Consider the following 288,358-nt stretch of genomic DNA (forward strand, 5'->3'; position numbering starts at 1 on the left):
GAATATGCAATTAAGGAGCTGCAAGGTTATTTGAGGGCATGGAATGGGCAAGGAGTAAAGATGAAACAGATTGACAGGCTACATTTTGCAACTTGTGCTATTTACCTGGTACATGGTACTGTTAGTTAGTTGTACCTTGTCAGATGTCTTAAAGTGTCCCACCTTCACCTGCATCAGTTCCCAAATTCTGCAGGTACTGTAGACAGCATTCTGTTTGGCTAGTCTTTAGGACCATATACCTTAATTTTTGTAGAAGACTTTTGCGTGGCTCCTAATGAAACACCTTCCAATATTATTTATATGCAACATCCATAAACATCCCTTTATTAATATGTTCCGTGATTTCCTCAAAAGATCAATTAAACTAGGCAAGCACAGCCTATCCTTTACAAATCACATTGACTGATTCTGATTAGCCTATGCCACTCTAAAGGGCTGATTTAGTGATCCCAATAAAATACCTGTTGGAACCACCTCACCATACTAAATCCTTTGTCAGGAGAATGACCAGCTGACCTTGTCTGATGCAACGACGCCAGCTAATGAATATCTTTATCATATGGTCACTGCGCAACTTAAGCTTTGTACAGGGAACATAATGAAGGGAGCCCCTTAAAGAACTGCTGCTCATGATTAAAGAGATGTGGCCATTTAAAGGTAAGTGGCCGCATATATGGAGATAAAATCATTGGAGCCTTTTTAAAGACTCAGAAATGGGTAACACAAGTCTTCAGCCTTTGCGAAGATCAGGAAGTGGGTAGAAAATAAAGGGGAGGACAAAAAGACAGACAACACAATGTGGTACCATGAAATGGAGCCTATGGGCAATGGCATAATGGTACTGCCCCAAGACCTTATTTGATGGTTGGAAAAGTTGACATTCTTCTTCATGAGGTGGGTTCAAGGAGGCCTGCCATCTTTGGCACTCCAGGGCACCCTCCCTAGAAGATGGTAGTGCTTTATATCTGGCAGAATGTGGCAGCCAAACAGAATGCCATCTGCAGTACCTGCAAGTCCTGGGAACTGATGCAGGTGAAGAGGTCTAGATTTAGATAGAAAGATAAAGATAACAATAGGGGTAAATGGATTTTATTGGATTGGTGGGATATGGCTATTGGGATAGTGATGTTCCCCCAAGGATCTGTGCTGGGACTTCTTTTGTTTTCCATTTATGTAAATAATTTGGACATAAGCACAAGAAGAATGATATCAAAACTTACTGATGATGTCAAATTAGAGGGCATGGAAAATGATGAGGAAGAATGCAGGAGATTGCAGAAGAGCATAATCAGCAGAATGGAGAGATGGGTGGCAGATGTAGTCCAGTGCAAAGAAATGTGAAAGATTTTGACTGGTTAGTGAATTAGTAATGAGGGGGAATGAATTTAGGATTATCACTAGAAGAATAAATTTGGAAGTTGGAAGAATTTTTTTCATAAGGAGGGTATTAGAATGTGGAATAATTTGCCACCTGTGGCTATTGAGGCAGATACTAGAACTTCACTTAAAACGGAGTTGAAACGTTTTTGACAAGGAAGAATATTAAATGGTATGAGGAAAGGCCATAGAAATGCCATCAGCATAGATTGCTCTAGCTAGCACTTACCAGATGCAAAGGACTGAATGGCCTCCTTCTGTGCTATAATTTCTAAAGGGCAAATATTCATCTTTAACGTTCTGACACAGACTGTCATATGCCAGGAACCCATACTGGGAATTCAGGCACATGTCCAATTTGTGGGCCCATGATTTTCTATCCAGGAGCACAGGGATGAAAAAATATTCCTATGTTTCCATAATTTCCTTATGGGTTTGACAAGGTTTTTTTTGTTTGTTTTTTCTTACTTACCACCTTCTTTTAGATTCTTCATGCTTCACAGTAAACAGTTTAAACTTTGATTTACTGAATATTTTGTCAATCATATGACATTTGATTTAGATTTGACTATATTTCTAGGGCCTACACATCACTGCAGGGTCTGAATGATAAATTGTCAACCTGATTGTTACTGTATCAAAGATCTACTTGCAACTTGCATATCTATTAAAATTCAATAGGGATTCTTTCTCCTGAAAGATACCAAACAGTTACCCAATACAATCACGAATTCTGAGCTCTCTTCAATCACCTCTTGCAGACAGGATCAAAGTGAACTTGGAGAGTTAGTCCTCTTTTCCCTTCATTATTGGAGAGTAAGGCATCTTTAAATGTCAATACAACTCAAGTGACCAATATTACTGGAACACTTCCTTTGTGATAAAGGACAACGATTTTGGTAGTAGTGGTGCTAGCAGATAAAGGGAGGTTGGCTATTCCATTCCCTTCCTAATGCAAGCTTGTTGCCTTGGAATAGTCCTTAGTCATTGTCTATAGTTCAATGGTTGATGAAATTATCCATCAATTCTTAGTCTAGAGTTGGTTGCCATTTTAATATTACATGGTCCCATCATGTATGAATACTTGAATTGAAATATGAGCTAGAATGAAAACATTCAAACGATTATCATTAAAAATAGATTGAAAGATGGGGTCTAACTTCTCTTTCATTGTCAATTCATTTGCATCCGATTAACTTGAAAAGAAAATGAAGTATATATGAGCACAAGCCCTTTAATTTTAAAATAGGTATGAATTGGCAGCAAAGGGTAATAGTAATAGGTCAAAAAGAATGCAGCTCTATGAAAAGAATTAAAAGATATGATTAGTGGAAACCATTTTTGAGACTAGAATTTCAAGCAAGTGTTGTAAAGGGAATTGTGTACAAATTCGCTTGGGATGGAATTTTCTTTATGTAAAGCAAATGGGTTCATCTTTCGAGAGCGTCTATTAAGTTCTTTTTCAAAAGTTTGACCCTTTGCAGCATATCATATTTTTATGTCAGAAAGTCTGTCCAGGCTTGCTATTTGGTCTTAAATATAAAGAATGAGTATTTGTTGAAGGGATTCGATTGCCTGCAGAACTGTATCCAAAATGGGAGAAGGTTGGGAGAAAATAAACTGAAAAAAAAAAGCAATAACAAAAACTGTAACCCTATTTTCTTTAACGGTACCTTGGTGTCGATAATTGTCCCTTTATAATCGAAGGGCTGATATACAGGATCGATGACCTGACAACGCTAAGGTGCGATTGGGTTAGGCAAACAAACTGGCTTCAGCTTCACAAGTTCGGTATATCTAGATCAAAAACGTATTTTTAAAAATCCTATACTGAATGATGAATGGAGATGAAAGTTTGTTGCATAACACAGAAACACTTTCCGCTGGCTCTTGTCGGGTTTGATAACGATCGTTCTTGGAAGCAGAGGCTGCCTCCGCCTCTTTGACGAGCAGCGCGTAGCCTCCGCCTGCCCTTGGCTTTAAATTGAGATTGGGCTCGATGTAGAGGCGAGAAGAGACTGCGAGCAGCCGGGGAAGCGCTCCCTCACCTCACAAGCCGCCAACTGCGTGTACGCCTCGCACAAGACTATGCAATTCTTGCCTCTCCTGATCTTGTCCGTTCTGTCTGCCGTGGCAGGTAAAGTTTGCTTTTTGAACCTTTGTTTTAATCCTTATTCCTATCCAGCAGCTCCACTATTTCAGCACCTTGGACAGCGAGTGGGTCCTGCTGACTGATCCAACGACAGAACTTGCTAAGTGACTGTGGTGTACGATTTGGTAGGAGCTTGGTTGGCATTTTTTTCTTGTTATTGGTAAATCTGAACAAAGTGTGACATTTTTAATCATGGAAAAGCGCTGGCAGCTACATTTCAGAATATCCATTGTTTTACTGTCTTACTTAGCCCCCAGTATCGTGAAATACGGGTTATTACCAGTGTTACAAACTGCCCTTATCAATTTGGTCTATCGTTTTTGGGGGGATGTTGGTTTGTAGACAGATTGACAAGCGCTCGCATAGATTTACTGTTTTCCCCCCAACTTCATTATAAGAATAGAAAAAAAACAAGTTATAGGAAAACACATTGAAGTGATAGACAAATTCTTGTGGATTTGTCTATCACTTCAATGTGTTTTCCTATAACTTGTTTTTTTTCTATTCTTATAATGAAGTTGCTGCTGATCTTAAAATGAAAACTTTCACATAAATCGTGTCACACCAGCGCAGAGAGCATGGTTTTATAGATTTAAAGAGAGCCGGTGGGCTCAGATACTAACTAGCAGGTCGAGTTCAACCAAACTGCAGGTTAACTTTCACTAGCTGGCCTTATGCGGTCTCAAGTTCCTTCCTCTAAATGTGAAAGCCACACCCTGTGCAGTTGTTGTTAGAAACAGATCGGTAATTGTGTTTTTTTTTCTTTCCATTTGTTCTTGGCAGTAGTCAGACCACTGCCGGTGGAGAGAGAGACACAGAAGGATGAAATGGTAGGTTTCAATAATGTGTTCCCAGTGCAGAGATAGTCGTGTGTTGGGAAATTCTCTCTTTTCTGAACCAGAACACGAGGGAACTGATGCTGATGTTGCTGTTCTGATATTTGCCCATTTAGGTGACACGGTGCATAATCGAAGCACTCTCCAACGCTCTTTCTAAACCCAACGCTCCTCCATTGACCTCGGGGTGCAGAGAAATCCTGAAGAGTAAGTGCGTGTCTTTGTATGGGTCGCATCACCAACCATTCTGAGCTTAAGTATCCCTTCAGATCATTAATGCAAAAGCCATACAAGACTACTGGAAAATGCTATACAAATGCTTGTGTTCTGTGCGGTTTGTTCTAATCTGCATTCTACGCTGAAATTTGGAATGAAAACGGTTTGTGAGGGAGGTAAATATTTGATTATAGAAATATATTATCCTCTGGGTGGCGAATCGACAGCCGTTAATGAACAGCTCAATCTGAAGTGTCTGTTGGTTTAAAATAATGATCCGATGAGATTCATTTCCAATAAGGAGCGGTTAGAGAACTATCAATAATCGAGAATGCCATTTCTTTTTATTGATTCAATATTCTAAATGTATGTTTTAAATTATTACTTTACAGTAACGATCTGTTAAGGCTTAGTCACCCGCCCCCAGTAAGTGATGGGTTCTGGCAGCCTGAGATTTTCAGCATTACCCAAGCCTATCATTTGATGAATGGTTACAATCCAAGACAAATCACTCTCTGAGGGTGTTTGCATTTAGACAAATTTTAATAAATATCAGCAGGGTTTGCTAAAATGTCCAAATTCCTGCCATTGTACATTCCGTTTTTATTTTTGTGAGGACAACACAAATCGAACAACACTTCATTCGGGATTTATATGTTCATATTTTATGAACATTCAAGTTAAAGGGTGGCACGTGTGTCAGTGGGACATATATTGAGAATGGTTGGGTAAACGCACGCAATCCCCCGCTCCCGCCCGCAATTTACAAAGCTTGGGAATTGCAAATCCACCTGTAATTAAGAACAAGCGACTTCAAAATCCTGCTCATTGCACCGTGAACACTATTTTTGTGTCCCGGGTCTTCGAACGCCAAGCATTGTTTCCTTAAAATGTTCACTGGTGTATGGGATGCAGCGTTTACCACGGACATGTTTAAGATAATCAGTGAATGGAAAGTACCTTTTCTATCACTGGCACTTTAACCCTGTAAAGGAAAGAAAGATTTGCATTTATATAGCGACTTTCAGCACCCCAGGGCATTCCAAAGCACTTTACAGCCAATGGAGTAGTTTTTGAACTGTAGTCACCATTGTAATGTAGGAAACAAGGCAGCCAATTTGCACACAGCAAGGTCCCATAAACAGAAATGTGATTATGACCAGATAACCTGTTTTAGTGATGTTGGCTGAGGGATAAATACTGGCCAGGATAACATGTAGGAGGCTCCAGTAAATCTAATATACTCATGAGATGTAACATAAAATCAGTTTGACTTTCACACAGTGAAGCACATAACTGAGCACTCATGTCCATGGTCAGTGAGACTTCCTATTTCCTGATGTAAGATGGTTACATCTTTATTGTTACATCCTATTCCAGGTGGGAAACATGAAATAGAAGAAAAGAAAAATGAGGGTGAAAACAAACACTATGAAGAGGAGAGAGACATTGAGGAATCTGAAAAGCATCACTATGAAGATAAGGGAAGTGAGGAAGCAGTGGAGGGGCACAAGGGAAAGCATTATGAGGCAGACAAACGAAATAAAGATGAAAGTAAGGAAAACCAACATTACAAACAAAACCATGATGAAGAAAAAAGTGAAGAGAATAGCAGTGAAGAGGCTAGCAGGAGTATGGAAGACTTCAAACCAGTAAAAACCACCCGTCATATCAGGAGCCACAGAAACCATCATTCAGGCCAAGAATATCTCAACTATGAAGAAAGAAGATATGCAGATAATGGAAGTGAGCAAGATGAAGAAGAAAATCACAGGGAACGAAGACACAGTGGGGAAGATAGTGAGCAAGAGGAAAAAAGCTCACAAAAAGCAGACAGTTCTGAGAATACAAGCAATGGGTCCTATCAGAAACGGCCTAATGGACATGACAAAAGGAGTGAAGAGGAGTCATCTGAGGAAGATAAACAAATTGGTTTAAACGGACACTCAGAAGAAAGAAGGCATAGTCCTGAAAAGAGATACATTGACATAGGGGCAGAGGGATATGATGAAGATCTCAATAATGAAGACAAAAGTAATGGCCATTATGAGCATAAGAAATCTGACTCCGAAGAGTCAGAAGAGGAAGATAGTGAAGAAAGAGAGAAACGACATAATGGTCGCGGGCATTACCATAAAAGAAACAGCTTTGGACATTCTGATGAGGATAGGAGAAGTTACCGCCAAGATAAGAAGAATTCTGATAAATCTGATGAATCCAGCGAAGAACTAGAACACATCAATAACATTCATAATTACCTTAAGAGAAATGACAACCAGGAAGAATATGAAGAAAGTAAACATCAGTATGAGGATAAAATAAACAGACATGTGAGGAGTAACTCAGAGGAGTCAGAGGAGGAAAAACAGCACCATGACAAAAGGACCCATAGTGAAGAAAAAATGCACTACAGTGAAGAAAAGAAACATCACAGTGAAGAGGAAGAAAAGAGACATCATAATGGGAACAAGAGACATCACAGTGAAGAGGAAGAAGAGGAGGAGGAAGAGGAAAATGACTATCACAGTGAGGAAAAGAGGCACTATAGTGAAGAAGAAAACAGACACCACAGTGAAGAGGAAGAAAACAGACATCATAATGGGAACAAGAGACACCACAGTGAAGAGGAAGAAGAGGAGGAGGAAGAGGGAAAGAAATATCAAAGTGAGGAAAAGAGGCATTATAGTGAAGAAGAAAAGAGACATAATCACAATGACAAGAGACACCAAAGAGAGGAAGATGCAGAAGAGAAATATGCCAGCGATGAGCAGGATGAAGAGGAAGAGAGAAATACTGAACGCTTTCCAAAAGTGCAACGAGTTTGGTGGAAGAAAAGGCACAGTATGGAGGACAGAAATCGTGGCAGTGAAGAAGAAATAAAGCACAGTGAGGAAAGTCATTTTTATCCAGAATATGAAGAACATGATGACAGGTGGGAGAAGAGACAATATGAAAAAAGACATGAGGAGGAAGACTGGGGGCATAATGAGGAAGATAATGAAGAACATGCCGTAAGACAAAACTTTGCCCACGGTTTCCAAGAGAAAAGGATGTATGATAGAATGGATGAGCTGGCACAATATCTGAAATCCAAGAAAAAGTCAATGGAATTCCCAGAACTTTATGATTTTGAGGAAGAAAAGGAAAAGCAACACCATGAAGAGGAAAAGAGGAACATGAACCACAGAACACTGACTGAAGAAGAGGTGAGCCAACTGATTTTCTTTTTTTTAAATGAAAGAACGTAAAAATCTTCACTAACTTACATTTCTTGTTTTGGATGAATCAATGGGTAAGGTTATAGGGAAAAAGTGCTCATTTTCATTTTGCGATGTAGCTGATTGATTAGTGATCTAAAATAACCTGATGGACACTAAAATGATACATTGTTACATGAATACTATCATGTCAATTTATAAAAAGTAGCCTTCCACAACTATTTTATAGCTACATTTTAATGTCAAGTTTTAAAATACTGTAACTACTTCATTTGATCCAAAATATTCTTCCAATAAGTATGTCATAACCATAGAATCATAGATTCATAGAAAGGTTACAGCACAGAAGGAGGCCATTCGGCCCCTCGAGTCCATGCCGGCTCTATGCAAGAGCAATCCAGCTCTTATTAATGAATTATTATTTTAACTCTTAGAACTTCAGTAGCATTTTGGAATCAAAATTAAAGTCATAGTATTTTTACCTTAAACGAATACTGATTTAAGCATTTTCTATTGTTCAATATATTTGAGTTTACTTTATAATATTCAAAGCAAATTGTTTGTGGAATTTGTTTTCTGAAAACATTCTATATGAAAACATACTTTGAATGCTGCAAATATTTAAAAAGTTAAATAGTATGTTTAAGAAGGATGTTTCAAATAATAGATGTGTGTTTGCAATCCTGATGCCACCAAATTAATTGATAATTCTTGTTTATTTTAACTGAATATTTATTCGTTCCTCATTTAAGAAGGCATTATCTGCAGGTTTGTTCATGTGAATATTCTTTTTTTAAATGTCTTTTAATCACTATTAATAATATAAGGTTCAGTTATTAATAATATTAAACATCAACAATTTGGATTAATTTCTACTTCCTGAATCATCCTTAGCTGTTTTTGGCCGGAGGAGGTATCTTAACATTAGATTCTGTGAAAAGTTTGGCAGACATACTCCCAGATGGAATAATAATAATAATAATAGTAATAATAATACTTTGGAAGCATGTGCAAAATGTCCTTGCGTAGAATCTTGGCATAAACCTTCACCTTAGATGTTATTAATTATAATTATTAAACTAACAATTCTATTAACTGTTAATTGAATAAAACAAATTAAATAATCTTGATGACAAGGATTGTTATGCACACAGGAAATATTATAGCTATTTAAACAATTGGTACAACATTTTGAAACATATAAATGACATGGTCATAAGCCGACTGTGCAATGTACTTGGATCAAAAAGCACTTAAAATAGACTAAGAATACTGGGGTGAAATTGGTGAGTGCCAGTCTGGTGGCAAAACAGGCCCCAGGGAATGAACCAGGGAACAAATCAATATTGGACCTCAGGCCTCATTTAAATTAGACCACGAGCTGTGGACGCCTGCTGCACATCCCCAGGCTGCCCAATAAAGTTTGGGCTGCTGTGTTGCCGGCAGAGGCCCTGTGGGAGTGGGAGACGATCGGGAGAAGGGTGGCGATCGGGAGGGGGAGGAGGTGATTAGGAGGGGGCCAAGCGGGGTCCGGCAGTGGTCTTTGGGAATGCTATGAAGCTGGGAGGAGCACTCCTGCTCCTTCCATTTCCACATTCAGGTATGTTGTTTTTTAAAACTTATTTTTTTGGTGGCAGCCTCCAGTAGTCCCTTTAAAGACTTCTGGTTAGGCCACATGTGAACTTGGTTATCCTGAATGCAGCAGGCCCGGCATTGGTTGCGTCAGGGCAGCCCAATTTTCGGAAAGGGTCCTGAAACAGGCGTTAAGCCCCATATTTGCATATGCAAAGGACCTAACATCTGTTTCAGGCACGGGTTCTGGACGGTTACACCTTACCAATATGGTGCGGCGGTGCACTCCTGGTGTGGAATGTACACTCTTATGCCACCTGCCATATTGGACGCTTAGGCGCCCATTTTATGGCTGTAAAAATGGGCATGGCATCAATGAATTTCTAGGCCATTGTCTTATAAGGAAAACTTGCACCAGCACAACAGCCCACAGAGCAGAACTTAAGCATTGGATGGGGGAAATATGATATGTGGAATCTCACCTTTATTCAAACAATAAAGGCAACTACATTTAAGGTTGAGTTCTTCTACTTCCTTGGTTATATGCTTTAAACCATGGCTAACATTTCCACAGTAGCACCTCACAGGGAAGACCTATCCATTTAGGACCAAAAGCAAAGTTGTGCACTACTCAAACTGCATGTTTTTCTTAGCAGTTAAGTCTGGATAGCAATGCTTGAAGTGTGGGGCCTGTTCCAGGTTCTTTCCCTGCACGTACCTATGAGTGCTGCTTGTAAGGTAAATTTTAGTAGTAATTATTTAATGAGTAGACTGTTCCCCTGATTTCTTCAGGCACAATTTCAACCTGATAGTTGCCTCTATTTTACTATGTTGCAACCTAACAGTCCAATGCACATGTAAACAAGAACATAGACACGGGGCCCCAATAGTGGTGGTGTGATCAGATACTCCTGTTTCTATTGAAACAGTAATGGAGAATTATCAACTTGCACATCCTTGAAACTACATTCTTTCTCATATTTGTATAGCGGTCGGCAGGAACCATAATTCCTTGAGTAGAAATGATAGCTGGGGACAGTCCACTTCTTGTATACTCAAACACTATCCAGGACAAAGCAGTCCACTTGATTGGCACCCCATCCATAGGCTTAAATATCCACTCTCTCCACCATCGGCGTACTGTAGTTACAGTGTGTACTGTCTACAGGATGCGCTGCAGCACTTCTCAAACCCGCGAACTCCGCTATCTAAGACAAGGGCAGCTGGTGCATGGCAACACCATCACCTCCAAATTCCCCTCAAAGTCACACACCATGCTGACTTGCACATATATCATCGTTCCTTCATTGTCGCTGGGTCAAAAGCCTGGAGCTCTATACCTAACAGCATTGTGGGAGCATGTTCACCTGCAGCAGTAGAACAAGAAGGCCCACTGCTACCTTCTCAAGGGCAACTAGGGACAGGCAATAAATGATGCCCTTGCCAGCGTTGCCTATATCCTGAGAATGAATTTTTAAAAATACTAATGCTAGATATAGCAGGATGCCTCTGAATCTGGCATTGAGTAGTTTCCTCATGCTTCAAGGTAAAAACAGTGGAAACGATGTAGATTTGGTAAAGAGAGAGTAGTTAGGAAGGTTGAATATACTAATTATTCCTCAAGTGAAAGAACAGCTCAGAAATGGAAGCGAATGAATATACAGATCTCTTTCAGAATTAGATTCAAAACAGCTTCTTCTGCACAGTTCTATTTTTATTATACAGTAATAGTAACACCTACAGCAGCATTAGTTATGAGGATGGGGCAAACCAAATTTTGGTGGTGTTAAGTCCCGTGTGTAGGTGGAAAGGTGTGGACGAAGGCAGGTTGAGGAGCAAGTGGCAGACCAAGAATCGTGGCTCATCAGAGAGTGGAGAGCTTAGAGACCAAACAGCTTAGCAGATAGCTGCTAGGGAGATACCATATAATTTTATACTGTTGTTGGGCTGGTTGAGAAAAGTAAAGTGGGGATGGTAGCAGCTGGAGAAAAAAAAATCATAACCAATTGGAAATAGTAGAAACAGAGAGCAATCAGAAAAAGTAGTAACACTGAAACATGAACCTGCACTGAACTAATCATAAATCTTGGCAATAATCCCAAAATATTCAGATATGTTTAGTTTCACTAATTACATTTCTTGATGAGAATTAATATTTATGAATGTTAGAATAAGGGATTGGTTGGAACATACACAGATCATGGTAACAAATGAGAAAGATGTTCAGGAAATCATTATCTCAACTACATGGATCAGATTCAATATCCAAAATATGTCAGATAACAAGTTATGCTCCGGTCACATCTACCTGTAATATGTTAACAGTCTTTTATCTAGTGTTTTTCACACTTCTTGTTATCGCACATTTGCTGTAACACTTGGTTGATCGGCTCAAAGTAAAATAGCAGCCAATCGGAACTGAAGGAGGGAATATATAAATCAAAAGTGCCAATGAGAAACTACTAAGCATTTGTGAAAAAAAGCAATTCTAAATGACCAGTCAGGAAAACTTACCAATAATTTAAAAAAATGGTGAACCAATCAAACCTTCAAAATGATTTTCGAAAAAGAAAAATCATCTGTGAATTTTTATGTGGTAACTGACATTTTTAATATCCAAAATAAGGTTTTAAACAAAATAAAAACATAAGAAATTACATATTTCAGAATAACATGATTACCTTTACCCACTGAGTTATTTTCTGCGCCTTTTAAAGTTTTTACTTGAAGGCCCCATCTTCTTCCAAATTCCTAGACTTGGACTTGAGAGAATTGGGGGGCATTTCTGTGGAGGTTCTCCTGTTCATCCATTGTAACTGGCAGAAACCATGGGAACAGTGTTTATGCCGTTTTTCTGGGGTTTCCGCTACTCTTCCTCCAGAATTATAGCAGACGAACAGGAAAATCCCGTGGAAATTAGCCCCCAATATTGTGGACCAGATCATTGATGTTGTTAACTTCCAGTAGCATCTGCCTGCTTGATTTTATAAACTATCTGAAGAAAAAATAAAGGACATACTTTATAAAGCTTTACTCATGTAAAGTTTATATATTTTTTTAAAGAGGGGTTTTTTATGTGTGAGACAGAGGAAAAAAAGAGATTATTTTCAAACATGATATTCAGTACTGGTTAAACACCTGTGTAGCTTTTGTTTATATTCAAATTATTGACAATCTATTATTTACTTTCCTCAGTGGAAAAATCAATTTGTGTCTCTGATCATAACAGCATTTTAGTTTGTATGTTTTTGAAAATGATTTAAATACAAACTGGATGATGAATTTGAGTAGCTTTTCAACTAAACTTTTAAATAAAAGCTACTAATTTTTACTTCAGAAGGTATGTCAATTTGAGACAGAGAAAGGGAGACAGATAATGTCTTTCCTCATCCTAATTTGAGTTCTTTCCTCAAAATTGCAATTCAATTTTAAAGCTTCTCATTAAAACAGAAAGGGGGTGAAATTTAATTTTGCTGAGGCACAAAATGAGCAGCCGTGAATTGGCTGTCCATTGTACACCCAACTGATTTGCCTTTCCATGGAAGTTAATGGAAAGGGAAATCGGGCAGGGTGTAAATTGGGTGGCCAATTTGCTGACAATTTTGCATCCCCACTGAAGTTAAATTTCATCCCAAAGGTTCTAATTATCATCATCTTTGTTTCGTTGATTGAAAATGCAAGCACAGCTGTTAGTGGCCGCTGTGAGACAGAGTGAGACAGAGGGACACAGGCAGAGAGAGACATGGACACAGACAGAGATAGTCATCCAGGAACCAATCACCAAAAACTGAATTCAGTGTTTGCAAGGTTCTCTTAAAAACATACAAATCTGTGCAGCCAAACCCAAGGCCTCCTTTCCTCATTACTGACTGATCCCAGGAACTCACCGGTGACCCATACTCCATAATCCAGCCCCCCATTTCTACCAAATCTCATGTGCTCCCTCCACAGTTCTGCCAAACCCCTAGTACCCCCACTCCAGTGCTGCCAAACTCAAGGACTATTGCCCCAGTTCTACTAAACCCCAGATCACCCTCTAGTGCAGTTAAATCCCACCCCTCCTGAGTGCTGCTAAATACCAGGTACCAACCTCTAAATGGCACATCTTGCATACCCATCCTGCAATGTGCCCTCAGATTTCAAGATACAAGGGACACAAATTAAATACATATATAGGTAAAGTAAAATATTTATTATATATTAAATTCAGTACATGAGGCACGCATTTCATTGAAAGAAAATTATGGGAACCTTAGCCCAATGGGTGAACCCATTATACTGCCCATCGTACCAGTTATACCACTAAATGTTGCTTTTATGGGGGTTTTTCAATGTTAATGGTGTCACACCTTGTCTGTCACAGATTTACCTAGCATGGTCTCACAGAGCGTAAGTACTATGTCGTAGTGACAGTGTATGGTGGAAAAGCTTCTAACTATTTCATTTTCTTTGTAACATCGTTTACATGATTTTACATGATACATGAAATATTTTCCCCCTTCTAGGCCTCCAGGTCCTGTTTTTTGTCACTCAACTATCTTCCTCGCTGCCTTTGAACAACATGATTCAGCAGCCAATTTTTCATATTAAATATTAAACTTGTTTCAGCTAAACTTTGGGCCTCCCTCTCCCCATGGCCCCAACACCTCTTATCCAAAATTTGTATTTTTTTTTTAAAGTTACACTTTACCAACCTCAGGCCACCCCACTTGGCTTCCACTGGTGCTTGTTTCTTCCATGGCCACATGTGGCAGTATACTCTCACAGCCTCTCGGTGGTTAGCGAGTTAATGAATGCTGCAGTGCTTAGAAAAAGACATTTGTATTTAATAATGAATCCAACCAGCAGGTCCCCATGGCCAGTCCAGATGTGCTAGCCAACCTCCAACCTGGGTTGGGGCAGGGACAAGTCAACCTTGTATGTCCCGGACCTGTGCGGGTGATCCAGTTTCTCTCCAACTCAACCATGCCGTACCCCCACCCGTTGCCATCGAGAGAAGAAACTCTCAAACTGACAGGCTCCATCCTCTAACGAACTATGTGACTGAGGAACAGGAAGGGAAGCCAACCCCTCCCGCCCCCCCCCACAACTGGGAAGCAAAACTCAGGCTGCAGCAGTGAACGTTCCTCCACTGAGAGGAAAATAGAAAGCCAGAACACCCATTGAGAAGAAAATGCAGGGAGACAGGACTGTGAAAGTAGCTCTCCATACATTCCCATTCAGAACACAATGACAGGGGATGGGAAGAACACCTATTCCTCCCTGCATCAGCGGCTGGTGGAGACAGGATAATGAACCGTAACATTCCCCCTCTACCGAGAAACATTCCTGCTCTCCACCTCGACCTTTCTACCCTCCATCCCCATCCTCTTCCCACCGTTCTCCCTTCAGCTCCACCTCCTTCTCCTCCCTCTGTCCCCCTCTTCTTCCTCCTCCCCAGTTTCCCATCCTGGTCCCCGTGCCCCCAATCACCTTCCCCATCTTCCTCTCCCTTCTCCAATCCTCTCAAACCTCCCCCTTTCCCACCTTCCCCTCTCCCCCTTCATTCCTCTACTCCCTCGTCCCGCACCCATTTGCCTCTTTCTCTTCTTCCCTTACCCCCCCCGGCTTGGATCCAATTGTACCCACTCTCTAACGCTGTTTGACCTGAATACTGCACTTGGCCCTGACTTCCTGGATTTTGAAGTGACCGCTTCCATCGGGCAGGAGGTGGACTCAGCGATCTCACCGCTCGTCCGGTGGAAGCGGTCAGAGACTCGAACCATGTTCGCGGTGGGGTCTCATTTGAATTTCATCGGCGAGCTTCGTGTACTTTTGGAGCAGCTCACCAATCAGAGGGGGCAGGAAACCTGGAGGTTTCACTGCGGAGCCTAGCCAGCCTAGGTAAGTAACAGGGAGGGGAAGCAATCCCAGGGGAGGGGCATGGAGGGTTGGCCATCAGGGGTCAACTTTTGTGGGGCCATTTTTGTGCTCCACAAAAATTGTTTGCAAGGCTTTTCTTAAACTTTTTTGGAGCTGCTTTCAGTGATCTCTTTATAGACCGTTCTATGCCAAGTTCTAATGGGCAGAGTGTACGTGGTGCATTGATACTTCAAAATTGCATTGGGGCCCTATTGATGTCAGAGGACCTCGATTTGCATGAGCTAATAAGGCTCCTGCCTGCATCCGGTGAGCCTCTGGGCCGCCCACTTCAAGGTCCCACCAAAATGACGGTGAGCCAGACACCATCGGGAGTGTCGCAGTAAGTGCTGTGTCGCCATTTTGAACACACTACTGTCCTGTTCCCACCTGAAGGGGGGTGGGGATGAAAATTAGCCCCCATGTGTGTAATGCCATTGAAGACCGACCAGCATATATAACAAAATACCACTCATTTATGGTTTCCACAGAATAATGGGCAGAGTCAAGGAATTCAATCCCCAAAACGATGGTAAAAATCCTAGAATACATGTAATAAAAATGGAATTTGACATATTAGTCACTGTAAATCAGTAGCCCTGATGTTATCCCTAGATTGAAAAAATACTCCTATTATATAACAGTGAATCCTCTGACTCACCACGTTCATCACCACAGGAGATCTGCTAATATATTAAATAAATGAAATCATCCTTCCTAAAATTAAAGAAGATTGATGTGCTCATTAAGATAGGAAAATTGAGGTTGCAATTTGAAAACGTGCCTAGAAACTTGTTCAATTTTTCTGCAATTGACATTGGTTTTGTAGAATATAAAGTACATTTTACGGTAATTGTTACATTATTTGAGAATTCATCATTATCATCTAACATGGATGCTGGTAACATATATAGAACTGTGAAAGATTAGAGGCCAGAGAAAATGATAGGGAGGGGGGCGGGATAAAATATAATAAAATATGGACTGGAATATTTTAGCAAAAGTTAGCTGAGGCCATGTGGCATCAACGGATAGGGATTGGCATCTCTAAGCTTTAGAAACTCGCTCCACACCACCAGCTAGTGGTAAAAACCTGCAACTATATTGTGAAACTTGATACCGCAAAATTGAATAAGAAATGTTGACATAGCAATTTACAATAGTAAATGTTGACAGAAAAGATAGCACAAAACTACATACAATTCACTATTAATTGGCAGTCGCCCTCAATAGGGATGGATGGTATGAAAAATGGAAACATCATGCCTGAAGCTAAAGGCACATTGATGGGACTGGATAGGACGAACTTTTGTCTGGATCTGGCTAGTATATTCCAGAACTGGGAAATTTGATGCTGATAATGACATCCGTCATCTTGTGGACAGGAACTGTACGTCGTATGCAAGATTTTAAATAAGGTATATAAAAAGATATACAAAAAGAGAGGACCCTTGAAAACTGGGAAATGCAGTGATTTAAAACACAATAATTTTACTTCTGGGCCCAGTGTTTAAATGGAGCTCCAAATGGGCTGAAAGTGTCCTTTCATGTGCTGGTTGTACATGAAACAAATATTCACCCTTTCACTTCCCTTCCACAAATTTGATAAAGATGAAAAGGATTTTCAGAAGGATAATATGCATTGGATGGGGCAGCAGGTGAAGGAAGAGGTAAAATAGTCAAGCAGATACTGATTTCAAGATGATCTTGATTCCACAAGGGCAAAGCATTTTATCCCCACCAGTTATTTTCAAAGTTATGGAACCCAGAATAGAAGATAGCACCATTGTCTGATCTATCTAGGATCAATTGTTTTCAGATTATTTACACCTTTCTTTAATGTTCTTTTTAAATTGTCAACAAATTATGAGGCCTGGACTAATAATCCAGAGAATACGAGTTCAAATCCTAATATGAGAATTTTAATTCAATTTTAAAAATCTGGAAATAAAAATCCACCATGAAGCTGTCAGATTTTCATAAAAACTGGAAAGAAATCTGCCGTCCTTACCAAGTCTGGCCCATATGTGATCCCAGTCCCACACCCATGTGGTTGACTCTTACTTGCTTTCTGAAGCGGTCTAACAAGCCACTCAGTTGTATCATGCTGCTACGAAAGATACCACACAGACTGCAGCATTTCAAGATGGCGGCCCCCCACCTTCTTAAGGCAACTAGGAAAGGGCGATAAATGGCGGCCTTGCCAGCGATGCCCACATCCCGAGAATGAAGAAAGAACTCCAACAGGAAATGAATTGGGATGAAGCTTTATTTTAAGAAAACTATGTAAAGTTCTTGTTTACGTAGAGGGAAAGAGTTGAATAATACATTTGGGGGAATACACTCAGTACAACTTACAGTTAGTAACTTCAAGGCTCTTTGAAGCATGTACACTGTGACTCTTTCCTTCTTTTTCATATCCAGAATAAAAGTCATATTTTTGACATTCTGAAGGATGAGGAGAAGAAGGCATTTTAACAATACTTTTTATTGATAGATGTATTTTATTTTCTGCCTATTCAAATAGAACCAATTTTGCATAATACCTGGGCCATCTTAATATTCCACTATATAAACCAAAACAAAAAGAACAGACACACGTGATGAGCAATTCAAGGCAATAACATTTCATCAAGTTAACCATTTTTTTTGGGGGGGGGGGCAGGGAGAAAAGAGTAATAAATATTTGAATATTTGTCTCAATTTTCAGCCAATTAACTAGTATGAAAGAAAGAACCAGAACAACATTGAGTAATAAAAACATAGCCCAATTGCATTAATGCTGTAGAAATATAATTCATTTGACTAAAACAATAATACTCATTTCTGTTTCTCTAGTCAGTCTCACACAGGTTTTTAACACAGTTACACCTGTATTTACTTGCATTGTGGTTATTCAAATGCAACATGCTGTTAGGGATCACTTACTTTTCATTTCTGAGTAGTTATGTGCTGTTATACTTCCAAACTAGTTTTCATACCCTTAATTAATTTTGTATGATTTCTTATACAGAATTCTTTCTCTTCTGAGTGCTTGCAGTAGTAACTAGAAACACAGATGTTTGCTACATTGAAGGTTAGGCTTCAGTTATAGAAAAACAATCATCTACATTGTACATGCTTTCAGATCAATTAAAATTCTTAAATAACTGTTCCACTGAATAAAACACGACCAATCAGGCAAGTATATATCTGTTACCTGTCATTATCCTGTGTGGTACAACTAAACTTGGATTAAATGTCTAATTTGAATAAGTAGTCAAAGATAGTTCCTGGAGCATTTACCAAATAGTTTCACTGTTCTGAATTTACAACAGGCCAAATGTACAATATTCTTTCTAGGTTTTGCAGACGGAATTAAAATCTTAATTTAGTTGTACAAATTGTGCAGAAAGTAATACCTCAGAGTAAAATGTACCTGAATTGAATATGCAAATAACTCCTTTTTCACAAATGAAACTGTAACTAGATAGATTAGCATAACCCAAAATAAACATGCCCCCGCCCCCGCCCCCCCCCCCCCACAGTCCTCAAGAATTATTCCTTTGTAAAGCCCACAAGACATTATCCTCAATAGTGTATTATTATTGCTGGGTGCCTGCTTGGAGCAAATTTGGCAATTAAATAATTAAACTGTAGAACCTGTGCCTTAAGGAGTCCCAGAATATACAATGAGAGAATAGCGTATCATCTGTACTAGTTTTTTGTCACCCTGTACTTGAATACAGTTAAGAGAAAGCTACCATACCAATAATTAATTGTTTTCCATTGTTCCCCAAAGGAGAAGGAGCTTGAGAATCTGGCAGCTATGGACTTGGAATTGGAGAAAATGGCAGAGAAGCTCCATGAGAGTCAAAGAGGTTAATAAAATGTTGTCAGCAAAGTCTATTTGATTATCAAGGCACTTAATGCTATACTGAACATATTTTTAAAAAAATAGAAAACCACATATATTCCATTATCTAATATACTACAAAATAAACAGCAGTGAAGAGGCTGCTTGCACAGTATCAAATGTCCTTTGTTGTCCACATGGTGTGTTTCAGATTGCTGGAAATGTTTCCACTGTGTACTTCAATATTGCTATATATTATACAGATTTAAAGGCATGAAAATTAAATTATACAGATTAAAGCAGTTTGGGTCTTGATTCATGAAAAAATGTCAGATTTCATCATCTTCATATGCTCATTTCATATTATTATTGTGCTGCAGTTCAGCCTGTAATTTGCAATAAATAAAAATCCAAAAATGTTGGGACCAAACCTCTGTGTTGCATCTACTTTTACTAGCTATATAAAAAGGGCATATTAAGAACTGAACTGGCAAAATGCAGTTGAATTCAATAACATAATTACTTAACCCTCAAAGCCTGAGCAGTATTTCTACATCAAATTTAAAATTATACTGTAATATGGTTTTGATCAATGATATCACACACATTCTAGTGGGATATATATCATTACAAGTATAGAATGACTTCTTAGTAAAACAAAATTATTCCAACATTTGCAGCACACATACATGCACCCACACACACAGGGAAAGCAGTGGGTTAGACATTTGATCCCATTTATAGTTTATAAGTTTAGTTTAAAGAAAGAAAAAGCATTTATATAGCGCCTTTCACAACCTCAGGATGTCCCAAAGTACTTTAGAGGCAATGCAGTACTTCTTAAGTGTGGTGACTGTGGTAATGTAGGAAATGCAGCAGCCAATTTACGCACAGCAAGGTCCCACAAACAGCAATGTGATAATGACCAGATAATCTTTTTTAGTGATGTTGGTTATGAAAATATTAATTTTCAGGGGGAAAGTTTGGTAATCATTTTTGTTCATTCCTCAAGGCAAGAGCATTTTAAAAGCACTTCCAATTTCAGGGTGGAGATGGTATACAATGAAAGCAAGAAAATCAGCAGCCCTTGGCACATCTACTTGCCACTTATGCAGGAGAACTGCCTCAGCTTGGTCCAGGTCAGCAGGACAAAGCTTGGTCACCTGTAGCAAGGACTCGCAGCAAACTCAAAACATAGGGATAGCAACGTCAATGGATGGCAAGACCACCACTGACCTCAATTGTTATGCCTATAGCTCAGTCTTAGCTATAGCACTCAGGTATAGAACTGACCATTAAGGCATCAACAAGGTGACGTGTTGGTCAGCATAGCCAACACTTTTAACTCGTTCTCCAACCATAACTTTGGGAAATGTGATAAGATTGTGGGTGTCACTGATTGCTGCCACATATCCAAATTAAAGTCCTTGGAAGATCTGTGCGGCATAGTTTTTAATTGTATGTTGCATCTTGACTGTACACCTTGTTGAGATATGCAATGCAAGAACTATTAGATGGCAAACGGTAAAGATGGAACACTTCGTTTGGCACGTGACATCTACCTGGTATGTGGTATCTACCTGGTACATGGTTTGGTTGTTAGTCTTACCTTGCAGTACAGCCTTATCCCACATGTATTTCCAGGTACTGTAGATGACGTTTAGTTTGGCTGCCACACTTGGTGCAATGCTGTCCTTTGGGGAGGGTGCCCTCAATTGGCAATCAGGGCAAGCCTCCTCATACCCACTAACACGTTCACAACCCCAGTCATAAATAGGATCAAGGGCTGCGCCACTCTGTTACATGCTAAGATACCATTTTCTGCATTGACAATGGGTTCACTTTCACATCCTTTTTATCTTTCGCCAAAATACAACACATACGTATAAACTATTTTCAGCATTTCCAAAGACTCAAATCATTTGCAGCTACGTATCCAAGGGGCCACATCCTTTCAATTTGGATCAATAGCTCTTTTAAGGGCTGCATGCTTCCAATCCATGTGCCTCTCTGCACAACTTTAGCCTGGTTCAGAGCATTTAAACAGGATGACCCTGCTGAATCAGAAGCGGTCAGCAGCCACTGCAGCACTGCCAGTGCACACGATTGAACAGTTGTTGCCCCTTCTCCTCCCTCCCCACCAAATTGAGGAATCAACAGTTATATTACAGACAATGAATTGCAACTTTTTCCAAAATTCTATACTTCTCACATCAGATGTCAATTACAATGGAGCAAATTCATGTTGCGAGCTCATTCTTCACTCATTACTAAGTGGGCAATAAAACATTAATACTCACAAATATAACATGAGCATACAATAAAGGAAGTAATTAGCATAAGGCATGTTAGAAAGCAATCTGGGAGCAATAGATTCATCACTTCCAATATCACAACAATGTGAACATGGAAATTTTGAAAAAAACAAATGCAAACTGAATGCTGGGATACATAGCCAGAACTGTGGAGCCTACAAAGGTAATGCTGAGACTGTATAATGCACTGGTCAGGTTTTTTATTCATTCATGGGCAATGGGCATCACTGGAAAGGCCAGCATTTATTGCTTATCCCTGATTGCCCTTAAGAAGGTGGTGGTGAGCTGTCTTCTTTAACCGCTGCAGCTCGTGTGGTGAAGGTTCTCCCACAATATTGTTAGGAAGGGAGCTCCAGGATTTTGACCCAGCGATGAAGGAACGGCGATATATTTCCAAGGTGGGATGGAGTGTGACTTGGAGGGGAACGTGCAGGTGGTGGTGTTCCCATGCGCCTGCTGCCCTTGTCCTTCTGGATGGTAGAGGTTGCGGGTTACAGACGTGCAGTCGAAGAAGCCTTGGCGAGTTGCTGCAGTGCATCTTGTAGATGGTACACAGTGCGCCGGTGGTGGAGGGAGTGAATGTTTAAGGTGGTGGATGCGGTGCCAATCTCATCCAGACAAGTGGAAAGTATTCCAGTAGATGGTGGAAAGGCTTTGGGGAGTCAGGAGGTTACAGAATATTAAGTACAATTTTGGTCACAATTCAAAAAGGGATATACATGCATTAGAGAGGGTGCAGAGAAAAGCAATAAAAATTATTACAATGTAATGGGAGTAAACTATTAGGAAAGATTAGAGTAACACTCTACATTCTAAAGAGGCTGGGATGGGGCAGGAAGAACTCAAGTTGTACAAAATATTAAGATCAGGTGAACTCAGTATTACTTCCAAGTCAGACCATTAGGATTATCATAGAATAGTTACAGCACAGAAGGCGGCCATTTGGCCCATCAAGCCTATGCCGACTTTTTGTAAGAGCAATCCAGTTAGTCCCATTCCCTTGCTCATTCCCTTCAAGTATTTATCCAACTCCTCTTTGAAAACCACAATTGAATCTGCTTCCACCACCCTTTCAGTGCATTCCAGATCATAACTACTCGCTGCATAAAAGTTTTTCCTCATGTCGCCTTTGGTTCTTTTGCCAATCACCTTAAACCTGTGTCCTCTGGTTCTCGACCTTTCCGCCAATGGAGACAGTTTCTCCTTATTTACTTTATCTAAACCCTTCATGATTTTGAACATTTCTATCAGATCTCCTCTTAACCTTTTCTGCTCCAAGGAGAACAACCCCAGCTTCTCCAGTCTATCCAGGTAACTGGAGTCCCTCATCTCTGGAACCATTCTAGTAAATCTTTTCTGCACCCTAAGGCCATCACATCCTTCCTAAAGTGCGGTGCTCAGAATTGGACACAATACTCCAGTTGTGGCCGAACCACTGTTTTATAAACGTTCAACATAGCTTCCTTGCTTTTGTACTCTATGCCTCTATTTATGAAGCCCAGGATCCTGTATGCTTTTTTAACCACTTTCTCAACCTGTCCTGCCACCTTCAAAAGATTTGTGCATATATATTCACAGGTCTCTTGGCTCCTGCACCCCCTTTAGAATTGTATCACTTAGTTTATATTGCCTCTCCTCATTCTTCCTTCCAAAATGTATCACTTCGCACTTCTCTGCATTAAATTTCATCTGTCATGTGTATGCCCATTCCACCAGCCTGTCTATGTCCTCTTGAAGTCTATTACTATCCTCCTCACTGTTTACTACACTTCCAAGTTTTATGTCATTTACAAATTTTGAAATTGAGCCCTGTACACCCAAGTGCAAGTCATTAATATAGATCAAAAAAAGCAGTGGACCTAGTACCAACCCCTGGGGAACACCACTGTATACCTTCCTCCAGTCCAATAAACAACCGTTCACCACTACTCTGTTTCCTGTCACTTAGCCAAATTCATACCCATGCTGCCACTGCCCCTTCTATTCCATGGGCTTCAACTTTGCTGACAAGCCTATTATGTGGCACTTTATCAAATGCCCTTTGAAAGTCTACATACACATCAGCCGCCATTGCCCTCATCAACCCTCTCTGTTATCGCATCAAAAAACTCAATCAAGTTAGTTAAAACGATTTACCTTTAACAAATCCGTGCTGGCTTTCCTTTATTAATCCATACTTGTCCAAGTGATTATTACTTTTGTCCCCGATTATAGTTTCTAAAATCTTCCCCACCAGAGGTTAAACTGACTGGCCTGTAGTTGCTGGGTTTATCCGTACATCCTTTTTTGAACAAGGGTGTAATATTTGCAATTCTCCAGTTTTCTGGCACCACCCCATGTCTAAAGGAAGGTTATGGCCAGCACCTCTGCAATTTCCATCCTTACTTCCCTCAGCAGCCTAGGATGCATCCCATCCGGACCAGGTGATTTATCTATTTTAAGTACAGCCAACCTTTCTAGTACCTCCTCTATCAATTTTTAGCCCATCCAGTATCTCAACTACCTCTTCTATTACTATGACTTCAGCATTTTCTTCTTCCTTGGTAAAGGCAGATGCAAAGTGCTTGTTTAGTACCTCAGCCATACCTTCTGCCTCCGTGCGTCCTTAATCAGCCCCACCCTTCCTCTTACTACCTGTTTACTATTTATATGCCTATAGAAGACTTTTGGATTCACTTTTATGTTAGCTGCCAATCTATTCTCATGCTCTCTCTTTGCCCCTCTTATTTCCTTTTTCACTTCTCCACTGTACTTTCTACATTCAGCCTGGATTAGAGGGCAAATTTAATTTTTTTTACTAATTTAAAAACAAATTTTGTTAGAGAAAGAGTGATAAACATTTGGAATAATCTACCCGGTAAGGTAGTAGAGTCAAAGACATTAGAAATGTCCAAAATGTGGTTGCATGTTTGACTGGATGAGTTGGATTACTGGAGGGACAAGCTTCAATAGGGTTGATGGTCTTTTGTTCATCCCTGACATTAACATCCTTCAAAAATTCACACATTTTCTGTACATATTTTTCCACAGCAAATTTAAGTTAATGCAGTTTGAATTGAAGAATATTTTTAATAAAAATATGCAAGCATCTCCATTACAATTTGAGAACCTGCTCTTCACAGGTCAAGTCTTTGCGATCAAAGCAAGACTCCAATGCAAGCTTTTATGATACAGTTCACTTTTTAAAAACACTTAAAATTGCAGACCTTGAATATACACTTTGAATGTTCAAAAATTGTGATGCTAAAAGTGTTAAAAGGAACAATTAACTTTGTAAGGAGTGACAGTAGCAAGTTTTTGAAGAAATCTTTTGGCTGTATTTTCATACATGCAGTTGATAAAAGCAATAGGACATTTATGAGAAAACAGTACTTCTATATGTAATGTGTTGGATCAATTAACTGTGAACTTAAGGGCAGTCACAAATTTAAATCAGTTTGATTAAATGGATTTATTTCAGATAACTTAATATTTTATAGTTGATTACAGTGATAAGACACATTCAATATGGCTAAACTGCTATGGAAAACACAATTACATAATGATACAAATTATAAATAAGATCAATTTAAAAAAGCTAAACCCATTAAGAAAAATACTTCAGTGCATCAAGTTGGTTCCCATAACCTGATACAATCAATGAAAGTGTAAAAAAATGAATAGCAGTTTATTTTACAGATGGACATATAAATCCTGACTAATTTTCTAAAGTTAGAGGGCTTGCAACAGGCTGAGACTGCCTGGAACAAACATTCAAGCAGAGTTCTCAGCATAAGAGCTCTAAAACCCAACTCTTCTTGTGCTAAACTCCAGCATGCGTACATTTTCCAAAATACTTAATTCCATCCTCTTTCTTCACCACCACACCCCCCCTCCCCCTGCAAAAAATAAAGAAACATTTTACACTGGTAAATAGAAATACTTCTCTCTGCATTTGATAGCACCTTCCCTCAACTTCCTCCCACATGCAAAACCATTTGGCTAACACTCCACATCATAGCAGAAAATTCTGAAAGGCACACATTCCATATTATACCAATATAAAAGTATAGCAGTTTGTAAAAACTTGCAGCTTATGCTTTACGATGGGCTCCAATATCGAGCAGTTTCAGGATCAGCAACAGTACTTGGAGGAAAGCTAACTTGTGGATTCTTCCACTTTCTGTCTTTTCGCTGCAGGTTCTTCAGATTTCTGTGACACAGGATCTCTGGCGACAGATTCAGCTCTGTCCATAGCAACAGTGATGCCTGTCAAGATGTAGCCACCGCCTCCGCTCATTGTCAGCTTGGGGTGAGTTCGGTTTGGCAAAACCTGGTAAAAATTTGGACAAATTGCATGTTGTTGTAAATTAATGTTAGAAATTAATTGAGTGTATTTTCTTTAAAAAAGGAGATTGGTCTTCAGATAATTATTCAAAGCATTGATAAGTGTTTGCTTGGTCCGTTTGAAAACAGTTTTTAAATAAGAACTATCAAATAGGACTTAGGCTAGTTCTACTTAAATTTAATACATCATTAATTATGTAAAGTTTGGTGTCGTCCTGTACTATGGCCCCTTCAACTGTTTTTTCCTCAGTTAAAAAAGTTAAATTCCTATGTTAAAATTACTGTAATGTAAGCCTCTTACAGCAAATTTATCTGTGCAGTCTGATTTGGCCGAGATATAAACCAGGTCTAATGGACTGCAAATGTAATGTAGTAATATTGATACAGCACATGCTGTACTATGCAATACATATAATATATATAAAAAAAGGCTGGAGGGTCAGATTAAGTTAGCCTGAAGAAGACTACGGTACCAAAATACTAAACTAAATGTAGCAAATTTGCTGATTTGTCCAGACAAAAAATATTATTTGGGCAAATGGAAGAATCTTGTATACATTAACTTGGTTTGGGCACATGCAGTTTATCTAGAAAAACCACACACACTGAAATGTCCACTATATTAGCAGCGTGCCAGCTAGGCAGTTTATATACATCAGCTTGGCTCAGTGGTGGCACTTTCGCCTGAATCAGACCGTCGTGGGTTCAAGCCCCACTTCAGGACGTGACCATGTAATCAAGGCTGATACTTCAGTGTACTACTGAGGGAATGCTGCATTGTCAAAAGGTGTCATCCTTTGGATGCTTAGGTGGAAGTAAAAGATCCCTTGGCACTATTCGAAGAACAGGGGAGCTTTCCTGGTGTCTTGGCCAACATTTATCCCTCAATCAACACCACCAAAACAGATTAACTGGTCATTTATCTGATTGCTGTTTGTGGGACCTTGCTGTGTGCGGGACCTTGCTGTGTGCATACTGGATGCTATCTTTGCCTACAGCCAATGATTTACTTTTGAAGTGTAAAGTTCTTTGGGACATCCTGAAGTTGTGAAAGGCGCTATATAACTGCAAATGGTTTCTTTATGGTCCCATGTGGGCATGTGTTCTCCACTTCAGACTAGACTAATCCTACTGGTTGGTCAGATTGAGCTGCAGCCACTTGATAAAGCAACAAATAAAGTGCCTTTGTTCCTTTTAGGGAAGAACAAAATACAAAACATACAAATAGTTGTAAGGAGAAGACAATCAGCTTGTGGTACTCATTCACACCACAGAACTATATGGTCAGAATTTGGGCATTATTCAGTACAGGATGAACAGATTGACAGAGATCCAGCTTTGGGTTAGAGGGTGGACCATAAATAACAAAAAAGTACGGCCTGGTGATAACATCACTGCCCCAACTTATGCTGTCGGAACATAGCAGGACATCTTTTCACCCTTATGATTACCCAAATAGGGACATCCAAATCTCAGTCATACTGTTGGGTGAAGTGGAGGAACTTGGTAGGAGATCAAACAGGTCATTGGGATCACTTTCTGATGCAACTTCTATAGAGTAGAACTGGCAAAGGTTAGCTCTCAGCTGAGGAATGGTGCAGGCAATGAGGAAAACTTAGTAGTCATTTAGGAAGATGGGAAGGAGAGAACAACGGTTCTGTTTCAGTTTATCTCAGTTGGTAGCATTCTCATCTCTGAGTTAGAAGTTTAAAGCCCATCCCAAGACTTCAGCTGACAATTCAGTGCTTACTGAGGGAGTGCTGCATTTTCACGCAATACTCCCAAAACTAGATTAACTGTTCATTTACGCCATCATTGTTTGTGGCGTTAAAAATGGCTGTGTACATAACAGTGGCTGCACTCAAAGTAATTCCTTTTAGGTGAAGCATTTTGGGATTTTTTAAAGGCATGATAAGGAGCTATAGAAATGCAAATTTTATCTCTTAACACACTAATTATTCTGAAGTTCAGCAAGGCCTTTCATGATAAAACTGAAGTACAAAAACATTTATAATAAACCCCTAGAAACATCTATGATGAAACAAATGGCTTGTGATTTTAAAAAAAATAAGTGTTAAGAGGCACCTTGTACAGCCACTTTCTCCCTAATATACACACAGTATGACTAAAACAGAAGGATTGACTATATAATTGTTGCAATATTCTATCAAAACATCAGGAATTTAGATACAAGGACATGTGGAGTAGCTTAAAAGTTAATGAACTTAGAAGGCACTAAAAAGCTGTTTCTGAAATTCTACTTAGGAGGCATCTACAGTCAAATCTACAATGTTTAATTGAAGTTTACCTGATAGCCTCTTAGCCACGTTTCAGATAGCCTCAGGTTAACAACGCCACCCCTTTCTCGTAGATTTGCATAGCACACAAGCAAAGGCTAGATGTGGAAAGAAAACAGACAGTGAACTGAGCTGTGCTCGCAAATGTTCAATCAGACCAACACACCAAATATCCAGTTGTACCTCTTTGTATTGGCAGTAGATGACAAACGGTCTAGATGGTGCCACAAACTCCAGAAGGCAAAGTAGTAAGGGGCTAGGATAAAGCCGACTTGCTATAACTAACCTATAATAAAATAAGAAAAACAGCTTTTCACCAGAATTTAATAAAACAATGTGAATTTTCATTTAATTGAGGTTAGCAAGCTACTAGAATTATCCATCATTTAGAACAAAATGGCCAGACAGGATTATGGTAATAGAATATTTACACCGAAGATGTACTGTTAACAACTTGTATTTATATACCACCTTTAATGTAGTAAAGCATCCCAAGGCGTTTCACAGAAGTGTCAAATAAAAATGACACCGAGCCAAAGGAGACATTAGGCCAGGTGATCAGGCAGATTTTAAGGAGGGGGCTTAAAGGAGGAGAGAGAGGTGGAGAAGTTTAGGGAGGGAATTCCAGAGCTTAGGACCCAAATAACTGAGGGCACGAATACCAATGATAGGATGAAGTGGAGGATGGACAAGAGGCCAGAGTTGGAGGAATGCAGAGTTCTCAGAGGGTTGTCGGGCTGGAGGAGGTCATAGAAATCAGGAGGAGAGAGGCCATGGAGGGATTTGAACAAGAGAATGTGAATTTTGAAATGGAGGCGTTCAGGGACTGGGAGCCAATGTAGGTCAGCAAGCACAGGGGTGATGGATGGACGGGACTTGGTGAGAGTTAGGATACGGGCAGAGTTTTGGATGAGCTTAAATTTATGGAGGATGGAAGATGGGAGGCCGGCCAGGAGAGCACTGGAATAGTCAAGTCTGGAGATAACAAACGAAAGCATGGATGAGACTACATTTTCTAAGAGGGAAACAAAACCACTGAGAAGTTAGCATAAACGAAAGGCAATATGATGTAGGATATGTAGAACTGTTCATGTGACATTAACGTGACCATACAGAATTAAATCTTTTTGAAAACATTAGCTGATGCACTTTTAACAAAGTGTGATAAATTATGCACTATTGCCTTTATAAACGTGTGATCTGCAAAATTAATTGCTGTGCTTTACCTGCATTAAACAAAGAATTTAGGAGATATGGTAAATGGGGAAAATACAGTACATGGACTTTCAGAAAACCTTTGACAAGGTACTACGTAGGAGACTATTGGAGAATATTAAGTGGTATGGAATCAGGGGAAGGTTACAAAAATTAGATTTAAAACTGGTTAGAAGGGAGGCATGAGAGTAGGAGTTAAGGACAATTTCTCAAATGTGGTTGTAAGTGAGTAATGAGGGTTCTGTTCATGTACATCATTGATTTGGATATAACGTTAGAGGGAATAGTGTACAAATTTGCAGGATTTACTAAAATGGGAGGCATAGTAAATAATTCTGAGGCCCAAAAAGGGGATATTGATAAGATGGTGGAATGGGCAAAAAGTAACATATGTAATTTGAAGTCAGTCAGTATGAAGTGGTACATTTTGTTTTTAAAAAAAATATATTTTGAATGGGGGAATGCTGACTGATACAGATGAGCAGAGGGATTTGGGGGCTCAGGTTCATAAAACAATAAAAGCAGGCCATAAAAAAAGCTAACTGAATACTTAGAAATTCACTAGGTTGCTGTCTGATATGAGAAAATATAAATATGAAGACAGACTTAAAAATTGGAGCGGTTTTGTTAGAGGTGATTTGATCATGAAAAGATGGGACAGAGTATATTGAAACACAGCTTTTCCAGTGGTTGAGAGGACATAGCTACAAGGTTAAATGCAAGAGATTTAGGACAGAGAGCAGGAAAAACATGTTTTTAAAGACAGGGTTTTGAGGCTGTGAAATGCACTATCAGAGGTGACTGAAGCAGAGAGGGATAGAAGAATAATTGTTTATGGAGCGCAGTTCACGACCTCAGGACGCCCCAAAGCACTTTCCAGCCAATGAAGTATGTTTTGAAGTGTAGTCACTGTTGTAATGTAGGAAATGCAGCAGTCAATTTGCATACCTCAAGGTCCAACAAACAGCAAAGTGATAACGACCAGATTATCTGTTTTAATGATGTTGGCTGAAGGATTAATATTGGCCAGGACACTGGGGAGAATGCCCCTGCTCTTCTTCGAAATAGTGCTATGGGATCTTTTACGCCCACCTGAGAGGGGGATGACAGGGCTTTGTTTTAACATCTCATCCGAAAGATGGCACCTCTGACAGTGCAGCACTCCCTCAGTACGGCACTGGAGTGTCAGCCTAGATTTTGTGCTCAACTCCCTGGAGTAGGACTTGAACCCACGACCTTCTGAATCAGAGGAGAGAGTGCTACCCACTGAGCCACAGCTAACATGTTAGGGAAATTAGAACAGGACAAGCACGTGGCATTAGGACTACTACTCGTGTGGAGGATAAACACCACATGGACTGGTTGGGCAGAATGGCCTGTGTTAGTGTTGCAATTTCTGTAAATCATAATTTATTCTGATAAATATATATTACTAATTGTGTATAAGTTTGTAAAGATCAAGGTGCACCCAAACTTTTAGCAAAACAGTTGCCACTTTGATAAGAAAAATTTGGAACAAAAAATTGTATGCGGAGCTGATTTAATTTGTTACATGAGCTCACCCATCTGCATTTCTCTCTTGTAGCACAGCAGCAGCAGCCTGTAGTTTCCTCAGCCGCTCTTCTTGCTTACTCCTCCTTTCTTCAACCTGCCAAGAAACATGTCACCAAAGATGGAGTCCAGTTTGATTTTGGGATTCTAAAACTTGTACAAGAACAAGCATAAATCTAGGTTAGAAACCTGGACTATGCTGTGCAAGGAGAACAGTCAAATAAAAAGATTTGGCTGCTACTCACAGGGTTTCTTTTTTTAAAAAAAATTGAGAATTTGTTAAAACAAAAACTATTTTCCCACAGTGGGGCAAAGATACCGTTATACAAAGACAACACAGACAGAATAAAGTGGCAGGAGTAAGGCCCCAGGTGGAAGGAGGGTATGATTAGAAAGGTATGCTGATTTGGCAAGACTGGACAGGATCCAAGACTAAATTTGCTAACAGGAAGATACTGTAGGATCCAAGACTAAATTTGCAGAAGCCACTAGCACAAAAAAGTTACGATACAGTTGATGACTGTAGCAAAATAAAAGTGGAATATAGTTATGTTTAAGCATTTTTCCAGTTGAAAAGCAAAAAGCAAATAAAGGCAAAACCACACTGTGCAATGTTATAAATATTTGCAAATATATAGTGGCTTGTTAGGTCAAAACACCATAAAGCACTTCACATAATCAACTACTTTTGGAATGCACTGACTGTTTTGTACACAAAGGACAGCGTATTAAAAGGTAGTGTGTATTGGCCACTATTTTACTAATGAAAACAGATACCCACAGATATCAGGTCACAGTCAATCTCGAGAAATAGTTCTCACACACAATAACTATGTTTAAATCACTGGGCCCTAGAAATTGGACACATTAGGATTTAACATTCCACATCTAGATCCTACTGGAACAAATCTTACATTGGATTTTCTGTTTGCATTTTTATCTTTATTTTCTGTCTCCTCACAAGCAACATCTATGGCCTCAGTTTCCCCAGCTTGGCTGTTATCCATGGTGGTTTCACCACTAGGCACCCCATCATCCTGGTGTGCGCTCAGTGGACTCCCATTACCTTCTCCCACCACAACTTCAGTTTGATTCTGCAATGTTTCTTTCTCAGCTGAAAAACTTCCAGAAAGAAGACTGTTCAATTTGTTGATAGGAAAGTCGTACAGGTGGTTATAAAAGGATTTTGGGAACCCAAAGTTCTCCATCGCTGCTCTGATAGGCATGCTACCTGGATACATGTGGACAACAGACCCAAAACCTGCAGAGATAGATTAAATAGGTTATATAGAATATAGTTGGATACTAATTACAGATATGTGTGTAGTCTGGCATGCTCAATTCTGTGCCCCTTAGACTGGAGCAAAAGATGGAGCCATACCAGGAGGATGGATGAGATGGAGATATGGGCATCAAACATGGAGGTGAGGGAGTGGTTGAGCAAATTGATGCCTGTAGAGGCATCATGTAGAATGGAGGGCCAATGGCTAGGCAGTTGGAAGTTTGCAAGTGTGGTTATAAGTAACTTGGGGTAGTTTTATTTCCTCAGGGCAGAAGCAGAGGGGTTGGAAGGGAGTAGAGGGACGTGGATGGGCGACAACAAGAGAATGTTCAGGATCTGTAAAACTTTAAAGCTACCTAGCGTTATTTAACCCTTCCGATTTGGAAAACGGAAGGTTTCTAGTTTTCTTTACATGCATTTAATATTTTGTATCTTTCATCGAGACTAATTCTCTCTGACCCTTCTTTCCCTGAAATACTTTTGCTTGTCCTTGTATGCAACTAGATTTTCAATCATGTTGCTCAATGATTAAATTTAGTTTCCATTTTGTTTGCCGTTGCTATCATTTGCTACATAAACGGCACTTAAGGATAAGGGAGGGAAAAGTTCCACTGTGAAAATTTTTTTTTAAATGTAACATTTTCTTATTAGAGAAACAAAATAGTAATAAAAATTGCATCTCCACCCTTAATCCCAACTTCCATTTCCTTAAAGTGAACCCTCAAATTCCTCCCTAATCCATTCTTCATCCATAATACTCAGGAATAGAATAAGCTCCATAATTTTTTAATATAGGGAGAGGAGAAGCAGTAGTACCAGGTTAATAAACATTATACAGGGTGAAGAAATAATGAATGACTTTAAAACACGACCCATTGAACTCATTTTGTGACATATGCATTGAGGTCAGCTTGCACAGTTCCCTATTACGCACAATGTTCACCACAATTAGAAGTTTTGGACGATACAGCTTTAAATTTAGAAATATATATTCCCAGTTGAGCTTCTTCATTTACTTGGATAGAACTTCAATGAGCTGCATTGCTAACAGAGTTTTGCTCAGTTAAAGTTCAATAAGTACAGCAGTGAAGCTTCATTACTGATCAGACGGGTCAGCTATACTTGTGCTACAATATAATTTAAAAAGCAGTACACTTACAACACATTAGAAATTCTCATGCTAATAGTCTGCAAACTTAGATAGCATTACCTCCTAACCTCTCCATTACAGCACCAAGTACCAGCCCAGCACAGGTTTCAGCTACAAGTACTTTGCAGCCAGCATGGATATTCCCAAGAGCGAGCATCTGAGCCAGTGTGTCGTACCGTAAATAGCTGGAAAAGAATGATTAGTTAATAACCATTTTAATGGTCTAGTTCTGCTGACCTATTCAGTAAATCAGCATCTTGAGGTTTACAACAACATCAACTGTGTAATTTAAAGTTCATTAAGCAAATGAGCCAGTCTTTCAAAAGGTCAGAGCAGGGTAAGGAATAAAAGATAACGAACGGTCAAGGAACAAATACAGTTATAAAACAGAAGTAAAAAAGGACTGTTAAAAATAAAGTAAAAAAGGAACTATTGAAGATGATTTAAATTGCCTGTATAGCAACATACACAACGTCCAAAATAAAACAGGAGAACTGGAGGCAATAATCTGTAGTGAGGAACCAGATGTAGTAATAACTGAAACATGGCTACATAAATAACAGGACTGGCAACTAAATATTGCAGGCTATAACATTCAGAAAAGACAGGGAAGGAAGAAGTGGGGGATGGAGTAGCTGTACTAAGTAGAGATAACAATGGCAGTAGAAAAAAGGGACATAACTAACAGAAGAATAGAAACAGAATCCATATGGATTGAAATAAAAGAAAAGGGATCGCTTACCCTAAGAGGGATATACTACAGACCACTTAATAATGGAAAGGAGGTGGAGGAAGAAATATGTAAGCAAATATACAAAATGAGTAAAGGACATAGAATAATCATCATGGGAGATTTTAACTATCCCCAAATAAACTGGCCAGAAGGGGTATGTAAAGGGGTGCAGGGAATGGAGTGTTTACAATGTGACCAGGACTCCTTTCTTACCCAGTATGTAAAACGCCCAATAAGAGAGGAAGCACTGCTGGATATGGTAAATGGAAATGAACCAGTACAGATAAGTGAAGTAGGTGTAGGGGAACATCTAGGCAATAGCGATCATGACAGTGATTGAGAAGGACATACGACAGACAAAGTCCAAAGTAATAAATTGAAAAAAAAAATGCTTTTCAAGGGATGAGAATGGAACTAGGGAAAATAAATTGGAAAAATTTACTGATAAGAAATAGAACACAGTGGGAAACATTTAAACCGGTGATCGAGAGTCCAGGAGAAATATATCCCACTAAAAAGTAAGAACAAACTAGCCAGTAATGATACACCATGGCTGAATGAAGAAATAAGGACAAAATTGAAACTAAAGAAAAAGGCACATACTAAATACATAGATAACAAAGGAAAGGATGTAAAGGAATATAGTTTTCACCAAATGTATGAGGAATTCAAGGGGTTAGACTTAACGGGGTTATGGGTGAGAAACAACAGGAACCAGCCTTAGTGCAGTAGTACTTGTGGTTAAAAACACACAACCATGCTATCTGAGGCAAAAACAAACAGTGAAATAAAGGATGGGCCTGTACTTCTGAACATGTCACTAAGCAACTATATTCCAGAATCAAGGAAGAATGATTGATGGGCCCCTAAAAGTGCCGATAAGGGAACAATCTGTAAGTGGCTTAATTTGCTGCAGTGAAAAAGGGCGGCTAGGGGTTAACTCAGTGTACATGTAGCAAGCCCCTACTCAGACTCAGGGTAGAGGACAGAAAAGAAAGTACCAGGCGGGTAAACGAGAACGAGAAAACGTGGATGAAGGAATGGGGAATGAGGTTGCGGCTTCTACCCAAAGGACAACGGGGTAATATAATTCTCAATTGTGCTTTGTAAACTACTGCTTAAATACTGTAATGTATTGATTCTTGCTTGTACTAAATAAAGTCATATGGCTATTAACTATTATGGTGTCAGTCTCGAACAATTGAACAGAGTCAAACTGACTACAAGGATGACAAAAGGGAATACAAAAAGGTCAGGAAAGAAGTAAAAAAAATTAGGAAGGCAAAGAGAAACTACAAAATTAAATTATCAAGGAATATAAAAAGAAATAGTAAAGTATTCTACAGACACACAAGTAACAAAAGAAAAATCAGGATAGGGATAGGGCCACTAAGGGATACACACAATTTACTCACAGGTAATGACAGCAAAATGGCAGAAATATTAAATAATTACTTTGCCTCAGTATTTACCAGGGAGACTAACATGGTGGGCATGACATTAGAAGGAGAGGTCAATAAAGATATAGACATTTAAGATAGAAAGAGGTGGGGAGTGGGGGGGGGGAGAAAAGAGAAGGGTGGAGATAATTGATAAATTAAAATCAAACTTAAGAGGATAAAACCCCTGGACCGGATGGATTGCAACTGCGCATATTAAAAGGAGTAAGGGAAGAGATAGCAGAGGCACTAATACATAGATATAAAAATTCATCAGAAAAGTGAATAGTGCCAGAGGACTGGCAGACAGCTAATGTGATTCCTATATTTAAAAAGGGAGATAGAACCAGTCCAGGGAACTATAGACCAATTCGCTTAACATTGGTGGTAGGAAAGATAATGGAATCTTTACTCATAAGTGCAGCAGAAAAACATCTAGAAACCAAAAATATAATAAAGAATAGTCAGCATGGATTTCAAAAGGGAAGGTCATGCTTGACCAACCTTATTAAATTCTTTGAAGTACCAGAAAGAGTAGACAACGCTAACGTAGTAGATGTAATATATTTGGATTTTCAAAAGGCCTTCGCTTAGGTACCACATAATTGACTCATGATTAAGGTCAGAGCATATGGAGTCAGGGGACAAGTAGCAGCTGGCTACAAAACAGAAAAGAGAGAGTAGGGTTAAAGGTAGTTACTCAGACTGGCAAAAGGTGAGAAGTGTTGCTCCACAAGGATCAGTGCTGGGTCCACTGTTGTTCACCATTCACAAACGATCTGGACTCAGGAATCGAAGGTACAATTTCAAAATTTGCAGACGACGCCAAATTGGGGGGATATAGTTAATACCGAGGAGGACAGTGACAAAATACAGGATAAGTGGGAGGTGGTACACTTTGGTAGGAAGAAAAAGGGGGGCCATATACTGCTTGGATAATAAGAGTCAAAATGTGGTAGAGGAGCAGAGGAATGTGGGGGTACACACATAAATCACTAAAAGTAGCGACGCAGGTGAATAAGGCTATAAAAAAAGCGAACCAAGCACTGGGGTTCATTTCTAGAGGGATAGAATTGAAAAGCAGAGAAGATATGTTAAACTTGTATTGAACCTTGGTTAGACCACACTTGGGAGTACTGTGAACAGTTCTGGTTTCCATATTATAAAATGGATATAGAGGCACTGGAGAAGGTGCAAAAAAGATTTACAAGGAAGATACTAGAACAGAGAGGTTATGCCCATCAGAAAAGATTGAGCAGGCTGGGGCTCTTTTCTCTAGAAAAAGAATACACTGAGGGGTGACCCGATAGAGGTCTTCAAGATTATGAAAGGGTTTGATAGGGTAGATGTAGAGAAGATGTTTCCACTTACATGGAAAGATCTGAACTAGGGGCCGTAAATATAAGATAGTCACTAATAAATCCAATAGGAAATTCAGGAGAACTTCCTCACCCAGAAAGTGGAACTTGCTATAAGGAGTAGCTGAGGTGATTGGCATTGATGCATTTAAGGGAAGCTAGATAGCCACATGAGGGAGAAAGGAATAGAAGGATATGCTGATAGGGCTAGATGAAGTAGAGAGGGAGGAGGCTCGTGTGGAGCATAAACACCGGCATGGACCTGTTGAGCAGAATGGCCTGTTTCTGTGCTGTACATTCTATGTAATTCTCTCCCCACCACCCCCAATCTCTGTCTGAAAAGCAGAAAAACCCAATGATTATTTTTCACATAATTAAAAAACAATCTACATTGTTCAGGTTTTCAACCATAGTGAAATAATAGCACTGATTTTTAAGTGTAATGGTGGACAAGACATTTTTGTAGTGTCCACTTTAAATTATGATAACTGCTCTGCATAGTATTAGAATTGTCTCCTTCTGATCAGTACATCTTGAGAAATGTACCCCCTACAGTGAAGCACTGGTGTGGTGGTGATGGGAGCAACTCAAATAATTAATCAAGAATGCCTAAACTTTTTTTTGAGGAAGTAACACCTCTCAAGTGTACATCAGAAAGCCCCATGATATAGTATTTGGAAAACATTTGATCAATTGCACAAGAAAAGCTGCTACACAAGCTTAAGTTGGTGAGTGGCCTAGGCAAAATCTGTTTAAGAATGGATGCAGTGGGAATTGGTTACAGAGTGATAGGGATCAAAGCTGGGGCCCCTATTATTTCTTATCTACTTAAAAGAACTAAATTCAGAAATGCAACGCAAGTTACATAAATTCACAGGGGGTGGAAGGGACGGTGATGAAGTTGTCAAAATGTTATAGAAGGACCACAGAAGGCCAATAGTTCCAAGTGGGCAGAACAATGATAAGTGAAATTCAATAAGGACAAACGCAATGTCTTTCAAACGGGAACAAAGGGGGACATATTGGTTATGATTCAGATACCTTTCCTTATGCCTAACAAAAAATAAAACAGTTCACAGACACGCCAGTACACCTCTTCACCTCCTAACTAAAGCTAAACTTTGTATACAAAGTAATTCGAGATAGCATGCATTTATTGTCCCTAGATTTGCACATTGGATTTTAACTGCACATCCACATCACTGCAGAAGACTATTAACATTGGTCGCACCAGACACTTTTGTAGCAAACCAAGCTATCAAACTGGTTTATTCATGGATTAAAGCACTCACGGAAATAAGCAGTCAGTTGCTGAAGCAGATTCAAAACAGCAGCAGCTTTGGATCAGTTAACAAAAGGGTCAAATACTGTTTTATAACACTCCTGTGAAGCGCCATGGGACATTTTACCATGTTAAAAGGCACTATATAAATGCAAGTAGTAGTTGTTGTTAAAACAGACAAACCAGTCAATTGAATTCAATGGAATGGCTTTCTTTGCAGATCTTTCATAGGATAGAAAAACGTGTCAGGAAGGGAGTAGCCCCCGATCTCTATGGGTTACAATCTTTATAGGAATTACCTACAGAGCCTTGTTTTGACTATCTGCTGTGGCCATGCCAAAATTATAATTAAGCAGTATATGAAAAGTGTCCAATCCAGATACTCAGAACTTGCAGTCTTGCCCTTAAACCTGTGATACTGAGGTGCTTTACTTGAACAATCACAGTAAGCTCCACAATGCATTGACAATCACCACCTATGTTATCTTGACAAATTGCATCTATGCTGGGGCTATCCTGATCAGATTATATCATGAGTTAACAGCCTGGTGATATATATTTATTAATTGTCTCTAAAACTTGGGTGTGCTCAGTGATTGTTTTTTCCAGTCACATATGTTTGTCAGTATTTTTGTCAATAGTATTGGTTTGACTGGCTTCTGAGCGACTTCATGCAGAACCAAAACAATAGAAACCAATTTCCCCACATGCAGAAAAAAAATTGAGTGCTATTTTTCTTTTTAAAAAAAAAACTTGCTGTTTTTTAGCTAGGGAGGAAACCCATAAGCTATGGACAAAAGTAGCTGACATTCAAGCGCGAGATCTTATACATTGGAAGAAAAAAGTACTTAATGAATGGAGACCAACTAAGTAGGAGATATTCACAGATCTGAAAGCAATAGTAGAATCAACACTACGTCTTGTCATTGCAGAAAGCAAATAGTAGTTCCCCACTCCATTTTAACTGCCCCCTATCTTGTTACCGCCAAGCCGGGCATGGGGGGGGGGGGGGGGGGTTTAAAATTGACCCCTTAAGAGTTCTAGTTAGGAGCCAGCAAGGTAAAATGGTACTGCTTGGCTGAAATCCTAGCGGTCTGAAATGTACACTCAAAATTTTTAACCACCATAAAAAAAAATTCAACTTGACTTCACTCACCAAATTTTGCCTGGCTCACGGGAATGATACATCATGGCCATTATGCGAGCAGTGGGCTTCAAGATAGTTATAAATGCTTCGTACCTGTCAACAAGATTTAATCAAGTTACAATTTGGTCCAGAGTTACTTTTCTCTGAAGTGGAAAATATTAGAATTTACTTGAATCCCAAAAGAGAGCTATGGAATTGAATTTCCTGTGATGGTATATCAAGATGTCAAGGCATATTTTAAATGTTCCTTCCACTGAAGGTGTGTTGAGAAGTATTTGCTTCTGAATTATATTGTTACAATGTACCAGTTACCTATATTCCCTTATTGCCATTGGAATTTGTCTCAGAACCATTGAAACATGATTTTACAAAAAAAAAAATCAGGCCTTAAAAAAAGTGGGTAACTATCATTTCTTACTACTAAAATAATAAATAGGTATAATTTATGTGCCAGTGTAGTGAGAGTAAACATTTTATCCCAGTCAGGGTAAAACCTTTTCCATCTAATACAATGCAAGACTCTATCCCCATCCCCCACCCAAAAAACAAAAGCTTACTTTTTCTTTTTCTTCTTGATGTACTTTTCTTGAGCAAATCCAGTTTTGTCCCTAAATGTTGTGCTATTCTCGATCAGATGTTGAACAATATCCTGCATAAAATAAAAACTTAGCTTTGAGAGAGTCAAATATCATTTGGGAATACGAAAGCAATATAATTTCTGTAGAGAGAACTTAACTCTCATCAAATAGCCAACATAGTCAGTATGAAAGACATCCCTACCTGCCCTTTTAACCCTTGCTCTTTAAGTGCCTCTATGTCATCTCTGCTGAGCTTCTGGGACTTGCCATCATCAATTATGTTTCGGTTATCAATACCAGCTTCATTTGTTTCTGGAAGAAAAAAAGAATGGAGAATGCTTTAAAACTAAACAAAAAAAAGCATAAAGTAGTGCAGTAGTTTAGAACAGTGACCTTTCATGTTATAAGGACTTGGGTCAAATTTAGCCAAGGCTATTAGGTTGAATGTCTCCTCAAATGGTAAGCATTCAAAAGTGACGTGAATGACAAGTCTCGACTCAGTCCTTAGTGGGGAACAGCCCACATTACCCAACTTTCCATAATTAATTAAATCAGTCTTAGTACCCACAGTCGTTCGTGTTCTTCTGGAGACTAAAGTTAAGGCACATAGTTAAGGCAGAAACATTACCCTGCATCTATCTGTACTCAGTACCAACACTAGGTGACAAGTCAGTGCACGAGTGTTCCATTTTTCAGCAGGCAAAACAAAAATTCACCATAAAAATTAAACATTGAAACTTGTGCCATTTTCTTGGGTGTTTGTTTGGACAACCTAAAGAATACCAGTAGTTATATTTTCAGCAATTAAAAAAAAATCTATAAGCCAAACTATAGAGAATTTACAAATATCCCATTATTCTCTCTCTCTCTCCTCTTTCCTCCTCCCTCCAAGAAAAGGACAAATATAAACTACAATTAATTTGGAAATCAAGTTCAATTTTTTTAAAATCATCTATTAGTTTTGGCATATAGTCTGGGAAGATACTTCCTGTTCAGCTCAGAAGATGAAAAGTATAGAACTGTGGTAAGATGCAATGTGGAAAGCTAATTCACTAACAAAGATTGAGGTTTCAAATCAGAAATAATTCAGATAGATTCTGGAGCTTTACATGACCCTCAAAAGTTATGTTCTAGCTCAATCTTCTTCGTAGAAGTTTTAAAAATTAGATCTAATAAAAAGGTGTTGACTAAATCACTCTCCTAGTTCCAACTGCTCTGTACTCTTCTCTTCCATTCTCCCTCCATTCCTCCTCCAAAACAAAATGCAATAGATTGTTTCCTTGGTCCCCAGCCCCATACTTAACACAAACCAGAGCATATATTACCCGTGGGATATAGCCTGCTCATGGGTAACTGAATATAAGCATTGGAAAAACATTGTCCACAGAGCCCAAACTATAACAGCAATTACTGTATGCATGTAACATTGCATAAATAAGTTAATATGTTAAATATTACACTTAAAAAATTATACAAACTTAGCATTGCTCAACTGTGGCTACCAAGAGTTATCACGTTAAACATACTTTTGAATGTATACATTCAGATTTTCTGGGGGAATGTCTGACTTCAGGAAATTTTGACTTTACTAGTCAGCAACACTGACATTAAGCTGCCCACAGTGCAATCTACAGGTACGGGTTGCAATATAAGAGATTCTGACACTACCTTTAGCAACTTCCTCAGTTTTTGCTTTAAGTGGTTGGAGTGCTCCACCACTGGAAACCTCAAAAGTGGTGCCATACAGCTGCCCAATCACATTGTCCAAATAAATCCACTGTTTCTCAAAGATGATTTTTCTGGAAAGCAAAAGTTCGAGATCCAATAAGTTCTAATCAGAACATTAAATTTCATCCAAAGTCACAGGCACTACCTATAAAATAATATTCTCAAAAAACTCACATTTTATCAGGTGTCAACGATGAGCTGTAGTTCAGAGTGATTTCATCATTCAGAATAATTACATAACTTCAAGATACGAGCAATACAAAGAAATAGCTTTATCTCTAACAAGTTAAATAAAATTTTAGGTTTAGGTAGTGGAATACAATTCAATAAAACAATTCAACTACGGGAGGTGAAGAGGCAAATAAAAAATGCTTTCATGTTGGGACAGCACAGAAAGGTAGCAGATTGAAGCACCATAAAATGCAGAGCCACAGAGGTATGATTTTTCCCTCATTCCACATTCTCAATCTCAGCCACACTTCTATAGGGAGGCGATAAGTTACCTTCACACCTTTGGGTGGGGGACCAGTTTGAAGTGGGGGAAAGTAAAGGGGCAAAGATGGTTGGAACAATGGCAGATGGGGCAACAATCAGATTGCTTCAACACTTCCTAACATCTGTTTTCTTCGCTATAGGAAGCATGCATTCTATCGAAACCTGAACAGAAGAAAATAGAATTTTTCAAAAAAAAGGAATAAGAGGGGCAAAGAGACAAAAAAAAACACAAAACAAGAACACAGCACTTGAGCAGAAGACGAGTGACTTAGTGAAATGCTGGTGGATGAATGAGAATAGATTAGTGGCTAACATAAAAGGGAGCCCAAAAATCTTTTATAAACATATAAATAATAAAAGGGTAATCAAAGGAAGGGTGGGACCAATTAGGGACAAAAAAAGATCTTCTTGTGGAGCCAGAGGGCATGGCTGAGGTACCAAATGTATACTTCACATCCATCTTCACTAGAGAAGAGGATGCTGCCATTGTAGCAGTAAAGGAGGAGGTAGTAGAGATATTGGATAGGATAAAATAGATAAAGAGGAAGTACTTAAAAGATCGGCAGTACTTAAAAGTAGAAAAAAGTCACTCGGTCCAAATTGCCACGGTCTTCCATCCTCCTTAGATATAGGGATGGTGCCGGAGGACTGCAAATGTTGCACCCCTGTTCAAAAAAAGGGGAGAGGGATAAATCTGGCAATTCCAGGCCAGTCAGACTAACATCGGTGGTGGGGAAATTTGAGAAAGATAATAATCCGGGACAAAATTAATTGGCACTTGGAAAAGTATGGGCTAATAAATGAGAGTCAGCATGGATTTGTTAAAGGAAAATCGAGTTTGACTAACTTGATTGAGTTCTTTGATGAAGTAATGGAGATGGTTGATGAGGGTGGTGCGGTTGATGTTGTGTATATGGGCTTTCAAAAGGCATTTGATAAAAGTACCAAATAGACTCAAGTAAAATTAAAGCCCCTGGGATTAAAGGGGCAGCGGCAACGTGGATACAAAATTGGCTAGGGGACAGAAAGCAGAGAGTAGTGGTGAACGGTTGTTTTTCAGACTGAAGGGAAGTATACAATGGTGTTCTCCAGGGGTCAGTATCAGGACCATTGCTCTTTGATATAAGTTAATGAACTGGACTTGGGTATAATTTCAAAGTTTGCAGATGACATGAAACTCGGAAATATAGTAAGCAATGTGGAGGATAGTAACAGACTTCAGGAGGACATAGACAGACTGGTGAAATGGGCAGATGAAATTTAACGCAGAGAAGTGTGAAGTGGTGCATTTTGGTAGGAAGAATGAGGAGAGGCAATGAAAACTAAATGGTATAATTTTAAAGGGGGTGCAGGAACAGAGAGACCTGGAGTGCACTTACACAAATCTTTGAAGGGAACAAGACAAGTTGAGACGTCTGTTAAAAAAGCACATGGGAGCCTGGGCTTTATTAATAGAGGCATGGAGGTTATGCTAAACCTTCAGAAAATGCTGGTTAGGCCTCAGCTGGAGTACTGTGTTCAATTCTGAGCACCATATTTTAGGAAGGATGTCAAGGCCTTAGAGAAGGTGCAGAAGAGATGTACTAGAATGGTATCAGGGATGAGGGACTTCAGTTATGTGGAGAGACTGGAGATGCTGGGGTTATTCTCCTTAGAACAGAGAAGGTCAAGAAGAGATTTGATAGAGGCGTTCAAAATCATGAACGGTTTTGACAGAGTAAATAAGCAAAAACTGTTTGGAGCGGCACAAAGGTAGGTAACCAAAGGACACAAAGCAAAAGAGCCAGAGGTGACATGAGGAAACTTTTTTTAAAAAATGCAGCGAGCTGTAATGATCTAGAATGCACTGCCTGAAAGGGTGGTGGAAACAGATTCAATAGTAACTTTCAAAAGGGAATTGGATAAATACGAAGAGAAAATTTTTTACAGGGATACAGGGAAAGAGCAGGGGAATGGGACTAATTGGATAGCTCTTTCAAAGAGCCTGCATAGGCAAGATGGGCAGAATGGCCTCCTCCTGTGCTGTACCTACTATGATACTTTAACGTACTATCTACAATCCAATATCCAAGCTTTAAATCTCTCTATTGTATTTTATGCAAAATTTCAAGAGCTCCAATGCAAGCAACCAGTCTAAATTTGAAACTACATAGCAAAAAATGTTTCCATTAGGAAGCAAAATTCTAATAATGAGAATTTTATTACAACAACAACAAATTGCATTTATATAGTGCCTTTAACGTGGTACAATGTTCCAAGGTGCTTCACATGAGCGTTATCAAACAAAATCTGACACCGAGCTACTTAAGAAGCTATTAGGACAGATGACCAAAAGCTTGTTCAAAGATGTAGGTTTTAAGGTGCATGATAAAAGAGAGAGGTGGAGAGGCGGAGAGGATTAGGGAGGGAATTCCAGAGCTTAGGGCCTAGGCAGCTGAAGGCACGGCCGCCAATGGTAGAGCAATTAAAATCGGAGATGCGCAAGAGGCAAGATTTGGTGGAGTGCAGAGATCTTGGAAGGTTGAAGAGCTGGAGGAGGTTACAGTGGTAGAGAATGGTGAGGCCATAGAGGGATTTGAAAACAAGGATGAGAATTTTAAAATTCGAGGCGTTCCTGAACCAGGAGCCAATATAGGTCAGAGTACTATTAAACTAGTGAACTTGTGTAGCTTAACAGTTGTATGTATGACTGTTAGTAGAGCAGCTCTCCAAAGAGTCTCCCATTTTGAGAGTCTTTCTTTCAGAACAAACCTGATGATTGCAAATAAATTTCATCTGAAATGGTTTTGAATAAGCACTGTAGCTCCCTACACTGTTTCCAAATGTAAACCTAAAGTATGGTGGAAAAAAGCTCTGAGGCTATATCATTTTTGAAAAGAATCCCACATCCTATTAGCAGCAAAATGATACCAAGTATGAGGGACTGTCTAAGCTCTTTTCTCATCCCTCCTCAGTACCAAGTTATTTACCACCTATCCCAGTCTTCACCCACACACCATGTGCAGCAGACAAAGGTGGGCAGGTGATTCCACATCAGGTCTCCAATGTCATTCAGAAGCCGTGACTAGAAGATATACAAAAAGGAGTCCAAATATAACTCCATCCCTCAAAAAATGTTTAGTTTATCACAATAACCTCTCTAAGTACTGTCCAATATGCTACATGCTGTTTTTGAGTTCATTCTATAAAAAAGTTGTATATAGTTCCACAGATCATGGTATGATTTATCCTATCACAGAACTGTATCCAATGTTAATATTATCAGGGATAAAATTTGAAAGATTGGGGATGCAAAATAATGTTCTTTGGTATACTTCTGGAATTTGGGAAAGGAGGGAAGTTAGTCAAGAAAACCGAGGATGCTAATGAGTGGCTGGCAATATAGTGCAAAAAACAGAAATCCTATCTTCATAAGTAACTAGGAATACCTTCAGAAAAAAAAAGGACAGGTACAGGAGGAACAGGGCTCTTGAGTTTGAAACAAGAGACTTGCAAGTAACACCAAAGCAACAATCAAAACAGGTGCATTACTATAGAATCACCCTGGAAGACAAGGACAATCTAAGACTCCTTTTCTCCACGACAAACCACACCCCTCCCCCAGCTCCTCCACCTTCTCAAACACCAAATACAAACATTCTTCAACTCTTAAGATTGAGGCCTTCTGCAGTTGCCTCTGCTGCCACCTCCCTTTTTTCCAACCCCCCCTCCCAGTCCTGATTACTCTAGTCCCTCAATCATCTTATCCTAAATCCTGTCACTCTGCAGTTTCTCTCCCACCTTGCACATACCCTCTCCAAGCTCATCCTTGCCCCACACTAAGTCATTCATCATCCCTGTCCTCACTGACCTGCACTGGTCCTGTCCCTTTGTTTTAAAACTTCAAATCCTTCCATGGTCTTGTCTTACCCAACCTCTTTGGACAAGCCATAATTTTCTCCAGCTTAACATTGGGAAGGCCAATACCACAGAGTTTAGCTCCACCACAAACTCCCTACCCTCGCTACTGACTCCAGTCTCATTCCTAGCCACCGTCTCAGGTTGAACCAAATTGCTAGCAACCTCAACATCCTGTTCGCCCGTATCCTCTCCATTACAAAGACTACCTCCATGGCCCTGTAACTCACCCCCAAATCAAAAGCTCTCCGTTTCTCTGACCCCAGCCATTTATATATCACCCCTCCCTTTACCCAGCCATGTAGGTGCCATGCTCTGGAACTCCCTCACTAAAACCCTATGCCTCACCACCTTCCTCTTCTCCTTTAAAACCCACCTCAGAACAAGTTTTTGACCATCCCCCAATCTCATTCACTGACTCAGGGTCTCTTTTTCCTTATGCCTTTGATGTACTTTGGAATGTTTTTCTACATTAATATTGCTATGTAAGAACAAGTGATTGTTGTCCAGCTTTCTCAACTCTCTTGCAATGGCTCAACATCCATTCCTTGTGTTTTCCTTTGTCGAGCACACTAGGATGTTTTTCTACTTTAAAGGGAGTTATATAATGCAATTTGAATTTGTTTAAAGGCTCAATTAGTAATTTTAAATCTGAAGTCAATAGATTTTTTGCTAGCCAAGGGTATCAAGGCATATGGGGCCAAGGCAGGTAAATGGAGTTAGGATACAGATCAGCCATGATCTCATCGAATGGCAGAACAGGCTCAAGGGGCTGAATGGCCTACTCCTGTTCCTATGTTCATGTAAAAACTTCTACTGCTAATACACCTTTAATGCAAAAAGCAAATTCAGGACATTATTTGTAAAAAGGTTGCCTTTAAGGCTCGGAGCAAGCACATGACGTTCGGGATACATTGAGTTTCCAGAGGTTCAATAAGCCACTGAGGACAAAAAAAAAACATGAGAGGCATGCACACTGCACAGCACTATTAGCCAAAGTTTTGCCGGTTTCAGCTCATAAAATGAATTAGCAACTTAGCCAATAGTTCAATAGGATTAGTGCAGACACAATACAATTGCTAGTTCAGCTGTGTACCTTTTATGGCACAAACTTCTGCTCGTTCAAAGGCATGATAGCACATTATAACTTACAGATGTCAAAAGCAAGCCACCAGCACCCTTCCTTAGTATAGAGGGGAAATTATAGCCATTAGTAAAATTATTTTATATTTATTTTGAAGTGCATCTGCATTTATCTTGTCTAATCAAGATCATTTAACATTTTAAACGTCTGCATAAAGTCTGGAGCTTCTCGAGTCTTCCCTCACGATTCATCACCCCCTCCCCCCACTTCCCGGACAGTAAAAGCTGTTGTACCTTCTTCTGTGCACCTGCACGGCTTTAAAGACATCTTCCCGCTTCAGGACCACATTGTCCCCGTCGCTGACGGTGTGGGCCCCACCGCCCGGACCCAGCGCCTCCCCTGCTCCAGACATTGTTGCCGTTGAGCTCGAGCTCTTCCTCTTCCACGTGCCCTTCACTTCTCCCTGTAACCGCGGACCAAACCGCATTCAATCCATTCCTCCTCCTCCTCCTCCTCCTCCAACAAATACTTGCTAAATTAACGCCGTAGTACTTAATTCGCCGCTTTACCCTCCTCGGCCCGCCCCTTCGATGTTAAAATACCGTGACCAGAACGCCCCCGTCGACCGTTGGCCGGCTCGCTCTCTGCGGGTTTAAGTGGCTGGCGCGCATGCGCGAGCGTGGAAGCGGAAGCGATAACGGGCAGCGCCGCGCAGGCGCACTCGCGCCTAACCGAAACCCCGGGCGCGAGAAGTTTTTTTTCCACACCCCCCCCCCCCCGCCATCGATTCAAATAGTTGGAGCGTTAAAAAAGCGCGGCCCGCCAACCTGTCCATATAATCCGGGTCGGCCTGTCCCTGTCCACCGGCGATGAGTTTTAAACCGAGCGGCTGCAAGTAGGGAAACAAAAGAAAAATCTCGCCGATTGATTTGTCGGCCGTAAGCACGGGAAGGGCCGCACGATAACATGGCAGGGGAGCTGGCAGTAGGGGCTCAGCCCAGCCCCCTGGCACTGGCGCCCGCCCCCCTGCACCAGTTGGTAGGGTAAGAGGGTAGGGAACATCAACAATGTGCTCCGACTGGAGAGGCGGAAGGACTTGGCGGGCTGCCAGAGGGGGTACGGGTGGTGGTGGTGGTGGAGGTGGATGGAGGGGGAAACCGTGGAGAGGAAGAGGAAACTGGGACAAACCCAGGAGGAGTGAAGGAAGTAAGTAAGTCTAGTGCATTTTAAATTGGAAGTAGTGTAAATTGTGAAAGGGTTTCACTATGGACTGGTGTGCTGGTCTACTTCAATAAGTGAAATGGTGTGGCACCAGTGGTACAGATCCAATTAGCCTCTCCCCAGGTACTGTTCCTCTACCTTTTTCACAATTGCTGTCATCACCTCTTCCTGACCATACCCACTCAATGGAGGTGATTTTAAACCCCCAAGAACGGGTAGGTGGGAATTGAAAATAGTTGTTTTTTGGGTCGCGACCGCAACCCGGCTTTATTTCCGGGTTTAAAGTCGGCGGTTAAAGGCTTCCCACTGGGAATGCAAAGTCTGAAAATTTTGCGGTTGCGACCCAAGAAAACAACAATTTTCAACTCTCACACACCCCCAACCCACCTGTTCTTGAGGTTTAAAGTCACCCCCAATCTGTCTGTCCTCCCAAATTAATGCCTTATCTCCACTCTCATTCATCTCCAAGGTCCCTGAATGTATGGCTTGCCCATCTCTCACAACTTACTGTTTGAATCCCTTCCACCAGATTTCTGACCCTCCCACTGCATCAAAATGGTCCTAACTAAGATTATGAATTCAATGTGACCGTGATGCTATAATTTCTCCCTGTCCTCCCCGCAGCTTTTGACATGGTCAATCGCACCATCGTCCTTCAACATCTCTCCTCCGTTGCTGATCATATATAGGGCATCTCCACCAATGGCTTCACCACCCTTTCCTGAGTCTTCTGTGGCCTCTCCCTCGTCTACATGCTGCCCTTTTGGTGATAGCATCCAAAACCATGGGGTCAGCTTCCACATGTATGCTGATAACATCAAGCTCTACCTCTCTTGATCCCTCCACTGCTCCTGTATTGTCAGGCTACTTGTCAAGCATTACTCTGTAATTTCCTTCAGCTAAACACTGGGCAGATCAAAGCCGCCATGTTGGCCCCTGCAACAAACTCTATTATTCCTGACTCCATTTCCTCTCTGACCATTGTCTTTGGCTGAACCATGATGTGTGCAATCTTAGCATCCTGTTTGCCCATGATTCCATATCCTCTCCTCACCTACTGCCACCTCTGACATTGTCTGCCTCTGTCTCTACCTCAGCCATCTGTTGTTGAAACTCTCATACATGTCTTTGTCACCACCTGACTTGATTACTCTATTGCTCTCCTAGCCAACCTTCTATTCTCCACCCACCATAAGCTTCAGTTCATTCAAGCCTCTGCTATCCTTGTCCTTTCCCACAAGTTACTCTTAATCATCACATCCATCTTGCTGCTCTACTTGGACTTTTCATTCCCCAATACCTCTGATTTAAAATTCTAATCCTTCTATGGCCTTTCCCTCCTTACACTTTGTTCCTCTGACTCCGGCTTCTTGTGCACCTCACCATTGGTGGCTCTGCTTCAGGCATCTAGGTTCCACTCCCTGGAATTGCCTCTTTAAACCCCTCTCCTTCTCCGCCACCCTCTTTGCCTTCAAGACTCTCCTTAAAGCCCATTTCTTTGACCAACCTATTGATTACTCGTTGCAATCCTTTCTTTGGCTTAGTGTTTCCTAATGGATGCAGTATATTTGGATTTCCAAAAGACATTCGAGGTGCCACATGAAAGATTACTGCACAAGATAAGAGCTCATGGTGTTGGGGGTAATATATTGGCATGGATAGAGGATTGGCTAACTAACAGAAAACAGAGTCGGGATAAAAGGGTCATTTTCAAAATGGCAATCTGTAACTAGTGGGGTGCCGCAGGGATTAATGCTGGGGCCTCAACTATTTACAATATATGTCAATGACTTGGATGAAGGAACAGAGTGTCTTGTGACCAAATTTGCTGATGATACAAAGATAGGTGGAAAAGCAAGTTGCGATGAGGACACAAAGTGTCTGCAAAGGGATATTGACAGGTTAAGCGAATGGGCAAAAATTTGGCAGATGGAATATAATGTGGGAAAATGTGAAGTCGTCCACTTTGGGAGGAAAAATAAAAAAGCAAAATATTATTTGAATGGAGAAATACTACAAAATGCTGTAGTACAGAGGGATCTGGGTGTCCTCGCAGGGAAGTCATGCTACAACTGTACAGGGTGCTGGTGAGACCACACGTGGAGTACTGCGTACAGTTCTGGTGCCCTTATTTAAGGAAGGACATACTTGCATTGGAGGCAGTTCAGAGAAGGTTCACTAGGTTGATTCCGGGTATGGAAGGGTTGTCTTATGAGGAAAGATTGAACAGGTTGGGTCTATACTTATTGGAGTTTAGAAGAATGAGAGGAGATCTTATTGTACAAGATTCTGAGGGGACTTGATAGGGTAGATGCTGAGAGGATGTTACCCTTCATGGGGGAATTTAAAACTAGGGGGCATAGTCTCAGAATAAGTGGTCGCCCGTTTAAGGTGGAAATGAGGAGGAATTTCTTCTCCCAGAGGATCGTGAATCTTTGGAATTCTTTAGCCCAAAAAGCTGTGGAGGCTGAGTCGTTGAATACATTCGAGGCTGAGTCGTTGAATACATTCGAGGCTGAGTCGTTGAATACATTCGAGGCTGAGTCGTTGAATACATTCGAGGCTGAGTCGTTGAATACATTCGAGGCTGAGTCGTTGAATACATTCGAGGCTGAGTCGTTGAATACATTCGAGGCTGAGTCGTTGAATACATTCGAGGCTGAGTCGTTGAATACATTCGAGGCTGAGTCATTGAATACATTCAAGGCTGAGTTAGACAAATTTTTGATCAGCAAGGGAGTCATAGGATATGGGGAAAGGGCGGGAAAATGGAGTTGAGGTAAAAATCAGATCAGCCATGATCTCATTAAATGGCGGAGCAGGCTCAAGGAGCCGAATGGCCTATTCCTGCTCCTATCTCTTATGGTCTGCTTTCCTTACACCTCTGTGAAGTGAGAAGTTTTTCTATGTCAAATGTACTATAAAGTTGTTGTCGTCATCGTCATCATCAGGATGAGAAATCCTAGCTGAGATTTTCTGTCACCAGCACATAAATTCAGTCCAAAACCATATAAGCATAGTTAAGTGATGAGCGCAAAATACTGCAAATGCTGGAAATCTGAAATAAAAACAGAAAATACTGAAAACATTCAGCAAATCAAGCAGCATCTGTGGAGAGAGAAATAGTTAACATTTCAGGCTGATGACCTTACTTCAGAACAAAGAAGTTAGAGATGTAGCAGTTTTTAAGCAAGTGCAGAGCCAGGGGAAAAAAGGGGGGGGGGGAAAGGAAAGGTCTGTGATGGGGTGGAGGGCAGGATTGATTAAATGACAAAAGGGATGATGATGCAAGGCAAAAAGGGATGGTAATGGGACAAGTAAAGAAACAAAAGATGGGTCCAGAGAAGGTGTAAATGGTTACAGTTGTAACCAAATGGTTGCTGTATATTGTCAGAAGTCAACATTTCACTTTTTAAAAAAAAAAGGTTTTCCTTCCAATGCAGTTCTAGAATTGCAAGATGTTGTGTAAATAGAAAGGGAAAAAGACAGGACCAGTAAATTAAAAGACTAGTACCTAAAGCACTCTGTCTCCAGACCATTGATGTATTTTTGCAGACTGCATTTCTTTTTTGATCACTTACTTCTTACTCAGTGGTGCCACTATTGGTAAAATTTAAGTCTAGGATTTAGCATGGCACTCCCTGCCAAGGCAACCTCTGATGTTGTTTGATTCTGCTCCCGCATGGTGTCTGTAAGGAAAACTATGGAAAATTCTTTAGTATTTTACAATTCCATATAATTGTTAATACCTCTGTAGCACACTGATTCTTGTAGAACTTCCCATTAGGAACTATACTTTTTTATATATATTAATGACTTGGACTTGGGTGCACAGGGCACAGTTTCAAAATTTGCAGATAACACAAAACTTGGAAGTGTAGTAAACAGTGAGGACGATAGTAATAGACTTCAAGGGGACAAAGACAGGCTGGTGGAATGGGCGGACACATGGCAGATGAAATTTAATGCAGAGAAGTGCGAAGTGATACATTTTGGTAGGAAGAACGAGGAGAGGCAATATAAACTAAATGGTACAATTCTAAAGGGGCTGTAGGAACAGAGAGACCTCCGAGGATATGTGCACAAATCTTTGAAGGTGGCAGGACAGGTTAAGAAAGTGGTTAAAAAAGCATATGGGATCCTGGGCTTTATAGATAGAGGTATAGAATACAAAAGCAAGGAAGTAATGTTGAATCTTTATAAAACACTGGTTCGGCCACAACTGGAGTATTGTGTCCAATTCTGGGCATTGCATTTTAGGAAGGATGTGAAAGCCTTAGAGAGGGTGCAGAAAAGATTTACTAGAATGGTTCCAGGGATGAGGGACTTCAGTTATGTGGATACACTGGAGAAGCTGGGGTTGTTCTTCTTAGAGTAGAGAAGGTTGAGAGGAGATTTGAAAGAAGTGTTCAAAATCATGAAGGGTTTAGATAAATAGAGAAACCGTTCCCATTGGTGGAAGGGTTGAGAACCAGAGGACACAGATTTCAGGTGATTGGCTAAAGAACCAAAGGCGACATAAGGAAAAACGTTTTTACACAGGGAGTAGTTACGATCTGGAATGCACTGCCTGAAAGGGTGGTGGAAGCAGATTCAATCATGGCTTTCAAAAAGGAATTGAATAAATGCTTGAAGGGAAAAAAGTTTGCAGGGCTATGGGGAAAGAGTGGGCGGAATGGGACTGACTGGATTGTTGTTACAAAGAGCCAGCACAGGTTCGATGGGCCAAATGGCGGCCTCCTGTGCTGTAAACCATTCTATGATTCTATACTTGGACTACTCAAATGCATTTCAGAGGGCAGACAGGAGGATATATTCCTTCAGTCTGGGCTGGATTTGAGCACAGCTCCCAGAAAAACCTGCGTCCAACCTCCCTTTTAAATCTGTTTTAATTGCTGTATTGTTTTTGGATGGCATTCATTTACTCTTGCTGGTAAGTGAAATTTCATCTGCTGTTGATGTTAGCAGAGAGTGATTTTGATTAGAATTGCTTTCCTCTTAGAAATTTCATGTTCATTTTTGCAACCTGATTTGATTTATTCCCAAACCTTGCTCAAAATAGAGTTGAATATGCATTATAAAATTACAACTGATGTTATTAGTATTTAAAAGTTGTAATTTGTTGCAAGAATTACTGAAAAAATGTTTTTAAAATGATGAGAACCCTCTTTGAACAAGTAAAGATTTCTTATTATTGCATGACATTTTGTTTTAGGTTTTCAACAGCTAAATCCTCATTTGCGCATAATTCAAGGAACTTTGAATCAGTTTATACCATATAAGGGTTGGAAACTTTATTTTTCAGAAGGTGAGTCTTCCTTTTGAAACTATTTGTATTGAAAAATAACTTCAAATAACAATGACATGTTTGATAATTTAGTAAATATTTAAAGGGAAATGTTAAAGCTTCCAAACACAAATTGCATTTGTATAGCACCTTTAACGTAGAAAAACATACCAAGATGCTTTACAGGAGCATAATAGACAACAATTGACATCGAGCCAAAGAAGGAGATATTAGGAGGGGTGACTAAAAGCTTGGTCAAAGAAGTAGGATTTAAGGAGGAGAGGTTTAGAGAGGGAATTCCAGAGCTTATGGCCTAGACGGCTGAAGGCACATCCACCAATGGTGGGGCGAAGGGAGTGAGGGATGAGTAAGAGGCCAGAGTTGGAGGAACACAGTTCTTGGAGGGTTGTAGGGCTGGAGAAGCCATAGAGGAATTTGAACATGAATGATAATTTTAAATTCGAAGCATTGGTGGACCAGGAGCCAGTGTGGGTTAACATATGTCTTAGAGTTTTGGATGAGCTCAAGTTTATAGAAGGTGGAAGATGGGAGGCCGGCCAGGAGAACATTGGAATAGTCGAGTCTGGAGGTAACAAAAACATTGATGAGTGTTTCAGCAGGTGGGCTGAAGCAGGGGCGGAGCTGGGTGTTGTTATGGAGGAGCACAGCATGGTTAACATCAATGACATAATCAATCAAATATTCCAGGCAGGGCCAATTAAGTTAGGGTGGAAAGAAAAAAGGACAACGGAAGCAGAGAAAAGTGAAATCATACAGTATTATTGCACAAAGTTCAAGATGGGAATTTTTGTTGAAGCTGCAGAAAATATTCATAGGGACTATAGCAGTCAAGTTTGAAACACGTGAAAGCTTTGTTAACTTTTTTAATAGTGTTACTATCACCAGACAGGGAGTGTCTCCATCGGTTAAGGTTAGTATGACTATTATGCAAAGTGGTAGGTAATTAGCCTTGTAGACTGCTGTAAAACATAACTGTGTTCATTACCAATATACGTGAATCTGCTTGATGGCCCACTTGAATGGAAAATTTGAACAAACTCTTGCACCCAGTATATCAATTGAGTATGACACCAAGGAGCCCTAGCAAAACAAAAGTCAATGGGGGTTAATGGGAAAACACTGCAGTAACTGGAGTCGTACTTGATGCAAATGAAGGTGATTGTACTAAAAAAGCCAATTATCACAGTCCCAGGACATGGCTGAAGGAGTTCCACAGGGAAATATCCTTGGCTTGGCAATCTTTTTTTTTATCGACTCTTTTTTGGCTTGACAATCTTCAACTGCTATATCAGTGACCTTCCCCCCCCCCTATTATAAGGTTGGGCATGAGGCTGTTCACTGACTGTTTGATGGTGTTCAGCTCTATTAACAACACCATCGATAATGATATGCTCCATGCCAACCTACAGCAAGACTTCGGCAATCTAGGCTTGGGCTGACAAATACCATGTTATGACCATCTATAACAAGAGAAAGCTGAACCCCACCTTTACGTGACTTTTAACGGTACCACCAAGTTCCCCCAACATCTTGGGGTGGTGGTCACTATTGACCAGAAGCTTAACTGGACTAATCGTATCAACACCATGGCTATAAGAGCGGAGCAGAGGCAGGGTAATCAAACGATATGGGAATCGATCTCAAACTAGTATCTAGTATTTTAAAAAAAAAGAAGGGACTCCATTCAAAGAAGCAGTTTTAATGTGAAAGCAGCATAATTTTTAAAGCTGAAACAAAAGAAAAAATGGGTGGAGGGAAATCAAGAAATGAAGAACTATACGTGTGGATAAATTTAAGGAAACACAGTACATATCTGTGATAAAATTAACTGCTTATTGTTGGTATCCCCATGGAGCCATAATGTTTAAAACAGATTGACGAACTCTTTCATTCCTTTGTTGTGAGGTGATTTTTGGGATTCCCAATAAGGCTGGGGGTGAATCATTCTTTCCTTGGTTGGAAACATAAGGAGTTTGAATACAAACACTTGTAGTGTTTAGGGTTTGTGAAGTGCTTGATTAGGATGCAAATATGCCATTTCCAGCTGGAGTGACATATTTTATTTGATGGCTGGAGCCCCCTTACAACCATTTAAACACATTAAAAAGGAAGTTATCGTGATTTCTCTCTGGGATATTCATAATACAGATGCTGTTTTGACTTTCTCCACTGTAGAGGCTGTTCTGGCTGCGCATAGGTGAGCCAGCATTGTATGTAGCATCACAAAGTGATGATGGCAGTCCACATGTTTATGTAGTGAATGAATTTGTCTCAGCTTGTAAAATGGCGCTTTTAACCTTGGTTGTGGAAAATTGCAGAAAAGCCATGAATGATTTGGGGTATTTCTAAGAAGATGTGCTTTAGAATACCATCGAGGAGCCCATAGTTAGCTGTGTAACCAGAGAGCTGAGAACACCTCGAGGCTTGGGTATTGGACGGACTGGTTCATTGCATTAGCTGAATTTCTATTGATGAGCTGCTTACTTTTCAGTAATTATTGACAGTTTTAGTATTGTGCTTGGGGTAACTATGTGCTAAAATATTGAGGGATTTAAAAAAAAAATGATTTTCAAACTTTTTCTTTAAAAGCTTATGTTGGGAGCTCTCCTTTTGTCCGGAAGATTAGTACATTTGAGAAGTTTTTCACAAATCATATTGATTTGTATGACAAGGTAAGAATCCTGGCTCCTCATTTTAGATTTTTCTACTTTCAGTGTTTACTGTTTGTGATTATTCATTCTTAACCAGTAGTCTCATTCACCATCCAGGGAGAAAGAAACATTGGGCCAGATTTTGCTGAAAAATATAACAGCGTCTGAAAGACGCACGCTGTTATTAATGTGCAAAGCGGCCAGCAACTTGTGGCGAGGAAGAGATACCCTGTAAATTGCGAATCGCCAAACATTGCTGGCTGATTTGCGCCACTCTGCCGTTAGCTTTGCAAAAATGGTATCCCTGTGATTTTCATAAAGTTACTACATTTGCACATTAATTGCCCATTAAACTCGGCACAGAAATTACAGTCTAATAATTAATAGTGTAAGTACCCTTTTAACGATGTGATAATTGTTAATGACTGCCAATCAACCTCTTTCCCAGAAAGTGAACATTTATAAGTGTGGAGTCTCATTCTTTCAGATTATGAATGTTTTTAGGAGATTTTAAACATGTCAAATTTTAAATTAATTTTTTTTCTTACTTTTCCTTTTTGTCTCTTCTTTCTCTCTTAATCCAATCTATCTTCCCCCCTCACTGTTTGTCCTGTTGTTTACCAAGGTCCCAGGTGCCCTCTTGTCCTCGCTGCGCCGTTATCAGCTTGCTCTTCCAGCAACTTTGTGGGCAAAAATTTTTAAAACCTAAACATACACACACAATCCTAACTAACAGGGCATGCTGCGCGATGGCCCAATCCAGCAATAGCCAATAGTTTAGTATTTATAAAACTTTAGCATTTATTGTAAACAAAATTGGTCTATAACAACTTTTTTCTAATGTATTACTTTTATTATTAAAATTAATTTAACATTGTACATTTGGTAGAATTAAGAATTTGACTGAGTTTTATCATGCTGTTTATACTTTTTAACATCAGAAGCAAACATTCACTCCTGGAGAAGTTTACCAGTTGAGTCTTTAAACATTTAAAAATGCTGCAATAGTCAGTACAACTTGGTCAGTGACATGCAGCACTTTTTCACACTGCATTGGAGTTTTAAGAAAAATAAATCAATTCAATGCTGCTGGCTGGCCATTCAGTTATGATACAAATAACAAAGAAAAGTTGAACATGCAATTCATTTGAAAATGTAAAATATTTCCCTCCAAAGGATGAAATAGAAAGAAAAGGAAGCATCCTGGTTGACTTTAAGGAACTTGTAAATGATGAAGAGCTAACTACTCTCATGCCAAATTTAGCCACTGAACTGAGGGATATGCCAGAAAAATTGTTGGATTGCATGGGATTGGCAGTTCATCAGGTTAGGTATCACATAACTCTTAGGTAACAAACATAATTTTCTTAATTTTACAAGATCAAAATGTACTTTTTTTGTTTTATGTTCCTTCACTTCTTCTGAAAGAAAGTAATGTAATAAGAATTGTTCTTTATTAAAAAAAATGTAATTTACAGTATATCTCAACTTCTGTTACAAAAATAGTATTAAGAAAGTCTCCTTATTGGACAGTTCATTTGTCATAAGTAAATTGAACTCTGTTTTATTAATGTAGAATTTGTAGTTTAATTGATGTTGCTTATGCTGCATGCATTCAGGTAATAACTAGAGATCTTGAAAGACAGGCAGCTCAGTTGGAACAAGGGCTACCAAACGAAGAGACTCCAATTGTAAATGTCCCTTTCATTCATGCAAGGTAAGTTTAAAACAAGAAACTTTAGGGCTACTTGCAAATTATTTTCTTGAAAGGTTAAGTGAAGACTAAATCTGCTATAAGCATTTTATTTCGTGTATCATCTGAGTCTATTTATATGTTAGGTGATGTTTCCTAGCTGTTGACTGACATTTTTCACTTGGCCAGTGTCTGTAACTGTTGAGAACAAAGAACTATATTATTTTTCAGCATATTATCAATGCAACATGTTATTGTATATTGGAAAAATCTTGTTTTGTTGGCTACAGTGTGGTGTGTTTTGTGTCATACGCACAAGTGTTGGAAATGTCAAGGGTGTAGGAAATTATGGGATTCTTTGCTCTTTTTCTCCCACTCCCCCTGCCCCTTCCAGATTTTAAATGTTTTGTCACTCCTTTTTCAAGAATCCCAGCTAAGCTAGAATTTGCCATGAAGATCAAAATCAGTAACATTGCCTGCCTAATTCCTTGGGGTTGTAACAATAATTTTGTGCTGGTCTAAGAGTGTACAATTATTTTGGCACTGAGTGATCAATTTTTGCTTGTCTCACCTGTTTATGTAAATATGCACAGCACAATAGATAATTACATAGTGCACCAAGTTGAAAGAAGTCATGTTTGTGAGCTAATATAATTGTGGCTTGAATGCATCTGTTCCAGTAGTAATGTGTATTTGAATTGTTCTAAAACCAGTGTTAATAGTGGTACTTGACTGTTTATTGGAAAATAGCTCCAGTTAATGGTTGAACAAGAATATCTTCATTTTTGGAAGTTCAATCAATGTATCCACTGTCTGCAGGTCATCTTGCAGTTAGTTAACCAGACCTTATTTTACCTTGTCACTGTCCTCTGTCAACAGTAAATACTGTAAGTTGGCTATGGCATGTTTGAAATAAGAAAGGAAAGATGACAGGTTTGGGGAAGAGTGGTTAAAAGATTGTGGCTAGGAAAGAAGTAAAGATGAGGACTATCAAAAGAGGCCTCAAAGTTGCATAAAATGATTGATAGCTCAACAATGTTGTGATCCTTTATTTGAAGATACAACAATGGGGAGGGAAGATGCCAGGGAAAATGCAAGGCATATATTGTTGAAAACGGAGGATACAGAATTCGGGAGCTGGAGTATGTGCTAAGAAAGTACAGTTGCAAAATTATAGTGCAGGGGTTTTGGGTATATGACTGAAAAGTTTTTATATGAATAGTAGTGTTACAGTAACTGGAATGTGTGTGAGTCCAAAAGAGAAGAGAACCAATAGGAAAACTAGAACAAACAAATTGGATTTTATGGAGTAGCTATTAAGCGGTGTAAGGGAAAAGTGGGCAAAATGAGTTTTAGTTGATAGTGGGGTTAAAAAAAAAACGTGGAACAAAGTAAAGGGTCAAATAGTGAGAATGTAAAGACAATCATGATTCGGTGACAGACAGATGGATAATAGCACTCAGGCAAGAGGAGATTTTGTATTCCATCAAATACCCATTTTTTTTGTAAATGTGCCCACATAAAGAAGGATTTTAAGTGCAATTTACTGTGGTACTTCTAATGATCTTTAACATCAATATGGTAGAATATTTTGTTGGAAAATAAATTCTAATCTTCATTTAACACTAAATCAATACAGTAGAAACTGAGTTTGCTCATCACAAAAACCTAGTGAGCACTTATGAATGGATAGCATGAGATATATTTGGCCATAAGCTGCTGACCTTTTGGTTAATCTGCTCAAAGACACCAGGTATTGATAACCTATAGATAAGGAAATTCTCCAGTTTCTTGTATCTATATTTTAATTATTTATATATTTATATTATTCATTTAGACAAAATTTCATTTCATAACAGGAATTTTAAATTTCTCTTGCATGCACTTCAGAGTCTGTACCATAAGTGGACATGATTGCAAAGAAATACAACTGGTATTTTTGTCTATTGCTGCCGTATAACTCTTATGAATTTGTAGCTAAGAAAGCTATTGATATTCAATTGTGTTGAAATAATTTGGAGAAAACAAAATTTAATGAACTTTTGCCAGTGTTTGCTATTATCAGAAACTTGTGATATACACTGTACACATTATAGGCAAAATGTGATCTGTATTGTCAAGGATAGATTTCTCATTAGTCATATGAATATGTCCTTTAAATTAGTGCTGCATAAAAAGAGCAAATTAAATCGTCAAATTAAGGCTAACTATTTTCTTAAGTGTCGCCACCCCCACCCCTGGTTCTGTGCCGTTCTCTCCCTAAACCTGTTCAAATCCCTTCATCTGGCTTCTGCCCTTCTCGCAGCACTGGGACTGTTCTGGCCAAAGTCACATGATATCCTTTGACCGTGGTGCATAGTCCTTCTTCGTCCTCTACAGGGTTTGATAGGGTTGACTGCACCATTCTTCTCCTTAGTGTCGCCTCTGTTCTACTGTATAGGACTGCCCTTGCATGGTTTCACTGCTGCCTGTTTGAATGCATATCCAGCAATAGTTTGTTTTCCTGTCTCAACAGTGTGATATTTTTGGAGTCTCTCGAGACTCTTTCCTTGGTCCTCTCCTGTTTCTCATCTACATGACCATTGATGACATCTGCAGGTTCCGGATCAGCATCCATATATATGCTGATGATACCCAGCACTGCCTCTCCATCTCTTCCCCAAACCCACAACTGCATCAGACTGCCTGACCAACATCAAATTATAGATGAACCAAATCTTCCTCTAACTGAACATTAGGAAGACCAAAGCCATCATGTTCGATCTAATAAACTTTGCTTCCCTGTCACAGATTTCATCCCCCCCCTCCCCAGGCACTGTCTCAGACTAAACTCGACTGTTTTCAACCTTGGTGTCGTTATTGATAACAAACTGAGCTTCTAACCCATATCCTCTCTGGCTTTATCACTCTCTTGAACTCTATCCCTAAACCCCCTGGCTCTCCAGTTCCTTCCGCTCCATTTAAAAACCGTTATAAATCCCATCTTTGTGACCAAGCTTTTGGTACCTCTCCTAATCACTTTCTACGCGCCCCCCCCCCCCCCCCACAACTCCCTCCTTTAGTCGGCTTTTGTTTCTTTTAGCTTTTTATCCCCTCACCTCTCTAATGTGCTTTTGAGATGTTTTCTATAATAAATGCGCAGTAAAAATGCAAGTTGTTTTTGTAGATAAGTTAAATAATTTATTTAAGTGTGTTTTGAGTATGAGGAAAAATTGCAGTATGTAATGAGACTAGGGCAGGATGCAAGTAGTTCAATTAGAATTTATGGAGGGTGGACATAAGGTAGGGGCAGAGGTGTGTGATGTTGCACAGTTAGAAGTAAGCACTTTTGGCGATGGATTGGAGTTTGAAGTTTAGTTCTGGATGGAACAGGATGCTGAAATTCTGTACAATCTGGTTCAGCCTGAGCAAGCAGCTGAGGAGGGAGTGGAGTCCTTGGTAAGGCAGCAGAGTTTTTGGTGCGGACCTAAAATGATAGCCTGTTTTAACTTTACAGTGCTTACCAAAGCTAAGTTCAAAGTTTAATCACGATTATGGCTTTTTTCTTAGTGATTTGTAAAGTCACTCGGAGATTACGTAGATTCTGGCTTTTATATCAAATTACTGTCTCCATGCTTATTTTGAGATGCAACACTTACATTTGAATGTGCTGGACAGGAAATGTGTGTTAGATGTACTATTTTTATAATATAGAAAAGTATATTCATTTTTAATTTTCATTCCTGTTTGCTGATATGGCACATACCTGTTCAATTGTGACTTGTCACTGGCTCAAATTTTGCATTCATAAAACAATAAGTTGCATAAAATCTGCATGTAAGGTGTGACACCAAAGTATGATGAAAGCATAGCCAACATGTACCATTTTTATTTTATTAAAATAAGCACATAAATCTCATGCAAAATATGTACATTTCTAGGGTCTATAACTATGAGCCTTTGATGTTGTTGAAAAATTTACGAGCTAACTGCTACGGAAAATATGTTTCTCTACGTGGAACAGTTGTCCGTGTCAGCAATGTCAAACCATTCTGCACTAGAATGGCCTTTACGTGCAAAACGTGTGGAGATACTCAGAGTCTACCGCTTCCTGATGGAAAATACACACTCCCTACAAAGGTATTGTACTATAATTTTTTAGAAAAAAAAATATTGATCGATTTAGAATTATTTGAGGAAACTAATTTTGAATTCTTTCCCTAGTGTTTAGCGCCAAATTGTCGAAGTCGGTCATTTATACCTAATAGAAGTTCTCCATTAACAGTGACTGTAGACTGGCAATCTATCAAGTACGTGAACCTTTGATTGAAGATCATTGCATTTTTGGTATTTTTAGTTTTTAAAAAAAAAAAATTATTGTTCAATCCAACTGACCAGAACGGCCTGATTCAGTGGCATTGTGATTCTATTTGGTGCTTTCAACTGGAGAGTTGTATTGCAGTACTTGTTTAAGACCGTATTATATTCTGTTTCTAAATAGTGGAAGAACTGTGCAAGGAAAATTCAGAGTTCAGAAGAATTGAAATGTTTGTTCCATTGGGCGGGAAGGGGAATGGGTGCAAAATTTGCTTCAGGGGGTGGGAGGTGTGTTCCAGAGAACGACTTTTGGCCTCTATGTTGGGGGAGGGGGTGCTGGAGGAGTTGAGAGCACCATCTTTTGCAAGCCTTGCTCAGCTGCAGGTGTCTTTCACGTCATTCATTAAATGACGGTTATTTGATTTTTGAGGTAAAGCATCTTGCAGAGTTATTTTTTCGAAAAAACATTAAAAACATTTTTTTGTCTCTTTTCGTGTCTCCAAAGGTGCTTCACATATCTTTGCTTCAGGTGGCCCTGTCATATAATGATATGCTCACATCATCAGCTACATGCTCATTACGTTGCAACCATGCACATTTCCAATATGTAATATATTAAAGGCACATGGCATTGTGTAGGTTCAAGTTTTCATCCTCACACTTTAGTTGCATCAAAGATGTGAAAATTCAGTATTGATTGGATACTGATGCTTCACGATTGATATTTGTATCTAGAGAATTGCAGTTTGTAGCTGAGATGCTGTAGAACTGATGGGTCTCCAGGAATATTTTTTTTTTAAAAAAAGAACAAGTGCTAATTTACTTTCGCCACACAAATGAAACAGATATATAGAAAATAGGAGCAGGAGTAAGCCATTCGGCCCTTCGAGCCTGCACCGCCATTCAATATGATCATGGCTGATCCTCTATCTCAATACCATATAGACAGCCAATCATCTCAGCCCCAGGACATTGCTGCAGGAGTTCCTCAGGGCAGTGTCCTAGGCCCAACCATCTTCAGCTGCTTCATCAATGACCTTCCCTCCATCATAAGGTCAGAAATGGGGATGTTCGCTGATGATTGCACATTGTTCAGCTCCATTCTCAACCCCTCAGATAATGAAGCAGTCCGTGCCTGCGTGCAGCAAGACCTGGACAACATCCAGGATTGGGCTCATAAGTGGCAAATAACATTCGTGCCAGGCAATGATCATCTCCAACAAGAGAGAGTCTAACCACCTCCCCATGACATTCATACACATTACCATTGCTGCATCCCCCACCGTCAACTTCCTGGGGGTCACCATTGACCAGAAACTTAACTGGATCAGCCACATAAATACTGTGGCTACAAGAGCAGGTCAGAGGCTAGGTATTCTGCGGCGAGTGACTCACCTGACTCCTCAAAGCCTTTCCACCATCTACAAGGCACAGGTTAGGAGTGTGATGGAATACTCTCCACTTGCCTGGATGAGTGCAGCTCCAACAACACTCAAGAAGCTTGACACCATCGAGGACAAAGCAGCCCGCTTGATTGGCACCCCATCCACCACCCTAAACATTCACTCCCTACATCACCGGCGCACCGTGGCTGCAGTGTGTACAATCCACAGGATGCACTGCAGCAACTCGCCAAGGCTTCTACGACAGCACCTCCCAAACCCACGACCTCTGCCACCTAGAAGGACAAGGGCAGCAGGCACATGGGAACAACACCACCTGCACGTTCCCCTCCAAGTCACACACCATCCCGACTTGGAAATATGTTGCCGTTCCTTCATCGTCGCTGGGTCAAAATCCTGGTACTCCCTACCTAACAGCACTGTGGGAGAACCTTCACCACACGGACTGCAGCGGTTCAAGAAGGCGGCTCACCACCATCTTCTCAAGGGCAATTAGGGATGGGAAATAAATGCTGGCCTTGCCAGCGACGCCCACATCCCATGAACGAATAATAAAAAAAAATGTTCCTGCTATCTCCCCATACTCCTTGATGCCTTTTGTGTCTAGAAATCTACCTAGCTCCTTCTTAAATATATTCAGTGACTTGGCCTCCACAGCCTACTGTGGTAGAGAATTCCACAGGTTCACCACCTCTGAGTGAAGAAATTTCTCCTCATCTCAGTCCTAAATGTCCTAGCCCGTATCCTGAGACTGTGACCCCTCGTTCTGGACCCCCCCAGCCAGGGGAAACATCGTCCCTGCATCCAGCCTGTCTAGCCCTGTCAGAATTTTATTTGTTTCAATGAGGTCCTCTCTCATTCTTCTAAACTCGAGTGAATACAGGCCTAGTTGACCCAATCTCTCCCAGTCTGGTGAACCTTCGCTGCATTCCCTCTATGGCAAGAATATCCTTTCTTAGGTAAGGATGTCTGTTTTAACATGGAAAGACCTTTTCTCATTTAGGTAAAGTAGTATATATGCGCTTTTTTTGCAGACTGCAGGAGCTTACGTCAGATGATAAGAGAGAGGCTGGGAGAATCCCTCGTACTATAGAATGTGAGCTTATCCAGGACTTGGTAGACAGTTGTGTTCCAGGAGACATGGTAACAGTTGCAGGGATTGTCAAGGTGGCAAACAGTAGTGAAGGTATGACTGAAGTACATATAAATTGTACATCTTTTCTTTGCTGTCCAGGACATCTGCACCTGTGTGTGTGTGGTGTGTGTGTGTGTGTGTGTGACTATTTCTTATGAAAAATATTCCAGCCAATAGTTCTGAAATTGTAATGTCCTGTGTACCAAAACTATTTAAGATAATTTTACTAGAGCCATTGCTGAATGACTGTTACAATTTCAATTGTTATAAGATCGCCATGCCCTTTTCTCTACCTTTTCATACCAACAGAAGAAAAGGTATGGAAATAGTTTAAAGGAGTCGGTAAGTGTACAGTGGAGTATTTCCAGTATAAAGTACTCCCTGCACCAATCTATACAATGTAATAAAACACAGGTAGTGTTGATTTTTATAACTGATTTCTGTTCCTCTGCAGAACTGCCATTTTAAGTTTTCACTTTCACCTGGCACTGGTCTAATGATGTAGGTTACTGTTGTGTCCTGGAGTGGTTATACTGGTTTACCTAGAAGTTAACACTTCATATCAGCCTGGATGCTGATCCAGGCTGATATGATAGTCCTGGCTGGGTGCTGCTATGCTACATTTGCATTGGAGAACTGATTGATTGGAGCATATTGCAAGGCAGTAAGCCTGTGGTTCAGATCCTGCTAATTTTGCAACATTATCTGAATCACGACAATATGTTGCAGTTTTAAAATACATTCCAACCTGTGCTAGTCTTGTGTAATGTATACATGTAGAGTTTATGTAGCCATTTTTGGCAGGATATATCCTTTACTAGTGGTAGCCATCATGACTGTCAGCAAAATCCCTAATCAAAACAAGTGATTGGAACTAAAGTGATACTGAGCTTTTATGACAATATATGCCAGAAGAATTGCTTATGTTAACTTATTAAAATCCATGAGTTGGTAACACTATCACACCCTCAGAACATTTGTAATCAATGGGTAACAGTAATGCCTGTTTGTGCATAAGGGGCACTGTCAAGTTCATCAGGATCTTTCTTTTGTGTGGTCCCGGTGGCTGCCAGAAATGAGCATAGGACTCTTTCCAATAAGGGTCCTGCTCCCTGTTTCACGACCAGTTTGTGAAATTTGTTATGAGCAGCCTGAGCTTGCGCCGAAGAAACCGTCAGGTAACTTTTTTTTGGGTACCATAACATGGAGCCAGGAAGAGCATGAGTGCTCTTCCTGTCTCCACGTGAATACTGCAATCCTCCCCCCGCCCCCCGGCCCGGACATTCCTGCATGCCTCTGCCAGTGAGGCAGGCTGCCCACGTTGGAGCGCAGCAAAGCGGTGCACTACCTCAGGAGGCACGACAGACGCTGGCAGCTCGCTGTAATTATTAAAATGAGGCCTAATTTCTGTCGCTCCTTGGGGCCTCCTGATTCGGGCACCCGTTGGAAGCATGCTGTCAGTTATGTGCCCAAAAATGGGCCATGACACATTTCTACCCCACTGTTTCCTTTAACTAACTGTGATTAAGGTTCACTTGTTCTCTCTACATTTTGGCTGTATTTTATTTATGATCTATATATATATTCATTATTCTGTTTGACTTTTTTAGGGAAGACTAGAAACAAAGATGACAAATGCATGTTCTTTTTGTATATTGAGGCCAACTCTATTAGTAATGGTAAAGGACAGAGGAATGTGAGTTCCGAAGAGGTATCTGGTGATACGGCCTCCATGGAGTTTACACTTAAAGAGCTTTATGCAATTCAAGAGATTCAGGCTGAAGAAAATCTTTTCAAATTATTTGTTAAGTATGTTGTATCCTATTTCTTTAAAACTGTTGTTTAGTATCATTTTGAAAGGCAACTACAGATCTTCATTTTTTTTTGCAGTTCATTGTGTCCTGCTATATATGGTCATGAGGTGAGTGTCATGGTACAGTAAGAAAACTACCATTAATTTATAAATGATATACAGTTTTATTTTTTCCCCATTCAAATAGCTTATCGTGTTTTAGAACATAAGAACATAAGAAATTGGAGCAGGAGTAGGCCAATCGGCCCCTCGAGCCTGCTCCGCCATTCAATAAGATCATGGCTGATCTGATCCCAACCACAAATCTAAAGAACACAAGAAGTCGGAGCAGGACCCGGCCACATAGCCCCTGGGCCCTCTCCGCCACCCACAGGGCATTGACCGATCCGAACTCAGCTTCATGTCCAATTTCCTGCCCGCTCCCCATAACCCCTAATTCCCTTTACTTCTAGGAAACTGTCTATTTCTGTTTTAAATTTATCTAATGATGTAGCTTCCACAGCTTCCTGGGGCAGCAAATTCCACAGACCTACCACCCTCTGAGTGAAGAAGTTTCTCCTCATCTCAGTTTTGAAAGAGCAGCCCCTTATTCTAAGATTATGCCCCTAGTTCTAGTTTCACCCATCTTTGGGAACATCCTTACTGCATCCACCCGATCAAGCCCCTTCACAATCTTATATGTTTCAATAAGATCGCCTCTCATTCTTCTGAACTCCAATGAGTAGAGTCCCAATCTACTCAACCTCTCCTCATATGTCCGCCCCCATAGCAAGCAGTTTACACGCTGGCAATATTCGAATGAAAGCTCCCAATAAACAGTTGTTTTTTTCGTAGCTTGTCAAAGCAGGATTGGCACTGGCACTCTTTGGAGGCTGCCAAAAATATGTGGATGATAAAAATCGCATTCCTATCCGAGGTGATCCTCATGTGCTTATAGTTGGTGATCCTGGACTTGGAAAGAGCCAAATGTTACAGGCAAGTAAAGTTATCAAGTACAAAAATCTCCTTTTATAGGCAAAATGTAAGGATTTTCAAACTTGTATTCGTAGAATCATTGAATGATACAGCACAGAAGGAGGCTATTTGGCCCATTGTGCCTGTGCCAACTCTTTGAAAGAGCTATCTAATTAGTCCCATTCCCTTGCCCTTTCCCTATAGCCCTGCAAATATTTTCCCCTCAATGAATTATCCAATTACCTTTTGAAAGTTATTAATGAATCTTCTTCCACCACTCTTTCAGGTAGTGCACTCCAGATCATAACTCGCTGCATTAAAAAAATTCTCTTCATCTCTCTTCTGGTTCTTTTGCCAATTACGTTAAATCTGTGTCCTTTGGTCCCTGACCCTTCTGCCACTGGAGCTAGGTACTACCACATTATGGAAATCTTGGTGCTTTCTACTGTTCAGCTTAGTTGAATTCTACTGATTAACAACAATAACTTGCATTTAAATAGCACCTTTTAACGTAGTAAAACATCTCAAGGCGCTTCACAGGAGCGATTATCAAACAAAATTTGACACCGAGCCACATGAGATATTAGGACAGGTGACCAAAAGCTTGGTCAAAGAGGTAGGTTTTAAGGAGCATCTTAAAGGAGGAGAGGTGGAGCAGTTTAAGGAGGGAATTTCAGAGCTTAGGGCAACTGAAGGCACGACCGCCAAACGTGGAGCAATTAAAATTGATGTGCAAGAGGCCAGAATTTGACGAGTGCAGAGATCTCGGAGGGTTGTAGGGCTGGAGGAGGCTACAGAGATAGGGAGGGGCGAGGTCACAGAGGGATTTGAAAACAAGGATGAAAACCATTCAGTGTCCAAGTGAGGGAGGCTTACTTGTAGTTTGTGGTGGGCAAAAAGGGCAGAGTGTTAGAAAAAAGAACAAATTCTCAATCCTGCAAGTTTATTCTCTCTGTCTCACCTATTGTTGACCTCACCTATGAAACAAAACACATTGTCATTTGATGCTTTTTGTGAATTGTATCCTCCACTACTTTAAAAGAAGATTCATATGAATGTTAAATGCTCACATGCTAATATCTGAGTAATTTCAAGGCCTTTATTTTTGTACAAGAAAAATGCTCAATTCTGCCTGGTAAAAGGTATTTCAAGAAAATGTATAAATGTATAAATGGATCAAGTTGTGTTTCACATGCCGCTATTGTGGATTACCTCTTTTTTTAAAAAAATGGGCCTTGTTGGCAACACAGAATTCCTTGTACCATAAACTCATTTTGTAATGCCTTCCATTTTAGGCAGACATTTCCTGTGGAATAAAATTTGTTGAACATAAGAAATAGGAGCAGGAGGAGACCATACGGCCCCTTGAGCCTGCACCACCATTCAATAAGATCATGGCTAATCTTTGACCTCAACTCCACTTTCTCGCCCGATCCCCATATCACTTGATTCCCTTAGTGTCCAAAAATCTATCGATCTCAGTCTTGAATATACTGAACGACTAAGCATCCGCAGCCCTCTGGGGTAGAGAATTCCAAAGATTCACAATGCACTGAGTGAAGGAATTTCTCCTCATTTCAGTCCTAAATGATCAACCCGTTATCCTGAGACTATGCCCCCTAGTTCTAGACCCTCCAGCCAGGGGAAACAGCCTATCAGCATCTACCCTGTCAAGTCCTCTCAGAATCTTATGTTTCAATGAGATCACCGCTCATTCTTCTAAACTCCAGAGAATATAGGCCCATTTTACACAATCTCTCCTCATAGGTCAACCCTCTCATCCCAAGAATCAATCTAGTAAACCTTTGTTGCACCGTCTCGAAGCCAAGTATATCCTTCCTTAAGTAAGGAGACTAAAACTGTACACAGTATTCCCAGGTTTGGTCTCACCAAAGCCCTCTACAAATATAGCAAGACTTCCTTAGTTTTGTACTCCAATCCCCTTGCAATAAAGGCCAACATACCATTTGCTTTCCTAATTGCTTGCTGTACTTGCATGTTAACTTTCTGTTTTTCGTGTATAAGGACACCCAAATCCCTCTGAACCACCTACATTTAATAGTTTCTCTCCATTTAAAAAATATTCTGTTTTTCTATTCTTCCTACCAAAGTGAATAACCTCACATTTCCCCACATTATACTCCATCTGCCACCATCTTGCCCGCTCTCTTAACCTGTCATTATCCCTTTGCAGACTCTTCATATCCTCCTCACAGCTTACTTTCCCATCTAGCTTTATATCATCAGCAAACGTGGATACATTACACTCGGTCCCTTCGTCTAAGGCATTAATACATAGATTGTAAATAGCTGAGCCCAAGTACTGAGCCTTGCGGCACCCCAATAGTTACAGCCTGCCAACCTTAAAATGACCCTTTTGTTCCTACTTTGTTTTCTGTCTGTTAACCAATTCTCTATCGAAGCTAATATTATCCCAACTCCATGAGCCCTTTAACTTGTGTAACAACCTTTTATGTGCACCTTATCGAATGCCTTTTGAAAATCCAAATATGTTACATCCACTGGTTCCCCTTTATCTACCCTACGAGTTACATCCTGAAAAAAAAACTCTAATAGATTTGTCAAACATGATTTCCCTTTCATAAAACCATGTTGACTCTGCCTAATCATATTATGGTTTTCTAAGTACCCTATTACCACGTCCTTAAGAGATTCCAGCATTTTCCCGACGACTGATGTCAGGCTAACTGGCCTGTAGTTCCTGTTTTCTCTCTGACTCTTTCTTGAATAGCGGTGTTTTATTTGCTACCTTCCAATCCACTGGGACCGTTCTAGAATCTAGAGAATTCTAGAGGATCACAACCAATGCATCCACTATCTCTGCAGCCACCTCTTCTAGAATCCTAGGATGTAGGCCACCTGGTCCAGGGGATTTGTCATCTTTCAGTCCCATTAATTTCTCCAGTTCTTCTTCTTTACTAATATTAATTACTTTTAAGTTCCCCACACTCATTAGTCCCTTGGTTCCCCACTATTTCTGATATTTCTTTGTGTCTTCTACCGTGAAGACTGATACAAAATATTTGTTTAACGTCCCTGCCATTTCTTTATTCCCCATCATAATTTCTCCTGTCTCAGCCTCTAAAGGATCCACGTTTACTTTCGCTACTCTCTTTACATAATTGTAGAAGCTCTTACAATCTGTTTTGATATTTCTTGCTAGTTTACTCTCATTCTATTTTCTCCCTCTATCAATTTTTTCGTCATCCTTTGCTGGTTTCTAAAACTCTCCCAATCATCAGGTTTACTATTCTTCTTGGCAACATTATAAGCCTCTTTTAATCTAATACTATCCTTAACTTCTTTAATTAGCCATGGATGGATCACTTTTCCTGTGGAGTTTTTATTTCTCAATGGAATGTATATTCGTTGAGAATTATGAAATGTTTCTTTAAATGTTTGCCATTGCTTATCTACCGTCATATCTTTTAATCTAATTTTCCAATCAACCTTAGCCAACTCTCCCCTCATACCTATGTAATTGGCTTTGTTTAAGTTTGAGACTCTAGTTTCGGACTTAAGTACGTCACTCTCGAACTCAATGTGAAATTCATCATATTATGATCACTCCTCCCCAGAGGATACCTATAAGGAAATAACTACAGATGAGGATTTTATTTGAAATTATATGTAGTTCATTTAGTTGAGAATATTACTCAAAGGAGAGAGAATGTACTAAAAGAAATAACCAGTGCTCAGATTTAATTCTGCAGTTTTGGTTTCCAAAATACTTCAGGTGCATGTTTGATGTTTTGTTTCTACTTATTGTTGTCTTCAAAACTGTGGTGCTAATTATGCACTCTGCAGCTGTGTGTTTAGGTATATTTTTTTGCTCAAGTGCCCATTTGCAATTTTATTCTTAGGCAGTGTGTAATATTGCCCCACGGGGAGTATATGTCTGTGGTAACACCACCACCACTTCTGGACTTACTGTAACTTTATCAAGGGAGAGCGGATCGGGAGATTTTGCATTGGAAGCAGGGGCTCTTATACTTGGTGATCAAGGTAATTAAAAATTGGGTATATGGTGATGACTGAATGCATATCTAATTAGGCAGTCATGAACTACAAAGTACATGTGTATTGGGATATTTCTGGCTAGGGTACTTGGCTAGGTGCTTAGGCAATTAATTGTAAAATTGATTCACTCTGACCAGTTGGTCTGTGGGAGGCTTTCTGTTTATAATATTTGTCAGTTATTTAAAAGGAAAGGGAATATCAGTACAGTGCCATTGCAAATTGCTCTCTTGGCCACAGTTGGTTTGTGACTAAATGTTGGGATTTTCAAAAAAAAAACCCCAGCTGTGGTATGTTCATAGCTGTAGCAAACATATTTGCATTTGAAATGAGACTTTTTCAGGGCCTGCTGAAAGATTGGGATTTAGTTTAAACCTATGTCATGTTAATTTCAAACTATTGAAAGGTGCTTGTTAGGTTTGCCCTTTTTTCCCTTATTGCTGGTTCTCATTATTAAACCCCTCAAGTCAGCCATTGGTGCTACATGTTTGAAACCTATTCCCTGCAAGCTACATACCCTTCTACCATTGCATCCAATTCTTATTCCTCAACTATTTTTCCCTTTTTTAAAATCTAAGCCACTTTTAATTTCTATGTTCAAACATTTGAAGAAAGTTTCAATCAAGTGAATCTTATATTTTGCGGCATTTACCTTGTTCAAAATATTTTCTGTTCTTTTGATCAAAACAGTCCACCATCTATCTATAGGAGTGAGGACTTGGCTCTTCCAGATCTGAAAGATCGGGTGCTTTTTGCTAGGATAATACCTAAGCCCCTCAGCTTGGCCATCAGGATCTGTGTTTAATCGTCACTCAAATTATAATTCTGTGCTTTCAGTAAATACTTTAGGAATTTGAATATGCGCTTTATTTCACCTTATCCCAAAACAATGGCAGCAATGTTACTTCAGGTTATTGCTTTGCCAGAAACATTTAGAATTACTCATTTATTTTGGTAAAATTGAATTTCTGTTGTTATAATCATAGAAATGTTCTTTACTGAATTTTCTCTGATCTATTTCAGGCATTTGCTGCATTGATGAATTTGATAAAATGGGAAATCAGCACCAAGCCTTACTGGAAGCCATGGAGCAACAGAGTATCAGTCTAGCCAAAGCTGGAATTGTATGCAATTTACCAGCCAGAACTTCAATCCTTGCTGCTGCTAATCCGGTTGGAGGCCACTATAGTAAAGCTAAAACAGTCTCTGAGAACTTAAAGTAAGTTGTGCTTGTGTAATTAACACTTGTGATTATTTTTCGCATTGGCAATTCAGGTAATATGATAAGAGACAGAAATTCACCATTTAGTGGTTGTGTTGTGGTCCTCCCAACACATTGCATTATAGAATAGTAGAACATGTGTTTCTCTCTATGATTTGTCTTGCAGTGAATTTCTTACATAAGAACATAAGAAATAGGAGCAGGAGTAGGCCAATCGGCCCCTCGAGCCTGCTCCGCCATTCAATAAGATCATGGCTGATCTGATCCCAACCACAAATCTAAAGAACACAAGAAGTAGGAGCAGGACCCGGCCAATCAGCCCCTGGGCCCGCTCCGCCACCCACAGGACATTGACCGATCCGAACTCAGCTTCATGTCCAATTTCCTGCCCGCTCCCCATAACCCCTAATTCCCTTTACTTCTAGAAAACTGTCTATTTCTGTTTTAAATTTATCTAGTGATGTAGCTTCCACAGCTTCCTGGGGCAGCAAATTCCACAGACCTACCACCCTCTGAGTGAAGAAGTTTCTCCTCATCTCAGTTTTGAAAGAGCAGCCCCTTATTCTAAGATTATGCCCCCTAGTTCTAGTTTCACCCATCTTTGGGAACATCCTTACTGCATCCACCCGATCAAGCCCCTTCACAATCTTATATGTTTCAATAAGATCGCCTCTCATTCTTCTGAACTCCAATGAGTAGAGTCCCAATCTACTCAACCTCTCCTCATATGTCCACCCCCTCATCCCCGGGATTAACCGAGTGTCCCAATATCATTTATCTGTATTACAGTGATTCCTTCCTTTATTAACATAGCCACCCCACCTCCCCTTCCTTCCTGCCTGTCCTTCCTGATTGTTAAATACCCTGGCATATTTAATTCCCAGTCGTTGTCACCCTGCAGCCATGTTTCTGTAATGGCCACAAGATCATACCCATACGTAGTTATTTGTGCCGTTAACTCGTCCATTTTGTTACGCATGCTACGTGCATTCAGATAAAGAACTTTCAAATCTGTTTTGGGACGCTTAGTTCCTGCTTTTTCCTTTTTTAACACTTTACCTATTACTCCATACCTTCTGTCCCTTCCTGTTACGCTTTCCTCTGTCTCCCTGCTCAGGTTCCCAACCCCCTGCCACTTTAGTTTAAACCCTCCCCAACAGCACTAGCAAACACTCCTCCTAGGACAGCGGTCCCGGCCCTGCCCAGGTGCAGACCGTCCGGTTTGTACTGGTCCCACCTCCCCCAGAACCGTTTCCAGTGTCCCAGGAATTTGAATCACTCCCCCTTGCACCATTCCTCTAGCCACGTATTCATTTGAAATATCCTCCTATTTCTACTCTGACTAGCACGTGGCACTGGCAGCAATCCTGAGATTACTACCTTTGAGGTCCTATTTTTTAATTTACCTCCTAACTCCCTATATTCTGCTTTTAGGACCTCATCCCCTTTTTTACCTATATCGTTGGTGCCTATGTGCACCACGACAGCTGGCTGTTTGCCCTCCCCCTCCAAAATGTTCTGTAGCCGCTCCAAGACGTCCTTGATCCTTGCACCAGGGAGGCAACACACCATCCTGGAGTCTCGGTTGCGGCCGCAGAAACGCCTGTCTATTCCCCTTACAATTGAGTCCCCTATCACTATAGCTCTTCCACTCTTTTTCCTCCCAGCCTGTGCAGCAGAGCCACCCGTGGTGCCAGGAAGTTGTCTGCTGCTGCCTTCCCCTGATAAGTCATCCCCCCCAACAGCATCCAAAGTGGCATATCTGTTTGAGAGGGGGATGGCCACAGGGGACCCCTGCACTACCTGCCTGCACCTCTTACTCTTCCTGGTGGTCACCCATTCACTTCCTGCCTGTATACCCTTTACCTGCGGTGTGACCAACTCGCTAAACGTGCTATCCACGAGTTTCTCTGCATCGCGGATGCTCCACAGTGAATCCACCCGCAGCTCCAGCTCCGAGATACGATCGGTCAGTAGCTGCAGGTCGACACACTTCCTGCACACATGGTCGGCAGGGACATTGGTAGTGTCCATGACTTCCCACATCTTGCAGGAGGGGCATATCACGGGTGCGAGGTCTGCTGCCATGACTTGCCTTAGCTTAGTTACCCCTTTTAAATTACGTTGAAATTAGAAAATGTTAACTATACTAGGGACCTAGGTTCACTAAAAAAAAACACTACCTGCTATAAAACCTGCAGATCTTCCCTTTCTTATTACTTTACTTACAGTAAAATGGTAGAAATACTCACCTGAACCTACTCACCAATCAGCTGCCTCCCCTGTGCCGCGTCACTTTCTGACTGGTGACGTCACCTCGAACTCTGCCGCTGGTCTCAGAGTCTCGCTCTCAGAGTAAGCTCTGGTCTCGCTCTTTGCCGCCGCTCACCGACTGAACTCTCGCTCTCTCCGCGCTGTTTTTATCCCCGCTCTGGTCTCGCTCTTTGCCGCCGCTCACCGACTGAACTCTCGCGCTCTCCGCGCTGTTTTTATCCCCGCTCTGGTCTCGCTCTTTGCCTCCGCTCACCGACTCGTGGATAGCACGTTTAGCGAGTTGGTCACACCGCAGGTAAAGGGTATACAGGCAGGAAGTGAATGGGTGACCACCAGGAAGAGTAAGAGGTGCAGGCAGGTAGTTTCTTGTATCAGCTTACTGTCAGAGGGAGACAGCAGCTAGAGCTTGAAGGAAAAAGGAAAGTTAAATTTCATTGAAGTAATCCTGTCTTTGTAATTGGCCAGTGGGAGTTACATTTGGGATGTTAAAGGCTGAAAGTAAATTTTTAATTTCTTTAAACTAATAATTGGCTTCTTAAAATAAAATTCTCAACTCTCTCAAGCCATTCATCATAATTTTTAATTTGCTTGCAAAGCACATCCATTGGAAATTATTTTTCTTCCAACATATAGGAATATTAAGCAATATATTGCTGACCAGTATGAATTGTATGTTGTGCTATTTCTACAGGATGAATTGAATACAGAAATACCTTAACAACAAATCGTATTATTCATGTGTGAGGTAGCTTTCATTATTTATATTTAATGTTTCAGAATGGGCAGTGCCCTACTTTCAAGATTCGATTTGGTATTTATTCTGCTTGATACTCCAAATGAAGATCATGACAACCTTCTTTCAGAACATGTCATGGCCTTGCATGCTGGGAAGAAAGCAGTCTTGAGCAGTGCCACAGTTTCACGTCAAAGCACACAAGATACTAATGCTTCAGTACTTGAAATTGCTTCAGATAGACCTTTATCAGAAAGAATAAAGGTACAGAAATGTGAAGTATTGGTGAAAGTGAAACCAGAAACGATTGTGTGACTGTATAATTATTGTTTCTTATAATATGCTTATAGTCATGTATAAGACAGCATCTTGACAGTGACTGAGATTAAGGTATTAAATTCCCACCACCCAATTGTCCAAAACAGAAGTAAAATCTCTTGGCCATCAGAAAGGCACAGTATGCTGATTCACCATTGTGTTATGCCAAGGACTTCCTGAATACCAAAACACAGTAAAAACATTAAGATGTAGGAGAAAAACAGTGCTTTATCATGTCTGTCAGAAATGTCTCTGTTTCACCTACAATTAATTACTTTTGAAGTGAAATGGTGTTATGGTGCAGGGAGATGCAGCAGCCATTTTGCACACAAGATCCCACAAATAACAGTAAGATGAATGACCTGTTGTGGACACTGGGAAAACTTCAGGACACCTGGAGAACTTTGGGATGTCCTGAGGCCATGAAAGGCATATATAAATGCAAGTTTGTTCATCCGTTCTTTGAATAGTGCCATGGGATATTTAGTATCCATATGAACTAGTGAAGCAGGGAGATAGCCCTTGGTTTAATGTCTAATTCAAAGGGTGGCCAATGCAGCACCCTCAATGCTAAATTGTGTGCTCAATTGCTTGGAGTGGGGCATGAATTTATATACTCCTAATTTGGAGGCAAATCTGCTATCAACTAAGCAAAACTGACATGATGGGGAGAAGCTGGAAAAGCAAAGAATGTATTGGGGATGCTAACAATGCAAAATTTAGAACTGAGAAATAGCTGGGGAACTGGATGAGACAGTAGGTTAACTGTGTCCTTTCACCTTTAGTGCCTCGGTTTAAATCCATCCCATCCTGATGGGGTGAAGTGACTTCTTAATGGGTGTGGACCCACAGCACAAAACTATTCACAATTAGCACAGTTTCACTCAAGGGTGGATGGTATGGAAAATGGAAAAATCATATTGGTGCTTTAAGTGATGCTTTTCTAAGGTTGAAGTTAAAGTAGATAGTTGGAGCAGAATAAAGGGAGCTTTCTCCGTATTTTGCTGTGATTTACTTGATCTGGAGTACCTGCTGCTGCCATAAAGTGCAAAAATGTTCCACTCCCAATTCTGGCAATCCTCAACTTGAGTAAGAAATGGATAACAGCACAGATGTAGTAACTTAGAGATGCAGGTAATTGAATACTGGCCCATAAACCGGGCAGCTGATTAAAATTAATCAGTCTGGCTTTTAAGCCGCTACTAGACTCCAGACTAGTAGAATTTTGATCTTGAACTGTGTGTCTAAAAGTTTTGATATTTTAACACATTACCTTTTCCTATGATTGGCTACAAACTGAAATGTATCATTTGTATTCTCCACTGTGTAGCATTCTCATCCAAAGTATTTGTGTTTAAAAGGTTTCCCCAGGAGAAAACTTTGATCCTATTCCTCATCAGTTGCTAAGAAAATATGTAGGATACGCACGTCAATATGTTCGTCCAACATTGTCCATTGAAGCAGCTCAAGTACTTCAAGAGTTTTATCTAGAGTTGAGGAGACAAAATCAAGGTCCAGATAGCACCCCTATTACCACAAGACAGCTGGAGTCTCTTATAAGGCTCACAGAGGTAAATATGGATGTATTGTTCAAAGTACTTTGGGGCAATTGGTGAAACATATATTAAACCTGCTAGATGTGAACATAACTAAAAAGCATGTCAGATTCGCTCCATATTGCTTGTTTTTCCATTTTGTTATATAAACAGTACGGACTTATGAGTATTATTTCAAGTAGGAAGTTGTGACTCACTTGAGTAAATTTAGATATTCTGTGCTTCTGGCGGGAAGGGTCGCTCAAAGGGAGCGCATGTTAGAGAATCAGTGCTACAGTGTTGTAACTTTAGCTCCAACTTGTGCTCTTTTTGAGTGAGGTTGCCAGCTGGGAATGTGAGAGTGCTGAATTTATCCTAATAAATCCAACAATCTTGCAGCATTCTTGGGTCACACTCGGGGTCAGATGTAGCAGTCATGCTTCATGTAGAGAGCAAGGTAACTCTACTGGGGAGAAGAATATATGGTCTCAACGGCCCGATTTGTGGTAACCCCACAAAAAGCATTCTGTGGCCAAAAAGGTGGCATGTGATCTGTTCCTTGGGGTTCTTATCAATCTTGCATTTGATCTGGGCACTACAAGATATAGAAGAATAGCTGAAACAAACTTCCTCGTTTACTGTGGTAACACTTGACCACTAGTTCGAGTTTTCACCTTCAGCAGATTAGAGTGCAGCAACTTGCTATTCTCAGGCCAAACCTGATGGTGTTCATCATGTTTAACCTTGAACTGAGCTTCAAATCCCACATCTCAATCACTAAGACCCACCCATTTCCACCTCCACAATACTGCTTGCCTCCATTCCTATCTCATCCCCACTCCTGCTGAAATTGTCACTTATGCCATAGTTACCTCCCTGACTCTTTCTCCATAGCAATGAAGGTTCACTAGATTAATTCCTGGGATGAGAGGGCTGTCCTATGAGGAGAGATTGAGTAGAATGGGCCTATGCACTCTCGAGTTTAGAAGAATGAGAGGTGATCTTGTTGAAACATAAGATTCTGAGAGGACTTGCCAGGGTAGAAGCTGAGAAGCTGTTTCCCCTGGCTGGAGAGTCTAAAACTAGGGGGCATAGTCTCAGGATATGGGGTCAGCCATTTAGGACTGAGATGAGGAGAAATTTTTTCACTCGGGGTTGTGAATCTTTGGAATTCCCTACCCCAGAGGGCTGTGGATGCTGAGTTGTTGAGTATGTTCAAGACTGAGATCGATAGATTTTTGGACTCTTAAGGGAATCAATGGATATGGGGATCGGGCAGGAAAGTGGAGCTGAATTCGAAGGTCAGCCGTTATCTTATTGAATGGCGCAGCAGGCTTGAGGGGCCGTATGGCCTTCTCCTGCTCTTTTTTCTTATGTTCTTAAAGCTCTCCTTTCTGGCCTCCCAAGCTCTTAACTCAAACTCCAACTCTCCCAGAACTTCACTGACTGCATCCTATCTCATACTGTTTAATCACCTATCATCCCTGTCCTTGCTGAGGTTATCCATCCATTGCCCATTGATTTGAAAAATTGTGATCCTCATTTAAAAATTCCCTCTAAGGCATTTCTCCATCCAACTTTTGCAACCTTCTTATCCCAGGCTGCATCTTTCACTCTTAAGTCTGGCCAACTGTGTGTTCCTCCCTCCGCTGCACCATCTGTGGTGAGGTCTTCAGCTATTCAGTTTTCTGAAATTTTCTTCTAAAACCTCATTTCTATCAAAAGCCTCCTTTAAAACTACCTCTCCAACTTCTCCTTTTGATTACCTCTCCCAGTTCCTGAATCCCTTCCCATTATGAAGCACCTTTTGATATTTTGCTAGATTACAAAGGCAATGTGCAAGTTGTTGGGTACTAATTGGCACTAAAGTTCATCCTCCTCTGAAATGTTTGGGAGAAGACTGATTTTCCCTCATCAGCATCTCTAGTTCAAATGTTGCTGTACCATGTTCCAGTCCATGGTAACTATTGTTCAGTTCATTACATATTAATGTTGGAAATTAAAACTCTACTTTCTGTGTTTTGAAAGGCAAGAGCAAGATTAGAACTCAGAGAAAAAGCAACAAAATGTGACGCAGAAGATGTGGTGGACATCATGAAACATAGGTAGGGCATTTTCTTTAAAATTATCTTCATTTAATCTTTACAGAATGAGTAGAGACAAACAAAGGTACAAAATATGCAAAGCTACAACATATAACAAATAGTACACAATGAACACAGGCTAATTCAACTGTTGACAGTGAACAGTTTGGACGAAGAGCTTTAATTGATATCTCTAATGTCTCCAGGATATGCAGGGAGCTGACACATTTTAGTGATGTACACAACATTTGGAGAGTAATGGGTACAATTAATCTTTATTTGATTATTACTAGGTGTTTTTTTTGTAGCCCTTGCAAACAAAAAAGCCTTTCACTGTTTATACTTAACATCGGCTTAAAGATCTTTTCCTCACTTTTAAGATTGCAAGAGCTCATTGGAGCTGTAAAAATCTAAACAAAATAAGACTATTTACTCAAAATCAAAATCCTGTGGATGCTGGAAATCTGAAATAAAATCAGAAAATGCTGGAAATACTCAGCAAGTCAGGCAGCATCTGTGGAGAAAGAAACAGAGTTAACGTTTCAAGCCAATGACCCTTCATCATGGTCGACCTGAAACGTTAACTCTGTTTCTCTCTCCACAGATGCTGCCTGACTTGCTGAGTATTTCCAGCATTTTCTGTCTTTATTAAGGACATTTACTCCTCTTGATGAAGTAAACCACAAAGTTTTCCTATTTTAGGGCCCACAAAGCTTTTGCTGGAGTCATGGGATCTGGCAGGAAATTGTATACTTGGAGGTAATGATAAAAACCAGCCCAAAGTTAATACTGAATTCGGAGAGACAGGACCCCTACCCAAAAGGTGGTTAGGAACTTCCGGCCGACCCCATCTGCGTCAATAATATGATTATCTGGATAAAATTATAGGGATAAATTGTCAGGTTGATGGAGTGATATGAATGGTAGCACAGATCATGAGGTAAGAACCTGGAATGTTCTCACCAGGTGAGACAGTAAGATTGGAAATGGGTAAAAGACAGCACTTCTGTTCCTCACTATCCACGAGCCATTTATACACTGAACAAATTTGAAAATCCTGTGTTACAAAGATGTGAAGTACCGTTCTTCCTGTGCCGATAACTGAAGGCACTTAAGGTGCTTAGCATTTTCCAGCTACGTCTTTCTATCAATAATGTAATAAAATAAAATTCTTGAGTATCCACTCCTCTAACTCATTTCCTGTCGCACCTACTTTTGTCTGGTCTGTTTTTGCATTGCTTGTTTCCACAATTCTTTTGTCATGCTAATTGTGTTTCTATTGATTTTGCTCACCTAAGTCCTCTGTGCTTGGACTCCAAGGTAGGTAATAATGTTGCTTACTTACCTCTTGACATCTTCTGGGTCCACCTCTATCCCAGGTAACACTATTGGCATCAGTCTGAGGCTTCAAATGCTTTCTGGTAAGCTTTATTTCTTTTTTAAAAAATGTAACAATTGAGTATCCCAGAATTGAAAATGGAGGCCACCTGTATAACCAGGTGAAAGTAAGGAACAACCTCTTTATTTCCCCTCTTTTTGTCTCTATCTCTTTCTCTTTTAATTTAGCTTCAATAAATCACCATCATAAAATAATTATGCTGTTTGAACAGTTTGCTAGATACTTTCTCTGATGAGTTTGGAAGACTGGATTTTCAACGCTCACAGCATGGTTCTGGTATGAGCAAACGATCCCAGGCAAAAAGATTTGTGGCTGCTCTGAACAGGATAGCAGAACAGACTTATAAAACTGTTTTTGAATTTCAACAACTCAAGCAATTAGCAAGAGAAATACAGATACAGGTAAATACATCCCCTTTGTAATTTGAAAGTACTTTGGCTGTGAAATGATTTTGGGACATCGTGAGATTGTAAAAGGTGTTATATAAATGCAAGTTTGCTCTTTTTCTTTTTTCTTCCTTTTCACTTTTCTTTAGATCTTTCTTTTCTTTACTCTTGTTTCTGTCATTCTCTCCCCTTCTCTCTCCTCTCCCCCCCTCCTCTCCCCCCTCCTCTTCCCCCTCCTCTTCCCCCCCCTCTCTCCTCTTCCCCCCCCCTCTCCTCCTCTTCCCCCCCCTCTCTCCTCTTCCCCCCCCTCTCTCCTCTTCCCCCCCCCTCTCTCTCTTCCCCCCCCTCTCTCCTCTTCCCCCCCCTCTCCTCTTCCCCCCCCCCTCTCCTCTTCCCCCCCCTCTCTCCTCTTCCCCCCCCTCTCTCCTCTTCCCCCCCCTCTCTCCTCTTCCCCCCCCCTCTCTCCTCTTCCCCCCCCCTCTCTCCTCTTCCCCCCCCCTCTCTCCTCTTCCCCCCCTCTCTCCTCTTCCCCCCCTCTCTCTCTCTTCCCCCCCCTCTCTTCCTCTTCCCCCCTCTCTCTCCTCTTCCCCCCCCCTCTCCTCTTCCCCCCCCCCCTCTCTCCTCTTCCCCCCCCTCTCTCCTCTTCCCCCCCCTCTCTCCTCTTCCCCCCCCTCTCTCCTCTTCCCCCCCTCTCTCCTCTTCCCCCCCTCTCTCCTCTTCCCCCCCCCCTCTCTCCTCTTCCCCCCCCTCTCTCCTCTTCCCCCCTCTCTCCTCTTCCCCCCCTCTCTCCTCTTCCCCCCTCTCTCCTCTTCCCCCCCTCTCTCCTCTTCCCCCCCCTCTCTCCTCTTTCCCCCCCTCTCTCCTCTTCCCCCCCTCTCTCCTCTTCCCCCCCTCTCCTCTTCCCCCCCCCTCTCCTCTTCCCCCCCCCTCTCCTCTTCCCCCCCCCTCTCCTCTTCCCCCCCCCACTCTCCTCTTCCCCCCCCCTCTCCTCTTCCCCCCTCTCTCCTCTTCCCCCCTCTCTCCTCTCCCCCCTCTCTCTCCTCTCCCCCCTCTCTCCTCTCCCCCCTCTCTCTCCTCTCCCCCCTCTCTCTCCTCTCCCCCCTCTCTCTCCTCTCCCCCCTCTCTCTCCTCCCCCCCCTCTCTCCTCTCCCCCCCCCTCTCTCTCTCCTCTCCCCCCCCCCCTCTCTCTCTCCTCTCCCCCCCCCCCCCCCCTCTCTCCTCTCCCCCCCCCTCTCTCCTCTCCCCCCCCCTCTCTCCTCTCCCCCCCCCTCTCTCCTCTCCCCCCCCCTCTCTCCTCTCCCCCCCTCTCTCTCCTCTCCCCCCCTCTCTCTCCTCTCCCCCCCCTCTCTCTCCTCTCCCCCCCTCTCCTCCTCTTCCCCCCTCTCTCTCCTCTCCCCCCTCTCTCTCCTCTCCCCCCTCTCTCTCCTCTCCCCCCTCTCTCTCCTCTCCCCCCTCTCTCTCCTCTCCCCCCTCTCTCTCCTCTCCCCCCTCTCTCTCCTCTCCCCCCTCTCTCTCCTCTCCCCCCCTCTCTCTCCTCCCCCCCCGCCCCCTCTCTCTCCTCTCCCCCCCCCCCCTCTCTCTCCTCTCCCCCCCCCCCCCTCTCTCTCTCTCTCCTCTCCCCCCTCTCTCTCTCTCTCTCCTCTCCCCCCCCCTCCTCCCCCTCTCCCTCCCCCTCCCCCCTCTCCCTCCCCCCCTCCCCCCTCCCCCTCCCCCCTCCCCCTCCCCCACCCCCTCCCCCCCCCCACCCCCTCCCCCCCCATCTCTCTCCTCTTCCCCCCCCCATCTCTCTCCTCTTCCCCCCCCCCATCTCTCTCCTCTTCCCCCCCCTATCTCTCTCCTCTTCCCCCCCCTCTCTCCTCTTCCCCCCCTCTCTCCTCTTCCCCCCCTCTCTCCTCTTCCCCCCCCTCTCTCCTCTTCCCCCCCTATCTCTCTCCTCTTCCCCCCCTCTCTCCTCTTCCCCCCCTCTCTCCTCTTCCCCCCCTCTCTCCTCTTCCCCCCCCTCTCTCCTCTTCCCCCCCCTCTCTCCTCTTCCCCCCCTCTCTCCTCTTCCCCCCCTCTCTCCTCTTCCCCCCCCTCTCTCCTCTTCCCCCCCCCTCTCTCCTCTTCCCCCCCCCTCTCTCCTCTTCCCCCCCCCCTCTCTCCTCTTCCCCCCCCTCTCTCCTCTTCCCCCCCCCTCTCTCCTCTTCCCCCCCCTCTCTCCTCTTCCCCCCCCCTCTCTCCTCTTCCCCCCCTCTCTCCTCTTCCCCCCCTCTCTCCTCTTCCCCCCCTCTCTCCTCTTCCCCCCCCTCTCTCCTCTTCCCCCCTCTCTCCTCTTCCCCCCTCTCTCCTCTTCCCCCCCTCTCTCCTCTTCCCCCCCCCTCTCTCCTCTTCCCCACCCCTCTCTCCTCTTCCCCACCCCTCTCTCCTCTTCCCCCCCCCTCTCTCCTCTTCCCCCCCCCTCTCTCCTCTTCCCCCCCCCTCTCTCCTCTTCCCCCCCTCTCTCCTCTTCCCCCCCTCTCTCCTCTTCCCCCCCCTCTCTCCTCTTCCCCCCCCCCCCTCTCCTCTTCCCCCCCCTCTCTCCTCTTCCCCCCCCTCTCTCCTCTTCCCCCCCCCTCTCTCCTCTTCCCCCCCCCTCTCTCCTCTTCCCCCCCCTCTCTCCTCTTCCCCCCCCCTCTCTCCTCTCCCCCCCCCCTCTCTCTCTCCTCTCCCCCCCCCCCCTCTCTCTCTCTCTCCTCTCCCCCCCCCCCCCTCTCTCTCTCTCCTCTCCCCCCCCCTCTCTCTCTCCTCTCCCCCCCCCCCCCTCTCTCTCTCCTCTCCCCCCCCCCCTCTCTCTCTCTTCTCCCCCCCCCCCCCCCCCTCTCTCTCTCCTCTCCCCTCTCTCTCTCCTCTCCCTCTCTCTCTCCTCTCCCCTCTCTCTCTCCTCTCCCCTCTCTCTCCTCTCCCCATACAACCCTCCCACACTCTTCGGTCTTCTAACTCTGGGTTCTTGTGCATCTCCCTGCCCTGATACCCCATCGATAAGGGAGCTTTCAGTCACCTTGGCCCTACTCAGAAACTTCCTCCCTAAAACCCCTTTACTTCTCTGTCCTTTTTTATTTTAAAAAAAACCTTTTCCAAACCCATTTTTACCACCTAACCTTCAGTCACATCTCAACGTTTCCTCTTACTATTTCTCTGTGAAGTGCTTTGGGATGCCTCGTATGTTAAAGGTGCTATGTAAATACAAGTTGTAGCAATGCATAGTAGTACAGGTAAAGATTAAAACCTAATTTTATTTTTATCTTAAAATATGCAGGTATCTGACTTTGAGGGATTTATCCACTCTTTGAATGATCAGGGCTACTTGTTAAAAAAGGGATCAAGACTTTATCAGCTCCAGACCATGTAACTACAGACTGATCAAGAGTCTAACTCAGACTAAACATTCTTCTACAGCAAGTACCCTTGTAGAATTGTTCTAACCCTCTCAAGGGAAAGCAAAGGCAAGGAAGGTTAAAATGCCATCTATTTTAGGTGACAATTATGTCATAAACCTTTCAAGTTACAAAACAGCAAAATAGTACGGGTGACAATAGAAATATTTGTTTAATTATAACACCAGGTCTGAGCAAAATCCTAATTTTAGCTTTTTAAAAAAATAAACCAGCCCATTCCCACAAGCTACTACATACATTCAAAATTGCTTCATTTCATAATGTTTGGAAAGTGTTGGTATGAATAGAATTGTTCATTCTGATTATTTCCCCTATCCCCAAAAATGACATTTACTGTTGAGTAAGGAAACTGAGCTGGAGTAGGATGTTGGTATTGGCTGTCATGGAAAAGTAGACTTGAACCTCCATCGCATGTACCCCACATGACTAGTTCTCTTCTTAGCTGTGTTTTTGAGGGAAGTAGGAAGAAGGGTTTGGAAACATTAAAGCAAAAGAGAAGAATTGCACTGTACTGTTCCTGCACACCTTAGCAGCGTTGGCAGGGACTAGGTGAAAGTAAATTGTTCACCATCTCACCTGGTGTGATGCATGTCACTTGGGTGAGCGATAGAGAATAAAATGCTTTTCTTAAGCAACAAGTTAATCTCCCATGACATTGTGCAGGGGGAGTCAAGACAAAGCAGGGTTAATTGGACCAGGGCCTTCAGACATAATTTAGTTGCCATTTTAAAATTGTATACTTCTGTTCTTTATTTTTATATTTTCCATTATAAATTCCTATATTCAAATTTATAATGGAAACACTATGTAAACTTGTCATGCCAGTGGTGGCAATGCAGCACCTCCACTGGTGGGAAGTTGTAATTATGTGTGACATGTTTACATCGACAGTTTCCATTACAGATGTTGACATAGGAATTTATAGTGGGGGGGAAAAAGTTGCCATAAGTGTATGCAGATGAAAGATTTTTAATAATCATAGATGTGGGGAAAGAAAAAACCTGATCAGACTTTATTAATGCAACTTTGCTGTCAGGTGTCTGAAATTCAAGCAAAAAGATCTTGATTGCCAAACAACAAGTCACAAGTTTGAATTCCCAGGGTGCCTATTACCTCAGCTGAGTTTCATCTGTGCTCAGCCACAAAATAGGAGTACAATGTGGGCGTGCGAGGTTTCTGTGGACTTACGGCTTTAGTTTGGAGAAGGTTCTGCCTGGACCGTCTCCAGAGATGTGTAGTGAGAAGGAAGAGAGAATTTTTCAAAGAATCTTTTCCAATTTAAAAACATTGCTGGCAAATTTAAATGGGTCATAATACATTTTCTCACCTTTTTTGGGTATTTGTGCCATTAATTCTCTTTCCTCAGTTCTTTGTAGAAATTTTACTTCAAGTATTAGCAGAATGTATTATTTATACAAAAATAACTTTTAGTTGATTCAGAAAATACTATGTTCTGTAATTCTACATTATAATCAGTTTTACAAATGTATGGAAAGGAGTTTCTGTAGATCTAATAAAAAAAAATATTTTGAAAATTGCAATGAACAAATGCGATTAAAATTATATTTTCTTTAACACTGACAGAATAAATGTAATGTCCATACTGATTCCTCTTGAGACCTTTATGTTCTTAATTCCTTTTTTATTTTATCACTATATTTGTCTAGAGAATATCACCCAAATTTTGAATGGAGTGAAGAAATGAAGGTGTACTGAAGAATTTGCTACTTTACAGTACACATGGACACACATAGTTTTCTCCCAGCCCTGGTGCTCACAAAACCTTGTTCTGGTATCACATCTGTTTTTCTCCTGTCATGGGTAATCTTTGCCATGATGTGTAGCAACAGAATGAAAGTTCAGTCCCATTGATTCAGTTCTTTCCATGATTTATATTCCTCAAACTTTTACCCCGGCATTAGCATTTAGAACTTGTTTGATTTAGACCCTTTAAGATTAAATGTAATGTTTCTTGTAGAGCTCCATCCCCTTGCAAATAGAAAACTGGTCTGGAATCAAGGTTCATGAAGGTATGTGGCAGATCTAAGCCTTATGGTTAGTCACCAACATCATGAGATCTTAATTTATGTTTTTTTGAGCATATGGAAAGGAGTTTCTGTAGATCTAATAGAAAATGTATTTTGAAAATTGCAATACCAAATGCTATTAAAATCATATTTTCTTTAACATTAAATGTCAATGTCCATACCTTTTTATAGTTTGGACTGATTCCTGTGTTACACTGACAGTATTAATTCATGCTGGGGTAGGTGCATAGATACTTCCAATGCTCTGATATTTTGCTCAAGTAGCCTGTCTATATGTGTGACCCAGAATAATTGAGCTGTACACAGTTCACTGAAGAACATGCAATGTTCTGTCTCTCCAAAGCTGGAAAATACCACCCTGCCAGGCCAATGCATACAAGTTTTAAAAAAAAATCTTTAAATTTATTCACCGGTTACACACACACACACACACACACACACACAAGTCAAATGAGCAAGATACTGAAAAGGCATAAACTTAAAAACAAAATTAGTTTCTGTCTATAAGGGGTTGCAATACTCCCTTTTTAGATTGTATTTCCTGTTGTTTGATAAGTGACAAGACTTTTGGATGAAACAGTCAGGTTTATCGCTTGGTAAACCTTCTAAATTAAACATTGTGTGGATGGTATGAATCTCATTTCATCCACAAATCTCCCACCAGAATCAAAGCCAAGTAACTACAGCTGTGGTTTGTCATCATGTTACAACCATTTTCCTTCTGTAAATAAAGAGTTTGACTGATCTCATTTTGTGAGGAAATGTTGATGTCTGAATGCCCACTACTTCATCCATTTCCATTATGGATTTAATATTGTCTATTCTATTCTCATGGTAATATTTCAAAGTGCTTAGTCAAGCCAATTGCCACCTAACCTTCTAATCAATAAAAATCCATTTGGGAGAATATTTCCCACTGAATATGCTGTCATAGACTCAATGTCATGGACTCACTGTCACAGTAGTGACTAGTACATATAAATGGCTACACAATGAATGGGATCCTCCCAGAGCCATAACTGGCTGAATCCAATTTTCAAATTGGGTTCATCCTAAACATCTGACATAACTCAAAATAAAATACAGGCTGCTCCCATGTTGCCACAGGATTTTTTAAGCTAGGTATATAGATAAAATTAACCCAGAACGTTAAAATTTAACTGCAGAAGCAGAACTAGGGGACACAGGTTCAAAATAATAAAAGTAAATGTTAGGACTGATGGCAGGAAATTCTTCACAGAAATGATAAATGTGTGCAAACTACTTCCAGATCAAGCAGTGCAGGCAAAAGCCCTGGAATCATTTAAGAAACAATTAGATGCCACAATGGAGTGGGTATAGCAGCTCTCGGGCTAAATTAATTAATTGTAAACAATTTTACAACACCAAGTTATAGTCCAACAATTTTATTTGAAAATCACAAGCTTTCGGAGGCTTCCTCCTTCCTCAGGTGAATGTCAAGAAATCCTCGAACCTTTCACATTTATAAATCACGGAACAATACCTGGTGATTACAGATAGTCTTTCCAACTGCCCGTTGCCAAGGCAATCAAAGTGTTCAGACAGAGAGGTGTTCCCTACAGGGCCACTGAATATACAAACAACCAAAAAAAGAGGCAGAAACATAGAAACATCTGGAAGGAAGAGAAAGACAGCAAATGACCCGTTATATTAAAAACAGATAACTTTTGTTCGCTGGTGGGGTTACGTGTAGCGTGACATGAACCCAAGATCCCGGACGGCCTCAACCGGGATCTTGGGTTCATGTCACGCTACACGTAACCCCACCAGCGAACAAAAGTTATGTTTTTAATATAACGGGTCATTTGCTGTCTTTCTCTTCCTTCCGGATGTTTCTATGTTTCTGCCTCTCTTTTTTTGGTTGTTTGTATATTCAGTGGCCCTGTAGGTAACACCTCTCTGTCTGAACACTTTGATTGCCTTGGCAACGGGCAGTTGGAAAGACTATCTGTAATCACCAGGTATTGTTCCGTGATTTATAAATGTGAAAGGTTCGAGGATTTCTTGACATTCACCTGAGGAAGGAGGAAGCCTCCGAAAGCTTGTGATTTTCAAATAAAATTGCTGGACTATAACTTGGTGTTGTAAAATTGTTTACAATTATCAACCCCAGTCCATCACCGCCATCTCCACATCATAAATTAATTAAGATGGGCCAGTTGGCCTTCCCCCAACTTGTGAATCCGTCATGAGATTTTACCAATCCAGTTCAGGGAGGAGGGCAACAGAGCGATCAAGTTCCACCTGGCTGCCGCCCACGGCTCTGCAATCATTTACTTCGGCAGTAAGGGAGGGGGCACAGGGCTTTAAGAGGAGATATTTAGTCGGCCAAAAGCGTGTGGCGGCCTGCGCCTTTAAGCGGGTGTTGGTGCTGCTTCAGCGAGGCCGGTGAGGCGGTCGGGCCTCTTCCCTGCAGCCCGGGACAATGATCACTTCTCAGGGGTTCCGAGAAACGCGGGCACAGGGCGGCGGCCGCCGGTATTCGCATTGAGCGTGAGGCGCTTCCCGTGGCCGGGCCTGGCCTGGTCTGGTCCCAGTCCGGCCCGACCCTGCCCTCGGGGGGCCCCCCCCCCCCCCCCAGCATGTTCTTGTGTAAAAGCCGATGGGCGATCAGCAGCGTCGGGCGGGCAGTGAACCGACCGTTTAAAGTTACCGCCGGGAGCGGCCAGGCGGACACGGGGCCTGGGCCAAGGAGACCGAGGTCAAACCCGAGCGAGTCCCCCCCACCCTCGGCTCACAAGTGGGGCCGCCGGCTGCTGAGGTCCGCCGTCCTCCCGGGAGGTGGCGCACTCCCCCTGCCCTTGACTGTCGCCGGGGCCGGCTGGAGGCGCCGGGGCCCCAGCCGAAGCCTTTGGTGTTGTCCCACCCTCCGGCAGGAGGCGGCCCCAGGCACCAGTCCCGGCTGCGGCACTCGCGGGTACGGAGCCGGGAAACCGGCCACCAAAAGGGAAACCGCCGAGCACTACAGGGACGGGGATCAGGGAAAGAAGAGGGCCGCCGCCGCCGCCGCCGTCAGCAGCACAGCAGCCGCCGGGTCTCCGGAGCTGGTAAGGACACAGCGTGGGCCGCGGCAGATCGTCACAGCCTCTCTCAGTCCAGCGGCCGGCGTGTGATCCGCCCAAGCTCAACTCGCCCTGAATAACACGGCCTGTCTCAGCATCTGAGCTCCTTCAACAATTCGTCTCTGTCGCTCTCTCGTCACTCTGCCTCTGTCGCTCTCTCGTCACTCTGCCTCTGTCGCTCTCTTGTCGCTCTCTCGTCGCTCTGCCTCTGTCGCTCTCTCGTCACTCTGTCTCTGTCGCTCTCTCGTCACTCTGTCTCTGTCGCTCTCTCGTGTCTCTGTCGCTCTCTCGTGTCTCTGTCGCTCTCTCGTGTCTCTGTCGCTCTCTCGTGTCTCTGTCGCTCTCTCGTGTCTCTGTCGCTCTCTCGTCGCTCTGCCTCTGTCGCTCTCTCGTCACTCTGCCTCTGTCGCTCTCTCGTCGCTCTCTCGTCGCTCTGCCTCTGTCGCTCTCTCGTCACTCTGCCTCTGTCGCTCTCTCGTCGCTCTCTCGTCGCTCTGCCTCTGTCGCTCTCTCGTCGCTCTGCCTCTGTCGCTCTCTCGTCGCTCTGCCTCTGTCGCTCTCTCGTCGCTCTGCCTCTGTCGCTCTCTCGTCGCTCTGCCTCTGTCGCTCTCTCGTCGCTCTCTCGTCGCTCTCTCGTCGCTCTCTCGTCGCTCTGCCTCTGTCGCTCTCTCGTCGCTCTGCCTCTGTCGCTCTCTCGTCGCTCTGCCTCTGTCGCTCTCTCGTCGCTCTGCCTCTGTCGCTCTCTCGTCGCTCTGCCTCTGTCGCTCTCTCGTCGCTCTGCCTCTGTCGCTCTCTCGTCGCTCTGCCTCTGTCGCTCTCTCGTCGCTCTGCCTCTGTCGCTCTCTCGTCGCTCTGCCTCTGTCGCTCTCTCGTCGCTCTGCCTCTGTCGCTCTCTCGTCGCTCTGCCTCTGTCGCTCTGCCTCTGTCGCTCTCTCGTCGCTCTGCCTCTGTCGCTCTGCCTCTGTCGCTCTCTCGTCGCTCTGCCTCTGTCGCTCTCTCGTCGCTCTGCCTCTGTCGCTCTCTCGTCGCTCTGCCTCTGTCGCTCTCTCGTCGCTCTGCCTCTGTCGCTCTCTCGTCGCTCTGCCTCTGTGGCTCTCTCGTCGCTCTGCCTCTGTGGCTCTCTCGTCGCTCTGCCTCTGTGGCTCTCTCGTCGCTCTGCCTCTGTGGCTCTCTCGTCGCTCTGCCTCTGTGGCTCTCTCGTCGCTCTGCCTCTGTGGCTCTCTCGTCGCTCTGCCTCTGTCGCTCTCTCGTCGCTCTGCCTCTGTCGCTCTCTCGTCGCTCTGCCTCTGTCGCTCTCTCGTCGCTCTGCCTCTGTCGCTCTCTCGTCGCTCTGCCTCTGTCGCTCTCTCGTCGCTCTGCCTCTGTCGCTCTCTCGTCGCTCTGCCTCTGTCGCTCTCTCGTCGCTCTGCCTCTGTCGCTCTCTCGTCGCTCTGCCTCTGTCGCTCTCTCGTCGCTCTGCCTCTGTCGCTCTCTCGTCGCTCTGCCTCTGTCGCTCTCTCGTCGCTCTGCCTCTGTCGCTCTCTCGTCGCTCTGCCTCTGTCGCTCTCTCGTCGCTCTGCCTCTGTCGCTCTCTCGTCGCTCTGCCTCTGTCGCTCTCTCGTCGCTCTGCCTCTGTCGCTCTCTCGTCGCTCTGCCTCTGTCGCTCTCTCGTCGCTCTGCCTCTGTCGCTCTCTCGTCGCTCTGCCTCTGTCGCTCTCTCGTCGCTCTGCCTCTGTCGCTCTCTCGTCGCTCTGCCTCTGTCGCTCTCTCGTCGCTCTGCCTCTGTCGCTCTCTCGTCGCTCTGCCTCTGTCGCTCTCTCGTCGCTCTGCCTCTGTCGCTCTCTCGTCGCTCTGCCTCTGTCGCTCTCTCGTCGCTCTGCCTCTGTCGCTCTCTCGTCGCTCTGCCTCTGTCGCTCTCTCGTCGCTCTGCCTCGTGTCTCGCTCTCTCGCCATTCTGGTGTCTGCACATCCCTGTTGTGAGCGCTTCCCCAATACTGACTATACATGCAGAATCCTCAATTAGGTATCACAGACAATTAGCACATTTAGTGGGTGATAACCTTGCTGTTGATGAAAGTGCAGTTTCCTCAAGTGGATCCTGCAGCCTCCCCCACCGATAGCGCCTGGCACCCTGGGGAAGCCAGCAATTCCGTGGAAGTTGATGGATCTGTCCATTTGTTGCGCAGGATGTTTTAATGAAGTCGGATGCCCTGCAGAAGATAGCATCTGTCACCTGTTGAGTGCAGGTCCTCGCAGCACCTTGGCTGATGTTTCAGAGGTCCCTGGGCCATGTGCCTCAAGTGACGCCCCTGCTCCTCCTCCATGCCGTCCACGATAATCAGGAAGGGGAATGCCCAACGGATAGACAATTACAATGCTTTTGCCTTCCTTACATGTAGAAATAGGTGGGGGGCAAAGCTGGCAAGAATAAACTGCTAAACATGAGAGATTTAGGAAAAAAATACTTTTAGAACTATTTCCTGATTGCTGGAATGAGGCTCCACAGCTTTAAAGGTCCCTTTGTTGGCCTCCCAGGCTGAGAGTCATGTGTTGGCCAGGTCAGTTTTAACTGGCTGCGGCGCAAATAACTGTGTAAATCCAGCAAATTGGTAATCGCCATTAGCTACAATGGAGAACTGGTGGGCAAGAATGCACTTCTATCAGCTTTGGCGGGCCTAACAGCGGAGTGGCGCAAAAGGTCTAGCAATTTGCAGAGGATCAAAACTCACTGCATATCTCAGTTACTCCGCAAATTGTTGGATTTTTTTATGAATTAACAAAGGAGCACGCTGTTAATGTGTTATTATGGAGGAGTTTCAGGCCCAAATTTGTACGCATCCCTGTATCTTCCCAGCATCACACCTTGTATGCAGAGACCTTCAATCTGACTGACTTATATTTCATATTCATGAGAGAGAAACAAAGCAGAACTCAAACTCTTGAGCAATGAGGAAAATCTGCCGATAAGTTGGTGAGAGAACCATTAACTACGTGGCATGGGACTGAAATCATATGTAGGACAGACTGGCTGGGAGTGGCAGGTTCCCTTCCCTGAGGGACATTAGTGAACCAGTTGGGTTTTTACACCTCAAGTTACTCCATTTATTACGTAAATCAAATCCATAACTTGCCATGAGGGGGATTTCAACTCGCCTCTGGGTTGCTAGTCCAGTACCATAACCACTTGACTACTGTATCCTTGGTTTGGCATTTAATGCTTAAAACAATGTCTAGTGTACTTACTTGTTGCTTTTGAAAGACAAGATAGATCCTGTGGAGGCACACAATGGAACTATTGGCTGAAATAATTCAAATTCATCTTCCGGCTAGGTATGAATTCATTTGGAGAAACAAACTAAAATACTGTTAGTCATCTGAGTTTTTCCACTGAGAAAATAAGTGCATTTTCTATATAAACAACAATTCTTTTGGATTTCTGAGTCTGAAAAATAGAAGGCACAGGCCATATTAATCACCCATATGTTTGTCTAGATCACTGGCTATCTCTGAAGTAAAATTAAACAGTTCATAATACATTATGCTGTCGATCCTTTAACAACAACTTGCATTTATATAGCGCATTTAACGTGGGAAAACGTCCCAAGGTGATTCACACTAGTGTGATCAGACAAAAATTGACATGAAGCCAAAGAAGGGGATCGTAGAATATTAAGACGGGTGTCTAAAAGCTTGGTCAAAGAGGTAAAGGCGGAGAGGTTTAGGGAGGAAATTGCAGAGCTTGGGGCTTAGATGGCTGATGGCACAGCCACCAATGGTGGGGCGAAAGGAGTGGGAGGGATACACAAGAGGCCAGAGTGGGAGGAAGGCAGAGTTCTTGGAGGGTTGTAGGGCTGGCAGAATTGACAGAGACGGGGAGGGGTGAGGCCGTGGAGGGATTTGGAGATATGTAGCTTCTTTGGAAGTCAGAAATCTTAATAAGAATATGAGGAAACACGTGCACAACAGAAACTCACTGATGCATGCTGGGAAATTGTGCACACGACACACAGAGGCTCTTTTTTTCCTCATGTCTCTGAGGTGCCTTGGGATGTATTTTTCTTTGTTAAAGTTATATAAATGCAAGTTCTTGTAGCATCTCCCTATAACTGACAGAGTGATAACTATGAACTTCAAGCCTAGTCTTTTGAGACAGGTTGAGGCCTTCCAGTAAAATCCTTGAACAAGATGTGCAAAAGACAATTCTGTAGGAAAGTTTGATTGTTATTGTGAAATATGTTTTGGTACGTTGCAAATCTTTTATTTGGGGACTTCGTGGGCAGGCTGAGGGGGAAAGGTGTGGAAGGTGAAAAAATGTTCATATTTTTGAGCATTTGATTCACTTTCTCCTTGCTACAAATGTGCATATTAACAAACAATTAAAAAAAAAATTGGATGTACAAAATGTGCATGTATTATCCTATGCCAGATATGCAGGAAGTGTGATGCAATTGGTATAATGGACAGGAAGTGAATGTAGGCATGTGATTTTAGATTGATGTACCAGCGGGTGTCCTGTGGCAATGCTCCTGGCCAGTCAGGGAGAGGTGGTGTGGAAGTGGGCCGGAGCCTGAATTTTACAACCTTTTTTGAGGTACGTTTTGACAACATTATTTGCAGGGGCTTATTTTTACAATGGAGAAGGATAGAGATTAAATGGTTTGCACTGAGACTTTGAAGACAATTGTTCACAGAACAGTACTCCAGGGCATTGTCGGTGATTGGCCAGCCAGCCAGCCTGGCTCATTAATATAATCCAGAGGAATAGACCTCTCAGTGAGAGTTGTGATTCTTCTCACCCAACTACAGATAATCCTGCAGGCCAATATCTTGATGGATAGGATGCTTCTTGTTGGACAAGCAGTGGGGAGGTTTACCAGTGCTCTGTAAAGCTACGATGCATGGTTTTAAGTGGCTAAACTCTAGCAGTATCTCTAAGCTTTGACTATTTCCAAACTAAGCCTGAGCTCTATGGACTTGTGTAAATGAAGTATGTCCTACAGGGAGAAAGTATGTCTTTGATATTGGGCAAATAGAAAGGACCTGTTTAAATTTCTCAGTAGTTTGGTTTGGAAATTCCTAAACATGTTGATGGGTTTCCATATGTGTCAGATACCTGTCTGAGCACTCTTCCCCTACCAAAAAAAATGAGGGCCATGTGAAGTGCCTTGGGACATTTTACTACGTTAAAGGCGCTTTATAAATGCAAATTGTTGTTGATCAGGAATATGTTTATATGAAAATAATACATTTCTTATCTTTCTTTTGTAGTATGAAAATCCATGGACAATTCCAAATTTACTCTGTATGGCAAGGATTGGCTTGTCACCATATCTGGGCTACCTGATTGTGGAAGAAGAATTCAATCTAGCCCTCGGTCTTTTTACTTTGGCGGGAATTACTGATCTGGTGAGTAACTGGCTCTATGATAAATGGACAACTTTTGTTACATTTACACCATTAAGAAGAGCCATGTTTTTCAAATTTGCTAATAAAGTATATAATTGGCTTTTAAACAAATACTTCTGCTTAGTGCATTACGTCACATCCTGTGTGCATGGATTGTGTATGTAGTCAATCTTCTGAAAATTTGAGTATTATGTTAAAGATAACCTATTACCAATGGGAATATCAACATAGGCATAATATGCAACACTTTTTGTAAAATGTATTTTCAAAAACTGTTTTTAAAGCGGTGTTGGATGCTGCTGAAGACAATGTCTCTTCATAAAGAGTCTTGCACTATAGCTCGTGAAAAGAGGAACTTGAGGATTCAGCAACTTTAATTTTGTCACCAAGCTTATTTAGCATATTGATGCCAATATGCTGTTAGGAAAAATCACACAAAATATAATTTGTTTTAGTATGTTGTTAACATGCTTCTTGTATGTTTTTAATATAGATCAAATTGTTTCCACAACTATTGATAACGACAAGCATCTAGTATTATGTAGCTCGGAATGCTTCCTCATATACAACCTAAGTTTAAAAGGGCAAATTCTATTTTTTCAGTAGACAGTAAAATGTAATGTGGCCATACATATCAAAGTTTCACATGGCCATATTACATATTACTGCAAGTCTAATAACAGTACTGTTATGATATTTAAACTTTTAAAAATGTGATTTCATTAATTGCCAAGTTTTTTTTTTAAAAAAGTTAGATGAACCACTAACAAGTTTCCTATTATCAAGTATAAAGTGGGAGCTACTGATTTGCTGCTTAACTATTATTTGTGAACTGCAGATGTTCACAGTAAAATGAAAATTGCCCTTTGTATATAACGGAGTGCACAAAAACAAAATAGGTCAATTTTGAATTTGAACAAACTGTATACTTGGAGCAAGCATAATGGGAAGGAGTGGAATCACTCAGTTTATTCCATAAGTGAGATATCATGTCCATCTTATCCATGGAACACACCAGGTTACTTCACTGCTTCCCACTCTGTAATGTGTTTGCAGCACATTATGTGTGAGGGTAATCCTAAAACTTTTTTAAAAAAAAAAGTCTAGAGCCTCTCATCAGGGTGGAAAGGCTTCCATTTTGAAAGCTCAAAATATTTGGAATTGCATATTAAATTCATAGGGCTCCTTTGGCCCAAAACACTTTGTTCAGCATTGAGCCAGTGAGAACTTTTTTTGCCTGATGTAAGCAAATTTAAATGTCTCCTGAAATTTGAATTCTTATTATATTAAGGAAATTTCAGTTCTGTACGGTAGGATGAATTTAGTGGCAGAATTTGTAACTTTGTACGCATGGTTGTACACACTGTACTAACGGGTAGTGTTCTATAAGCATGCTGGATATTGCTAAACCAGGCTATAGCCTTTTGTCAAATTACCAACTGACTAGCATTCTTGAAATATCTTTTAAAAATGACTGAATATAAAACATGTCAATAAAAGACAGTTGTGTTCATTGGTTTTAAAAAATATAAAATCGCAGTGAATTTTAACAAAGTATTTGATCCATTCCTGAAAGGAAGAGTTGTACAATGGTGGTGGCTTATTAGCTTGGTTTGCCAGTTTGTTTTGTTTCATGTTTGATTTATTTAATACCAGTTTGATTGGTATGTTTTGATTGCTCTTCAGAACTGATAAATGCAAGTACGGTAGGTTGTGATTTAAAATTAGTGACTTCAGCCAGGGTTGAGGTAGCAATTAAGTTCTTCAACCTAAATAAGCAATTGATGAGCCTTTGTACAGTAGGTTTCTAATTAATATCTTGTTAAAAATACTACTTTCTATACAACCTATGCCTCCCCCTCCAAAAACCTGAGATTGAATTACATCTTTGGGTATTTTATAAATTGAAGGACAGATATTGATGCTATCAAGCAGCTTGTCATCAAATAGCCTGTCCTTAACTATAAAGCTACTGTTTGTTTTCACCCTTGCTATTTCTTTCCTTTTAAAATGCAAATAATCTATTTAGTAGGGCAGCTAACATTAAAGAAGCCTTCATGCTTATGGGGGAAAAGCTCTGAGAAGTTTTCGGTCCCAGTTACTGGCAGGCTTAACAAATGTACCACAGCTATTTTGAACTTTGTCACACTCCCTGATGGGACTGTAGTTTGGGGTACTTAATATGTGATTATCCTTAAGTCAAACATAAAGGACACCTGTAAAACCATACAATCAACATTGAGAAGTTTATTGAAAGTTTCTATTTTGGTCATGGGTAAGTTCCCAGATTTGTAGTCCAGGTTTAAAAATATCCTATAGAACTTCCACACTGTTGCAACTATTGTTATGCACTGCGTATAGATAGGAAATGATGTTTTGAGCAGAGAAACTTTGCTCGTTAGCCTTTTGTAATATTGCATCACTTCAGACCAGTTTTATAATGATGCAACATTTCTATTCCTTCTCCAAAAAAATGAAAGCTGAAGGATTTTTTTCTGAAGTGATCCAAATATTTCACTTCTTAATATTTTGGTAGCACGGTTAGTGAGTCTCTGCAGTAATCACTATTCTGTATTATTACTCTGTTACTGTGCAAGTCACAAGTTACTGATGCAGTGCTACGATGCTGAGTTAATATCATAAAACATTTAATGTTTTTTAATGTAACATTGTTTTTAGCTGACCTAAAGGAGGATGGAATATAAAAGGTTAGAATATGCATGCTTTGTTCTGTGATTATATATAACCAAGTCAATAAAGAACTGACTACATTTCCCGAGCCCTTAAATTCCAAATTATGAATCACAATATAGTCTTGCAGGCATCTTTGAAGATGAAATGCTGTTTGTTGGTTCAGAATTTTTTTATAAACATGTTCCAGAAACATGTGAGTATCCATTTTTTAAAAAATTACTGTCTGAAACCATTGAGTTCCATGCTTTTAAGCATTAGCTTTTGGCCTTTATTTTTGCATTGGGCTGATTTTATGTGCTTTCTATTTTGTTTTCAATTTAGGCAATAATGAATGAGAATTTTTTTTTACTTTTGATTAAGCTTTGGAAAATTGGAATTGTTCTTTGCATCAAATGCTACAACCATGTTTCTTTTCCCTGATTTGGAACAAACAAGGGCATTGTTAAATCCCTGGCTTTAGTAGACTATTATTTTGGCACTCCATGGAATTGAGCATTAAAATAATTAGTGGTTTGTTAAAACTAAGATAAGCTAATAGTTTTTTAGTTCATTATTATTATTGCCACTACAGGGATCATAGGAAAGGATCATCCCAGTGATAATGTGTGTGGATGTTTATAGGAAGGCTGAGTCAAGTTAACAAATTAACTATTGTCCCTGATCATTATGTAAACATATAGGAACAGGAGTAGGCCATTCAGCCCTTCGTGCCTGCTCCGCCATATGATAAGATCATGGCTGATCTGTGATCTAACTCCATATACTCGCCTTTGGTCCATATCCCTTAATACCTAAAACATCTTCAGTGCCTGGCTCATAACATATCACATCTTCATTGTTTCAGTGGCTGCGACATATGGCTGCAAGATGAATTTTAAACCTGTGTGAATCCACTTCATTTTAAAACACACCACTTAAAAGTAACCCATTTCCAAATCCTTTCCGTGAAAAAATGGTCACATATCCTGAAATGTGACACCATTTCTGGTGAGTTTCCTTTGTTTAAATTTGCTGAATTTTTGTGCGTATTTGAGTGAACAATTTCCTTTGTGCTGTTCGGAGCAAAATGATAAATGCAGTTTAAAAAAGAACACATTTGCTATTTCATTACAAATACAGAGGAATCCTCTTCCTCCTCCTCCTCTTACATCGAAACTACAGCACAGAAACAGGCCATTCGGCCCAACTGGCCTGTGTCGGCATTTACGCTCCACACGAGCCTCCTCCCTCCCTACTTGGAAATGAAGCATTTTGCTTTTCAGGCACCCCGTGTCACATCAAGCACTCCAGGTCAGATGCACCATGGTCAGATGCAAAACAAAGCTCTTTCGATCTGCCCAAACATGTTGCAGTCCTAGTCTGGGGTGCAACCCCAACTGCGCCAGTGTGATCTTCCATTTCCCAGACCAAGCCTTCCAATGGCCTCTCCGAGAGAGTGCCAGTTTTGTGCTGTGGTGTCATGTCTACCATGAACTGGGTTGAGACTGCCCAAACTCATTTCACATGAGACATTTAGAGATCGAGGATGCCTTCATTCTCCAATTTGAGTTGAAATCTATGATTCTAATTTGAACTGAGGTTTAGAGATGAAAGGATGAGTGTCTAACTCGCTGTGCCACACAGTTTTGATTCCTCCCCCAAGATTTCTGTTGTTCTGTGACTTTGTAGGGAAAGAGTTTGTGTGTTTCAGAATGTTTTGTTTTGGATAGTGAGTAAATAACAGCAAGATGCACATTTAACACCTTATGGGAGGGTGGAGGGAAAGGAGACTGCCAGAGGCCATGCTTTTCACTGTAGTTGACAGTCAATATTCAGAAGCAGCATTATATCTTCAAAATCACAGGCAAAGGCAACTGAGGCTGGCTGAAAGCATGATGTTTTTATCATCCACCTAGTTATTTACAAAATTCCACTTGCAAAAAAACTGAACAGTTTGTCTACGCTCCTTCTCTCCACCTTTCTCCCTTGGTTGAGGGCTTTCAGGATAGTGACATGTGTCCGTATCACACCATCTAATATATTATCCCGTTGTGGGATTTGTTGGCAATCTAGATCTCTATTCTCTTGCGGTGCCTGCTGTTTGCAGCCTGATACTGTAAGAAGCCTTTTCAGTTGGATGTTTAGTTCCTTTGGATTCTTATTTAACAAAAATGGCATATGGAGTGAGCCCTTGGCTTAGTGGTGCTATTCCCATCACTATATTAGAAGGTGCAGGATTTGAATCCCACTCTAGATAGTTCCGGCTCTGAATTCTGGGTTGGCATCCAGTGGAATATTTGACTCCAGTTAGTGTAGGTGACCCCCCCCCATTATATAGGTTGTGGGAGCCCATAAAACCCTCCCACCGTATAGGTCTAACTATCCTATCGGCGGCTGATGTAAACATGGTTACAGCCATCTTCACGAAGGAGTATTCACCCTTGTCAGACTGTTAATCAGCTTACGAATCCTTCCACTACTTTACACTATTCTCCAAGGAAGGAGTGTGAAGTTACGTAAAGAGCTTCTGCCCTCCATCCCACCACCGACTGCTACGCACTTTTCCCGATCCTGGTCATCACTATCCTTACTCCCAATATCACCGCTTCCCGGTCTCCTGTAGGGACTCCCGAGGACCCCTTCTGGCATTGCAACGCCCCAATCCCTGAGTCCTCTTCTCTGGCAAGCTGACTGGGGACACCCATTAGGTGTCTGCAGTTTGCCGGCTCGATGATGATGAGGCCCGAGGCCTAATATTACATTCCCTATGTCCCCTGCAGTCCTGATTTTGGGTGCGCTCAAATTTCTAGTTCTTTGCTTCCAATAACAATTAAGCATCTTGACCAAAACTCAAATTATAATACCCAATTTATAAATAGGTGAATGATAATTATACGAAGCTTTGAATTTGCCACCTCTCCCAATGCTATTAAGCCTTGTTTACTCTAGGCTGCATATTGGCTTTGATAGCATAGTTTACAGTACTTTCGTACTTTTAATTGAGAAACATATGTGAAGAGTCAAGTGTAGGACAGCACTATTGTTTGAAAAATATAGGAGAAAGGGTAAATTAAGCGGTAGTGATTTAAGTAATGCCAAAATTGGATTTTAAAAGTTTGTGATTTATAGGAGTAGGTGAAGACTGAGCTCAGGCGTTCCACAGTTTTTAGGTCCTACAAAAGAATGAGTTAGAGTAGAAGACGACCATACGATGAGTCTTCACCTCAGCATTATGAACATGTAGGGAGGTGGAAGAGTGTATAGGATGAAATATTTGAAATGAGGGTGGACAGCTCCGAGGAACAGTGGCCCCAGTTATATTGAATAAAACAGAGACCCATAAAAGAAAAGTTGAGGCAGATAGTGAGGTTCGAGGTGAGAGAAGGATTGCCTATGAGATGACAAGTTTTATTCCTTGTATCCTGTCTAAGAATGAGAAATACTGGAATACACATGGGAGCAGTGTTCAAATCTTGGAGGGACTTGGATGTTACAAAGTTGAGTTGTTGAAGGGAAAATAAATGTTTGGAATGCAAGAGAAAACAAAGTTTCTTGGACGTACCTTTAGCAATGGAGGAAATGTATTTCAGACCAGAGTAAGCAGTGAGGTTAAAACAGCAATTGAATATGAAATCTAATGGTGGAGCCTTCAAAGTTAAGTTGGTAGCTGTTAATTGAACTTGCAAGAGAGATGAAAAACTGCCTTTTGAAGAATTGAAAGAAATTGGATTTTCATCAAAGGGCATGGAAAAAGCCACGATACAATGATTCAGCCGTAACACAGAGGAATAAAGGTTCACTGAGAGAAATAAATGTTGTGTGCACTGAGTACGCAATCTAAAAGAAGTCATGATTTCTTCTCGGTCATATCTACAAGCATCGATAGCGTTGGATGATGAATTGAGGAGGTTATTGATGTGGAGATGAACTACAATAGATGAGCAAATAGAGCTCTGTGACTTCCTGAGTTGATGGAGAAAGAAAAAGGTTGGGTTTGAAAGATGTTGGGAGTTTAAATTTAAAAAAAAATTGTTAAAAATGTTTTTACTCAGATTATAAATCTTGTGTGGTCTATATATTTCAAACAAAAGTTTGATATTTTGGGAAGTCAAGCCAGAGACATACAATATAGTAGTTCTGCTGAGAAGCTACTCTCGTGAATAATTTGTGTTTTGAGGTAGGAAGTCTTTTTAATACCAGAAGAAGCTTTATAATGCTGGGGCTTTTTTCTCTAGAAAAGAGGGGTGACCTGATAGAAATCTTTAAGATTATGAAAGGGTTTGATAGGGTAGATATAGAGATGTTTCTACTTGTGGGGAGACCAAAACCAGGGGCTATAAATGTAAGATAGTCACTAATAAATCCAATAGGTAATTCAGGAGAAACTTCTTTAGCCAGAGTGTGGTTAGAATGTGGAACTTGCTACCACAAGGAGTAGTTGAGTTGAATGGTATAGATGCATTTAAGGGGAAGCTAGATAAGCACATGAAGGAGAAAGGAATAGAAGGTCATGCTAATAGGGTTAGATGAAGTAGGGTGGGAGGAGGCTCATGTGGAGCATAAACACCGGCATGGACCAGTTGGGCCCGAATGGTCTGTTTCTATGTTTTACATTCTATGTAATTTGTCCTGCTTCTCTGCTATGATGGGCATATACTGAGTCTGAATGAAGTGTACAATGCCAAACTTGGATGAGAAATTTGTTTATGCCAGTTTTCGGGCCCAAATTGGTTGGCCCATGGCTCATCCGAAATTGGGCTCCAAGCGTAATCTGAATAATTCCAGCGAGTCTCGGGCGCCCGTTGGGCTCCTGAGGTAGCTCGATGGGTTCCTCCTGGACCAATTTGGGCCAGATGTGATGCTGGCAGCGGCCCTCAGGTACGCCTGGGAGGGAGGCGAAGGCAAATGGGGGTGGGTTAGCGCATGCGGCAGTAGTTCGCAGTAGTGCAGTGGAGCCAGGAGGAGTGCTCCTGCTCCTCCTGGATTTACATTAAGGTAAGTTTAAAACAAAAAAGTTTACTTTTCTGTTGGCGGCCTCCAGCGATCTCTTTAAGGACTGCTGATTAGGCCGTGGAAGGAACTGAAGAAACTAAGTGTACAACGTCCAGCGCGTGCTCTACTAACTTTCTGACCAATTTTAGAGAGGACTCCTTAAACAGGCATTAGACCCCTCGTTAGCATGTGCAAGGAGCCTAACGCCAGGGCAATCGCCAGGAACGCCTGAATATTGCCTGAGCCAAAATGGACGTATTTCAGGTTTCTTAGGTGGCGCGACATAGCACCAAGAAATTGGACCTTTTCACAAACGAGAAACGGGCGAATCAAGGTCTAATGTCTTTCCCCCCAAAAAAAGACTTGATTTTTCCATTTGCGGGGGAGTCCAAAACTAGGGGACGTAAATTTAAGATAGTCATTAATAAATCTAATGAGGAATTCAGGAGAAACTTCTTTACCCAGAGAATGCTTAGAATGTGCAACTTGTTACCACATGGAATAGTTGAGGCGAAGCTGGATAAGTTCATGAGGGAGAAAGGAATAGAAGGATATGCTGATAGGGTTAGATGAAGACGGGTGGGAGGAGGCTTGTGTGGAGCATAGACCAGTTGGGCCGAATTGTCTGTTTCTGTGCTGTATTGGGTGAATATATGTACTTGCTAAAGGTGACAGCCTTTAAAGCAGGGAGACCATAATCCTGAGCAGTAAGTTGTTTTCTGGTCATTCATGTGGATTCCATGTGCGAATAAACAAAAAGCAAAACCCTACAGATGCTAAAATCTGAAACAAGAACAGAAAATACCGGAAACAATCAGCAGGGTAGGCAGCACCTGTGGGAAAAACAGATTAGTTAACATTTCTGCTGTGGACCCTTTAGCACTGAAAAATAAGAGATGGTCAGGCCTGCTAATACATCTGTCTGCTTATTATTCATGATGTGGAGATGCCGGTGATGGACTGGGGTTGACAATTGTAAACAATTTTACAACACCAAGTTATAGTCCAGCAATTTTATTTTAAATTCACAAGCTTTCGGAGGCTTCCCCCTTCGTCAGGTGAACGATGTGAGCATCGTTCACCTGACGAAGGGGGAAGCCTCCGAAAGCTTGTGAATTTAAAATAAAATTGCTGGACTATAACTTGGTGTTGTAAAATTGTTTACAATTGCTTATTATTCAGTTTTGAAGAGGAGTTGACATCCAAAACGTTAACTGGTTTGTTCCCCCTACAGACGCTACCGGACCTGCTGAATGTTTCCAGCATTTCGTTCCATGTGTATTTTTTTTTTTAGCTTTGACAATTTTTTCTCGTTATTTGTCTCCATTCACAAACCCCAGTCCCAGCTCCTGTAGCATGCCAGTTATACTATAACTAAGTATCGCTGCTTTAAAGACTGTTGCAACACTGGAGGAATTTTTTTTTATGGTGATTAAAACCTGTTCCTTCTCCAAAGAAATAAGTACAGGAGATTTTTTTTATTCACATGTAGAAAGCATATGTATTCCTTCACTGTATCAATTTATTTAACATTCATCATGTACACTCTTTGAAAGGGTCCTTTTTATAAATTATACCACTGCATGAATGACTGCTGAAGAACCGTGAAATTGGTGAGGTGTAGAAAATAACAGAATAATTGCTATGAAAAGTTACATCATTTGCTAAATTTAGGTAGCTGCTTCTAAAAAGAATTGTGCTTTGTTTTAAATTTGGCATCAGGGAATCTGTTCAGACTCTACGCTTATTGTACTAACTGTTCTTGGATCTGCCTGCTCCAGATGGTCATCAAATGCGGGATTTTGCAAACTTAGGGGATCCAAGCTTATCCGAGATAAAGCCGTCAATCGTCCCTTTTGACGGATTCTGCACAAGCAAACTGATAGCATAATCACAAGTATGAAGAGAATGGCAATAATTGCAGTAGAGACTATATAAAATATATTATTGTAGTTTGGCTTAGTCTTGAAAATGTAGCATGGGCCTTTTGAAGGCCAGATGCTGCTTGCAGTGCTTGATCCTGCTTTATTCACAGCCACCACACACGTGTGGTATGTGCTGTCCGAGGTAAGATCACGTAAAGTATATCTTCGATAGGTAGGATTAATGGTGTCTGTCTTGTACAAATGTCTGTTGTCATCTGATTGATAGATAATATAGTAATAGAGTACTGTAGAACTAGGGGAACACCAGTAGATTTCTGCGGAATTGTCTGAAATCTTAATCACTTTTAATATCTTCACTGGATCTGGTATGACATCCTCCCCAGTTATGTCAGGACAGTGGCAGCCTGTCAAATGTTGCAGGTCACGACAAAGTACCTGCCAGTGTCTACATGGATCATAATTACAATCACCAACTTGTGTAGGTCTTGTATTTTCTTCTTCTTTCAGGGACTCCAAATCATCATCTTCAATTACTATAAATATCGGTGCCTTCTTCTTTATAATGGTGGGGATTGAGGAGAATTCTGGTAATGTTGATGTCTCTAATGTCACTGTTGGGTAATGGTTGGTTCCAGTTTGATCACTGGCAGTGGTTGGGTAATGGTTGGTTCCAGTTTGATTGCTGGCAGTGGTTGGGTAATGGTTGGTTCCAGTTTGATTGCTGGCAGTAGTTGGGTAATGGTTGGTTCCAGTTTGATCGCTGGCAGTGGTTGGGTAATGGTTGGTTCCAGTTTGATTGCTGGCAGTGGTTGGGTAATGGTTGGTTCCAGTTTGATTGCTGGCAGTGGTTGGGTAATGGTTGGTTCCAGTTTGATCGCTGGTAGTGGTTGGGTAATGGTTGGAGCCAGTTTGATCGCTGGTAGTGGTTGGGTAATGGTTGGAGCCAGTTTGATCGCTGGCAGTGATTGGGTAATGGTTGGAGCCAGTTTGATCACTGGCAGTGGTTGGGTAATGGTTGGAGCCAGTTTGATTGCTGGTAGTGGTTGGGTAATGGTTGGAGCCAGTTTGATTGCTGGTAGTGGTTGGGTAATGGTTGGAGCCAGTTTGATTGCTGGCAGTGGTTGGGTAACGGTCGGTTCCAGTTTGATCGCTGGTAGTGGTTGGGTAATGGTTGGAGCCAGTTTGATCGCTGGTAGTGGTTGGGTAATGGTTGGTTCCAGTTTGATTGCTGGCAGTGGTTGGGTAATGGTTGGTTCCAGTTTGATCGCTGGTAGTGGTTGGGTAATGGTTGGAGCCAGTTTGATCGCTGGTAGTGGTTGGGTAATGGTTGGAGCCAGTTTGATCGCTGGCAGTGATTGGGTAATGGTTGGAGCCAGTTTGATCACTGGCAGTGGTTGGGTAATGGTTGGAGCCAGTTTGATTGCTGGTAGTGGTTGGGTAATGGTTGGAGCCAGTTTGATTGCTGGTAGTGGTTGGGTAATGGTTGGAGCCAGTTTGATTGCTGGCAGTGGTTGGGTAACGGTCGGTTCCAGTTTGATCGCTGGTAGTGGTTGGGTAATGGTTGGAGCCAGTTTGATCGCTGGCAGTGGTTGGGTAACGGTCGGTTCCAGTTTGATCGCTGGTAGTAGTTGGGTAATGATTGGAGCCAGTTTGATCGCTGGCAGTGGTTGGGTAATGGTTGGAGCCAGTTTGATCGCTGGCAGTGGTTGGGTAATGTTCAGAGCCAGTTTGATCGCTGGTAGTGGTTGACAATGTTGTTGAAGTTTTTACGCTTGGTGGTGGTTTACTTTCAGTCCAATTTTGATCATTTTGTGTAGTGGTTTCTTTAGTTTGTAGAGAACCAGAGTTTGAATCGGAAGATAAGCCATGGAAAGATAATGCATTCAACAGGGTAGTGCTCTTAGTGGACAGTGTGCTGATACTGAATTGGAACCTAGTTGAGCTTTGAACTTGTAACTTGCTGCTTGATGTCTTGATGGTGATACCAGAAGAATTGTGGAATGCTGCTGTTGTATGCTCCAGCAGTTGAGTTTGTACAGTACTGGCATCAACCTGTAATTCTTGTATCTGGTTTCCATTAATACCACATTCATCTATGAGGTCTGACAATAAAATCTCCCTTTGTGGACCATTCTTAGAACATCTGGTATCATTTGCTCTGTTGTACATGGAGGGAGGGAAGTTAAATGTCAAAAAAATGAAATCTTAGCTATTGGTTTGACCATTAATCAACATTACAGATCTTTACACTATATTGCACTTCACTGATAGGTTTATTCTGCAACACTCAAATGTGTAGAAGCATGATGCAATTGATTATTACTGTTCATTAATTTGTGCTGTTACTAAATTTATGAATAATATTGGTGCCAATACAGCATAGAAAAAAATGCACCGAAACTAATGCCCTTTAATATTGTACAATAAGCTTCTATGATATTCTTAATTCACCATCTGAATTTTCTCCCTGCATTGCTGCCATTAGTGATAGACCTTTAGCCGCCAATGCTTCATCTTGGTGTTGCAGCGCTCAAAATGCTCTGCTCTCCTGAAACTAGCCAAGTTTAGAAGAGCTAAATCTATGATTTACGTGTGCCCACGTTTATGCATCATTGAAGCCACAATGGGGAAGCATTGAATAAATGCTACATTCTGTTAAATGTGCCCCAACTCTGCTAGAGCATAGTAGTACAGAGAAGATCACCTTCACACAAAAGGTAGTGGAAATCTGGAAAACTCTTCCCCCAAAAAACTGTTGAGGCTAGGTCAATAGAAAATTTAATAACTGAGATTGATAGAGTTTTAGGCAAGGGTATTAAGGGTTACAGAACCAAGGTGGGTAAATGGAATTAAGATACAGATCAGCCATGATCTAATTGAATGGTGGAACAGGTGCTGAATGGCTTACACCTGTTCCTATATTATGGATGATTTAATCTTTACTCAATATAAACAGTGCAGCTCGCACCTGTTAATTTTGTATGGGTTGGTTGCCTTGTACTTGTAAGATGTTTTAAAAAGATTACTGTCATTTTATTATTTTATAGATAACATAGAAGCTCTTATGGAAACAGTAATAAAACTGCAGCTGTGAATATTTAAAACTGTTTCTAACTCACTAAATTTGATATATACTAATGGAAAGTGTCTTTTGGACTACATGATAGAATTATTTGTATTTCTTAAAACTTCAACCAAGGCCATTAGTCCATTTGACTAGTTTCATGAGTAGTCTTTTTGCTATGCAACATTCCATACTTCAGAAATCTTTTAAACTTGGGAAAACAAAATTAAATTAATGAACACAAACTTGTTTTTTGGACTTGATATTGCTGTAGGCACCCCATGTGCGAAAAGGATTATACACTCCAGTCCTGTGCTTTGTTTTATTGAAATAAAAAAAAGCACTCTTAATTTGTGAGCATTTAGACAGCCAGCACAGAATTGTTAAAGGCACGTCGTGTATGGTAAATTTAATTGTTCATTTGAAAAAACAACCAATTGGATAGGTAAAGGGTGTATATGGATTTTCAGGAGCATAGAAGTTTCACCACGGAAACAGGCTATTTGACCCAACCAGTTTGTGTTGGCGTTACCTTCCACATAAACAAATGGTTCTAATCATATTTACTCGCCTCTTTTCCAAGATCCACTTATCCAATCCAATCTTGCATGTTGACATGGTTAGTGGCTGTGCCATAAACTTAGGAAGTGAATTCCATAGCCTCAACTCTGTGTGAAGAAGTTTCTCCTGCCCTCAGTTCTAACTCTCATTTAATCTTGTATCTACGGCCGCTTGTTCTTGATCCCTTTTCGTAATTTTTAAACACTTCTATCATATCGCCCAGTAATCTGCGTTGTTCTAATGAAGACCCAATTTTTCAAGTCTATCTTTGTATTTATGCTTCCTCATATCCGGCAGCATCCTGATGAATCTGTGTTGTACTGTCTCTAAAGCCTCAATATCCATCCTAGAGTGTGGAGCCCAGTACTGCACACAATACTCTAACTGAGGTCTTATTAGAGGTTATACAGGCTCATCACCTCTTAGGACCGAGATGAGAAATATTTCTTCACTCAGTCGTGAATCTTTGGAATTCTCTACCCCAGAGGGCTGTGGCTGCTCAGTCGTTGAGTATATTCAAGATTGAGATTGATAGATTTGCGGACTCTAAAGGGAATCAAGGGATGTGGGGATCGGGCAGGAAAGTGGAATTGAGATAGATGATCAGCATGACCTTATTGAATGGCGAAGCAGGCTTGAGGGGCCGTATGGCCTACTCCTGCTCCTATTTCTTATGTTCTTGGCTTTAATATTCTATACCTCGAGAGAAAACCTAGAATCCTATTAACTTTTTTCACTGCTTTATCAACCAGATGTTCTGTGAACCAGTACCCCCAAGTTGCTCCATATTTGCTCAGCACCTGCTTCCATACAGCATATTACTGCTGTTATCTTTTTCACTAAAATGTATAACCTCATACTGGCATTGAATTCCATCTGCCACTTTTTAGCCCATTCTCCCATCTTATCAGTATCCCTTTGTAGTTTCCTTTGGTCTTCTAAAGAACTAAATGTAACTCCTATTTTGGAATCATCAGCAAATTTCAATACCATTCCCTCCAGGCTTACATCCAAATCATTAATATACACTGTGAACAGAAGTGGCCCCAGCCACTTTTAACATCTACTCTTTTTTTCTCTCTTCTAACCAATTGTTAATCCAGTTTGCTATCCTCCCCCTAATTTCATACCCATTAATCTTCTCTATTAATCTCCCATGTGGTACCTTGTCAAAGACCGCCTGCTTCCATCTCCGTAACTTTGCCCGTCTCTGCCCATGCCTCAGCTTCATCCATGTTTTTGTCACTTCCAGACTCGACTATTCTAATGTTATCCTTGCCGGCCCCCTAGCTTCTACCCTTCATAAGCTGGAGCTGATCCAAAACTCTGATGCTCTGCCCTAACTGGCACTAAGTCCTGCTCACCCATCATCCCTATGCTCACTGACCTCCCGGTCCACCAACACCTCAAATTTAAAATTCTCATCCTTGTGTTCAAATCCTTCCATGGCCTCGCCCCACCTTATCTGTGTTACCTACACAAAACGTACAATCCTCTCCGGCAACTCTAGCCTTTTACATCCCCCCCCCCCCAACCCCCACCACTCCCTTTTTCCCACTATTGGTGGCCGTGCCTCCAACCTTTTAGGCCCTAAACTCTGGAATTCCGTACCTAAACCTCTCTGCCTCTCCACCTCTCTTGCCTCCTTTAAGATCCTCCCTAAAACCTACCCCCTTTGACCAAACTTTTAGTCACCTCTCTCAATATTTCATTTTTTTAGCTAGGTGTCAATTTTTGTCTAATTACGATTTTATGAAGCGCGTTGGGACGTTTTCCTATGTTAAAGGTGGTATATAAATGCCAGTTGAGTGGCCGGTGGATATTTAAGAATGGGGAATGCAAATGTTTCAGGTTTGTGCTATAAGAAGTGAGGTAATAGTTATGGTATTTTTTTGAAAGTTGTTCTCTTGGATTGCACATAATTCTCTTTTTTAGAGTACAGAATGCACCAAAGGTAGAATTCTAATACTTGAAATTATCTCCCCGCACCTCCCCCCCCCCCCCTCCCCATTTTGTAGTATCCCAGTGCAAATTTATGTGACTGACCCTTCAGAGTTCTCTCCCTTTAAGTGGGAAATAGCCTAACCTTCTCTTGGAGCTTCCTTATATGGGGAATTACAGAAGCAACAAATATCCTGTTGCTCGTGCTGTCCCACCCTTAACTTTGTATTTAAAACCATGGAGCAAAATACTGTGTGGCTTTCGTTAGTCATTGTTCAGGCCACATTCCTCTCTCCCAGTGAGAAATAGCTCTTTCAAAGAGTCGGTACAGGCACGATGGGCTGAATGGCCGCCTGTGCTATAAAATTCTACAATCCTATGATACTTTGGGTGTGTTGGACAACTAGAAATTAAGCTGGTACAGTTGTTTTTTTTATTTACATAAGAAAACCAGTACAGACTGCTTTCACAGTTGCCTCTTTTAATCTAGTCTCTGTCCACTGTCTAGATTTTAATTAAAAAATTATAAATGTGTGTTTTTTCCTACCTCTCGCCATTGTGTCAGTTGTACTGACTTGCTCGTGTTCTAGAAATATAGTTGAAGCTGCTGCTGCTTTATGGAGACACTAATAGGGTCCTTACCTGTTCAGTAGTACCTTTTCTGGTTCATTAATCAGCCAGGTGAGCTCACAGCTACAAACCAGGGGGTTTCCAGAGAGGCTTATTGTGACAGTTGAATTGGTGAAGAATTTCCAGGGTTTGAAATCTGTCAGGTTACAACTAAAATGAGAAAAAGCAACACTTTTAATGTGAATATTTTTGTTGGCTGGTTTGTCTTTTATTAGCCCTATTAAATCAATTCCTGATAAGTTAAAAGCTGCAACTTTGAAAGCGAGTGTCAGAAGTTCTGACCATTAAGCCACATACTCAGCTTTGTTGTTTAACGTATTATGTGTGCATTGCCAGCTTGTTCACCTATTGAAACTGTTGCAGTGTAAGTTTAGGCAATGTAGGCAAATCTGTGTGACTGCTTATGGGCAGACCAGGTGCAATGGTTGCCATTTTAACAGCGTGGAAAATTTTCCCTAGAATAAGTGGAGCGCATTTTAAGTTAGCAAGAATACAAACATTGGTTTTGTATACAAAACCAGCAGAATCTAGTTATCTGTTCACTAAAGTGGTTCCTGAAGCAGTCTAATCTAAACTTTAACATTTTCTGGCCCTACATAGGTCTATTTTCTTGACCACAATACTAAGTGCTGAATTGATAAATAAACAGGAGTCAGAAATAATCCACAGGCTGAGAACATAAATCATTTTGAGTAATCCTAAGCAAAAATTAGGGAGACGGGAATAGAATGCAGTAAACTTGGGTACGGTAGCATAGTGGTTATTTTATTGGACTAGTAATCCAGAGAATGTGTGTTCATATCCCACCACGGTAGTTTGAGAATTGAATTCAGCTTAAAAATTCTGGAAATTAAAAAGCTGACATTTATATAAAAGTGACAATGAAGCGGTCCGATTGTTGTAAAAACCCACCGGGTGCATTAATGTCCTTTTAGGGAAGGAAAACTGCTGTCTTTGCGTGCCTATGTGACTCCAGTCCTGCACTAATGTGGTTGACTCTTAACTGCCCTCTGAAGTGGCCTAGCAAACCATTCGGTTATGTCAAAACTGCTTGGGCAACTAGAGATGGGCAATAAATGCCGAATTTGTCAGTGACGCCCACATTCCCGAGAAAGAATAAGAAAGAACTTCCAAAATGAATTGTGTGGAATTCTTTTTGAGATTGCCTTAATGGTAAGAGCAAAATTTATTTGTGTGTTGAAAGTATGTAGTTCATTCGTCCGGACCTTTTTCTTGTACGAAATTGTTTTGAAGAACTATTACAAGTTTTTTGAATTGGGTGATTTAAAATATAAAAGAATAGTTGTGCTTTACAGCTTCTAAATACAGGGCATCAATAAGCTGGCATGAAGTGAGAATTTATGGAAATATTTATACAGGCTATTCTAAGTATGCCAGAAATATCAGCACGGGTAGCTGTCCAATGTGAACCGTTTTTACTGTAAGGAGATATCTCGCCTGGCAAACCCAACTGTCAAACTTAAACCTATTGGACAAGTTCTGTTGTAGGACTCCTGGCTCTAACTATGGAAGATATTTTGTTTAATGTTGCAGAATTTCATGGTCACTATTGGAGCAGTGACCTTTCTGCCTGTTTAGTAGGGAGGCATATTTGTAACTGTTCAGCCTGCATTTACTTTATAGACTTTTGCCATTTGAAAATTCTTTCTACATTAACATTACGTACTGTGCTTGCTGTATTCTGCCTGTTTCTTTGCACAGATTCTAATATTGTGGCACAAATTGTTCTAATTGAGTGTTTCAATGCCAGTTTCAGTCAGCTAAATGTTGTATACTGTTGGCTGGTTCTGTTGTCCTGGCCTTTAGATAGAATGTATGGTGCTGTATTGCGGAACTCCATTTTAACTAGCACAGTTCGTTCCTGATGAAGTTGCTTAATTTGAAATACTGGATAATTCTAATTGTACACAAAATGCCTCTAGTGCTGTTTCATTCCGGTTGTTTAATTTGAAAGATTGGATAATTCAATTTTTTTCAGCGTTTTACAAACAAAAGACAATGAATTATCAGGGGTCAATTGTATCGCCGAATGCTGGATGGATTTGGATAGAACACAATAGTTCATTTTCAACACTGATGTTGCTAGAATTTCAATAGTGGCAAATGGTGGGCCTGTGAAATTGATGTTTTATGTCCATTTGATCAGGGAAAAACACCCATCAATGCAGTTTAGATTTTGTCCTACCAAACTTGCATTGTGACTGCAGAAAACGATGACTATAGGTCTCACTGGTGATAGGAGCAATTTAAAGTCATTAATTAAGAGTATCACGCAAGAAGCATATGGGCTTAAGTGTGCGACTTTTATATAACATTGATGTCAGTGCACTAAATATGCCGAATGACAACACTGAATACGTTTAATGAATTAATAAAGAAATGGTAAGAAATCTTTAAGCAAAATGCATCCACTTACTGTCATGAAATCTTTCAACTTGGAAGGTTGAATAATTACCTTTTAAGAGAAAGGAACTCCAGATGCAGGAGATACTCAAACATACTACTTTTCACAAAATGTAGCTGGGGATTTTCTTCCAAATCCACATGAATCAGGCTTGGTGTTTGGACAAATAGATCGGCAGGCAGAGACTGAAGAAAGGGCATGTGCCTCATCCAAAGGACCTGGAGATTGTTCAATCCTTCAAACCACTCTGAGTCAACTGTAGATTGTAAATAAGTTATTAGCTATTGTATTGTTCTGAAGACCCCTTTGTAAGGCTTGCTGACATTCCGTACCACAGCCTGTGGCATAACATGCTTAAATTATGGCAATGTCAGTAATTATGGCTCACTCAGCATTGAAAACTGCTTTTCTTAAATCTAATAATTCCCCAAATCCACATAAAGACAATTAAATAATCACTAAAGACAACAACATAATTGTTTTTGTGGACTTGCATATATATGCGTATAGCCATTTTGCAATGGCTGACAAATACAAGTACAGATTTTTAAGACTATAAATAACATGTCATGTCTCTTACTTAAGTTTTTAAATCCTGCTGGCCCCTTTTGAAAGCCTCTTTGTTGTAACAAAATCAGTGTAGGCATTCCCTATTCAGGTTCTGGCCAGAGAAAGTGAATGTAAAAGATGTGGCATCGATGAGAGTAAAGTTAACTACTGCAATACCTATTTTCTGCCAATAGAATTTTACCAGTTGAAGAACTTATACATTTTTAAATTATTAACTTCTTATAAACTTGAAGGACTTAAAAATAATACAATTGATAATTGCTAGGGATGTCTGTAGTGGGGTGGGTGGGAAACCAGCATGGCCTCTCAAAAGACTCAAATAAAATTTTCAGGGTGTGATTATCTCCTTGTTTTTAATGAAGGAGAATTTTTTTGAGAGATTGTGAAATAAATGTTCCTGTTTTCGATTGCCTCAATGTTCACATTTGATAAAAGGCAACCGATTTGGTATCCCTTGCAATATATGGACAGATCTGGCATGTGCCAAGTGCAAGATTTTAAAATTATATAGATAGCTTGGATTAAATGCTTTTGTTTTGTATGGCGTATTGGTATTAATACACTAACTAAGCTCACTAATTATACTCCTAAAATAATGTTACTTGTGAAAGTTTCTACATTCAAATCAAATACTTTTTTCCCTGTCTCCCTACCCATTTCTGTGGCCCTCAACCCCCATTCACTTCAATGGTAATTTAGTCTGTTTTTAATTAACAAGTCTGTATATGTAGTTAGCTAATTTAGTACTTAATTTCTGGTTAATGTCCATTTTATGGGCAAGCCAGATGGCTTCAATAAACACAAGGTTAGGCCTGCACTTATACAGTAAATTCTGACATTCCTAACCTATCTTTCAGTGACTTCGAACTATTAGATGATTATTCAGATTCTTGGCAATTTTAATAGACAAACTTGTGTGTTTTTAATTTGATAGGTTGCTTCAAGTCCAGGAGCTTTAATATGTAGAATTTAAGCACTTTCCTTTTGAGGGAGTGAGAAACCTGTACGTTTTTATAGTACATAATTTTTTATTTAAAATCCTAAATAAGAGGCATTGGTACTTACAGGTTTTGAATAAGTTTGCACTCAGATCAAGTACTTTGAGATTTTCCATTTCAGAGGCAAATGCTTTGTAACTGCATGCTTCCAAAGACGTCATGGAGAGGTTTAGGTAATGAAGCTTGGGGAAAAGAGAGAATTCGTATGGGTTGATCTGTTGCAAAGGATTTCCTTCAAGTCTTAGCATGGTGAGATTAGGCATTTGAAATTTCCATTGTAACTTGGTAAAGTTATTGTAGCTCAGGTCCAGAGATGCAAGTTGTGGGAGCACTGTCCCTGAAGAGAGAATTTCTGCGATCTTATTGTGACTTAAAAGTAAAACATTTAAATTGTGAAGGTCCGTAAACTCCGAAAACTCAACCTGCTGGATGATGTTCTTGCTCAAATCAAGAAATTCAAGAGCTGCAGGTAGACAGGTTGGGACAGTTGTGAGTTGATTGCTGGCTGTGTTCAGGTGCCTTAATGTTGCTATGGTCAGGGAACCACAGGGCAGGCTGTTGTAAGTCAGACTGTTTTGCGACAGGTCAAGTATTTCCAGGGCTCTGAAACTTTGGAAGGTGTTGGCCGGTACATTGCTGATGTTTTTACTTGACAGATCGAACTGAGTGTCATTTTGGGAGTACGTTTTCATAAGATAGAATGGAAAAGGATCAGGCTGTTCAACTGGTAAACTGTTAATTCTCGGAAGACAAAATACCAACTCCATAAGTAGGAAGAAAAGAGCCACCACTTCCATTTAAAAAAAAAATCGAATACAAATTCCTGAAACAGATTATAAATAAACTTTGAGGTGGGCTGGTATTCATCACTTTTTTTTAACTTTTAAGTGCAAGTAAATTTTAAACCTGCTCCAGTATTAAATTTACTACTATTTTGTCCAATTTTATATACTGTTTTCTGTTGTACTACCTGATGACAATTTATAGTTTTTGTAATATTCAACATGCAACCTTCAGAATAACTGATTTATGCACACGTCACTCTTCTAGGACACATTCTAAAATTTGTCTCTGTGTAAACTGAGATATGTAAAACCAGCTTAGCTGGCAATATTTTTTCTTATTAGTCAGCTGAGTGTGTTAAAACCTAAAACTGAAGAGTCGGCAAACAAGAATATTGAAAAATCCATACTATTAGTTTCCGTTAGCTTATTATGAAGTACGCATACACTCCTCTTGAGGACACAACCCGCTTCCCTAATTCCAGAGACAGGTGCAGGTTAGCAAGAGCCAAGGGTTATGGAATCCCAAGAGGGTGCATGAATGCTGCTGGAATTTAATTACAATTACATAGCGTACCGGCTAACCCTACCCTTTGGCTTGCAGGATGGGGTGAGTGAAATTAAGTAGGGTCCTGTCCCCGATCGCTGCCCAGTGGCCCCACCCACCCCAAATAAAATCTACTTGAATAATCTAATTAGTATTTTTGCTGTCTATATGTGCCATACCCTCCTTAAAATAAGAAAGGTTGTTGGGCATAGCACGATGTCCAAATACTATGGGCATGATTTTAACAGTGACAAACAGATGGGTTGGGGGGCGGGGGGGACATTGAAAATTTCAACCATTTCAGACCCGCATCCAACCCACCCATTTCCAGTATTCACGGGGGCAGGTCGAGGGGCGGGCGACCAACCCGCTCCCAAGAGGCGGCTCGGGCCTTAAAAGCTCTCAAGGAGGCTTTGGACCTCCATTTTTCTATAGTTTCCGATTTCAACCCCGGGGGGCTGGGATTCCTGGGCCTTCTCTTCTACGCTTCGTGAAAAGAGGTGAGAAGGCCCGAGACTAACAGGTAGGTGCCTTTTCTGGCACAGCTTGTGGGCCGGGAGGAGCAGGAGTGCTTCCCCTAGGTTCAACAAGCCTACCTGCAATGACCCCAACCCCCAAACGAATGCAGACCCCCACTCCATCCCCCACCGTAGACCCCCCGACTGCACCCCCCTGCAATGACCCCCGACTCCGACACCCAAACCCCCCCCCCGTGACTGACCCGCGATCCCTCCCCCAGTGACTAACGACCCCAGTGCCAACCTATGCCCCATGCCTTCCCCTCCTCCCCCCACCGTCCATACGATTTAAAGACTTACCTGAACACATACCCTCCCTGGCTGGTCTCCCATCCGACTGAGACCAGTCTGTCAATCAGGCCAGTCAGTCGGATGGCAAACCGACAAAAAAAAATAAAAGACGCCCTTGCGTCAAAATCATAAGGACTTCTGGGTTTCCCGTCCACAATTTGACCCCCTTTCCTGGCTCGGGGTCAAAATCATGCCCTATATTTCAACGGCGAAAAGAGCTCAATTTGTAAGAATGCTGTTAGGCTTACTCATTTCTTTAGATTTTCAAAGCTTAAGATGAGTAGTTCTACAGTACATGACAGTATCCAGCATCATGCTCTCAAGACTAGTACGGTGTTATGTTTTATATTTTAAAGATAGGATTTTGAACTCTTGCACACTGGATTTAAATAGATTTATTAGTTGCCAGAATGTAAATTATGTCGTTGGATTATTGATTGATTTTAGACATGCAAAGTGCAGGTGAATTAACGTTTTAAACGGGTACTGTAATATTTGGTACACAAGTCACTTGTTCACGCAGGTGTTTATAATTCTTACAATGCAGGGATGTAACTTTTGCAATGGTGTGAACCACATTTAGGTGCCTGTTACAAATTTGCAAAGAAGGGAATTGCAACCCTTCCCCCTCCCCCCAGCCAGTCAGTCTCCTATGGAGACCAATGCTTGCTTTATTTTACTCTCATCCGTTAGAAATCTTTAAATATTTGGGAGGGGAAAGTAACAATATTTTTAACCGCATAATACTCTTGAAATTAAAATGCATTCAACAAAAACGGTTTGCCATTTATGATTGGCACTGAATAGTAAAACAGAGTATGCACTGAATCCCTTTCTGTAACACCTAGTTAACCCAATAATCACAGAAGAACTAGATTTTAAAAATATTATTTCTAAACTCAAATCTGGTAGTTAACTGTTTTAACTTGAACTGTGTTTTGTTATTTTTGTAGTGCATTTGGGTTAAGACTAAATAGTCCCATACACTAAAGATTAAGTGCTGATCCTACAAATGTAAAGTCATTCGCTATCATGAGTAATATAGTTTTAATTTTGTTTTTCTAATTTGTGATTTAAAGCTTTATAGAAAAGTTATCAGCATCAGCAAAATAGTAATAAATTTAGTCATTAAAACTGTGCTTTTAGTTTCTGCTAACAATGGTTATACAGAAGAACATTTCAAACATACAATAGCTGTTACACTTACCAAACCAATTGGATATTTGAAGCTCACTGCCTTCAGAGTGCTGTGTAACTGTCCCAGTTTTATAGAGTCTATGCTTCAGATGGCTTTTAACCCCCGCTGTTTGTTCTAAAAGCACTTGCATGCGTTGTTAAGGAGTTTCTGTTGGATGTGTGCGAGAAGTGCACGTATTAGTAAGTCTGCATGGACTCTGGGCATGTACTTTGTTTCTTTCATCTGACTGCTTTGTTTCTTTGTTGTAGATAGGCGTTCCTCCAGCAGAGCTCTTGGAATGTAACCTGCTTTGATAGCTGAACGTCTGGGATAAGTGAGGGCTGGCAGGCTATAGCCAACTAGAAAGATGGATTTGTGGTTATCTTCAGGGTTAATAATGACTCTTAGGCCTTAACAGAAAAAGAGAAACAGTTAAGCAAGTGACTCTGAAGTGGATTACCAATTTCCCAGAAGCTGACTTGCGTAAGGTTTTTGTTTTTGAGGGGGTGGGGAGGGAAGGAAGGGGCTGCTAACTGTATTAATGAGACAAACTTATCTCTATAATTAGCCAGGAAAGAGGACATTTTAACAATGGCATTACAATCTATTATCATCTGTGAAAACAAGGTGTTTCTAAAAGCAGATTTTTATATTGCAGGTTGGGGAATCCAAGTCTTTGAGTGGGTTTGGAGAGGCAAATGATAAGTCTTGTATATATACACTTTATATTTAAACAAAAGTGCTCCTTACATTTTTTCCCGATTTTACACATTTGAGGCTGAACTGTTTATGGGGAAGACCAAAAAACCCAAATGCTATTAGTATAACTTTATCAAAGATTTAGGAGAGGATCCCGTGATGGCTGTACCATATCTTGGCGGAATAGATAGGTGAGGTTTTCCACCTATGCAATCTGTTGTTTTGAGGGATGGTTGCAATACATTGGAGATCCATCCTTCCATCATAACATCTGCCGTGGGCCTGATTATCATATATAATTTATCTGTAGATACCATGTGACCTGAAAATTGTGCATGTGATTGGTCAATTAGTTAATTCAATTATTTAATTAAGTCAATTCTTGACACCTGGCCTGTTCCCTCTGTTCAGCCAGCTTCTCTGTTCTGTCCCATGTAACAACAAAAACCCAAAAATATTGCTGTTGTTGGAAATAATCTGCATAACAGATGTTGGTTGTATAAATTAAACTCCCCTCCATTGCCTTTATTTCACAAATGGGTTTTACACGGAAAGAAAGTTCACCAGATTAGACACCAGATATGATTCAAGCTCTCACCAAATGCTTTCTCTCATGCCCTGTGTGAAAAGCCACTCCCATAAGCCAGCCCTCACTCCCTAAGTACTGAAGTGTGACCTTCTGTGCAAAATATCTGATGGTGTAGCATGTCTGGCGAACAATAAATCCCAAATGAGCTTGTTAGAAATATTACAAGACACCTTGTACTCTTCAGGCTTCTCCAAATGAGGGACAAATGACACTGACATACTGTAAATGTCTACTTAGAATATGAATCAGATTTATCAGTTAAATTAATCATAAGGGTGAGCAAATCCAACAGATTTCACTAGATTACAAAGCTTTACATAAACTGTGCTCCAAAACAATAAAACTTCTTGAAATTTCAGGCACACTCAGCAGCACTACAATTTTACTGAGGACCAACCTCTATGATGCAAAGTTTATATTTGAAATCAGATAGCCAGTGTTGCACTGGCCCGACTCACTAATTTTTTTTTAAAGAAACTACCCTACTAGTTTGGATTATATCAGATACCACTCACAATTAATCTAAGTCAACCCACTGTAAAGCATTTCTTACAGCAACAGCCTTATCAATCAGATTCCTTTTCATGGCTTCTAAGGAGGCAGTTTGGTATAAGCCTTAAGCCATTCATTTACCATCTGGAAAAAGCTGAGTTGAGGTAAATAGGACAGACAAACATAGTTAATGGCTCTGGCTTTCTCACAGTAACCATGCCTTGGTTGGCTGGACACCTCAATCTAGACCTGATCGACTGTTGATGAGCAAACCGTGTAAATGGGAATGGACACACTCCCTTTGAAATCCATTCCCTACAACATGCAACATAGGGACTGAGTATCATGCATAAATACAGACAGGTGGGCAGGCTCCTTCCAAGAAGTAGCAGTCAAGGGCCGAGTGGGATGGAGAATTAAAGTGGCAAGCGACCGGAAGCTCAGGGTCAAGCTTGTGGAGGTGTTCTGCAAAACGATCACCCAATCTGCGTTTGGCCTCCCCAATGTAGAGGAGGCCGCATCGCGAGCAGCGAATAGAGTATACTAAGTTGGAAGAAGTACAAGTAAATAGCTGCTTCACCTGGAAGGAGTGTTTGGCGCCCTGGACGGTGGGAAGGGAGGAGGTGGAAGGGCAGGTGTTGCAGCTCCTGCGCATGCATCGCCCTACCCTACCTTTGCAAAGCTTTCCAGCCATTTGCTCTTCTGACTCTGGCCTCCTTTGCACCCCCCTACCCTTCAGTGGAAGAATCTTGAGCTGTCTGGGCCGTACAATCTCGACCCCTCATCTTGCTACTCTTTTCCCCACTTTTGAAGGCCTCCTCAAAACCTCTCTTCAATCATGCTTTTGGTGGCTTCAACTTGGCTTCTGTTTTTCTGGGTCTAAAGTGGCATTGACATGCGAGTTTACCGCTTGCCCCGGCTTTCCCTACCCCTCTGCACTAATCCCACCTACCGGGAAAATTGACCTCCTAATTATTAATCTGCCTGGTGGTTTTATCTCCCCTTGTTCTCCTGAAGGTGCTGGGTCTTGCTAGGATAGGGATCCACAAGTATCTCACCCAAGTGACCATTTTTCATCTTTTGAGTGTTCACTGCAAAAAGAACCGGAGACCTTTTGGTCTGTTTAGCTTAGCATTGCACTGAGCAGTGCTTTTAACCACTGGGCCATAGGGCAGCTGCCCCCAATGCAAAGATTAAAAGAAATAGCTTTACATTTGGTCAGTGTAGAGATGATTCATACAATAACCAGATGTGCTTGGAATTCAGGTTGTTGTCATAGTTGAGGAGGTGGGCTTCTGAAATTCCTGTGCCATTATGAAGATAAACAGCAGCAGTGATAAAGTGTCTGTAGGCGTTTGTACCAACTAGGGATGGCTCTAGAAAAGCACATTCCATCGCTGGGAATGTGGTATTTTTTATTAGAGATCTATCCAAGCTGTTTGCAAGTCCTTAATAATGACAGGAAATGACTGACCTCGATTTTTTCAATAGTTGAAACTTCTTCTACTGGAGTAGGTGGGGTGATGAGAAATAAGAGAGGCTGTTTTGATCATTAATGTTACATTAGGTGAAGTAAATCTTAAAGCATGCTGGAGAGCCCAGTTTTATTAGCAAGATAGGGGTTGTGATTTTGTGCTCACCACAAGTAGGAGCGATGGGTGTGACCCTGAAATTTGAAGTTCATTTTATCTTCGTACGACCCCCTCTCTTTCCCCCCCTCCTCCACCCCCTTTCCTTCACCCACGTGAAAGTTTAATTATTAAAACCATTGAGCCACAAGCTGTAAAAAAATATATATACATATTTGGAAACATAGTGATGGTGAATTGTATCTTTTTTCAAAAAAATCAAAATTGACTTAAAATGATGCAATGTATTATAGCAAAAAATAAAAACAAAAAGTGCTGCAAGTGTATCGTAGGTCTGTGGGCATCTGAAAAGAAAAAAGATTTGTAAATGTTTAGGGTGTAACTTTTCATCAGAACTGTTCTGACAAAGGTTCTACACCCGAAAACGTTAAACAGTCTTTTCTGCTTCGGATTTCTGACTTGCTGCTTGTTTTCAGCATTTTCTTGTTGTATTTCACTTTTCCAGTATTTGCAGGTCTTTTCCTTTTCACCCCTGATGTATTGTAGTACTGTGTCCATGAGACTTTGGTTTTGTCCTCCATTGTACTGAGTTCCTGGTCCCAACTGTGCTGCCATGGAGAGCCACCCAAGTGCAGTCCAGGCAGCTCCCTCCCAGTGAAAGGGGGAAGGACCCCTGGAGGAAGAAGTTCTTTCTAGCTTTGGTGGAGCCCTGATATCCTGAGAGAGAACCAACCAGCTGCAGGTGGTTTATGATATCTTTTCAGTGAGGGTGATGGGGGTTATTTATCCTCCCAAAAAGGAGCAAGCTTAATGGATTTTCACCCTATGGCTCTTATAGAATAAACCATATATGTGATTCTTGACAGTAGCGCACCCAAGATGAAGTGAAAACACCTGCAAAATCTCTATTAATTCATTATCTGAGTCAGAGGATGCCTTGTTCTTTAACAATCAGGGCATTATGCCATATAATGCACAATGTATTATTAGGACCATTAATTTATTGTGACTGAATAAATCCAGTTGTCTTTTAATTACAAACGTTCTGGTATTTTTGGATCAAATTCTGCAATTCTATCCATTTTTCCATGAAAGCTTTTGAATATAAAAGTTAGGAAGTGATGCTACAATATGTACAGAGCCTTGGTCAGACCCGACCTGGAGTACTCCATTCAGTTTTGAGCACCATACCTCAGGAAGAATATATTGGCCTTGGAGAGGGTACAGTGCAGATTCAGCAGAATGATACCGGGGCTGAAAGGGTTAAATTACGAGACCAGGTTGCATAAACCTCGTTTGTATTGCCTTGAGTTTAGACGGTTGAGGGGTCATCTGATCAAGATGTTTAAAATGATAAAAGGATTCAATAGAGTAGATACAGAGAAACTATTTCCTCCGGTGGGGGAATCTAGAACAAGGAGACATAATAACATTAGAGCTAGGCAAAGTTAGGAGTAAAATCAGGAAGCACCTCTTCACACTGAGGGTAGTGGAAATCTGGAGCTCTCTTCTTCAAAGGGCTTTTGATGCTGGGAAAATTGAAATTTTCAAGACTGAGATCGATAGATTTTTGGTAAGGGTATCAAGGGATATGGAGCAAAAGTGGTTAAATGGAATTGAGGTTCAGATCAGCCATGATCGAATAGAATGGCAGAACAATGCTCGGGAGCTGCATGGCCTGCTCCTGTTCCTATATTCCTCAAACGATAAATCTGTGGCTTCGATTATTATTCTCCTTTTAAGTATGTGTTGCATTTTATCTCTCTCTTTTAAATCCTAGGATACACCACAAGATAGGATGATATCCATAATAAAACCATGAAGAAATCAGTGAGAAAAAGCCATTCAGCCCTTTAAGTCTGCTCCATATAGAGTTTGTGTAAGATTGTCCTATCATGGACTTCTCTACCACACCCCACCTATGATCCCCTACTTTACTGAACATGGTGTTTTCAGGGGGTGGGGGGGGGGAGGGAATGGTCTTGTGGTCTCCATTCCTATCCTTGTCCAAGATAAATAGATTGTGTACCTCCACTTCATGTAAACCTTTGATTATTTTGAAGAGCTGTATCATGTGTCTCTTTTCTCAAACAAAAATAAGTTTAGTCGCTTGAGCCTTTCTCCATAATTTAGACCCCTAAGATCCTTTGAATCATCCTGGCCACTCTTCTTTAAACCCTTTCTATAATGCATCTATATCCTTTTTGAGATAGGGTGACCAAAACTGCATGCCCTACCTCGTAAAGATTTGTTTACAGTTGTATCTTTTTTTTTGCCAAACCATTTCTCTTCGTCTAGGCAATTTGTCAGCTATTCTGTGAACTTTAAGCTTCTTTTTTAGTCTCACATGAGGTACTTTGTCAAACGCCTCTTGAAAGTGCAAGTAAACGACACCCTATAAGTTTAATAGCTGCCTCAAGGAGATACATTTGTTTTGTAAGAAGCCATTACTTCTAAAACCATGCTCACCAACTCCCTATGATACCAGTGTTTTTTAAATACTCATTTGCAGCATCTTGCAGAATGCTATCAAACATTTTACCATTATAGATGTTAGATTAATTGGCTTCTAATTATCAGGTTTGTGCCTTGCTCCATTTTTGAATATTGGAACTACAGTTTTTGCCATCTGTGGATACTTTTTCCAGCATTTATGAAGCTTTGAAAAATATTAACTGAAGCATCACTGATTTCCTTCTTTAATTCATTAAGAATTCTAGATTGTATTCTATCTAGCCCAGGAACCCTGTAGTTATTTAATGCTTCTAGTTTTTGCATAATATATCTTTCCTAACATATGTGTGTACTATGGCTTGCATAGCTCCATTTTATTATGACTGAAATTTATCAAATGTTCTCCTTTGTGAAAGTTGATGTGAAGAATCTGTTCAATATATGTACCATGCCCTAGTCACTTGTAATAGTTCAATTCAAATTATCGTTTAACAGATCCAAATGTTTGTTGGCTTTCTTTCTACTATTAACATTGTTGCACAAGTTTTTTGGGTTCATCTTGCTGCTATGAGATTTTTTTTTCACCTTACTTTTCTCTTCCTTTTTCTAATACTTTAGCTACTTTCAGACTTTTCACATCGCTCGAAAATCTTCTTTCCTAAAGTCTTCTCCTATCACATTGTTGTTTTTGGCCTTTGCTTTGACAATTTCAAATGTAACCATATAATGATCATTAGGTCTCAGGTGCTCACTGACTTCAAGACTTCTGACCAGCTCTGATGGATTACTCAACAGCCTCTGCTTTATTAACCTGTCTTACATGTTGTGAAGAAACCATCCTTGACTGCCTCACTGCGTTTGTTTGTACTCTCACTTCCCTTCACTATGACCCTCCTTGCCTGTCCAGACATCTCCCCATCCGCCTGCTCCCTTTATTTTGATGGTCTCTCACAGTTACCAATTAATAATTTGTCACCTTTACCATTCAATTCTGTCTGCCTTTTTTCAATCTTATCCCCTTCTGCTACATCCACTCTGCATAGCTGCTGTATCATTTCCCTATCAATAAAGCAACTCCTGCGTTTCTCTTTGCAAAGCATTTCATATCCCCTTAGATTCAGCTCTTAGCCATTCTCTGCTGTCAGCCATATTTCTGAGATTTTTTAATATATACATATATTTTTTATACATATCCTTGTTAATTGCATAACCCCTAAATCCAGTACTTTATTCCTCATGGCTCCTTGCATTTGTATATGAACATTTAAGCTTATCCCTCAAAACATTTATTTTCTTATTTTCTCATTCTGCTATTATTAATTTCCTTTTTGTTCTGTTTCGTTAACCTGAGGAAAGCGTGAGAAACAGCACTTGTGGGGCAAGGAGGAGAGAGGGAAGCCTGAGAGTGGAGGGGGTACAGAGAGGAAAGAAAGCCATTGTTGGTGGGAGGGGGGGAGGGGAATGGAAAAGGAGAGAAGCCAGAAAGAGGCTTCTGGTGGGAATTGGAAGCGGGGGGAGGAGAGGAAAAGCTCGGAGCCCTCCTGGGGGAAGAAGGGAAAGAGACAGCCTATGTGAATTGTTTACATGTTGCCAGGGGAGAGGGAACATTAACTAGAATGCATCATTTTTAATGGAAAATTTTGAATTTTTATAGGGGAGCATGCCCTTGGTCCCCTAGAAATGAACCACCAGTGGGGGTAGAGCAGTGTTTACAAGGTGTCTATGCAGTTTTAAATTTGCTCCCTATAGCCCTATGTTCAATGGGTTCAAATCGTTATTTGCTGATAGGCAACTTTTTAAAAAAAAAATTAACAATTTTTTTCTGCCATTTAATAGATTATCTGGTGCTACCGGGGGACAAAGTTGGCAAAAGGAAATGTTCCCTTTATATTCAGATTTTAAAAATTGGTATATCCATATTCATTGTAGATTCTAAAATGCACCAAATAAGGGCCTTGATTTTTCACTGCTTCAAGGAATTGGGTTTTCTGTCACTGCCACTGTGAGGATAATCCACTCCAAAGTGTTAAAAGAATCAATCGTTTCCATTACATAATCCCTTAACGCCTTTGTGTAGAATTTTCTGTACTGCTTCTTGGTCATTACCACTCAAAGGAACGCTATGCAAATTTACTAGACAATTTGAGTCATCTATACCTAATTTGAGTTATTTTTGACAAGTGATCAAAAAAGAAAAACGTGCATTTATATAACGCCTTTCACAACCTCTGAACGTCCCAAACCACTTTGCAGCCAGTGAAGAATTTTTGGAGTGTAGTCACTGTTGTGATGTAGGAAACATGGCAGCCAATTTGCCTACAAGCAAGGCCTCAGAAACAGCAATGTGATAATGACCAGATAATCTGTTTCAGTGAAGTTGGTTGAGGGATAAAAATTGGCCAGGCTGGGGAGAACGCCCCTGTTTTTTTTTCGAATGGTGCCATGGGATCTTTTGTGTCCACCTGAGAGGGCAGATGGGGCCTCGGTTTAATGTCTCATCCGAAAGACAGCACCCCTGACGGTGCAGCACTCCCTCGGTACAGCGCTGGAGTGTCAGCCTAGATTTTGTGCTCAAATCTCGAGTGGGACTTGAACTCACAACCTTCTGACTCAGAGGCGAGAGCGCTACCACTGAGTCATGGCAACGCCCGACCAATGTTCCCTCTCATTTTTTTCGGCCATATACAGAATGAATTTGGATTTGTGCACCGATATAAAGGTTGTGTGCGCCACCGTAAAAAAAAATTACAACTTTGAACAGAACATCTTTTTAGAAAACGTTATTCAGGATATATAACAAATAGAACAAATGTACAAAATAATGGACAATTGTAACAATTTAATGTTATATTGGCTGATAATTTTATGAAATGGGTTTCTTAAGTTACGCTAGGATTGAGCAGACCAGTCTCGTTATATTTTATTAAAAATTATCTGATGGGTACAATTCCAATCAGCTTTTTGTTGAATCAGCTTAATGACTCTGATTCAAACAGAAATAAATCGAGAGCAATCAGAATTTTTAAATGGAGTCAAATACAAAACAGCTGTCAAATCGGTCAGTGAGAATTTGGGGAAAGGGAACCGTTTAATTAAAGCTCCCCGCCCACCATTGAATCCTCAGCAGGGTTTAAAAAATTATTGCGTTACAGTTGTACATCTTGCAGGTCTCATTAGTTTAGGCAGGGAGCAGTTTAGTCATGAAGAACCTGAGCTGAGGGACGCAACGGACAAAGATTAAAAAGAGACAATCCTTAGGGCAACTGAAGGCTTTTGGATAGCAGTTGTATAAAACAATTTAAATCAACTTCATTGTTTTGATTGCAATGTACCCATGTGATTGGAAAGTAGATTTTAGCACAATTGTAGAAGGATCTTTAATAACAGTATTACACATGATTTGTGTCAGAATTACTTAATTTGTAAATATGAAATATGGAAATTGATAAATGATTATTACAATATGCCAGGTAATTTGGGTTCATTTGTAGTTTACTTCAGAAGCTAACATCAAATAGGATGGTGATAAAAACTGTTAATTGCACTAATCGTAGACTCCTTCCAATGTTATTTGCTACCAATACCTTAAATATGTTTGTCTTTAGACTAAAGTAACAATTCTCCACAATTCGCACTAGAGGTGAAAAGCTTTCATTTAATTGAACGCATCTCCTCACTGAATTTTTACTGAATTCTCGTGTGCCGAAGTTTTTTGAACACACACACATACACGCACTCTTTGTCCAATGGATATATATATATATCCTAACTTTAGTCCAACCTAACTAACTCCCGCCCTTGCTGCAAAGTGATTGGTAGCTGACGTCACCTAAGCAGCATCTCCACCAGAGAGCATTGGTTTGGTGCGCGGATGGAATGATGAAGTGTGCGTTACATAACAAACTGCTGCGCAGCCGTGCACGGGTACAGCTTAGAGGGGACAGTGCTCCTGACCCGACTTCCACTATCTCGAGATTTGCATCAGACCATAGAGAACTGTTTAAAACAAACTATAAACAACTGGCTCTAAGCCAGATGTAAAAAAAAATTAAAGTTCAAATTTTTTAAACAATTTTTACAATTAGAATAATTACATTTTCTACCTCCTGCACTTGGGTTTCTAAAAAATGCAAATAATCTGTGCTGTTTTTCAGCTCCCCCTTGCTATAATTCTTAATTGACCTGTCAATTAAAGACCGCATTCTCCCCTAACCTAAACAAAGTCAGCGCTTTTGGCTGTAATCTAATCTTAAGTGAACCCATGGTTCAGTTCAAGATTGCAGAGCAATTAAACTTAGGCTTAAAGGGACACATAATTACATTGCATTTTAGATGGCATAATGTTCATGTCCTTATAAAATGGCTCATCCTCTGACAAATTGAGAGTAATCTTGCGATGTTTGTTTTTGGTGTGTTTGCCCCAGTTACTAATCAAAAATAAATTGAAAAAAATCTCTGTAAATATGGAAGTATTTTGCTGTATGATGAGAGCCATGACATCTTTGTGTAATTTATACATTTTTGTTAAAGTAATTCCTTTCTCCGATGCATCGTTGATGATTGACTGTTTAACACATCCCCTTTTTTCTTTACATTTTGCAGTTGGATGGGTACATTGCACGAAACTGGGCAAATCAGAAATCAGCTTTGGGGAGTGCCCTGGACCCACTGGCAGATAAAATTCTGATCAGTGTTCTATACATCAGTTTGACTTGTGTTGAGCTCATTCCAGGTACTGTTTATTTTCTTTCTGCTCTCCATTCTTGGATAGATGTTAGAAAAATATGCAGTGTAACAAAATTGTATTTCAGCTCTGAATAATAGCATGTATGCCAAAGGTCTTGGATTTCATCTGCTTCTACCATGTAATGGCACAGATGCCAGTGCCTGATGTACCTTTGCATTATTACTCTTGAGACTAGGACAATTTGGATCAGATGAGTTAGCTGAATCTAGCTGAAAGTAAAGAAAAAGAACTTTCATTCATAATAGCACCTTACCACTTCTTCAAAGAGCTTCTTCGCCAAAGGATTACTTATTGAAATATACTCACTGTTGTTACTTAGCCAAACACGGCACCTCAGTGGTGGGGAAACTTTTAGAAACGATAATCCGGGACAGAATTAACAGTCACTTGGATGAGTGTGGATTGATTAGGGAAAGCCAGCACGGATTTGTTAAAGGCAAATCGTGTTTAACTAACCTGACAGTTTTTTGATGAGATAACAGAGAGGGTAGATGACGGCAATGTAGTTGATGTAGTGTATATGGACTTTCAAAAGGCATTTGATGAAGTGCTGCACGGTAGGCTTATCGTCAAGATTGCGGCCCATGGAATAAAGGGGGCAGTAGCAACGTGGATACAGAATTGGCTAAGGGACAGGAAACAGAGTAGTGGTGAATGGTTGTTTTTCAGACTGGAGAGAGGTGTACAGTGGTGTTCCCCAGGGGTCAGTGCTGGGACCACTGCTTTTCTTGATATATATTAATGACCTGGACTTGGGTGCATAGGGCACAATTTCAAAATTTGCAGATGACATAAAACTTGGAAGGGTAGTAAACAGTGAGGAGGATGGTGATAGATTTCAAGAGGATATAGACAGGCTGGTGGCATGGGCGGACACGTGGCAGACGAAATTTAACACAGAAAAATGCTAAGTGATACATTTAGGAAGGAAGAATGAGGAGAGGCAATATAAACTAGAGGGCACAACTCTAAAAGGGGTACAGGAACAGAGAGATCTGGGGGTATATGTGCACAAATCGTTGAAGGTGGCAAGGCAGGTTCAGAAAGCAGTTAAAAAAGCATACTGGATCCTGGGCTTTGTAAATAGAGGCATAGAGTACAAAAGTATGGAAGTCATGATGAACTTTTATAAAACACTGGTTCGGCCACAACTAGAGTATTGTGTCCAGTTCTGGGCACCGCACTTTAGGAAGGACATGAAGGCCTTAGAGACGGTGCAGACGAGATTTACTAGAATGATTCCAGGGATGAGGGACTTTAGTTACATGGATAGACTGGAGAAGCTGGGGTTGATCTCCTTGGAACAGAGACAGTTGCGAGGAGATTTGATAGAGGTATTCAAAATCATGAAGGGTCTAGACAGTTTTTTTTTAATTCGTTCATGGGGTATTGGCTTCGCTGGCAAGGCCAGCATTTATTGCCCATCCCTAATTGCCCTTGAGAAGGTGGTGGTGAGCCTCCTTCTTGAACCGCTGCAGTCCGTGTGGTGAAGGTTCTCCCACAGTGCTGTTAGGAAGGGAGTTCCAGGATTTTGATGGAGAGAAACTGTTCCAATTGGCAGAAGGGTCAAGAACGAGAGGACATAGATTTAAGGTGATTGGCAAAGAACCAAAGGTGACATGAGGAAAAACTTTTTTACACAGCGAGTGGTTAGGATCTGGAATGCACTGCCTAAGGGGGTGGTGAATGCAGATTTAATCATGGCCTTCAAAAGGGAACCGGATAAGCACTTGAAAGGAAAAAAATTTCAGGGGTACGGGGAAAGGGCGGGGAGTGGGACTAGCTGGATTGCTCTTGCATAGAGCCGGCGCAGATTTGATGGGCCGAATGGCCTCTTTCCGTGCTGTAACCTTTCTATGATTTGTGTACAGCAAGGTCCTAAAAACGGCAAATTAATGAATGGCCATTTTAACTTTTTTTTTGTGGTGTTGCTCAAGGAAGGGATGTTGGCAGGACACTGCGAGAAACCCCCTGCACAGCTTCAAATAGTGTTGTGGAACCTCTTCCATACACCTGAGCAAGCAACTGTTTGAAGTCCCATCTGAAGGACAGCAACTACAACAATATAGCCCGATCTCAGTACGACACTGATATACCTAGAGATCTAGAAATAGATACCAGGCTTATCGGAAGAGGATGACCATGATCTTAGGAATACTCCTTCACGGAGAAGTTTCAGTGCGCACACCGAGTCCTCGTCACATTTAATTTAATTATAAATTCTTCTTCACCTCCCAGCTTCAGCTCGACATCTTTAAATCTACGTGTTCCTCTGCAAGAACAGTTTGTCAGAACTTGGGTCAATTTGTGTCAGCCCATTGAAACCAGACATCACCGTTAATAAAGAATCCGCCTCACCTTGGAAGAACATCTTTTTATTTTTTATATTATGGGATGGACTACCCTATTCCATGTTCAAGCTAATTATGGGAAATCTTCCATGCAGGGCAGAGACCTAGAAACTGAACAGCCAATGTAAATACCTATATTCACAAAGCACACTCCAAATGAGGCAGCTGTCATATTTGGGGCACAAGTCATTCAGAATCAAGCTGCTAAAATTCATAGCGTGCCAGAAATCTCTGTATCTTAAAACTAACGTGCTTAGTATTCAGGCAGCTGAATAGCTGCAGTAGTCCATCATTGACACCCTGGATGTACAAATTTTATGTGCTGCTTTGCAGTCGTGCTTGGCTTAGAACATTAGGTTTTCTTGTAATCAGACAGGTAAAGCTGTTGGGGGGGGGGGGGTGGTTTCTTTTAAATCAGTAGCTAGAAACCAATTGTGAATGCTTTTAAAAATGCCGATAGCTTTATAAGCTATTCCAGGCAACTCCATACTCAGTCTATTTCAAAGCAAGTGAAACTCCTTTCATGCTTTGACTGCATTCAGAAAGTCCAGGCAAAGACTCAGCAAGAAAATTGTCCTTGCTGTTACTGCTGCATATATCCAATATTAAGTCAATGCTGCTGTCTGTCCAGCACAGTTTTGTTTTAGTTGAGCAACAAAGGTGAAGGTGAAACCTATAGTGCAGGACCCCACCAAGAGGTGTATGGGATGCTGATGAGATTCCTGAAAACTCATTCTTCAGATGATCTCAGCTTCACATCATCAATATGAGTGATGAGTAATTGCTTGTTTTCAGCAGATGAGGCCATGTAGTGAAAGGATTTAATTGTAATTTTTTTGGTGGTAGCGCTGTTGGTATTCTGCTGCTTTAAACTCTACTATCCGTACTGCTGAAACTATCGTTGAATTTTCTTCTTTTCCATGATTTTTGACAGTTTATCTGAAATATAGTCTGACTTCAGTGTGTTCTCGGGGCTGAAGTGCTCAGCGTTAGATCGTCGTTTCAGTTAGCTTGTCTCATCTGTGATGCTGTTACTTTACTGTTCTATTACGTCAGTGTTATCTGTAGTGGAAACCCAGGCTGAGCCACTGAGCAGCACTATTGATGCTGGTTTCATTGCTTCCAGTTATACCCTGACCACTCTCTTGCAGAACTAATGATTTTCTTAATGTGATTTTCACTTTTTTTTTCATAGAACAAACTGCTTTTATTCAGTTATGATAGACTAAGATATTGATGTGTGTTCATTACAACAAATTATAATGCAATATCATGTAACTTCAGTAACTGTCTCTAATTGTAGAGGAGAGAAAAGGTCAGTCTGTAGCCCAGGTGCTTTGTCGTGGCTGTTGTTTTCAGGTTCTGCCCAAATGTGTAGCTGTGGTCTTTGCTGAATCATAAATTAATCCAGTTCCCTTTATGATCATTCAGAATTGCTATTTACTGTTCAAGGCAACAACTGTCCATTCCCTTAGTTTGAAGAAGTAATTTCTTGTGCTAAACCTCACTTGTGGCATCCTGTGAGGATTCTACCCTGATTTGCACAAAATGCTCATGTTCACCTTAACTATTTCTTTTAAAAACTTAATATTCTAACCCCTATCACCAATGGCGTACTTTCCATTTCTCAGTATTAAATGCCATTTATGGTTCTTCTGGTCAGTTATAAGTTTCTAAATTTCTTTGCTTTCCCCTGTGCATCCTGCTGTCCTGTGCAACTGAGTAGCATTTGCAAATTTAGACACTTCACACGGTACTTTGATCAGTTTACTTACTGGCAATACAGAAAATGTTGGAAATGAAAATGTCTGGATACTATTTACTGTAAATTTGCAACACCAAAGATGTTACTGGAACATGATTTTTGAATTTCTAGTAAATAGTAAGACTTGAATTATCCTATCTTAAGACCTTTCTGTATGACCAGTTGTTAATGTACAACTTTGTAACTTGTAATGCTTCAAAATTGTGCAGTAGTTTATGATCACATTTATTGGTGTGTTTTCCATTTCTGGACTGAACTACTTGAGTTTTTCCTCTCTTGCTTGTATATATAACTTGAAAAGTTTGTTTCAAAGCTATCTCTAGCTTTTTTTCTGTTTTTCATAACTTTGGGGGGGAGAGGGGAGATGAAATAAATGTGTAGTTTAAAGCTACCAGTTCAAATCTTGGAAAACTCTGAGGCCTTAACCATTCTGCTTGTCTTCCCTACAAGGGCAGAAGAAAGATTTGGGGATAATAATGAATTACACTTAGTTGCTCCATCCAGGATGTGTGCGCATGGGGCTTCTTTATGCTAATAAAGTATCTCCTCCTTATTCTCCCCTCTTTTTATTCACCCCCAACTCGACCTCAACATCATAACCCTTCTATTTTTCAGCTCCTCTCACTTTTATGGTCCTGTTGCGCGATGTCACTTTGATTGCAGCTGGTTTCTATATTAGATACCGAACGGTTCCACCACCAGTAAGTAACAAAACCATCCGTCTGCCTCTTTTTCTCCTTTTTCCCCCCCTCCCCCCACTTCTTCCAAGTTGTTATAGTGGCTTGCGTATCAGTGCTTTTATTTTGTATAAAGTCTGTTATATGTGTATAAAGGACTCTGTACTGTCATGTGTTGATGCTGAGTGAGCTACTTATTGTACATTGTGCTGTTTTCTTGTAACTTTTCCACCATTAAATCCTTTTCATATAAATTTATTACTGCCAATAAAGGCTCTTTAGGTTACAGCATCTGAACAAAGCTGATGTTTAGGATAATATCTTTCATGCCTCATTTATAAGGTAGTGGCAAAAGGAGGCAGGATTTATATGGAAATCTCACTTGTTTTTGCCACTGTAAATGACCTGAACTCCACCCTTCCAAACTAGGAACCAGGAAAACAAGAACCCTCTTGGGTGAGACCTGACTGGGAAAGAACTGACAGTCTGACGGTGGGAGCATTTCCAGGTTTTTTTTTCCTTCACTGGATGAAAATGGGGCAGCTCCACTGAATTGAAACCAACTTGTTGAATCCTGCGTCCTGAATTATATTACAGTAATTTAGCTTGGTATAAATATGAAATAACTGTTTGCTTTAATCTCCTGTACTGTTCTCTGACTTGTATGCAAACAAAAATGATTTCCACCTCATGCTTCCCTACCAATTTCTCCCTTTTCCTGTGATATTGTGCAACCTTTTACTGTTTGTGTTTTGTAAAATTGATTACATACAACTAAATAACTCCTTGTCTCTCTCACAGAGGACCCTCAGCAAATATTTCAATCCATGTTATGCTACGGCTCAATTAAAACCAACATTTATCAGCAAGGTAAGACTCATTTGCCCATTAATTGATCCTCTTCCCACCCAACCCCCGACCACTCACCTACTTCCTAGGCATGCAATGTAAGGAATCTTACAACACCAGGTTATAGTCCAACAGTTTTATTTGAAAATCACAAGCTTTCGGAGCTTACCTCCTTCGTCAGGTGAGTGAGGGGTTCTAAAAACGCATAGCATATATTAGGCTGGGAGACGATCACAGCAATCAAAGGTGTCGTTGGTGTTCAGACAGGTTAGCCACGGAAAACATTACATCCCAGTATACTGAATACACAATGGGTCAGATTACAAAGACAGAGAAAGAGAGAGAGAGAATGTCCAGTTGTATTAAAAACAGATAACTTTTTATTTTCTGCTGGTGGGGTTACGTGTAGTGTAACCATAGGCATGCAATGGCAGGACGTCCTTTAATTCATGTGAGAGATCCAGGACCGCTTACTGTTTACATTATTACCTCACTCGGCTACACATAGGCTTGTTGCATTATGCTCACTGTCTATTAACTTCTGATGCAAAAATCAAGAGTTAATTGTGACTTGTAACATTTATTTAAATAATTAAAATGTCTAATACTAATATTTTATTTTTCAAAAGGATAAGACACCATAGAATGTAAAAACAAAAATTAACATTTCCTGGAGGAGACAGGCCCCTTGGAAATAAATCTCGACACTTGAGTGCTCATATCCACTTTCAGAAATTGTTAAATCTGCTCCTGCAAAATCAGACTTTTGTGTACTTCAGATTCTTCCTGCAATGCAAGTGATGGTGTACCTGTAGCTTAAGTTACAACAAGCTTATGACCCATTTCAACCCTTGTTTCCACATGTCATTGGCAAGGCCTTTGGGTTTCTGTTTTCACAGACGGAATCCAGAATGTGATCCCTAAAACGCTGGCAAAAATCCTGGAATCCCGTGTAATGAAAATTACCTTAGTCACTGTAAAGCAGTGACCCTGGTCATAGACCTACATTCAGGGCTGTCTTTGAGTTGTTTGTTATCTTTTTTTTATTGAGTTGTCAACTTTTCTAGGGCTGTGTCAGCTTTTTTGAAGTTTGTCAGCTTATGTGAGTTTTCTAGGTTGGCATGTATGAACTTGTATTGCTAAAAATATTACAATATAACAGCCTTTTTTAAAATAGTACAGGAAAAGAGCTTTCTTTGAGTGTATGATACATATAACTCGGAGAGCAAGTCAGCCTTGTCAAAGATCACTTGTTTTCGCACTAAGGAACAGGAGTAGGCCATTCGGCCCCTCGAACCTGCTCCGCCATTCAATTAGATCATGGCTGATCTATATCTTAACTTCGTCTTCCCGCCTTGGTTCTGTAACCCTTAATACCCTTGCCGAACAAAAATCTTATCAATCTTAGTTTTGACATTTTCAATTGACCCCCAGCCTCAACAGCTTTTTGAGGGAGAGTTTCCAGATTTCCATTACCCTTTGTGTGAAGAAGTGCTTTCTGACATCACCCCTGAACTCTAGCTAGCTTAGCTCTAATTTTAAGGTTATGCCCCCTTGTTCTGGACTCTCCCACCAGAGGAAATAATTTCTCTCTACCTGCCCTATCAACTCCTTTAATCATTTTAGACACCTCAATTAGATCACCCCCTAATCTTCTATTCTTAAGTAAATGAACACAGGCTAATTTTCGATGGAAAAAAATCCTTCAAAACGTAGAAATGAAAAAGATACAAATCAATGGCCAAGAGAACAAAAGTATCTTGAAAACAATTCCAAACACGTTAAAAAATAATCAGAAATCAGAAATAAAAAGAAAATAAAAGGGCAGCAAAACCCAGCTGAGCAACTTAAGGTCAGGGAATTACTGAGACTTAGATGGAGGATTATGTAACCTACTTGTATAGTATCCCTGTGTTTTGGTGTGGAGCACTTTCTTTTAAGATTTAAACTGATTTAGATGTGTCTTATTCTTCAAGATATGTAGCTACATGATGGACATTAAAATGTGCACATACTTTGAAACCATGTCAAATAACTTCATAAATATTGCCATATTTAAATGATATTTGTGGATTCCTATCCAAACAAAATTTAAGTCCGTACTAACAATTGGCTATTAACTAATAAAGAGCAGTCTTGCTTTTGAGATTTAAATTTAATCATTTTTCAAATCCATATTTACCCTGCTGTTTAAATGCATAATATTTTCTGTGACCATATTGTTTGAATTTGTCAGTAATCATTAACTTCATCTATAATTTTTTTGCCGAATTTAATACTTGGCTTCCTCTGATCAGACCCTGGATTCCTTTCAAAAATGGAAATGCTGGGAACTGTTTGTGTCCCATTTGTGCATTTCTAATCGATATGCATGTGTCATTTCTCTATTCTATTACCATTAAGTAATAAAGATTTGGGAAATCGCTGGATGCAGCCACACAAGCAACCACATTGGTGACACTGAGAACGGCAATAAATGATGAGGCACAAATAAATTTTAAATAAGTCTGTAATAAATAGTCTTAAATTGCACTGGGTAAGATGGATTGAGATCGCCCTTCGAATGGATTCTTTTGAACAAAATTGAACTCTGCTGAAATGTTTTTTTTAAAAAAAACAAAATTTGAAGGACTCAAGCTTGTTACATTTATAATAAGTATTGTCTCAATGTCCCCATATAAATATACTTGATGAATCTCTGGTGCAGGGTTTTTTTTTGCTTTATTGCCCATGGCATGTTTGGATCCTGAAGTGTGACTTTTACTGAACTATTTCTGTGGATTTCCAATGCTGACCAACAAGCTTTGGTTGTACAACATAATTAGTAATATAATGAAACTGAAAAAGAGAACCGGACTGTTGATACATTATATTCAAAATTTTATTTGGTGAGGTTTTAATTCACTGACTTTTTTTTGTTGCAGGTTAACACAGCGGTTCAACTTGTACTAGTGGCTGCATCACTGGCAGCTCCAGTCTTTCAGTATGCGGACAGTGTGTTCCTTCACACTTTATGGTGAGCTTTGCTGGAAACATTCTGCCCCTTTCTGAAGAATGAAAATAAGAATGGCTTCTATTTCTATCACGCCTTTAATATAGCAAAACATCCCGTGGCACTTTATAAATGGGACAGATCGGACACGGTACAGGAATTGGGGAAGATTGGAGGGGAGTGACTGAAAATGTGGCCAGAGTAAGGTGTGAGGAGACTGTTGGGGGTGCGGAGAGATGCAACCAGCTGGAGAGGTTTAGGAAGAGAATTCCAGAATGCAGTGGTGTGATGGCTGAACACTACGCCACCAGTTCTAGAGTAGAGGGAAAGTTGTCCAGACTCGGGAGCAAAGGATGCAGAGTACAGCAGAGGCTGCAGGACCACAGTTAGGGTGGGGTTGATATCATGGATGGATCTGTATACAAGTATAAGCATTTTGAAATAATTGAGCTGAAAGACAGGAAATCAACGGAGGTCAACAAGGACTCTGGTGAGCTGGACTTAGTACAGGATAGGATCCATGGAGTGAATGCCTTCTATTACACTGCTGAAAACTGGTCTGTTCATAACAAATACTACCAACCATACACTTAATCAGACAAATTGTTTCTTTTTGTTTGAGATTACCTCTTTGAAGGATAGTACAGGAGGACATATTTCAGTATAAAATACTGCCTTATATCTAAATAGGGATTATCCACCTTTCAAGAGGTGAAATTTGTATTACTGAACTAGCCCCCCACCTCGCCTGAAAGTAGGCCTGGTATTTTCATTTTTTTAAATACTAGATTACCCTGTGGTGTTGTTCATCTGTCTGGTAATGGATCCAAACTCTACTGGAGGCTTCCAAGATTAAAAAGAATTAGTGTAGCTAAGTCCTCTTGTAAGCCGATACCAGCTATTCTTGGCTTGGTGACTCCAGTGCCAATTTCTGGATTACTCTATGTAGTCACTCCTGGATGTACCTGCAACCTACATTAAAACAACTCTGATATAAACGTTAGATGCAAAATGGTGGATATTAGTGGGAGGAAAATCCAGTACGTAATAAAAACCACTATTTCCTACAGTTATAAAGCTGATGAGAAGGATACAATAGTGTTCTCCTTCAATTTCCTTTAAGATATTTTCTTCATATCCCCTCTTCCCCCTCCTACTATAGACCATCTCTGGTTAAAAGGGCAGGCAACCTATTTCCCGGCCTCAAGTCAATTTGACTCTAAAACCAGCATCTAGGAAGTGTATGAAAAAGTCCACCAATTTTATTTCTTTTTTACCTCTTCATTTGTAAGTGCCTGACCTTTGCTTGGAGCTCTGTTGGAATGGCTTGGCTCAGACTGAAAATTTGCCAGGAATTGTGTACATAATGATTCTCAGTCTGATCCAAGTCAAGACAAGTCGGGGTGCTGTAATTGGCTCTGCATTTCTGATGCGGAGGAAAATCAGTCAGGACTCTTACTCCGAATTGCTATCGCTTTGGGACGTCCTGAGGTCGTGAAAGGTGCACTATAAGTCCAAGTCCATTCTTTTGTTATATCCAGTGACCGCCTACTGGAAGTGCGTGTGTGTGAATGTTGAGTGGGAACTAAATCAAGCTTAGAATTGATGCCAACTATAGTCATGTGTTGGGAGTCTGACTTCTGTGTCAGTACAGTTAATGGGTACTGGCCATCAAAATGTCCTTGGATGAAGATTGTTAAATAAAATGTCTTCAAAGAGTCTGGATTGCAATGTGGCTAGTAGGCAGAGCCTGTGATACTTTGTATATGTTTTTAGAAAGAACGGTATCACTGGGTCCATTGGAAGGTTTTAATTTTAGATAATTCCATGAGAAATCTGAATTAATATTCTCATTTTTATAAACTGTATCCTTATAACAGGCAGATGATTCCCCCTCTAGTTTTGTACCTTAAGTGTTGGATTTATTGCATGTCCATTATTTCCCATTACCAATAGCCATCTAGTCTATGCAGCTAATTGCTGTAATACCCAGTGTTGCGCTTGCTTCAAAAAAAAGATAGTGAACTGTATTAATGGATCTAGCTGTGCATTTAGGCCAGTTGATTGATATTGTGGCAGCATTTTGTGATGCGCATCCAGCGCTGCTTCATGGATGTTTCTGTTTTTTCCCTCACGTTGTCGAGTGAGATAGAGGTTGGCATGGAGAGTGAGAGGAAAAGCCTGGGGTTGGGTGAATGGTGGAGAGAATTTGTACCGCACAAGTGGAATGAGATGCACAAGATTATTCAGGATGTCTTGAACGATGGAAAGGGTCTAAAAGAGAACAAGCAGTTAAGGATCATTGGCTATAACTGAACAAAATAGAGGGGGCCTGTCAGGGAGTGGAGTAATGCAAGCTGTGGGTGGACAGAGACTGAATTAGGAAAATAGTAAGAGTGGGAGAGATTGATGGGAATGCAGCGCAGTGCTTAAATGTTACAGTTTCACGATTTAGTAGTTTCATTTTAATTACTTTTAAGGTTTGATATTTTGAAAGCTCTTTGCGTGGGGAGCGAAGAATATGTACAATGAAAGCTCTCTGACCCAGCACTTCCCAAACTCAAAAAAGAGAGTCAACTCTATTAGTGGATTTAGCTGTGCAGGGTTAGGCCAGTTGATGGATACACTGGCAGCATTTTATGTAGTTCAGACAGTTGTTGATGTTTATACTATGGGGAATATAAAAATCACTGTGCTCGTGGTATAAAATTCAAGATTTTGTATGTATCCTGTTATACTTCTTGTAATATTACAGCAAGTTTTATTTTCCTGTTCTTTTGAGGTTTCAGATTTTCATAATTAATATGTAATAATGAAAACCATGCCTATTCAAAAATCTCATGATTAGACTTTAAAGTCTGATACATGATCCAATAATGTTTATGTTCACATTTGTAAACAATTTTACAACACCAAGTTATAGTCCAGCAATTTTATTTTAAATTCACAAGCTTTCGGAGGCTACCTCCTTCCTCAGGTGAACGATGTGGAAAATCGTTCACCTGAGGAAGGAGGTAGCCTCCGAAAGCTTGTGAATTTAAAATAAAATTGCTGGACTATAACTTGGTGTTGTAAAATTGTTTACAATTGTCAACCCCAGTCCATCACCGGCATCTCCACATTATGTTCACATTGGTATTGGATCAGCATTTCATATTGTAACTATTGTATATTTGAATATGCATTACTATGTTAATTCATAGCTGGAAAATGAAGCTTCATGATGCTGTCCACTATCTAAGGTTTACAGGCTTGACGAAGTTGTAAGACCCAGTATTTGAGCCCCTGGACATCATCGTCCTGCAACCACAAAATCGGAGCAAGGGTCCTATGTTTTAACAGCCTTCTGTGTCCTGGTTATCTTACATCATGCCCAAGTGCAATATCTGGAGAATTTCTGTGAGCATGAAGCTGCAGTTTATGCCTGTTTACATGGCACTGAAATGGGACAGCAGTGCCACATATCTGCATACTTGAACCCACACATAAAGCTTCCAAACGCTGGTGAAATGTTTAAATTTAGAAAAGAGCTAATGGACCACTGCAGTTATCCTGGGATATTTGAATGCCATTATTGCTTTTGAATATCAGTCACCACATATTATGCTATCATTGAATTTTCTTTGCAATTTGTCTTACTTTGGTGAATTTTAAATGTCGGAACTCAACCTTGATAGTTTACGGTCAATCTTGGTAGTTTCTGTTCCTAATACATTTTCTGTCAGGAAATGGTGTTGCTGATTTTGTACTGTCACTGATGATGATTTACTATCCTATTTTAAAAGTTAGTAGTGCCATTTCCTGGTAGAAAGTCACTTAGGGTGGAAAACCGCCTGAATGACGGCCAGCAACTGATACAGATGGTTATTGCTGGTTGACATTTTATAGATTTTTTTAAAAAAACTTCCTAGATTTATGGTAACTATAGGTTTGGGGATGGGCACTTGATAATTATGATATTTGAAAACTGGACAGAAAAGTTTCCGATTTCCGAAGCTGGATTGTAAAACAGAATCTGTTCTTGCAGGAAATGGGGCTAGATTGTACATAGGAAAGTGTGGGACTGGAAAAGACTTTGCAGTCTATCTGGCCTGTCCCAAAAACTAAAGCTTCAATTATCTACTCACTCAAATGTCAATCGAATTATGCCATCAATGTTTCCATACGCTGTGTGTCCCTGGTTCTTTGTACTCACCTCCCTCTGAGTAAAGTAATTAAATCTAAACTTCCCTTCTCTAATGCATAACCTGAGCCCATTACCCCCTCCCTGCCCACCAGTGATAGTTCTTGAACGTATGATCAAGGCTCAATTTATCTATTCTTTTAAGGATATTAAATGATATCTCCCCTGAGGCTTCTCTTCTCCAGACTAAACACTCTCCGGCCCTTCAGCCTCTCTTTATAGCTCATATACCTTAAGACAGGGGTGTTGAAGCTCTTGGCTTTGTGACCTGCATGAGTGTATAATATGGAGCCTTAACAGACACACACGTGAAATTTAAATTCATGTTCACATTAATTTGCATATATCTCGAATTGCTGATACTGGCAGATCTTGATGTTCTGATTTAGGATTTATCCACTGATAAGGCAACAGCACTAGAAAGAGCCCTTTCCAAACCTCCTAGCCCACAAAATTCCAACAGTCTGCAATTAAAATGCAGTATACTTAAACAATTACAAACCGTTGTATGTTGTAGCACCAAATCCTCCTCTGACTGTTTTGCACAAGCTTGAAGATGCCACAGTGAATCCTGAAACATTGATGCATGTGAATTGTTTTCTTTCTCTCTCCTCCCCTGACGGCTTTGCACCATAGACTTTCTCTGAGCCTCTAAATATGCTCTATAGGTACTGGACATTGGGGAATCAGGCACAGGGAGGTGTTTGGCTTTGGTAGGTGCCTCAAAATGCTATAATAAGGATTAAGAACTTCCATGTATTGGTACTGCAGCACAGTATACTATTGCAATATTTTACAACAACCTGCAACTTATACCTTTTGAGTTAATTGCTGTAAGGTGTGTTTTTTTTCATCGCCTCCTATTCTTTTGACTTCACAGAGGCAGCTGAACAAAACAATGAAAGGTTATGTCAGCAAGACTTCTTTTAATAGTTTTTCCAGTAAGAGCTTTTAACCCAACCCAAAACTGCTTTTAAAGAAAGATTTGCATTTGTATTGTGCCTTTCATGTCCAAAGCACTTTACAGCCAATGTAGTCACTGTTGCAATGTATGAAACGTAACAACCAATTTATGCACAGCAAGCTCCTACAAACAGCAATGAGACAAATGTTGGTCAGGACACTGGGAGAATCCTCCCAAAGACGGCACCTCCGACAGTGCAGTTCTCCGTCATTACTGCAAAGAAGTGCCAGCCTCTTCAATATTCAATATAAACATTATTTAACTAGCCTTTGGTAACTTCTGCATGTATCCATATATGTGCAAACTTGCATATGCTTTCATATAAAAATGATGCTGTAATTAACCGATCATACCTTTTTTCCCCATACACCCATCACGCCTTTGCTTACTAACCTACATTAGCTCCTGGTCTAGCAACACCTCAATTTTTTAAAATGTTCATCCTCATGTTCAAATCCCTTCATAGTCTCCCTCCTTCCTATCTCCAGCCTTACAAACCTCCGCGATCTCTGTGTTCCTCCAACCCTGGTCTCTTGTGCATTTCCCACTTTTTTCACCTCACCATTGGTGGCTGTGCCTTCAGCCATCTAGGCCCTCAGCTCTGGACTTCACTTCCTAGTCCTCTCCATCTCTTCACCACTCTCACTACTCCTTTAAGAAGCTCCTTAAAACCTACCCCTTTGACCAAGCTTTTAGCCACCCGTCTTAATGTCCTACTATCTCCTTTGATTCGGTATCAATTTTTGTCTGATTACACTCCTATGTCTTGGGGCATTTTACTATTTTTTAAAAATTCGTTCATGGGATGTGGGCGTCGCTGGCAAGGCTGGCATTTATTGCCCATCCCTAATTGCCCTTGAGAAGGTGGCTTTCGGAGGCTTCCTCCTTCGTCAGGTGAATGTCATTCACCTGACGAAGGAGGAAGCCTCCGAAAGCTTGTGATTTTCAAATAAAATTGTTGGACTATAACTTGGTGTTGTAAGATTGTTTACAGATATATTTCCAAGTCTGGGTGGTGTGTGACTTGGAGGGGAACGTGCAGATAGTGTTGTTTCCATGTGCCTGCCGCTCTTGTCCTTCTAGGTGGTAGAGGTCGCAGGTTTGGGAGGTGCTGTCGAAGAAACCTTGGCGAGTTGCTGCAGTGAATCCTGTGGATGATACACACTGCAGCCACTGTGCGCCGGTGGTGAAGGGAGTGAATGTTTAGGGTGGTGGACGGGGTGCCAATCAAGCGGGCTGCTTTGTCCTGGATGGTGTTGAGCTTCTTGAGTGTTGTTGGAGCTGCACTCATCCAGGCAAGTGGAGGGTATTCCATCACTCTCCTAACCTGTGCCTTGTAGATGGTGGAAAGGCTTTGGGGAGTCAGGAGGTGAGTCACTCGCCGCAGAATACCCAGCCTCTGACCTGCTCTTTTAGCCACAGTATTTATTTGGCTGGTCCAGTTAAGTTTCTGGTCAATGATGACCCCCAGGATGTTGATGGTGGGGGATTCGGCGATGGTAATGCCGTTGAATGTCAAGGGGAGGTGATTAGACCCTCTCTTGTTGGAGATGGTCATTGCCTGGCACTTGTCTGGCGCGAATGTTACTTGCCACTTTTGAGCCCAAGCCTGGATGTTGTCCAGGTCTTGCTGCATGCAGGTTCGGAACTGCTTCATTATCTGAGGGCTTGTGAATGGAACTGAACACTGTGCAATCATCAGCGAACATCCCCATTTCTGACCTTATGATGGAGGGAAGGTCATTGATGAAGCAGCTGAAGATGGTTGGGCCTAGGATACTGCCCTGAGGAACTCCTGCAGCAATGCCCTGGGGCTGAGATGATTGGCCTCCAACAACCACTACCATCTTCCTTTGTGCTAGGTGCTATATAAATGCAACTTGTTGTTGAGTGCTTTTTACTATTAAAGGAGATCTTGTATGAGTTATAGATTAATTTTGCAACTACTGTATTGCTTAGTGACTAACGGTAATGATCTGATACTCCAATCTGATTATCATAGTCTTGTTGTTTCAGGTATGTTACAGCGTTGACAACAGCAGCATCGGCGTACAGCTATTACCTCCACGGCAAAAATACCGTGCAAGTTTTAAATCGGGTGAAATAAAGTAAAATAAGGTGGTTCAAAGTCGGCCAGTGGTGTCTGGAAACAGTACAACTAGCAAAGGAGGAACTGGACCTTGATTTTTCTGCTGAAAAGACATTGATTAAAATAATGTAGATATAATGTGGAATTTTCTATTCCTACAAGAAGGTGAATTTAATAATAAAAGTGAAAAATCTATAGATTTCTTGCATTTGTTTTTTTTTATTTGTGCTTCATGCAATAAATTTAATTTCAGATACGGAAACTATGCAATAATGATTTGCACGTCATCCAGAAGATGTATTATACTGATCTTAAAAACTTAGTTCCATTTTGTTTCTTTAAAAAATTGTATTAATGCAGTATACGTTTTCATAACATGGCAATTACATTTGATATAAAGGGTAGATCTTCTGTGATGTTTCTCACACGGTAAGTCAGAGAATGCAAAATTCTTGAAGAACAGGAGCTTTACAATGTGTCAAACACGAAGGTATTTTCGGCTGCTAATACGGCCTTTGCTTTTAAGGATGCAGGCCAGGGTTTTCTGTTTGTGTATTCACCAGCCTGTGTTTTTCCCTGTTTATTTTAATGGCCAGGAAAATCAAAGCCTGGCAAGCTGAGAACCCTGGCATAAAATCTAGTTGCTGTATAAACTGATCTCCAGTGTCATTGGGTGGGGTCGAATTTGTTTTTTTTTTCTGGTGTGCTTAAGATTTTTTGCCTGTTTTTCTCTAGTTCCTTTTTACAGAAGTACCTTCTACATTTTTTTTAATTATTCGTTCACGGGATGTGGGCGTCGCTGGCGAGGCCAGCATTTATTGCCCATCCCTAATTGCCCTCGAGAAGGTGGTGGTGAGCCGCCTTCTTGAACCGCTGCAGTCCGTGTGGTGACGGTTCTCCCACAGTGCTGTTAGGAAGGGAGTTCCAGGATTTTGACCCAGCGACAATGAAGGAATGGCGATATATTTCCAAGTTGGGATGGTGTGTGACTTGGAGGGGAACGTGCAGGTGGTGTTGTTCCCATGTGCCTGCTGCTCTTGTCCTTCTAGGTGGTAGAGGTCGCGGGTTTGGGAGGTGCTGTCGAAGAAGCCTTGGCGAGTTGCTGCAGTGCATCCTGTGGATGGTACGCACTGCAGCCACAGTGCGCCGGTGGTGAAGGGAGTGAATGTTTAGTGTGGTGGATGGGGTGCCAATCAAGCGGGCTGCTTTATCTTGGATGGTGTCGAGCTTCTTGAGTGTTGTTGGAGCTGCACTCATCCAGGCAAGTGGAGAGTATTCCATCACATTCCTGACTTGTGCCTTGTAGATGGTGGAAAGGCTTTGGGGAGTCAGGAGGTGAGCGACTCGCCGCAGAATACCCAGCCTCTGACCTGCTCTTGTAGCCACAGTATTTATGTGGCTGGTCCAGTTAAGTTTCTGGTCAATGGTGACCCCCAGGATGTTGATGGTGGGGGATTCGGCGATGGTAATGCCGTTGAATGTCAGGGGGAGGTGGTTAGACTCTTGTTGGAGATGATCATTGCCTGGCACTTATCTGGCGCGAATGTTACTTGCCATTTATGAGCCCAAGCCTGGATGTTGTCCAGGTCTTGCTGCATGCGGGCTCGGACTGCTTCATTATTTGAGGGATTGCGAATGGAACTGAACACTGCAATCATCAGCGAACATCCCCATTTCTGACCTTATGATGGAGGGAAGGTCATTGATGAAGCAGCTGAAGATGGTTGGGCCTAGGACACTGCCCATAGTTACCTTTTTTTTGTCCTTAACACTATTTCCTCTGTTTTAGATTTAATTTATGTCCTGTTTATCTTGCATGGGGAGGTTTTTTTTTGTGTTTTTTTCCCATTTTCAGATAGTAGGAGTAGTGTTGCATTGATTTGGGATGCTGCTGTATCTGTGGTGTTTTTGCTGTCGCTTCCAGCACGATCCTGTTCTGAGTTTTGGCAAGTTTTATGAGCGCATCATCAGACTTGTTGGTGTATTGATTTGGAAAATGTACTTATTTTAATTTTCGGGGTTTGGGGGCTTTTAAAGCAAAGGAGCCAGAGGTGAGATGAGAATTTTTTTTTAACGCAGCAAGTTGGAATGATCTGGAATGCACTGCCTGAAAGGGTGGTGGAAGCAGATGCAATAACTTTCAAAGGAAAATTGGATAAATACTTGAAGGGGAAAAATTTGCAGGGCTATGGGGAAAGGGACTAGTTGGATATCTTTTTCAAAGAGCCCTCAGGTACGATGGGCTGAATGGCCTCCTGTGCTGTATCATTCTATGCATCTATAGCTTGCTGTAGGAATGGATAGGTAGGAGTCAGTACATGGCCATAGGAATTGGGTGAGAGATCGGTGGTGCTCAGGGACAAAGAAAATGGCAAGTCTGTGATTCAGTCTAAGGTCCAGAGAAAATCAGGTGGGAGGTCGGCCGAGCAGGATGGCTGGGGTTAGGAGCAGCAACTTATTAGGTTTACTGAGTGCAGCCAAAGAGTAAATGAGACCAAAATCCAGGAGCTAGAAACTGAATTATTCAGTCACCTGTTACAGGAACTTGAAACTTTTTCATTACTAATTCTATTAATTGTTTTAAAAACTTTCCTAAAGTTTATACATAGTTTCTAACTCTTCATTTCTGTTCAGTTTCTGGAACTTGGGAAGTAAAATTTGCATAAAAGGTGAGGTGGAACAATCAGCATATGAGCCAATCAGCTGCATTAAATTTGCCTATAATTGTGACATACCTGCTAATGTACTGTTTTTAATATTAGCAGATCTCTTACATTGCACACAAGAATTCAGAATCACAGTGCAAGTGGGGGAGAAGTGAACGTTACAAGTGAATTAATTTGGAAAGAAGTTAGTAAGGGTTCTCAAAACAGTGAGGGATATGTTTTTCATTGGTTCCTTTACCCACTGCAGCTAGATAAATTGATAGATCCCACAGCTCTAAAGGTAAATTTCTGAACAATTGTTTCATATCCTTGAGCGCACAAGTCCATACACCAGAGAAATAAACAGCCAATTAATCTGATTCTTGTGGTTGAGTAAAGAATGTTGGACAGGGCATGGCGAGAACTTTGCTCTTCATTGAATTTCTAATGTTTCATATGAACCACTAGAACCTGAAAATGGGACTTCAAACATCTCATGCAAAGGACTTCTGACATTGCAGTGCCTCCTCGGTACTGTGCTGAAGTGACAGCCTAGATTATGTACTCCAGTGGAACTCAAATCCACAACCTTCTGACCCAGCGGTAAGAGTGCTACCAATTGAGCCAAGGCTGACACGCGGCTAAACTGGTAATGCTTCAATATCAAAGCAGCCATCATTTTAAAAAAAAAAGTACTTAAAATAAATGGCTACGTTTGCTAGGTACAGTTAACTTTTTTTAAAATTGCAGTTTTATTTTTCATATGGGAAATAAGCCTATTTTGGGAGTCCCAATGCTCAGTCCTGGCTTTACATTGGACCCAGCTGCAGTGCCTTTATCTACACCCAAGGGACCTTGAAATAATGAACCAAGGATACAGATTTGGTAAATATAAAGCTAAGATGTACTTGGTGAAACAGTATCATGAAATCTGGTACGTGGCACCTTGAGAGAGAACACTGGTGGCTACACTAGTAATACAATAGCTACTGGTAGTTATCCTTAAGCAAATTATTTGTATGAGGTGTAGCTAGCTCCTTGCTAAGAGTCAGTGGTGGTGTTTCTTTTCTGTTTCCCATTAAAGGAGTGGTGATTAATAACAAAAGTGACATGGTCCTCTTGCTACCCAACCAGTACTGTAATTCTTCACAAGGCATTCTGGTGCTGCGTCGCTGGCCACTTGATCCAGTTTCCCAGAATTTTGGCTGTCATATTTTTAGTTGCTACAATTATCATTTTGAAAATGTGGATTTTTCTCTGTCCTTTTGGAGGATTGTAAACAATTTTACAACACCAAGTTATAGTCCAACAATTTTTATTTGAAATCTACAAGCTTTCGGAGGCTTCCTCCTTCCTCAGGTAAATCTTTTGGAGGATGAAAAAGATCAAAAAATTGAAGACATCATTAGGTACTAATCAAATGGAGCATCTGGGCTGTCTATGATGCTTGCTGGCGGTGTAAGAAAACTTTTTATGCAGTGGCATTTAAAACTTGTACAGTTGAGAATATTGCTATACCTGAGTAAGCATTTGTGACTGCAGTGAAAGTATCGAGATTCAGATAGCAAATTAGTTTACCTTTGTTCTCAAAGGTTGATGTGCTTTGAACCTCACTTAGATATTTTCTTGCAATCACTGCCACCTAGTTTACATATAGTATGATACTCCCTGTAACAGGCAATGAAATAGAACAGATGTCATTGCTATTTGAAATATGGGATACAGTCAGTAATACTCAAATTATGCGAGTCAGGTCACAGAAACTGAACATTTGTTGCTGTCTGCCTGCTGTCTAAAGTAGTAGACGACGGAATGTCTATGGATGATGTTTATATGGACTTCCAGAAGGCTTTCGGTAAAGCCCCTCATAAGAGACTTTGCTAAAGTTGAAGCTCATGGAATTGAGGGCAATTTATTGACCTGGTTAGGAAATTGGCTGAGCGGCAGGAGACAGAATAGGGATAATGGGCAGATACTCAAATTAGCAGTATGTGACTAGTGGTGTCCCACTGGGATCTATATTGGGACCTCAACTGTATTTATCAATGACTTAGATGACGGGATTGAGAGAACATATCCAAGTTTGTCAATGACACAAAAATAGCCAGCATTGTAAGCAGTGTAGATGGAAGCATAAAATTAGAGTGATATTAACAGATTAAGTGAATGGGCAAAACTGTGGCAAATGGATTTCAATGTAGGCAAGTGTGAGGTCATCCACTTTGGACCTAAAAAGGATAGATCAGAGTACTTTGTAAATGGTGAAAAGCTCAAAACAGTGGAGGTCCAAAGAGACTTGGGATCCATGTACATAGATCATTAAAATGTCATGGACAGGTACAGAAAATAATCAAAAAGGCTAATGGAATGCTGGCCTTTATATCTAGAGGACTAGAATACAATGGGGTAGAAGTTACGCTACAGCTATACAAAGCCCTGGTTAGACCACACCTGGAGTACTGTGTTCAGTTCAGGGCATCGGATCTTAGGAAGGATATATTGGCCTTGGAGGGAGTGCAGCGTAGATTTACTAGAATGATACCTGGACTCCAAAGGTTAAATTACAAGAGATTACACAAACTAGGATTGTATTCCCTGGAATTTAGAAGATTATGGGGTGATTTGATCGAAGTTTTCAAGATACTGAGGGAAACTGATAGGGTAGATAGAAATAAGCTATTTCTGCTGGTTAGGGAGTCTAGGACTAGGGGACATAGCCTAAAAATTAGAGCCAAGACTTTCAGGAGCGAAGTTAGACAACACTTCTACACGCAAAGGGTGGTAGAAGTTTGGAACTCACTTCCGCAAACGGCAGTTGATGCCAGCTCAATTGTTAATTTTAAATCTGAGATTGATAGAACTTAGTTAACCAAAGGTATTAAGTGATTATGGGACTAAGGCGGGTATATGGAGTTGGGTCACAGATCAGCCATGATCTCATTGAATGGCGGAACAGGCTCGAGGGACTAAATGGCCTACTCCTGTTCCTATGAAGTGAATTTAAAATGGGTCAGTGGCAGGGTTGGAAAATTGGACTCAGGTTATTTTCTAACTTTTGACGAGCTGAATAACAAATTGCCAGACTACAAGCAACACCAGTGTGTTGTTCCATTCACCTTCTGTCGCTTCTTTATTTGGCTTCCTGCCAGTGTGATCCTTTGTGGGCTCTTGTAATTCTCAAAGGAAATGTCGGGCATACTTTTTTCCAGTGCTGGTCAGTAGTTGTTAAAAGAAAACTCATTATTTATTTTATCTTGTAACCTTAAAAAAAAAGGTCTAAACTTTCCACCAGTCTATTTTCACTCTTTTTTTGTGCAGTACGTTGTGGGTAATGTAACCTCAAGTGTGAACAACTTGTGCTTTGAATCAGTGCTACAGAACACCCCATAGAAAATTTGCTCAAAGTATTCAAGGTCGCATTTATGAGCCAAAATTGAGAAAAGCTATATAAACTATAGCTGCAGAGCACAAGCTGATCACAGAAGGAGGTATGGAGTTCTTCCCCCACCGAAGTCATGGGGAAAATAAGAGCTCCTCATCGAGTGCCTCCTGTTACAAATTTGCGTTTTTGGGGGGGAATTTGCAACTTCTAAAATGTGAAGATGTGATATGCGAATGTTCTTTTATAAATAACCAACTGAATTGGAATGATCCTGGAACCGGAAGGATGGGACTGACTGGTTTCTTTCCATTTGACTGCTGTTTGGGTCAGTCACCGCAAGCCCTCACCCACAGTATAGTCATGTCTATTTCAGTTTCCTCTAGCTGTGCCATTTCAAACTTTGCGAAGATTAGCCAGGGGGCCGTGCTCCGACTGCTGTCCAATGGCCCCAGTCTGATCCCTGCTGCTTAATGTTTTCTAGAATCTTTCTGCGCCTGGTCTCACTTCTTCAAGAACCTGCTTTCTTCCCACGCCATAGTGTCTTCCCTGAGAAACAAACATGATAAGGGAGTGAGGGAATCAGAAGAGGGAAATAAACCTGAATCATAAAATTGCAGAATGATACAGCACAGAAGGAGGCCATATGGCCCATCGTGCCTGTCCAATTGGTCCCACTCCCCTTCTCTTTCTCCATAGCCCTGTAAATGTTTTCCCTTCAAGTATTTAATCAATTCTCTTTTGAAAGTTACTATTGAATCTGCTTCCACCCTTTCAGGTAGTGCATTCCAGATCATAACAACTTGCTGCATAAAATCTTTCTTCCTCATGTTGCCTTTGGTTCTTTTGCTAATCACCTTAAATCTGTGTCCTCTGGTTACTGACCCTTCTGTCACTGAAAACGGTTTCTCCTGATTTACTCTATCAAAACCGTTCATGATTTTGAACCCTCTATCAAATCTCCTCTTAACCTTCTCTGTTCTAAGGAGAACAACCCCAGCTTCTCCGGTCTCTCCACATAACTGAAACCCCTCATCCCTGGCATCATTCTAATAAATCACTTCTGCACCCCAAGGCCTTGACATCCATTCTAAAGTGTGGTGCCCAGAATTGAACTGAAGAAGGAACAAGCCAGAAAAGGAAAGCAAAGTGGGAGACAAGCCAGAAAAGTGATGTGCGAGAATGAACCAAGAAAGGAAGAGAATGAACCATAAAAGGAGAGAAAGAATACAAACCGGAAAAGGGTTAGGAAGAGAGGGCAGAGCTATCAGAAAAGAGGAAACAAAAGCAGAGACTGGGAGGAGTGACATTGAGAGACAAAAGGAGACATAAGAGACAAAGGAAAAGGTTAGAGTAAAGGGGAAGGAGGTGGGTGTTGAAAGAGGGAGAGACAGCAGGGAAGAGAGAAACAATTTGTTTTAGACTTAATCAATATCCTTCATTAGAGGGATATAAGAAGTTGAATTTTTTTTGGTGGTGCTGGTTGTAAAACTTTTTTTGACAACTATCATTAGATTATTGTTCCCTTTTATTGTCAAGGATGATATGTTGGGGTTTATTCTGAATGGACAGAAAATCATGGTCAGGGTGCTGGCTATTTTATATGTGCAAACACACCTCAAACTTGGCAAATCATCCGTTGTATGATTGGGCCATGAGGAAACATGAAAATAAAACTGCTCCTGACAAACGTAGCTGTGCGCTCCCCTGCCTTGTCTATGGGACAACACAGCACTTGGCTGAGAATTGTGTGAGGTTTTGCCCCTTCCACTTTTTTCCAGTTCTAATGTATTGCTTGCCTGTCTTTCATAACTCAGTTCTGAAGCAAGGCCTTGCCTGAAATGTCGACTTCTCTTTTCTGTCCACAGATGCTAGTTGAAGTGGTGTACTTCCAGCATTTGCAACACTTTATTGTTAAAACAATGTTTAAATATAATAATGCTGAAGAATGCTTGGGTGAAATGTAGATTTATAAAGATTTCAACATCTGCCCAAAGATAGATAGTGAAACTTGTTTGCTGGTATTAATCGGCAATAGTAAAATGCAACATGAAAACAAATATTGAGCCCTGCAATTTTGGAGAACATGGGTTTTGCCCCATGTCTAGTAAATTGTTCTCTGGTCTCTGCTAATGCTGCTCAGGCTTTTAGATCCAGGAGCTTCCCTTGGGGTGACCTGTGCTTTTCTCATTCGGTTCAGCAAGGGGTAAAACCCTCCGTAATCTTTTTATGTTTATACAAAAAACATTTTTTCTTTCTCCCCATCCCATTATCACCAGCAGACTCCATCACTGCATCACATCACATTACGTTCTCTAACCCAAGATCATGGGCAGACAATCTGATCCTGTGCCCCTGCCATTCAAACACACATAATTTTGTGTGAAAATGGCACATATTGGCTGCCTCTCTAATATTTAAATTTTTTTCTCCCTCCTTGGCAAATTGGGGAATTCTGCTGCTAGCTCCAGATGACTTAACCGAGATTACGAACTTGCTGTGTTGGGAATTTTGGGGTACGGCCTCTACCATTGCTTGTGGGTCACCTAGATACTGGCCTAGGTTTTTTGCCTCCTCTCCTATTCTCCTACAGATTTTTTGGGAGATCTGGGGCAGGCAGAAGCAGAAAGCAATTCGGAGAAAGCAGTGCCTGCCTCTCCACTGTTCTCCAGGGGACAGACCCATTGGGGCCAACTATACCTGCCAAATGGTAAATGTTTGTCATTCGCACTCTTTGGACTCAGAGATTGGCAGAGGGGGTCCAGGACAAAAATTGAAAATTGTGCAAGCTCTGTTGGACCATGACCTTGCTCAGGTCCCATCAATGAAGTGAACAACTTTCCTGACTCCCTGGCCAGCTCTTTCGCTGTTGCAGACACCCGAGCAGGAAGTCTCTGCCCCTGAATGGGCATGATTCTCTGGTGGAAGCCGGGGAGCCCACCTTCTACATTTAAATGACCCCAGAAATATAGCCTGGTTCACATGGGTGGAAGTCCTATCCTGTCGTAGATGTGCCCTAATCGAGGATGGAGGAACAAAAAGCATATTTAACTCTGAAACTCAGACAGTATTTTAGTAGCTGATAGCATAGTTTATGTTTACTAAGGATAATCAAACAAAAGTGCAGTGGTTTTATGTTTGGCCATTTATTTATTTTTAATATCAGTAACACCTTTTTAGTAGATCGGTCCATGCAATGAGTACATTTTAAGGTTAACATACAATGGTTAAATAATGACTGTTACCCTGCTAAAGAGACAAAGACTGCATAGAGCACAATAAATTCTGTGACAATTACTTTAAAAGTTTAACTTACCCAGCCAACACTGAATTTGTAATATACTGCGTATATAATATTGCAGTTACTGGTTGGAAAGCTTTAAACAAACTGGAAAGTGTATATATAAAAATTACAATATAATGTATGTGTAGAATTTAGCCTTTCCTATGGGTAGCTGTTGTATCGTAACTATGTTACACTTGCATGCTGTAAATAATTTTTTTTTCATAACAATATTTTTGGAAATCTTTGGCCTTTTCGCTATAAGATTGTACCACAGTTCAGATTCTCTGTTTTTACATTAATCCTGACCACCAGTAAGTTTGTGGAACAGTTCTTCATCCAGTGTCTCATTTTGGTCCTTGGAACGTGTTGACAGAAATATATAACCGCCAATGTACTCGTGAACGATCTTGCAGTCTGCATTGAGACATGTGAGTGCTATTGCCACACTTTGATCAAATTCAATTTCAACCTGAAATTAAAAGGCAACAGATTATTAATGGTTTCAAGATCATGCAGCCATTTCCTTTACAATATTTTTTTTATATATAAATAGGTTCAGTAACTTTCCAGTAGATGGTGCTGTCTCTTCTAGAATTAATAATTTTGCAATAACTTTAATCACCTAGTAGTCATTTCAAAGTTCCTCGTGTGCAAGAAGCTCTAATCCTTCATAGCCTGGACTTCAAAATTTTATAGGCTCAAGTTTACTCAGAATTTCCACCTAGATGTTTTCCGTGCAATTTGTAGAATTCAAAACCTGTTTTATCATTCAGAGCTAATGGTACTTCAAAGTGATTATCCAGATTTTATAGACTGTAATACCTGTAGTGCTTAAAAGTTTCAAATTTTGTTCCTTATTAAATGTCTGGAAGAAGATTATTTGTAACTTAGAAGTGTAATTTAGCACTATCATTCTGTGGCAAGCATTACATTTGTAAAAGCTTTAAATCAAAATGATGGCATTCCTCCCCTTCGAGAACCATTTTACTGTCCAGAGTGTAGATGTGTGGAGATAATAGCTTGTCTGATGCTGTCACTTCTGATACGGTAATTCCTAAATTTCAAGCACCTCATTACTTGTTTCACAAAGACAAATAAATATTTTTAAATTGTAATTTTATGAAGTGGGAAGTGGTAAACTATAAGATTTATATGGAAAAATAAACTTTTTAAATAGATCTGTGTAAAAGATTGCTTAAGAAATACCGAGAAGAGGGACTATATACAAAAGGCTTTGTAATTTTTCAATCATTGCTTTCGATAATTTTTTTAAAATCACAAATTTAACTCTTAGTTTAATCAAAGATTTGTTTGATTTTTAAAAATCAACTGAGGAGCGGAACAGAGCAGAAGGAGCGTCCCATAAAAAGGCGGGATTTTGGAGCACTGAAAACAGCTGAGAGGAGCGGAACAGAGCAGAGGGAGCGGGGCCTTCAGGCGACAGCTGCGACGGAGTTCGAAGTGGCGTCAGGAGTCAGAAAGTGACGCGACACAGTGGAGGCACCTGATTGGTAAGTAGGTTCAGGTAAGTATTTCTACTATTCTACAGTAACTAAAGTAAAATGAAAGGTAAGGTCTGCAGCTCTTATAGCAAGTAGCGTTTTTTAGTGAATCCAGGTCCCTGGGGTAGTTAACATTCTCTAAATTAAGAGTAATTTAAAGGAATAAAGGGAGTAACTAACTAGCTTAATCTAAGGCAAGTCATGGCAGCCGAGCTCACACCCGTGATATGCTCCTCCTGCACTATGTGGGAAGTCATGGACACTACAGGTGTCCCTGGCGACCATGTGTGCAGGAAGTGTGTCCACCTGCAGCTACTGACTAATCGTATTTCGGAGCTGGAGCTGCGGGTGGATTTACTGTGGAGCATCCGCGATGCTGAGATTATCGTGGATAGTATGTTCAGTGAGGTGGTTAGACCGCAGGTAAAGATTACGCAGGAAGAAAAGAAATGGGTGACCGCCAGGAAGAGTCGAAGGACTAAGCAGGTAGAGCAGGAGTCCCCTGGGGCCATCTCCCTCTCAAACAGATATACCGCTTTGGATACTGTTGGGGGAGATGGCTTATCAGGAGAAAGCAGCAAGAGCCAAGTTTGTGGCACCACGGGTGACTCTGCTGCACAGGAGGGAAGGAATAAGAGTGGCAGGGCTATAGTGATAGGGGATTCAATTGTAAGGGGAATAGATAGGCGTTTCTGCGGCCGCAAACGTGACTCCAGGATGGTATGTTGCCTCCCTGGTGCTAGGGTCAAGGATGTCGTGGAGCGGCTGCAGGGCATTCTAGAGGGGGAGGGTGAACAGCCAGTAGTCGTGGTCCATATCCGGACATAGGTTTAAAAAAAAGGGATGAGGTCCTGCAAGGTGAATTTAAGGAGTTAGGAGATAAATTAAAAAGCGTGATCTCAGGATTACTACCAGTGCCACATGCTAGTGAGTATAGGAACAGGAGAATAGACCAGATGAATGCATGGCTGCAGGGATGGTGTAGGAGGGAGGGATTTAGATTCCTGGGACATTGGGACCGGTTCTGGGGAAGGTGGGACCTGTACAAGCGAGACGGGTTACCTCCGAGCAGGACCGGGACCAATGTCCTCACGGGGGTGTTTGCTAGTGCTGTTGGGGAAGGTTTAAACTAGAATGGCAGGGGGATGGGAACCTGAGCGAGGAAATAAGGATAGAAACAAAAGACAGAAAGGGAAGAAGCAATAGTGGAAGGCAGAGAAAACAAGGGCGAAAAACAAATAGGGCCATAGTGCAAAATAAAACTAAGATAACTAGCAATCTTAAAAAGACAAGTCGAAAGGCATTGTGTCTTAATGCGCAGAGCATTCACAATAAGGTAGATGAATTAACAGCGCAGATAGATATTAACGGTTATGATATAGTTGCGATTACAGAGACACGGCTGCAGGGTGACCAAGGATGGGAACTGAACATCTAGGGTTATTCAATATTTAGGAAGGACAGGCAAAAAGGGAAAGGAGGTGGGGTAACATAGAGGGATATGGGCCAAGTGCAGGCAATTGGGACTAGCTTAGTGGTATAAACTGGGCGACATGGACATGTTGGGCCGAAGGGCCTGTTTCCATGTTGTAAACTTCTATGATTCTAAAGGAGGAAATCAATGCAATAGTGAGGAAGGATACTGGCTCGGAAAATCACAATGTGGAATCTGTATGGGTGGAGCTAAGAAACACCAAGGGGCAGAAAACATTGGTTGGGGTTGTCTATAGGCCCACAAACAGTAGTGGAGATGTAGGGGAGGGCATTAAACAGGAGATTAGATACGCATGCAAGTTTTTTTTTTATTCGTTCACGGGATGTGGGCGTCGCTGGCAAGGCCGGCATTTATTGCCCATCCCTAATTGCCCTCGAGAAGGTGGTGGTGAGCCGCCTTCTTGAACCGCTGCAGTCCGTGTGGTGACGGTTCTCCCACAGTAGGGTACAACTATAATCATGGGTGACTTTAATCTACATATAGATTGGTCGAACCAAATTAGCAATAATACTGTGGGGGAGGAATTCCTGGAGTGTGTACGTGATGGTTTCCTAGACCAATACGTTGAGGAACCAACTAGAGAACAGGCGATCCTAGACTGGGTATTGTGCAATGAGAAAGGATTAATTAACAATCTTGTTGTGCGGGGTCCCTTAGGGAAGAGCGACCATAACATGATAGAATTCCTTATTAAGATGAATCCGAAACTAGGGTCCTGAATCTAAATAAAGGAAATTACAAAAGTATGAGGTGCGAGTTGGCTAGGATAGATTGGGGAACTTTACTAAAAGGGATGACGGTGGATAGGCAATGGCTAATATTTAAAGAACGTGTGCAGGAATTACAACAATTCTTCATTCCTATCTGGTGCAAAAATAAAACAGGAAAGGTGGCTCAACCATGGCTTACAAAAGAAATTAGGGATAGTATTAGATTCAAAGAGGAGACATATAAAATTGCCAGAAAAAGCGGCAAGCCTGAGGATTGGGAGCAGTTTAGAATTCAGCAAAAGAGTGGAAAAAGAGTATGAGAGTAAACTAGCAGGGAACATAAAAACTGACTGTAAAAGCTTCTATAAATATGTCAAGAGAAAAAGATTAGTGAAGACAAATGTAGGTCCCTTACAGTCAGAAATGGGGGAAATTATAATGGGGAACAAAGAAATGGCAGAACAATTAAACACATACTTTGGTTCTGTCTTCACAAAGGAGGGCACACATATCCTCCCAGAAATATTAGGGAACCAAGGGTCTAGTGAGAGGGAGGAACTGAAGGAAACCAGTATTAGTAAAAAAAAATAGTGCTAGGGAAATTAACGGGGCTAAAGGCTGACAAATCCCCAGGGCCTGATAATCCACATCCCAGAGTACTAAAGGAAGTGGCCCTGGAAATAGTGGAGGCATTGGTGATCATTTTCCAAAATTCTCTAGACTCTGGAACAGTTCCTACAGATTGGAGGGTGGCAAATGTAACCTCACTATTTAAAAAAGGAGAGAAAAAACAGGGAATTACAGACCAGTTAGCCTAACATCAGTAGTGGGGAAAATGCTGGAGTCTATTATAAAAGATGTGATTACAGAACACTTGGAGGGCATTAATGGGATTGGACAAAGTCAGCATGGGTTTATGAAAGGGAAATCATGCTTAACAAATCTACTGGAGTTTTTTGAGGATGTAACTAGTAGAATAGATAGGGGAAAAAACAGTGGATGTGGTGTATTTGGATTTTCAGAAGGCTTTTGATAAGGTCCCACACAAGAGGTTAGTGTGCAAAATTAAAGCACATGGGATTGGGGGGAATATACTGGCATGGATTGAGAATTGGTTGACAGACAGGAAACAGAGAGTAGGAATAAACGGGTCTTTTTCCGGGTGGCAGGCAGTGACTAGTGGGGTACCGCAGGGATCAGTGCTTGGGCCCCAGCTATTCACAATATATATCAATGATTTGGATGAGGGAACTAAATGTAACATTTCCAAGTTTGCAGACGACACAAAGCTGGGGTGGAATGTGAGCTGTGAAGAGGATGCAAAGAGGCTCCAATGTGATTTAGACTAGTTGGGTGAGTGGGCAAGAACATGGCAGATGCGGTATAACGTGGATAAATGTGAGGTTATCCACTTTGGTTGTAAAAACAGAAAGGCAGATTATTATCTGAATGGTGATAGATTGGGAAAAGGGGAGGTGCAACGAGACCTGGGTGTCCTTGTACACCAGTCGCTGAAAGCGAGCATTCAGGTGCAGCAAGCAGTTAGGAAGGCGAATGGTATGTTGGCCTTCATTGCAAGAGGATTTGAGTACAGGAGCAGGGATGTCTTACTGCAGTTATACAGGGCGTTGGTGAGACCACATCTGGAGTATTGTGTGCAGTTTTGGTCTCCTTATCTGAGGAAGGATGTCCTTGCCATGGAGGGAGTGCAACGAAGGTTTACCAGACTGATTCCTCGGATGGCAGGACTGACGTATGAGGAGAGATTGGGTCGACTAGGCCCATATTCACTAGAGTTTAGAAGAATGAGAGGTGATCTCATCGAAACATAAAATTCTAACAGGACTAGACAGACTAGATGCAGGGAGGATGTTCCCGATGGCTGGGGAGTCCAGAACCAGGGGTCACAGTCTCAGGATACAGGGTATGCCATTTGGGAGTGAGATGAGGAGAAATTTCTTCACTCAGAGGGTGATGAACCTGTGGAATTCTCTACCACAGAAGGCAGTGGAGGCCAAGTCATTAAATATAATCAAGAAGGAGATAGATATATTTCTTAATGCTAAAGGGATCAAGGGATATGGGGAAAAAGCGGGAACAGGGTACTGAGTTAGACGATCAGCCATGATCATTCTGAATGGCAGAGCAGGCCCGAAGGGCCGAATGGCCTACTCTTGCTCCTATTTTCTAAGTTTCTTGTGCACGTCCTAGTGCTTGGTTATAGAGTGACATTAGCAAAAAAAAACTGGTAGAAATTCTCTTGATTTGTGTTATGCCAAATAAGGTGCCTGCTGTTTTTGAGATTGTGAGATGATAGGGTTACTTGTAACTCACCTGTCGGATTTCCCAGTTGACATTCCACTGTTTTATGTTGCTGTATCTCCATGTTACGATAGGGTCTCCTGTTGCCATATCTATTTTTATTAATCGGTTGTAAGAAACTCCCAACAGTTCATCCTTCTTGGTTCCTCTGAATCTATAGAAATGGGCAATTGTGTGAAGTAGTTGGGTTTAAATAAGTATCAAACTTTCTTATGCATCTTTATTTTGAAAGCAGCAATCTCATAACATCCTTAACAACGATTAAGTAATACACACACAAAGATCCTACGTTATTTTTCCTTACAGGCAGTAGTCTCTGAATATTTTGTTATGAAGTATAACTTTTGTTATTTACGGACCAAGAAGCCTCCTTAACTGAGTACTAATTTCTAGATGCGAAATAGAATTTATGTATTACAATAGTAACCTGGAAGGTGGTAACATTTTATGAGGCTAAAATGCGCAGATTTAGATAGATTATTGGGTTTGTGTACAGAAACCAATGCATGGAATCTTAACATCAGTCTTGCATGAGCTGAAATTTCCTTTAGCTCAACATTGGCAAATCTGAAGCAACCCTTTTCGGTTCTGGCCAGCACCTACCTGCTGCTGGTTTGAACTTCACCAATTTGCCCAGCCACCCGCTCAGGCTGAAGTAAGCGAAGTTCATCCTCAACATTCTTTTCAACCCCAAGCTGTCCTTGCTGGTCCACATCTGGTCAGCAACCAAAAAGTGCACACTTCAACCTCTGGTCCATTGCCTACTTGCAACCCTACCTCTCATCCTCTGCCACTGAAGCTCGAATTCATGCATTTATCTCCTCTAAAATGATTTCTTGAATGCCCTTCTCACCTGCCTCCACTGTTCTACCCTTCACAAACTCAATTTAATCCAGACTCCACGGCCCAACTCCGCTCTCATGCAAAGTTCCCATATGCATCACCCTGTCTAAAACATGATGTGGAGATGCCGGTGATGGACTGGGGTGGACATCTGTCTAAAACAAGCCAGGCAAAATATGTAAATGAGAGGAACAGTGGCCAACAAACTTTAATATGGATAGAAGTGTAAAGTCCTGCATGTAAGCAGAAAGAATAGGTGCAGAGCAGGAAGAGAAGCCATTGCTGGTGATTCTCTGACTACGACTGGATTGGTAAGAATGGAACCAGGCGAGCGCAGTCCCACCCAGCTGGGCGACGGAGGAGAGGCGTTGGAGGAGGAGGATGGTATCATCAACCATGTCAAAGGCTGTGGACAGGTCGAGAAGGATGAGGAGAGAGTGTGCACCACGGTCACAGTCACATAGGATGTCATTTGTGACTTTGATAAGGGCTGTTTCAGTACTGTGGCAGGGGCGGAAACCTGATTGGAGGGATTGTTGCTGGAAAGATAGGCACGGATTTGGGAGGCGACAACACCTTCAAGGACTTTGGAGAGGAGAGGAAAGGGAGGTTGGAGTTGGGGCGGTAGTTTGCAAGGACAGAGGGGTCAAGGGTGTTTATTTTTGAGGAAGTGGGTGATGACAGCAAATTTAAAGGGGAGGGGGCCAGAACCTGAAGAGAGGGAGCTGTTAAAAATATCAAATGGGTAAAAGGTAAATCTAGGACTGATGTTGGGTAATTGCTTACACAAAGTGATCAACACAGGGACCTGTGGGCAGTATATTCGCAACCCCTCATAATGAAGCAGTCCGAGCCCGCATGCAGCAAGACCTGGACAACATCCAGGCTTGGACTGATAAGTGGCAAGTAACATTCACGCCAGACAAGTACCAGGCAATGACCATCTCCAACAAGAGAGAGTTGAACCACCTTCCCTTGACATTCAACGGCATTACCATCGCCGAATCCCCCACCATCAACATCCTGGGGGTCACCATTGACCAGAAACTAAACTGGACCAGCCATATAAATACTGTGGCTACAAGAGCAAGTTAGAGGTTGGGTATTCTGCGGCGAGTGACTTATCTCCTGACTCCCCAAAGCCTTTCCACCATCTACAAGGCACAAGTCAGGAATGTGATGGAATACTCTCCACTTGCCTGGATGAGTGCAGCTCCAACAACACTCAAGAGGCTCAACACCATCCAGGACAAAGCAGCCCGCTTGATTGGCACCCCATCCACCACCCCAAACATTCACTCCCTTCACCACCGGCGCACTGTGGCTGCAGTGTGTACCATCCACAGGATGCACTGCAGCAACTCGCCAAGGCTTCTTCGACAGCACCTCCTAAACCCGCGACCTCTACCACCTAGAAGGACAAGAGCTGCAGGCACATGGGAACAACACAACCAGCACGTTCCCCTCCAAGTCACACACCATCCCGACTTGGAAATATATCGCCGTTCCTTCATTGTCGCTGGGTCAAAATCCTGGAACTCCCTTCCTAACAGCACTGTGGGAGAACCTTCACCACACAGACTGCAAAAGGCTGTTTGGAGAAATATAAGTGCCTGCTTCAAATGCTTGTTTTCATATCTCACCAATGAAATGGGACTCCATTGGTAGGTGTGTGCCCACCGTGCAATCTTCAAAGACACTGGGGGTAAGTGACTTCAATGGAAAGGGAAACTGGGTGGCATGTATGGCGGCTAGTCGATCTACGACCGCAAGTTTTCCACTCGTGCCCATCGCAGAAAATGCCCCCGTTGCTAAAAGACTGTTAAAATAATAAAATCTCTAAAATGTTTTTGGAAACAAATTAAAGTGGGGTGTAAGTCAAGTACTGTATTCTGAATTATCTGCTGTATAATCGTGCAGCAAAATATCATGTAAATACATTTGGTTATTAGTTTTAGCCTGATGGTATGGTCTAATGGAATGGTGTTTTCCAACTTTTTGAAGAGGAAAGGGGTGCTTGGTGGGTAATCTAAGTAGCATTTGGTGCAAGGTATGATAGTAAAAAGGGTTAATCCTTTGGCACATTACTCCTGCTCTCTGCACGCACAATGGTGTAAATTTCTGATTGTTAGACCTAAATCTGGCTCTGGAAACTGCATTTGTTGTGATTACAAATAAAGAGTTGGGAGAGAGCCCAAAGTCTTAACAAGGTGACTATAGGGTCTTTCTGGACGGATGAGAAACGATGGGCTGTATGGCGATCCTCATCTGTCCCTATCTTGTGATCTTCTCAAAATCCACTGGCTCCAGCATATTAACACAAGGTCCTTGTCCTGATTTTCAAATCCCTACGTAGTTTCCTCCCACCTTATCTGAACAATCTTCTCCCATTTGCCCTCGGCCTCACCTTCAGCCCTGGCTTACTGCATGTCCCCACTACCACCACTTCACCATCCGAGGTTGTCCTCCGTCACGATGGCTCTGCCCTTTGGAATAATGCTCTTAAATCACTTTGCTTCGCTCCCTTCCTTCAATTACTTCTTAAAACAGCTTTCTCTGCAACTGAGTCTGGTTCCCCTTCATAATCTTTCCAACCTCCAGTGCAGCATCCTCCTTTTCCCATTTTGAAGTGCCCAGAGATGTTCTCCTAAGTGAGGGGTACCATTAAAATGCGAGTTGTTGTTGATCACTTTTGATGGCTGTTGCTTGTTATGAGTATACTGTAAAAGTAATACAGATAAATGTCTTCACTAAAACAGATGTAAGGAATCTTACAACACCAGGTTATAGTCCAAATTGTTGGACTATAACCTGGTGTTGTAAGATTCCTTACATTTGTCCACCTCAGTCCATCACCGGCATCTCCACATCATGTTCACTAAAACAGAGCATTAATACAGATGGTTTTGGAAAGATTAATATAACTATTAATGTACAGATTTTTTTTTTGAATCTTTAATGTTGGTACACCCATGAGACAATGCAGTAGAGCTCCAATGCCTTATATGGAGTGGTAGGACACAGGTTAGTGCCGACAATTCTCCCACCAGTGGGCTCCTGGTTTTGTGTGTTGCTGTTGGAAGGAGGCGAATAGAAGTCAGATGCTTTGCCACAGAGGGAGAATTACTCTTGCACTTTAGTGGGCCATTTACAGGTTAGTAATGACACAGGGCTGGCAGCATGTCATGTGTCTTTGTATTGACTGGAAGATAGTTTGCGGGCAGGAGGACAAGTGGAGCAGGAACAGGGGGATATAACTTATTCAATATTGGGAACATGTGGAAAAAATGCATTTGCGGTAAATTGTCTACTTCTCTATGCTACAGATATTAGCAAATGTGTTTAAATACACCTCAGTAACAGTAATTTTTTAAAATTCTGTTTAATTAGATAAAACATGGATAATCTTGTTTTTTAAAATCATTTATAACTTTTTAAACTTAAATCGAACAATTATTGTGAAGAAAGCAGGAAAACTATACTTGATTCAAGTTTTTTCCTTGCAAGATATCCTACATAAGTAATTTAATGTGAATATTTAAATTAAGCTTTATTTGTCTAGTTTTTCAATTACATGGACGAGGTCTCATAATTAACTGTGGTATTTACAGTTTATCAATGTGTTTTGTGCCTCAAAATTAGCAGCAATTAAGTACTTGTATTTTTGTACAAATATGTAAGCTTTTATAAAATTACAGCATAACAATTTGCCCATCCTCACTTAAGATATAAAATTCACTGAATCATTGGGAAGGGCCCAGCTAATTGGAATAGCACCAAATCTAGACTGATATGGTCAGCAGTTCTGTTTTATAGTGAAGTTTTGATGATAAAATGGGTGGTATTATTCCCAGAAATATAACTTCATATAACAATTTCATTAATTTTTGTCATTGTTCACATTTGTTCAGCATTCATTTCCATTGGATAAAGTGAGATGTGGGAGGTATGAGTACATATAAATGATAAAGCTGGCCATTCTTTATGTCTCATTTACCTTTACATGTTCTAACATAAATGTATTGGGTTTGCTTTGGCAGGGCATATTGACCATGTTCCTGCAGTCTGATATCACTTACCTGACTATAAAATAAGAAACACCAAACTCTGGCAGAGACTGCCATGCCTGGATAAACCGCATCTTGGTTTCGACCAGTGTCATCTGTGCGACATTTTGATGCGCTTCAAGGATGCGTGTTGTCAACTGAAAACCAAACATTCAAGAAAGGATTTATTGTAGTACTACTGCTGTCACACAAACACACTAACTCTAAGGTGGCTTTATGATCAATCGTATATGTGTGTGTTCGTACAACACACATACCCCAAGTACTTGTGTGTACAAGTCCAGAGTGGTTTGAGCATTTTCTCTGAGGAAGAAAGGACAGATTGAAAAGGAAGTCAACTTGTTCCCTTCACCAACCAGTGATTCATTAACGTATTGTCCTATGACAAGAATTTGATCTTAAATCATTAAGGACAGGTCTTAACATCCTTTATTGTAAAAGGGCTAAAACCCATATGTACAAAATGAAGCATTTTTAATCTCATAATAATACACCTTAAATTTGCTTCTATTGACATCTGCAGTCATACAAGATTGAGCATAATGACAGATGCAATATTGAGTGTACCCACTTTTGTATCTAACTCCTTCAATACCACATACTGTCAGAAATTAGTGTCTGACTACAGAGATGCTGATATGGATAGACTATAGCTTGTCTGTGCTGTTCCTCTGCGTTTTTTTTAAAAGATCCTTTTTAAAATTAAGAATTCATTCAGAGTGAGTTAACTACCATTTCACTCTCACATTTTCTAGTGGACTATAGATTGTAGCATTGGCAAACAAGCAGCCTGTCTATACTAAAGTAATGATGTGGAGATGCCGGTGATGGACTGGGGTGGACAAATGTAAGGAATCTTACAACACCAGGTTATAGTCCAACAGTTTTATTTGAAAATCACAAGCTTTCGGAGATTATCTTCTTCGTCAGGTGAGTGAGTGAGTGAAAGGTTCTCAAATCGCATATCTTATATTAGGCTGGGACACGATCACACCAATCAAAGGTGTCGTTGGTGTTCAGACAGGTTAGCCACGGAAAACAGTACATCCCAGTATACTGAATACACAATGGGTCAGATTACAAAGCCAGAGAGAGAAAGAGACCCGAAAGGCAGAGAGAGAGAGAGAGAGAGAGAGAGAATGTCCAGTTGTATTAAAAACAGATAACTTTTTTTTCCTGCTGGTGGGGTTACGTGTAGTGTGACATGAACCCAAGATCTTGGTTGAGGCCGTCCTCATGGGTGCGGAACTTGGCTATCAATTTTTGCTCGACAATTTTGCGTTGTCGTGTGTCCCGAAGGCCGCCTTGGAGTAAGTAAGTACAGAGCCAGGGAAATGTGGGGGAGGAGAGGAGGAAAGAACAAAAGGAAAGGTCTGTGATAGGGTGGAAGGCAGGATTAAATGACAAAAGGGATGATGGTGCAAGGGAAAGGGGGTGGTAATGGGACAAGTAAAGAAACAAAAGATGGGTTTAGAGAAGCTGTAGATCTTCCTGTCATTTCTCTCCCTGGAATTCCCACCTTGAAGAAGTTTTGCTCTTCTATCCGAGATTTCCCATTGCCTCTTTTACCATGTTCATTGCTTTCTGTTTCCCTTCTTGTGTTTGATCAGGTATCTACTAAAACTCACTTTCACAGCCATATCTCTTTCCTTAGCAACTGTCTCTGGCTCCGACTTATTCCACATGGATTTCAATTTAAATTCCTCCCATCATGTTTCGGATCTACCCGTGATTACAGATATTTCCATGATATTCAGCGTTCCCCGAACCACTGCTCTCACCGCTTCCTGAGATCCCCGCTCAACACCATACACTGCGACATGCACGCTCTCGACCTCTCTCTTCAGTAGCACCGACTCACTCTATTTGAGTTGCCCTGGTCCGCAGTTCCATTTCATCCTTCACCTCATCCGGTGCTTTAACAAAAAACTTCTTGTCTTCCTTTCAGGTGTCTAGGACCGCAAGCTTCAGCAACCCTTAGATACCACGTCCCTCCTGATCCTTCTTCACCCTCACTTTCCTCTGACCCCATCCCCCCTTCCAATCTCACCCTTTGTCATGTTTTCACTATCCTCTCTGACCTTCCCCTCTCTGACATCGTTTGGTCAGTCCTCAGCAAAGACCTCAGCTTCATCCCCTTACGCCCCCATCTCAATGAATTTCGAGCTCAACAAGTTGCTAAGCTCTTCTTCCGTTGTCTTCTCCCCACCCCCGCACAGCAGACCCTTTCTCCCGTCTTCAGAATTCTCATTCCACCTGGATCCCCCCCTCTGGCCTCTTACCCTCTCTTGATCTTTTCATTGGGAACTGCTGGCGTGACATTGGCTGACTCAATTGCTCTATTTCCCTCACTCACTCTAACCAACCTCCCTCTGGACTTGCAGCACTCCGTTCTCTCAGGTCCAACCCTGACATTGTCATTAAACCTGCTGACAAGGACAGCGCTGTTGTTGTTTGATGCACAGACCTCTACCTTGCGAAGACTGAACGCCAACTTCTCTGACACCTCCTCCTACCTCCCCCTGGATCATGACCTCACTGCCGAACATCAAGCCATAGTTTCCCAGACTGTCACTGACCTCATTTCCTCTGGAGATCTTCCCTCCCGCCCCACCCCATGGCCTCCAACATCATAGTCCCCCAACCCCGCACAGCCCGCTTCTACCTCCTTCCCAAGATCCGCAAGCAGGACTGCCCTGGTAGACCCATCATTTGAGCATGTTCTTGCCCCAAGGAAATGATTTCTTCCTATCCAGACTTTTTTTTTGTTTTCTCCCCTTGTCCAGTCTCTTCTGACCTACATCAGACGCTCTCTGCCATTTTAAGTTTCTAGTTCCCCGGCCCTAACCGTCTCCTTTTCACCACGGACGTCCAGTCCATCTGCACCACCATCCCCCACCAGGACGGCCTACGGGCCCTCCGCTTCTTCCTTGAACGGAAGCCCAACCAGTCCCCATCCACCACCACCCTCCTCCGCCTGGCTGAACTTGTTCTTACATTGGACAACTTTTCCTTTGACTCCACTCACTTCCTCCAAATAAGAGGTATCTCTATGGGAACCTGTATGGGTCCGAGCTATGCCTGCCTTTTCGTGGGATACGTTGAACATTCTTTGTTCTAGTCATACTCAGGACTCCCCCACCCCCCAACACCTCTTTTCCTTGTTACATTGATTACTGTACCGGTACTGCTTCCTGCTCTCGCCCCAGATTGGAATATATTTATCAACTTTGCTTCCAAATTCCACCCCTCCCTCGCCTTCATATGGTCCATCTCTGACTCTTCCCTTCCCTTCCTTGACTTCAGTATCTCCATTTCTAGGGATAGGCTCTCAACCAATATCTACTATAAGCCCATCGACTCCCACAGCTACCTTGATTACACTTCCTCCCACCCCGCTTTCTGTAAGGACTCTATTCCATTCTCCCAGTTTCTCCATCTCCGTTGCATCTGTTCCAACGATGCCACCTTCCACACCAGTGCTTCCGATATGTCTTCCTTTTTCCTCAACTGAAGATTCCCCCCCCGCCCCCCCACCACTGTGGTTGACCGGACCCTCGAGAGTGTCCGTCCCATTTCCCGCACTTCTGCCCTCACCCCTTTCCCTCCCTCTCAGAACCACGTTGGGGTTCCCCACCAGCCTCCATAGTCAATGGATCATCCTCCGCCATTTCCGCCACCTCCAGTGCAATGCCACCGCGAAACTCGTGTTCCCTTCCCCTTCTCTTTCAGCATTCCAAAGGGACTGTTCCCTCCGTGACACCCTGGTCCACCCTTCCATCACCCCCAACACCTGCTCCCCTTCTTCAAGCACAGGAGATACTACAACTGCCCTTTCACCATCTCCCTTCCCACTGTCTAGGGCCCCAAACACTCCTTCCAGGTGAAGCAGCGATTTACTTGTACTTTCAATTTAGTATACTGTAGTCACTGCTTACAATGCGGTCTCCTCTACACTGGGGAGACCATGCACAGATTGGGTGATCACTTTGCTGCAAATCTCCATTCAGTTCCTACGTGTGACCCTGAGTTTCCAGTCGCTTGCCATTTTAATTCTCCGTCCCACTCTCGCTCTGACCTCTCTGTCCTTGGCCTCCTACACTGTTCCAATGAAGCTCGATGAGGCACTTTATAACCTTCTGGACTCAATATTAATATTAATACCTGAAATGTGAACTCTATTTCTTTCACCACCAATGCTGCCTGACCTGAGTATTTCCAGCATTTTCCGCCTGTCTATACTGTTGATCAGGAAATGGTAGTTGGTACAGAAGAACCTCAAAAGGTGGAAGAATTATCTAATATATATTATACTAGTGAATCTCCCATGGCATTACACATGCAAAGTCACAGGATACGGTCTCTATTCTTCTTTGTCTCTAGCCTCTTTTTTGTTTTTTTTCTAGGTCCTGATTTTCTTTCTCTCTCCTTACTATTTTGCCATCTGTCTCTCCTTTTGTCCATGGGGGGAGGCGCTGATTACGGTTGGTAGGAGATACAGATGGTGGTCAAACTGGCGGGATGTGACAAGTAGTGTTCCCCGGGGTCTGGTCTGGGGCCTCAACTTTTCACCATATTTATCAATGACTTGGATGAAGAAATAGAGTGTTATATATCCAAGTTTGCAGATAACACTAAGTTAGGAGGGACAGTATGTAGTGCAGATGAGAGAAGGAAGTTGCAAAGGGACATGGACAGATTAAGTGAGTTGGCAAAACTATGGCAAATGGAGTCCAATGTGGGCAAGTGTGAGGTCATCCACTTTGGACCCGAAAAAGATAGATCAGAGTATTTTCTAAATGGTGAGAAACTAGGAACTGTAGCGAAGCAAAGAGATTTGTGAGTCCAAGTACACAAATCATTAAAAGCTAGTAGATTGGTACAAAAATCAAACAGGCTAATGGAATGTTGGCCTTTATCTCAAGGGGGCTGGAATAGAGAGGGGAGGAAGTTATACTTCAGTTGTCTAGAGCCTTGGTCAGACCCCATCTAAAGTACTGCATTGAGTTTTGGGCACTGCACCTTAGAAAGGATATAATGGCCTCGGAGCCGGTGCAGCATAGATTCACCGGAATGATGCTGGGGCTTAGAGGGTTAAATTATAAGGACAGGTTGCATAAACTTAGCTTGTATTCCCTTGAGTGTAGAAGATTGAGGGGTGATCTGTTCAAGGTGTTTAGAATGTTAAAAGGATTTTATAGGGTAGGTACGGAGAAACTATTTCATCTGGTGCGGCATTCAAGAACAAGGGGACATAATAAAATTAGAGCGAGGCCGTTCAGGAGTGAAATCAGGAAGCACTTTTTCACACAAAGGGTAGTAGATATCTGGAACTCTTTCCCTACCCACGCGCGTCCCCTTCCCCCCCCCCCCCACCGACCGGCCCAAAAGACTGTGCATCCTACGACAATTGGAGCTTTTAAGACTGATATAGATTTTTGTTAAGTAAACGGTATCAAGGGATATGGAGCAAAGGCAGGTAAATGGATTTGAGGTGCAGATCAGCCAAGGTCTAACTGAATGGCAGAGCAGGCTCGAGGGGCTAAATGGCCTACTCCTGTTCCTAATGTTCCTCGGAAGCATTGACAATTTTTTGACATTTTTTAAATCGAAAACATCTATATTATACACGGGCTGATGTCTTGCAAATACAGTCAGTAAGTACAGTACAAAAACTAAACACAGTTATAGTTAAGGAGAAAACTATTGAGTGAGGAATGACTTATATTTTGTAACGTATGCTATATAGTTACTACAGCTGCATTTTCAACGCAAGTTTATATTGAACGGTGACTCTCTGATTCTCAGTATAACCAGCAATTCCAGAAGGACTGTAACATTATTCGAGTTTGGAGGGTGATTCTGAAATTAAATGTTTAGTTCATTTTAATCTGGTAACACTAAAGGGAGCAGGAATACACCAAATGCTATGTCATTTAAAGAAAATCTTCTACGTGTGTATTATTAATATTGACTCTAATAGTTTGGCCTAGCAGCAATGCATCGAGTGCTGGCAGCACTGAAAAACCTTAGAGCAGCAAGCTTTATAAATATTAGTTCACATCAACTACAGTTAGACAATATAAATGTGATTTTAAAAACTGTCTTCAGCCAGTTGCATCTCTGGATGAACCCCACTGTTTCTGTGGCAGTGATGACCAATAGGCATAATTGTCTACACAATCAGAACATGTGAGTTATCAAGCCATACAAGTAATACGTTTAAAGAAAGATATATTTTAATTCTTGTGGACTGATTCTATTTTGATTGTTTAAATTATTGTACTTTAAGCACCTTGTTTGTGTATTACTGCTTCAGTATATTCAGCCTGTAAATAAATGTGATTATTAGTATTAGCTTGGCAGTATGGCATTTTCCATTTTTCGAAGGAACAGCAGAATGTTGGTGGATATTCCACATATGGTTGATGACATGATCAAAGGGTAATTGTTAATCTTGTGCACTCTACCTCATTTACAGCATGTATAAAGGTGAAGGTTTCAGTTCACAGGAGCCCGCTTATGGAAACCAGCTTTTTACTGTGAACACAAGGCAAAAATGTTACGAGAAAGCCCAAACCATAACAAGTTGGGTATTTTTCTTACAAAGGGTGCTATGTCATAAGGAAGTTTTGAGGTAAAATTAGTATTAGAAGCAGCCTGTTCTAAACTCTATGCTAGTCACTAGAATAAGTCTGCACTGCAGCACATCCTTAACCTGTTGCAGTGTGAACCTTTGCATACTTCCTAGCATACAGTTTCAGAATGGCATTAGCTGAGGCCTGGATAACCCAACTGCACTTTTGTTGAAGGACAGGTGCTTGGCACATGGCTCATAAAACTAAAATAGAGGGGAGCAAATAAAATTAAAATTTGGAGGGGGAGGAATATGCTTTGCAGAAATAATAAATCAAATAAAAATAAATGGAATTTTTCATAGAGGGTGTTTAGATCTGCATGTTATATATTAAAGAAAAATTACATTAGCACTCTTTAGTTTCATGTGGCATTTTATACAATAGAGTCAAAAGTACTTTAATTTTATCCTAGCAATTCAGACTGCCAGGATAAATTTACAGACAGCATAATATATAATTGTATCAATAAGAGACTGACTATATTTCAGTACCTGTTTAGTTTTGAACTTTTTCAAGTATCTTGGTGACACCAATGATTCCGGGTTCATGTCCATGGCATTTGGGTCACGCGTCACCTGCGGCACAGAATTTACATTCTTCATCTTTAAGAAAGACTGAATGTTGTAAATCTCTGTGGGGTATGAACTATCGGCCATCGTCTTGCCCTTTGAAGCCAGTCTGCAGGCAGCCATCCATTTAGCATACTGTATTTCCTGCAGTTAACCACAAACCCCCGGTGTTAATATAAATCATTCAGAATGCCAAAAGGTAGAAAGCACAGTTAATCTGGGGAATTTAAAATATAGTTATCAAATCTAAAACTGAGCAGGCAATAACTCGAAAAAAAAAACTGTCAGCTCATCTGTCTGACATTTGGGTCCAGGTTTACCAGGCACTCAGACCATTTTTATCTCTCTTCTGACTAAATGCTAAGCTTGTATATCTCTGCCCCCTGATGAATCAAGAACCCGGTCCATTGGCTTTTGCAATGCTTCCCACCAAGTCTTCAATTCGATTCATGGCAGTAATCTATTCCATACTTAGATTGTAGCATGAAGTGAAACCACAACGAAATGTCAATGATATTATTGACTTTAAGGAGTTTTTTTTAAATAAAAATAGCTAACTGACAGCCAATTAGTAGGCAGTGCTTAATTTATGGATGATACAATAACAATTGTTTCCAATGCTCCCTAAATTAGTGGATGTGTTAATTGAGCCCCTGGTTTATATATTTAATAGCTCATTAGAGACCGGGATTGGTCCTATGGATTGGAGGGAGGCTAATGTAGTACCAATATTTAAAAAGGGCAGCAATTCAGAAACAGGAAATTATAGGTCCATTAGCTTAACTTCAGTTATTGGACAGTTGTTGGAAAAAACCATTTGAAATATGACCACCCTGACAGAGTAGGTGTTATTCAACATTCCCAACATGGTTTCTGGAAAAGAAAGTTATGTCTCACCAACTTAGATGAATTTTTTGAGGAAGTAGCTAAGTTGGTGGATGAAGTAGCCTTATTCGTTTGGACTTTCAGAAAGCTTTTGACAAGGTGTTGCACAATGGGTTAGTTTATAAGATCCTGGATTGGATAGGGAATTTGTTGCGTTCTTGCAGGCAGAGGGTTATTAGAAGTTGTTCTGCGTGGAGACCGGTTACTAGTAGAGTCCTACAGGGATCTGTGATGGGAAGGAAAAAATGGTATCTTCCTCCCCACCTCATCAATATTTTAATATAAATGCAAAATATAAAGAAGCAAGTATTTACTTTGCTTCAAAAGCCATGTTGGAGTTGACCTCCATGCAAAAAGTATATCTATAAGTGTCCAGGATTTTTAAAAAGAGAGGAATAGAGTCATCTCAGACTCCTGTCATGCTTGTTAAAACAAATAGTTATACGTTCAATGAGTGATCAGTCTTTTAATCATTCCATTAGGGGAAAGTTGGGGGATGCTGAGCAACAAGGACCAGCTAGTCCCTAACCCCTAGATACTTGTTATTGTTGTTAAGTAAAAATACCATCTTGGCCTGTCTAGTGCTGAGAAATGTATTCTCAGATTCACCAAAGAAAAATTTCACTAGTGTTAACTCCTGTGAATTCATAAAACCTATAATAGAACACTTACATGTTGACATTTTACATACACTTCATTCATGCCATCAGACACAGGAATCAGCAACTTGATCCCAAATTTCTGTCCTGCTACGTTCACATCTGGTACAACTTCACATCCTGTATTAGGCAAAGTTTCAAAGCAAATAATTAAGTGAGAGATGAAATGTGACACAGAAATTGAATAAAGGGTTCTCGTGTGCTTGTGTTTGTTTTTGGAGTACGAGTGTTCAAGGCTATGGTGTTTCTTGGATTAATTCTAACCCCAGACTAATCCTTTTCATTCTGAGATACTGTGGCATTGTAGCTTTATAAATTACTCTACTTATTAAAGACAACTGGCACTAATATAACAAAGCAGCTTTGTCATTAGGGATAATTTTATGAAACTGCACTACCACAGATTGAAAAATGTGGGGACTGTGTACCCCAATTACTGATAAGCACTCCCAGTGGCGAGGCTGTGTGCCTGGAGCAGGATTTCAGAAAGTTACCCTTATTGTCTCAAGGAAAGTAATTACTTTGAGCCAACATACTTAGCTATTTGAAGATTTCAGATGGCAACCATGGTGACAAGTTTTCGAAAAGCTAGCTGTAAAAGGTTGGAACGTAGGAGAGAAACTTTGATGAAAATTGAATGGCAGACTGGGAGAGAAGTAGCCAGCAGTGTAATTGGAGAGAAAATTTCAACTTCTCTCTCTTTACTCCGTCCTCAATTTTCTCTTGCCATTCCATCGCCCCCCCGCCCCAGTGTTTCTCTCCCTCTCTCCATTTTAGAAACCTTGGCCTCCTTAAGGAAAATATAGAATAAGCTAAATTCCGATACTTAAGAGTTAAAAAGCTGATGTTTTTTCCTTCTTAGCAGTTCAAATTCATCAAAATGTTATTTACTAAAGAGTAGCAGAAGAGGAAGTGTGTACATTACAGGTGTCACAGGCTACGGTCACTCTTTTCCGCGACAGCTTTTCAACAGAATCCTATTCACGCCTTCCAAATTAGAACTATTTGCATCCAATTTTTTAATTTCTTAGTGACTTTAATAGCTTTAATGGATTGAATTTTAGGTGGTATGCTGGTGCCTGCTGTATTGTTCATATAATTTCTGCAACAGTCTTTTCTCTGTTGCAATGCACATTTTAATGAAATTAAAATGGTTGATGCTGAACAATAAAAAACCTACCATTTGAGAATTCTCAGAATAGGTTTGAACAGAAATAATGTTCTGTTTTTATTTCAAGTCAACATTCTAGGCACCTATCAACTGAAGAAATTATAATAATGTTGTACAACCCATGACATACTGTGAAGAGGGCAACACTGTGGACTCTGTTGTACCCAAGGTCCCAATTATTCATGTTCACAGCGATTTAGTAAAAATAGCTCCAGGATGAAGTGACTGCGTAGGTGAGGCCTGACAGCAAAAATGGATGGGCTTGTGTTGCTGTGCCAAAGCATTCTGATGTCTGAGCTGCAAGCTCACAGAAAAATAATTTGGGAGAGATACTGTTTTGAAAAAATTAATTGAGGTAAAGCACCTTATGTATTATATATTATTTTTCTGCAATGCTGTAGAAAATAATGCAATTCAGTTCAAATTCAGCTAAGACCTGATGGAATTAAGGGCGTCCAGAATAGGACCTGATGGTACAGTGAACGATGTAATGTACTACACTATGTTGTGATGGGGTATAGGTTTGTGTTCATGATTTTCCACACTGCGAGTTCCTTCTCTTGGCTTGTTCACTGGGTAAAATGTAGAGCTGAGTAACTGATATATTGCTCAGATTTCCCCTTGCCAACTGGTTACAAAGTGGTATTTGGCAGAAGAGGAGGTTGTTTACATGCCTGACCTGTAAACTGGGGTCTGTTACGTAGTTATGGGAGGGAGAGGGGTAAACAGGATTTAATGGATGGAAAGTGGAAATGTTTCCAAATAATTGCACAACCTGTAATTGTTTCATATAAGTCTTGGATATAGTCCAGTTCTGATTCATCATAGTTAGCATTATTGGAAAATGAATATAAAGTGCCCTGCCAATTTGATTTGAAACTTAAGCAACTGTTACAATATTTCGGATTATAATTTGGTAGTATTTAGAACAAGTTACTTGGCTTTTTAAGTGATGTTAAGTCCATATAAACTTTTAAAAGGGATTTCTCACCTTTCAGGTTTAATTGTTCAATTGGTTCTCCTTGAGAAGCTTCTTTATTCTTGAAGTATGATAAACAAGTATCTTTAAAAATAAAGTAGTACTGCTTGTAGGCTTTCAGTGTCAGTTTTTTGGGCCTAAAATATGAAACAAATTCTCAAAAATACATTTTTTAAAAAACTCAATGCAATTTCAACTGTTATTTCAGTTTGAGAACCCAGTTCCTTGCATTTAATTTCCTTTAATATAATAATCTATTTCTATATTTGATTATAGCCTGATTCAGGATTAACTTAGAACATTACAGAGTGGACCATCACCATCCAACTTTACCGAAACAAAATGCAACAAATACCTCTGATTAAATATTATAGTGTATCCATCCAAATAGTAATCCAAAATTTGCTTTATGCATGTAGAACTTTAGACATTACGGATGTGCATAACTTGCATTCCCTATGGGTAATCAAAACATAATTCTGTAGGCATTATCTATCATTATATAATGGTGACTACAAATAGCTGTGGTTCTTCAGGAAAGGGACATTGCCAAGAAAGCCTACAGAATGAGTTCACCAGAAATGAAGTCCACTGTTAGAGATTACATTGTATGCAAGACTAGCCATACTACCTGAAGGCTCACATAAAAGCGGTGGGTAATTGACTAGACAGGACCAGCTTCTGAAAATAAAAGGGGGAAGACTATATTGCCATGAGAACAGGCGAAGGAACTCCCAGCCCTTTTCTGATGTCCTCACTTTCAGCAGCCTCCAAAAAGACATCTCAATTTCAGTTTCCTTCTCTTCTGTATGGTAATGCTGCAATCTTAACCTTCTGCCTCGCATTTTAGTATGGCACATATCAAGAACTAGGAGGATTGAACCTGTGTGCACTCATTCCTTTGCCGTGAGTGCTGGAATATAAATACTGAGAACCACTGCATTTGCTTTGTGACAAGGGGTTCGTGGCAAGACAGTTTTGGAGGAAATTTGCTTGATTGAGGGAGATGCAGTCAGGGAGGAGAACCTTCTCAAAGGAAATTTTCTGTCATATGGTCCCACACAACTAAATCATTATTCCCTTCAAACTTGCAACATGCACATTCATGTAGGGTCAGCTTGGCTCATTTGGTAGCAACTTTGCCTTAGGTCAAATGGATGTGGGCTATAGCCCCAGACCAGGGCGTAGACTCGTAATCTAGGCTGATTAAGTAGAGTACTGAAAGAGTAATGTCAGAGGTGCTATCCTTCAGATGAGATGGAAAGCTAAGGCCGAGTCTGCCTGTTCCGGTGGTTGTGGTAAGTATTAAAGGTCCAAAGCACTATTTGAAGGAGAGCAGAGAGTTTTGGTATTTGAGACAATTCTTCCCTCAACCAACACCATAAACCCCTCTGTGTCTCCCTCCGTCCCTCCCACCTTTAAAAGCCTTTTCAAAACACATCTCTTTAACCAAGCTTCTGGTCGCCTCTCCTGATACTCCTAAAGTCTCAGCACCTGCTCCTTTTCCACCTTGGAATGTTTTTTGACGTTTAAGGTACTTTATAAATCCAAGTTGTTGTTATTTGACTACATAACAATCAATTCACTTCAAAGTTGTTCAAAAAGTTATTCATTGTGAGAATTATTTTGAGATGTTTTGAAGTGATAAGGTCCTATATAAATCCAAGTATCAAATGGGACTCAGAAAGCCATTACATTCGGGTACAATTTGAAGCTGCAGAATTCAAGCAATTGTGGAGAGAAATTGTGTGAAAAGTTCTTTTTAAAAATGTCCCCGGTATCTCTCATTGAAAATTATAGGCCATAATATAAACACTAACATTGTGGATAAATCTGAAAGCTCACAAGTGATGCTCCAAATCAGTAACCACTATTGGTAAGACATTGTGTTAAGATGGCTGGATAAATTAAAGATGTTTAAAGTGTTCTTTCAATATTTAAAATGAAAGCTATATGTTTTATAAGTGAGTGAGCGAAAAGATGGAGTATAATGTGGGGAAATGTGAAATTATCCACTTTGGTAGGAAGAATAGAAAAGCAGAATATTTTTTGAAAGATGAGACACTAAGAAATGTTGGTATTCAGAGGGATTTGGGTGTCCTTGTACACTAATCACAGGAAAATTAACATGCAGGTACAGCAAGCAATTAAGAAGGCAAATGGCATGTTAGCCTTTATTGCAAGGGGGTTGGAATACAATAGTAAGGAGGTCTTGCTGCAATTATATAGATGTCTGGTGAGACCACACCTGGAGTACTGTGTACAGTTTTGGTTTCCTTACCTAGGGAAGGATATACTTGCCTTAGAGGGGGTGCAATACAGGTTCACTAGATTGATTCCTGGGATGAGAGGGTTAACCTATGAGGAGAGATTGAGTAAAGTGGGCCTATATTCTCTGCCATTTAGAAGAATGAGAGGTGAACTCATCGAAACGTATAAAATTCTTAGAGGTCTTGACAGGGTAGATGCTGAGAGGCTGCTTCCCCTGGCTGGAGAGTCTAGTACTAGGGGTCATAGTCTCAAGATAAGAGGTCGGCCATTTAGGACTGAGATGAGGAAAAATTTCTTCACTCAGATGGTTGTGAATCTTTGGAATTCTCTACCCCAGACGATTGTGGATGCTCAGTCATTGAGATTGATGGATATTTGAATATTTGGACAATAAGGGAATCAAGGATATTGGAATAGGACGGGAAAGTTGAGTTGAGGTAGAAGATCAGCCATGATCTTATTGAATAGCGGAGCAGGCTCGAGGGGCCGTATGGCCTACTCCTGTTCCTATTTATGTTCTTTTCAATAAAATGGTCATAATAAAATTCAATCAAATATTTACATCCCCAATATAACCCTTTTAAAGTATCTCAACCTATTCCCTAAAACCTATTTGCAATTCATACACAAAACTGACTCTAATTTTTTGAATTAAATACAGATGAATTAACATTCTTGATTTATTTTAAGTGAAAAAATAAAGGTGATATAATTAAAGCATTTCTTTACTTACCTAAAAATTTTAAGATAATCTGCTAACTTTGGGATGTCTGTGATGTCCTCCTACAGTAAAAGCAAGTACTGTAATTTGTTACAATGTTCATATCATTAACTTTACATTCTTGGAGAAAGAAAACAGCTAAACAGGGTAAATGTTAGACAATGTCAAAAAAACACTCATTCTGTCTTAGTCGAACATGAATAAGTTCATTTCTATAATTCTTGTTCTGTAAAATAGCAGCTGCACTTTTCCAGGGAGCTGCATTGAGATTGTAATTATTTTGTTCTTTACAAAAGGAACATTTTTCATGGTAGATAAGAATAACGTATTTCTTTTACTGTAACTCTGTCTTCTACTCTAATTATTTCTGCCTCCCTTTCTTTGTTTTATTGTTTCCACCTACATCTCTCTCTCTCTCTGCCTCTCAGACAATTTCTTTTGTTGTCTGTTTTTCATTTTCCCTCTTTCCCTCTTTCACAAAGTCTTTTTATTAAAGCTGAGGCACACAACAAAATGGCAGGCAAGGAGTATGCGCTGGATACTGGGTTGACCAAGGCCAGGCCATCTGACATCTGACAAGTGGATGAGCAAACAAATGTTGGCCAGGTCCTGGTATGGGAGGAAGAAAGGATTGATGATAGGAGTGAATGGGGGACAGGGCTCAAGCTGGAAGGAATTGGTAGGTACAACCTTTGAGGCAGTGGGAACCCAGGATACAGGGATGGGAGATCAAGGCTTCAGCAAATGCCTACGCATTATATTCCCAATAAAGTTATTAAGATTAAATGTTAGGGTTAGCGTCGCATGGAGTGCCCAGGAAGGCAGTGGAAGCAGATAGTGTGGAAATTTAAGGGCGAATTGGATAGACATTTGATGGAGTGGATGGATTGCAGGCTCTTTCAGTCCTGTATTTTCCTACATTCCTATGTCATGATCCCTTTGTTAATTTATTCTCCTTGTATTCTACAGAAAATGTAATTCTGTAGTTGCTACATTTGAGTTTTTCCACTGCTTTAAACATTATCAAGTGATATGTATATACCTAACTGGGACAAAGATGCTAAAATATTGATACGCTTAGGGGTAATCTTTCCATATTTCTGATTTTCCCCATCAGCAACTCTTTATGTGACCGTCAAGCTGAGGCTATCTCACATCCAGTCAGATGGTGCTGCAGAAAAGATTGGGGGGGCCTCGGGGGGGGGGGGGGGGGGGAGGAGCGGCGGGCCCTGGCTGCAGCACTATGTTAAGAAGGTGCGAGAAGTTCACTGGCCTGGGGAAAAGCCATAATAGCAGGTAGAGTAAGGGTAGGGGAATGGGAAGAACACGCCAATCAAAGACCACTGCAGCATGCTGCACAACAGCTGAGGCCTGGGAGTGGTAGAAACTCAGCTCTGCAGCAGAGAGCGACAGAAGACTGGTGCTGAGGTCCAGGAGTAGCAGAAACCTGGACAGAGCCAGGGAAGATGCACTTGAGCTACAAGTGAGTGAGAAATCTTAGAAAGAGTGATCTGGTGCCCATAGTCTAACCTAGCCAATATTACCATATAAACTGAAATCCATTGAATCCTTGCATCTGTCTTTACTGACAATGATCTTGAACCCTGTCACTCAGATCACTGGGAAGCAGCATTCACTGAATGTCTGTGATTACTATTGAACAATGATATTACTAGAAAACCATTCAACAGTCAAAAGAATACTACTGGTCAATAAACTGTCTGAAAAGCAACATCAATTTTGAGAGAGAGCTCAACTCATATTGGGAATTGGATAAGTACTTGAGGGAAAAATAATTGCAGGGCTACGGGAAAGGGTGGAGGAGTGGGACTAGCTGGATTGCTCTTGCAGAGAGCCGGCACGGGCTCGACGGACCGAATGGCCTCCTTCTGTGCTGTAACCATTCTATGATTCTATATTTGAAATTGCTTAAATAGCCCAATAATTGCTTTCACAGAGAGCTGAAGCTGGGCCCTGCTAGCCCCTCTGCTGGGGAAAGATGTGTGGTGTGGAGAATCAAAAAGAGGTGAAAAAACAACTTTAAAGTACAGGCATATGAAAGTTTTTTTTTGAAATAAAAAGCTTGTGTTAATTATATGTTTCTCATCCATCTTTTTCGCAGTGGAGAACAGAAAATCTGCAGTGGTATTTTGGTGCTCATCGCACTGCACAAGTAGTGATCATAACTGCTGTATGTTCAGTTTCAGATCTTTGTCTTGTTATTGGGGTGAGGGTGGGGATAGGCTGTGAAGCCGCCACTTGGAGAAAGCAAAATTGATTGGGTTAAGTCACCCCTTCTGTCCCTCCCAGCAGCTAGACCAGTGGCAGCAGCCATCATAGAGAGCTGCAGCAGTTGGAGATTGATGGGGTGGGGAAATCAAAGGAGGATAAAAATAACTTTAAAATAGAGGCGTGGAAGTATTTTTAAAGAACACAAAGCTTATGTTAATTATATGTTTCTTTCACTCCCCTTTGCAGTGGTAAACTGAAAAACTACAGTTTTTGACCATGAATTGAGGCAGGAGTCTGATCACTCATTGTTTTTTTTACGAGGCGAGCCAGCCAAGGACTGTTTTTACTTGCACATTCACAACAATGACAGCATTTAATTACTAAAGCATTTACTGTGATTTATCTTTTATAGAATGCAGTTTATAATATTGAAAAGACTCTCAAAATGCATTAGCTATAATTCCTAAAAAGAATGTGGTTTCTAAAGAAAACATATTTTCAAACACATCATTTAAAAAAAAATTCAGAAGATACTTGCAGTCACAAAAGACAAAACAGAATTATTTGCCAAGGTACAGTTTTTAGGTGTGTATGTTTCAGTAATACATTTTTAAACTGGTATTCATACAAACTGCGCCTTCTGTAGAAATAGCTGAAGTCTTTTTTTCTTCTATTGAGTCAAATACATGGGTCCAAATTGTGTTGTTTGTTCGACAACTCATGGAAACTGATAAACAACTCAGCCCAATCTACAAAACCTGCTGCTATAATACAGGATTTCTATCAAATATACAATATGATTATATAAAGGAAGTGTTTTTGCTTAGAGTGTTAACATAATACAAAACGTTGTAAAGGGAAATATCCATATACTCACCAGTGACCCCTAATCACCCCTAGCTTTTCTAGATCATGTTTTAAAATTGCTGAATGAAGGCAGTATGGGGGCAGGCACTTTGTGTGGAATTCCCCTGATGGTAATATTTCCAGTAACATCATTAATAAGGATAGAAGTTGTTGGTAGGATTACCCCATTCATGACATTGCGCACAGTCGTGATGAAATTCCTCAAGTTGGAAATATCTCCGTCATTAGAATGGCACCTGGAAATCACTGGAATGGGTTGCTTGAACTTTCAGAAAGACATCAATCAAACTCATTAATTGGGGATGGGGTGATCGTATTAAATGGGGCAATTTCCACACACGTAAGGGGTCTGTGAGTATTGAACAGTCACCACGTAGGGCTCCCTGCCTTTCAACAGGGCACCAGGGCTGCATGGCATCAGAGAAAGGTTGCTGGCATGAGTGACCATGTCTTCCCTACTGGTGATGAACACCTTCATGTCTGTCTGAGGACATAATAATGGGCATCTATAAGATAATCAGAACCCTCATGTTCGTTCTTCAGGACTATCCAGCTCTAATCACAGGACTTCTTGTAAAGTAGGCTCTCCATGTCAGACAAAAAAGATTATGAAACAATACTCCTATGTTGCTCAGACCCTGGGGCAATGACCTTTCCACTTCAGCCAACCTGTGGCCCAGTAAATGGATATCAGATATGGGGGTACTCATCTCTGACATGCAGGTTTTATCTTTGACTTGGGGGTTTCTTAGAAGGATGTCTCCATTTTTCTCAGCCACTTTTCCACCATAGTGTGGCCATAACATTGTACACATGGTGCTGGTATTCTACTATTCCGTGTGTTTATGTCTCCTGGAATTGAGGATTGATCTCCCAGGCACTGCTGCTAGCAACCCAGTAGAAAAGTTAAATACTTCACATTAAATGGTCGATCATCTCATCGCTATTTGTGGGATCTTGTTCGTCACTGCTGTGTTTTCCTACATAGCAACGGTCACTGCATTTCAAAGTAATTTAATGTACGTGAAGTGCTTGGAAACCTTTGAGAGATGTGATAAGGCACTCTGCAAATACAATGCTTTCTTTTTTTCTCTGCGCTGATCGGTTCAAATCTGTTTGCTAAACGTGACAAATAGTGAGCGGTATGGGATTACAGAGAGGAATTGAAAGTGATCCAAACAGTTTGTAAACTCTTCATTCATTCATTCATTCGACACTCAAGAAGTGCACTTTTATCCCAAATTATCAATTTGTGTCTGCCCATTTTAAAGCATAAAATATAGTAATAAGTGGTGACTAAGCAGCACTGGTGAGTATCTATCCCTTTCAAGCATTTGGGATTATGTGATTGATCAATAGAATGCACTTTCCTTTTCAGAAAACAGTCGGATACGTTATTACATTTTTTAAATAAAATATTTTCTTACCAAAATCTTGTCTATTTTTCCACCTTCAAGTGTCACCTCTAGACTGGCAAGGGCAGCCTCAACTTCATCTACATCTTGCTCATTAGCGTAGTCTTGTGGTTCAGATAATAGCGATAACTTGCTAATGTGATACTGAAACAATATTTTAACATTTAATGTTTGCTGAAGTGACTGTAGTCAAGAGCATATTTTTGCCAGGACTTGCCTAGGTATGACATTCTATTACAGTTATGGATACATGATTTTATTAGACTGAAGGTCAAACTTACTGAACCAACCTGTATGTACCATCCCAATATATTTTATTAATATATTATTATTAACAGTCTATGCGGAATCCTGTGTAACTGAAAATGTAAATGCTTCAAATTGCTCAGTGTTAACTTACTGGTTCCTTAATATCAGATTAACATTGGTGTGTTCCCCTATGGCACGGCATACAGATAGCAAACTTGAATTAAATCATAAATATGAAAGTTGTTTCTCTTTAAATGAAGCACAGTCTTCCAACGTTAATGAGAATTTTTTGTTAGCACTCCTATGCCCCAGGTAATGGTTGCACATAATTTCTTCACAAAGTATGGCTTTCTTTGAGTGCTGATACTAAACATGCCCATTCCACATACACTTAATATATTTTTGTATTGCTATGCAATGGCACAAAAAAATTACAAAAATATTATAGATCTAATGTAACATCATTGCTTTCCTACATGTCTTTGTCAGCTATTTTAACAAAGGCGTTAATCCTAACATTAAAATAGCAGGCAAAGGAACTTTGTCCAAATACATTAACACGTGCATTATCAATAGCACATCTTGTGAATTTAAGGGAATCCCCATTAATTGAAAACAACATAAAATCTTGGGATAAGAAGAGATTTGAGTAGGGTACTTTTTTATAATAACATCCTATTTGTCAAAGAAAAACTAAAGCAGCTGCAATATATTCTATGTTTTTTTTTCTGGAAAGCTTGCCTTAAATACCTAATTGCAACATCTTTTAAATCATATATTTATTAATTGATGACATTTACTGTTCCTATGGTTGTAAATTAGGGTGATAGGCTGTGCTGGGGAGATTAAGCTGTAATTAGAGTTTTATAATGTACTTCTTAAAGTTTATGAATGAGGACTGTTATTTTGGATTCAAAATACATATGGTTGAATATTTTTTTCTGGAACTGGACTAGCACAATTGCTAGTGCAAATATGATGCAAAGTATTTCCATTTACACTTGGCACCAATCTGGTATTTTTGTCAAGAACCAGTTAGTATGTTTAATTTTTTCCCAATTACATGGCTACATAGCTGCAAAGCTTCTATGTTGTAGCCAGCAGAAGAAGAGAAACATCACAAAATGCTAGAACACTTAATTTTGCTTTGCTCCTATTTTTCTTCCCTTTTCCTTGGAAGCCTGTGACTCATGCTGGGATGTGGATTGAAACTGCCCAAATTAATTTCACATAGGACCCTTACAACCGGCAGGCAGAACAGGGACTAAACCTGTGGCCTTCATGCTCTGCATGGTTTGCATCACACCAAATGGTTCATTCATCCAAAAAAACCCATCAAAACAAACTTTTTAAACAGATAAAAAAAAATTACTAAGTTCCTGCTGTTGAGAGGAGTCCAGATGTATTTTTTTTAATTGGACACAACTGGAGTTTTGATCATTTACACCACTTTGAGAGGCGAATATTGGGGTACCCATTACAAAGAAGGCTGACCTACCGTTCTTGGAGCCACCTTTGTGTGCACTTCCTACACTGCAAAGGTACTATTTAGTTCAGGTGTTGTGAAAGCTTGCTCTTTGCTTCAGTATTGTTACACACAGCATTTTGCCAGGTGGAAAATTTCACCATTCAATTTTTAACCTGGCTTATTTCCAGTCAGTGTGTTACTGATTGTATTTTAATTACATTTTCCAGAAGGCTGCTTGATACAATAGCACCAAAATTAAACATGCCACAAAAAAGATGCTGATGGGCCCTACTGCTGCTTTCAACTCTTTAAAAATGAGTTCCATCATTTTGATGGCTGTTCAGACTAAAAAGCTCCATAAACATTTCATTTAATAATAACGTAAGAAATAGGAGCAGAAGTAGGCCATATGGCCCCTCGAGCCTGCTCCGCCATTCAATCAGATCATGACTGATCTTTAACCTCAACTCCACTTTCCCGCCCGATCCCCATATCCCTTGATTCCCCTAGAGTCCAAAAATCTATCTATCTCAGCCTTGAATATACTTAACGACTCAGCATCTGCATTCCTCTGGGATAGAAAATTCCTAAGATTCACAAGCCTCTGAGTGAAGAAATTCCTCCTCATCTCAGTCTTAAATGGCCAACCCCTTATCCTGTGACTATGCCCCCTAGTTCTAGATTCTCCAGCCAGGGGAAACAACCTCACAGCATCTTATATGTTTCAAAGAGATCATCTCTCATTCTTCTAAACACCAGAGAGTATAGGCCTATTCTACTCAACCTCTCCTCATAGGACAACCCTCTCATCCCAGGAATTAATCTAGTGAACCTTTGTTGCACCGTCTCCAAGGCAAATAGATCCTTCCTTAGATAAGGAGACCAAAACTGTACGCTGTACTCCAGATGAGGTCTCACCAAAGCCCTGTATGATTGTAGTAAGACTTCCGTACTCTTGTACTCCAACTCCCTTGCAATAAAGGCCAACATGCTATTTGCTTTCTTAATTGCCTGCTGTACCTGCATGCTAACTTTTTGTGTTTCTTGTACCAGGACACCCAAGTCTCTCTGGACACCAACATTTAATAGTTTACATAGGAAATTTCACATGGACTAATACAATGTCAAATAAAGTAAAACCAAAACATAAATCTCTATTCCCCTGCCGCTCGTGATTATTAAGAAGTTGGACTGTTAACAGTCACTATGCCAGTTCTCAGTACTTTCTCTTTTTTGTATTACAAGGAGTTTTAATTCCAAGAAAATAAATGTTGGAGAAGGGCTGTTAAGTGCTTTAATGAACTATGTAATAAATCCCAGTTGTCTTGTATTAATCTATTTTATATTGTATTTTATAATTCTACCTGATTTTGTAAATAAACTCAATTAATTGTTTTAGCCCGTTCAATCTCTGGTCTCTGTGCAACATTTCCATTTATCTGAATAGACTGAGGACTTTGTGGGAATCCCCAGTATGCATTTTATCACATTTGGACAAATTATTAATAAACAGCTCACACATTCCACTGGAATCAAAAGAGAAAAATGCAGATTTCAGATCAGAAGGATCTTGGCCCACTTAACTTTTTATCACATTATTGATAATGGTACAAAAGAACCCCAAACCGTAACATGTGAAAGGCTTTAATGGCAGTATCTGTCTACTGAAAGGTGAAGCATTCAATTATTCTGAAACGCATTCCAATTAAAATTTCTTGCAAATCTCTCAAATAGTGTGATGATGCTTTTTTGTGCAAAGATTTCATTCTCCATCGTTATTTCTATTCTGACTGGCTCTTGGAAATCCAGCTACAACAGCAGAAGATCCAAGCAAGTTACCCTTTCCTCTCAGCATTTTCTGATTTATAGTGCTACTTTTGTTTAATGAATCACATCAAAAATAGCTATGTAGGAAATGAAAATACAGGACAATTCTAGCTATTTTTCGAAACTAGAAATATGAGCCTTGATCCGAGCTGTGATAAAAGTCTGCTGCGTTGGAGCACTGTCTGTTCTCTATACACCTGTTGGGGCATGTCCTTCTCCTTGTTGAAACAGGTATAACAGCAAGAGTAAGCTTTTAACAATTGCACATACCTGTAATGCTGCAAACATCAACATTTCTTCTTCAGTGCAATCAATTTCTTCTAGCAGAATTGCCCACCGAGCTTGTTCATACAGTTGGTTGATTCGGACTGCATCATACTGCATGCCATATAGAAAAATGTCACTAAGGATATAATACAGCTCAAACTATTTACTGTATGAATATAGAATCATAGAATGATACCGCTCAGATGGAGGCCATTGGGCCAATCGTGCCTGTACTGGCTCTTTGAAAGAGCTATCCAATTAGTCCCACTCCCCTGCTCTTTCCCCATAGCCCTGCATATTTTATGGACAAAAAGAAAAGCATGGGGTGTCAGAGTACGAGAACATGCATTCCGTATGGTGAGTTCCCAACCTCATTCGGGTTACTGTGCGGAATTGCTGAGTGGATGCTCAGGTGTGTCACCACAGGAAACAAAGGAAAATTGGAAGGGAAAAGTCACCATGGCCACTCTGGCACATTCTTTAGTACCAGATGTAGAGGGATAGGTGACACTCCTCAAGCTATTCCCTTTAGCCAGGAAAGGCATGCAGCACGGTATGGGATGGAGAACAAAGGAGAAAAATAAGATACATTACAACTACTTATCCTTCCAAAAACCAAAGTATAGGCTCTGAAATTAGGCCGTGGGTTACTATCATACAAATACTTAGCACATTCGTCTGAAATTCCTCTCTCCGCTATTGCAAACAATTTTACAACACCAAGTTATAGTCCAGCAATTTTATTTTAAATTCACAAGCCTCCGAAAGCTTGTGAATTTAAAATAAAATTGCTGGACTATAACTTGGTGTTGTAAAATTGTTTACAATTGTCAACCCCAGTCCATCACCAGCATCTCCACATCATGACTACCGTCCGCTATTGCAGCAGAGCCATTAACTCATTTAAAATAAGTGGGTTAACGTCTAAAATAGTAGAGAGGGGAATTTCAGATGAATGCATTAAATGTTTGCACGATAGTATCCCACGGCATAATTTCAAAGCCATGGTAATATAATCTTTAGATTATTTACTGAAGGTTACAAACCTTTTCACCAATTTGTGTTTGTACTCTTACACCAAGATTAATGTACTTCATAATGCCTCATCTTAGAGAATCACCTAAATATATAATTTTTTCCCCCACATTACAAAATAATAATATGCCTCCATACTTGTGTGTTAATTTAGTTTCTCTGTCCAATTCCAGGACAGGGATGGGTAAGCTCAGAAGAACATTATGGCAGTGCCCCTTACTTTTGGGTTCAGATCAAAGAAGCTGTAGTACTTGTAACGCAACAGCAGCTTATCTTCCTCCTGGATACCTTGTTCCATTAGCGAACGTGATGAATCTAGCCATCTGCAGAAATCGAGTAATAAAGGAAAGCATAAATAAGCGATTACAGATCTGATGTAGAATCTTTGCTGTTTGATTTTGCATTATTGTACATTGTCTGGGTTGCTATTAGCACTCAACCTCTACCTCGTTTGGCACTTTTACATAGAAACTGCTTCTCTTCCACATGTCAACCTTTGCACTTAACAATAAACAAATCATAAGTTATTAAGCTACATTAGAACAGAAAAACTGCAACAAGACATATTATAACAAAAGTACATTAATCTCAATATTTAATACAAAGCCAATTCATATTTTTCCTGTTATATTATTGTTGTCATATATTCTCCTCAATACTACTTATGGGTATTTTGGGTTAATAATAAGTGTTGTCTTTCACATCTGCATTTCTATAGCTGATTTTTAATTTTGTAATAGTGATAAAGCTCTATTTTGATCATTTAAAAAAATATATTGTCTAAGCATCATTAGCTTTACTCTGGAGGGCTGCTTCCACAACTGGACCAAAAATGTCCCACACTCCTGGCACTCGCCTTTACGCCCAAACCGTTTGCATGGTATCCCGACCCCGATGGATTCAACACACTTTGTGCATTTCTAATGTGCGTAGGGAGCACTGAGGCACTTGGAGGCATTGGGAATCTTAAGATTAAGATGCTGCTGTACCTAAAGAGGTGATGATTAGTTTTGGGTCAAGGCTACTTGCTGGGTTTAAGAATATGGCTGGAGAGGCACAGAGAATTGCCCCCTTCACTGAAGAGAATCTGGAGAAGCCGCTGGGGGAAGCGGCACTCTGGAAAGTGGCCATATTTGAAGCAACCCCCCACTCCTCCTAATAAAGCTACTGTGCAGCTGGCATGGCAGGAGGTGGTAAACAGAGTCAATGCCGTCTCCCACATAGCATGGGTGCAAACGTGTAAAAGGTTCTCAGGACTCAGGCAGAGTACCAAGGTAGACTTCAATAAATGCTGCCCTCTGAAAGTAATCTTGTTTACCTGAAGTAGGGAGGGAGGAGGCTCGTGTGGAGCATAAACGCCGGCATAGACCAGTTGGGCTGAATGGCCTATTTCTGTGCTGTAGTTTCAATGTGACTCGATGCAAAGGAATGCCTGTTTATGTTTGCATCAAGCCATATCTACTAATGCTGTCTGCAAAGCATTGGCCACAATCCTTACTGCTAATACATCTTCACTACCATCTCAGTGAAGGTGCATCTCCAACTTGGTGGCAGACAAAGGGTGGGGCTTTACTTTCGCTCACTCAACTGTTGCATGGTTGTTCATTTACTCGCTATGGCTCCTCAAATTATTTGCATGCTCTCTACTCCTTTCACACCAGGTGTAATGTAGGCTGGGCAGAGGAGTGACTCTGGTCTGCAAGGCTAAAGCAGAAATCCCGTGTTCATCTCTTTTGGTAGATTCAGGCTGCACACCATCTTTGACAAGATACTCACCACGGATGGACTACCTAACCTGAACCACCTTAACCAATATTAAGGAGAAGTCCCACCGAATAATTGGCATGGAGGCCACTGAGGAAGTGAGTGTGGGAGAGCTTGGTGGTTTTGTGTCAGCCCAGCAAGGTAAGGCATCACTTCAAATTTCTCTCATTGTTAGTATTTTATAGTAACAAAGAGGCTCTCGCAGCCACCCCTCTGCTGCAAGGAACCAAGCAGGCCTGCTACTGTGGGCACAGCCATTGGCTGCATACCTTTGCTAAAATGTTCTGTTTTCTATGTGTAAGGTTCTCCCAAGATGAGGATGCTGGCACCAGGAAGGAAGAGGACAAAGTAGCCCCATTACATCAACACCTGTCAAACACTCCAGACCCCCACAAGCACCAGTACACAAACATCCACTGCGAATAAATCAAATAGGGGGAGTCAAGAGGGAGCACTGAGTGAAGCACTGAGCACTCGAAAAGAAAAGCAAATGGATCAGGAGCAACAGAAGGAAGGGAGGGTTAGGGACAGACGGGCCGTTGCGGGACTCACAGATTTGTATCTTACAGGGGCTGCAAACGGAGCTGAACTGATTAAATCAGAAGAAGCTCTTCAATCAGTCATTTGAGGAGCATCAGAGCTCCTTGCGTGGAATGGTGAATCATATGTAGCAGTGCTATTCTAAGGCATGCACAAAAATTTCAGGACTCTTTAGAACATCATGGAGAGAGTGGCAACTCCAGGGGATTTTGCAGGAGAGCCCCAACAAAGACAAAAGGTCCAAACACTGATGCAGTTTTGCTGACTAACACTGTGTTTGCTACTACTGAGACCTTGAACCCCAATTTACCGGAGACTCTCGCTTGAGAACACTTTGATGGTATGCTTCACACTCCTTAACAGTGACCATGGGTCTGTCCTCCCGCAGATTCCTGTTCCTCCACGAGGGGCGGCCAATAGCTGGGGGATGGCAGAAGAAGAAATGGAGGAGTTCACCTCTCGGGGTGCCAGCCTGTTCCCTCAGGAGGACTGCCGAAGAAGTAAGAAAGGGGACAGCAGCAGCCAATCAGCACAAATACCAACGTACCAAACAGTGGTAGAGGCCATCTCATGGCCCAGTGGAAACAGGAAATTCATGGTAGAGCAGCAGTATGACACTAGACTTACTCCTCCACATAGGTGGCACTTAAAAGGTGTATAAGATTAGAGAGGGGGTGATACACACCCTACAAAATCATCAAGCACAAGCACCGAGGAAGCAAACTCTGATCTGTACAAGTAAAATGCTTGCACCTTCTTTGGAATGTTTGAGAATGATTTTTTGCATAGAAGGATCATATAAATGTTGGTGGTGGGGGCTAATATGTAGGGATGGTAATGAAGCCAGGTGGTGGGGGTGGGGGCTTGTTCAGGGCACCATGTTGTTATAAGACCAATAAAATACAAAGAGGACCATAAGACTGTTCCTGGAAGAATCAAGGGCTGGCTAGAAAGACCTGCACCTGTCCACTAGCTATTTGTGATTTCTGTACTTGGACCTGTAAATCTCTCTGCTCCTCCACAGTTCCTAGCTTCTCACCATTTAGAAAATACACTGATTTATCTTTCTTAGGTCAAAAGTGGATGACTTCACACTTCCCCACAATGAACTCCATCTGCCACTGTTTTACCCACTCACTTAATCTATCAATGTCCCTTTGCAACTTTCTGTTCCCATCTACACTATTTACTGTGTCACCTAACTTGGTGTCGTCAGCAAACTTGGATATATGGCTTACTATTCCTTCATCCAAGTCATTTATAAATATAGTGAAAAAAAAGGCCCCAGTACAGATCCCTGGGGACACCACTAGTCACATCCTGCCAATTGGAGTACATCCCCATTGTCCCTACTCACTGTCTCCTACCTCCTAACCAATTCCCTACCCATGTCAATAGGTTGCCTCCAATTCCATGTGTTCTCTCTTTTGTTAACAGTCTCTCATGTGGAACCTTATCGAATGCCTTCTGGAAGTCCATATAAATAACATCCATAGACATTCCCTTATCTACCACGTTAGTCACCTCCTCAAAAAATTCAACTAGGTTAGTTAGTCATAACTTACCCTTTACCCATGCTACTTTAGGCTAGTAGTGGGAAAGGCAAGATGAGAGATTATGTAAAAAAGGAATCTTTTCTCATACAGATTGACATTCATGTGTGATGTCTGACTCTCATTTTTTCATAGGAAAATAAAGCAGAGTTGCAAGCTGTCTCCATGGACAGACCACTGGACAAATTACTGCTGTATTTGTCTGTCGAGTTACTGCTGTAAACACTGAAAATAAAACTAAGCTAAATAAAAACATACTAAAATAAAATAAGATGCATCATAAAGTATTATTGACTGAAATTATGTTTCAGGACCTCCAATAAACTTATGTTACGTACATGACCGACCCTCCGTCACATGACAACAGCTCAGCCAATATTCTGTTTATATGAATGAATATGTAACAATACGTAAAAGCAGATTCTAATCAAGATAACATGAAATCATTAAAAAGCTTCAGAAACAATTGTTTCTCTTAAACATAAAAAGCCACTGCCACAATGTTTATAAGGAGCATACAATAAAGAGCATGTCCTGAGGCTGTGAAAGATGTTATATAAATGCAAACACTTAACTTCACTTCACTTCAATTATAAATTCCAGTTAATAAGTGAACAAATTATTTCACGCAGTCTTACCCAGCATTAAGTTTTGCTTTGTCAACTTGATTCTGCGGCCGGTACATTTTGGCCAGTTTCTCCGGTGTAAGATTTGGCTGGCTGACGGCCAGGATATTGCAGTTCTGTTCAGCTAGAGGACTGTCACTGAACCACGTAATTGTGGAAGAGACAGGTGTTCCATTGATGGGATCGTATATGGGAGTCATAGTCTTGCTGTACAGACCAGGACTTGCTGCACAATGAGAGGCAAACAACACTTTTTCAAAAAAATATATTTGTATTTCATCTGCACATCATTTTTAAATTACAGATATAGTGATGAAATATTTATATCATTGACTCTAAATCATGGGCAATTGATAGAAGTAAGCAAATAATTAAATACAATGTAATATGGCCATAACCTTTGTACTGATTTTTGGTGTCTAATCTGAGGATGAAGGTTTAAATCTGATTCATTATTCTAATTTGGACTGATGACAGGTGTTCATTGTAGGCACGTAGTCTACATGGGAGATCATTAGGACAGGCTTCACTATAATTAACAGTAGGGGTGCCATAATGGGGCAATATTTCCTTTGGTCGCTATGTGTTAGTGACATTATAAACACATTGGGAAGATTGCCTCTGATTGTCATTTCTTGTAAAGTTGTAAAACATTTATTTTTTAAACTTGTGTACAATTTCACTAGAAATAGTGTTCATCCTGCAGTATTTACAATGTTGCTCATAGTGATTGGGAGAAATCTTTCACTCGGCATTTATATATATATAAAGCATATGAAAATCAGCCGTATTGTTTAGCCATGTGGTAATAACACACAATGAGGCATATAAAAAATAAGAATAAAAAAGCTTAAGAATACGACAATTGACAGCCAAACATAGGAAAATTACAGTATTAATACTGTTCCACATTACCAATTGTTCTGATTATTAAATGAAAATAATGCCAAGACAAACTTATTATAATTAGTCACTAACCATGGGAGATGATCAATAACCAATTACATCATCAATCTATGTAAAAATTATTTTTACAGTCAGTGTGGTGCAACACTTCGTTGATGTTCCAGCAGATTGTGCCACCGAGTACCATGGGTTCAAACCCGCAATTCCCCATCAGGAGATTCTTGATCTCGATTGTTAAGGGGTGATTTCATTGAGGTTTTTAGGGATTTTGAAAGGAATTGATAGAGTAAATGGAGAGAAACTTTTTCCGCTGGTGGGGGAGTCTAGGACAAGGGGACATAACCTTAAAATCAGAGCCAGGCCATTCAGGAGAGAAACTTCTTCACACAAAAGGGTGGAACTCTCTCCCACAAAAAGTAGTAGATGCGAGCTCAATTAATAATTTTAAATCTGGGATCGATAGATTTTTGCTAGCCAAGGGTATTAAGGGATGTGGAGCCAAGGCGGGAAGATGGAGTTAGGGTACAGATCAGCCATGATCTGACTGAATGGCAGAACAGGCTCGAGGGGCTGAATGGCCTACTCCTGTTCCGATGATATCCTGTAGGTTTAGATGAAGTATGGTGGGAGGAGGCTAGTGTGGAGCATAAACGCCAGCATAGACCAGTTGGGCCGAATGGTCTGTTTCTGTGCTGTAGATGCGATGTAATTCTGTAGACTCGATGGCATTCAATGAAGACAAAGTACTTATAATTAGAGGTCAAGTTGCTCCACGCTGTACTTGTGTACCTCCCAGGGGCTGATGAAGAGTGAAATCAATAAAGGCCTGAGAGCAGGTCATTTGCTTTAACAGCAGGAGAAAATTCTTCCCCAGATAAGGAGACTAAAAATGCACACAATACTCCAGATGTAGTCTCAGCAAAGCCCTGTATAACTGCAGTAAGACATCCCTGCTCCTGTACTCAAATCCTCTTGCAATGAAGGCCAACATACCATTCGCCTTCCTAACTGCTTACTGTGCCAGAATGCTCGCTTTCAGTGATTGGTGTACAAGGACTCCCAGGTCTCGTTGCACCTCCCCTTTTCCCAATCTATCACCATTCAGATAATAATCTGCCTTTCTGTTTTTACAACCAAAGTGGATAACCTCACATTTATCCACATTACACTGCATCTGCCATGTTCTTGCCCACTCACCCAACTTGTCTAAATCACATTGGAGCGTCTTTGCATCCTCTTCACAGCTCACATTCCACCCCAGCTTTGTGTCGTCTGCAAACTTGGAAATGTTACATTTAGTTCCCTCATCCAAATCATTGATATATATTGTGAATAGCTGGGGGCCAAGCACTGATCCCTGCGGTACCCCACTAGTCACTGCCTGCCACCCGGAAAAAGACCCGTTTATTCCTACTCTCTGGTTCCTGTCTGTCAACAATTCTCAATCCATGCCGGTATATTCCCCCCAATCCCATGTGCTTTAATTTTGCACACTAACCTCTTGTATGGGACCTTATCAAAACACACTTCTCACAGCGAGAAGGAAACCGGAGACTCAGTCGTACAGTCTACCTCTTTCCAGACTGGTACTGTCAGAGGCATCTCCAACCCTTAAATTTCAGACCAGGGAACATCTCCAGTCCAGGGAGACTTCAAAAAGTGAGTGAAAATAATGAAATTTACCTTACAAAAAACATATTTATTTCTCGGTCTTTTTCCAAAACGAGTTAAACTTGCTCACTCATCCCCCAACCCAGCTGGTCCCACCTCCCTCAATAAGCTAGAATAAGCAGACAAAATGAGATGGTGTCCATCACTGTGTTGGCTGAGGGATGGTATCAGATCACAGACAGATCATGCAGAAGTGCTATTTTGCTGAAAATTAATTTGAAGTAAAGCCTTTTATTTATTTGACAAGTTATTAACGATTTTACTGTTATCAATATTAGTTACAGCATACTGCACAATTAAGAAATTAAATGTTATTTGTGGTAACATTTTACATGTTTCTAATTCAGTTCTTAAAGTCCACTTTGATCTGAAGCAGGTTGTGCAACAGACAGAATAAAAATAACAATTACAACGAAGGTTTTGGGAGGTGCATTGTGGACAGAAGATAAAATGAGACAAACTTTTGTGGGAGCACAGTTGCACTACCGACGAAATCGTCCCGTGTGTACACACCTCGTGAAAATAAACCAATTGTTTTTACACAATGTCTTAGTTGGTTAGCTTTCCTGACAAAAATATTACCTACTGATCCTGGGGATACTGGCATCTGGTCCAAGTCTAAAATATCTTCATTAATTGGATGTTTATTGTTCTTTTCTTTTCTCTTCTTTTTTAAGATGTTATCTTGCGGTCTCAACAGGGAAAGTTCCTCTGGCCTACGAATATCTAAAAATATTTGAAAATACGACTGAATCTAGTGTGCACAAATAAAACTAGCTGCTATAAAACGTCGACAAAATATGTTTGTTCTAAAGTTTAAACACAATGGCCTAGAAATTCGTTGACGCCACACCCTTTTTATAGGCGTATGCAAATAAGGGGCCTACCGCCTGTTTGAGGCCCCCCCCTTTCCAAAATTCGTTAGTGACTGACCTCAGTATGCGGCATGCATGCTGCGATCTGTATTCTCAGGCGCTTGGGGCCATTGGAGTCTTTTTTAGTTTTTCTGGAGTCGGGAGGAGCAATAGTACTCCTCCTGGCTCCACCTTAAATTCGCGGATTGCTAGCCGCCGCCACTCCCAATTGCTTCCCCCTCCCTTCCCGGACTCTGCTCACCGCCTCGACTGGCGTCCGAACGAGCCGATCTTCCTTCTTCCCGGGACTGGTAAGCTGCACGATTGGCGCTCGCAGCTGACATGTAGTAAATTTCTGGGCCAATGGGCACACATGCATTTGAACACAGCATTGGTAATTTATGTCAAAAGAAAATATTAATTTTGAATCATTAAACATCTAAATCCCCTCCTACAATGTAATTTTTTTTAGAAAATGTACAGTGCACAGAGCGCAGATATACACCATTGATAATACCCACTTAAAAACAGAATATTAAACCAGTAGCAATATTTACTCTGCGATGTTGAAATAACCATATAGTTGTGCATAATGTGTTGCTTCTGCAAACTTATCAATGCCTTTAGGGGCAATTTCCTTCTAATAATTCGGAGCAAAGGATTAACGATCAAGCAGGTGAAATAATTTCAGTTGGGAGAAGTACAAAGCAAGAGTTTCTGTTTTGTACACATAATCAACTTTTTTGTAAAGTTATCACCAGGAGGAATTCCATCCCCCAAGCCTGCAGACTTAGAATCCTAGTGCCAGAAATTTCCTCAGGGATTCACCCGAGCTGCCACCATAACTTTGGCAGAAACCCCATTTACACGTCTATCTGGGGTTTCCAGCAATCTTCCTCCAAAGTTACAGTGGCCGATTGAGAAAATCCCCGAGGAAATTGCAGTATACATGTTTTCAGTTTCAATGAATCAAAATGTGACCAGGTTACTCACAACTTCATAAATTACTCAGCTGAGGTTCAAATATTCATTTAATACTTATGCAGCGTACGTTGGTTAATTTACCAAGAATGTGCAGTTGATATCCAGTGCACAAGAAATGTACTGAAGGTGTGCTATTCCTTAAATGGCATAGTTGACATTGGGAGTGAATGTGTGGTATGTGGGAGAGAGTTTGATTTTAATCTGATGTGTGTGTTGGAGAGTGGACGTGAACAGCATGGGAGGTTCAAATTCCACCACAAGAAAAACAAATAAATCACCACCAGAACATCACAGGAAACATACTCAAAATCCACTGCAAGAGCATTAGAGAAATAAGACGCATAATCCACATTAGCATAAGGAAAACAGCCACATATGCTCAGGAGGTTAAACTGGGCGATGTAGCCCCTGTTTTTCACGTACCAGGCGGACTCCTAAGACCCCAAAATGGCTAGCAGCGGTCTGAAGTTACAGCACTTACTTACACGGCCTCCTCCTGCAGCACCATCTTCAGTCTGATGAAGTCCGAGGCCCAATATCTGGGGCTCCTCGGACCTTACCACTGTGCGGAGGGTAATTACCCTGTGTGGGGTGGGGCACCCAAAATGGGCGCTCCCAACTTTCTCCCCCTCAATCTTTATAGCAGCAGGGGAAAAACATTTCACCACTGGCTAACCAAAAATCAGAGGGACGAGTTTCTTCTGACCTGCTCCCAAAAAGTGCCCAAAAAAGGGTGCAATGCAGAGTAAAAATGGGTGCTAATCCTTTGCTCCCATTTTGCTCCTGAATTGCATGTGAACTGCCTCTATGGCTTTTCTGCTGTCTGCACTTGACTGCAGCTGAAGAGTGCAGCAATGTAAATTACACGCAAGTGAATGTCAGAAGTCTTGGCACACATATTTCCTCTGATAGTATCAGATATAGACTGACCCCATAAAAACCTGGCATCACTGTTTCCTGTGCTGGCACTTAGGTGCTAGTTGTGATAAAGGGACAGGCTTCTAGTGTTGAGCAAACTGCTTTCCATTTCATTTTGTTGGATCTGATACAGTCTGGAGACACTGTAGCAGTGCCCCGAGTAATAAGGGAGACTGTTTAATTTATTCTGGAAATCCACATTAGAAAGAAAAATGATTTGGAATTCCCTTTTTTGAGCATACTTAGGAAGATGTGGCAGAAGCTGAGATGGGTGACAGGGAAAGAAGGCACCACAGAAGGAGGGGGGGGGCTCCAATTCATCCCAAACACCAGATGACGGTATAGGCAGCAGAGAAAGTTTTCACGAGAAATGCCTACGTTGCCGGAGATTCCCCAAAGATATCGTATGGAAACTTTGTGACAAGCTAGATGAAGACCTTTAGCCATGTTCCCAGATAGAAAACTGCTCCATCTGTGGAAATCAAGGACACAATTTCCCTGGTTTTCTCTGTAGTTGGCTCCTTTCAGGGTGCAGCAGACAATCTGAGCGGCATTAGCCAGTATGGCGTAAAACCCCATCACAAATGCCATTTTTAAGATGGTGAAGTAGTACATCAGCTCACCCTTGTCCCATTAACAGAGCCCTTGGAGTTTTTGGCATAGCAAATTTCCTAAGAGTGCAGGGAGTAGTGAATGGAACCCATGTGGCCCTCAGAGTTCCTCCAGGAAGATGTATTTAGTACATGAATCGCAGGGGTTTTATTCCATCAATGCCCAGATAGTTTGTAGCCAACACCATTGAATCATGTTGGTCATTGGAGACATCTCGGATCAGCACGTGATTTCTTCACCATGAGGCATTCCACACTTCCTGGTGTCTTTCAGAATCTCTCTGCTATGACGGGCCGGCTCTAGAAGGATCAGGAGTACCCCACTGTGGAATACCAATACGCAGCTGAACATCGCGGCAATGAGGCTCATTCTACAACTAGGCCCGTCGTTGAGCATATAATCAGAATCGTAAAGCAACATTTCCATTGCCCTGATCGTTCTGGGGGTGTACTGCTCTATTCTCCAGCCAAAGACTCACATATCATCGCTGCCTGATGCTGTCTCCATAATTTGACCATGGAGAGAGAAGTCCAGCTGGAGGAAGAAGCCAGAAGAAACTCGTATGAAGGAGCTGAGAGAGGAGGACCATGAATCAGGAACCACGAGGAGCCTTGGGGAGCTGCAAGGGACATCCACCTGGCTCTGATTCTCCTGAGATTCAATCCCTTTTTTAACCACTCGCTCGGAATTCTCCTTCCTCCTGATCAATTCACTATCTTATCCCTCCCCGAATAAAAATCCTATCAATTAAAATCCTGCCTTCAATAAAAAATATCCTTACAGTCAAAACCATCACCCTCCTCCTATCCCCAGCACCATCATTTTTTGTTATCCCTGATATACACCATCACTAAGCAGTGAATTCACTCGCATTGAGATAAAGAAAATTTTTAAAAATAAACAGAAACCAGCGCACACACACAAACCAGGAGCAAAGTCCAAAAATGACTGGAGACACAGGCAGGCCCCAGCAGAAGTGAATTACAATTAATTGCCAGCATTGTTTCTGGCTCCTGCAGCATAGTTAGGAGAAAATGGCACTTTGTTCTCTGGTGGTAGTCAGACATGTTAGTTCCAGACTTATCACTAGAATTTGGTGTCATGCCAGGATAGATTAAAAAAAAATGAATGAGTCTAATCTATTCACAATGACCCATAATTTAGTTAGTTCTGTTAAAGTACTCTTACTAGCTTTCCGTAAATACTATAAGAAATAATGATAAACTTTGTTACAAATGGTTTAAATCATATTTGAATGGACAGCTGAAGGACACATGATGGGAACTATATTGTTGTCATTCTTTCTTTTCTGCCAACAAAGCAGTCTGATTAGGTGCAGGTTATCACTTGTCTTTTTTCTTGTGAGGATTGTAAACAGGAATGTGATTGCAGTTTTAAGTAAACTCAAAACTCATAAAAATTTATAAAATTACTAGTTACTATACATGAAAGGTATGTGATCAGGAAGTAACTTTAAGACTGACCGAGAATCTATGAAACAGCAGTAGAATAAAAGCCACTAGTTTACATGTTTATGATCAGTTCCCAAATTACAACTTGTAAGCCAAAAAAAAACAGTTCAACGTGTGTACAATTGGATGTAGCGCTCATGCTCGCAAGTTCCCCACATGGAGAGTGTCCTATCTCAGTCATATGATCAGGGAATATGTCAAATGAAAGCTAGGTGCTTTCTGACCTGGAAGAAGGGACAGTCAACAAAAGAACCAACCAGGGCCGATACTCTTGCACACTTCTCAGAAATTAGCTTAACAATGACAATCAGAAAAGTTTCAGGAGCAGCACATTTGCTATACCCTTTCGGCGACGGCATATAGCATGGGGAGAAAATGGTTCAGAAAATAAAATACATTAAACAGGGAAATAAATAAAATAAAATAAATTCAATGTGATTTTCAGGGCTTCCCTTTTGTTACCTTAACTTTAAGTATCCTTGAGTATAGAAGATTAAGGAAGGGGTGATCTGATTCAGGTGTTTAAGATGATTAAAGGAGTTGATAGGGTAGAGAGAAACTATTTCCTCAGGTGGGAGAGTCCAGAACAAAGGGGGTATAACCTTAAAATTAGAGCTAGGCCGTTCAGGAGTGATGTCAGGAAGGACTTCTTCATTCAAAGGGTAGTGGAAATCTGGAACTCTCTCCCCCAAAACAGTTGTTCAGGCTGGGGGTCAATTGAAAAATTTCAAAACTGAGATTGATAGATTTTTGTTAGGCAAGGGTATTAAGGGTTATGGAATCAAGGCGGGTAGATGGAGTTAAGATACACATCAGCTATGATCGAATTGAATGGTGGAACAGGCTCGAGGGGCTGAATGGCCTTCTCCTGTTCCTGTGTTCCTTCCCTGACCACAGATGGCAATAACAAAGTAATGCCATCCATTTCTATCTTGGGCTCTTTGGTATTATTTAAAATATTCTTATTATTTATTAAAGAATGATGATAGACTCCTATTCCTATGTTGTTCTTCCTTTTCAACCTCCAAAACAAGTAAATAGAGAGGTAAAACCAGCAGGAGACCCATCTTCAAAATTGTGGCTGTGCAGCTTGAATTGCAGCTGGTAACAAGACATAGATGGAAAACAGAGGCTGCAAAAACTAGACTGCAATCAAAACCAAAGGCAAATGCAATGAAAACAATGCCAAAAAAAAAGAATGAATGACTCATGCAACAGGAAAAAGTGCTAACTCCAAAATGGCTGACGGCACCGTCAAATGCAGTCCCCATTTTAAATGGCCACTCAATGACTTCAGTGCATTCCTGGAACCGAACATGGGAAATGGCGCCACTAGATAATTATCAGAATTTTAGTACTAATGAGAGTATCACGAGAAAGGTACGATTGTTTTTTTCTGCTGAAAATATGACCTGGCTGCAGAATGACACTTACTGTGCATAAGGCAATCCTTTATGGAACACAAAGCACATGCCATTAGGAACAAACAGCATGCTCTATTTATTAAGCTTTTGCTGAGCCATTAAACTGTTATTCCACAAGCTTTGAACACATTTTCGGTAGAAGAAACCACTTGTGGAGCATTTACACTTGCAGGATACTCACAAAGTGTGTTTTTTTGGAACTGGTCTTCTGCTGACTATGGAGAGTAAAGCAGTCAACACTGATAGAACTGGAGATTGCTATCCACGGATTATTCATTAAATTGAAACTTTTTAGAGAAGCGTCATCTCTTATTGCTAGGTAAACAAAGTACTACACTGCTATTCTTTGCATTTATTATTGGCCTGTTGTATCTATTTTTTTTTTACACAATATGTAGAATAAAATTATTTGCTGTCGACATAATTCCACAACCAAGGGGTTCATATTTCACTATGTGCCATTTATAGCACAATGGATCACAAATTTGTGTAAAATTGCTATGCACATTTAAAAATTTTACATAAACAATTTGGTAAAAATAGCACTCAGCAAAATTTCAAACAGTTTAAAAGGGCCTACTGAGACCATTGTTAACAACTAATGGCCCAGAAATTGCTGGAAAAATAATGGCGAGTTCCTGGCGCCCACTATTATTAGCAGGTATGAAAACCCAGCAATTTGTGGCAAGGAAGAGCTACACCGTGATTTCTCGATGATTTTGCGCTGCTCCGCTGTTAGCATCGCATAAATGGGTGCTCGTCATCACCCTCACTGAGTGTCAAGAAATTGGTAGATTTGCACCGTAAATACGAACGAATCTCACTGCAGATATTTAGGACTGGTATTTCATGGTGTAAGGACTCTCTTAATGGCGTGATTTCTGTACCTGGCATGGCACTCAACCTAGGAGACCCAGAAAGGGAACAATTGAAAGTGTGGCGTCTCACTCCCGCAATTGTTCCTAGAGGTTCTTTTAATTTTTACATTTTTTTTCATACTTTTCCTTTCTTTTTTCTTTTTCTCTTAATCCAATCTTTCTTCCCCTCTCTTTATTTCTCTCTCTGTATCTAATTTGACTCTAATTCACCAAATTTCCTTTTCTGTCGTTCACTCTATTTCTCTGTCTATCTTTAAATTTAATTGGTTAAGGAGACAGACCATGGACCCAACATTCAGAAAGTCCCAGATGCCCTGTTGCCCTCGCCGTTATCAATTTGCATTTTCAGCAATTTGAGGCCCAAAAATAATACGACCAGAAGGAATGAGGAAAAAAATCTAACTCACATTGCTCACTCAACTCAGATGCCCTGCTCCAGCAAATTCTGGCCCAATGTTTTTTCTTTATCGATGGAATTTAAGATATAAAATAAAATACTCTACTTACTCAGAGTCCTGCAGATATCGATGACTGCCCTGAAGACCACAGAAGAGAAACTAACTTTTAACCTTACTGTCTTCATATTAGGCAGCTGTAATTTTAATGACTTGTGTTGTGACGTGTAAAACAATTTAGCGTCGGCTTGGATTCCGTATTTGTCCAGAGTCCAGTGAGTTTTCAGAAGCCAGCACTTTTTCTGTTCCCACCAAAGAGCATGGTCTGACCAGTCTTGGGGTACTTCTATAAGAGAAAAATAAATATTTAGTCAATGTATGTGTGGATATCAAAATCAATCCTGCTCAGAATTTAAATAAACAGCTCCCTTGGAAGTTCAATATTTTCAAGATCTCAATTTTTGGGTACGATTTCCATCCTAGGTTTTAACACACATGGGGTAGATCTTGACTTTGTGCGATAGAGTAAAACAGATGATAGCAAGTCGGCAACCCGGTTTACATCTCTCCCCATTTTTATTTCCATTGACTTTATTTCTTAGAATGTGCATTTTTTATGTAGCGCCTTTCACAACCTCAGGACGTCTCAAAACGCTTTTTGATAACGATAACGCAATTTTAACTCAGGACGGAGCGAGGAAGTTGCTGTGGCTTTCCCGCCAGGCTGAAGGGAGTCGGGACCTGCTGAAAAGGTGAAGCAGACCGAACATGTAAGTTTTTTTTAAACTTCTCTTTGTGATGCCAGGAGGAACAAGAACAAGGAGTGCTCTTCTGGGCCCCATAAGAAAAGTTTAGGCCTCCCCTGCCCCGGACTACCCCCTTCTCTTCCTCTCGAATCCCCATTCCCCACATTTACCCGAGCGCTGGTAGCTGGTCATGGGAAGGCAGCTGCTTCCGGGAAGTGGACTGACAGCATGTCACTGAGGCTCAGGGGTTAAAATATTCGGGGCCTGATTTCTGCATCAATTATCTGAAGTTAAGGTAAGAGTGAGGCAAGTTTATACATTATTTTGATGCCTCTAAATAAAGATATGCTGCAACTATTTGTGCTTTATTTCAATTGTAAACAATTTTACAACACCAAGTTATAGTCCAGCAATTTTATTTAAATAAAATTGCTGGACTATAACTTGGTGTTGTAAAATTGTTTACAATTGTCAACCCCAGTCCATCACCGGCATCTCCACATCATGCTTTATTTCAAGCATTGTCAAATAGAATATTGCTGTTCTATTTCCTGTGTTAGTGTCAGCATAGGGTTTCGCACACTGCCAATTGGAGGGGAAAAGAACAGGGCAATGTATATGTCTGTGGTGCATTATGCATTGTTATCTTTTAAAACTGATGATGCATTGGCTTGGAACTGAAAATACTGTGAAGACCGTGTATTTGATAAGGTCATCCCATCATGTGCAGCGTGATTATAGTAAAAAAAGAGGATTGATCATCGAGCAACTCTTGGCTCAGGATTCTGCTGACAATCTTTTTTTAAACTGAGAATTTTGGTGGGGTTTGGAAATGCCTTGACATATTGGCATTCATCAACAGCATCTCCTGCTTGGTGTATCACAAAAGAGCCGCAGCTTATGCTGACAATAATGCCCAGTCTATGCCGAGTTGTCTTTCAGCTGGGTTGGCCTCAGTGCCTTTGAACTATAGAGGGGGGGAGAAACAAAGTGAACCAGGATTCCCAGTGCTGAAATCTATCCAATGGGCAATGATTGGAACTGTGCAATTTTAGACATCGAAAGATGACATGATTAGCCTTGACTGTACAACTCTCTACAATGAACTAGCCTTCTGAAACTATCTAGCTCCAAACACAGGATGGCCACTCAGGCAAGGCACTAGCGGTCTGCTGATGCTTATGGAACTGTGCAGTAACATGAGTTACCACCTTCAAGAGACAAGGAGAGAAAAGGGAAGAAAATTTGGTGTTGGGGAGGAGGTTGCGGGGAGCAGAGTGCAACATCTGTAAATAGTCACTTACAGATGCAAATGATGACAAATGAAATCACACTGAAGAGAATTATTACTGCAGAAGGATCTAATGAGGTGGCATCCCCTCAAGATGGCCACACCCCTCAAAGGATTCAGCAAGTGGTCTCAGATGTCCAGGCAAGCCGCTGATAGCCACCGTATTATTGCACGTGCCTCCAGCTGTTGCATGGACATCTGAGGCCCCTGCACCTAAAGAAAGGTTCGCAGCCATAAACATCTAGAAAACTCACAAAACTCCACCTCTACCTGTCACCATTGTTGCTTGTTCCTACTCGGGGAGAATTCCAGCACTGTTTAAGATGTAGATTGAGCACACTGACAGGAATTAAATATTTTCTCCAGTTTTAGGTTGGTGACAGTTCCTTTAAATCCAGTGACAGTACATAAACAGATTTTTTTTAAAAAAATGACTGCAGCTCAGATTCCTTCACCAAGCAACGGACAATAAATGCTGGCCTTGCCAGCGACGCCCACATCCCATGAACAAATAACATAAAAAAAGCTTATTTTGATACAAGTTTTGTCACTTACAGGCTATTTCAATGCTGCTTGGGAGGGAGGGAAGGCTTTAAGTATGGTGGGCAACAGCATAAGTGCAGAGAATGCGCTAACTGTGGAGCCTCCACCGTGTGGGATATCAGAGGATGATGAAACATGGTTGGTGGGAGCAGGTGTTGCTTATGCAAGTTTCAGGCCACTCTCCCTGCCTGAATATGACCCTTCATCTCTTCCTTCCTCTTCTTCCTCTCACTCTTCATGTGGACCTGCTACCCCATTTGCCTCCATATCTTCCAGCTGCTACATGCCCATCCTTCTCTGAAGTGCGATGCAGCAGACGACAATGATTTTTCACACGTTATGTGGACTGTACGAGAACACCCTCCCCAAGCAGTCTAAGGAATTATTGGCCTAGAAATTCAGCTGCCCAGCACCCGTTATGAGCTGGAAGTCACCCACAATATTGGTTGTAGGCTAAACAAAAAAATCAGTGTCCAGGACTCAAGCCTGAAACAGGTGTTAGACCCCAAGCAATTTTCAAATAAGGTGCATAATGCCTATTTGAAGCCCCCTCTGCAATAAGGGGCACAACGGCAGGCCGGCTGCGTTCAGGAAAACCAGGTCTAAAGGGACCACTGCAGGCCGCAAACAATACTTACCTGAATGTGGAATCGGGAGAATTCAAACCACTCGGGCCGCTGCTGACTACCGCTTCCCTGCCCCCAAAACGACCTCGACCCCGCACCCCGATCACTTCAGCTACCCCTCCCCGGATCGCTGCCGCTGCCCTCATCCCCCGAGCCCGGCCTCTGCCCACTACCCACCCTTTCCAATCGCCACAACCCATCCCCTCCCGGCCACCACCAGCCTCCAGAAATGGTCGCCTGCCCTCTCTTCCCGGTCCACTTTAGAGAGACTTAACTGAGGGCCGCTGCTAGCATTCCAACACCCCAATCTTTGATTCCTGTTCTCCGCCAAGCAACCTGGGGATGCCTATTCGGTAGATCACTGATCTGAATTCCTTATTACTAATAACAGTTAGCACACAGGGGTAGATTTTAAGCTTCATGTGGCGGGCCAGTGAAGCACGCTGGTCACCTGCCGGCAGGAGGCCCGAGCTGTTTCGAGGGCCAGGCCTCATTAACATGCCACCGGCGAGCTGAAAACCCCAAATGGGCATCGCACTGCAGCCCGTTGGCTTCGCGCTGGCACAATATCGTGCTGCATTGGCTGGCAAAAAGGTCGGTCCGGGAGTGGGGGCGATCGACAGGGGGAGCCCGGGGCGGCAGACGCCCGCATTACTCTTATGGGACCCAAAAGAGCATCCCTGCTCCTCCTAGCCCCACAAAAATTATTTTAAAAGGTACCTTTTTGGGGGTCTTCCTCTTGACTACCAGGTTTTACTGAATGCACACTCTGTCCATTAGGCCTCTAAACTGTATTGGGGTCCTTGGTGCTTCATTGGACCCCAATTTGCATAGATTAAAGAGGTATCTGCTTGAATCGGGCAGGTCTGTGCGAGACCCAGCGAAAGGCTTGTGCTAAAGTGGTGGTGGACCAGGAAAGGGATAAGTCGATCCCCTCGATTTTAACCGCACTACAGCCCCATAACTGCTGTGCGGAGGGAGTTAGAATCGCCCCTACAGAGTTACAGTATGGACATGCATAGTTTTGGAGATCCCTGGTATACATGGTCTGATTGTTGCCTGAATGGATTTCGATGGACAGCATTTATGTATTAGCCAAGCAGCAACTTGCTTTCATATAGCGCTTTTAATGTAGAAAAACATCCCAAGGCGCTTCACAGGAGCGTAATCATACAAAAATTAACACCAAGCTGAAGAGGGAGATATTTAAAGGGTTAACTAAAAAACTTGGTCAAAGAGGTGGGTTTTAAGGAGAGTCTTAAAGGACGAAAGGGAGGTGGAGAGGCAGAGTGGTGCAGGGAGGGAATTCCAGAGTTTAGGGCCTAGGTTGCTGAAGGCATGGCTGCAATGTCTGTGGCTGATTCATGTTGAAACAAAAGATGGTTTTAATATGCCAATTGCAATTAAATGTGGAGCCAATGGGTTGTGCCTTTAATAGCTGGACAGTGAGTCAATTATCAGCCTTTGTGTGTAAATTCAAAGTATTTAGCACAGATCAGGGAAGCAAGCTAACCCATTCAACTCAACTATCCTAGGTGATTGACATCCTAGGCTTGGTGGCTTTGATTGACACCTGTGTCTGGGGTGGAGGTGTGGGCAAAACCAATGCCTCTTTATAGTTATAAACAATTTTACAACACCAAGTTATAGTCCAACAATTTTATTTTAAAATCCACAAGCTTTCGGAGGCTTCCTCCTTCCTCAGGTGAATTTCCACATTCACCTGAGGAAGGAGGAAGCCTCCGAAAGCTTGTGGATTTTAAAATAAAATTGTTGGACTATAACTTGGTGTTGTAAAATTGTTTACAATTGTCAACCCCAGTCCATCACCGGCATCTCCACATCTTTGTAGTTACATTGATAAACAGCCTGGGGCTAGAAGCTTCCAACTGTGAATTTATTTGGGGCTTCCAGACGCCCAGTGAGTCTGACTACAGCCAGCTGAGGTGAGCTAATTTCACTCTGTGGTTGCATTGCACCACATAGAACTAAAGCAACTGTTTTCAAGGATCTAGTTATGTTGAAAGCTGGTTCAGGTGAAACTATACACCTGACGAAGGAGCAAAGCTCCGAAAGCTTGTGATTTCAAATCCACAAGCTTTTGGAGGACTGTTGGACTATAACGTGGTGTTGTACGACTCCGTACATTTGTCCACCCCAGTCCATCACCGCATCTCCACATCGTATCTAAAACTATGTATCATGAAGGATAACAAAGTTTAGAAATACATTGTTTTGCACTAAGTACTATTAATCTACCTGTTTTAAGCGAAATAAATTGTCAGTCGGTTGATTGCCTGAGTCTCAGTCTGAAAGAGTGTATATTCAATTCGGCCATTGAAGACAAGGACAATCAGATGGCGTTACCCGATACAATCCAGTAGGCCAGCGTACTGTGGTAATGGTTCTTTACTCAATCCTTGGATTTTGCTATAATTTACCTATGTATTGGACAGGTGAAAATATACTACAGTCTACAGGACACTTAAGGAGTGCTTACTGGAATGGTCAGTGATACTTAAAACCCAAAAACATATATCAACTTATTACTTTTCCCATTTTTAATTGCATTATGAATATTCTCCAATTAATTGCAAAAAGAAAAGTAGCGCCTTATGTGCTTTGAAATTAGATCATGCACCAGTACATAAATGATTATTGCAATGTTCATAAACCATATGCTTTATAGTTAAATTGGTACTCCACTCCAAAATTTAAGTGGACTGAATTTTTAATGCAATTGTATGTTAAAGGATGGAAGAAGTTGCATGGTGCATACAGTTAGTACTTGAGTAATAAACTTCCTGGAAGAGATACTAGCCTACATAGGAGCAAGGATGTCTTTCTGCAGTTATACAGGATGTGGAGATGCCGGTGATGGACTGGGGTGGACAAATGTAAGGAGTCTTACAACACCAGGTTATAGACTATAACCTGGTGTTGTAAGACTCCTTGCAGTTATACAGGGCCTTGGTGACACCACAACTGGAGTGTTGTGTGCAGTTTTGGTCTCCTTACCTAAGAAAGGATATACTTGCCATAGAGGGAGTGCAGCGAAGGTTCACCAGACTGATTCCTGGAACGGCAGGACTGTCATATGAGGAGAGATTGGGTCGACTCGGCCTGTATTCACTTGAGTTTATGAGAATGAGAGGGGTCCTCATTGAAACATATAAAATTCTGACAGGGCTAGACAGACTGGATGCAGGGAGGATGTTTCCCCTGGCTGATGGGTCCAGAACGAGGGGTCATAGTCTCAGGATACGGGGTAGGACATTTAGGACTGAGATGAAGAGAAATGTCTTCACTCAGAGGGTGGTGAACCTGTGGAATTCTCTACCACAGAAGGCTGTGGAGGCCAAGTCACTGAATATATTTAAGAAGGAGCTAGATAGATTTCTAGATACAAAAGGCATCAAGGGGTATGGGGAGAGCGCGGGAATATGGTATTGAGATAGAGGATCAGCCATGATCATACTGAATGGCGGAGCAGGCTCGAAGGGCCGAATGGCCTACTCCTGCTCCTATTTTCTATGTTTCTACATTTTCTACTAGAAGTATGCTAGAAAGGCACATAATCAGTGAAGTGCAGCAAAAAATTGTTAGTCAGCTGCTCTGTCAGCATTCTGCATATCCCTGCCACATGTAGCATTTCCCATCAGAAGTGACGTATTCCCTGCCGTTATCACCATAGCAACACCTGATTCAAGGGCTGCCTGTTCATTCCTGATGCCCAGTGTAACTATGGGCAATGAAGGGCTCTTTAAGATTTAAATGGCCAAAAAGACAAAGCAATCGATCACAAATGCAATTTTAAAAATGGTAGAAAATAGCTGCTTTCTGCAGCCAATCTCTGACCCCCCACTCCCCCCAAAGGCAAATTGCCCAGCAGAAGCCAAAGAACCCACAATGAAAAGCCAAATGACCCTCCGAGTGGAAAATCAGCTGGGGTCAGTAATGCATCTTTGTGGCAGTGACACCCACTACATACAGAATTCATAAGGATATTCAAATTAAAATTATTTTCTATCATACAGCTTGTTAGCTGTACCAGTATAATACTGAACGCTCAATCAGAGGGGCAGTCTTGTTTGGTATTTGAATGCCCCACCCAATCGCCTGACAAGTTTAGCCAGATTTTAGCCTGGCTGCTTTGTGGACCTGTTTGCGGAGAGGTGAGAAATGAAAAGCAACATGTTAATTTTTACCATCCAGAACAATGTATCCTTTCAGCCAGTAATCAACAGCCTACATTTCTCATCCTCCATGATGATTCTAATCTTCCTGGCTGAAGGAGGACTGTGCAAAATGATGTGTGCAGGAATAAAAGTGTAAAATAATAGATCGATAAGATTTTTTCACAAAGATTAAATAGTCCCATTTTTGTACGAAAGCTTATTCTGCATTGCATCCCCAACCACCTATTTCTGAGTGTAATATTAACAGGCAAGGACTTACAGCTTTCTACCTCTTAACATTTCATGTTTATTCTAACATAGGTTTGTTTTTTAAAGCAAACAACAACTTGCACTTACTTAGCCCCTTTAAAGTTTGGGCAGTGGGAAGGGAAGAGGCACAGTAAACCAGACTCGGAAGGGAGGAGGGCATAAATTGATTAACCCCTTGCAAACAGTGCGCGATTAACCCGTGCCCGTTGGTTGCGATGCAGGCAGTGCGTAACATTTGTGCCGCCTGCTGATTTCAATGATTGCTGCGTGCAGCCAGCCCTACCTGCGCTGTTGATTGGCTGCATGCACCAGCAAGGAGCCCTGATAGCAGGACCACTTAAAGGCAGCCTGCACCTCTTAAAGGGGAGGTGCACTGTGGCTCCAGGAAGTGGTGGGAGTCAATTGTGAAGCATGGTGGTGATGGGAACTCTGGAATTTTTAATGAACAACGACTTAGCAGCTCAAAGTTTATGGACTCATATTTTCAAAAATCTAAGATATGGGTCTGAACGGAGATAGAAATTGCACAAGTAAAACACGGATGCAGGTCTCGTCCTTATGTTTAAAAACTGTTGTTGCATTTTAAAATATTGAATAAAGGTTTCTCAAAACTACATCCCACATCCTCCAATCTGCATGCCAGACCCCACCAATCTGCCAATCTGAGTTTGTACCAGGCCTGCAAGAGAGCGTGCGCCAAGGTTCTCTGATGATGCACTAGAGGCCTTGGTGCAAGAGGTGGACAGAATGAGGGGAACCTATATCCACGGGGGAGGCCCTCCAGACATATGTTCCTGAGGCAGTGGGAGGCAGTATCGGACAAGATCAATGCCAGGCGCATAGCACAATGCACTTGAATGGCACTACACCCCCCATCACCCACATACCAACAAACTCTTTCTATCAGTACACACCTCTTCCAATCAGATGCTTCCTCTCGCCCTCACACATTACCGCTGTTGCAAGCCGCACACCCACAACTCACAGGTCACACACACTGGCAGCTATTCAACCATGACAGCCACATCACCCAAACATCTTGCACGACACTCACCGACACACTTGCCACTTTCTTGCAAGAGAAGTTGGCGCATAACAGGAGACAGCAAGCGGCAGTGGCTCCATGGAACATGAACCTGCTGTCCTCTCTCAGGATGACAGCATTCCTGTCCCACCTTTACCATTCCGCCAGTGCCCTTGCTGTTGCCCGTCAGCTAGCCAGCCCACTCCCTGTAGAGTATTGCAACTTTATTCAAGTATAGGAAACCTCCAAAAACAGGAATAAATGCATCAGCAGCCAGAACAAATAATCTAGCAACTAACCAGTAACTCCTGCGTGATCCCTTTAAATAGCGCTGGTGGTGGGTTAGGGGGGGTCCTCCATGCTGATTAAGACCAGTTGAGCTGTGCAAGGTTAAGACAGCGCGTTGGCTGGAATGTGGAGTTCCAAAACAGCAGCGGTCCCTTTAAATCAGCACTGCACACTGATTAACGTCATAATCAGCCTACTTTACATGCTGCTGGTGTTTGTGCGCAAACACCTTCACCAAGATGGCGTCCTGCACACGTCGCGCCGAAAGTGTGCACACGCATCTCAGATGCCATTTTCTGGGCTGAGGTGTCTGCATAGCGCCTACAAAAAGGCTGCTACATGGCCCAATTCTGCCCCCATAGAATGCAGGAAACACTCAGCAGGTCAGGCAGCATCTGTGGAGAGAACAGGCAAGTTGATATCTTGGGTTCGGACCTTTTGCCACACAAGGATTTTGAATACAGGCAGCTCTCAAGCATCAGACTTGCATGTGAACGCAAAGCTGTACCTCTTGTACATATTCTTGTAAAAGCAAATTAGAGATGCACATACCATAATGAACTCCTGAACATCAGTCAATCTATGTCTAGACTTCAGAATACTGTTTTGCAAGCTTGCTACCTACAATATTAGCAATAATGAATGGTGATCACTGACATTATTGTGGCATTATAGAATCACAGAAATTACAGCATAGAAGGAGCCCATTCAGCTCATTGCGCCAGTACTGATACTAGCTTTTCAACTGGACCTACTCTAATTACATGTTGTTCAGTTTGCTCAAAGCTATGTTATTCTAAATATAATTTTAGAATAAGCATGTTGTCTTTAACAATCATCATTCTCATTAAAAAAATTTGCTGAATAACCTGTTGTCCTAAATGTACCATGAGGACCCATCAGAAAGTTATTGCAAATTTGTTGGGGTAGATCATATATGACACCATTTTTCACAATCAACACAGACTGTCGGGTTTAAATCTTTTCCAAAGTACAATACAAATTCTCCACAAGACCCATGTAAACTAATACTGAAGAGCTGCTTGGTTTCAAACTGCACTGAGTGCCACCTATACCTTCCCTCCCTCCTTACATATTGCAGCATATGGTGGGATAGCCAACAAACACTAGAATCATTCATTTTACATAGGTTCAAATGTTTGGAGAAAAAATGTTTATCCAGTGGATGTTTGGTTAAAAAAATAATAGGGCACATTTTGCTCTGGGGAAACACTTAGTTCCCAGGCACAGCGAAGACGAAGAAGGAATAGAGATTTGTCTCTTTCCCCACTGTGCTGCCCCAATATCTCCTGGGCCTCCCCTAAATTACATCACTGGACCCGCATTTGAAGTAGGTGATAGAGCAGCAACCAAAGCCCCCAATGCTGGTGGCCAGGAGCCCAGATGTCGACCTCTCAGGCCTGCAGCTATCCTCCTGTTTCTTGTGATGCATTCTGGCACATGGCCCAGTCAGGGAGCTGGCTGCACCTGGAATACATCGGGGCCATTCAAATGGCCCAGGGCAGTAAATGTTGCTGCATCAGACAGCCACAGCACAAGCACATGCTACAAACTATCCAATTTTCTGATGTTCGCTGCGTCCAGGCAATTCAGTACATCTGGGCGCAGAACCAGGAAAATCCGCCCTAACATTCACATCTACCGAAAGCTTGAGGCTGAAGAGATAATCACACTATTTACCCATCTCCACTGAATAATACTGTGTTATATTATATGGCACTTTATGACATTGAAACATCTCAGAATGCTTTTGGAATTGCAAGTGACTATAGATCTATAAGCAACCAAGACAACCATTCTGTGCCAGCCACTTCCTACATACAACCATGAGATGGATGACCACGTAATCTGTTTTTTTTTCACTAAGTGGTACTGGTGGAAGGAGGAATGTTGACCAGGGCACTGGAATAACTCTTTGCCTGGCACTTCTGACAAAGTAGTAGCCCCTCGGTACTGTACTGGAGTGGACTTTTGAGCTCAAATCCTACTATGGAGTTTCTGACCAAGGTAAACGTGCTACCAAGCTGATATGACAGGGTTAAAGTTGATGGGCTATAAATTCAGCCGTGTAGCGACTGTTTTTTTTAGGCGCGACGCGGCCTCCTGACGTCCTAAAATGGCGTCCGGAATGCATGTGCGCGCTTCTAGCGTGACATGCGCCGGACACCATCTTGGTAAAGGCGTTTGTGCACGTGCAGATAACGAACGCCGGTACCACATAAAGTAAGGAGAATAAATGTTAGATCAGTGTGCAACGCTGATTTAAAGGGGCAGATACGATTTTGGAACTCAACGCTCCAGCTAATGCACTGTCGTAACCAAGCACAGCTGAACAGGTCGTAGACGGCCTGGAGGACCCCCCTACCAGCGCTATTTAAAGGGACCATGCAGGATTTACAGTTTAGTTGCTGGATTATTGTTTCTGGCTGCTGAAGCATTTGTACCTGTTTTTGGAGGCCTCCATACTTGAATACTAGAACTAGGGGACATAGCCTAAAAATTAGAGCCAGGACATGCAGGAGCGAAGTTAGGAAACACTTCTACACGCAAAGGGTGGGAGAAGTTTAGAACGCACTTCTGCAAATGACAGTTGATGCTAGCTCAATTGTTAATTTTAAATCTGAGATTGATAGATTTTTGTTAGCCCCATATCCCTTAATACCTTTGGTTAAGGCGGGTATATGGAGATAGGTCACGGATCAACCATGATCTCACTGAATGGCGGAACAGGCTCAAGGGGCTAGATGTCACTGCCACTTGCTGCCTCCTGTTATGCGCCACCTTCTCCTTCAAGAAAGTGAGAGGTTTGTCCTGCAGTATGTTTGGATGATATGACTATCATGGTGCAATAGCTGCCGGTGTGTGTGACCTGTGAGGTGTGGGTGTGCGGCTTGCAACAGTGGTTATGTGTGAAGATGAGAGGAAGCATCTGATTGGAAGAGTTGAGTACTGATTGAAAGAGTTTGTTGGTATGTGGGTGACGGGGCGTGTAGTGCATGCGGCTAGTGATGTAGTTGGAGGAGACACCACTTGACAGTTGACCTCACTCACCTTGACCATTCGTGTCAAAGCACTGAACTTCTTCCTGCACTGCATCCATGATCGTGGTGCTATGCGCCTGGAATTGACTTCATCTGCTACTGCCTCCCACTGCCTCTTCAGCATATGTCTGGAGGGCTTCTTGCCCCACTGCGGATATAGGATGCCCCTTCTTCTGTCCACCTCTTGCACCAAGGCCTCTAGTGCATCAGCAGAGAACCTTGGCGCACACTCTCTCGCAGGCCTGGTACAAACTCAGATCGGCAGATTGGTGAGGTCTGGTGTGCAGATTGGAGGATGTGGGATTTAGTAGTGCGCAACCTTTATTCAATGTTTTACCATAACTCAACAGTTTGTAAACATAGGGACGGGACCTGCATCTGTGTTTTACGTGTGCAATGTCTGATCTCTGTTCAGACTCCGCGCGGACCCGTATCTTACATTTTGCAAGGAAGAGGCGCAGGCTGCCTTTAAAAAGTGCAGGCTGTCTTTAAGAAGTGCGAGCAACTCACGTGGTATTGGGGCCCCCCTGCTGGTGAGAAGCCATCCAACAGTGCAGCCAAGCCTGGCTGCTCACCAGAATCAGGTAAATGATCAGGCAGCATGAATCTCACGCTTAGAGCCAGGACTTTCAGGAGTGAAGTTAGGAAACGGTTCTCCACGCAAAGGGTGGGAGAAGTTTGGACCGCTGATCCGCAATTTTAAATCTGAGATTGGTCGATTTTTGTTAACCAAAGGTATTAAGAGATATGGGGCTAAGGCGGGTATATGGAGATAGGTCACAGATCAACCATGATAGAAAGGATATTATTAAACTAGAAAGAGTGCAGAAAAGATTTACTAGGATGCTGCCGGGACTTGATGGTTTGACTTATAGGGAGAGGTTAGACAGACTGGGACTTTTTTCCCTGGAGAGTAGGAGGTTGAGGGGTGATCTTATACAAGTCTATAAAATAATGAGGGGCATAGATAAGGTAGATAGTCAAAATCTTTTCCCAAAGGTAGGGGAATCTATAACGAGGGGACATAGATTTAAGGTGAGAGGGGAGAGATACAAAAGGGTCCAGAGGGGCAATTTTTTCACTCAAAGGGTGGTGAGTGTCTGGAACAAGCTGCCAGAGGCAGTAGTAGAGGCGGGTACAATTTTGTCTTTTAAAAAGCATTTGGACAGTTACATGGGTAAGATGGGTATAGAGGGATATGGGCCAAGTGCAGGCAATTGGGACTAGCTTAGTGGTATAAACTGGGCGACATGGACATGTTGGGCCGAAGGGCCTGTTTCCATGTTGTAAACTTCTATGATTCTATGATTCTATGATCTCACTGAATGGCGGAACAGGCTCGAGAGGCTAGATGTCACTGCCACTCACTGCCTCCTGTTATGCGTCACCTTCTCCTGCAAGAAAGCAGGAGGTGTGTCGGTGAGTGTCCTGCAGGGTGTCCTTGCATCTCAACGGCCAGGCGCGGGTTAATTGCGCACCGCGATTCAATTCGGGGGTTATCGAATTTAACCCCCGATAACTCTTTGTATTAGTTTGATTTTAAAAATAATAAAACCTAGTGTAACACATTGGCTTTAAAAAGGGAGATTCTCCTGGATCTGTGCCCAGGTGCATTGAATCCAACTTGCCCAATTTTCTGATACTCACTGCATCCAGGTGATCTAATACACCTGAGCACAAACCCAGGAAAATCTCCCCCATCACGTCGACAAGAAAAGGTGTCACAGTGAAGCAATCTGACAATTACTCAGGAATCATAATAAGGAGTCCTTCGAAAATAATTGTTGATGATTACTTGTCAAAGTAAACATGTCTCTCAGTTTTAGACTATAGTCATGGCTCTTTAAGGAAACATTCCTCATTATTCAGCCTTCTAATATAATCTGAACCCTGTGATTACAGCTGCCTTTGAAGACAAGTTAAATTGTTCTGTTATTGCTGGTCTTCAAGATCATTGCTGTACATTTTGATGTTTCACCGAAAAACCAGCAATCATGTCTACATAAACAGAATGAGAACAAAGATGATTTTGTGTCAGAAAATAGTTTTAAACCAATACTATATTAAGCAGCAATACCTTTTATTTCCAAGGAATTAAGAGTAATTGCTAACCAAGCTTTCAAAAGATACTTCAGTAATCATTATGAATAATGCTTAACTCTTTTAGATCAACAATTTTCCTTTGTGACCCTACAATCTTCCTGCAGTGATGGATGATGCCATTGGCTTAATACATTTGTTTCACAATCCTAGGCATGAATCTTGACTGAGTGTATTTTATGTTTTATTGTTGATTTATTGCTTTGTTGTGCTAATCAATGCAATTAATAAGATTGTGTGCAAAAGCGGTTTGAACAGATTTATTGTCAATACGCAACAACAAATTCCCAATAGAATTTAAAGCCACTGAGGTCTACAAATCCAACTGTTACTTGTCACCTTGATCTCAAATATTCAAATTGCTTCTTTGGATGCACAGCTACAAATCATTTTAGAATATCATAGTGTCATATCATAGTAGGTACAGCACAGGAGAAGGCCATTCAGCCCATTGTGCCTGTGCCAGCTCTTTAAAAGAACTATCCAATTAGACCCTAGTCTTTCCCCATTGCCCTGCAATTTTTTCCTTTTCAAGTATTTATCTAATTCCCTTTTGAAAGTTATTATTGAATCTGCTTCCACCACTCTTTCAGGCAATGCATTCCAGATCATTAGAACTCGCTGCGTAAAAAATGTTTCTTCATGTCGCCACTGGCTCTTTTGCTGATCAACTTAAATCTGTGTCCTCTGGTTATTGACACTTCTGCCACTGGAAACAGTTTCTCTTTATTTATTCTATCAAAACTATTCATGATTTTGAACACCTCTATCAAATCTCCCCTTAACCTTCTCTGTTCTAAGGAGAACAACCCCAGGTTCTCCAGTCTCTCCACATAACTAAAGTCCCTCATCCCTGGTACCATTCTAGTAAATCTCTTCTGCACCCTCTCTAAGGCCTTAGGACCCTCCATACCCAAGTCCAGGTCATTAATATATATCAAAGAGCAGTGGTCCTAATACTGACCCCTGGGGAACACTGCTGTATACTTCCCTCCAGTCTGAAAAGCAACCATTCACCACTACTCTCTGCTTTCTGTCCCTTCACCAATTTTGTATTCAAGCTCCCACTGTCCCTTTAATCGCATGGTCTTTAATTTTTGCTAACAAGTCTATTATGTGGTACTTTACCAAATGCCTTTCGAAAGTCCATATACACATCAACCACACTAACCTCATCAACCATCTCCATTACTTCATCAAAGAACTCAATCAAATTAGTCAAACATGATTTTCCTTTAACAAATTTGTGCTGACTTTCACTTATTTGCCCGTACTTATCAAGGACCAATTAATTTCTTCCTGGATTATTGTCTCTAAAAGTTTCCCCACCACTGACTGGCCTGTAATTTATCCCTCTCCCCGTTTTTGAACAGGGTTGTATCATTTGCAATTCTCCAGTCCTCAAGCACCATCCCCATATCTAAGGAGGATTGGAAGATTGTGGCCAGAGCCTCTGGAATTTCTATCCTTACTTCCCTTAGTAACCTAGGACGCAACCTATCTGGACCGGGTGACTTTTCTACTTTGAGTACTGCCAATCTTTTAAATACCTCCTCTTTATCTATTTTTATCCTATCCACTATCGCTACCACCTCCTCCTTTACTACTACAATGGCAGCATCCTCTTCTCTAGTGACATTTGTCATAAGCCTCCTTTTTCTGTTTCATTTTAATCTCCATATACTTAGTCATCCAGGCATCTCTAGCTTTGGATGCCTTTCCTTTCCTCCTCTTGGGAATGTGTCTACTCTGTTCCTGAACCAGCTCCTTCTTGGAGGCCTCCCTTTGTTCAATTTCTGTTTTGCCTGCCAATTTTTGATTCCAATCCACCTGGACAAGATCCCTTTTTAACTCACTGAAATTAACCCTCCTCCAGTTAAGCATTTACACATTTGATTGTTCCTTGTCCTTTTCCATAACCATGCTAAACCTAATGATATTATGATCACTGTTCCCCCAAATGCTCTCCCGCCTGTCCCACTTCATTCCCCAGAACTAGGTTCAGCATTGTTTCCTTTGTGGTTGGGCTCAAAACACACTGTTCCAGAAAGTTCTCTTGTTCACATTTCAGGAATTCCCCCCCTCTTTGCCCTTTACACTTTTACTATCCCAGTCTATATTGGGATAATTGAAGTCCTCCATTATCACTACTCTATAATTCTTGCATCTTTCTGTAAATTGCCTGCAATTTGCTCCTCTATCTCCGTTCCACTATTTGGCCTATAGTATACACTCAGTAGCATAACAGCTCCTCTATTTTTCCTTAATTCTTACCAAATAGATTCTGTCTTTGACCCCTCAACTACATCATCCCTTCCCAGTGCTACAATAGTTTCTTTGATCAAAACTGCCACCACCCCCCACCCACCTCCTTTCTTGCCTTCCCTATCTTTCCTGAATACCTGGTAGCCAAGATTATTAAGTACCCAATCCTCCCCTTCTTTGAGCCAGGTCTCTGTTATTGCCACTATATCATAGTCCCAGTAGGTGACCTCAGCCTGCAGCTAATAGTTTAGTACGTTAGCACTTAACTGTTATTAATGCATGTATAGTTGAGGCAAATAGCATAGATGCATTTAAGGGGAAGCTTGATAAGCAGACGAAGGAGATAGGAATAGAAGGATGTGCTGATAAGGGTAGATGAAGTAGAGAGGCAGGAGGTTCGTGTGGAACATAAATACCGGCATAGACCAGTTGGGCCGAATGGCCTGTTTCTGTGCTGTAGACTCAATGTAACTCAATGTATAATACAGTCCCTACAATGCAAAGTGAGTAGTGATCTGCCTTAATGCTGTCATGGAATTTTGCTTTTTGTACTTGCACTGAAGTAAGAAAATCAATTGCCAGAGTCCTCCCAGGATCTATCCTTGGCCTCCTCTTCCTCAACTACATGCTGCTCTTTGGAGACATCACGTAGACATGGGGTCAGCTTCCAAATGCACGCTGACGACACCCAGTTCTATCTCTTTATCACATGTCACAACCCTTCCACTGCCTGAGTTGTCAGACTGCTTGCCCGATATCCAGTCATGGCTGAGCCGCAATCTCCTGCAGTTAAACGTTGGGACGACAAAAGCTATCGTCTTCGGTCCCTGCCACAAACTCCATTACCTCGTCACCAATTCCAACCCCTCCCTGGCCAATGCCTTAGGTTGAATCAGACTGTTCGCAAACTCGGTGTCCTATTTGACCCCAAGCTGAGCATCTGACTCCATATACTCTCTATCACAAAGACCGCCTACTTCTACCTCCATAACATCGCCCACCTCTGTCCCTACTTCAGCCTATATGCCACGGATAAAATCTTTATCCATGCCTTTGTCACCTCCAGACTTGACTATTCCAATTCTCTCTTGGTTGGCCTCCCATCCTTCGCCCTGTGTAAACTTCAGCTCTGCTGCCCGTATACTCTCCCACATCAGGTCCCGTTTACCTATAACCCCTGCATTTACTGACCTACATTAGCACTTCATGTTTAAATCCCTTCATGGCTTTGCTGCTTCATATCTCCTCCAGCCCTACAACCTCCTCTGAACTCTCCGTTCCTCTGACTCTGGCCTTTACTCCATTCCTTCACCCCTCCATTGGTGGCTATGTCTTCAGCTGTCTAGGCCCCATGCTTTGGAAGAGAAAAACTGAAAACTGATATAAGCTAATAGTGTTCTTTAGATACCTATTACAACCTAAATATAGGTTTATGTCAGTAAAGGGGAGAAAAATATATGTGGTTTGTTGCATTTTTAGAATTTTATTTATTTCATGTTTTTTAGGGTTGACTATTATACTCATCAAGATGAGGAATATCAATGCTGAAAATGGACCACTTAAGCATTCTCTTTTTAAATTTGTTCTTGGGATGTGGGTGATGCTGCCAAGGCCTCATTTATTGCCAATCCCTAGTTTCCTTGAGCAGGTGGTGATGGGCCTTCCCTTGAACTGCTGCCATCCTTGCAGTGATGGTGCTTCTGCAAGGTGTTTAGTAGGGAATTGCAGGATATTGACCCATTAACAATGGAACAGCAATTTTAGATATGAGGGGTAAGTTTACATCCCTTCTGCAGAACCCTGCCCATATCAAGGATTCGGCCATCAAAATGAATGCAAAATTGTGGGGAGTACGTGGTTGAATTCTTGACTTCGTCTCTTGGCAGGCAAGAACTAGAGAATAATTTCATAAATTATCCCTGTAGAATATAGCACTAAAGTTTACGTGCACACACGAGGCTTCCATCGAAGTTTGTTCAGAGTTACGGCAGCAGAGCAGGACAAACCCTGAGGAAATTGAGCTCTCCTCCCATGTCTTAACATCAGCTTCAGAAGAATAACATCTACTGCACCAGCCCGACATTTCTATTTCTCACGCTATCTATCCTCATGGCCTCGTGAGTGAGATTTCCAGCATAGGGCCAATTTGTTTCAAATGCTGGAGTGTTCTGTGATACAAGCCACACCTCACCAGGAACTGGGTTGAGACTTTCCAAGCTATTTTGGATCAAGACACTTACAGGGGCTGCTGGTCGGGGGGCCGATGGGGTTTGAGATGCTTAGTTGCACCATAGCAATATGGATTAGCTGGTCTTTACCTGTCTGCCATTTTCGTATGTCCGTATGTTTGTAAAACAGACTTTTATCCCATTGCTCTGAGTTGATCTTAACTCAGGTCTCAAAGTGGATAAGACTTTTCCCTAGATCTATCCCCCTTCATCATCTAGTCCTTCAAGTTCTATGGTAAAATAATGTTCACTAGTAGAAAAAAATGCAGATTTTAAGAGGTGCAAAAGACAGTCAGGACACAAGAATTGGCTGAAAATTATATGGTGAATTGTTGGTCAAGCAGAACATCACCAACACTTGGAGACATGAATAAACAAAAACTTCACTTACGAATTTGTTCCACTAATTTTAGCATGACTCCTCCAACATGAAAGTCTCCTGTTACTCTCAAATTAAACTCCAATGGTAAATCTTCACTTGGCTGATCCACCTGAACGTTAAGCTCCCAAGAAGCAGCTCCATAATCGTTAGATGACGTCATCTTGTCAGGATCTATTTCCAGCTCTGTCAATGAAAAATAGTACAAATTTTACAAAGGTTAACATTTCATGTCTTAGTGGTCATTTGCACAGCATGGGCTTTCATATCACCTAGCCTCTGATATCGGGTAACAGTTTGCACTGTCCTTCCTGTAATTCAAATTTTAACCAGTATTATTTTCTTAAAGACATTGGCCAGGCATTTCCTAGGAGCAGCTGATTATTTCAATAGTTTTCTTTATTAGTTTAAAGGGTCAGTCAAATTCATCGTGTGGAAAGGACTTTTGCATCACAATATTTTTGTTGTAAAATGACACACCCCTTTAAATTTCAACAACCGGTCTTGCCTGGTGGATCAGAAGACAAATGCAATGCTGAACCATCCAAACCAGGCAGTTCCATGTTCAGTCACCCACCTGTAACGGAAGTAACGCATTTAGTCTCTGGGACTCTGAGCTACAGAAGGGTGAAAGATCTGCCAGAAGTCCCGTGATCACAATCCATTAATCCCTGCTGTAACTCCGTTCCCTAGACACTGACTCCATCCCTCTCCCTGGCCACTGTCTGAGGCTGAACCAGACTGTTCGCAACCCTGGCGTCCTATTTGACCCTGAGATGAGCTTCCAACTACATATCTGCTACATCACCAACTTCCACCTCCATAACATCGCCCATCTCCGCCCCTGCCTCAGCTCATCTGCTGCTGAAACCCTCATCCATGCCTTTGTTACCTCCAGACTGGACTATTCCAATGCTTTCCTGGTCGGCCTCCCATCTTCCATCCTCCATAAACTTGAGCTCATCCAAAACTCCGCTGCCCGTATCCTAACTCGCACCAAGTTCCGTTCTCCCATCACCCCTATGCTCGCTGACCTACACTGACTCCTGGTCCTCGATTTTAAAATTGTCATCCTCGTTTTCAAATCCAACCATGGCCACACCCCTCCCTATCTCTGTAACCTCCTCCAGCCCTACAACCCTCAGAGAGCTCCTTCAATTCTTGCCTCCTGCGCATCCCTGATTTTAATCGCTCCACTATTGGTGGCCGTGCCTTCAGCTGCCTAGGCCCTAAACTGTGGAATTCCCTCCCTAAACCTCTCTACCTCTCTCGCTCCTCCTTTAAGCCACTCTTATCTCTTTGACCAAGCTTTTGGTCACTGTCCTAACATCTCCTTATGTGGCTCAGTGTCAAATTTTGTTTAATAACACTCCTGAGAAGCGCCTTGGGACATTTTATTACAATAGAGGTGCTATATAAATGCAAGTTGTTGTAATGTGTGAGTTTCTGTGTGTCAACATCACCTGAGGGCATGGTTGGGCTGAATTGAGCTTTGGTGCCTCCCCCATGTTAAATAATCTCTGCCTCTCACTCTCTAAGCTTACACACAGAGAATGATCACTTCAGTGAGGTACCAGAAGGTTGATATACCCCGGCACACATCATGTCCTCAAGGAGATAGAGAACAATAGGAACAAGGGAAATTCTGACATCTGACACACTGTTGATAAAATAGGACACTGAATACATACCATAAATTTTACACTGAATTTATCCCATGCTACGCCTGATTTGATAGCACTTAAGGCTGACAGCTGATGCAAAAAACAGACACCTTTCTATTTATCAGCACTGATCTCTTCCACCAAAAAACAACCCTTTCTGTGAAATAAGAGGATATAGAAGATTCCATTTATTCTCACTTTATTGTTCCTCATTATTGGCCCCTTCTTCTAAGGTCTTCATTGTTTCCAGTAGATCCATCTTATTGTTAATTCTGCCTTTTAATACTTCCTTGCACATAACTTTGAGCAGATGATTTTTCTTTTAAAAGATGAAAGAAGTCAGGGCTGATGAATGGAAAGGTTTCTGCTTCTTGCATCAACTCTCAGTCTTAAGTATCATCAAATCAGGCATAGCACAAGATAGATTAATTTTCAAGTTTCCTCCGTTGTAACTTAAATGAATACTCCTCAAGTGAATAACTTCTGATATACCGTTGTGACAGTCGCACGAGCCATTCCCTCTGAGTGACTCCGCCAATTAGTACTGAATTACGGGCAGTCTAGCCTGTGGACTTACTCATCCTATTGAAACTTGTTTCGCTGAGGGGCCCTTATAGTTGCAGAGAATGAAGTCCTAGAGGATAGTTTCTCAACCAACTCAACCTCAGGCTGTTTTTATTACTTTAATTGTCACATTGGTCAGACATGAGCAATGTTAGCTCCGTATCAATGGGCGACATAGTCAAAAAGAGCAGAAATTCCAGAACGGGTGTGAATCAAGCACGATTGATATGCACCAGGAAACCCATCTAATATACTGCACATGGTCACTCCAGCCAGATCTTCTTAGGCTTTAATTAGTTATGCAGCGTGAGCTCCCACATGTGGATCAGGCTGCCCCTGGAACACGTATGCATGAAGGGCTCTGGCAGCAGTGTAATACATTTTCTTCACCCCACCTTATTGTACTGAGAGATTAAACAATGGATTTTAAAGTACAAGTATAATTACAGCTAACCGACCATAAAGAGTGCATAGACAAAGAAAAACTGTGCAGTTTTCTCTACGTTACAGAGTGACAAACTGCAAAGTTGTGAACACAGTGAATTAAGGCATCTTTCAATGTATTGATGCCGAAAGTCAGTTATTGCCAGTTATTTTAAATCACTTGTTAGCATTTCATAGCAAGTGAAATAAAGATGTTTAAACATTCACATTATTTCTCACCAATGGAGGGTTCCTGAAAGCACTCAGCCATATTTATGGATAGTTGAGGTGCTGATGCATACAGTAAGGAAAAGGAGGAGTGCCCTCATAGGCACTCAAGTTCATGAACACCAAGAGAAGAGTCATCCAAAATGCTGAGAAGAATGATCGCTCTCTGCAACCACCCAGAGGACCTGGCTACAAAAGGGGAAGATAGCAGTTGGGGGAAAAAAAAGGCCTGGAATTTCCTCATATTTTTCTCTCTAAATATGGCGGACGAGCGGTGTAGTGTCGATTTTTAGCGAGGAAACTCAAGTGCAAGTGATTGCCATCACTTCTTTGCTGAAAAACTGCTACATGCAAGTTCTCTGGCTCTTTTTGGCCGCTTCCACCATCCGCCCATTGAAACCCTCATTTCCATAGCTCCACCACCATCCAACACAGCAACTGATATGAGTTGCCACCAATGCACTCGTGTGTATTTACAGCCATTTGAAAATCAGGTCTGATGACGCCATTCCGTGTGACCCGCAATGAAGCTGAGGAGCATTACAATCGTGCCCGTGCAGCAAGAAGGCAAGGTGGTGAAGATCCTTAGAGATTCTGAAAGGCCGATTCAGATGCTTGGACAAGTCAGGGGTGTTCTGTAGTTTGAAACTCAGTTCAGTGTCAAACGGGACTATATGCCACTGAGTTCAGCATGAGTAAGGAACTAGCAAAGGGGGTGGAATTAAGGATTAAGATGCAGAGTTTCTGGCAGGAATCAAACAGGGCAGCTTCAGTTTTGCCAGTGTTCAGATGAAGAATGTTCTGTCTCATCCACTACTTGATGCTGTGATGTCCAAATGTCTATCCAACAACAGTTGTGCAGCAGAGGGTAAGGTCATAAGGGTAAAACTGGGAGTTGTTGGCATATATACGAAAGCTGATTCCATGCTTATGGGTAATATCACAGAGAGGTAGCATGAAGGCAAGGAATGGGAGGGGCTAAGGATGGAACCCTGGGGTATGCCAAAGGTGATTGCTTGGGTGAGGAAGGCAAAGCCATAGCTGGGGATGCGTTAGATATGTTATGACAGGTCTGAATGAAACCATGAAGGGCAGTGTGTTGGTGGTGGACCTTGGAAGAGAAGTAGAGGATGGAGTGATCAACCATATTAAAGGCTACAGAAAGGATGCAGAGAACGAGGAAGATTAATGCACCTTGGCTGCAGTCACAAGGTAACACTGATGACCTCGATCATGGTGGGCTTGGTGCTGTGGGCAGGGTGGAAACCAGAGTAAAGGGATTCAACAGAACGTGGTGGCACGTCCAGCATGCAATTCATGAAATGGCATTACGAATGCGAGTGAGCATATCGCTGGACCTGATTTTCAACAGGAAAAGAAGTGGAGGATTTGCAACCTAATGGTTGTGAATGGTTTGGTGTGCACTGATGCCTCAAATGATTCTTCACAAATATCTGCTGGCTTCACCCTTCATTACATATCCGAACAACAATCTCCAGGTATACCTGAACATAGCAATACTCTGGTCCCAATTACAACTGAAACCTGATCCTACTAGCTAGGTCAGTTCAAAGGCATCCAGTATTTCTTGAAGATTTTCTGAAAAAAAACTATTAGGAGTGTGTGTTAGGAGTTAGAATGCTGTCCTTTCACTTCTGGGATTTAGCTTTGTTCTTAGCTTGACTGTACCTCATATAACTGGCCCAGAGCCTCAAAACTTGGGTTCATCAATAACACAATAGCTATACTTTAGTCCCTGGCTTGTTTTCATGAGTTTTAGGAATATATCTAATCAATATTGATATTCATTGACTTTTCTCCAAATTTACCCAGGTTTTTTGGGTCCAGATTTTTCTCTCCCCTTTAAAACAGAACATGAGACAAGTTCCAAAAAATAGGTTTTTAAAATCAGCAATAATAAAACAAAATTAAGGATCATTAAAGTTTTATGGATTTACTAAGTTTACTTGTCAACAATCAAATTTAAGAGACAAAAACATGGATCAAGGAGAAATATGGATTGCATACATACAAAGGTGACTGCCCTGTTTTTGTGCCAATTACAGACAAAATGCAAAGTGTGGAAGCTGAGTCCAGTTTCTTACTTGGTTTGCAAAATATATCCTATCCCACATTTCAGTTCTTACTTGGTTTGCAAAATATATCCTATCCCACACCATGTCCTGCTTGCCCAACACCCCTGTCCTCGCTGGCCTACATCAGCACCCAGACCCCAACCACCTCGAATTTAAAATGTTCATCCTTGTGTTTAAATCCTTTTATGGTCTTGCCCATCTCTATCTCTGTAACGCCTCCAGCACTACAGGCTCCTCCAAATTCTCCGTTCCTCTGACCTCAGGCCTTTTGGGCAGCCCCCTCTCTCCTTCGTCCCATCACTGGCAGCAGTACCATTAGCCAAGGAATTCCCTCCCTAAATCCTTCTGCCTCTTCACATCTCTCTCCTTTAAAACAATACTTAACCACCTCTTTAACCAAGCTTTTAGTCACCCCTCTTCTTTGGCTCGGCATTCATCTTTTTGATGGCACCCTTTAGAAAAACATCCTGAAGTGCTTTACACGTTAAAGGCACTATACAAATGCAAGTTGTTGTTGATATATAAATATAATGGAGAGCAAATAAAATTAATGTTACTGTAAAACCAAGGACAGATTACAGGGAAAGTCAATGATTGTGATCTATGAAGTGTTAGTTGTCCCTTGATAAACAAATAAATCAGGGTGTAGGAATGGCACAACACTGAGCTAAGAATTAAAACAAAATTACTCAAATTTATTGTCCAAGACTGAAGACAGCAAAGTCCACCTTGAGAAAATCTGGTTACCCCACATTCCTTTTGATCATCCCAGAGGGAAAAAAAACCATACAAAGCAAACTGAACTTTGATACCACCTGCTAGCACTAACGCTGCCTGTTGAGCAAGTGATTACTTGTGTAAAATATTCTCAGACTAAAAATACACGACTCTTCAAATATTATCGACCATTAAAACAAGTGAACTGAACAACAATGGCCCTATTGAACACGCAGCCAAAATTAAATCTCTATTAACAATGCAATCAGTGGGGTGGGAGGTACATGCAAATAAAGCGTGAGGGGGGTAGAAAATGAAGTGGGGAGGGAAATCACAAAGAGAAATAAAACAAGGAGGATTTAAAAAAATTAAACACAGGAATAAAGAAACAGGACGACAACCTCAATATGTCAGAGGGCTTGCAAATGGAGGGTTCTTCCAAGACTGCAATAAGTAGGAAAAGGTGACAAAACCGTATGAGGGGGGAGAGAGAGGGGGGAGAGAGATCCCCTGGGCTGCCTCTCTCCTGTTCCTCCCTAGTGTTAACAGGGGGGAGAGTTTGGCTGCGGGCTACGGCTTTACTCTCAAGGTAAACTCACCTGGAGAGAAGGGGGAAAAAAACCCCAAAGAAACACTCGACATTCAGCAGAAACTAAAACATTCGTTTCGTCGCGTTGCATTTGCGAACAGAATGCTGTCGGTTCCCCAGTCAGTGAAGCATTCCTTGACCGCCAGAGTAGCTGGCGGGAGCGAGATGGAAATGTTGGTGATAACCGCACGCCGCAAAGTTGAGGAGAGACTGGAAGGTGAGGGAGATTTTAACAATCCCCTCAAGGCAAAGATTTTCATGACTTCCTGCCAGCCAACGTATGCTTTCTTTAAATCCCGGAACTCCTTAGGTGTACAACAAAGATTGTCAGAATGCCTCTTTTCATTAACCCTTAAGCAGACACTGGATTGTCCCCAGTGTCAAGATCTAAACAAAAGTGCCTCCTTTTTGAGGGGTACAACTAATAAAACCCCAAATCATAAAAAGGACAAAGGAAACTTGATTTAAATCATCATGTTTCCACCCATATGCAATGCACACTCCAGTCCCTGCCAGGCAAGATTGTCAGAATGCAAACTGATCATTTTTGTTTCAAAAATATACTTTATTCATAAAATTTGTAATGATACATACAGTACAGTTGCCATATCACATTTCAAACGTAGACAATACAATTTGCAAGATACATAAAGTACAGTTCAAATATGATTCAAACAACACATGGTACATGATAATTACAGTTTTTTTTTATTCGTTCATGGGATGTGGGTGTCGCTGGCGAGGCCGGCATTTATTGCCCATCCCTAATTGCCCTTGAGAAGGTGGTGGTGAGCCGCCTTCTTGAACCGCTGCAGTCCATGTGGTGAAGGTTCTCCCACAGTGCTGTTAGGTAGGGAGTTGCAGGATTTTGACCCAGCGACGATGAAGAAACAGCGATATGTTTCCAAGTTGGGATGGTGTGTGACTTGGAGGGGAACGTGCAGGTGGTGTTGTTCCCATGTGCCTGCTGCTCTTGTCCTTCTAGGTGGTAGAGGTTGCGGGTTTGGGAGGTTCATGACACTCTAGGGTGCCTCATTGCATTACAATCAATACAGCTTATTGATTTCAGGTACATTACATTTCAGTACATTCATTTGCTATTTTACATTCTGCCCGAGGGGGGTTTTCCCTGGTTCCAGCCCCTCAGTATACACTGACGGGAGGGCTCTAAACGGTGGCCTTTCCCCATAGAGCCTTTACGGCGGCCACACCCAGCTTCAGTGCGTCCCTCAGCACGTAGTCCTGGACCTTGGAATGTGCCAGTCTGCAACACTCGGTCGAGGACAGCTCCTTGCACTGGAAGACCAGCAAGTTTCGGGCAGACTAAAGGGCATCTTTCACAGAGTTGATGGTCTTCCAGCAGCAGTTGATGCCTGTGTGGGTGTGCGTCCCTGGGAACGTGAAACTTTTTTTTCTCTCTTTATGGTGACTTGAGGCTAAGTTAATACCTAAAACCTCCCTCCCCATAAATTGGTTGCTGAATTAAGTTATGGTGGCTTGTTATTTCGACTTGGATTGCCAGTGCCAAATTATATAACATTTGTTCATGAAGGGATTATTAACTTTATTCAACATAGTTAAATGCCAAAAATACGGTAACTCATTTAATAGCCCAAAGGCCACTGTAATCAGTTTTAAATAACCCAGATGTATTAGTAGGCTAATTAAACAGAAATAACAACTTGAATTTATAAAGTAATACAATATCATTTGAATGACCCACATATAGACATATGCAACTTATTTTTTTGATAGAATTTTTGCTATCTTATCAGTTACCTTTCTCCAATGAAGCTGCTCAGATTTGATTTATTTACAGATGTCATAAGAATCTGAGCTGCTTTGAGAGGAATTCTCAATGTGATACCCTTCACAATCATAGGAACACTTCAATATGAAATGCCACACATCTGTAACAGCGCCATCAATTGATGCTCCAACATTCTTCTCAAGATAGCCTTCAAGTTGATTTCCGTGGCAGTCTGCATGACAACATCCCAATATGGTAAGAAGGAGAACTGGAGGAGATTCACCAGTGTGAGCATTGTCTTGACCAGAGGGATGATATTATGCAACAATTAGGCCCTATCTATTCTATATGATCAAATGTCCTATGTATGGCGTGTGTTGCATCTTGAATATAAATGTCACACTTTTATTAATTAGCTTAAATAACCAGGTATGTTCAGTTAGCCATTCTGATTTGCTCAAATATTAGATTGCTACACAACTAATCAGGAACTGGAATGAATGTCCATAAAGCAACCAATCAAGTCACTAAAATAATGTTTTCAGTCATTTTGGCAGCGATGTTACTCTCTGACTCACTATAATATATACCCCAAACAATTACATTTGCAATATAATAAATATGTACAAAATTACTTATATTCGAAAAATGAATTACTAAACTTACCCATTGTACATTAGAATATTCTGCAACATTTTCCCCTACAACAACCCAGCCTTCTCTTTTGGTCCTGGAGCTTGAGTTCTGCTGTGTTGGCAGAACTAACAATTTAATACAGGTCCGTCAATGCCCGAGGGTGGTTGTAAGTCATTGGGAGTCAGGACCACTTCAGGAGACCAGTAGGAACTGAGCCTTTGTAAGGAGAACAGTGGAAATTGGGAAACCAGTGGAAATCAGGGCTGCAGTGGCGGAGGGGGACGGCAGCAGGAGTCAGGGAAATAAGAGTTGGGGCTGGGATGTGGATTATTAATGATATCACAGAATGTTTCACAATGCACTTGGGTAGTTGAAATCACTCTGCATAGTGTTCACGAGTATGTTTAGCCTCTAACGTATGAAGTTTGGTTTGACCTGTAAACTCTTGGACTGTGGTGGAGGAGATGAAGGTACAGTAGCTGTGCACTTTGGTGAACATGTTCCTTTTAGCTAAGTTTGATGTGTGGAGAATACCTTTCATAAGGGCAATAATAGTATACAAACATTTCACATTCATATGGTTTTTCCATATCTGCTGCTCCGAAAGCTTGTGATTTCAAATAAAGCTGTTGGACTATAACCTGGTGTTGTGCGACTCCTTACATTTGTCCACCCCAGTCCATCACCGGCATCTCCACATCATGTTTAAATGGGGGCACTAACTTGTTTATTTTAAGTGAGTTAACGCCTCTGTAAAAATAGTAGGCAAAGGAATGTAATGCAAAAATGTTAAGTATTCATACGTTAATATCGCAAACAGTATTTTCTAGGCTTAAGACCATGCAGATATTTTGAATTTATGATAAAGCTACCAATTATGGACTAAGTATATTTACAAATGCTGTAAAGACCTTTCATTACATATTTTGGAATGCATATCTTACAATATGTAATGGTAAAAAAATGACAGGTATCCAAATATAAGAGTACCATTGTGCACTCTTTGGGTCGATTATAATAAGTTTCACCTGGTAATGACCACAACAAAGGGGCCTACTGCTGGGCGTCCAAAGCGCTTGTCTGTTTTAGGTGGTAGGCCCCTTTTTAATACGAAAATCAGGGTGCTCGGACCCCGATTGTAATTTTAGGTTGAAACGAGCCTTGCACGCTCCGATCAGTTCAAAAGGCCACAGAGTCAAAGAGGCCCTGCAAAGGTAAGTTTGAAATGATTTTAGTGGGGCCCAGAGCAGAAGGAGTGCTCCTCTGGGTCCCACTAAAATAATCTGGGCCACTGTCGTCCCGGGACCACGGGGGGGGGGGGGGGGGTGGAGGAGCGGTCCTTGATATTACCCAACCTTAATCTCGCGAGCTGCATCAGGACAAACGTTTGGTGCCCTGCAGCTCAGTGGTATGATGTAAATGAAGCAAGCCTCAAAATCACAGTGCCTCTTTGCCGCAGGTATAAGTGACCAGCTGGCCACGCTCTTCCTGTTGGTCACCCAAATATCAATATCGAGCCCATTGAGTTTAATTAATAAATGTCCTGCCCGTGAGCATCTTCACACTCTCCAGAAATCTGCAGTGAGTATTAATTAAAAATCGGATGAGCCCACTATCAGATTTAGAGGTTGTCATGTCTGCCAATTCTGATCTAAGAAAATTATTACCAGAATGTAGCAAAGGCACTGCTATAGTTTTGAAAATTGAGCTTTCGGTTTAAAAGCTCGTCTTTGACAGACTTTTGGAAGACTTTGCTTCTTCCCATACGGGAGCTAGAAACTAGACTGACTATATTAATAGTTACATTAAAACTTGGCTTAGTTTTGAATGGGAGCCATGGACTTGAACTAACCTGAAGATCAGGATCTGGAAACTTAGAACTGCTGACAAGGTTGGGGGACCAAGAGTTGCCTTAGATGATACACAAAGTATAGTACTCACAGACATAATCTTGGCTATAAATTAAAATAAATTAGACCACTCATAATACAGAAAAATTCTGATTTATAATATTAATACACCTTGCATATTGAAATTAATGTCAACTTGGCTCAGTGGTAACACCCCTGCCCATGAGTCAGAAAGTCATGGGTTCAATCCCCACTTCAAGACACAAGCCCATAATCTAGGCAGGCACTTCAGTGCAGTACTGAGGGAGTTCTGCACCGTTGGAGGTGATGTCGTTTGGATGAGATGCTAAACCGATATCCTGTGTGCTTGCTCGGGTGGATGTGAAAGATCCCATAGCACTATTTGAAGAAGAGCAGAATCATTCTCCTGGTGTCCATGCCAATATTTATCTTTCAACCAAATCACTAAAGCAGATAATTGGGCAAATTAAAACCCATCTGCTGTTCATGGGAAGTGCTGTGTGCAAATTGGCTGGCACCTGTACCCAGATAACAACAGTGACTGGGCTTTAAAAGTAATCCATTGGCTGTGAAATGCTTTGGGATATCCTGAGAATGTGAAAAACGCTATATCAATGCAAGTTCTTTCTTTCTCTTTCGCCTTTTGAATGGTCTTTTGGTTTGTTCCTTAACCTCCCTTGTGACCCATGTGATGCTTTCAAGTCATGGAATCTAGTGTAGAAGGATCAGGCCTATATTGGAAAGAAGTTCTAGAAGTTGACAATGGATGGGACAAATACCAGATTGGCAAGAGTCTTTCCACTATATTCCTCATGTTCCCATTTTCTCCCTTATAGTGTCGCTCATCAGCATGCTTATTGACAATATACTACATTTTGCTCAGCCCATCACTGACATTGTCCCTCATCCTCATCAATCATTCACTGAAATTCTCCCTAATCCTGCCAGCCCCCTCACAAACATTTTCCTTTATCTCTGCAAACTGTGGTGCAGTCGGTGCAGGAGGCACCGATGGGCCCGGTCCTGGTGTAGCCGCCGGGTTTGTGGCCTGCGAATTTTCGGAGCCAAGTGTTACGTGACAGGATAACTGAGATTTCAAAGTACATCATTTAATAAGATCAAACTTGTTATCTTGGGAGGGTAATGGGTGGGGAGACCAATATTTTTCAGAATCGCATGCACTGACCGGTGCTTGTTGGACACCACTAGGAATCAGTTGTGAAATTAAATATCGAAGGAGTCATTTTGCGAGGCTTCTCTGCTGGCATGCAGTCTTAAGAAATGCAACCACTAATCAGAAAATCAAAGCTATAGTGTTATAGCGCTAGGTCTGAATCATGCCCACACCTAGTGAGGCTTCATGCTGGCAATGAAGCTAGAAAAAAAAATTACCCCTCTCGTGAAAGACAGAGTACACCCTCAAAAGTTGAGAGAAAGAAACTAGTTGAAATTTCTCCGCGCAAAGGAAATTAGGGCCTGGGTCTGTGTCCCAGTACGTTCTCCAGTGTTAATTCTGTTACTCTAATTCCTGGACTTCAATTTTGCGCATTAGAAAATTTACAGGTGGTTACAACAGTAGAAAGTATCTTCCACCGATCCTGGAGCTTAGGTAAGAATTCAGATTAGTTTGTGCTAAATAAAGTCATTTGTAAAGCCCTGTTTACATTAGCAAGCAGCAGTCAGGTCATAGCTGAAATCTTCCAAAATCCAAACACTAGTACAGACATGGCAAATTCTGAACACTGAACTGATCCCACCTTCAAATGTACCCACCCTCTGGGATATTAGCAAATCAGATACACAATAGTCTAAACATTTGCCACATTCCTTATGTGATGTGCATCTGCATTCTTGCCCGTCCTCCTCACATTCTTCTGATTCTACCTACCATATCCAGTTTGTATCTCCAGATCGTACTGCATGTCAGCATGTGTTTTTTTTTAAAAAGAAGTGATTACTAAGTCGCTAACTAACTGATAGCCAGCCACGGTAAACTTATCCAGAGTGAGACTAAAAGGGGTTAAGGCATCGGGACTTTCATACAAACTTTCAAGCAAATGATCGTAAACCTATTTTAAGCCAAATGTTTAAGTCTGGAAGTGTTTTTCATTCGAGAAGTTTGTGCTCAGATGGGGTCATTGCAAATGAATCTCTGATGCCCTCAAGTGGTATGATTTAGCAGGCAAATCAAGCTGGCTACTTTATTTCCTCGTTAATTAGGTAAACTGAACAAAGAACTATCTATTAATTGCTTGGTCTTGGCGTGAGGAAAATCTAAAACTTGAGCAAATGTACATCTCTGAGTTCATTATTTAAATTAGTGGTAAATTGTTTGTAAACTACATCTTGAATATTTAATTTTTATTACAACTTTGCAACGGAACAAATTCCAATGTGTAAGCAAATGTGCCCTGAGGCCTTATCTTGAGTGCCAGGGACAGAGACACCGACCTTGTACAGTCGTGTGCTTGGGTGCAGTTGCAACACCTGGTTGGCCAGAATAATCAGTGGGCGAAAGATCAAGAACTGGATATGAGGGAGGAGAGGAGCACTTAATGCAGACGGAGAAACAGAAAGGATAAATGATGAGAGAAAAATCTGACTCCAAGGAAAAATTTGGGCCGGGAGATTCCTCCAAGCTGTTCGCGTTCAGCCACTGTAACTTTGCTGGAAGTGAACGGGGATGGAGAGGGTAGCAAGGGCTAAAGACAAATGGATTCAGTCTTCTCCATGTTTAGCTGGGTAAAATCGTAGTTCATTCGAGACTGCATGTCAGACAAGCAGCCGGGTGAAGTAGGACATCCCAAAGTGCTTTGCAGCCAATGAAGTGTAGTCACTGTTGTAATGTAGGAAACGCGGCAGCCAATTTGCACAGGTCCCACAAACAGCAATGAGATAATGACCAGATAATCTGTTTCGGTGATGTTGGTTGAGGGATAAATATTGTCCAGGACACCGGGGGATAACTCCCCTGCTCTTCTTCAAAATAGTGCCATAGGATCGTTTACGTTCGCCTGTGAGGGCAGATGTGGCCTCTGTTTAATGTCTCATCTGAAAGGCGGCACCTCTGACAGTGCAGCACTCCCTCAGTACTGTACTGGAGTGTCAGCCTGAATTTTGTGCTCAAGTCTCTGGAGTGGGTCTTAAACCCACAACCTTCTACCACTGAGCCACGGCTGACACCTAAAACGTGGAAGTGGTAGAGAGGTAGAGCTGGGTGTCATCGGCCTACATGGGGCAGCTGACTTCATGGCTCCGATTTTAACCCGACCTGCCCCCGGCAGGAACGGTCCAGGTAAGCAGTTAAAAACAGGGGAATTGACTTCCCACCCCGTTTCTGCCGGAAACTCCCCAGTTGTGATTTTAACTGTGCCACTGAAGCTGGCAGGTGACTGATGAATATATCCTATGATGTCCTTTGGGATCCTGACACTATTTTAACTGGGTGGGATGAAAGTCCCGTCTAGCAGCCAACTCGCTCGGTAAAAGCCTTGCGGGGTTGGCCTCAGAAACTGCCTGACACAACTGCAAGATCTATTTAAAGGGGAACTCACCTGCAGGCATTTGGATCATCAGGATCTCTGTGCTTTGGTGATGAGTGGATTGCCAAGGCATTTCAGGGCGGTGAGTTGGCTTCTTTTTGAGTTGTTTGCCTTATTCACTCTGACATTTTCAGTTTATCATGGGTGGCATTTTTGCTCCTTTATTCTGGATGGAAAACAGTTGGAGGAAGAGGAGTAGCAGCAGCAGCAGCCTTGGCAACCAGAACAAGCAGCAGCTGCGCCTGTTAGAGCACAGCAGGTGAGGGGGACAGGGGGCGGTGGGATGGGGGGCTGCTCGTAGAAGGCCTTACTCATCCCACAGGGTCTATCGGCCTAGAGACACTCTCCTGGATATCTCAGAGGAGCAGTGCATCAGTACGCTGGGCTTCACCAGGCAGGCTGTTATAGTTCTGTGCAGCCTCCTGCAGTACGACCTGCTGTTACTGGACCAGGGGGCCTTGCTTTGCTAGTGGCTGTCAAAGTCACCACTGCCCTGAACATTTTCACCTCAGGCTCCTTCCAGGCTGCTACAGGAGACGTCGCCTGCATCTCCCAGTCTGCAGCGCACAGATGCATTAAGTAGGTAACCAATGCCCTCTTAACCAGAACCAATCAGTACTTACCCAGCCAGATTGAGAGAGCTCTGGGATTTTTAGCAGTAGCCTACTTCCCTCGCATGCAAGATATCATTGACTGCACACATGTAGTTGTCAGGGCACCAGAGGAGGGGCCAGCAGCTTTTCTCAACAGGAAGGGCTATCATTCCATCAGTGATCGCCAAAGGATTATGCAGGTCTGTGCCCGTTTCCTCGATTCTTTCACCCTGAGACACTCATCCATCCTCCCATTATTGCACCCCTCCTGGAATGTCAGAGGGTGGCTGCTAGGGACAAGAGATATCCCCTTCACACCTGACTGATAAGAACATAAGAAGTTGGAGTAGGCCATATGGTCCCTCGAGCCTGCTCCACCATTCAATCAGATCATGGCTGATCTTCAAGCTCAAATCCACTTTCCCGCCTGATCCCCATATCCCTTGATTCTCTTAGAGTCCAAAAATCTATCCCTCTCAGCCTTGAATATACTCAACGACTCAGCATTCACAGCCCTCTGGGGTAGAAAATTCCAAAGATTCACAAGCCTCTGAGTGAAGAAATTCCTCCTCATCTCAGTCCTAAATGGCCGACCCCTTATCCTGAGACTATGCCCCCTAGTTCTAGACTCTTCAGCCAGTGGAAACAACCTCTCAGCATCTGCCCTGTCAAGCCCCTTCAGAATCTTATATGTTTCAATGAGATCACCTCTCAATCTTCTAAACTCCAGAGAGTATAGGCCCATTTTACTCAATCTCTCCTCATAGGACAACCCTCTCATCCCAGGAATTAATCTAGTGAACCTTCGTTGCACCACCTCTAAGGCAAGTATATCCTTCCTTAGGTAAGGAGACCAAAACTGTACACAGTACTCCAGGTGAGGTCTCACCAAAGCCCTGTACAATTGTAGTAAGATTTCCTTACTCTTGTACTCTAACTCCCTTGCAATAAAGGCCAACATGCCATTTGGTTTCCTAATTGCCTGCTGTACCTGCATGCTAACTTTTTGTGTTTCTTGCACCTGGTCACCCATGTCTCTCTGGACACCAACATTTAATAGTTTCTCACCATTTAAAAAATTTTCTGTTTTTCTATTCTTCCTATCAAAGTGAATAACTTCATATTTCTCCACATTATACTCCATCTGCTGCCTTTTTCCCCCCTCACTTAACCTGTCTATATATCTTTGCAGATTCTTTGTGTCCTCCTCACAGCTTACTTTCCCACCTAGCTTTGTAACATCAGCAAACTTGGATACATTACACTCGGTCCCTTCATCCAAGTCATTAATATAGATTGTAAATAGCTGAGGCCCAAGCACTGATCCTTGTGGTACCCCACTAGATACAGCCTGCCAACCTGAAAATGACCCATTTATCCCTACTCTCTGTTTTCTGTCAACCAACCTTCTATCCATGCTAATATGTTACCCCCCAACCACATGAGCCCTATCTTGCATTACAACCTTTTATGAGGCACCTTATCGAATGCCTTTTGAAAATCCAAATATACTATATCCAATGGTTCCCCTTTATCCACCCTACTGGTTACATCTTCAAAAAACTCTAATAAATTTGTCAAACACGATTTCCCTTTCACAAAACCATGTTGACTCTGCCTAATCATATTATGATGTTCTAAGTGCCCTGTTACCACTTCCTTAATAACGGATTCCAGCATTTTCCCGACAACTAATGTCAGGCTAACTGGCCTGTAGTTCCCTGTTTTCTCTCTCCCTCCTTTCTTGGATAGTGGGGTTACATTTGCTACCTTCCAATCCGCTGGGACCATTCTGGAATCTATGGAATTTTGGAAGATCACAACCAATGCATCCACTATCTCTGCTGCCACCTCTTTTAGAACCCTCGGATATAGGCCATCAGGTCCAGGGGATTTATCGACTTTTAGTCCCATTAGTTTCTCGAGTACTTTTTCTCTACTGATGATAATTACTTTAAGTTCCTCACTCTCATTAGCTCCTTGGTTCCCCAGTATATCTGGTATGCTTTTTGTGTCTTTTACTGTGAAGATATACAAAATATTTGTTTAACGCATTTGCCATTTCCTGATTCCCCATTATAATTTCTCCTATCTCAGCCTTTAGGGGACCAATGTTTACTTTTGCTACTCTCTTTCTTTTTAGACACTTGTAGAAGCTCTTACAATCCGTTTTTATATTTCTTGCTCGTTTACTTTCATATTCTATTTTCTCCCTTCTTATCAATTTTTTGGTTGTCCTTTGCTGGGGCCTAAATTCTCCCAATCCTCAGGCTTGCTACTCTTCTTGGCAACATTATAGGCCTCTTCTTTTAATCTAATGCTGTAAGACTAACTTCTTTAGTTAGCCATGGGTGGATCACTTTTCCTGTGGAGTTTTTATTTCTTAATGGAATGTATATTTGTTCGGACTATTGAAATATTTCTTTAAATTTTTGCCATTGCTATTCAGCCAGCATACCCTTTAATTTAATTTCCCAATCTACCTTAGCCAACTCGCACCTCATACCTATGTAATTGGCTTTAAGTTTGAGACTCTAGTTTCGGACTTAAGTACGTCACTCTCAAACTCAATGTGAAATTCTATCATATTATGATCACTCTTCCCCAGAGGATCCTTTACTGTGAGATTACTAATTAACCCTGTCTCATTACACAATACAAGATCTAAAATAACCTGTTCCCTGGTTGGTTCCATGTGTACTGCTTTAGGAAACCATCACAAATGCATTCCATGAACTCATCCTTATAGAATGCATTCATGCATTTGAATGATACAGAAATAGTGCCTTTCCAGAATACTAAACAACATTCATCAAATGAACAAAGATATTTAAAAACATAGATGTGCCAATTTGATTTGCCCAGTCTCTTTGCAGATTAAAGTCCCCTGCATTACCTTTGTTACAAGCTCCTATTATTTCATGATTAATACACTGTCCAATGGTATAGCTACTATTAGGGGGCCCATAAACAACTCTCACCAGTGTTTTCTGCCCCTTGTTGTTTCTTATTTCCACCTATACTGATTCTACTTCCTGATCTTCCGAGGCAAGATCCTTTCTCACCACTGTCCTTATGTCATCCTTTATTATTAGGGCTACATCCCCTCCTTTTCTATTCTGCCCGTCTTTTCTAAACGTCATGCACCCTGAAATATTTAGTTCCCAATCTTGGTCACTTTGCAACCAAGTCTCTGTAATGGCTATTAGATCAAACCCATTTATCTCTATTTGTGCAACTGATCCATCTATCCTGTTACAAATGCTCCATGCATTCAGATATAGAGCCTTTAATTTTGACTTTTAACCTTTTTTTCCTGCTTTGACCTTACTTGCTGATGCTGTATTATTGGTAAACTCTCTGTCCCTGACAGATGACACATCTCCACAGTCCCACCACACCTGAGCAGCACAGGTACAATAATAGCCAGGGGACCAACCAGAACATAGCTGAATACATCATTGGCATCTTGAAGCTGAGGTTCCAATGCCTTGATTGGTCTGGGGGCTCCATTCAATATGTTCCAGAGAAAGTGGGTCATAACATAGTAGTGTGCTGCATTCTGCACAACATGGTTACGCAACGAGGATTGGAGTTGGAGGAGGCACATCAACAGCAAGAGGCATCATCCAATGAGGAAGAATTGGGTGAAGGTGAAGGAGAACCGAAACAAGAATGGGCAGCACAACGCTTGCCAGCCGGAGAGGCCAGGGAGCAGTTAATCTCTCAGCACTTTTGCTGACCTGAAAAATAAAAAGAAGCCCCTCTACAGTAACAGTCCTCGTTAGCCCCTTTCAGCATTCACTTCACTAAAGAACAGTCAAACCAGTCAGCAAACTTCGAGATCAGTGACATTCTGACAATGCAGACTAACTGGTGTAACATAATGAAAGAGGGACAATATGTGAGCCTTAGTCTTTTGAGAGCTCTGTATCCGCTATAGGGGCACAGCTTTAAGAAATTGAAGAAAATGTCAGAATGACCAAGGCAAGGCAGTATAGCTTTAAGAAATCTTTAAAGGCAATTAAGGTCAATCAGGAATGTCTCCCAACCTGGAAGGATAAAAGGCAGGGAACTGGCTCACTTGTAAAGAGGTTGGAGAGGCAGGACCTAAGAGTGAGAAGCTGTATGCTGGCAGGGAATGCTGGCAGCAATGTTTTGTTCATTGCTGCACTTAAAGACACAACTGCGTGGGTGAATAAACCTCACTTGTTTTGAACATTAAGCTCTGGTCTGTGAGTCCAATTGACCACTGGGTCCTGGGCATGCTTTTAGCTTGATACACTTGCTGCAATGGAAAGAGGCCATCCACCAAACTCCCAAATGTGAAAACAGTGATGAATTTATTTACAAGCAGAAGATTGAACTGAAATCTTTTGGTACCCAAATAATTAACCAATAGTGTTTTTGTTAAAAGAAGATTTGTTAACTGTTATTGTTACTCCTATGATATGCTCCTCCTGTCAATATCTGCCAATCCAAAGGGGCTGGGGCTCATCACTTCCACTGATCTGCTGTGATTTTACCTGAAATAATTTAATTTAAAACAGATCAATTTTACCCCTACCCACCCAGTGGAAACAGGGTGGGTGGGCAATTAAAACTGAGCAAGTTAGTTACCCACTCAGAACTTGCCCCCTTACCTGCTGCCTGCAATCTTAACCTGCAGATGGCTGGGGCACCTGCCTAAATCAATTGGGGGGCCTCATGACCCTTTGGAAATTGGGGTCCTATTATATCAACAGGACCCTGATTGCATTTTAACGTGGTCCTGAGTGTGGAAGCCGCCATAGCTTTTCCTGCTAAATGAAGGCAGGTCGACAACTGCCGTGAAGGATGAAGAGGGCAGAAATGTTCCTTTCGTGGGGCCAGAAGGAGCAAGAGTGCTCCTCCAGGCCCCATAAGGAAAGTTGCAACCTCCTCTGCCCTGCCCTCATTCCCTCCTCGTGTGACCTTCCCAAAGCTCCCCACCACTTACCTGGATACTGGAGGGCACCCGTTGATCGCCTGACCTTCAGTAGCTGGCAGCTGCTCTGCACCCTCTTCTCATCCAGAACAGGCATGAAGTGGACCGGCCGCATTTAAATGAGGCCTGCCAGTTATAACTGCCGAAGGCCTCCTGCTGCCTTTGACAGGAGGCAAATTCACTTGCTGGAATGGTTTCCCATCGGAAATCTGCTCCGACTTAAAATCCTTCCCAATAGTATGTCTCTAGTACAATTTTTAATAATGTCTGTAGCTATGATATTAATTATTAACAACTCATCAACAAGCCACATACTCCATACATCAATAACCACTGCCTGCTTTACTGCTTATGTTATCTCTCAGTGAGTTTCAAGCAGTCATTCAATCTTGGGCTTCCAGCAATGTTCATAAACTACTTGAGCTTTTTAATTTGGTTTATGACACAATCGGAACTGATTAAATTACTACCTTGTAACTCACTGGTCCATTATTATCTTTATAACTGATTAAAAAATATATAAACTCAGATAGACAGAGTTTTATATTTCAACAAGCAAAAATCAAAAGGCAATTTGGCAATGGGAGTAAAGTGATGAGGCAAGAACAATAAAATGTCTTGTAGTTGATTATAGACCTCTGAACTTGCATCAAAATGAAAATATTAAAGAAGGCAGTTATTGCTGCCTTTGGCTGTTTTAATCAATCAAAATATAAACACAGCCGTCATTGTCTAACACTTTGACTACCTATGATTTTGACATGATTATGTTGACTCCATAGTTTGGCAGACAATCATCCTGGTTCCTTCATTTTATTCAATGCCTTTGTGTTTTCAAGAAAGAATATTTTATAGCCTGGTTGTACAGAATTCATCAGTTTCTATAAAGTGTCAGATTCCACACTTCAAGGGCATATTGCTGTCAACAGCGATTTTTACAATTAGTTGAGTAATATGTTTTACAATCTGGAATACAGTTTACATTGCAGAAAAAAAATAATGCCTAGCAATTTTCACTAGGCTTAAGTTTCCTGCAACTTGTTGGTTTATAATGGTTCGAATTTGTGCTGACACTTCATTCGTAAAATGTGAACTGATTTTTCTCCCCCTCACTTTTAGCCTCTTCTATCTTAAAGGTGCTGACTCATACATGGATACAATTCCATGGGCCCTGGCAGCCCTCCGGTACCTTGCACTAGTGGCCATTCTTTATATCCAAGCATAGACAGGGTGTGCTAGTGGGCTATTCAAACGTGGAACCATCATAGCTGAATCTGCTCATGCCTTCACAGAACACGCACACATTAGGTTACAGGAACATTGGCTAATTTACTTCCATTTCCTAGCTGAGAGGACTGAAGCCATCCCCTCGCTCATGAGTTAAATGATTTTTTTATATTCCATTTCACTACTCATTGGGTAAAATGGGCTATCTACGCTTTTTTAAATAAGGCAGACACCAATTTCAGATCCTCTATGTGGTTTGGCCCAGGAAGAGGTATAGGCCCAGAGGGAGTGCTGATTGTAGAGTGTCACAGCCGGGAGGAGCTGAGGCTCAACGGCGGGGTGGGAAGATTCAGGGTATAGAGTGTTCAGAAAAGGAGAGCGTAGTCACATGTGCAAGGGACAACTGAAGTTGAGCCTGTGGGAGGGGGTAAGTTACAGAAAGCAATTGGATATATACTTGAAAAGGAAAATTTTGCAGGGCTATGGGAAAAAGTGGGGAAGTGGGACTAATTGGATAACGCTTTCAACAAGCCGGCACAGGCACGATGGGCCGAATGGCCTCCTTCTGTGCTGTAAGATTCTATGTTAAGACTCATTAAAAGCACTAAAATGTTTTCTTCCACTATGTGATCATGGCACCAAAAGGAAATCACAACCTCCAAGACAAATGGACTGACTTTGATGGAATCATTGATCTTGAGTGCTGTGGTAACCAGGGCACTTTTTTTTGGTTTAAATGTTTGCCACTCCATTGACTGGCCCAGAATTTCCTGGGAGCTGTTCCCACTCAGCCACTGTAACTTCGTTGGAAACCTCGTTTATGCGTATAAATGGGATTTCTGCCGTACCTCCAACAAGGTTACGGTGACTGAGCAGGAGAAAATTCTGGGCTGTAGTTTTTACATTTTTTTGGGCCTTTACTCTACATATTTTTCTTAGGTTGAGCGTCTCAGACCTTTTCAATAGGCGAGACCTTGTGACCCATTTGCTGACTTGCTGCCCGTTTTGGGCATAAGTCCAGTTTCTTGGAGAGTATCTCTTTCAATATGAGCCTACTTAATGTCAACAGGCTATTTGGCCATTGAGCGGTCACAGCTTAATCCTGTTTTCACATAACATCCGCACATGCACACTTTCCAGTACAGATCAAACCATAACTATTAAGAATGGGAACCCTGACTGACTGATTTTTAATTTTGCTCCTACTTAATCCAAGGGTGCTGATGCCAATTGCAATGCTCCCTATCATTGTTCTAGCCAAGGTCAGCTAATTCAACGGAGTCAATTGATTGAACATGGGACCTGCCTGATCTGTATTGATTAGAGGGCTGTAGTCTTTAACTTATTACAAATTCTAATTAAGCACTGTCATTTTGCAGCGCCCTGCAGAAGATTTGCTTGCTTACAACCAAGGTCTTCACAACACACAATCTCATTGTGGATGAATCAATTGATATCCTGCTGCTGACTGAAACTTGACTTACAGGTGGTGACTACTTCCCCTCAATGAAGGCCCCGCAGGCCTTGGCCAAACTGCCATGGAGACGGTGGCATAGCTGACATTAGCAAGTCCACCCCGGCTCGCCTCCTACACCTTCACCCCCGGAGTTCCCCAATGATTCATCCTTAGCCCCCTCCTCTTCCACATCTACATGCTGCCCTTCAGTGACATTTTCACAGACATGGGGTCAGCTTTCACATGTATGCCAGCACAGGCATGATGGGCCAAATGGCCCCATTTTGTGTAGTAGCATTCTATGATTCTATGCTTATGACATCCAGCTGTAGCTGCCCACTACATCCCTCGACCCCATGACCATGCTGTCAGCTTATCTGTCTGACACTAACACACGGATAAGCTTAAATTTCCGACAGTTGAACATCAGGAGAACAAAGCCATAGTTTTCAGTCCCATCTTAAAAACTCAAGCTTTCGACTCCATCTTCCTCCCTAGTTGATCAGTTGGAATTAAGACCACAATAATAGTTAGGAAAGGCTTTCATAAGACCACATCTGGAGTACTGGCTCCAGCTTTGGTCCCCCCCCCCCCACCTCTGGAAGGACATTGTGTCTCTGAAGGAGGTGCAGTTTAAGGCAACAAGGATGATCACCAGCCAGAGATGACTGGTCTATCAAGATAGACCTGATGCCATGGCTTTGTACTGACTGGAGCGAGGAGTCTTTGAGGGGATCTGTATTTAAGATGATTAAAGGCATGGGCAACATGGAAGTAGATAACGGGGTGGTTATTCATTGGTACCTTGTATTGGGCACGAAGACAGTGATGCAGATGCAACGCACATTTGAACCAGGGAGCTCGAGGCCAGTCCAAAATTGGGCCTCATCTCAATAACGTGGGCGAGCTGCCAGTGCCTCCATGGGCAGCTTGCTATCCTGGTTTGAATTTTGAGTCGTCTGTCTCACCGGCAGCGGCCCTTAGTTAAGTGCTGAGGCGGGGGAGGGGAGGAGGGGCTGATTGCAAGCTGGCAGCGGCCCTTGGGGGCTGTGGAGCTGGGAGGAGCACTCCTACTCCTCCTGGCTCTACAAGAACGTGAATTCCACCTTAAGTTGGTGACCGTGGAAGCCACGATGAATCCTGAGCAGAGCAGGCCTGACCCCGTTCCACTCGTGGCACACCAACTTTTGGCGAGGGGGCCTCATTTACATATGTAAAAGATCGAACACCTTTTTTAGGCAGCCACCAGAGAGGCTTGAAAAATTGCCGATCCAATTTTGTGTGGCCCAGGCCATTAGGGATAACTATACCACTTTTTTTCAAAAGTGCAACTCACTTGTATACTTTTTGCATTTTAACAATAGTGGCTGCTAATCCCTAAGAGCTCCTGAATGTGCAAAGACCACAACTGTAATCAATAGTTATTAATAATTGAAATATTAATTATCAAATGGACAGATGGATACCCAATAGGAATTAGTAGATAAAATAGTAGTGCCATTTTACCTATTAAAGGCCAGAAAATGGGGAGAAATCAGATTGTGGCAGAAGCAGGAAAAACTCCTTTGGGATATGAGTCTCCATCCCATCCAGTACCTTTGTTAACTTTTGCAACTACTCAAAAGCACGTAGACTAGGCTTAATAGACAAGTACTCAAACACAGTAGTGATGCGTTTTATATACAGTACCCAGCGGCTATGCACAACAGTAATAGGTACAGATGTTTCAGGTCCAGTTTGATATTTGTTTACAACATCAGCACCCATTTATGCAGAGCTAACTGGCCAGTTTTAAATAAGGGAGATGGATAAACATTCTGAAGTTTGCATGATAGCCTTTAGGGATCAGTGAGTATTCCTGCGGACTTTTCAAACTGGAGATTAAGGGATTGAATTTCCGTGAGTTCCTTCCACTCATCCACCATAACTTCAGAGGAAGAGCTGCAGAAACCCTGGGAAAAGCGGCAGGGATGAGAGTCCCTGTGGAAATTCATCCCCTAAATGACTTGGGTACATCCCATGATAGGCAATGTTGTAAAGAACAACAACATCTTGCATTTATATAGCACCTTTATCGTATTAAAACGTCCCAAGGCATTTCACAGGAGCGTTATCAAACGAAATTTGACACCGAGCCACATAAGGAGATATTGGACAGCTGACCAAAAGCTTGGTCAAAGAGGTAGGTTTTAAGGATCGTCTTCAAGGTGGAGAGAGAGGTAGATAGGCAGAGAGGTTTAGGGAGGGAATTCCAGAGCTTAGGGCCTAGGCGGCTGAAGGCATGGCTGCCAATGGTGGAGCGATGAAAATCGGGAATGCGCAAGAGGCCACAATTGGAGAAGCGCAGAAACCTCGAAGGGATTTGAAAACATGGATGAGAATTTTAAAATCGAGGTATCGCCGGACCGGGAGCCTCTGAAGGTCAGCGAGCACAGGGTCGATGAAAGGAGTAGAATTGTGCATGATCCACCCGTTTGTATGAGGCGCTGAGTGGCCTAATCGGCAGTTCTTAAAAAGGACCACCAATGGCCGCTGAGGGAAAAAGTCCCAAGCATTAATTTGGGAGAATTTTTGTGGGGCCAGAAAGAGCAGGAGTGCTCCTCCTGGCTTCACAAAAATACAGCGGCCTGCTGCTGGCCTGTGCTTGGTCCCCCCCCCCCCAACTCCAGGCCTGACCTGCCGGCGGTTTAATGTAGAAGCCAGCCAATTTCCTGCCCTTTCACGAGAGGCGAGCTGCAGCGGAGAGCCCATTTGGTGCTTGAACCTCGCTGGCTACATTCAAATGAGGCCCGAATCTGAAAATGGTTCGGGTCTCCCGATACCGGCATTTTGTGGGTGGCATGGTTACGCCACCGACTCCACGGAAGTCGAAAATCCCCCCCCCATGGATCTCCACCTACTCTAATTGAGTTGAGATTGCCCAACTTGTGTAGGACTATGCAACAGCCAACAAAGCAAGGAGACTTATATCCCATAACTAAGTACCGATTTGAATTCCAGTTCTCGTGGTTAAAGGGCAATGCATTAGCCCACTCCATCACTCGAGCTCTGAATAATACTGGGGCTGTACAAGACCAGTATTGTGGTCTTGTACAGCCCCAGTATTATTCATCAATTTCCTTATCGTCATGTAGTAACAAGACACAACATTTTTGTAAAATACTTGCTTTCTGAATCAAAATAAAAGTCCACTGTGTGATGTAGCAACTGGTCGTCAGTGGGGTGGGGGAAGCATTTCAAGTGGGCCCCCATTCTCAGTCTAGGAAGAGAAGAAATCAGCCAATCTCCTAATCACCACTTAGTCATCCTTGCTTGAAAAACACACATCTATAGATGTCAGTTGCGGACAGCGTTAAGCTTGGTTATGAGGGTATCCCAAAATCAAATAGTCTGCTGGCACTCACTGACAGACTACTTATCTGGGATCAAGTCATGGATGGACCATACATTTCTCCAGTTGAACCGTGGTAAAACTGAATCTATCTTCTGACCCTATCCCCCTCCCTAGTTTCTTGCTCAAGCTGACCCATTTTGTGTACAGTCTGGTTGCTCTGCTCAAACCTGAGCTCAGCTTCCAACCTATTTATCACCAAGGCCGCTTAATTCTGCCTCCACTACACTGTCAACCTCCTTCTCTACCTTAAAAATCTTAAGTTTTTTTTTGAATAAGAACTGGGGCCTGAAGAGAAATAACTAAAAATGGGAAAGGGAGTATTTTAACATTTTGTTTATAAAGGTGCTTTTAGTAGTTAATGAGAATTCTTTGGAAAAAACGATACAAGCAAAGAAATGGTTTCATGCTGTTACAGTGAAGACTAGAAATAGTTTTCCATGGCATATACATGCACTACTGTTCTCCTGCAGTTTCTACAGAAATCGAATCCTACGTCACTGAAGTTCAAATTATGAGGAACAATGATACTTCAGTTCATTGATGTGATTTGATCACAGATGCCTGCTATGAACCTATCATCAAAAAAAAAAGCAAACTTGCCGAAAATGGAATAAAAGTGGCTCCATAAACTTCAGCTATGCAAAGAAAAACACAGGGCGCAGTGTGTTTCAAGGATGTAACAGGACATAGGTTCAGATAACACTGATAAACTTATAGAGCTTAGCTTTCATTGTTTTTGATGTCATCTGAGCCACTCGATGTGTAACATACTCTCTCCAATGTGGTAATCCATAATTCTCTACTTTGCAAAAAATTGACATTAACAAAAACAGAGCAAATTTGAAAAATATCTCAACGCATTATTTACATCAAAATAACTGGAGAATGAGCCTGGAAATTACCGTGTGATATTGGCATGCAACACCTTCATATGATAGTCCTCTGTCCCTTCTTTCAACAGAGGTATTAATCAGCTTAAAATAAATGACTTAATGGCTCCATTAAAATACCAGCCAGAGAAATGTCATACAAACACATTGGCCCTGAATGTCCTTGTTATATTCGGCACTTGTTATCTTGTCATTGGGCTGAGAAGATCGGGGAAATTTGCCTTTTAGTGCGTTTGGATACATTTACGCCGTCGTTGCGTTAAACAAAAGATTCCTCAATCTTTTTTAACAGTGCAAACCTTATGTCAAAGACACTCGGGGCTCATTTGTGTAGCTGCACTGTTCAAGTGCACACAGGTTTCCTGGGTTTATGCTACTCCTGCAGTCAGTGTAAGTTTACACTCAAATAAATAGTCCAACTGCTTCCCCTATCACTTCAGACATATTTAAATGAGGGGCTGGTGAGCTGAAGAGGGCACAAACTTCACTTACTGACCACATGTTTCCAAGGAACTTTTAAATCACATTTTTGATCACTGACACCTGCAATTCATTTTACCGTAGTGCTTTCCTCTCCTCCCAGAAAATAATTTTGGGAACCCCCGAATTTCCCTATCCCCAAACCCACATTTAGATCGACTTCAGACAAGAGATACCATTCCCCCTGGGCATAACGCTCTATGCTGTGATAATGGAGGAGGAGTTGCTGCAGCAGCACGTCCAGGCTAGGAGAATCAGACAGCATGGCTGAGGACAGCAGCCCGCCAGCCACTACCCTCCCAACACGTGTACGCACCATACCGGTCCCACGAGGACCTCTCCCAGGAGCCGTGCGTCCGAGAGGTGCGTCCCTCCGAGGATGCCATTGGGCATCTCTGCCAACTTCATCATGAAGATTTGCTGACTGGCTCCACTGCCACTGGAAATTATGGTGACAGCAGCCCTCAACTTTTACAGCTCTGCCAGGCTACCACAGGGCACCTGTGCAACATTAGCCAGGGAGCTGTCAGGGCGTGTGACGGACACCCACTTTCATTGAGCAGCCGAAGTCCTCCACTTGGGCATTGCCCTCAGCCAGCAGAGGTACAGAGCCAAGGCCTTCTACAGGATAGCTGGATTCCCCAGTGTGCAGGGTGCCATGATGGCACGCACATGGCATTGAGGGCACCAACCAAGCAGTCACACAAATGTGAATAGGCATGGGTGCCATTCTGCGAACAACAACTTGCATTTATATAGCGCCTTTAATAAATAAAAATGTCCTAAGATGCTTCACAGGAATGTAATCAGACGAAAATTGACACTGAGTCAAAGAAGGCGATATTAGATGGGGTAACTAAAAACTTGGTCAAAGTGGTAGGTTTTAAGGAGTGTCTTAAAGAAGGAAAGAGATGTGGAATGGTTTAGGGACAGTATTCTAGACCTTAGGACCTAGATGGGCAAAGACATGGCCGCCAATGATGGGGCAAGGGAATGGGGGATGCACAACAATCCAGAGTTGGAACAGTGCAGAGTTTTCAGACTGTTGTGGGGTTGGAGGAGGTTAGAGAGATAGGGAGGAATTTAAACTCGAGAATAAGAATTTTATATTGGAAGTGCTGAGGGACTGGGAGCCAATGTGGGTCAGTGAGCACAGGAGTGATGGGTGAGTGGGATTTGTTGCGGGTTAGGATACAGGCAGCAGAATATTTGATGAGCTAAAGTGTATGGAGGGTGGGAGGCTGGCTAGGAGGGCTTTAGAATAGTCGAGTCTGGCAGTGAAAAAACCATGGTTGAGGGTTTAGGCAGCAGTTGGGCTGAGACAGGGGCGGAGATGGGCGATGTTGCAGAGGTGGAAACAGGCGGTCTTTGTGATGAAGAAGATATGAGATCGGAAGCTCACCTTGGGGTCAAATAGGGCACTGAGGTTGTGAACAGTGGGCTTCAACCTGAGACAGTGGCCGGGGAGGGGGGTAGAATCGCTAGTTTGTGGCGAGAGCCGAAGATGATGGCTTCATTCTTCCCAATGTTTAACTGGAGAAAATTGTGCCTCATCCAGGGCTGGATGTCGGACAAGCAGGCTGCGATGCAAACCAGGCCATGTTCTCACTTTCTGCTGTAGGGAACTTTAGAGGACAGATTCTGCAGAACGTCTTCAATGTGGGAGCACTTCAGCCTTATCTTCTCCTGCGCACTCTACCAGAGGACACCAAAGCAGATCTCTTTGATTCAGCAGGACCTTGCCAAGTATCCTCACCTGTGGGAAGAAGTTTGAACCAACTGGTCTATTTCCTAACTTACTTAGAAAGTCATGTGGCAAGTGCCCAGTATATTTCAAAGCAAGCATTTTTTTTGCAAGCTACGGTGTGTGTGAAGGTAAGGCTGGAAGTTAAGGAGTGTGTTGCAATTGTGTTGGGAGAGGTGAAATGAGAGATGTGGGAGTGTGAGGATGTTAGAGTGAAGGAAGGTGTTTTGGGGTTGTTGTTGTATGTTAGAGGAGTTGTAGGCTCCTTTTCCCAGAGTGCAGTGTGAAGGGTTAGGAGCATGAATGTTGCTTTAAGAGGGTGTAAAGGGTGGTGGTGCCCAGGATGTGCGGGTTGGAAAGGGAGGGCGTGGTGACATGCTACACTTGCCTGCCCACGTGAAGTGTTTTTACTTCTTCGTTGATCAGTCCTGGGTGTGAGGGAGTTGGGAGTCACTACCAGTGCCAGCTCCCTGCAGGCGGCACGACTGATGTTGGTGTCCGGCAGAGTGAAAGACCCAAGAGTCTGAGGCGCCCGTATTGTACCTCTTGGAGGAGTGCTTGGAGGTCTTAATCAGAGAAACCAATTGTGCTTCTTCTGCCTGCTGTTCTGGCATGGTGCCCAGAAGGCACAGCTGGCATCTAAGTGGGCATGATGCTGCCAATTTGGACTGATGCTGTGGGTGAGAGATGCCATCAAGTGATTTAGTGGAAAGTACCAGCGAAACCACTTGTTGGCTGATTACCTTTCTGTCGGACAGTGTTCTCTTGCTGCCGGGAATCTAGCTTTTAAAGAGTTATGCAGTTGTTGCACCGAAGTTTCTTTATCGGGGGGGGGCAGCGGAGTGGGGGGAGGGGGGCGGGTTGTCAGCAACTTACACAGTTCACACTTTCTACACTCAAGTTACACCAGAGTTACACCAAGAATATCGAAATGAACTTAACCCAGGAAACTTGCATGTAACTCCCTCTGCTGGTGAATGGCACAACTTTGCAGCTCAACCACGGTGTAACAACGACGTAACTGATAGCGAGGAAATTTAGCAGCATTCAGCGATTGTACATTGAATATGGCAAATAGTTTTAGAGTAAAGATACTCTTTGGATTTTGAGTTATGGGTTGGGGATATTGGAGTTAATGCCTGAGCTGTATTGATGGAGCTGTATTGGTGTATTTTTTAACAGTAATGCAAGTGGGTAGCCATGGCTGCAGTGCCTGCTCACATCATTAGAGTGCAGGCAGCAGAGCTCAGTGCATGCATCAACTACATGCACAAAGCTGTGCCCATCGGACTCCAGTTGCTGGATTTCCAGTGATTGGATAGAGCGAATAAGTTAGACTGCTATTTTCAGTGTTTAGAAATGGAAAATATACAGCGAGTTGACCAGAGTTTCTTTTTAATTAATAAGGCAACTATGCTGGATCTCGTCCCCCCCCCAACTTTTGATTTTGTAGTTCTCTGTTTTTAGGAGCAGAAGTTTATTATTTTCTGTCACTACCTTGACGTTTGTTATTATTTATAGTTTGTGTTAATTTCCTGTAAGTGATCAAATAAAAGCAAAGAATAATACTTTCCAGGATGAACATTTATTAATTCTTGTCAACTTTTTTGTTATTTCAATAGGTCACTTTTCTGTCAGTGGAAAGGAATTGCTTCTCACGTGTTAATAATTAAAAGCAAATTGCTAGATCTTACATTAGCACTGACTTTTAAAACATTAAGACCTATCACATTGATCTATTCTTTTACACATCATGTACAAGTATGTAACATTTCTAAATTAAAAGTTATATCTAAATGGAGACTTTGGTGATAGAGTGGGTTAGAGTCCTGATTCAACCCAAACACGATAGGGTGGAAATCTCTCCTACAGTCAGGCTTTTTTCCAACACCTTAACTCATACAAATATCTAGATGACAGTTTTCATAAGCAAACTGAATCTCCTATGAACTGAATTCTGTGTCTTTATCATCAAAAGAAAAAACTCAAATGCTAGAAATCTGAAATAAAAACAGAAAATGCTGAAAATACACAGCAGGTCAGTCAGCATCTATAAAGAGAAAGGGTTTCACACACAAATCATCAATAACCTGTCTTTTCTATTTACCTATGCTGACTAACCTGCTGTGTATTTCCAGCGTTTTCTGTTTTTATTTCTGTGTTTTTATTCACTGCTGTGTTTGGGGTTTGTGTGGCACAGGACTAATAATTAACCCCTACCTTGGTAAATTGCTCAATGGATGATATGTAAAATACTCACCATGTGCTCCTGTCATTTCAAATGATAGAAAATGTCAGTCTAAATTTACTCACAAATAAAAACAATACGTAGATGCAAAAAAAGACCTAGGCAAAATACTATACAGTACGATCAAGTTCACATTACATTAAAACTGGGTTGACTGTTTTAAAATAAAAGGGGCCATTGCTCAACAAATTGCATTTATATAGTGCCTTTAAAGTAGTAAAACGTCCCGAGGCGCTTCACAGGAGCGTTATCAGACAAAATTTGACACCGAGCCACATAAGGAGATATTAGGACAGGTGACCAAAAGCTTGGTCATAGAGGTAGGTTTTAAGGAGCATCTTAAAGGAGGAGAGAGAGGTGGAGAGGTTTAGAGAGGGAATTCTCTTCACAAACCCTTAAGAAGAGTCACCAGTGTATACACATAAGCTTGTTCTTAGTTAATAACTTCATCTAGCCCCTTACCCTGTAGAGGCATGGCAAGTAGAACACTGAGGAATAGCTACACATTTATACTTTGGATCCTTTGATGTAAAAGCAGTCTCTTTGAAGATTGTCTTTAACAAACAGGATCTGAGCAGATGAATTTCACAGGAAAAAAGTGGGTTAGCAATTTAGGAACTGTTTCTCTCTTCCCCTCCCCCCGCCATTGCCCCCCTTCACCCATGAACCAGTTTTGTTTTAACCCCATAAATAGAAAATATTGGAAACATTCAGCATGTCAGGCAGCATCTGTACAGAGAACAGATAAGTTAACATTTTGGTGTGGACCCTTTGTCATAACTGGAAAATATTTTAAAAGGCATAGAGGAAAGGGAAAAACACACACAAAAATCATATCTAAATCTGAAAATAGCAGTAGCCTATAGGATTTTTCTCTCCCTCTGTCCTGAATACTTGCAATAAGCTTGTAATTAGTCGACTAATTCAGCAAAATGTAAAACTATAATTTCCCACAATTTTCTACTTTTAACATTGTTATTAAAATATGCTTCTCAGTACAATGTGAATCAAAGAATGTTATTTTTAAAGCCCCAATTTTAATCTAACCGTTCCTACTGGTCGGCTTCAGGCCAGATGCCTGTTTTATATCCCGCCCGATTTTAAGCCCCATTGATTAAAATCGAACGTGGTATAAAACGGTGTCCGACTCAAACCCATCACATTCCTACTGGGTGGGTTAGTTTAAAATCAGGGCGTAAGATTTCAATTTTGTTTTTACAGATGGTGTTAACATCTTCAATGTACCAGAAATTCTTGCTAATCAGAGTAAGTTGAGTGGGAAATCCCTGAAGCTGTGGAGCTACTTAATTTCTTTTTGGTACATTAACCTGATAACAAAAACTGTTTAGTTGTTCTCAGGTTTTTAAACCAAAAAAAAACTTTTGGAACTGTTATCTTTAATAAAATATTTTGTTGATAATGCTATAAGCATATTTCTGGATCACAGTGATGGGGAAAATGGTGAAGAAGAAGGAGTTTGTTGGGGGTCTGGGGAAATTGGAATGGGGATTTTGCAGGACTTATTAGGAGGGGGGTCCCCACAGCCCAAGACCCAAGGAATGGCTTAAGAAGGAGCATGATGGAAAATGGTGCAGTTGCAACTGGCTGGTTTGGGAATTGGGATTAGCCATCGTCTTTGGTCAGCACACACATTGCATTCCCTTGCCAATGATTCCATCCTCCTCCCCGGCCGCTCTCAGGCTTAATCAGACTGTTCGCAACCTTGGTATCCTGATTGACCATGGGCTGAGTTTCAGATGCCATCACAAAGAGTGCTTATTTCCACTTCTATACCATTGCCTGCTTTTGTCCCAACTTCAGCCCCTCTGCTGCTCCAACTCTTATACATGCTTTTGTCGCCTCTGGACTCCATTATTTTAACACAATCCTTGCTATCCTCCTATCCTCCACCTCCATAATCACAAATTTGTCAAAATTCTTCTGCCCGTATCCTATCCTGCATTAAGTCCCACTTGTCCATCACCCCAGACGTTGCTGACCTATCTTAACTCACCGTCCCCCAACACCTCAAGTTTAAAATCTTAATCCTCATCTTTAAATCCCTCCATGGCCTCACCTTCCTCTATCTCTGCAATCTTCTCCACAACTACATGTCCTTCCAACTCCAATCATGTGTACTCCCCCCCCCCCCCCACCACCTTCCCTTTGCTCTACCATTGGTGACAAAGCCTGGGTTCTACTTTTTGGAATTCTCTCCATAAACCCCTCCTCCTTTTTAAAAACCTGAATTCTGTGAATAGGGGCGAAAATATAAAGTCAATGCCCAGGCTTTTAAAAGAGGCTAAAGCCCAAATAAAAACTTTAATGAAAGCATTAAAGGACACAATAGGCAATTTGATAGATAAATTCACTGATGTTATGGTGATTGAAAAAAAATTAAAACCTTATTTTGGACATTAGAAATTTCAGTTACTGATTTTTTTTCTCAGAAAGCATTTTGATGATTTGTGGGGAAAAGATAATACAGCGCCACTTAGTGGCCAGGGTCTGTAATTTTATAGTGACAGGAGACGGCTGATGTACAAAAATTGAATGGAAAATGAGTACAATGGGGAAAAGTTAACACAATTGTGACCAAAAATTGTGAAGGCAGGAAATCGTGAAGATGTAAAGAGAGAGATAAATAAAAGCAAAGCCAATATTTTAAAATGAACATTATTCCATGAAAATATAAAAACATTTCCCCTTGGGCTTTTACTTAATGAATTATTTCTCTCTAGTTTAATATAAAATCTCCCTATTGATTAATTTTTTTTCTTCTGGATCTTTTTGCTTCCTTTCCATTGACTTATGTTGTTCTACAGTTCCATAGTTGCAGTAGCCCACCTCACCTAAGTAGCTAGTATTCCAGAGTGAGTGTTGGCAGGCTGTTTGACCATGTAAGACATCACAGCCAAGCCCAGTTCACTTATCACCTGACATCCTCACAAATAAATGTTTTAGAATAGCCATCAGGAGTGGGAACCTTGGCTGACTTCCTCCCTAGCTCAAGAACACAATAGACGGTAACAGCCAACTCAGCTCAGTACCAAATCATGTGTTGCATTTAGCTACTGAGTCACAAGAACTCATCCCCTTGTTGTTTTAACGTCCCCATGCTAGGTACTACTCCTTCTCCAAAAGGGAAGGCTGGTGACCTGCTACTTACTCTCTGCAAAAAGATGTTCTGGGTCCAGCCACAAGGAGATGCAAAAGAACAACCAAGGATTGACACAAGCATTGATTTTTCCTTTCTTACATATGGATAACCACCTGGCCTTCATTCAGGGCCTCTTGCTATGTTGGGATTGTGCTGTAAGAAACACTGCAGGACTGGAAACTTGCCATAGCATTTCTTGGCATAACATGTTGAAGCACAATTATGCTGCATTATGCTGACCAATAAAGAGTTTTCTTTAGCAAGAGTTGTACTGCAACAAAAGATTATTTTATAATGTTCCTTATTTTTTAATTAAAAAACACCATTTTACGCTCAGTTGTATGAAGAGCATATCAAATTCAAAGGGCAAACGTTTGTTGTACTCTTTTGTGTCATATTTAGAGTGCTGTTATGCTACATAACCAGTTTGAGATCGATAGATTCAAGTTATAATGTGGGCTGTTCTCAGCTGCGACTCACAACTCTGCCCTCTTGGAAAGAGGTGTGAAAGTTACATTTTCTTGGCAGCTATTTTTGAAGGCAGAGCAGGTGCAGTCCTACATTCTCATAACATGAAAAAACAAACTCAATGCTCCGTTTATAAATAGCCCATAAGACCCAACAGATCTCACTTGATAGACAGATCTGTTGGGTCAGACTAGAACTGCAGTGCACCTGGTGTGAAGCCCAGGCAGCGTGAAACTGCCGCAAGACTGCACAAATGACACCATACCTGTAGCTTTTGCATGATAGGGTCAATTTGACAAATTGCACTCCAGCCAGCAGCCTGGCCATTGAGCAGCATGTATTGGGAAATGGTGGACGCACTCCCCAATATTTTGTGTCCGTTCAGTCCTGATTTAGAATTAAAAATTCAAATAAACCTACTGGCCACACTATAGCCATACACATTGAGGTCATGCAGTTATCCTAGAAAGCACAAAGCAAACATATGTAGATTCTATTCAATGTGTACAGAAATATATTGCCTTTAGAAATGTAGAAATGGCCCAGGTAAGACAGATGTATGGCCCAGAGTTTCCGCTCGATCGCGTTGGCTTTTTCAGCGCAATCCAGTCAATCAGTGCAAAACGTAGAGGAATTTCGAATTACGAATTATGCCAGGTGTAACTTGCGCAAACAAAACTGGCCACACCCACCCCTCCCCCCGCTCAAATCAACGAGGATGGTGAATTTCCATCCATTGCACCTGCCAGCGGAGGGTTTTAAAATTAAGCTAGTTTTCTTAGGGGCAAAAGTAGGCACTGTTTAAACATATTAAAAAATATCACTGACTAATGTACAGAGATGAAATGCCGATTGCGCCCGAAGCAGAAACTCCAGACCTATATTTATACAAACTGGTGATATGGGACAAAAGAAGCACAAATGAGAGGCAATCTAAATACAATTTTGTAGGGATTGAAATGTACATGACACACTTTAATCCTTCACATGACCACAAGCTTAAGGTCCATTTGGACCATAGTGACCTTAGATAATGAATATAAATGACAGTGTTCTTGTTCTTATTTTTTTCTGAAATAATGGGGATTTAAGAACTTAACCTATGATCTCAAAATAAGTGGAATATAACGTTACTTTTTCTGCAGGATTTCCCAAACTTGTTGGAATCCCTAACCTTGCATATCTTGTAAAATTATATTAGAAATGATTATAATGTGAAGCAGTTTTTTAAAAAGTGTCTTTAAGTAGAAGTTTAAATGCACCAATAACGGCTACTCTGATGGGTTAGTGGGTTAATGCATCATCTGGTCACCAAACAGATCAGGAAGGTCCCTGGGCTCGATCTCTGTTCTGGGCTGAGTTTGCCGTTTGCAGTCGTGATGCTACAGTTGGGCTCAGCACTCCTGGACTAGGGAGGTGAAAACTAGCTCGGGCCCCCACTGCTCGTGCTGTCAAATTACCAATGCTGGGAAGTGCCTGTGTGTGAACATTAGGTGAGGACAGGATTGGGCTCTGCTGCGATACCCACATATCGTCTCACATCTACTATCATGCATAAAGAATGATGACTTTGGATTGCTAGCACCTGGCATGAGTCAGCACCTTCTGGAGCAGAGCAGGGAAAATTAGAGAAAAAAGTACAGAAGTATTTTATCTATTTCCCCACGTGTTGGGTTAGGAACACGAGGAGACATTCAATCCCTCCAGTCTGTTCCGACATTCAATTAAATCATGGCTGATTTGTACCTCAACTCCATTTACCCACCTTTATCCCATATCCTTTGATACCCTTACCGAACAAAAATCTATCGATCTCAGTCTTGAAAATTTCAGTTGACCCCCAGCATCCACAGCCTTTTGGTGAAGTGAGTTCCAGATTTCCTTTGTATGAAAAAGTGCTTCTTGATTTCACTCCTGGACTGCCTAGCTCTAATTTTAAGATTATGCCCTCTTGTTCTGGATTCCCCCACCAGAGAAAATAGTTTTTCTGCATCTACCCTATTGAATCCTTTTATCATTTTAAACACCTCGATTAGCCCACCCCTCAACCGATGAAACACTTTGGAATTGCAATCCCCTTGAGATAAAGGCATATCGGCTAACAAGGGAAAACTGTGAACAGAATTGCAGAGATGACAAGTTCAGGGTGAAAAGCCTTCAAATCTTTGGAGCCTACAATGATGATTTCAGGATGAGGAGGGATGCCCATGTTTGGGACGCAGGGGAGAAGGTCGTCCAAAGGAACTGCTGAGGTGTAATAAGCGAGGAGACCTTGAAAGTAAGTGCCACCTCCATGTCCCCTCGATGGCTACTCAGTGTTGGAAAAAGTTTAATGACCAAACTAGGTCAGGCAAAGTAAGTTGAGTCAGCCACACCCTCCAAGAATGCACTGTACTCAACATGTTTGTCACTTACAGGCACCTTCACCTCACTGTGTTGAGGGGCCTCAGGAGCTTACCATTAATGTCCAGGAGCTTTTGTAAGGCCCTTTAACACCTTCACTGCCATCAAAGATAAACATGATGATAAGAAACACTAGGCAGATAAATATACTGGATTGTAACAAAACTATGGTTGCACTAAAGTGTGCAGACATTGTTTTTGACAAGATTTGGAAGAGACTGCGATGAAGTGACATGACCGGGAGCTTACAATTTCAGTGTTTTTGTGTTGCTGTCAGTTATCCAGGAGGAAGTGATGAACTAGTTTGTTTGAGCGAACAATACATCTGTGACTTGTTTGATGCGTCGGTGCAGAGCTGATTGAATAATGTTACTGATGTGCCCAATGCATTATAAAAGCTCAGGGTGCTGGAGACCTTGGCAGCTACTATAGTGGGCTGCAGGTCAGGTTGCGTCCCTCTGTTAGCACTGTTCCTGGGTCAAGTGGAGGTAGGAGTTCCATACCAGTATATTCTGGAGTGGAGTACCAGCAAGTGGGTGCCATACACGTCCGGTGGTGTCTGACCAGCCTGGCTAAACATCCATTCCTTCTCGTCGTCTTCCTCCAAAAAGTGCAGATAAAGAGGTAGTCTCATGGAAATCCCATTGTGGCCTTTGTACAATGGGATAAGGGGCAAAAATGGGAGAAGGGGCAAAAATAGAAGATGCACAGCAGAAAGCACAAATGTGGACACTGAAGCAATAGTCAGTAGCAAAAAAAACCACAGAAAAAACAGTTTTAAAATAAGGATTTTGCAGAACTTACAAAATTGCTTGCGGTGACTCTTCTTTTCTAGCGCCTAGCAACACTGGATGCCGAGCAACACTGGATGCCTAGCAACGCTGGACGCCTGTTTACAGGTGTTAGTTATGTACAGCGTAAATAAGGCGATAATATGACATTACCATGCCGTTACCACCTGAGAATGACGACTTGGATGAGGTAGCGGAGAGTGTGTGGAAAAATACTTTAGCAGAAGTCAGTATCTTCAGGAAAGAAAGGAAGAAGTTTGGAGGGAAAAAAATTACATTTGGACTAAAAATCAAAGCAGGGAGGCAAGTTCAAAATGCTGGCAATTATTCATTCATGTTAGTGCTCCATTTGGAAGCCTATTTAAATGTCTTGTATTTTGGTCCAATCTTGGATACAATTATGACTTTTCTGAACAGTAATTGCCGTGGTTTCTTTAATCTCAGATATGCATAATCCACTTTAACTGCTGTTCATTTCCTCTCAAATTCGAGGGAATACTACAAAACTATTTTGATTTAATTGAAACAGATGTTTTTAAATAGGACCTTTTTTCTTGTTTCACTAACCAAACAGGATATTTGACTAGCTGTGGGAACTGGGTTAAAAGTCCAAGTTCACTAAACAACAAGGAGCATTCATATTGGGCTCTTCACATAAAGGAGAACCAATTTTCACTCGGTAGATCTGGCGGAAAAGGGGCGGTAGCAGAGTTAAAATTGCTGTGGTGAAGTAATCGTGCTCCGCCGTCATATTTCCTGGGGCCTTCGGCTGGGCGGTCCAGGTGCCTGCCCGAATCAGATGGGAGCCTCATTTCTTTATGTAAATCAGGGTCCTTTAACATAAATAGGACGCTGATGCCATGCATGCTCTGCCCAGTTGTACCAGGTGGTCAAGAGGAAGGGTCCCTAAAAACGTAAGTGAAAAACTATTTTTGTGGGGAATGGAGGAGTGGGAATACTCCTCGGTGTTCCACGGGAATAATGTGGGCTCCTCCTCCCCTCTCTGAGATCGGTCCCCCACTCCCCTCGGACTTACCTTCCTGCCAGCCAGATTGGCCTCCGAGCTGCCTGGAGCCGGCAAGCTGCAGCAGGAAACTGGTTTGGGACATGCAGCTCACTGGCAGTGTAGTAAGAGGCCCGTCCCTCCAAATGGACCGGGCCTCCCACTGGCAGCATCAGGCAGACGGCCCACGCGCTCTGCCAGCCAGCTGTCCGAAACCTATAATCTACCCTGGGAATTCACCTCAGAATGCTAGTGATGGAGGGTGAGGATACTGTAGACACTGAGCGTGGTGAAAGGGGATAAAGAGGTCAGGATGGGGAGCCATAGGCATGGTCAAAGAGGAGGGTTTTAAGGAGATTTTTAAAAGCAGAGAAGGGGACATGGCAACTGGGTAGAGTTTCAGAGGGCAGGAGCTTTAGCGGCTGAACTTCCAATGGTGGAGCAAAGGAACGAGGAGAAATCATATATTTTTAAGCAGCAAAGGGCTGTGTAAGATGAAAGGACAGGAGGAGTTCACCGAGGTAGAGTGGGTTGAGGACATTGTGAAATTTTGAAATCATATGTGAGGCACGGAGACCCAGTGGAACTTGGAGGGGACTGAGGGTGAGGTGAGGGTGCACGCTGAGGTGTTTGGAAAGAGTTGACACTTGTGGAAGGTTTGGCAGGGAGGCCAGCACAGAAGTCAAGCCTTAAAGTATCATAGCAGATACAGCACAGGAGGAGGCCATTCAGCCCATTGTACCTCTGCCGGCTCTTTGAAAGAGCTATCCAATTAGTCCCATTCCCCTCCCCTTTCCCCATAGCCCTGTAAATTTTTTCCCTTCAAGTATTTATCTAGTTCCCTTTTGAAAGTCACTCTTGAATCTGCCTCCACCACCCTTTCAGGCAGTGCATTCCAGATCATTACAACTCGCTGCATTAAAAGAAAGTTTCCTCGTGTCGCCTCTGGCTCTTTTGCCGATCACCTTAAATCTGTGTCCTCTGTTTACCGACCGTTCTGCCACTGGAAACAGTTTCTCCTTATTTACTCCATCAAAACCGTTCATGATGAAGGATCAACTAGGGTTTTGGCAACAAAAGAGCAGTGATTGAGGTGGAGGCAGATGATGTTTCAGAATTGGCAACAGAGCAGATGTTTGGGGGAGAAGCTAAATGTGGTGTCAGCAGAATGCTAAAGTTTGATTCATATTGAGATAATAGCTGGGGATGTTGATGGAATTGAAGCCAGAGGCTGATGGGAGCCAAAAGGAATGGCTTCAGCTTTGGAAACATTCAACTGGAGCAAGTTATGGCTCATCTAGTCCTTGACATCAGTCAGGCAATTTGAGAGTGTGGCAGCAGCCCTTTGGGAAGAGACAGTGAGGTAGAGCTGGGTCTCACCGGCATACAAGTTGAAGCTGACCCTGTATTTCCAGATAAGAGGTAGTAAGAGGAGGGGTGGAGCCGATTAGGGACCAAAAAGGAGACCTGCGCATGGAGGCAGAGGGCATGGCTGAGGCACTAAATGAGTACTTTGCATCTGTCTTTACCAAGGAAGAGGATGGTGCCAAAGTTACAGTAAAAGAAGAGGTTGTTGAGATACTGGATGGGCTAGAAATTGATAAAGAGGAAGCACTAGAGGCTGTACTTAAAGTAGATAAGCCACCCGGTACGGATGGGATGCATCCTACGTTACTGAAGGAAGTAAGGGTGGAAATTGCGGAGGTACTGGCCATAATCTTCCAATCATTCTTAGATACGGGGGTGGTGCCAGAGGACTGGCGAAATGCAAATGTTGCATCTTTGTTCAAAAAAGGGTGTAAGGATAAACCCAGCAACTACAGGCCTGTCAGTTTAACCTCGATGTTGGGGAAACTTTTAGAAATGATAATCCGGGACAAAGTTAACAATCACTTGGACAAGTGTGGATTGATTAGGGAAAGCCAGCACTGATTTGTTAAAGGAAAATTGTGTTCAACTGACCTGATAGAGTTTTTTGATGAGATAATAGAGAGGGTAGATGAGGGCAATGCGGTTGATGTAGTGTATATGGACTTTCAAAAGGCGTTTGATAAAGTGCCACATAATAGGATAGTTAGCAAAGTTGAAGCCCATGGAATAAAAAGGATAGTGGCAGCATGGATACGAAATTGGCTAAGTGACTGGAAACAGAGAGTAATAGTGAATGGTTGTTTAACGGACTGGAGGACAGTGGTGTTCCCCAGGGGTCGGTACTAGGACCACTGCTTTCCTTGATATATATTAATGACTTGGACTTGGGTGTACAGGGGAAAATTTCAAAATTTGCAGATGACACAACACTTGGAAGTGTAGTGAACAGTGAGGAGGATAGTGATAGACTTCAAGAGGATATAGACAGGCTGGTGGAATGGGCGGACACGTGGCAGATGAAATTTAAAGCAGAGAAGTATGAAGTGATACATTTTGGTAGGAAGAACGAGGCGAGGCAATATAAACTAAATGGTACAATTCTAAAGGGGGTGCAGGAACAGAGAGACCTGGGGGTATATGTGCACAAATCGCTGAAGGTGGCAGAGCGGGTTGAGAAAGTGGTTAAAAAAGCAAACAGGATCCTGGGCTTTATAAATAGAGGCATTGGGCTCGATTTTGGCGTCGGTTTTCCAACGGGGGGGCCCCGAAAATCCCGATATCCGGTCACGTGACCGGATCGCGACGAAATCCCGGCCACTTCTGGGTACCGCGCTGACGTGCAGGGCTGCGCGCGCAAGCCCCGCTGGTGGGAATCCCGCAGGCAATTAAAGCCAGCGGGGTTCCACTTGAGTGTACTTACCTTGCTTGTTGAGGTCAGTTAATGAGCTGAATCAGCTGTCAAAAGAGGAAGTGTGGGATATTAGGTTCAAGGCAGTGGGTTTCACACACTGGGTGAAACAGTCTCTCTCCAACCAGGCGTGTTGCAGCCAGCAGCCTGTGGCAGGTGCCAAGATGCGCTCCACGGGGGAGAGCCCTCACCCACGCAGGAGGCCACCGCGTCACATAGGGCAACCCCTGCCCCCCACCACCCCCCGCCAAGCCAGAGGACAGACCGACACGAAACCGCAGCCCCAGTCCGAGGAACCACCCACCTACCCTGCACAACCCCTCAGACCAACACCTGCCAAATGGGTGGTGTGTGGACACCCTCGGAGGACGAACAGCATGACCAGCCTCGCAGTCCACGCCGTCCGCCGCAGAGACGTGGAGCCCCCCAACACGGTGTTGTTGCACGCCCACCTGCACAGCAGGAGGGAGGGCTACTGCAGAGAGAGACGCATCACAGAGGGCACTACCCTCGCCACAGGGTCCACAGACTGAGGCGCAGCTCCCTGGACCTCTCCGAGCAGCAGTGCACAGGGAGGCGCAGATTCGCTCGACATGTAGTCGTGGAGATCTGCAGCCTCTTTCATGCCGAGCTGCTCCTGGCTGGCCCCAGCACCAACTGCTTACCTGTCGCTGTCAAAGTCACCACTGCCCTCCACACCTTCTCCTCCGCATCTTTCCAGGGTGCAGCCGGCTACACCGCCGATGTCTCTCAGTCGTCTGCGCGGACGAGCCCTGCAAATACACCTGCACCTACTCTGCAGTAACACGATGGGTGGCATCAGTGGTGGGTCCTCATAGTGATACCCAGGAGCGGGCATTATTGGACACAGCGGACAGGATTCGCGGAGACATGGCAGTGGTGGTGTCAATATAATGTGTGCTGTGAGTTGCTCTGAAATTCAATATGGGTAACACCCATGACAAACCCTCAGACACCCTTGTGCACCCCCTTCATGCTCACGCCACGTTTGCCTTACGCTGCCTACTGCACATATGTGATGCATGCCCTGTGGCTGCAGCACAGGTGGTGGCAGGTTGAGTGAGGCTGGCCGTGAGGGAGATGCACGAGAGGGTGAGTATGGGATGGAGCAATGAGATTGTATGAGGATTGGGTTGCGTGTTAGTGGCAGGATGAGTACTGGCGAGGTGAGTAGGTGGAGGTAAGATGAGGATGGGGTTTGAGTGGGTATGAAGGGTGATGTGATAGAGTAGTGTTGGCGGTGCCGAAGGAGATGTGGGGTGGGGGCAGTGTTGTGGCAGACGGAGTGTAGGGGAAAGACTTCGTGTTCTCACTGTGGCGGACCTACTGCGGTCATTGCAGCGCCTCCTGCACTGTATGCAGGTGGGCCATATGTTGGTGGCGCAGGTGACCCCCTCTGCCACCTCGAGCCAGGCCTTCTTGGTGGCAGAGGCAGGCCGCTTCCTCCCGACCGCCGGGTGGAAGATCTGTGTCCTCCCCCTCCTCCTCACCCCATCTGATGATACCTGGGGTGAGGCATCATTAAACTGGGAGCAGCCTTCCCCCTGGGCTGCTCCATGCTGCAATTTGTCCCATTGGTTGCAGCATCTGTCAGTGGAGGACTGCCCCTTTAACTAGAGAGCCTCCAGCTGACAGATCGTACTGTGCATGCGCAGCCCGCCTGACGCGCAGGCCAGCGCCGCGGACCCCGGAGGAGCAGGTAATTGATTCCTATTAGTGTGTTGCCTGCTACGATCGCGCGGGCAACCCACTAATTTCACCGAGCGTGTTGACCACGCTCCCGAAACCCAACCCACCGGAAACCCGCAGGCCTGCTAAAATCAGGCCCATAGAGTACAAAAGCAAGGAAGTTATGATGAACATAAGAACATAAGAAATAGGAGCAGGAGTAGGCCAATCGGCCCCTCGAGCCTGCTCCGCCATTCAATAAGATCATGGCTGATCTGATCCTAACCTCAAATCTAAATTCATGTCCAATTTCCTGCCCGCTCCCCGTAACCCCTAATTCCCTTTACTTCTAGGAAACTGTCTATTTCTGTTTTAAATTTATTTAATGATGTAGCTTCCACAGCTTCCTGGGGCAGCAAATTCCACAGACCTACTACCCTCTGAGTGAAGAAGTTTCTCCTCATCTCAGTTCCGAAAGAGCAGCCCCTTATTCTAAGATTATGCCCCCTAGTTCTAGTTTCACCATCCTTGGGAACATCCTTACCGCATCCACCCGATCAAGCCCCTTCACAATCTTATATGTTTCAATAAGATCGCCTCTCATATGAACCTTTATAAAATACGGGTTCGGCCACAACTGGAGTATTGTGTGCAATTCTGGGCACCATATTTTAGGAAGGATGTGAAAGCCTTAGAGAGGGTGCAGAAAAGATTTACTCGAATGGTTCCAGGGATGAGGGACTTCAGTTACGTGGAAAGACTGGAGCAGAGAAGGTTGAGAGGAGATTTGATAGAGGTGTTCAAAATCATGAGGGGTCTGGACAGAATAGATAGAGAGAAACTGTTCCCATTGGTGGAAGGGTCAAGAACCAGTGGACACAGATTTAAGGTGATTGACAAAAGAACCAAAGGCGAGATGAGGAAAAACTTTTTACACAGCGAGTGGTTCTGATCTGGAATGCACTGCCTGAACAGGTGGTGGAGGCAGATTCAATCACGGCTTTCAATCGGGAATTGGATAAGTACTTGAAGGATAAAAATTTGCAGGGCTACGGGGAAAGATCGGGGAATTGGGACGAGCTGGATTGCTCTTGCAGAGAGCCGGAACGGGCTCGATGGGCCGAATGGCCTCCTTCTGTGCTGTAACCATTCTATGATTCGATAACGTTGCCAAAGGGCAGAATGTGGATAATGTAAAGGAGAGGGCCAAGGATGGATCGCTGGTATACTTCGAAGGTGACCATGCAAGATGCAACAAATGTGTTTATGCAGGTAAGAGCAGGATGGGGAAATAGCTCCAGATGCACACTGCAAAGGACAAACATTGCAGCAAAAAGTGCAGAGAGGTACTGTTTTATAAAAATAGGAGTTCTATGCCATACAATGCACAATGTATTATTATCAAGGTCACTGATTTACAGTACCTTAATACATCAAATTCAAGTCATCAAAATGTGATGGGGAATGTGTGATACTTACAGAAAGTGTGCACTATATGCACTATATGAGAGATACATTATATATAAATCTCTCTCAAAACCTCCACAGAATCCATCAAATTTTGTTCAGCGCCATATATTTTTGGTTGACAGTAATGTTGTGAATTATCCAGCAGATGGTGCAATTGCACCCTTCCTAGCAAGGGTTAAGTAAAGACAAGCCAGGTAATGACTGGGAGAAATGCGATGATGTTTGTGAAGCACTCTGAGTTCACAAAACAAGCAGTGCAATTCAGAAATCGCAAACTTTGTAGCACTAATTGTGATGAGTAAATTTATGATTTACATTACCGCTGTAAATTTTCTTTTGATCTTATTTTTTTCCAACTGATTATCTGGTCATTTATCGCATTGCTATGCTGTGCGCAAATTACAACAGTGACTACACTTCAAAAGTACTTAAAGCAATTTGGGGGCATCCTGAGGTTGTGAAAGGCACTGTATGAATGGAAGGTCTTTCTTTACTTATGTCCTGAAGACCGTGGTTCATGCTGGGATCCCAGCACGCTGAGATACAGGCAGACCACCAGTACCTTGTCCAAGTGCCAATTCCTAATATGTGACAGCAGACAGTGAAGGATAAAAATTCAACCATGGTGTGGAGGGGAGGGCATCTTAGCCGAGCTTGGACCTGTCCACATCGAACATCCACACATAAACTTTCAAGCTGGTGAACAGGAGGGGGAACCCTGGCTGATTCCCCCCCACCCAACCCAAGAGCACTGAAACCAATTATAATGTCCCTACTTCTATACATCTTGTAAACAATTTTACAACACCAAGTTATAGTCCAGCAATTTTATTTTAAATTCACAAGCTTTCGGAGATTTTCTCCTTCCTCAGGCAAATGTTTCAAGAGCTCCTTGAAGCCTACGCATTTATACATATTGAACAATACATGGTGTTTACAGACTGCCCCTGCAACTGCCCGTTGCAGTCTGTAAACACCATGTATTGTTCAATATGTATAAATGCGTAGGCTTCAAGGAGCTCTTGAAACATTTGCCTGAGGAAGGAGAAAATCTCCGAAAGCTTGTGAATTTAAAATAAAATTGCTGGACTATAACTTGGTGTTGTAAAATTGTTTACAATTGTCAACCCCAGTCCATCACCGGCATCTCCACATCATGACTACCATCTATACATCTTGATTTAGATTGTTTCAATATATGCTGGGTATATTTGAGAACTTCAGAAATGCTGAACCCAAAATGTTATGTGTGTGTTCTATGATACTGTTATCTAAATTGCAAGATTTTGCAAGTGCTTTGCCGACAGTTTTTATGCTAGCAAGTGATGTTACCTAACTCACATAGCCTATAAGAGAAAAACCAGCCACGTTTCTTGGACCTGAATAGCCCCTTCCTCCGCATTTGCTCCTAGAGACATGCATAATCTGAGCGCAAACCAATTACGTGGCTTAAAAGATTGCGGAATTTTGGGCGTAAGCAAGTTACATGGGTAACTACAATACGCCCAAGTCTCCTCGATCTTTTAGGTCCATCTGAACAAATCTCGGCCATGCTCCCAACTCTCAAATCTGAGTATCCTCCAATTGCGTTTGTTCGGGGGTCTCTCAACATTGTGATCTGATTTTCAGGCACAGCAGGAAAAAAAGTCATTTTTCTGGTCTTCTAATTGCAATTTTCTGAGCGTTTTAATAAAATTGTTATCCCCACTGAGACCTGCTCTGTATGTTCTGTTTCTTTTAATGCATTTTTATGGCTTAAGTATGAGTCACATTAAAAATTGAGAAACTTCCCCGATTGCAGGTTCTTAAACACGCTGTGCCTAATGTGCATGAATTAAATGATGGTTAAATGTTTAAATTTTCATACTTAAAGTAGAAATACATGGTGTGGGTTTGGCGCTTTCCTTCGGCCCCTATTGTTTACGGCTGATTTACGGCCATCTTAAATTTGGGTGTCTTCTAGTGAGATTGGGAGGATAACTTGGGCGTAACTTGACATCGGCAAAATGGCCGCCAGATTGAGCGCATTATCAGTTCTAACTTCTGGGTTACGCCCGCCGAGGAAGCTCCAGGCCAAACACTTCTTGCACATTGATAGTTTTGAACCGTATTATCCCCAATATCATTCGTGGTGCAAATATGTCGCCGGTTTATGTATATCACAGTTGTTCCTTTTGTTGCACGGTAAGGTTCTCTTAAAATCTAAATGAATAGTGATCTCAAAGCTGGACACTAACAGCAGGTGGTGCCACTGGCCAGGAAGTAAAAATCTCTAATGGAATGTTTCAATCTGTGGCAAACATGCATTTGCCTCTTCTTTGTCACACAATCACGGGGGAGGGGAATATTTAATATGCTGCACTATTAAGGGGCATGATGCTGTACTGTGCAATACTAAACCACTGGTCTGTGTCCACCATTTCCTCATCTGACAAGTTTGGAATTTTGCCTGCGGTATCAAGGTACATTAGTGAACAGAAACTAGGCACTTTGCTGCAGGGAAGGAAGGAAATTTGGAGGTTGTGTCAGTGCAAAGAGTTGTCACATCTACGAATATCCAGGATCGAAAGAATTGTTGGTAGAATGAGGAAAGTAACGTAAAAACGTAAGAGATCACAGAAATGAGGGAATCCTACTGAACCTGCTCCCTCCACAGGACATACAGTCTATCCTATCATAGTCTCTACTTCAGCAATTTAAAATCCTGAGGGAGAGTTCTGTATGAATTATCCTTCATCCCCAAAGGCATCAAGCAAATACCAAAGTATCTATTTATCCCAGAACCTCTGCTAATCAACCCTGACCAGATGCCCTGCAGAGAAAACAACCTCCTCCAGCTGGTAAATATTTGGACAAATCACCACCCTGTAGTTCTATTTTTATGTACCGATCCCATTTAAGCATGTAATTGGCCAGTTAAATAAATAATATTAGCTTTGGTTATGTTTAGGGGGTCAGAGTTTAACCAGTCCCAATATTTAACCAAATTTGGATGATTTGACAGAGTCAAAATGGCAGGATACTTTTTTATGGAGAAACCAAGGCCAAAGTTCATGGCGCAGGACACCACTATGTTTGAATAAGGAAATATAAAGACAAGATACATCAGGAAGTAGTGATTAAATGATTCCAAACTTGGGTTTTAAAAGCCTGAGGAGTGCAAGAGGAAGGAAACACTAAAAGATGTAAGCATTTCCATACCTTTGAGGTTCTAAGAAGCCATAGGGCTGATTTTAAGTACTGGCAGAGAGCGGGTGAGTGGCAGCCAGTGCCCACTGCCCACCCGTTCTGGCCAGTGTGAGGCCCGAGCAATTTTGAAACCCGGGCCTCATTTACATTCCCTCGGCGAGCTGCGGGCCCCGCTATACCCTGCCGGTTCTTGGAGGGCTGGAAATTGGCCAGCTCCCACACTGAGCCAGCTGACAGTCGGCGCCTGGGAAGGGGGAGCAGAGGTGATCCCGCAGGGTGCCCGGAGTCGTTTCATGGGCTCCTGGCGGAGCACTTCTGCCCAATAGGTGGAGCGTGGGAGGTCATCAGACCCTGATTTGCATATTACAAGAGGCCTCTCGCCTGAAACAGGCAGGTCGGCTCTGACTGCCCATCTCAGGACCCTGCTCATGATGGCGGGGGCGATTTTCGGGCCTCACATGTTAGAATATATGGAGGTTATAGATGAAAGAAGGATTGCTTATTAGTTGAGAAGCTTTTTTCTTGTATCCTGTTCAGGAATGTGGGATGTGATTGAAGACTTCCTCAGATTCCGGAATGGTACTCAAGTCTTATAGAGTGTTAAGAGTTATTCAGAGCTGAGCAGGGCCTGAGAAGTGACAGTGGTACTACCCGTGACAATCCAAGAAGATATACCACCTAGAATGTACCAATCTTTAATTGTCTCTTCAGATTGTCTTCAAAATGGTAATTTATGCTATTAAATGAAAAATAAAATTGCACCTGGTGAAAAACTAGATGCGAAGCCTTATTTTCACAGTGTAATACAGACCCAACATTTCAGGGGTTTGTATTTGGGGTTGAGTTTGCTGGAATGTGTTAACTTGTGTTGAACTAGCCAAAAATCTGAACTGGCCTCACTTCACCAAAGTCTATTTGCCATGCTGAATAATATCAAAGGCACATTAATGAGAACAAAATTTCATGGTATGTCATTCTAAATTAATATCGCCTTACAGAGCTATTGTTTGTTACTCACAGTAATTAGCACTGCAGCACTAATGTGATTTTATTATTGTTTAATTATATTGTACAGCGAGACAGCCGACCACAAGAAGTGTGATGCTAATCATTTAAGTATTTTAGGTCTGCAGTGATATTTCTACACTGTAATGACAATAACAATTTAGATTTGGATATTTGACACAAATGCTGTGTGGAGTTGCACTCTGTGCATATTTGTGTACCTGTAATGAAAACTAATTGCTGTCAACAGTCAGATTTTATTTGTAATCGGTGGTATGGAATGCTGCTAAGGTGCTGAAAAGAATGGAGGCGAAATTGAACTCATAGCTGCCCCGTTTTTCCCGGGATAAATTTGGAGTTAGACCTCCGAATTTTGCGTTGTTATCTGTTGCACGTGAACTGCACTGGAAGTGCACCGGCCACCATCTTGGCTCAGGCGATATTTAGTCATTCACGGCGCAGTGCCTGAAACAGGCGTTAGGCCCCTGAAATATGAACACTGGGGTCCCATGTGGGTCGTGGGGCCCTGAAGGCGGAATTCAGGTACCAAATGGACGGAGTTCGTGGATGCTGAGCCTAGTTTTCCCAGGCGTTATACGGCCTAACCCAGCGATCCTTGAAGGATAAAAGGCCGAGGAAATTTTCAGTTGCTCCTCCAGGGTCCACAAATGATCTCTGGCCTGCTGTCGGCACGATCAAGGCTTTCCCCCCCCGGAACTGCCTCAACCCCCAGATCCGACTTGCCGGCTGGCTCGGCGCAGCAGATGGCCGATTTCCCGCCCTCCCTGATTTCTCGCAGCTCACTGGTGCCATTTTAAATGAGGCCCAAACCTGAATTAGGCCTGGACTGGTGGCCGGAGCCCTCGCTCTGCTGAATTTGCGACCATTTTGGGAACAAATCGAATTCCTTGGGTGATATTTCATTCAGTGACATGAAGCAGAAGGTCGAGTTCTGCATTTCCATATGAGTATCTAAGTATAAGTTTAAATAAGGCTCTGACACTCTTTATAAAGTTTTGATAACTAGCATAAACTGGTCCATAATTTCACTGCACTTTTTAACAGAGTTGCGTTCCTCTGTCTTTCACCCCTTTGTCTGATCTCCCTGGGCCACCTACTCACTCTCGCTGAAAGACCACAGAGATGTCCTCTGCCCATATCCTTGCTAATGCTGCTTTGAATTGGCTGTTTGCAGCTGTGCAGAATCATCCGCCCCCCCCACCATTGTCTGTCTCTATTGGTGCAGAAGCACCTGGCTTCTGCTCACTGCCGACCCACAATGACATGGCAATGATCACAAGCTCAGTAAAGTGAGGGGATCAAAGCTGCCTCCCACCGTTCAATGGTATCATAGTTTTACATATTAATTTAAACTGCTTTTATACTAATCTTTGTTTGGTGTGGATTTAGGGAGACCAGCGTCCGTGAGCCAGCTCTCCGTGTTTACACTATTAAGTCCAGTTCTCTTATCCTGACTGCAGAATCATTGACCCATGAAAAACTTCTCTATGATTTTGCAGCCAGGATAATGAAGTGGATTTTCGTAAATGTAGTGATGCAACTGTCAGACGCCAGCCTCTCCTTGATCGGAACTAAATGAGCGCCACGATAAAAGTGGCTTAAGTGTCATTTTAATAACAGTCGTAGAACCCTCTACTCCTCAGGCAAATGTACTGCCCAGTGGGTAACTGAGCCAGGTAGGCACCCCCTGTTTGATCTCCATTCTGTGCTGAGTTAACCCATCTCAGCCAGGGCAGCACTTGGCTTGCCGCAATAGGCCTTAGGACCTCAGGCTAAATAGGAGAAAAATCAGTGGTGATTTATCCGCCTGATCACCAGGCAGTGGCCCATGCTAGAAATAGGATGGGTATGGATGTCAGGTGACTACAAGATTTGACCTGGCTAAATGTACACCATGAAGAAGAGCAGGGAAGTTCTCCCCAGTGTCCTGGTTAATGTTTATCTCTCAACCAACATCACTCAAAAAAAAAAATGATCATATTATCACATTGCTGTTTGTGGGACCTTGCTGTGCACAAATTGACTGCCGCGTTTCTTACATTACAATAGTGACTACACTCCAAAAGGATTTCATTGGCTGTAAAGTGCTTTGGGACATCCTGAGGTAGTAAAAGGTGCTATATAAATGCAAGTCTTTCTTTCTTTCTCCTTTCTTTCTTTCCTTCTGTATATTTGAAGCTGTTTGACTGAAGTGCCAGAGAACGTCCATGGATAAGTACCCCAACATAAGTCAGCATCTTTAGAAGGGGAGGGATAAAGATTAGAGAGAAATAGTAGTCAATGCTTGAATTACTGTGTTAGGAATAATGTTATTCAATCAAATTTGTTGATAGATTCAGTGAATTGGGATATGATAGTAAAAGGGATAGATGAAAAATGTACAACTTGGGTAAAAATAAAGAAGTTTGTTCTCATTTAGCAAATAGTGAAAAATAATTTCTAAAAATGTTTAATCATCCAACCTAAGGTATCCTTGGTACCTTCTTTCTCCAGCTAGGAGCACATCGAAGATGGAGTCAGAAAGTCTCACAAGGTTGCAGCCCTTTAAAGCTTTGCAGCTCAAATTTAAAGGGATTTGGTTGCTCACAGGCAAGTGGTTACATATGGGGGAAAATATTATTTTATAAAGACTTAAAATGTATTTTAAATATTTGTTGGCCATTTCAAAGATTATGTGAGGGGGAGAAATGGCAGGCAAAAACCCAGGGAAGGTTAACCCAATGTGAAGGCGCAAAACCAGAATCTGTGGGGAAATGACACAGTCATTCTTGATGGCTGGCGAAGTGGAGCTGTTACTCTGTGAAGTGGGGAGAGGAACGTCAAGGAACCCCCAGTAGACAGTAGTGCACCATGCCTGGCAGGAGATGATAGCCAGGTTCAACCTTGTGTCTGATGGACCTGGAAACAGATGCAGGAGAGGACATTATATTTTAAGGAATATGGAAATGTAGAGAAGGAAGCAGACATTTTGGATACAGCGTTAGACATGCTGCAGACAGTCTCCTGAGAGTTGTTGCTCAAATGGGCTACAAATCTTAATAATATCTGTCACTGTGTATGTGCTCCTACAATTTACAATATTTCAAGGCTACTTCTCTGCTTGCCAGACAAGATGGCACATGATACTAGGGAATGGATCTAATCTGGAGAAAGTTTTAGGAATCAAAATCACTTGAATGCCTTGGAGGGGCCACCCTGCATGAAAGTGAAGCCATTTGATTTGCTAAGACTAAGGTCAAGGACTATCCAATGTTTATGCCTTGTCTTCCTTCTCACTCGCTCCCACACAGGTACACACACAAACATCACACACATTATATTGCATTGCAAGCTCTGTTTGAAGGTATGTCTTGGAACTGGCATTCGTACATGCTCTCCTTTTCTGCTGTTGTAGGCCCGGAAGAGCAATCTGTCAATGGCCCAGAACAAGACAAGAAACATAGCATGTTGCATGCTCGCACCAAAGTTTTCAAGCACCAGCACAGCTACACATATACTGGAAAATGCAGTCAGTGATTTTTTTTTTATTCGTTCATGGGATGTGGGCATCGCTGGCGAGGCCGGCATTCATTGTCCATCCCTAATTGCCCTTGAGAAGGTGGTGGTGAGCCGCCTTCTTGAACCGCTGCAGTCCGTGTGGTGACGGTTCTCCCACAGTGCTGTTAGGAAGGGAGTTCCAGGATTTTGACCCAGCGACGATGAAGGAACGGCGATATATTTCCAAGTCGGGATGGTATGTGACTTGGAGGGGAACGTGCAGGTGGTGTGTTGTTCCCATGTACCTGCTGCTCTTGTCCTTCTAGGTGGTAGAGGTCGCAGGTTTGGGAGGTGCTGTCGAAGAAGCCTTGACGAGTTGCTGCAGTGCATCCTGTGGATGGTACACACTGCAGCCACAGTGCGCCGGTGGTGAAGGGAGTGAATGTTTAGGGTGGTGGATGGGGTGCCAATCAAGTGGGCTGCTTTGTCCTGGATGGTGTTGAGTTTCTTGAGTGTTGTTGGGGAGGTAGTGAGCACAGGTGAGAAGGAGCAGGAAATGACTGGGTGACTGCCATCAGCGATCCCCTGCAGCATTGTGGTGAAATTGGGCATCCCCGTCATGCCCCCTGTTGCTGATTGGTGAGAAAGCAGATGAAGGTACTGGTCATACTCACTGATGTTTCAGTCACCTGTCTGATGCATATGCTGGAGGCATAAAAATAGATGGTGGCCACTAGCATTGCCATCTCTATCTTGCAAGTTGGCTGTAGTGCGTTTGCAGCAGATGGCAAAGTTTTACTGACCTGAAGCAAACAGAGTCCTCATTCCTTGGCAGGTAGTTATGCTAAGGCTTGCAGGGTCAAAATGGCAGGATTCTTTTTATTGAGAAATCAATGTAAAGGGCCAAAGTCCATGGAGCAGGATACCATTATGTTTGAATAAAGTAAATATAAAGTCAAGATAAATCAGGGAGTATTGATTAAATGATTCCAAACTTGGGTTTTAAAAGCCTGAAGATTGGAAGAGGAAGGAAACACTAAAAGATGTAAACATTTCCATATTTTTGAAGTTTTAAGAAACAAAATGGGCTGATTTTAACTACTGGTGGAGAGCGGGTGAGGTAATTATGCTAAGGCCTGCAGATATCTTTGGTGGTATAATGGTAGTAGGTGGTGTAGTTTTGGTGCCTGCTGATCTGCCTGATGTGCCTTCTTTAACCATGTACCATTTCAACCCTAAAATACTGCAATCGGGGTACTTTAAAATGAACCTCCATCGTTAATTTTACCTTGATTTGGCAATTGCCATGGAATTCTCTATCCTGCACGTAGATGACTTGTGACTTCTTGAGTGCCCATGAAAGCTGGTATTGGAAAAGCTCCTTTTCATGAGCCCACTTTTTCTTCTGTCCTGTTCTGCTAAAGTCTCAAGGAAGGTTCTGCTAAAGTCCAAGGAAATTCCAGGCCCAGGAAATCACACAAGTTCCTACTTCACATATTTTTTGCATAAAATCTGGGACCTTATGCACTGGAAAGGTTCTCTGCCCAGAAAATTGTGGGTTGTAGGAATCAGAATCTACTTGCACAATTTCCCGATCCCCTCTTGCCTCATTTGTATCGAAAAATGTATCTTACTGTCAAACTAAAGATAAGAATCTGCAAATAGCCATGCAATTATATGTCGCATTCATTCCTGCTATTTGAGTACCTCAGTGCTATAACTACATCATAAAGGAATCCTTTTGACCCTGAATATACATTTTATTATGTTAACTTCTTGAATAGATCTTTGGCAGATTGAATAATTAAGCAAGACATAGATTCTTCATTCCGTTTTCAGTGAAATAATTTTTCAGTCTAGGCTTTGCCGTGACAGGCAGGGGATTTTCCAGAAAGCATTGTTTTAAATGTTGACTTTACAAGCAATTTTTAAAATAGGTGATCATTTATATAAATCACGAATGGGAGATGAAAAGATACGATATGGTTGGAGCCACATTTTAAATCATTAAAATACAAATCGCAGTTATGCTTTGTTTTTTTGATCACCCCCTACTAATGAGCTAGCATGCAACCATTATTTTTCATTACTGAAGATGTTCTATGCAGTCATCGATAATCATATCAAAACATATAGGAAATATGTCTATAACTTTGTGCAGTTCTGTATATCCAAGCTAGTGTTTGCATCGCATGTGCTGGTGCCTAAAGTGATGTTGTCCAAGCTTTAAATGCCTTCATTTAATATATGTTATTTCTACCAATGATCTGAGAACTGAAAACTAAGACATTAACCTGTTCATTTAATAATGTGCTACAACTTTCACTCAGTGCTGAGTGAGGGACAGTCTTTGCCAGACTTGGATCAACTCTAGTGGGGAAAAGGTTTTTGTTACATGTTTGCTACTGAACGTATTTTTGACTTTCTAGCAAGCGCAATTTAACAGATTAACAGTGTAAAATAGTTCATATCAAGGAATTGACCTGTTGACTTCCATCCATCGAGTAGTGTGAGACTCGTGACTTGAATTTTGTAGCATGGATCCAACTCCAATCATTTTACTTGGATAATATTGCACATTTGCAAAAGTTAGTATCTATAAAACAGTTAAAGAAAAGATAACTGCAGGATAAATAAAGTACTTTGAATATAAAGTACTTACTCCATTGCGATGTTTCATTGCCTTACTTAGAAATAAAACATGGGTAAGATGGGTATAGAGGGATATGGGCCAAGTGCAGGCAATTGGGACTAGCTTAGTGGTATAAACTGGGCGACATGGACATGTTGGGCCGAAGGGACTGTTTCCATGTTGTAACTTCTATGATTCTATGATTCTATACTTCCCCAATAACGACTGTCTTGTAAAAGGTTCTGCATTTCACTGAAGCAGAAGAAAAGTGGACATGCTATGCTGACATCAAGAATTTATACCAGGAAGTCGGCCTGTGTCTGTGGTATCCCACATTATATATTTGCAATTTTTGCAGTGCTGTCCGGGGATGTCATCTGGTGGGTAGGAACTTCCCCACATGGAGAAAGGGAAAATTGGTGGACTAGTTATCTTTCACCCTCTCCCACCAGCTATTGTGCACATCTTAACAGTCGGTTCAAGAGTCACATTGGTAAGAGTATTGACAGGTGGGATTGCTCACGTTTGTTTTGGAAATGAAGAATGGTGTGGTGGTGCTAAAGAAGGGACAGAAGTGCACTTACAAGTCCCCAGTGTTTCTCTCGATCACAAGCCTGGTAGCTGGATTTGCCTCATTGTAACGGTCCTCTGCTGCTGTTTGGGGCACTTTGATTAGGGTCATCATCCAGGGGAGCAGGGGATAGTCTTTGTTGCCCAGAAGCCATCCCTGAACAGATCAAGGGAGAGCTGAATGATGATGGATGAAGGCATCACAGCAACTTCCTGCCTATCAGATGTTGACATGGAGGTTCCTCTGATTGTTGTCACACACTACCTGGTCGTTGAGGGAATGGAATTCCTTCCTGTCAAGGTGGCTGAGTGGGTATCCTGTGGGCGTTTTGCGAGGGTAACTGAAGGCATAGCCAAAGTGAAAGGTTAATGGGAGGATTTTGAAGGCAGGGAAAGGTGAAGTGGTTTTGCCTGAGTTCTAAGGGATAGAAGAAGCTGAAAGATCAACCTCCAATATTGGAATAGAGGGGCAGTGACAAGCAGTAATTCAGAACCAGAGAAATGGAGGATGTGGGCTGTGAAATAAGTCGAGTAGCCTAATGGTTGTGGTACTGGACTATCAACCCAGAGGTCGTGAGTTGAATAGTAAGTAGTGAAATTGAATTTAATAAATCTGGCAATCTGTGGGCAAACACCAAAAAATAAGAACATAAGAACATAAGAAATAGGAGCAGGAGTAGGCCAATCGGCCCCTCGAGCCTGCTCCGCCATTCAATAAGATCATGGCTGATCTGATCCTAACCTCAAATCTAAATTCATGTCCAATTTCCTGCCCGCTCCCCTTAACCCCTAATTCCCTTTACTTCTAGCACCATTAAAGCTGCAGGATTGCTGTAAAAACTCAACTGGAACTTACCACCCCTGTCTGGCCTACATGTGACTCCAATCCCACATCAAGTAATTGATTCTTAGTGCCCTCAGGGCAATGAGAGCTGGGCAATGTCTTGCCACTGATGCCCACATCCCAAGATCAAATTTAAAAAACAAACCTAGCCTCTTTCTAACACTATTAGGTAAACTCTGATCCATTTATAGCACTGTGCATAGCTCCAACCCCACGGTGTGACTGCTCCTTCCCCATGGCTACTCACTGTTGCTGGATTTCAATGTGGTGCATTTAACATTGATATTTTGCTGCTTTTTGGGAACAGTTAAGAACTTAGACCACAAAGCTCCAAAGCAGGGCCATGATATAAATAATTTAAACAATGCAGCATGAAGTTCCAGCAGCTTGTTGCACAGAGTTTTACAGAATGGATCTGTGCAAGGCTGTCCTGTCTGCTCCTTGAATCCTGCGCATCGTCCATTTCACTCGTGGCTGCACCAGTGTCATTCTCGCTGACTGCCCTCTTTCTCTCAGGTTCTTATGTCTTATGTCTTATAAGGCAACACCACACTGGGGAGCAAAAAAAAAGACTTGCTGGGGAACAAACAGCTGGCGATCGGGAGGCCGAGTGCAACAACATGAGGGCAATAGTGAGTGAGGCAGAGCAGCACAACCCAGTGGTTGAAATAGTAAAAGTACATTTTAGCATTTAAAAACAAAACTTAAAAGAAGGGAGAGTCCTAAAACCAAAGGAACATTTATTAAAAAAATAAAATCTTTGAGAAGTAAAATTTACAGAAGATACGAAGTTGGATGGTGGGAGGTTGGGACAGTCAAGAGTGATAAGATAACCCACGGACCACAGGAGGACCTAGGCAAAATTTCATAGAATCATAAAATCATAGAATCATAGAAATGTTACAGCACGGAAGGAGGCCATTCGGTCCATCGAGTCCGCGCCGGCTCTATGTAAGAGCAATCCAGCTAGTCCCACTCCCCCGCCCTTTCCACATTGCCCTGCAAATTTTTTCCTTTCAAGTACTCATTCAGTTCCCTTTTGAAGGCCATGATTAAATTTGCCTCTACCACTCCCTCGGGCAGTGCATTCCAGATCCTAACCACTCGCTGTGTAAAAAAGTTTTTCCTCATGTCACCTTTGGATCTTTTGCCAATCACCTTAAATCTATGTCCTCTGGTCCTTGACCCTTCCACCAATTGGAACAGTTTCTCTCTATCTACTCTGTCTAGACCCTTCATGATTTTGAATACCTCTATCAAATCTCCTTGCAACCTTCTCTGTTCCAAGGAGAACAACCCCAACTTCTCCAGTCTATCCATGTAACTAAAGTCCCTCATCCCTGGAATTATTCTAGTAAATCTCGTCTGCACCCTCTCTAAGGCCTTCACATCTTTCCTGAAGTGCGGTGCCCAGAACTGGACACAATACTCCAGTTGTGGCCGAACCACTGTTTTATAAAGGTTCGTCATAACTTCCATACTTTTGTACTCTATGCCTCTATTTATAAAGCCCAGGATCCCGTATGCTTTTTTAACCGCTTTCTCAACCTGCTCTGCCACCTTCAACGATTTGTGCACAAATACCCCCAGATCTCTCTGTTCCTGTACCCCTTTTAGAGTTGTGCCCTTTAATTTACATTGCCTCTCCTCGTTCTTCCTACCGAAATGTATCACTTGCAAGTGGATAGAATAATGGCAGATGAAATTTAATATGGATAACTGGAAAGTATTGCTCATCGGAAAAAAGAGTTGCCGACACGCTTACTTAATGAATGGTGCTGGGCTAGTTAGGGAAGTTAGTTTATCCAGTGATTAGGGAGCAACAGTCAACAAAGTAAACAGAATGCTGACATATATTCACACAATAGTAGAGTACAAGTCTGAAAAGTTATGCTGAAACTGTGCAGTCCTCTGGTGAGGCTATTCCTTGAATACTATATTCCATTTTGATTACTGAGGCACCATCTATAAAGGTCCCTTCTCATTCTCCTTCTTTCAAGGTTGAAGAGTCCAAGTTTTTCTAGCCTATCTTCACAGCTCAATCATCTTTCACTTGATGTGGAGATGCCGGTGATGGACTGGGGTGGACAAATGTAAGGACTTGCACAACACCAGGTTATAGTCCAACAGTTTTATCTTAAATCACAAGCTTTCGGAGCTTATCTCCTTCGTCACCTGACGAAGGAGGTAAGCTCCGAAAACTTGTGATTTAAGATAAAACTGTTGGACTATAACCTGGTGTTGTGCAAGTCCTCACATCTTTCACTTGGCATCAGCCTCATGGCCCTAAGGGTAGTGCAGAGTGCTAAGTTATACCTCAAAGGACAATGGGACCTAGGTATAAACTGGTAAAAGGCAAGTTCAAGACTAATGTCAGGAAGCATTTCTTTACGCAAAGAGTGGTCAATACCTGGAATAGCCTTCTGAGTGGGGTGGTGGAGACTAATATGGAGAAAGTTTCAATGAGCTCACCTCTCATTCTTCTAAACTCCAGTGATTATAGGCCCATTCTTCTCAATCTCTCCTCATAGGACAACCCTCTCATCTCAGGAATCAATCTCGCGAACCTTCGTTTCACCCCCTCTAAGGCAAGTATATCCTTTCTTAGGTAAGGAGGCCAAAACTGTACACAGTACTCCAGGTGTGGTCTCACCAAAACCCTGTACAATTGTAACAAGACTTCCCTACTCTTGTACTCCAACCCCTGGAGTGCTCCTCCGAGTCCCACATGGAAAGTGTAGGCCTTCTCTGCTGTGGACGAGACCCCCTTTCCTGACCATGAGACCCCGATGGAATGGCCCAGGCAGCCGATCGCGCCACCTATCTGCTGCAAGTGGGCGATTTTTCACTACATCCCACCGACCTCCCACTCAGAACAGATGGGAAGTAGGCCAGTGGAATTTATATGGGGCTCGGGAGTTAACAGACCCCGGGCCTCGTTTCTGGAGCAGCGGGTGAGTTTTTAGCTCACATCGTTACTCACCAGCTCAAAACCGGCCAGGAATTAGAATCGGGCCTGTCAAACCAATTTTTCAGAGGTAAAAAAACAAATACATGGGAATATTTTCCGTCTGCAATGAGACAAAGTATCCCCATTTCCTTAACAAAGAATGGGTTTTAGCCTGATCCTCACTTTATTTTCGTTCTACTGAGCTTTCAGAATTTAATGTAAAACGAGGGTCAGATGTAGGCCTCTGACAATGCTTCTAGTTTTATAGGTAAAGTTCTTCAGACTACTTCACAGTCTGAGATGTGATCTGCATTTTTATTGACTAAGAAGACCTCCTTGACCTCTTCCTCCATTACATTGATGAATGTGTTGGTGCTGCTTCCTGCTGTCACTAAGACCTGGAGAATTTCATTAACTATGCTTCCAATTTCCATCCATTCCTCACCCATCTCTGACCCTTCCCTTCCGGGATTTGTCTCTCTCTGACGCCTTTGGGAATGGACTTTCCACAGGCATCTATTAAAAACCGGCCAACTCCTACATCCTAATCTGCTTCCTGTGAGGATTCCATTAATTTCTCCCAGTTTCTCTGTCTCATCGCATTTACTCTGATGACTCCACTTTCGGCACCAGAGTTTCTGCAACGTCCTACTTTTTCCTCACCCAAGGCTTCCCCTCAACAGTGGTCTCAGGACTTCTAACTGCATCTGTGCCATTTCTCCTGCCTCTGCTCTCACTGCTCTCCTTCCTCTCACAACAGGGTTCCTCTCATTATCACCTTCAAGCCCACTAGCTGCATTCGCCAGATCATGGTAAGCTATTTACGCTTCCTATAACATGATCCCATGCACATTTTCCTATCTCCCCACACCTCTCTGCTCTCTGGAGGGATCTTTGTGCCTGGGATACCCTTGTTCACTCTTCCACCACCCGAAATTCTATCTCCCCTTCCTCATCACCTCTTCCTGCACCATTATGCAGGGGCCCAAACACCCATCTGAGACAGCAATTTATAAATACTTCCTATCTATTAGGCTATATTTGTTGCTCACGGTGCGGTCTCGTCTATGTTGGGGACACCAAATCCAGATTAGGTGATAGCTTTGCAAAAACTCCTCCATTCTGACTGTAGATGCAACCCTGACCTCTGTGTCTCTTGCTATTTTAAATTTCCTTCTCATTCTCACTCTGTCTCTCTGGGGGTCATTTTGACTTTGTGCGATTGCATTAAACGGGCGATAGCGAATCAGCAGCCCGTTTTGCATCTCTCCCGATTTTTAAATCGTTGGCACGTTTCACACTATCGCACAAAGTCTAAATGACCCCTTCGGCTCCCCCATTCTTTGGTCTTCTAACTGTAATAACCAGGCTCAATCCAAGCTTCAGGGACAATAGGCCTGATTCTGTGGTGTTACAATCGGGAAGCAGCTGCTCGCTAACAACGTGCGAGGCCTGCAGAATCGAGTAGGAGGGCTTCCGTACGCTCGGCACTGAATTCCCAATTCCATGGGAGAAAAAGAAAAATTTAACATTTTTGAGGCCAAGCACTGGCCTGTTTACACACTACGCAAACGAATGTACTTTGCTACCACTCCTGATTTCCTGAGCGGTTTTGCAGCATAGCTCTTGATTTGCCGAACGCCTGTATAACACAGATGCTGGGCGAATTGCAAGCAGTTTGTTGATAAACTCCACCATGGAACTGCATTGAAATTACAACAAGGGAACAGGCCATTCGGCCCAACCAGTCCATGTTGGCATCTATCGTCCACACGAGCAGTAGTTTGAATCCCATGTGCCCGCCCTGTTCCCATATCCCTATATCCCCTAACTCTGATAGTGTATTCCACAGCTGTGACAGCACGAGCCCTCGGGCACTGAAAACGCAGCAAGTGTGATTCCCATCTTCTCACCGCTAAATTCCACTCTTTCTTTGCTGGAGCATTTGCAGGACTGTCAACTATAGGTGCTAACCATTCACTTCAGCGCAAACTGCAGCAATTTGCATGTCCGTGGTTCCCATCGAAGCTTGCCTTTTGACAACCTTCAGCATCCCACTTAAAGCAAGATTGCTGCATTAGTGACACTTGTATTTTGAAGGCTATTTTTGACTCAACTAACTCAACTTTGTGCATTAGAGCTTTCGTGGTTTATTATTTTTTTGCCTGCTGCTTGCTGTTGTTTTGATCCGTTTCAGCACTGCTTTAGTGTATATCCCCAAAGCAATCAGCTTGCTGTCATGACCTCACCCCTGCAGCTGCAAGCAGTGCTGACCATGGGTATTCCAATGGATCTGCCAGTAGTGGTTTGGATTTGGAGGAGTTCCTGAGGAGGGAGAAGGGACAGGTGCACTGGTACAGCAGGTGCCTGATGCCCACCTGCAGGCACCCCAGAAATAAAGTTATACGACTCAAGTACAACTACTTGGGTATGTAGGAAGGCACCTGCCTTCAACGTCTATGCTTCAGCAGAGAGGCAGTCACAGAGTTGTGCAATGTACTGGAACCAGACATACAGACGTGACAGACAGCTATGCCTGTTGCAATTAAAACCACCACCAATTGAACCTTTATACTATTGGCTTCTTATTGGTGATATTTATCCGGGGATAACACATTTGTCACTTTCCCGATCGAAAGGGAGAACAACTCAAGAGCACACAGTACTTCTACCAGGGGCTAGTTTTCAAGAGCCCAGCACATCATTGATGGCATCCATGTTGGCATCAAGATGCCATATAACAACCCTGTGGCATATATGAATAAAAAAAATTGATTTCAATCCACATGCATTTGGTCTTTGACTACCATAATTTAATAATGTGGGTGACTGCAAGGTACCTAGGCGGCAGCCACTTCCATTAGTCAACTGTGCCACAACTCTTGGAAGGAAATGGATGAATGGCTGCTGAGGGCCAGGAATACCCCTCACTGCCCTCTCATTGACATCACTTTGGAATCTCAGGCTCTTCTCCCTGAGAGGTAAAGTCGTCATTCATCTCTGTACTTGGCTTATTTCAGTTGCTAGCTCGTCCTTGCGAATGACCAGGGATCTGTGGCGTGAGGTCGGGAGCAGACCCTTGGCCGGTACTAAAGAGTGTCAAGCCTGCAATCAAGGTGAGTTAAGCCGATCCCTAGCCTCTGTTGACTGGAAGTAAGAGCCTGTTGTAAATTGGAGTGTGAAGTCTCAATAGCTGTAGACACAGTGTTGGTGAATATTTGGGCCCTCTATCCTTGGGGGTTCCCCCACAGCACATCCTGGAGTTGCCACTCACTCCATGGTGATCTACAGATTATCAAAACTCTTTTGCAACCCTACACAGACAGTGCTGGTGTATGTTTTCTGATATTTCATGCAGGGAGCTCTGAAGATTCTCAAAAGATTTCATGAAGAGATTCTGCTGATTAAGAACTTCCTTTGTTTCTTAGTCCTGAGGCCAAAGGGATGATATTATGAATACATACTCACAACATGGAGCCTCACCCACCAAGCACACATACTGGGAAATTGCTGGCATGGATTCATTTTAATGAAGCTGAAATTATGGCGATCATGTCCATTGATTTTCTGATCTATGTTCTTTGCAGGCAAGGCTCCCATTAGGGGAAGAATTTTGTAAAATTGTCCCTAATAATTATTATTTATTATGTAGTGTGCTGAGATTATTATTAGTGTTGCAAACCAACTTCTGCAGTTCTCTCCATGAAACTACAAATCTATGGCCTTCATCAAACGCATTCAGTTTCTTTTCTCAGCTTTTTTAGAGCTCAGGACATACGGCAAGATGGTAAGGAACAAGTACCAGGTTGGAGGTAGATACCTATCACTTAGCTGAAGAATTTTAGGGGTGTGGGAGTGGGGGGAGTGGGGAAGAGGGTAAGCAGGCTTGGGGACTAGTAACACTTCAGGGCATTTGGGGTCTTGCATCATTGGGCTGGAGGAGAGATGAAAGGGGATGGGGCAAATATAAAGATTACATTCTCTGTTTCTTGGTCGCCAGTCTCTCTCTCTCTCTCCCCCTCTCCTTGCCTCTGTCTCTGGAACAATAAATAAATGTATATATGTGCACCAATCAGGTGAACAAAATTTGAATTAAGGTGGGCCAATTTGAATCTGAGCAATCAGCTATAAGTGTGACTCAGAAATTTGCTTAATGCAAATGTGATGCCATATCTTAATGCCAGAAGTGTGATGGACAGGAAATGTGTGCAAGATGTATCATTTTTATCATACGGGTAGATAATTAGACACAAATAAGTGATGTCATTATTAAGAAATTTGGTAAGAGGAGTTATTGAGCTCAATGTTGTAACGAGCATATTTAACATCACTCGATACAACCATCAACCCAAGATGCTTATCATTTCAATATCATGCGTTAACTCAGTTTCTGTTTTCTGTCAAGGTCAATAAATTCTCCATACTAGTTCTCTCGACAATGTCTTTAGCACTTGATACTTAAAGTACATTTTTGAAAAATGAACAATGACAGGCAGGGGAAAAAATGGATATTAAAGTTATTCATAATGCTTTGAACTGACCTTTAAAGGGGTGGGGGGGCTCCCTGTTTAAAAATATTTTGTTTAATGGAAAACATTATGTGCATTATAGCTTGCCAGTGACTAATATTTACTGGTTACCACCAAACATCCGGGTTGTGACCAAGACTACAGGGGGGTTATAAGAAAATATTACCACTTCAATTAAATTAAGATTACAGTCATAAAACTGTAGAATGACAGTAGTCACAAAGATTCCAATGACAAACACCCACATCTAACACAAGCATTTATAATAATTATCAATATATTTCCACTGTGGTCTTTCAGGATTGAAAATGTTGGAAACATCCTTCAATTAATCAAGATCACCTCAAAACTATGAGTTTTCCTGGCGTGAGGGTATAATTATTCCTAATGACTAATGAGCTACCCTGGAGTTGAAAATGTTGAGATTCTGTGCTGTGTATTTACATAGAGCTGCTGTTTCTCCACATCAAAAGGTTTTTAAAGCACAGTCACATCATGATCTCACACAATATTTCACCAACTTGTCATCTTAAATGAAGTCAGAAAGAAGTTTGCAATGTGATGTTGTTCTTCGGTTGCAGCAAGAAAATTAGCAATCCTCTCAAACACTGAGCAGATTAAAAAAAAAAGCAGTGCGCAGAGCTGGTGGCCATGTTAAACAAACAAGAGTTTTTTTTTCCACGTTTCCCAATGATTGCTCAGATGTGGGACAATGCCAGATAATAGTAGACCTCACAGTTCAGTAAAACCAATTACAAATTACTCAGTCGACAACAAGCTGTACCTTGTAGCACAATGTTTTTATGGCAGTCACTTTCAGATGAAGGGCTATGGTGATAAGTGCTCTCTGAATGCCATTGAAGGGTGTGAGGTCTGGTCTAACAATATCTATCATTACAAGTACCTAGCACCTAAAATCACAGCCTCTGATAATTTAAAAGCTGTTAACAGCACCTGTCATTACCACAACTGCATCTTTTAATTAGTTTTAATGCAGCATTGTATTATTGTCGTGGTATACAATAAGAATAAACGTAACAAGTATCAAAACAAATTAGGGAGCATGATGACCTGGAATGTTATCAGGTGTTTTTTAAAATTAGACTATGATTATTTGTGGCATTTAGAAATGCTTCGACAGTGTTTCTGAAAATAACATAATTACATACATGAATTAGCAGATGTTAGGCTGGAGACTCAATCACTTTAATTAAATAATGAAACATCAGAATCTCTCTAACAGGTGTGGTCAGGAATTAGACCAGTTGAACTTCTTTCTGTACTAGATCATTACGTTCCTTGTAATTAAAAACCTTGTTCCTTGATGCAAATTGGTGCAAATAAAATCAGACGATTCCATTTCCACTTGTGACTATTATCATGGCCAAATTTGGGTTTGTCTGATGTTTAAGTGAGCAAATGCAGCTGTGGTGCGGCATCGAGTCACTGAGGCTACAGAAGGAAAATCAGCGAGAGTTCCTGATAGCTGTCCAACAGCTTTGCACAAAAGTGCTTGTGTGTGGATGTTAAGTGAAGACAGAATCCGGCTGTGATACATTCCATGGGGATAGCCTGCTGACACTTCATGTGTAGGTGGACATACATGAAAATGGCCATTTGAAGGAGCAGAGCCCTCTCAATGACTATGGAATTGTAACCCAGCATAAGTCACCAGAGAAGAAAATATGGTGGTGGGGGGGGAATTGTGAAATTAATCCATTTGGAATAAACAATACACACCTCTTTGTTTATTCCAAACAGAATGAATGTTGAGTTTCCACCAATATGGGTGCTGGTGGGCCCCAAAATACTACTTTTCTGCAAAACAAAGCTGTGAGGAACCCACCTGCCTCTTGCCCTGTTGCGATATGCAAAACTTTCTTTGAAGATGCTTTTCTTTTACCACCCAATTTTAAAATTGCCAGCAGAGAGCGCAATTTAAGGGAGAAGCAGTCAAAACTGATAAGCAAGATAACAGAACTGTTATAGAAGACAACCAGGATGGCACTGCCTCAATGGCCATGTTTGATATCTCCAGTTTGTAAAACCAATTGCAGTAGAACAGAGGGTTTCAAATCAGATATGCTTTTAAAAACAAGGGGCTGTGAATTGGATTGTGTTGCATCCATTTTTGAGATGTGAAACGGGGGCTTAAAGGTCCAATATGGTGAGTGGTGTGCGTATCCTCGTCCTGTGCCAGAGGTGTGCCGCCCACAATATTGGAATGGAGAACTTCTGTAGGCAGCCAGGGCTCCCGCCAGGACTATCCATGAAGCTCATTGTAATTTTAAAATAAGGGTCCTACGCTGGTTATAGGACCCTTTTGTGAAACT

General features: G+C 41.8%; 6 protein-coding genes across 8 annotated transcripts; 3 read left to right on the forward strand and 3 right to left on the reverse strand.

Moving 5' to 3' along the window:
* Positions 1–948: 948 nt before the first annotated feature.
* Positions 949–19,406, forward strand: chgb (chromogranin B). The gene is made up of 4 exons (XM_067989569.1): positions 949–1,032; positions 4,482–4,572; positions 5,962–7,787; positions 19,051–19,406. Exons 1-4 carry the CDS (start codon positions 949–951, stop codon positions 19,132–19,134), a joined length of 2,085 nt encoding a protein of 694 aa, XP_067845670.1. The 3' UTR covers positions 19,135–19,406.
* A 5,062-nt stretch (positions 19,407–24,468) lies between these two features.
* On the reverse strand, positions 24,469–47,631 carry trmt6 (tRNA methyltransferase 6 non-catalytic subunit). The gene is made up of 11 exons (XM_067989428.1): positions 47,275–47,631; positions 41,446–41,576; positions 39,980–40,089; positions 39,757–39,848; positions 39,209–39,292; positions 33,301–33,425; positions 31,723–32,069; positions 30,820–30,905; positions 28,226–28,328; positions 28,054–28,140; positions 24,469–25,731 (listed from the first exon to the last, which is right to left on the reverse strand). The coding sequence occupies exons 1-11, from the start codon at positions 47,466–47,468 to the stop codon at positions 25,558–25,560; spliced, it is 1,533 nt and encodes a 510-aa protein (XP_067845529.1). The 5' UTR covers positions 47,469–47,631; the 3' UTR covers positions 24,469–25,557.
* A 105-nt stretch (positions 47,632–47,736) lies between these two features.
* mcm8 (minichromosome maintenance 8 homologous recombination repair factor) lies at positions 47,737–87,051 on the forward strand. Of its 3 annotated transcripts, XM_067989424.1 has the most exons (18): positions 47,737–48,187; positions 53,418–53,510; positions 56,100–56,182; positions 57,338–57,487; positions 57,781–57,878; positions 61,775–61,973; positions 62,058–62,143; positions 64,588–64,739; positions 66,299–66,497; positions 66,579–66,609; positions 67,336–67,480; positions 71,344–71,481; positions 72,517–72,712; positions 75,767–75,986; positions 77,402–77,611; positions 79,604–79,680; positions 81,270–81,459; positions 84,719–87,051. In XM_067989424.1, exons 1-18 carry the CDS (start codon positions 48,049–48,051, stop codon positions 84,809–84,811), a joined length of 2,499 nt encoding a protein of 832 aa, XP_067845525.1. In that variant the 5' UTR covers positions 47,737–48,048; the 3' UTR covers positions 84,812–87,051. The 3 variants fall into 3 exon arrangements, with proteins under 3 accessions (XP_067845525.1, XP_067845527.1, XP_067845528.1); XM_067989426.1 differs by lacking the exon at positions 67,336–67,480 and having other exon boundaries at positions 71,340–71,481; XM_067989427.1 differs by lacking the exon at positions 57,338–57,487 and having other exon boundaries at positions 47,738–48,187.
* Positions 87,052–89,188: 2,137 nt separating this feature from the next.
* On the forward strand, positions 89,189–145,063 carry crls1 (cardiolipin synthase 1). Its single transcript, XM_067989429.1, has 7 exons — positions 89,189–89,973; positions 95,236–95,373; positions 128,854–128,983; positions 133,730–133,815; positions 134,593–134,661; positions 137,565–137,656; positions 144,796–145,063. The coding sequence occupies exons 1-7, from the start codon at positions 89,509–89,511 to the stop codon at positions 144,884–144,886; spliced, it is 1,071 nt and encodes a 356-aa protein (XP_067845530.1). The 5' UTR covers positions 89,189–89,508; the 3' UTR covers positions 144,887–145,063.
* Positions 104,552–118,824, reverse strand: LOC137324255 (uncharacterized). Its single transcript, XM_067988399.1, has 5 exons — positions 118,459–118,824; positions 115,181–115,936; positions 113,597–113,801; positions 111,133–111,270; positions 104,552–107,082 (listed from the first exon to the last, which is right to left on the reverse strand). The coding sequence occupies exons 2-5, from the start codon at positions 115,908–115,910 to the stop codon at positions 104,757–104,759; spliced, it is 3,399 nt and encodes a 1,132-aa protein (XP_067844500.1). The 5' UTR covers positions 115,911–115,936; positions 118,459–118,824; the 3' UTR covers positions 104,552–104,756.
* An 8,973-nt stretch (positions 145,064–154,036) lies between the features above and the next one.
* Positions 154,037–228,484, reverse strand: fermt1 (FERM domain containing kindlin 1). The gene is made up of 15 exons (XM_067988400.1): positions 228,259–228,484; positions 221,980–222,153; positions 203,080–203,313; positions 196,013–196,156; positions 192,866–193,079; positions 188,591–188,693; positions 187,339–187,446; positions 183,537–183,668; positions 179,023–179,072; positions 176,031–176,155; positions 173,882–173,988; positions 172,247–172,468; positions 165,130–165,254; positions 160,220–160,361; positions 154,037–154,647 (listed from the first exon to the last, which is right to left on the reverse strand). The coding sequence occupies exons 1-15, from the start codon at positions 228,299–228,301 to the stop codon at positions 154,474–154,476; spliced, it is 2,097 nt and encodes a 698-aa protein (XP_067844501.1). The 5' UTR covers positions 228,302–228,484; the 3' UTR covers positions 154,037–154,473.
* Between the last annotated feature and the right edge of the window lie 59,874 nt (positions 228,485–288,358).

This window comes from Heptranchias perlo, chromosome 8, assembly GCF_035084215.1.
Source record: "Heptranchias perlo isolate sHepPer1 chromosome 8, sHepPer1.hap1, whole genome shotgun sequence".
NCBI lineage: Eukaryota > Metazoa > Chordata > Chondrichthyes > Hexanchiformes > Hexanchidae > Heptranchias > Heptranchias perlo.

What these genes read in the sequence shown, in the direction of transcription:
- trmt6 (XM_067989428.1), bottom strand. Translation starts at nt 47,468, where the DNA reads ATGCGGTTTGGTCCGCGGTTACAGGGAGAAGTGAAGGGCACGTGGAAG. An exon ending in CGTGAGCCAGGCAAAATTTG is followed by an intron (nt 33,426 to 39,208) that starts GTGAGTGAAGTC and finishes ATTCTTTTCCAG; the next exon opens with CTATTTACGGTACGACACAC. An exon ending in CAAGAGAGAAATGCAGATGG is followed by an intron (nt 28,329 to 30,819) that starts GTGAGCTCATGT and finishes ATTTTATTATAG; the next exon opens with GTTAGTTATAGCAAGTCGGC.
- mcm8 (XM_067989424.1), top strand. Translation starts at nt 48,049, where the DNA reads ATGTGCTCCGACTGGAGAGGCGGAAGGACTTGGCGGGCTGCCAGAGGG. An exon ending in ATATTGATTTGTATGACAAG is followed by an intron (nt 56,183 to 57,337) that starts GTAAGAATCCTG and finishes TTCCCTCCAAAG; the next exon opens with GATGAAATAGAAAGAAAAGG. An exon ending in GGTGGCAAACAGTAGTGAAG is followed by an intron (nt 64,740 to 66,298) that starts GTATGACTGAAG and finishes TGACTTTTTTAG; the next exon opens with GGAAGACTAGAAACAAAGAT.
- LOC137324255 (XM_067988399.1), bottom strand. Translation starts at nt 115,910, where the DNA reads ATGGAAGTGGTGGCTCTTTTCTTCCTACTTATGGAGTTGGTATTTTGT. An exon ending in GAGTTCCTTTCTCTTAAAAG is followed by an intron (nt 111,271 to 113,596) that starts GTAATTATTCAA and finishes TTCTCATTTTAG; the next exon opens with TTGTAACCTGACAGATTTCA. An exon ending in GAAAAGGTACTACTGAACAG is followed by an intron (nt 107,083 to 111,132) that starts GTAAGGACCCTA and finishes CATGTACAACAG; the next exon opens with AGCAAATGATACCAGATGTT.
- chgb (XM_067989569.1), top strand. Translation starts at nt 949, where the DNA reads ATGGTAGTGCTTTATATCTGGCAGAATGTGGCAGCCAAACAGAATGCC. An exon ending in GTGCAGAGAAATCCTGAAGA is followed by an intron (nt 4,573 to 5,961) that starts GTAAGTGCGTGT and finishes ATCCTATTCCAG; the next exon opens with GTGGGAAACATGAAATAGAA. An exon ending in GAACACTGACTGAAGAAGAG is followed by an intron (nt 7,788 to 19,050) that starts GTGAGCCAACTG and finishes TGTTCCCCAAAG; the next exon opens with GAGAAGGAGCTTGAGAATCT.
- crls1 (XM_067989429.1), top strand. Translation starts at nt 89,509, where the DNA reads ATGTTCTTGTGTAAAAGCCGATGGGCGATCAGCAGCGTCGGGCGGGCA. An exon ending in ACCGAACGGTTCCACCACCA is followed by an intron (nt 133,816 to 134,592) that starts GTAAGTAACAAA and finishes TCTCTCTCACAG; the next exon opens with AGGACCCTCAGCAAATATTT. An exon ending in AACCAACATTTATCAGCAAG is followed by an intron (nt 134,662 to 137,564) that starts GTAAGACTCATT and finishes TTTTTGTTGCAG; the next exon opens with GTTAACACAGCGGTTCAACT.
- fermt1 (XM_067988400.1), bottom strand. Translation starts at nt 228,301, where the DNA reads ATGTCGAGTGTTTCTTTGGGGTTTTTTTCCCCCTTCTCTCCAG. An exon ending in CGATATCTGCAGGACTCTGA is followed by an intron (nt 196,157 to 203,079) that starts GTAAGTAGAGTA and finishes AAATATTTTTAG; the next exon opens with ATATTCGTAGGCCAGAGGAA. An exon ending in GTTTCTTATTTTATAGTCAG is followed by an intron (nt 160,362 to 165,129) that starts GTAAGTGATATC and finishes CCATTTCTATAG; the next exon opens with ATTCAGAGGAACCAAGAAGG.